General features: G+C 44.5%; 3 protein-coding genes, 1 long non-coding RNA gene and 1 pseudogene across 10 annotated transcripts; 4 read left to right on the top strand and 1 right to left on the bottom strand.

Annotated features, from left to right (window-relative positions):
• The first annotated feature begins 56,388 nt into the window (after window positions 1-56,388).
• On the top strand, window positions 56,389-134,989 carry LOC146064351 (UDP-glucuronosyltransferase 2A2-like). Of its 4 annotated transcripts, none has more exons than XM_083177751.1 (6): window positions 56,389-57,348; window positions 104,133-104,281; window positions 107,469-107,600; window positions 118,918-119,005; window positions 130,568-130,787; window positions 134,297-134,989. In XM_083177751.1, exons 1-6 carry the CDS (start codon window positions 56,628-56,630, stop codon window positions 134,574-134,576), a joined length of 1,590 nt encoding a protein of 529 aa, XP_083033877.1. In that variant the 5' UTR covers window positions 56,389-56,627; the 3' UTR covers window positions 134,577-134,989. The 4 variants fall into 4 exon arrangements, with proteins under 4 accessions (XP_083033877.1, XP_083033907.1, XP_083033887.1 ...); XM_083177781.1 differs by lacking the exon at window positions 56,389-57,348 and adding an exon at window positions 64,807-64,913; XM_083177761.1 differs by lacking the exon at window positions 56,389-57,348 and adding an exon at window positions 89,674-90,424.
• Window positions 81,207-82,274, top strand: LOC146064365 (UDP-glucuronosyltransferase 2A1 pseudogene; annotated as a pseudogene).
• Window positions 134,990-135,766: 777 nt separating the features above from the next.
• LOC146064371 (uncharacterized) lies at window positions 135,767-146,201 on the bottom strand. Of its 2 annotated transcripts, none has more exons than XR_014471798.1 (3): window positions 146,066-146,201; window positions 136,932-137,027; window positions 135,767-136,112 (listed from the first exon to the last, which is right to left on the bottom strand). It is a non-coding gene; the product is annotated as an uncharacterized LOC146064371 (long non-coding RNA). The 2 variants fall into 2 exon arrangements; XR_014471797.1 differs by having other exon boundaries at window positions 145,637-146,164.
• On the top strand, window positions 145,680-198,096 carry YTHDC1 (YTH N6-methyladenosine RNA binding protein C1). 3 transcript variants are annotated; one of them, XM_083177720.1, is made up of 17 exons: window positions 145,680-146,041; window positions 151,552-151,653; window positions 163,455-163,777; window positions 166,149-166,491; window positions 169,436-169,525; window positions 170,116-170,169; window positions 181,276-181,370; window positions 182,323-182,431; window positions 183,491-183,608; window positions 184,103-184,187; window positions 185,546-185,712; window positions 188,197-188,279; window positions 190,895-190,931; window positions 191,025-191,064; window positions 195,785-195,847; window positions 196,260-196,394; window positions 197,080-198,096. In XM_083177720.1, the coding sequence occupies exons 1-17, from the start codon at window positions 146,011-146,013 to the stop codon at window positions 197,290-197,292; spliced, it is 2,088 nt and encodes a 695-aa protein (XP_083033846.1). In that variant the 5' UTR covers window positions 145,680-146,010; the 3' UTR covers window positions 197,293-198,096. The 3 variants fall into 3 exon arrangements, with proteins under 3 accessions (XP_083033846.1, XP_083033855.1, XP_083033865.1); XM_083177729.1 differs by lacking the exon at window positions 169,436-169,525 and having other exon boundaries at window positions 145,682-146,041; XM_083177739.1 differs by lacking the exons at window positions 169,436-169,525; window positions 170,116-170,169 and having other exon boundaries at window positions 145,683-146,041.
• Window positions 198,097-236,603: 38,507 nt separating this feature from the next.
• On the top strand, window positions 236,604-283,338 carry LOC146026983 (transmembrane protease serine 11C-like). Its single transcript, XM_083158011.1, has 9 exons — window positions 236,604-236,730; window positions 255,174-255,307; window positions 255,568-255,635; window positions 267,231-267,388; window positions 269,559-269,597; window positions 271,439-271,610; window positions 276,704-276,960; window positions 280,881-281,023; window positions 282,642-283,338. The coding sequence occupies exons 1-9, from the start codon at window positions 236,610-236,612 to the stop codon at window positions 282,804-282,806; spliced, it is 1,257 nt and encodes a 418-aa protein (XP_083014137.1). The 5' UTR covers window positions 236,604-236,609; the 3' UTR covers window positions 282,807-283,338.
• The last annotated feature ends 5,020 nt before the right edge of the window (window positions 283,339-288,358 follow it).

Here is a 288,358-nt window from a genome sequence, read left to right as displayed (position 1 = left end):
TTTTCCTTAACCTTCTCTTACACCTGGTTACCTTCTCTTTCTTTTAGGTTCCCGTTCTTCTACTGCGGTGTCTTCTCCCTCTACAGGTAAGTACCATCCATTGTAGGTTCAATACAAGGTTTATTTAGTGTAGCAAACAGGTAACAGGGTAACTGAACACAATGACAAGCTTGTGCCTTAACAGGTTAAATCATGACAATATACCATACATTGTACCAATTGACATCACTTTACAATTACATATTACCGTATTAGGTACTATTCCTTTTCTTAAACAGGTTACTTAAACTATCACAACGACTTTATAGCTTAATTACACACTAGTAACACTACAATTCCAACAGACTCTTGTAACAAATGAATTATGCACCGAAACCCTGATATATGTCACATTTCGATTATAGTCCCCATGTGCATTGGGTTACCTTAGTCGAACTAAATTGCTCAGGTGCCTGTACTGCCAGAAGTCTTATCCTAACTTATACTAAAACAACGGTAGTCCGTATCTATTCTAATTCCTTGAACTATGCTGTAGTTCGCACCCCCTCTGTGAACGCTATGTCCAACGAGCTAAATAAGCCTTGCTGTCACTGGTGGGTGTTTGGTGTCCCCTTTTCTGCTGTCAGATAGAATCTGTTCTATTCACTAGGGGGCATTCTTTTCCCAGTGCTGTCCTGACATACAGTGTAGGGGCTGGATGATCTTCCTTGCCTGGCTTAGCCGCTTTGACACTATGCTGTCCCTGTCGGTTGAACTTGAGCCGCTCTCTATCTCTGGCTATGTCCCTGCAGTAGTCACTCTCCCTTCATCTGTAACTATACTGGCTGAGTCTCAATGGGCGTCCCCTGGCTGAGGTTGGAGCCGGGTTTAGCCCTCTTCTGCTCTGATGCCAGTTAAGGCTGTTTTCTGGGGCGTGAATTAGGGGTATGGAACGAGGTGGGGTGGCCGGGAGGACCACCCTGCTTTCCTACTCAACTGTGCTGTGTGAAGGCCTGTGGGCGTCCCCTGGCTGAGATTGGAGCCGGGTTTAGCCCTCTTCTGTTCTCTATACTGTGTGGGGCGTTTCGGGGGCGTGCCTCAGTGTCCAGCTAGTAGAGGAAGGTGTGTCGATGGGGGCGCAGTCAAGCACTCACCACTCCCCAGCTGTGTCAGCGCCGGGTCTAGCCTTCTCTTGGCCTCTATGCGGTGTGGGCGTTTCGGGGGTGTGCCTCGGTGTCCAGCTGGTAGAGGAAGGTGTGTCGATGGGGGCGCGGTCAAGCACTCACCACTCCCCGGCTGGGTCTCAGCTGTGTCAGCGCCGTCGGAGACTGAGTCCTGCGTCTCCTTCCTTCTTTCCTCCCCCATCGCCGCCCCCTGGTGACGCAGCTCCCACTGGCGTCGGCGGCTGCACGCGTCTTCACTTCTCACTCTGCTGCCGCCTCTCCGAACACTTCACCGGGACTCCGTCAGATGAAGCCCCGGAGTCTGTCTGCGCCGGCCTGGACTCTCTACACCTCCGGTAAGTATATCCCCACTCTCTCCCGTTCTCCGCTGCGCAGCCTTACTCTGCTGTCCTGTCTGCCGCGGCTGCTTAACCGGCTTTCAACGGCCACCGTCCTATTTATCTCCCCCTCCTCGCGGTCATCCCAGGGGTGCTGTAGGCACGTTCTCCTGGGGGCTCGAGCGGTCCAACTTTATCAGTCCCCATGTCTTCCATAACAACGGGTCCCTCCTTGTGAGTGACAGGGTCCCTTCAACGGGGGCTGCGGTGTAGTACACTGTACATTTAGCTATGCACGGGCTACACTAATACAAATAACGCCAGTTTCCAGGGTATTACACAGGCTTCTCATAACCCTCCGGTGGGCTTGCGCTCTACTCTCCCGAGTTCTCCCTTCAGTTATCAGAACAGAAGCAGCTGCGGTGAGTGAGCACTACAGGGGGCATTATGAATAGAAGTATAGGGCAGATATATCAGTGTACAGGGCCCCAAGTTTTCTGTTGCCAGCCCTGAGGCTGGGGAAGGGGATGGTTAGGGTTAGGCTGCTGAAGGGGATGGTTAGGGTTAGGCTGCTGAAGGAGATGGTTAAAGTAAGGCTGAGAGAGTGGTGGTTTTGGGCATAAAACACTCACTATTGGGTTTCTGAATGTTGGGCTGCCACTGTCGACATTCTGAGTTTCGGGATCAGTATGAGGTTGGGCCCTCCTTCTTTCCCATATGTTTCCCTAGTGATTACAGTGAGAGGGAGTATGTCCCCCCTTTATTTCTCCCTGCCACCACTGTGTTAAGAGTATATTTAGTGGGTAGCCCCCTTTCTTCTAAGCTGCCCTGCTTTTGTAATAAATATAGAGGGGTTTAGGCACCCCTCTTGTGCTTATAGAGTTCTGCTGGTATTAATAAATACATGGGTTAGGCAGGCTTCTCTGATGTGGTTTGCTGCAAAAGAGTTTTATGGAACTATTTCTCTAATGCCGATGAAGTGCTGATATGTGTTATGAATGGGAGGGGTTTATGTAAATGATTTCTCATGCTGATGAAGTTAACGGCAAATGTTTTGCTTTCACTGAATCACTGATATTTTTTAGTTGTTAATAATAATGATGGATAATTCAAAGTCAACCAGCATTTGTTACCTGCCTACCTGCTCACCTGAGTGCTATATCTACAGGCTAGTATGGGATAAAGTGACTGTGATATAAAGTTAACCAGAAATTGCTATCTGTTTATCTGCTAACCAGATAAAGACTCTAGGGCTATTGCTGGTTATAATGACTGGGTAATGAAGCTGAACCAGCTTCATTTGTATGCAAGTGCTTTTATTATCACTGTATCTCCTCTTCACTACCTCTGTCAGTACCACAAGGCTCAGTCTTGGGTCCTCTTCCAAACTAATCAAATGTTCCAGATTTCAGTATCATCTGTGTGCTGATGATACTCAAATCTGTCTATCCTCCCCCAGTGACGTGCGGTGAGGTTACTGGTCAGTGTGGCACTGGCTTGATGGAGCCAGCACCGACGGACTCTGTGGGGAACGCTGGGTCCTGGTTGCTTCTGCGCTGACAGGCAGGTGTAGGAGCTGCCACCTGCATAAGCAGCAGAGACAGGCAAAACAGCTCCTGCCTGACAGGGCAGAAGCAACTTGGACCCAGCACTCTCCGCAGACCCCGTCAGCGCTGGCTCCACCAAGCCGCCACCAGATTGCACTTAATATGTGACCTATAATAATTAGGCCCCATGTTCTCACAGATACGCTATCCTCGCAAGCTACACCACTAGTAGTACCCCTTACATATTATATACCCCTTATAAACTAGAAACCTACCAACCCTCAGCAGCAGCGGCAGAACATCAGCAGCTCACAAAAAAACTTGGGCTGTCAGAGGGTTTCTGGGCAACCAGAATGCCACCTCTGTGGGCTACAGCCCCTTATATAATACATTAACAATCATCCCTAACATACACACTTAGCTTAAATACTACATATATTTCACCCACACACCATATATATGACCCCTATAAGTAAATACTGCATTGATATCACCCCTACACACCCCTTGTATCCTATATACCTATCCCCTCAAAAAAACATCTCAAATACTGTATAGCTATCACTCGCCCACACACTTATTTATATAATATATACCTCTAACCCCTCCACCACTGTGCCCCTTTTGTACAATATGCCTTTCACCTTACCCCATATACCACAAACCTTCTACTTTTAGGCCCCATACACACCAGAAAGATCAGGATCGTCTAACGATCGGCTAACGATTTTACGTACACTTCCATGGAGCGCTCTTCCGCGGCCTACTCACGATGTGCTAACGATCGTGTTTCTTTTGCAAACGATGTACTTACGATGTAGATACGATACGACGTCGCTCCCGACGGTCCTACGACCATCGGATGTGCGGATCGTGAGTGCATCGTGTGTGCAATGGCCATGGTCGTTTATGACATGTAATTAAGGGGCTGGGCTAGCAGAGGGGGGACAAAGACCAGTAGCCATTTTAAAGGACCTCATTTCTGCTTTGTGACTAGTGAGGCTTGGTGTATACCTGCTGAACGCTGCACATTGTTATTTTGGTCTGCTTTGTTTTTGCCTGGCATTACAAAGTGTGCTTTTATTTTTCCCATTCTGCTTTTTGCATTATGGATTCTTTCCAGCAAGAATTCCTGCTTTCCTACGCTGTCCTCAGGGTGAGGAGGATGAGGGCCCAGCGTAGGAAGGCTCGGTCCTGCTGGACCAAGCAGTGGCTCCTAGGCCGACAGGCGCGGTCTCATATGCCCCTGTTGATGGAGATTCGCGAGAATAATCCCCAGGATTATCGGAATTTTCTTTGCATGGACGATGAGACCTTCCAGGAGCTGCTGCGTCTTGTCACCCCCCTCATCCAGAAGCAGGATACCAAGTACCGCATGGCTATCCCTGCTGAGGACCGGCTGGTGGTGACCCTCAGGTTTCTGGCAACAGGACGATCGCTGGCGGACCTCAAGTTTGGAGCCATCATCTCCCCGCAAGCTTTGGGCCTGATTATACCGGAGACCTGTAAAGCGATTGTGAAGGTCCTGCAGCATCAGTATTGCAAGGTAAGGAAAAATGCAGCACACAATTGTAGTGAAAACATTATTTTTTTTATTTAAATAATTTAACCGTCAGATTCACAAATACTTATAAATGTATTTTTTCAAGTATAAATATAAAAAGTGCAAAAACAGTAATGCAAATACCAAAAAAAAAAAAAACAACTGTAATGGCTCTGGTCTGCCATGAGGTAGAGATCAGTATGCCACATGGTGCTTGTAGCGCAGATAATGCATGTCCCCTCCACCTCACGTGGCGCATAGTGCAGATGCAATAGTCCCGGCCCCATTGATATGCACTATGCGCCACGTGGCCCTGTCCTTTGTCTGCACCACATGTACCATGTGCCATACTGCACATTGAGTACACATAATTTTAAAAAGTGCTTTGTGTTTTTTTAAATATTGCTATAAAATGTTAATGAAGTTTGCAATGCGGTAAGGGGCAGTATGGCAGACGGCACATGTAGCGCAGACAATGAAAGCACCCTCATGCATGCATGGCACATAGTACAGAAGCATTGGTCCCGGCCCCATTGCTCTGCACTGTGCGCCACAGTAGCATGAAGGTCCTTTCTTTGTCTGCGCAACATGCACCATGTGCCATACTGCTCCATGCATGGACCTATAGCAAAAACACACATAATAAATAAAACCTAGGCAAAGTGCCCTAACAAGTATTAACATAAAACCAAACCAATGCCTCATTGCCTTGTGGTATGGAGCAGTATGACAGACGGTGCTTGTAGCGCAGATAATGAAAGGGCCATCACGATTACCTGTTGCATACCGCAGATGCAATGGTCCCGGCCCCATTGTTCTGCGGTATGCAACAGGTCACCATAGCCATTATCTCCACGACAAGCACCGTGTGCCATACTACTCCATGCCAACTTTGAAATAATTGTATGGAATGTGCTTATAAATCTTGTAAAACCGGTGTTTCGTCTTGGTCCGTGCTGTCACTCAACAATGATGTATACAGGTGACTGTAGCGAGGAGGTGTAGCCGGTTGGGTACAGGATTGCGCACTCGGTGGGGTGGTTTCAGGCAATGAGGCAAGTGCTGGTGAGGGTACGGCACTACTAGTAGATGGCGTCTCCTGCCATGGGAGAAGTCCAACCAATTTGGTTTGAATTGTCAGAAGGCCAAGACGGCCCCTAAACAGGAGTTCGCTAGTGAGACGTTCGAACGCCATCTGTTGTTCCGGATTCAACTTCCGCAAGCCCTCAGCCACGTATTTGCCGAAGGTGTCATACTGCTCAGGGGGCCTACGCAGCACCTGCTCTGCTCGTATAAGTATATCATCATCCGGGTCTGGGTCAGGGACTGTCTTGGTCCTGCGTTTTTTCTTTTTTGTGAATAGTTGTGGCGGGGTGGGGGTTTCTGGTACTCCACAGATTGTTCCAGATGAGTCAATTGCAGGTGGCTCAGGGGTTGGCGATGGGGTTGGGGTAGGGGTTGAGGTGTGGCCAACCTCTTTCTCTGTGCTTGTTGTCTGTTGAAAAGAAAATAACAACAATTAGTTAACATCGCCTTTTCTTTTTTTGTTCCAGTTCCCCAACACCGTGCAGGAGTGGCAAAACATCGCTGCTGAATTCGACGAGGCGTGGAACTTCCCTAATTGTGGAGGAGCCATTGATGGGAAACACGTCCGCATCAATCAGCCACCCCACAGTGGTTCCTACTACTTCAACTACAAGGGGTACTTCAGTATTGTGCTGATGGCTGTGGTTAATGCGAACTATGAATTCATCTTTGTGGATGTCAGCAGGAATGGGCGGGCTTCAGATGGTGGAACTTTGAAGGACACAAAGTTCTACCAGAGGCTCGCCTCCAACACCCTGCACTTGCCCACAGTCAAAGAAACGAAGCATGGACTGAACTTTGTTTTCGTGGCGGACGAGGCATTTGGGCTTCATGAACACATCATGAAGCCCTATGCCAAACGTGGTCTTGACCACGACAAACGGGTCTTCAATTACAGGCTCTCCAGGGCACGGCGGCTTGTGGAAAGTGCATTTGGAATTATGGCTAGTAGATTCCGCATTTTCCACACAGCCATCAACCTGCGGCTGGATAAAATCGACTGGGCCGTCATGGCGTGCTGTGTCCTGCACAATCTACTTCGGCGCAAAGAAAGGGCCCATCGGCCGGCAGGACCAGCACCACAGGAGGACCCAGACGAGCCTAGGGAGGTTGCCCCAATCGTGTCCCTGGAGACGCCGGCCCAGCAGTACCGGGGGACAGCAAGAGCCAAACAGGTCAGGGACCAATATAAGGAGTACTTTAATGGCGTTGGTGCTGTCCCCTGGCAGGAAGACCACATTTAAAAAATGATGGGACTGCAAAGGAATGCTCTATAGGAGCCTAAAACAAACAAAGGAGGAAGGGGTGTATACACATTGGACCAGTACTTACCGACAACGGCTGGGAACTTTCATCCAGGCCCACAAACACATTGTCTGCCTCACTCTCCACCATTAGGTAGAGTCCCGACCTTGGCACCTCCTGGCTCAACGTGAAGGTCAGCAGGTTGTAGTACCATAACGACGTCTCGTATACATCTGTAGTTCCTGCACCGGACCTTTTGGACGATTGCATTTTCTTGTGTTCTTTAAGGAACACGGTCCTCAAGTTCTGTATTTTTTTACGGACCCAGTCCGCATCAGCCTTGGGATTGTAGCTCTTGCTGAATTGGGCCAGCTCCTGAAGCGCTTGAGCTCTTTTAATTTTATTGCTGTACTCCTTTGATTTAGTTTTCCAAAGGCAGTCCAGCTCCCTATATTTCTCTATGAACGCCTCTATAAATTCGTGTTCCTTGGCAATCGCCTGGGCCATTTCTGTAAAAAATGAATAGATTTTGAAAAAACCTATGTACATACTTTTTGACAAAACAAGTTGTCTTCATATAAACAGTATATGTAAATATGTTTCAATACACTGTATATTATTATTAAGAATACATGTTTGGTTTTAAAATTATTAAACAAATTTTAATAAATATTATTATAATATTTTGTTTACAAAACTTTTTTAAATCCTGGGGTGGGAGAACATCCCCTGCAAAAGGGCAGCTGGATGGTAACATTATGCTTTGGGTAGTGGGTAGGCCGCAGGGGGGTGAGGTGGCCTGTGGTGGCATACTGTGTAGTGGGTAGGCCGCAGGGGAGCATAGTGGGCTGTGGTGGCATAATGCACCTGGGGCCTTTGCCATTGGTGGGCAGCGGGTACACGGGGGGTGGGGTGGACTGCAGTGGCCTGATAGCAATACACATTGGTGGGCAGCGGGTACACGGGGGGGGGGGGGTGGGGCTGACTCTTTTATTGGGTGAGGGGTCTATTGCCGGTAAAAACCTTCTTCCTGATGTTGGTGCAGGGGTTTGTGGACTCGACATTTTTCTTTCGTGATCCTGTTCGTGGACGCCAAAATTTCCTCTGTAATACGTTGTAATCTTTTTCCTTAACCTTCTCTTACACCTGGTTACCTTCTCTTTCTTTTAGGTTCCCGTTCTTCTACTGCGGTGTCTTCTCCCTCTACAGGTAAGTACCATCCATTGTAGGTTCAATACAAGGTTTATTTAGTGTAGCAAACAGGTAACAGGGTAACTGAACACAATGACAAGCTTGTGCCTTAACAGGTTAAATCATGACAATATACCATACATTGTACCAATTGACATCACTTTACAATTACATATTACCGTATTAGGTACTATTCCTTTTCTTAAACAGGTTACTTAAACTATCACAACGACTTTATAGCTTAATTACACACTAGTAACACTACAATTCCAACAGACTCTTGTAACAAATGAATTATGCACCGAAACCCTGATATATGTCACATTTCGATTATAGTCCCCATGTGCATTGGGTTACCTTAGTCGAACTAAATTGCTCAGGTGCCTGTACTGCCAGAAGTCTTATCCTAACTTATACTAAAACAACGGTAGTCCGTATCTATTCTAATTCCTTGAACTATGCTGTAGTTCGCACCCCCTCTGTGAACGCTATGTCCAACGAGCTAAATAAGCCTTGCTGTCACTGGTGGGTGTTTGGTGTCCCCTTTTCTGCTGTCAGATAGAATCTGTTCTATTCACTAGGGGGCATTCTTTTCCCAGTGCTGTCCTGACATACAGTGTAGGGGCTGGATGATCTTCCTTGCCTGGCTTAGCCGCTTTGACACTATGCTGTCCCTGTCGGTTGAACTTGAGCCGCTCTCTATCTCTGGCTATGTCCCTGCAGTAGTCACTCTCCCTTCATCTGTAACTATACTGGCTGAGTCTCAATGGGCGTCCCCTGGCTGAGGTTGGAGCCGGGTTTAGCCCTCTTCTGCTCTGATGCCAGTTAAGGCTGTTTTCTGGGGCGTGAATTAGGGGTATGGAACGAGGTGGGGTGGCCGGGAGGACCACCCTGCTTTCCTACTCAACTGTGCTGTGTGAAGGCCTGTGGGCGTCCCCTGGCTGAGATTGGAGCCGGGTTTAGCCCTCTTCTGTTCTCTATACTGTGTGGGGCGTTTCGGGGGCGTGCCTCAGTGTCCAGCTAGTAGAGGAAGGTGTGTCGATGGGGGCGCAGTCAAGCACTCACCACTCCCCAGCTGTGTCAGCGCCGGGTCTAGCCTTCTCTTGGCCTCTATGCGGTGTGGGCGTTTCGGGGGTGTGCCTCGGTGTCCAGCTGGTAGAGGAAGGTGTGTCGATGGGGGCGCGGTCAAGCACTCACCACTCCCCGGCTGGGTCTCAGCTGTGTCAGCGCCGTCGGAGACTGAGTCCTGCGTCTCCTTCCTTCTTTCCTCCCCCGTCGCCGCCCCCTGGTGACGCAGCTCCCACTGGCGTCGGCGGCTGCACGCGTCTTCACTTCTCACTCTGCTGCCGCCTCTCCGAACACTTCACCGGGACTCCGTCAGATGAAGCCCCGGAGTCTGTCTGCGCCGGCCTGGACTCTCTACACCTCCGGTAAGTATATCCCCACTCTCTCCCGTTCTCCGCTGCGCAGCCTTACTCTGCTGTCCTGTCTGCCGCAGCTGCTTAACCGGCTTTCAACGGCCACCGTCCTATTTATCTCCCCCTCCTCGCGGTCATCCCAGGGGTGCTGTAGGCACGTTCTCCTGGGGGCTCGAGCGGTCCAACTTTATCAGTCCCCATGTCTTCCATAACAACGGGTCCCTCCTTGTGAGTGACAGGGTCCCTTCAACGGGGGCTGCGGTGTAGTACACTGTACATTTAGCTATGCACGGGCTACACTAATACAAATAACGCCAGTTTCCAGGGTATTACACAGGCTTCTCATAACCCTCCGGTGGGCTTGCGCTCTACTCTCCCGAGTTCTCCCTTCAGTTATCAGAACAGAAGCAGCTGCGGTGAGTGAGCACTACAGGGGGCATTATGAATAGAAGTATAGGGCAGATATATCAGTGTACAGGGCCCCAAGTTTTCTGTTGCCAGCCCTGAGGCTGGGGAAGGGGATGGTTAGGGTTAGGCTGCTGAAGGGGATGGTTAGGGTTAGGCTGCTGAAGGAGATGGTTAAAGTAAGGCTGAGAGAGTGGTGGTTTTGGGCATAAAACACTCACTATTGGGTTTCTGAATGTTGGGCTGCCACTGTCGACATTCTGAGTTTCGGGATCAGTATGAGGTTGGGCCCTCCTTCTTTCCCATATGTTTCCCTAGTGATTACAGTGAGAGGGAGTATGTCCCCCCTTTATTTCTCCCTGCCACCACTGTGTTAAGAGTATATTTAGTGGGTAGCCCCCTTTCTTCTAAGCTGCCCTGCTTTTGTAATAAATATAGAGGGGTTTAGGCACCCCTCTTGTGCTTATAGAGTTCTGCTGGTATTAATAAATACATGGGTTAGGCAGGCTTCTCTGATGTGGTTTGCTGCAAAAGAGTTTTATGGAACTATTTCTCTAATGCCGATGAAGTGCTGATATGTGTTATGAATGGGAGGGGTTTATGTAAATGATTTCTCATGCTGATGAAGTTAACGGCAAATGTTTTGCTTTCACTGAATCACTGATATTTTTTAGTTGTTAATAATAATGATGGATAATTCAAAGTCAACCAGCATTTGTTACCTGCCTACCTGCTCACCTGAGTGCTATATCTACAGGCTAGTATGGGATAAAGTGACTGTGATATAAAGTTAACCAGAAATTGCTATCTGTTTATCTGCTAACCAGATAAAGACTCTAGGGCTATTGCTGGTTATAATGACTGGGTAATGAAGCTGAACCAGCTTCATTTGTATGCAAGTGCTTTTATTATCACTGTATCTCCTCTTCACTACCTCTGTCAGTACCACAAGGCTCAGTCTTGGGTCCTCTTCCAAACTAATCAAATGTTCCAGATTTCAGTATCATCTGTGTGCTGATGATACTCAAATCTGTCTATCCTCCCCCAGTGACGTGCGGTGAGGTTACTGGTCAGTGTGGCACTGGCTTGATGGAGCCAGCACCGACGGACTCTGTGGGGAACGCTGGGTCCTGGTTGCTTCTGCGCTGACAGGCAGGTGTAGGAGCTGCCACCTGCATAAGCAGCAGAGACAGGCAAAACAGCTCCTGCCTGACAGGGCAGAAGCAACTTGGACCCAGCACTCTCCGCAGACCCCGTCAGCGCTGGCTCCACCAAGCCGCCACCAGATTGCACTTAATATGTGACCTATAATAATTAGGCCCCATGTTCTCACAGATACGCTATCCTCGCAAGCTACACCACTAGTAGTACCCCTTACATATTATATACCCCTTATAAACTAGAAACCTACCAACCCTCAGCAGCAGCGGCAGAACATCAGCAGCTCACAAAAAAACTTGGGCTGTCAGAGGGTTTCTGGGCAACCAGAATGCCACCTCTGTGGGCTACAGCCCCTTATATAATACATTAACAATCATCCCTAACATACACACTTAGCTTAAATACTACATATATTTCACCCACACACCATATATATGACCCCTATAAGTAAATACTGCATTGATATCACCCCTACACACCCCTTGTATCCTATATACCTATCCCCTCAAAAAAACATCTCAAATACTGTATAGCTATCACTCGCCCACACACTTATTTATATAATATATACCTCTAACCCCTCCACCACTGTGCCCCTTTTGTACAATATGCCTTTCACCTTACCCCATATACCACAAACCTTCTACTTTTAGGCCCCATACACACCAGAAAGATCAGGATCGTCTAACGATCGGCTAACGATTTTACGTACACTTCCATGGAGCGCTCTTCCGCGGCCTACTCACGATGTGCTAACGATCGTGTTTCTTTTGCAAACGATGTACTTACGATGTAGATACGATACGACGTCGCTCCCGACGGTCCTACGACCATCGGATGTGCGGATCGTGAGTGCATCGTGTGTGCAATGGCCATGGTCGTTTATGACATGTAATTAAGGGGCTGGGCTAGCAGAGGGGGGACAAAGACCAGTAGCCATTTTAAAGGACCTCATTTCTGCTTTGTGACTAGTGAGGCTTGGTGTATACCTGCTGAACGCTGCACATTGTTATTTTGGTCTGCTTTGTTTTTGCCTGGCATTACAAAGTGTGCTTTTATTTTTCCCATTCTGCTTTTTGCATTATGGATTCTTTCCAGCAAGAATTCCTGCTTTCCTACGCTGTCCTCAGGGTGAGGAGGATGAGGGCCCAGCGTAGGAAGGCTCGGTCCTGCTGGACCAAGCAGTGGCTCCTAGGCCGACAGGCGCGGTCTCATATGCCCCTGTTGATGGAGATTCGCGAGAATAATCCCCAGGATTATCGGAATTTTCTTTGCATGGACGATGAGACCTTCCAGGAGCTGCTGCGTCTTGTCACCCCCCTCATCCAGAAGCAGGATACCAAGTACCGCATGGCTATCCCTGCTGAGGACCGGCTGGTGGTGACCCTCAGGTTTCTGGCAACAGGACGATCGCTGGCGGACCTCAAGTTTGGAGCCATCATCTCCCCGCAAGCTTTGGGCCTGATTATACCGGAGACCTGTAAAGCGATTGTGAAGGTCCTGCAGCATCAGTATTGCAAGGTAAGGAAAAATGCAGCACACAATTGTAGTGAAAACATTATTTTTTTTATTTAAATAATTTAACCGTCAGATTCACAAATACTTATAAATGTATTTTTTCAAGTATAAATATAAAAAGTGCAAAAACAGTAATGCAAATACCAAAAAAAAAAAAAACAACTGTAATGGCTCTGGTCTGCCATGAGGTAGAGATCAGTATGCCACATGGTGCTTGTAGCGCAGATAATGCATGTCCCCTCCACCTCACGTGGCGCATAGTGCAGATGCAATAGTCCCGGCCCCATTGATATGCACTATGCGCCACGTGGCCCTGTCCTTTGTCTGCACCACATGTACCATGTGCCATACTGCACATTGAGTACACATAATTTTAAAAAGTGCTTTGTGTTTTTTTAAATATTGCTATAAAATGTTAATGAAGTTTGCAATGCGGTAAGGGGCAGTATGGCAGACGGCACATGTAGCGCAGACAATGAAAGCACCCTCATGCATGCATGGCACATAGTACAGAAGCATTGGTCCCGGCCCCATTGCTCTGCACTGTGCGCCACAGTAGCATGAAGGTCCTTTCTTTGTCTGCGCAACATGCACCATGTGCCATACTGCTCCATGCATGGACCTATAGCAAAAACACACATAATAAATAAAACCTAGGCAAAGTGCCCTAACAAGTATTAACATAAAACCAAACCAATGCCTCATTGCCTTGTGGTATGGAGCAGTATGACAGACGGTGCTTGTAGCGCAGATAATGAAAGGGCCATCACGATTACCTGTTGCATACCGCAGATGCAATGGTCCCGGCCCCATTGTTCTGCGGTATGCAACAGGTCACCATAGCCATTATCTCCACGACAAGCACCGTGTGCCATACTACTCCATGCCAACTTTGAAATAATTGTATGGAATGTGCTTATAAATCTTGTAAAACCGGTGTTTCGTCTTGGTCCGTGCTGTCACTCAACAATGATGTATACAGGTGACTGTAGCGAGGAGGTGTAGCCGGTTGGGTACAGGATTGCGCACTCGGTGGGGTGGTTTCAGGCAATGAGGCAAGTGCTGGTGAGGGTACGGCACTACTAGTAGATGGCGTCTCCTGCCATGGGAGAAGTCCAACCAATTTGGTTTGAATTGTCAGAAGGCCAAGACGGCCCCTAAACAGGAGTTCGCTAGTGAGACGTTCGAACGCCATCTGTTGTTCCGGATTCAACTTCCGCAAGCCCTCAGCCACGTATTTGCCGAAGGTGTCATACTGCTCAGGGGGCCTACGCAGCACCTGCTCTGCTCGTATAAGTATATCATCATCCGGGTCTGGGTCAGGGACTGTCTTGGTCCTGCGTTTTTTCTTTTTTGTGAATAGTTGTGGCGGGGTGGGGGTTTCTGGTACTCCACAGATTGTTCCAGATGAGTCAATTGCAGGTGGCTCAGGGGTTGGCGATGGGGTTGGGGTAGGGGTTGAGGTGTGGCCAACCTCTTTCTCTGTGCTTGTTGTCTGTTGAAAAGAAAATAACAACAATTAGTTAACATCGCCTTTTCTTTTTTTGTTCCAGTTCCCCAACACCGTGCAGGAGTGGCAAAACATCGCTGCTGAATTCGACGAGGCGTGGAACTTCCCTAATTGTGGAGGAGCCATTGATGGGAAACACGTCCGCATCAATCAGCCACCCCACAGTGGTTCCTACTACTTCAACTACAAGGGGTACTTCAGTATTGTGCTGATGGCTGTGGTTAATGCGAACTATGAATTCATCTTTGTGGATGTCAGCAGGAATGGGCGGGCTTCAGATGGTGGAACTTTGAAGGACACAAAGTTCTACCAGAGGCTCGCCTCCAACACCCTGCACTTGCCCACAGTCAAAGAAACGAAGCATGGACTGAACTTTGTTTTCGTGGCGGACGAGGCATTTGGGCTTCATGAACACATCATGAAGCCCTATGCCAAACGTGGTCTTGACCACGACAAACGGGTCTTCAATTACAGGCTCTCCAGGGCACGGCGGCTTGTGGAAAGTGCATTTGGAATTATGGCTAGTAGATTCCGCATTTTCCACACAGCCATCAACCTGCGGCTGGATAAAATCGACTGGGCCGTCATGGCGTGCTGTGTCCTGCACAATCTACTTCGGCGCAAAGAAAGGGCCCATCGGCCGGCAGGACCAGCACCACAGGAGGACCCAGACGAGCCTAGGGAGGTTGCCCCAATCGTGTCCCTGGAGACGCCGGCCCAGCAGTACCGGGGGACAGCAAGAGCCAAACAGGTCAGGGACCAATATAAGGAGTACTTTAATGGCGTTGGTGCTGTCCCCTGGCAGGAAGACCACATTTAAAAAATGATGGGACTGCAAAGGAATGCTCTATAGGAGCCTAAAACAAACAAAGGAGGAAGGGGTGTATACACATTGGACCAGTACTTACCGACAACGGCTGGGAACTTTCATCCAGGCCCACAAACACATTGTCTGCCTCACTCTCCACCATTAGGTAGAGTCCCGACCTTGGCACCTCCTGGCTCAACGTGAAGGTCAGCAGGTTGTAGTACCATAACGACGTCTCGTATACATCTGTAGTTCCTGCACCGGACCTTTTGGACGATTGCATTTTCTTGTGTTCTTTAAGGAACACGGTCCTCAAGTTCTGTATTTTTTTACGGACCCAGTCCGCATCAGCCTTGGGATTGTAGCTCTTGCTGAATTGGGCCAGCTCCTGAAGCGCTTGAGCTCTTTTAATTTTATTGCTGTACTCCTTTGATTTAGTTTTCCAAAGGCAGTCCAGCTCCCTATATTTCTCTATGAACGCCTCTATAAATTCGTGTTCCTTGGCAATCGCCTGGGCCATTTCTGTAAAAAATGAATAGATTTTGAAAAAACCTATGTACATACTTTTTGACAAAACAAGTTGTCTTCATATAAACAGTATATGTTAATATGTTTCAATACACTGTATATTATTATTAAGAATACATGTTTGGTTTTAAAATTATTAAACAAATTTTAATAAATATTATTATAATATTTTGTTTACAAAAATTTTTTAAATCCTGGGGTGGGAGAACATCCCCTGCAAAAGGGCAGCTGGATGGTAACATTATGCTTTGGGTAGTGGGTAGGCCGCAGGGGGGTGAGGTGGCCTGTGGTGGCATACTGTGTAGTGGGTAGGCCGCAGGGGAGCATAGTGGGCTGTGGTGGCATAATGCACCTGGGGCCTTTGCCATTGGTGGGCAGCGGGTACACGGGGGGTGGGGTGGACTGCAGTGGCCTGATAGCAATACACATTGGTGGGCAGCGGGTACACGGGGGGGGGGGTGGGGCTGACTCTTTTATTGGGTGAGGGGTCTATTGCCGGTAAAAACCTTCTTCCTGATGTTGGTGCAGGGGTTTGTGGACTCGACATTTTTCTTTCGTGATCCTGTTCGTGGACGCCAAAATTTCCTCTGTAATACGTTGTAATCTTTTTCCTTAACCTTCTCTTACACCTGGTTACCTTCTCTTTCTTTTAGGTTCCCGTTCTTCTACTGCGGTGTCTTCTCCCTCTACAGGTAAGTACCATCCATTGTAGGTTCAATACAAGGTTTATTTAGTGTAGCAAACAGGTAACAGGGTAACTGAACACAATGACAAGCTTGTGCCTTAACAGGTTAAATCATGACAATATACCATACATTGTACCAATTGACATCACTTTACAATTACATATTACCGTATTAGGTACTATTCCTTTTCTTAAACAGGTTACTTAAACTATCACAACGACTTTATAGCTTAATTACACACTAGTAACACTACAATTCCAACAGACTCTTGTAACAAATGAATTATGCACCGAAACCCTGATATATGTCACATTTCGATTATAGTCCCCATGTGCATTGGGTTACCTTAGTCGAACTAAATTGCTCAGGTGCCTGTACTGCCAGAAGTCTTATCCTAACTTATACTAAAACAACGGTAGTCCGTATCTATTCTAATTCCTTGAACTATGCTGTAGTTCGCACCCCCTCTGTGAACGCTATGTCCAACGAGCTAAATAAGCCTTGCTGTCACTGGTGGGTGTTTGGTGTCCCCTTTTCTGCTGTCAGATAGAATCTGTTCTATTCACTAGGGGGCATTCTTTTCCCAGTGCTGTCCTGACATACAGTGTAGGGGCTGGATGATCTTCCTTGCCTGGCTTAGCCGCTTTGACACTATGCTGTCCCTGTCGGTTGAACTTGAGCCGCTCTCTATCTCTGGCTATGTCCCTGCAGTAGTCACTCTCCCTTCATCTGTAACTATACTGGCTGAGTCTCAATGGGCGTCCCCTGGCTGAGGTTGGAGCCGGGTTTAGCCCTCTTCTGCTCTGATGCCAGTTAAGGCTGTTTTCTGGGGCGTGAATTAGGGGTATGGAACGAGGTGGGGTGGCCGGGAGGACCACCCTGCTTTCCTACTCAACTGTGCTGTGTGAAGGCCTGTGGGCGTCCCCTGGCTGAGATTGGAGCCGGGTTTAGCCCTCTTCTGTTCTCTATACTGTGTGGGGCGTTTCGGGGGCGTGCCTCAGTGTCCAGCTAGTAGAGGAAGGTGTGTCGATGGGGGCGCAGTCAAGCACTCACCACTCCCCAGCTGTGTCAGCGCCGGGTCTAGCCTTCTCTTGGCCTCTATGCGGTGTGGGCGTTTCGGGGGTGTGCCTCGGTGTCCAGCTGGTAGAGGAAGGTGTGTCGATGGGGGCGCGGTCAAGCACTCACCACTCCCCGGCTGGGTCTCAGCTGTGTCAGCGCCGTCGGAGACTGAGTCCTGCGTCTCCTTCCTTCTTTCCTCCCCCGTCGCCGCCCCCTGGTGACGCAGCTCCCACTGGCGTCGGCGGCTGCACGCGTCTTCACTTCTCACTCTGCTGCCGCCTCTCCGAACACTTCACCGGGACTCCGTCAGATGAAGCCCCGGAGTCTGTCTGCGCCGGCCTGGACTCTCTACACCTCCGGTAAGTATATCCCCACTCTCTCCCGTTCTCCGCTGCGCAGCCTTACTCTGCTGTCCTGTCTGCCGCGGCTGCTTAACCGGCTTTCAACGGCCACCGTCCTATTTATCTCCCCCTCCTCGCGGTCATCCCAGGGGTGCTGTAGGCACGTTCTCCTGGGGGCTCGAGCGGTCCAACTTTATCAGTCCCCATGTCTTCCATAACAACGGGTCCCTCCTTGTGAGTGACAGGGTCCCTTCAACGGGGGCTGCGGTGTAGTACACTGTACATTTAGCTATGCACGGGCTACACTAATACAAATAACGCCAGTTTCCAGGGTATTACACAGGCTTCTCATAACCCTCCGGTGGGCTTGCGCTCTACTCTCCCGAGTTCTCCCTTCAGTTATCAGAACAGAAGCAGCTGCGGTGAGTGAGCACTACAGGGGGCATTATGAATAGAAGTATAGGGCAGATATATCAGTGTACAGGGCCCCAAGTTTTCTGTTGCCAGCCCTGAGGCTGGGGAAGGGGATGGTTAGGGTTAGGCTGCTGAAGGGGATGGTTAGGGTTAGGCTGCTGAAGGAGATGGTTAAAGTAAGGCTGAGAGAGTGGTGGTTTTGGGCATAAAACACTCACTATTGGGTTTCTGAATGTTGGGCTGCCACTGTCGACATTCTGAGTTTCGGGATCAGTATGAGGTTGGGCCCTCCTTCTTTCCCATATGTTTCCCTAGTGATTACAGTGAGAGGGAGTATGTCCCCCCTTTATTTCTCCCTGCCACCACTGTGTTAAGAGTATATTTAGTGGGTAGCCCCCTTTCTTCTAAGCTGCCCTGCTTTTGTAATAAATATAGAGGGGTTTGGGCACCCCTCTTGTGCTTATAGAGTTCTGCTGGTATTAATAAATACATGGGTTAGGCAGGCTTCTCTGATGTGGTTTGCTGCAAAAGAGTTTTATGGAACTATTTCTCTAATGCCGATGAAGTGCTGATATGTGTTATGAATGGGAGGGGTTTATGTAAATGATTTCTCATGCTGATGAAGTTAACGGCAAATGTTTTGCTTTCACTGAATCACTGATATTTTTTAGTTGTTAATAATAATGATGGATAATTCAAAGTCAACCAGCATTTGTTACCTGCCTACCTGCTCACCTGAGTGCTATATCTACAGGCTAGTATGGGATAAAGTGACTGTGATATAAAGTTAACCAGAAATTGCTATCTGTTTATCTGCTAACCAGATAAAGACTCTAGGGCTATTGCTGGTTATAATGACTGGGTAATGAAGCTGAACCAGCTTCATTTGTATGCAAGTGCTTTTATTATCACTGTATCTCCTCTTCACTACCTCTGTCAGTACCACAAGGCTCAGTCTTGGGTCCTCTTCCAAACTAATCAAATGTTCCAGATTTCAGTATCATCTGTGTGCTGATGATACTCAAATCTGTCTATCCTCCCCCAGTGACGTGCGGTGAGGTTACTGGTCAGTGTGGCACTGGCTTGATGGAGCCAGCACCGACGGACTCTGTGGGGAACGCTGGGTCCTGGTTGCTTCTGCGCTGACAGGCAGGTGTAGGAGCTGCCACCTGCATAAGCAGCAGAGACAGGCAAAACAGCTCCTGCCTGACAGCGCAGAAGCAACTTGGACCCAGCACTCTTCGCAGACCCCGTCAGCGCTGGCTCCACCAAGCCGCCACCAGATTGCACTTAATATGTGACCTATAATAATTAGGCCCCATGTTCTCACAGATACGCTATCCTCGCAAGCTACACCACTGGTAGTACCCATTACATATTATATACCCCTTATAAACTAGAAACCTACCAACCCTCAGCAGCAGCGGCACAACATCAGCAGCTCACAAAAAAACTTTGGCTGTCAGAGGGTTTCTGGGCAACCAGAATGCCACCTCTGTGGGCTACAGCCCCTTATATTATACATTAACAATCACCCCTAACATACACACTTAGCTTAAATACTACATATATTTCACCCACACACCATATATATGACCCCTATAAGTATATACTACATTGATATCACCCCTACACACCCCTTGTATCCAATATACCTATCCCCCCCCAAAAAAACATCTCAAATACTGTATAGCTATCACTCGCCCACACACTTATTTATATAATATATACCTCTAACCCCTCCACCACTGTGCCCCTTTTGTACAATATGCCTTTCACCCTACCCCATATACCACACACCTTCTACTTTTAGTCTTCAGCACTCCGCATGATGTGGCTGCTCTGCTCTCTCCCTAAAGGGCAGGAGGCGGAGCCAGACGGCTGATAACAATATGAATTGGAGCCCAGCCAGGACTAGTGACGCCGGGTTAGTTAGTTGCTGCGGGCGCCTAGCCAGAGTCTGGCACCCATCGGCGGGTTTAGGTAAGCCAACCCACTTCCCTGCTGTCAGCCCCCACTGCCTGCAATCCACACAGTCAGAGCCGCATGAGCCAGTGACACGGAGCGGGCGGCGAGTAGACAGCAGGCGGGGAGGAGCAGTCATCACAAGGCAGTTAAGCAGCCTTGGATGCCGCCTGAAGATTCTCCACTGGAAGTGCCTCAGTGATAGTCAGGGACGTGCTTTCTCCGTTATGAAAGCACGCCCCTGTCACAGAGGCAGATGTGCTTGCCCAATCACATCTGCCTCAGTGACAGACGCGTACTTTCATATAGGCAGAAAGCACGTCCCTGTCACTGAGGCACTGCCACAGGTGCCGTTTCTACAGCTTTTTTGAATGGGCTTTTACAGCCCAGTGCTCGGCTTCGCCCACTGCCTGCCCCCTGATTCTGGCCATTTAACATTGTTAGCGGGAGGCACCGCACTTGGTGCCTCCTAGACCAATATTTTTTTTTCTTTTTAAAAAGGGGTAAAAATGATTATAATATAAAGCATATACTTATGACACATAATATGTGTCATAAGTATTTTCTTTGTATTCTTTTAATTATGGTTAATCATTAATGACAGGGGAGGCACTGCCTCCCCTGACTGCACGTCCCTGTCCTCCCCTGATTTGTCACCATCAGTATTGCTCTTTGTCTCTGAATGCCTTTCTGCCATTTCATCTAGGATGTCATCTCACCACCTCAAACTCAACATTTCCAAAACAGAATTAATTATATTACCAATATCCAAGAGTACCGTAGTTACCAACTTCATATCTCCATAACTGTTGACAACTCGATAGTCTACCGTACCCCACAAGCTCGCTGCCTAGGTGTCATCCTTTATTTCACTCATTTCTTCTGTCTCAAAAATCATGTTACATGCTCAAAAAACATATCCAAAATTCAACCTTATCTAAGACAAGACACAGCTAAAACTCTAATCCATGACTACAATGACTTACATCTCTTCGCTTATCTCAAAATATATTTCCGCCTGACCTCTGCGCTCTGCAGAAGATCTGTGTCTCTCTAAAAGAGTTCCCTAAAAACAATCTATTTCCTATCACATAAACAAACAAACAAACAAAACATACATTCAGTTAGGAGGTATTCTTTTATCCTGTCATCTAGGTGCTGACCCAAAGGGAAGGTGATGAATCAGTGGTAAAGTGTTTACAACAATACATGCGTCAACTCAAGCAGTAGAGTGCAAACTGTATGTATTGAAATGCCAAACAAACAGGAAATTGTGCAGTACTATTCTCCCTGGGTAGTTGCTAAATTGTAGTGGGCTAAAGGACCTTCCACGCCCAGGGGGAGGAGCAAAGCCTTCAGTATCCACACCACCACTGGTTGCCTTTATTAACCAGGTGGTGAGCAATGCGGAGTGAGCCACCATGCGGCTAGCGAAGCGAGGGCCCATTTGGGTCCCTTTGTTCCAACCTTGTTCCTCCTCTCTCCGCCCCCTCTCCTCCACTGTCATGTCAGTAAGTCCCTTATCCCACTTCAATTTAGACCTAACCATTCTCCCAGGGTTGCAAACCTCTAAAGTACAATCACCAGTCTCCTACTTGGCTCAATGGGTTTGCAGTTGTTGGTTCTTTGCTTAGTAAGCAAATACTGAAATTTCTGAATGTGTCCCATCAACTGCTCATCTTCAAAAGCTTTAAGTTGACCTTTTTTGTGGCATCTGACCCACATTGCTCAATTTATTGCAGCAATACATTAGTTTATGGATAAAATGGACAATATCAAGGCTGTCCCTCTAGGCAAATAGTAGTGCTAGGAATTAGCCCTAATAAAGTAAAACCAGGCTCTCATTTGCTGTACCAAACAGCTAAAATGTTCAGGAATACAGGAACTCCGGGCCCCACACCGGTAACTCATCAGCCATGAATAATACAATACAGGGAGCAGACACCACCCACTTCTCAAGAGTCATGTTTGTGAGCCTGTAAAAAAAAAAAATCCATTCATATGACATAGCCTGTTTTGCAGGGCTGACGCGGGTACAATGTTACAGGGCTGGACCTGGGAATAACACGGGACGAAGGTGCAGTTTAAAAGGTGTAAACTAAATTGCGGCCCACATCCAACCCGGGATCGATATAGAAGCCCAAGCTTTGGTCTAAAAGTAATATTAGAAGGGCAGAGAAAATTTGTTTATTGTACTACAGGGATTAGGTCATGCAACATCAATGTTAAAGCACTGAATATTTAATCCTTTCTTAAAATCATACCTTTTGTTTAATTAATCCCTTTTTAATACTTCCTATATATAAGAGATTTCACAGGTGTTTAAAGCCCAGAAGCAGATTTGTCATTTGCACGTAAGGAAGCTGACATTTCAGGTAAGTACTCCTACAACATTATCCTCTGTCATCTATTGATTTATCAATCAATCTATTAATTTATATATATATGCTTTTCAACCATATACTTATACCATAAACAGTGTCAGTGTTGTTTTTAACACAGCATAGCTCTGCTTCGTTCTTTGTTTCAAATGCAAAAATATGCTGAAATAAATTTTATAATACATAAATTGACAAAAATGGAACAAACATGTCTGATGTTGTACATATAGCTGTAAGGTACAGATAAGATGCCATAAAGATAAGCAAATCTATTTAGTAGAGAGATGAAGGAGACATGAATCCAAATGAATAAAGTAGATAACCATGGCCCTTATTCTGATTGGTGCGGCCGGATCCGAATATGCGGCCAGGACCGTGCGTGCGAAACCCCGCCTTCCATACGGATCGCCAACTCCGTCCGTACGCGGTAAGAAGCTGGCCGAACGGACCGCATGTGTATTTTTCATGGAATACGCCTCCTCCATCTCAGGGAACCTCCCCCATCATTCGATGGTCGCAGACCATCGAATGCAGGACCGAGTGGTCCACCAGCTCCCGCAACCTCAGACCACACGGACATGTTTCCGCGCAAAAGCAGGGATCTGGGCGGGCAGCTGACATCCGGCGATGTCATATGTCCGCCCCCTACACGTGCGTCAAGACTGCATTACCATACGTACGCCCAGCGTTTTCATGGGAACGACCATGAAACGCGGGGCGTATGCATATGGTAATGAGCCCAAATAGCCCTTCACGCCCCTCTCCACCCCCTGTTCGGAGTGTTCACATTTCATGCGGGATTTGGCCGTACGCCCCGCTCGCACATGCGCAGAGACGCCTCTGCACATGCGCAGACACAAAACATCGGCGGCACGAACGCACGCGGATATTACCGCACCAACCAGAATAAGGGCCTATGTTACAGGAAATTGCATATATTTATTATTGAGTCTCCCTTATCCATATATCCAAAAACTGAAATATTCCAAAAACTGTGCTTTTACAAAATATTTCGCTTTTTTTGTTATGATCCCACCCCCGCACCTTTTTTCATACTTTCCTCATCTCCCAGTGTCCACGACTCCCATCGGAATCCTCTTCAGCGGTATCCCCGATCTCAAGTATGCATTGCGCGGGCACACCGGTGACATCACTGGCACAACCGTGCAATGCAACATTGAGACCAGGGATGCTGCCGAAGAGAATTCTGATGGCTGCCGTGGCTGCCGTGGATGCCGGGGGACTCCGTGGACCTCGGGGGACATCTGAAATCCGCAAAAATCCCTTATCCAAAATGCTCTTTTCAGATACTCAACCTGTAGTAATTCTAGTTCTAAAATATAATTTGTTAAATAATTCTTCACCTGGGGGGGAAATATTGAATGCTTTTGAGCCCCTAAAATGCATTTACCTTCATTTTTTCCCATTTTCCCCACAGGATTATAATTCCAACTGCATCTATAACGATAATCTCAACAAAAAGAAGGAGCAATCGTGCAACAACGTGCAACATTTTTTCAATAAATCGTTTAGGACTTTTAAAATGTCTCCATCTACTAGTACATTAAAATGTATTAGGGTGAGACAATTCCTGATGCTCCAGGTTTTTCTTGCTGCTTCTGTGTTCTGTGGAAACATACTGATTTGGCCAACAGAAGGCAGTCATTGGCTAAATATCAAAATGATAATAGAAGAATTGATTAAGAAAAACCACAGTGTGACTGTGTTGGTATCTACAGGAGCCGCGTACATTGACCCAGATTATAATGAATCCCACTTAGAGAATTATGAGATCTATGGTGTTCCCTATGGGAAAAATGATTTATTAGCAGCAATTGATGACTTTGTCAAGCTCTGGCTGTATGAAAAACCAAATATGAACTTCTATCAGTTTTACCAACGTTTGAAGCAGTTGGCAAATCAAATAAATCTGATGATTAAGGAAAACTGCAATTCTGTCCTTAAAAATCCAGACTTTATGACAAAGCTGAGGTCCAACCAATACAGTGTCCTTCTGTCTGACCCAGTCACTATGTGCGGAGAACTGATAGCAATGTCCTTGGATATCCCTTTCATATATACTTTGAGATTTACACCTGCTTCAGCCCTAGAAAGACACTGTGGACAGTTACCATCAGTTCCTTCCTACACCCCAGCATTTCTCTCTGAGCTGACTGACAAAATGTCCTTCTCTGAGCGACTACAGAATATGGAGTCCTACCTAGTTCAGGACTTCATCTTTTACTCCATATGGGGAGAATGGGATTCATACTACAGTGACATTATAGGTAAGGCAACTAATAACAAACTGTGATTCTTATACTGGGGCAGATGTATTAAGCCTGGTGAAGAGATAAAGTGGAGATAAAGTGGAAGGAGATAACGCACCAGCCAATCAACTCCCAACTTTCGGGATGCAGTTAAAATCCCGGCGGTCGGGATCCCGGCGTTCAGAATCCCCACGCCGGAATCCCGACCGCCGAAATGCCGACACATTCTCCCTCCTGGGGTGTCCACGACACCCCTGGAGGAAGAATAAATTAGTGTGCCGAGCGTAGCGAGGCACCGGGCCCGCTGCGTGGCGAGCGCAGCGAGCCCGCAAGGGGGGGCGATCCATGTCCCCCCCTTGTCGGCATTTCGGCTGTCGGGATTCCGGCGTCGGGATTCTGAACGCCGGGATCCCGACCGCCAGGATTCAATACTGAATCCCAACTTTCATCTTCAAACACAGTGCATTGGCTGGTGCTTTATCTCCTTTCACTTTATCTCCACTTTGGGCCAGATTCTCTAAGCTTCAAAAGTAATAAAATAAAGAGTGATAAACAGCCAGCCAATCAGCTCCTGCCTGACATTTTTCAAACACAGTCTGCGACATGGCCGGTAGGAGCTGATTGGCTGGCTGTATATCACTCTCCATTTTATCACTTTTGAAGCTTAGAGAATCTGGCCCTTAATCTCCATTTATCTCTTCTCCAGGCTTAATACATCTGCCCCAAGGAATGGTGTTTTACCCTGCTAAAATTGTGTTCCTCTTTCAAGTGAATTATATGCAATAGATACTGGATGGGATGCACTAAAATTTGCTAGTGCATCCTGCCACACATTTCATTGGCATCACCTTGATACTGATCGCATGTGCACTAACATATGTGATTAGTAAAGCAAAGGATAGCTTTTCTGATAACAGCTGTCCTTTGCGATGCTCACCCGTCACTGGGCTTCCGGTTCTGCGACATGCGCAGAATGAAGTGTGTCAGATTCCTCATACAGTGCTGCAGAAAGAAGCCCATAGGCGTCTATGAGATAATGCCACAAAAATCTGGCATTACCCTCCACACTGAGGGGGTTTAGTGCATTTGGAAATGTTGTTAAAACCTTGAAAAGAGGGGTTTTACTGTATTTCTCCATTTGTGTATCCCACGCACTAACTGAAAAGGCTGGTGGGAGCTGTATTTTATTTTAAATAATTCCACAGTACTGTACATGCTAAAAAAAAAAAAGACTGCTCCCAATAGAACAATAGAAGGGGAGAAGGGGGAAATGGGTATGTCAATCGCACAGGAGGTAAGTTTTCGTCATAAGTATCGGCCCCTCATGTATGTATTGGGAGTACAACTCAATAAAGTCTGGAGGGTGTGCTACCACTGGACAGCTGATTAGAGCAGAAGTTCATGGGGACAGAAACGGGATGTCACTGTGTGGTGCACCCAAAGAATACGTATTAAAATGTAACCTTTATTTAATTAGAAGATAAAATGTAGCGAAAATATAACAGACACAAGACAGTAAACACATAACATGTAGTAAAAATGGATATCTTTATCCATGCGACGTGGGACCCCCGTTCCCTTACTAGTAATGTATTCACTTTCAATTAGTGTTCTGAGAAACTGTCTTTTAAATAAGCTTTATTAGGTACGGTATATTAGGGAATAAGTCTCCGTATAGTTAACTGTGTATGTGACACAGAGTACAGATGGTAGCGGCTAGAGCGCAATCATATATGCGGCATAGGAGCACAATGCTTGATCACGATTGTGCCTTGCGGCCGGTTAATGCCTCAGAAGTCAGGGGGTCGCAGTGCTACGCGTCACGCACTGCGCTTCCCTCGCTGACTCTGGTGCTATTTAAGACACACGGACCTAAAAAAAAAAAAAAAATTAAATAATAATTTTTTTTTTTTATTATTAATTAAGCTAGACAGATCAGAAATGCATTCAATGGGTAAGGGGAGTGGGGGGTAGCCACGAAGGTACGGTCGGCGTATGCTTCGCCACTAGCTTCGTCAGGACCAACCTGAGTGGTGCCAGGTAACCGTTTAAATACCTGTTGGCTCATGCATATGCTAATTGATGTGGGCGTGGAGCTGACATCTTAATTGGTTAACAAGGAAAACGCCCTGTTTAACTATATCGCATGTAATGTGTGTCTACACATGGCAGAAATTGGTAGATTGATAATTGGACAGATTTAATGCACAAGAAAGAAAAGAAATGACATAATTATTCCAAGAAAAAACACTGTTAGTGTATAATCGCATAATCATTGGTATGGCTAATTGTTAATGCCATAGTAGATGGTTACAGGGTCTCCAATTAGACAGGCGAATGTAGCCCTATAGTAAGTATATATGATGGCGTAACATTGGATGGTCAGATGATGACATTGTGTGTCGCCAGACACTGATGACTGACCCAAGGTCCATGGTTCATACTGTTGTTGCTGCCGCAACTAATTAATATATCCTGCAGCTATGATGCCATTTAAAGTATCTTGGTGAATTGGGAGAAAAATCTCCTCATGTGTATGCCAGGGTCCAATTTAGCTCTGAATACATAAATAACTAAAAATAGAGAGTGATTCCAAATAGGATATGCGCAAAAAAGAGGTTGATATAAAATAAAGATGAAAAGAATTATATATAGGTGGGTACGGTGTCAGGAATGAGTGGTCCCTACGGGAAAGAGATAGGATGAGTGACAGTCTGCGTTATAGAGGAATGGATATCCCGGTGCCCTCCCCATGCTACATGGCATGTGTGATATATTTAGACACACATCCATACACATGAGGGGACATGCGGGATGTGAATAAAGTTGTGATGGACCTAGATTGGTCCTTAAAGAATTAGGACCACTAAGATTACAAATAACGTTATAAGACCTCATATCAAGTAGTTCTTGATGCTGAGAGAGGGGGGTAGTGTCAGTGTACTTGGCTTTAAAAGTGTGACATTGAAAACGTGATAACATGAGTGACTAATGCGTGTGGTACAACCGTGACAGGTAATAATGGTATTAATGGATTTTTTATGAGCAAGTTTAGAGGAAAACAGTGTAATTGTTCTCCTCATTGAGTCCTGTGGGAGACATGGAGCCCATGAGGAATATTAGTCGCGTTTCTTCTTTAAGTAATTCTTTGTCCCAATCGCCTCTTCTGATGTTCATGGTAACCTTCACCATCCCAAATGCCTTGAGGCCATTTGGGGTGCCCCTGTGGCACCTGTGAAAATGCTTAGCTACGGGTGTCAGGGTTTTGAACTTTGCAAGGTCTTTAGAGGCATTCCTGATGCTAAGCAGATGTTCTGCTAATCTCTTCTTGAAAGGCCTGCGTGTCTTACCAATGTAATGCTTGCCGCAGGGGCATTCCAGATTATAAATGATTTCTGCGGTGTCACACGTGATATAATCCTGAATTTTCCAGGTTCTGCCAAACTTATCAGTGTATGAACTGCATGATGTCATGTAAGTGCATGTTTTGCATGTGCCGCACTTGAATGAGCCTTTCTTTTTGATCTTTGGTGTGGATTCCTTTTCCAGGTGACTGTGCACCAGCATGTCTTTGAGATTCTTGCTTCGCCTCCAACTGATGTCCACTCTGTTACCAAGGGCCTCATTCAAATCATTATCAGTTTTGAGTATATCAATGTGACGGTTGAGTATACATTGCACTTCTCGCCACTCCTTACAGAATGTGCCAACAAATCGAATTTTGTTGTCCTGGTCACATTTTTTGTGTTTGGGGACAAAAAGTTGCTCTCTCCTGTATTTGCCCACCTCTTTTCTTGCCTTACGAGTCAGTTTCTTACTATAGCCACGGTTATGTAGTCTTGTATCCAGCTCGTCTGCTCTTGTATTGTACGTCTCATCATTTGAGCAGTTCCGTCTGGTTCTCAGATATTCTCCCTTGGGTAAACCTTTAATCACAGGTGGAAAATGTGAGCTGCTATGATGCAGTAGGGAGTTGGTGGAGGTTTTCTTGCGGTGGATATCCGTGCTTATTGAGACGTCAGGTTCTATGTTAATTTTGAGATCCAGGTACTCAACTTCTTTCTTGCTTGCGTGGTAGGTGAGTTTCAAATTCAAGTCGTTGTCATTAAGGAGAGTAAGAAATTTCTGAAAGGTCTTAATGTCGCCTTCCCACATTAGTAGTAGGTCGTCAATGTATCTCAACCAGACCAATATATGCCTGGTATAGACCTCATTCTATTCAGTAAATACAATCTCCCATTCCCACCACCCCAGGTACAGGTTCGCATACGTGGGGGCACATGTGCTCCCCATCGCGGTCCCCTGCACCTGGAGGTAGAACTGGTCATTGCATACAAAATAGTTTTTGGACAAGACGAATTTTAATAATTCAAGGATGAAATTCTGTAATGGTGTCTCTTTGTCCATTCTCAAAAAATACTCGGAGGCCTGTATACTGTATTGATGAATTATACTGGTATACAGGCTCTCCACATCGCAGGTGATGAGCCATGTATCAGGGTTGAGGGTGGTGTCCTGGATTTTATTCAGGACATCCATTGTGTCCCGTACATATGAGGGCAATGTATTCACAAACTTCCTCAGGTGGTGGTCCACAAACTGGCTAGCTTTTTCCGTTAAACCCCCCATCCCGGACACAATAGGTCTGCCGGGTGGATCTGTCTCATTCTTGTGCACTTTCGGGAGTAGATACAAAGTGGAAATTCTGACATTTTTTACCTGTAGGAAGTCAAATTGACTTTTGGAAATAATGCCATTGTTTTTTGCTTGTTCTAGCATTTGAAATGTCTATAAAATTGTCTGTGGGGTTGAACGTGAGTTTCTTATAACACGTCTTGTCATTCAATTGGCGGTCAAGTTCTTTCTGATATTTGACCCTAGACCACAGCACAAGGTTCCCCCCTTTATCAGAGGGTTTAATCACTGTATCTGTCCATTGTTGCATTTCCCTGAGTGCTGCTCGTTCAGTGATGTTCATATTGTTCCAGGGTATCCAGGTCTTTAGTGACCATTTCAAGGAAGACTCTGGCCTGGGGACATACTGAATAGTCTGGCAGAAATACAGATTTCTTTTTTAGCGTGGGGGTGCTAGTGCCCGAGCTGGTAGTTAGGGAGGAGTCAGTCAGTGGTGGGTCGCTCTCATCCGCAAGATTTTCGAGAAATTCTAGGATACCCAAATCACAGTGATCAAAAATTTGGTCAATGCGTGGTTGGCTGGGGTCAACCAGAGATGGTGGGAGAGGTGATTCACTTGGGTCGTCTGTGTGTTTTTTGAAGAATTTTTTCAATAATAATTTCCTCACATACAGATTTAGGTCCTTTTGGTATTCAAACCGATCAAAGGATTTAGTTGGGGAAAAGCTGAGACCCTTGTTGAGAACAGATATCTGGGCTTCATCAAGTGCATGGTCAGTGAGGTTTATAACTTTTAGGGAGTCACTAGGAGTTACCTCCTGTACCGTCTGGTGTCTTTGTGATCCTCCCTCCAATCTCTTGGACCTCTTTTGCCCTTTCTTTCCCCTCCGGGTCCTCTTAAATCGCGTACCAGGGTTTCTCTGAGAGCCCTGGGACTGACCCCTAAAAAATCACGCCTATTGGTTGCCTGATGTGAGAAGTCGGTGGTTTCACTATCAGTTGAATCTACATCTGAGGTGGTGTACCCCATATTGCTATTTGGGGGTCTCCTTCTGTTATTTTGACTCCACTTATAGACCCTATTGCTTTGAAAGTCGTTGAGGTCTCTTTGGAGTTTGTTTTTCTTGCGACTGATCACCTCCTTTTCTATATTTTCTAGTTCAGTTTTGATTTTTTGATATGCCCTTTGAAATTTGTCTAATTTTTTGAAATTCTTCAGTCTTTCACTGAGTAGGTTGATTTCCTGAGTACATTGGTTTAAGATAACTTCATCATGTTTAATCAGAATGTTTATGAGACTAAAAGAGCATGTAGTAAGGGTCTTTTCCCATTCGTTTCTCAGTGAGTCATTGGCAAGTTCGAAGGAGGGAAATACCCTGGGTCTCAGGCCCCTTGGCGTTATCTGCTGCTTCAGGTAATTCTCAAATGTGGCTTTATTCCAAAAAGTCCTGGTTTGTGACACCGCAGGGGTCATTTATAATCTGGAATGCCCCTGCGGCAAGCATTACATTGGTAAGACACGCAGGCCTTTCAAGAAGAGATTAGCAGAACATCTGCTTAGCATCAGGAATGCCTCTAAAGACCTTGCAAAGTTCAAAACCCTGACACCCGTAGCTAAGCATTTTCACAGGTGCCACAGGGGCACCCCAAATGGCCTCAAGGCATTTGGGATGGTGAAGGTTACCATGAACCTCAGAAGAGGCGATTGGGACAAAGAATTACTTAAAGAAGAAACGCGACTAATATTCCTCATGGGCTCCATGTCTCCCACAGGACTCAATGAGGAGAACAATTACACTGTTTTCCTCTAAACTTGCTCATAAAAAATCCATTAATACCATTATTACCTGTCACGGTTGTACCACACGCATTAGTCACTCATGTTATCACGTTTTCAATGTCACACTTTTAAAGCCAAGTACACTGACACTACCCCCCTCTCTCAGCATCAAGAACTACTTGATATGAGGTCTTATAACGTTATTTGTAATCTTAGTGGTCCTAATTCTTTAAGGACCAATCTAGGTCCATCACAACTTTATTCACATCCCGCATGTCCCCTCATGTGTATGGATGTGTGTCTAAATATATCACACATGCCATGTAGCATGGGGAGGGCACCGGGATATCCATTCCTCTATAACGCAGACTGTCACTCATCCTATCTCTTCCCCGTAGGGACCACTCATTCCTGACACCGTACCCACCTATATATAATTCTTTTCATCTTTATTTTATATCAACCTCTTTTTTGCGCATATCATATTTGGAATCACTCTCTATTTTTAGTTATTTATGTATTCAGAGCTAAATTGGACCCTGGCATACACATGAGGAGATTTTTCTCCCAATTCACCAAGATACTTTAAATGGCATCATAGCTGCAGGATATATTAATTAGTTGCGGCAGCAACAACAGTATGAACCATGGACCTTGGGTCAGTCATCAGTGTCTGTCGACACACAATGTCATCATCTGACCATCCAATGTTACTCCATCATATATACTTACTAGAGGGCTACATTCGCCTGTCTAATTGGAGACCCTTTAACCATCTACTATGGCATTAACAATTAGCCATACCAATGATTATGCGATTATACACTAACAGTATTTTTTCTTGGAATAATTATGTCATTTCTTTTCTTTCTTGTGCATTAAATCCGTCCAATTATCGATCTACCAATTTCTGCCATGTGTAGACACACATTACATGCGATATAGTTAAACAGGGCGTTTTCCTTGTTAACCAATTAAGATGTCAGCTCCACGCCCACATCAATTAGCATATGCATGAGCGAACAGGTATTTAAACGGTTACCTGGCACCACTCAGGTTGGTCCTGACGAAGCTAGTGGCGAAGCGTACGCCGACCGTACCTTCGTGGCTACCCCCCACTCCCCTTACCCATTGAATGCATTTCTGATCTGTCTAGCTTAATTAATAATAAAAAAAAAAAAATAATTATTATTATTATATCAATCGTGATCAAGCATTGTGCTCCTATGCCGCATATATGATTGCGCTCTAGCCGCTACTATCTGTACTCTGTGTCACATACACAGTTAACTATACGGAGACTTATTCTCTAATATACCGTACCTAATAAAGCTTATTTAAAAGACAGTTTCTCAGAACACTAATTGAAAGTGAATACATTACTAGTAAGGGAACGGGGGTCCCACGTCGCATGGATAAAGATATCCATTTTTACTACATGTTATGTGTTTAATGTCTTGTGTCTGTTATATTTTCGCTACATTTTATCTTCTAATTAAATAAAGGTTAAATTTTAATACGTATTCTTTGGGTGCACCACACAGTGACATCCCGTTTCTGTCCCCATGAACTTCTGCTCCCAATAGACCTATGCTGCAAAAGGTGTTAGAAATGGTTGACTATAATGCATTTCTTCAAACTACTGCAGTGCGCAGCGGATATGGACACAGCACAGTGGCGCACAGTGCCTGATTAGGCTGCAGCCTAGGGCAACAGGACTGGGGGGCAGGGGCTTGCAAGTGACAGTTTATTGTTGTTTATTAGCTATCACTCGTCCCATTGTGCTATTGGGAGTAAAGATCTTAAGATGACAATATAATACCGATGGAACCATTAATTTATGTACATTGTGCTACAGTTTTAGCTGGTCAGCCTTAAGCCAAAGCCTCCTTCCCACACCACAACCATTAGATGCTGCATGTCAGTTGTATACCTTTCACTACATGTACATTGGCAGTATGACTAGCGAGACCCCAACCACCCATACACATGAGTTTAGCAGCATTACAATGGGAGCTACATGTGTATTAGCCTAGGGCACCTGGAACCTTTAATCAGGCCCTGGTGGTGCGAACACCACAGCCTGCTCTGCGAGTCTCCAGGCAGGCATTGTAAAGGGGGCAAATCAGGTAATAAATAAATGAATGTGTAAAGGGCACTACAACAGTGGGCATATAGTCTATGTGGCACTATACCTGTGGGAATAATATGTAAGGGGCACTATTATGGTGGGCATGATGTGTAAGGGGCACTACAATTGTGATTTTCCCTTGAGACCATACCCCCTTTATTATTTCATGAGTACACGTAGATGTATACATTTGCCAACAAAAACAATTCCCTCAGGCCATCCCAGATTGTGAGATAATTGTTGTCCTTTGTGAATCCTCCAAACCTCACCCGGCGAACGCAGGCTGCCTGCCCCCTCCTCGCTACGTGGGTTTGCCCGCACTGGCCATGAATGTATGTGTAACATAAACATCCATTCACATGGCTAGGGGGAACCACGCCCATCATTTGATGGTCACCGACCATCGAATGATGGCGAAGGTGCATGCATATCTAAGTGACTCTCAGGTCACTTAGATATGCCTTCACCATCGGGAAGAAGTGGGCGGGCAGTTGATATCCAGTGATGTCAGCAAAAAAACAGACCTGAATAAGGTCCCTTGTCTCATGAGCTCATGGTTAGCATAGCAGTCCCACCAAGTTGCAAGTCCAGAAGGGAAGCTATATAATACATGAGTGCCTCTGAGGGTTAAGTGGGTGATACCTAAATGTGATAGGCTTGCTTGAAGAGGTGAGTTTTCAGGGAACGCTTGAAAGTTTCGAGGCTAGTAGAGAGTCTTATTGTGGGTATACTGTATCTACTAAACTTTGATTTTGGTCAATGTTGGTCGATTTTTGGTCAAAGTCGATTTAAAATTGCTCTTAATTAGTGTTAGGCTTCCAGGTCTAAACCACACATTTTCTGGTAAGATCCTTTTTGTGTTCATTTTTTAAATGTTAGTAAATGTGTGTTCTAGCCCTAGATGGCCAACATCAATTAGAGATAGATTTTAGTGCAAATTAGGTTTATTGGTTTTAAGTACAACAAGTATATAAACAATCTTTGGTATCATTGTCATGTGTTACAATGTGGTTAGAAATATCCGCATACCAAAATGTATAAGTATAGTTTTAAAAGAATTTGTAAAGAAAGAAAGATAGATTTTAAATCGCCCCACATCGACTTTTAGCAAAATATACCCTAGATGTCACATTTACTAGCATTTAAACATCTATATAAAAAAATAGTCATCTGTCATTAGAGTGATTTAGCCCCTGAAAATCAATTTCAATTGATTAGTATATTCTGTAAGAACTTGGACAGGTTCATATGGCATTGCAAATCCAAGTGCAACTAATACCGCTTTCAGACCGCACTGTGAACACGGGTTATTGCCGTATTCGCGGGGCTTAAACACGGGTGAAGGTGCGGTATGAAAGCGCCACACTCAGAAAACCCGTGTTGAGCAATACGGCTTTTCAACCCTGGTCTTCACCAGGGTTGAACACGGCTCTAACACGTGTTTCTGTGCGGTCAGAAAGGCCCCGACCGGTGTCATCCGACACTGCTGTTTATGAAATGCCGCTATTGGTGGATTCCTGTGAGGTCAGCAGTCTGACCCCGGAAAACAACAAGCAGCACGCTGGAGCTGCGTACCACGTGACACAGGCACCATCCCAGCCTGAACTCCACACTTCTACAGCCTGCAATCCACACTTATCCAGTGTGTATTCCACACTTCTATAGCCTGCATTTCACACTTCTACAGCCTGCTTTCCAGCACTATGTCCTCTCTCTGGGCAGATGAGGAGGTGATTAAATTGCTCAACATTAGGGGTGCTGCTGCTGCTGCAATGATGTGAACAATCTCCACCCCTCACTTTTATTTCCTTTGTGACATTATTATTGTGAGCCATAAAAAAAGTTAATTTTTAATGACACACATAGGTTTTCCAGCCCGGACACGGGTTCAGTGTGTAAGCACCAATCCTAGGAAAACCTGGGTTGAAGTGCAGTGGGAAAGGGGTAATTTAAGAGTCTGACACGGCTCTCCGCAAGGACAAACCCGTGTTCAAAATGCAGGGTTGGACACGGGTTTGCGGTCTGAAAGTAGTATAAGCAGCAGCGGGCAGAGGTGCTTTTATAGTTGTCTCTGTGAGTACAGTTGCTCAGGATAGCCACATTTTGTGCAGTTAGGCTGAGAAACGTCACACCCATATTTTTGCCACCACTCCCTGTTACCTCCATAAAGTGGCCCCTGACTGTCAATAACTTTGGGAATAAGATCTGTCAGTGATCTGTAATGCAGGGTAATTCTGTATGAGTGTTGATGGGAGCAGGATCATTTGGTATGTGTGTTGTGTAGAAATATCTTGGATCCCATTAATTATGTTTTGTTTTGTAGCTATCATGGTGTTCACTGACCCTTACATAGCGTGGGCACTTCGCCAGGTTTCCTTTACTCTTATTTAATATTTGGTATAATTGTAAGTGATCTACAACTCGGATTATTCACGCTATGTCATTATTGAAGGTTGATTTATTTGTGATGTGTAGCTAAATATAATGGGCATTAATTGTATTGTGCAATAATGTTGAATACCCTTTGACAAGTACTTACATGGACTGTACAGGGATAACATATAATTAAAGGAATGTAATAATGATATGTTTAATGCCTGTACAATAAGAATTATATACCTGAGGTAAGGTTGAGAGCATTGTATTAATGTTGTCTTCTATTTCTAAGCAAGATTAATTTTCCAGCATCTGCCCCCCCCCCCCCCCCTCCCTGCAATGCACATGGTTTTGTCCATTTGAGAAGGAATTTGCCTCTGAGAGTGAACCAGAATAAGGCCCTCTGTGAGAATCTTTTACATTTTAAGGATTTTTTCTGTCTTTCAGTATATACTGCAAATTACTGCAAATGTGTTTTCTGGGGCAGTATGGATGGTGTAATGGTTAGCATTACTGCCTCACAGCACTGAGGTCATGGGTTCGATTCCCACCATGGCTCAAACTGTGTGGAGTTTGTATATTCTCCCTGTACTTGCGTGGGTTTCCTCTCACAATCCAAAAATATACTGGTTGGCTAATTGGCTCCCAACAAAAATGTAACCCTAGAATGTCTGTGTGTGCGTGTACATGGGGTAGGGAATATAGATTGTAAGCTCCACTGGGGCAGGGACTGAATGTTCAAATATTCTCTGTAAAGCACTGCAGAATATGTATGCGCTATATAAGAAACTGTTAAAAATAAATAAATAGGGGTGTGCACCTGGCCATTTTTCAGGTCTTGTTTTCTGGTCTTGGATCTGGATCTCCTCCGTGTTTTGGATCTGGAATGGTTTTAACAAAACCACCCTTGCGAGTTTTGGGTTGGATCTGTATTTTTTTTATCATACAGCTAAAAATCACAGATTTGTTTTTTATTTTTTTGTTCCTACAGTATTGTTAACCTCAATAACATTAATTTCCACTCATTTCCAGCCTAGTCTGAAAATCTGACAGCTCACAATATTGTTTTTAAGCCAACATGTTGCACAGAGGTAGCTGGATGGACTAAACTAAGTGACACAAGTGGGTGGCACAAACACGTGGTACATCTAGGAGTGGCACTGCAGTGGCAGACAGGATGGCAGTTTTTTAAACTATGTAAAAAAAAGTGCACATAATGCCAAGTAAAGAGGTGCAAGATGGAATTGTCCCACCCTAATATTGTAGAAACAGAACATGCACACTTTAACAAACCAATAATTTCAGCGACAGGCCTACAATCTTGAAACTTGGCAGGTACCTTCTACTTAGGTGCTAATAATGGGTTTCATAAATGTCACAGTCCATCCCCGGAAATTGTTAAAAAAAATGCAGATAATAAATGTGCCATTTTTCTCTCATTCTACGGCCAGAAATGCTGAAAAGGCTTCTGATGAGTTCAGGTGACTGCTAAAAGTATATTTATAAATCAATATTGTCATGACAATGGTATTGCCTGTTTGAGCAAGCCAACCGTTGACACTGGGTGGCAGAACTGGCAGGCAGCTCGCAGCTCACTGCCCACTTCCATGACCCGAGTCAGCCCCTGCCTGCGTCTGCCAGTGAATGTTGACTATCCACTGTCCACTAACACCGACTAAACTTGACATTCCGGTCTGCCTGGCTTGGCTACAGGACCTGCTCTGTTCTGTAATTGTTCATTACCATCCCTATCATGTAGCAAAGCATGGGTATTCAGCTAGTGTTGTTCAAGTAGGACATGCATACTTTAACAAACCAATCATTTCAGCTACAGGGTCTGCCCGAACTATGGCTGAAATTATTGCTTTGTTCGGGCCCCCACCAGAAAAGAAGCAATTCATCTCTCCTTGCACAAAGTGACTCTATAGAGGCAATATATCATCCTCCGATTCCACAACCTTGTCAGTGTGTACATCATCTTCTTCATAGACTAATAATTTGTCCCTGTTGGAATCCACCATCACAGTTCCCTCTGTACTTTCTGGAGGTACAGTAACTGCTGGTTAAAGTCTTCCTGGTGGAATTTGTAATTAATTTTGATAAACATCATCTTTTCTACATTTTATGAAAGTCATTGTGCAGCCGGGAACATTGTCCGCCAATTGCGGACGATGTTCCCGGCTGCACTAAAAACTCTTTTGAGTACTCATTGGGTGTGGGGAACTTAGGGAAAACAAAGCCAGTGTGTGCAATGGCCTCCAAATTGCTTCTTTTTTCTGACAGTATAGATATGGAATGTCTGATCTGCCCACTTGGATGAAGGAGCTGTTGCCATGTCACATTCTACTTGAGCTTACAAGTTACTCACCAGCAGGTCTTTGCACCTCTGCAGACCTGTGTCCGCCAGTAAGAGAGATACAAAGTAGGCTTTAAACCTAGGATCAAGCATGGTGGCCAGAATGTAGTTATTTGATTTCAACAGATTGACCATTCTTGGACCCTGGAAAAGAGAATGAAGGGCTTCATCTACAAGTCCGACATACTTAGTGGAATCGCTCCAGTTTATCTTCTCCTTCACTTTCTCTAGCTGCTTCTGCAAAAGCATGATGAGGGGAATGACCTGACTGAAGCTGGCAGTGTCTGAACTGACTTCACATGTGGCACATTTGAAGGTAATCCTCCCCCACTCCCTCACAAATCTAATCATCCTTCCCCTTCCCCTCCAACCAGGCTCCTTACAGATGCTGGGTAGTCCAGCCGATTATATAAACTGCAAGGGGACCCTTCCTGCACATGGGGATGCCTCAGTATAATGTATATAGGACAGTTAAATTACCATGTTTTTGTCACCCCTTCCTCCCCAGCCATCTACTATCTCCCTGTCACCCACTAAACCCATGTACCCTTGGGGGTACTATTGTGTGGCCAAACCCCTTCCTTGTGAGATCACACCCCTTTTTGCCTTTCAACCACTTATCCCATCAAGGGGCACCAAAATCTATATTGCTTACCAAAAAAGTAATCTCGGACTGGCCCTATTTTTACCAGATGGCTTCACTACCAAAACTACTCCCCTGATATTCACTATTAGTCTCTAGTAATTGTACTAAAAACTGTAGGCAAGCAGTGCTCTTACATAAGTCGTATTTGCATTCACCTTCACATTCTTAGCTACGGCATGCTAACATTTGCTTAACCATTGTTATCTTTGTGACAGTAGGTGTGATCCAAAGGTCGTGTATACTGTACTATGATCAGATCCAGATCACAAAAACCTCTAGTAGATAATAACTGTGTATAACAGACATTGATGTTATTGCCCCTTGTACTCAACAGTAGTGCAGAGAATATGTATTACATTGCAAAGTGAAGATGGGATAACTGTGCGCAAACCCCACTGCTGAATAACAAATAAATGTGACCACTATTGGGTAAAAATAAAAATTGTGTTTTTATTTTTAATATACACACGGGACGGTATGGATAAGAATGATATATTATATACAGTCAATATAGAATAAAATAACTAAGGAGTGTCTCCTAATACCGGTATACAATAACCAGATGAACAAACACAAAACATAGAATTCCTCTGCGCCTGATTCAGTGTCTGATAGCAGGGCAGATGATGTATAGCAAAGTCCAGAATGATTCCCACCTGGGTAAAAAATAGTCCTGCAATGTTTGGGTAACCGCTATATTACAGCTGGTATTAGGGTCTTTGAAAAGATGCAAGGGTTATACCTTCAGTCCAGATACTCACTGACCACATAAATCGAAAATGTCTGCCGGCAGACTCTACTCCCACTGCGATGCTTGATAGACAGTTGGGAGCCGGATTCCTCTGTAAATCCCTTCTACGCGTTTCACCTGTACACAGGCTTCGTCAGGAAGTATTTGCAGAGTAGTGTGGTATCTGGATGGTGCCTTTTTATTCCCCCCGGCGTCATGTATGTCGTATCAGGCTTCCGCCCTTTCTCCCCGTCACTTCCGGGTTTCGCGGGCGCTCACTTCCGCCCTTCTTTCGCTTCATGAATAGTATAGACTGCGGCTCGGGGCTTCTGCCCTTATCTTACGTCACTTTCGCCGCTCTGATCCCGGCGTTTTGCTTTGGAAGGTGCACCTTAAATATCCGGTGTTACAGTATCACTCTTCCCACGCATCAAGCGGATACATCCGCCCTTCCTTGAAATGGCTTCATGCCAGTAGCGTATAAACATAAATATATGTCAAAAACACCCAAATAATGTCTCGAGTTTAGCGTAAAACATCATTATATCCTAGGTTTGTTTGTATCCATGAGGCTGGAAATTGCGTTTATTTTAACCCCTTCCCGACATTTGACGTACATTTACGTCATGGTCGGGATGTACTTCCCGACACATGACGTAAATGTACGTCATGACTTTAAACTGTCACCGCGTCTATAGACGCGGTGACAGAGGGACGATGTCTGCTGTCCCTGACAGCAGACATCTTCCCTCATTGCCCAGGGGGGGCACCGATGCCCCCCCCCCTCAGCGATCGCTGCGATTGGCTGTTCAAACGTGAACAGCCAAAAGCAGCGTTTACTGTGTTAGGTGTATAATTTTGACTCTGCTGCCCCCTAGTGTCCAAAAAAAATAAAAGGAGTTTGAAATAATGATTAAAACATAAAGTAGACATATGATCTTTGTTAGTTATGAACTATTTTGAGTGGTATGATTATTTGTCTCACAAGCAGAAAATTTAACATTTTGCAAATTGCAAATTGTTCAATTTTTTTTTACGACATTTTGGTATTTTTCACAAAAAAAAAGACTGTATCGACCAAAATTTACCACTAACTTAAAGTACAATGTGTCACGAGAAAACAATCTCAAAATCACTGGGATAAGAAAAAGCAAAAAAAAGTTATCCCCACTTAAGTGATACATGTCAGATTTGAAAAAAAGGCCTCTGTCAGGAAGGCAAAAACAGGCTGCGTCGGTAAGGGGTTAAATGAAGAAAAAATAAAGAAAAATATAAAGAAAAAAAAAATATATATATAAAGAAAAAATATATAAAGAAAAGATATATATTTATATATACATAGAAAAATTGATTTGTCCGTAAATAAACATACAATATAGACAAACACAAAACATGACAAGGTGAGTCTTCCTAAAAAGTCCCCAATACATATATTTAATACTGCTTAACTGAAGGCGTATTCTAGCTAGTACTACTATTACAAATAAATAAATAAATAAATGGATATCATGCAAGTAGGGAGCACGAAGGAAAGAAACAGAGAGGGACGAGCAGTGGGGCAGGAACCGATCTTTTTTTGAGAACCATCATTCTTTTAGGAACGGGGCCATCTCAAAGTCCACATTTAATCCTTTCGGGCTCAGTGTGCCCATTGTATAGATCATTCTCGTTTCTTCTTTAGTTAATAAGGTATCAAAGTCTCCTCCTCTCCAGGGTACTATGGTTTTTTTCAGGCCCACAAAGGATAGGCCTGCTGGGTCACTGTTGTGCTTTTCCTTGAAGTGGAGTGGTACACTATGGTTTTCTTTTTTATTTTGTATATTGCAGAGATGTTCTTGGATTCTGACATGGAGTTTCCTCTTAGTTTTACCCACATACTGCAAGCCGCATTTTCCATGCGTCTTCACCATAGAGGGAGTTTGATGGCATCTACCAGGAAGTGGTTGTGGCAGGGCAGCTAGTGGCCTCCTATGACAGTGCAGTAAGTGAAGTAGCCTGGCAAGCAGCAGCAGTGCCCTCTGAGTCCTCCTATGTCTGATGGACATAAGGCAAGCGTGGCAGTAAGGCAAGCGTGGCAGCCACCAGAGCAGTGCATATCTTCTGCACATGTGGAAAATGTTGATGACAAGAACCATTGTGGAACTTTTTATCAGAGTTGTATGGCATCAATGGCTCCTGCTATGCTTTAAATTGATGGCAACCATCAGTCAAAAACATACAGATGGCCATGGAAACATCTGCAATAAAGTATTAGTGAAATTTAAAACAAACCCAAAAGAAAAACAGCTGAAAATATTTTAAAAAATCTTCTTAAAAGGTTTGTGAGCAGGTTTATTATCACTGTTACTTTCATTTTTATTTTGATATCAGGTGTATATATGTTCATATGTACATTCATATACAATTTGTATGTTCATAATTGCAACTCTCCCTGATTGTCAGGGAGACTCCACAAAAAAGCAGCAATCTCCCTGACTGAAGAGTCTAGAAAACTCTCTCATACTGCATTATGTAGCTGTGATATTCCTTGAGATAAAAATGTATCAATGATATCTACTGGCGTAACTAGAAATGTTGCGCCCCCTGACATATTGGTTTCTGCCCTCCAAACATTAATTGTAATTATTTACTAATACCCCTTTCACACAGAAAATAAAACCTGGGAATTACCCTGGTCCAGGAGGGTTGATCCGCTTTTTTTCTGTCTGAAAGGGTCAACCTGGATCTAAAATGCCAGGGCTTCGACCCTGGAATTTACCAGGGTTTTTTCCGGATCTTAAGTTCAAAACCCGTGTCGCCGCCTGTCTGAAAGGGTACTACCCGGGTTTTTGGGATTATTATACATTGTTAGGCACTGATTGGCTCTCCTGGTGGGGTGCTGGCTGATTGGCTATGAGGATGGGCCTCTCTGATCGCTGGGAGGACATCAGTTATATATTACGAAAATTTCTATAAAAAATTCACACTACTACTCTATTACCGCCTCCCTAATACATCACATTGTATATACCTCTTGTCCCTATTTTGACATATTGATCTGCGTGTTCCATCTTGCAGTTATAAACTAAAGAATTCTGGCAAACATGAGCCTATCTTGCAGGGCTACCGCTAGGAATTTTGGGGCCCTGGACTGATTTTCAGTCCCCTCCCCCCCCCCCCTCAATTGCTCACCCGGTGGCAGTGGTATCAGCGCGGCAACACCATCCTACATCCCCTAGGTCTCGCTCGGCGTCTCCTCGTCGCGAACGCACATTGCACAGTGCAGCCTGCAGAGCGCCGAGCCTGGGACACAGAGGAGAGTGCCCAGATGATGCTTATCGGCACTCCCGCTCTGTGTCCTGAGATCGGCGCTCTGCAGGCTGCCCTGTGTGGTGTGCGTGCCTGACTGGCTGGGCAGCTGCCGAGTGGGGGGCAGTGTGCAGGCGGTGGGTTGGCGCAGTGGGCAAAATTAGCTGCCCGGGCTCTTCCAGAGGCCACAGCCCGGGACAGCTGTACTCACAGAACCCCCCTGTCGGCAGCCCTGCTATCTTGTAATTTTGGGCTGTGTGCATATATACTGGAAAGAATTTAACATATCCCATGATCATATTGTTTTGCAATTTCAGAAAATCTGTGCTTGAGTATAGTTTGCTAGTGAAACTAGTAAAGCTGATATGAAATTGAGCACAACTTCATGGATCTTGTTCACTCAACATCCTCTCATGTAAGCTCTTTTTGTTCAATACATGGTAGGCCACATCTGTAAATGCTTAGATAATCAAAATTGGTATTTTGATCAGAAGAATAAACTTTGTCACTGACCACCTAATATTTGAAAACTGTTTCCCTACTCCTGAGAACCATGACGTAGGATCTAGCCATGACCATCATGCATCATTTCCAGTATTTTTTATCATAATGCAATTCTCTAAATTCCAACTTTATATCACAGATTTCATTCATGGATCTGTAACATTATCAGTCAAATAATTTCAACAATGTACTCTAAACATTTAGGGTGAAATGTAATAAGGAGCGGTTTTTAGACACGTGCAAATACACATTTTCCCAAAAATAGCACATGTAATAACGTTCGAATTGCAGTAATATTCACACATTTTGAACCGTCTAACTAATCGCACGTTAAAAATCGCATCCAGATGTTTTCTCATTAAAAACATCAAAATCGTAATTGTAATGGGGTGCAAATTTTCAATCAATGATCAAAATTTGCAAAACAAAAAGACCAGGTCAAGCCTGGTGAGTTTGACAGAACCATGCACAGATCAGTGGGATCTGTGCATGGTTCTGTCCAAAAAAATTGTGTTAAAGTCCCCCCTCCTGAGCCAAACCAGCCCTGGACTCATTAAGCTGGTCTGATTTTATAAATATGGGGGACAAAATGTGTAGGGGTCCCCGTATTTTAGAAACCAGCACCAGGCTCTTAGACCCTGGTCCTGGTTCCAAAAATATAAGGAGCAAAAAAACTGGGGGTCCCCGTATTTTGGAAACAGCACCAGGCTCCAAAAGCCAGCTGGGTCATGTCGCAGCCGGGGGACACTTTTTTACAAGGTCCCCTGGTGGGTACTCCAGTCCCAGGCCTAGACAGAAAGGGGGGCTAGGACTGGAGTTTATAAAGTATAATTTGTCATAAACAAAGTAGAAATTTACCTTGAAGCAATGTAGAGATTGAGTGGTGCAACCAGTGCAGCAGACACGGGTTTCACCAGGCATTTCAGGTGTTTGGGAAAAGGAAGGGGGGCCCTGCCTACTTTGTCAGTTCCGGGCCCCACAATTTCTAATGACAGCCCTGCCAAGGACCAGCCCATCAATCTGTAAGGGAACCTGAATGCAAGAAACTTCTCACCATAACATGGTCTCCAGGCTGTATATCATGTGATGGACCAAATGCAGAAGTTGTTTGAACTCGACTAAGATCTTGTAACTGCTTAGATAAGAGGATAACATATTTAACAGTCAAATCACGTTGCAATTTTAAAGTCAGTCTTTTGATTAATACCATATATGGGCTGCCATCCGAATTTATAAGGATAGAGGTTAAGTGGAAGCCTAGGTGTGGTAGGAATACTATGAAGCACTAGTGTAGTGTTCCGATCATGCCATTCTTTTATCCTTTGTAAGACAGCTTTCTAACCACTTTTGTACAATACAACATATTCATTTTTTATTCTATTCCCATAGTTTCTCACATTCTTTGAAATTATTTTACTATAATATGTGTTCCTTGGTCATTTTCTATGACACTTGGTAAACCATATCTACATACAAAATCTTTTTTTCTGGCAGTAAACTGGTTGGTATCAGACTATGGAGGCCATGTCTCTAACATATCAACACCTTGTCTGTAACTGAATAAGATGAATAATATCAATTTTCAACCACTACAAATGTGACAAATCTTTTAACTTAACTTATTAGGTACCATTTTTTCTATATTATTTCTTAAACAAGTAATACTACTTTATTATTTGGCTTTAGCCATTTTTATGAACCCTGGTGCATACCAATAATCATGCGATTCATAATATCTTATCCCAAGTTTACCAACCCATGGGCACACTCTGCAAAGGCTGGTAATTATGTTGGAGTTACTGGTTTGCTTCTGAATCTATCAAAATACCATCCTATCTCTGATTACACTGTTATCACTTCTAAAGGTGCATACACACTGTTCAATTATTTTGATCAATTTCATTGAAAGACATTTCCCTTGAACCCAGTGTCCTGGACGAAAGATGTTGACGAAAGATATTGACAACAGACGAAAGACGAAAGATCTAGCTATAGGTTCTTTTTGAAAGATATCCAAATTGAGCTGCATGCACAGTTGACAAACAATCTTGCTGAACAACTAGCGGATATGTGCATCATCATTCGTCGTTCGTCGCAAACGCACTGAAAGATATTTTGACCAATTTCATTTAGAATGGCCGAAATGAACGAAATTGGTCAAATAATTTGGATAAGGGATACTCAACCTGTACCTCCTCTGAAAGGGAGTTCTGTAAACCTTAATTGTCATCACTGTAAAGAATCACTTCCTTCAGAAGGATTCGTAGGATTCTAAATTGCCTCAATGAACTTGGTTGCCCTTCACTGGACCATTTCCAGTTCTACCATGTCCTTCTTATATTGTAAAGCTCAGAATTGCACCCGAACTCTAGGTGAGGCCTAACCAGTGCTTTATAGATTGGCATGGTTACAATACCATACCTCGCTTCTATGCACTTGTGTATCATTATGGCTAGGTTTGTTGGAGTCAAAAGTGCTATCTCCTACCAAGAGAATCTAGCATTGGACACAAGTTCTGTCTGTGCCTTCTTTAGTATCTGTGCAACTGCATGTGGAACAAACAGGTGTAATTCATGTTGAAGTACAATGTCTTGTATCTTTTCCACCAACAAAACTGATTGAATATCAACCAATAAGATGGCTGCGGCTATGGAGAACAGACATGTATGTAAGGCTTTTCCTATTGTGAGTAGCTGTGTACTAAAATATCACATTGGTCTGTGTCTGTAATTATGAATTTGTGCTTAATGCAGTGTCAAATTTTTCAGTACAGTATAGATGAAAAGGTTTGTTGTTATTTGGTAGGCCTAGTGATGGAGGTGTTATCAAAAGAATCTTTATCTCTTCAAATGTTGCAATGAAGTCAGGTGTATGTTGCACTACATAGATTTTAATTTATCCTAGGAAATAAATTGTTGTAATGATTATCCATTAGGTAATAGATGTTTAACCATTAAGACCACCCTAAATGTTTTTGGCCCGGTGCGGGGTTATCCCTGTCAGTACACAGTTGGATTTTATTTCTCTGCATCTGTATGGAAACACAATACTGTTAGTATCTGCAGACAAAGCTTCGAGTGATTTGGAGCACAGCAATATTGTATAAGGTTATTATGTATGTATTGTGAATACAAACAAGGTTAATATACAGTATATCGATCCGTGTCAAGCGAGACTAGGTGTATTGAACTCCTTTGTAGGAATGATAGTGGCTAAATTAGACACCACTGGGAAATTTCACTACTTTATTCAGAGCTCTTAAGTTCTGAGTAAGTCTCTGTACCCCTCTTGGGAATTGGAAATTCAAATGCATGTGAGATAGATATTGGCCCAAGCACAAACTCCTGCAGTGCTGATACACGGAGTATTGTAACCAATAATTCACAGTATTGAACAGTATAGCTGCTGATTGAGTGATAAATAATGGCAGCATTACGTTACAGCAGTTAACCCCCCCCTCGTAGGGCTGTTTGATAAGTGTGAGAACTAAGTTTTGCAGTGATTGGGTGTGGTCGGATTTGGCTTCCAGCCTGGACTAAATAAAATCCAATTGTTGGCTCCGTTAATTGCTAAAACATTACACAGGCAGAAAACTGATTCATATATGTGAACTTGAATATCACAACACACTTTTCTCACATCTTACATCACTTTTTTTTAAATCATACAAAACATATTACATTACAAACATACTGTAATCTGGCACAGTTCCAAGGTTTTTTTAAATCTTTCTTTCCCTGCTAAGCCTTTATTTCCTTTTTTCAATAATGCAAGATACAATAGCTTAGTCAACAAAGGGTGAACTTGCGCATTGACCAACCCCAAACATTGTTGCAGATTCATGCCAATTGCAAAGGGCCAGATGTAATAAGCTTGAAAAGTGATAAAATGGAGAGTGGTACACCACCAGCCAATCAGCTCCTACCTGCCATGTCACAGGCTGTGTTTGAAAAATGACAGGTAGAAGCTGATTGGTTGGTGGCTTATCACTCTCCATTTTATCACTTTTCAGGGCTTAGTACATTTCGCCCATAGTCTTTTATGTTTAGCTTCTTTAAATACTTTTGTACGCGGTGTTTGGAAAATAAAATCTTCAATACATCTAAACACTGGGAAACACATCTAATTTATCCCTTTTTGCCATTGATCACAATACTGAACAACTGTGGATTTGCAAGGCTGCGAATTCACAGTCTGCGCTGGCTGACTACTGTATCACATCACAAACACAACGGGATCACAAATGCTTTTGACATGAACATATAATCAGAAATAGTATTTTTCAAACATTTTTAGAAACTTTTATTTATAAATTCACACACATACTCACACACGTATCTCTCTAAGATTTACAGGAGACACATGACTAATTGCATCGACCATAAACAATGCAACATTTACACACAGGCTCATCCAGTTCAGACACTAAATTTGCATATCTTACATTTTGCTTTCTTTTTCTTTGCATCAGCAATCACCAATGGTAACTGCAACTGTCCCTGGGTTATTTTTGGCATAATCTGACTTCTCTCCTCAGTCTTCAAATTGTTATTCCATTTAACAGCGTACTCAGACTACAGAAATTGTATTTGAAAAATATTTTTTTCTTTCTTTTCTTTTCTTTTAATTTTCATACTTAATTTTTTTTACTGAGTCTTATCACCTCTAAAGATTGATTGATTAGATAGTCAGCTGACAAACACCGGACTCTATAGCCCCCACCTGTGGAAAACCTCTTCTTTCCAGGTTGGCAATGCTGTGCTGATATAAGAAGTTAATTAGACTCCAATTCTTAAAATTATTATTTATTAAATTAATACATTAACACATCATTCAAGGAGACTAAATCCTCACAGTGCAGACAGTTATCGGTTCATCAAGCCCCTCAATCCCATCAAGGAGAACCTGGGTGTGGCCATTACTATCAGTTATATATTATGATCATTTCTATAGACACTCCCACTACTCTATAACCACCCCCTGATAGGTTACATTGTATATACCTCTTGTCCCTATTTGGACATTTTTATCTTTGTGTTCTTTCTGGCAGTTATAAACAAAAGTATTTTCAAAGTACCTATTACTTCTGGCAAACATGAGCCTATCTTGTAATTTTGGGTCGTGTGCATGTAGTCCGGAAAGAATTTAACATATCCCATGATCATATTGGTTTGCAAGCAAGTTCATAACATCTGTGCTTGATTAGAGTTAGCTAGTGAAACTAGTAAAGCTGATATGATTTTGAGGACTTATGTGAATATACAATGACTAGAATTATATAGCTTTGACACATCTGTCTCCTCCAAGGCAGCAAACATTTTCGGAGGGCCATTTTAAGCAGATTCATTGCAGATTGCCAGATAGCAGGGAATCTGCAGACAGAGACCTTGTGTCCCTGCGCCACCTGGATTGACCATCTTTCTCTGGTTTGAGCATCTTTCCTTGGTTTGAGCTTCTTTCAATCCCGAATCCCGGGATTGATCAAAATGCCCTGGGATTGGCATAACTAGTTCACACCCTGGCTGAGGTTGCACATGGAAGGTAACGGGACTTTACAGGGTACATTTTCTGCTGAATCTGGTTGGAAAAAGGGGGTGTCAGCAGGGCCGGCGCCACCACTAGGCAGGTCTAGGCATTTGCACTGGAGGGCTGCAGTTCACCTCTCCCCCCCCCCCCCCCGTGCAAAGGGGATACCTGCTGCGCCATCTGGGGAGCGGGCAGGGGGGTCCATGCCGGTTTCTGACAGTAGCCTGCAGTGGTGTCTTTGCCGTGCGGTACCTGTGGCGCTGTGTATAAAGCTGGCGGCGGCGGGGGGTCCCTGCAGTGAATAAGAAATAACTAGCGCTATCCGCCGGGCTATGCGGCAGCGCGGGAAGCGCTGCCGGGTTTGAAAACACTGGCCGCACACTGATTGGCTGAGATTCAGCCAATCAGCGTGCGGCCAGTGTTTTCAAAACAGAAGCGCTTCCCGCACCGCCACATAGCCCGGCGGATAGCGCTAGTTATTTCTTATTCACTGCAGGGACCCCCCGCCGCCGCCAGCTTTATAAACAGCGCCACAGGTACCTGCGCGGCAAGGACACCACTGCAGGCTCCTGTCAGACGCCGGCATGGACCCCCCCTGCCCGCTCCCCAGGCGGCGCAACAGGTACCCCCTGCCCCCACATTCCCCCGGCACCGGGGCGCCCCCACCCCGACTCACCTGGGGCGCTCCGGTGTCTTGCACCGGCCCTGGGTGTCAGGGGGTGGTAGGACAAAGGGGCATGGCCCAAAAGGACGTGTCGCTTCTTTTTATTGCTCTTTATTCACATAACGCCACACCTTATTGCTCCTTGTTGACATTATGCCACACTGTATCGCTCTTTGTTGACATTAAAATGTTTTTTTCCTCAAGCCGTTCACCTATTGACACGTGAACTCCTCACTGTCTAGTCGCGCCATAAACCTTTGCACAAAATCCAACACGGTGTCCCTTCGGAATAACTTTCTATATGACTGTACATGTTCTCCCACCTGTTTATATTGTTTATTGTTTATACTGTATGCTGTTTACTTGTTACCCACCTGGCTGCTGCACAGCAAACCGAAAACAAATTCCTAGTATACACAAGTATACCTGGCCAATAAAGCTGGTTCTTAAGCTGCCCATACACGGTCCGTTTAACGGATCCGTTTGGGACTTAAACAGCACACATCGGATCGGATCGCATCCCTTGTGCATGCATTGTGCATGCACTGTGATCCGATACGATGTGTACCTAGTACAAAAAGTATGTGTAAGCCCCAGCACGCCCGGGGTTAACAAGAACCCCAGCACGTCCGTCCCGGCCAATCCCGACAGGGTTAACGCGGGAGGGAGCAGTGGCGTCCAGTGATTGGCAGGCCAGCGTGGCCTGGGATAGGCTGAAGAAAAGAGGAAACGGAGGACTTGGAAGAGGCAGGAAGAGGGTACCCACGTGAAGCAGGAGGGAGTCAGCGGCGTGGACGGGGAAGAGTGCAGCGGCGCCGGGGAGAAGGAGCGAGCAGCGGGATCCCCTGCTGAGTGAAGAAGCCGGTGAGACTACATGCCGGGAGGAGAGGATGCGGCGCAGCAGTGACGTCACCGCCGGGAGAAGCCGGGTGAGACGGAGACACCGGGAGCAGAGGACCGCGGGCAGGAGTGACTCCACCGCCCAAGAAAAAGAGAGAGAGTGATGCTGACCCCCGCCGACTGCCGGGAAAAGGGAGCGGGTAAGAACAAGAGGGAGAGGGCTGGGTAAGCGCAGCAGCACCAGACAGTTAAACCCCCCCCCTGAGAGCAGCACAAGCCGCAGCAGCAGCACCAGACAGCAAAACCCCCCTGAGAGTCAGCACCAGCCCGCAGCAGCACCCGACAGCTAAACCCTCCTGAGAGTCAGCACGAGGCCGCAGCAGCACTGCCCACACAGCTTCCCCAACCCCATGTGCCTGCAGGCCCGCAGGGGGACACAAGAGTGGAGAGGGAGGACAGCAGAGCCCAGCAGTAATTGCCCGCACCCCAGCAGGGGGACACAAGAGTGGAGAGGGAGGACAGCAGAGCCCAGCAGTAATTGCCCGCACCCCAGCAGGGCGACCTAAGAGCTGAGAGGGAAGACAGCAGAGCCCAACAGTAATTGCAGCCAGCCGGGGACGCAGTGTAGCGGAGTGTGGCAACGCCTGACGCCCACAATAGCAATCCCCTCGGGTTGCACTGCGACCGGTGAAGACCTGCCCACCTCCCGCTGGACCCGACATTTTGCCACAGGTACCCTGCCCCTATCCAGAGTTGGCCACTCGAGGACCGCAGTTGTTGTCACTGTGCTTAGCCCCGGAAGAGTGTTCCCCGGTGGCCAAAAGATAGAAGTACAGAGCCCCACAGACATAATTAAATCCTATGCATAGGTTCTTGTTGAGGACTGACCGGTCGTAGTTAACGATTGTACCCGGGTACATAGACTTAGGTGGTGCGAAGTTAATATTTAATGATATGCATGTTGCGATAGGTAGAGTTTAAGAAGAAGCTTAACTACTGCGTGTTGGTGATAATAGTGAATAATTACCGTTACTGTCATGGAGTGAGTGTCCTATTTGTAAATGCATATAATGTCTGCACTTTGATATTGTTATACCCTGTTATACGGTGTTCACCTCATTCAAGGTCCTAAAACAAAGCTGGCACCTCTAGTTGCAGGCCCAGAATAAAGCATCAATTGAGAAAGTGTGTCGACTGGTTTGTGTACCCATCCTATAGTAAGTGAAGACTCCAGACCGTGAACCGGAGAAGACTAGTGGGACCGATTCCAGGCGTACCAAGCAAGGTAATTCCCCTTACAGAGCCTACATTCTTTCCTGGCGTCACGAACAGGATTGCGGTCAATTCGGAGTATAATCTAAACCCAGGATGGAAGCACCACAGGCCGGGGGTGGACAGGCACCCGTTGTGCCCCCAACGCCGACCAACAGGTTGCTGCCCCAGTGGTAGTACTTGCCCCAGCTGCGACACCTCATGCTCCCATCACACTACCCTACTACTTCGGGGCCCCATGGATGCTGACCTACAGTGTGGACCCCAACAAGGGCGCCACGTTCACGGCATTCAAGAACCAAATGAAGTCCATGGCCCAGCTCTACACCCCGAGCGAAGAACAGAGGGTACAGATCCTAATCGGCCAGCTCACGGGCTCCGCCCTCAGTGAGGTCGAATCGTGGGATGACGACCACAAGAAGGACACCGACCACATCTTGAATCGGCTGGCCACGATCTTCGAGACCGCCACCTTCCCGGAGTTGAAGATGCAACTCTATGGTCGTAAACAACGACCGGGCGAAACCCTCCGGGATTTCGCCCTAAGTCTACAGAAGACCCTGAAGCTCATCCAAGCGGCTGACAAAGATGAGGTGCGTAACAGCGACGAGGCGCTCACTCTCCAGTTCGTGGAGGGAGCGTCGAACCCCAACATCAAGACCCAGTTGCGACTCCTAAAGATGCAGATGTCGGGGAAGTCCTTTGCCGACTTTAAGAACGCTGCCATCCTGACCATCGGGAATCACGCCGACCCCGAAGTAGAATATCCGGAGATGGCGGGGGCTCGAGGACCCGTGGCCACGAGCTCTGAACAAGTCAGCCGACTGAAAGACCGGACCGTCCAGAGTGACCAACCGCCAGCGGGAAATCCAGACCAATCCCTCCAGCGCCAGGTGGAAGACCTGGCCCTCGGGATGGCTGCAATGCAGCGAGACATGCGCCAGCTGACACGGCAAACCGCGTCAAAAAGCGGGGAGGCCAGATGGAAGACGGAAAGACAGCAGTCAAACCGGAATCGATGGGACCCACCCCGAGAATATGGGAGGCGAACCTCCGACCAATTCGACCATCAGGGCCGACCCATCTGTCGATGCTGTCAGGAAGCCGGACACCTCGAGAGAAACTGTCCCTTGTCCGACCATTTAAACTCCAATGCCCCGAGGGGGAGGGCGGAACCTCGGGGAGAACACCGGGAGTAGACTCAGACCCGGAGGAGTGGTGGGCCCAATACGTAGGACAATGCCCGAGGATCAAAGTGTTGATCAACGGAATAGAGACAGTGGCCATGATCGACACCGGGTCGCAAGTATCTATGATACAATTACCCACTTTCCAAAAATATTGGGGAAAAGAAGTACCATTTAGACAGCCCCCACGCAAGTGAAAGTAGTCACTGCCAACGGCCGAGAGGTCACCTGCAACGGGTACTGGGAAGCCGACCTGAAGATCGGACGAACATGCTTACCCAAACAGGGGTATTTGGTGATCACCTGTGGGGAAGGAAGGGTTTCCCCCATCATCCTGGGCATGAACATACTAAGAAATTGCCCTGAAGAGCTGATTGCGGCACTAAAGCAGGAACAGGTTAACCAAGATCAGGCTGGGGAGGTAACCGTGCAACACATCATCTGCGTCCAGAGGAGTCAGGTGGAGAAGAAAGTGCTGACCACACGGACCCAAGGAACGGTCAAGTGGTTTAATGTCCGAAGGGGATATGGCTTCGTTAACCGGAGTGACACGAAAGATGATGTTTTTGTCCATCAGACGGCCATAAGGAAGAACCACCCGCAGAGGTTCCTGCACAGTATCAGAGAGGGCGAGACGGTGGAATTCGATGTGGTAGAAGGAGAAAAGGGTGCCAAAGCGGTAAATGTAACTGGTCTAGGTGGGGTGCCGGTAAAAGGAAACCGATTTGTCCCCGACAGGCGTCTTTCCCGCAGGCGTTTTTACCGGTGCCGAGGTGGGCGCTGCCACACCAACGCCGATGCTCCCTCCCGCTGGCCTCTACACCCGGAGGGAGAGATGGAGGATAGCGGGGAGCAGATAGAGGCACCAATTTCCACCAGTCCAGTACCACGGCATCCACCCTCAGGAGTGAACACTGCCCCCGCCAATCGAGAAGAGAAGCCGGCCGCCGAAAAGGAATGGACGCCCCTCACCCCTAGCGTTGACATTCGTCCACGGCGTAAATTCCACCATAAATGGGAGGCCGTGCCCTACGTGGTCACCAAGAGCCCGACGGCAGCAATCGAAGTCCACCAAAGCGGAGAACCGGACAGGACTCGACGGCACTGGGTACATCGCAACCAGCCTAAGTCATACCCTCGACGGACGGAGACCCCTACCGTCGCTCCCGGGAGCATGCCCAGAGACCCGCTGGAACTGCTGTTGAACGTAGGGTGGAGCATACCGTCCATCCCGGCTATACTGACCACAGAACCTGTAGAGGACTACGTGACCCCGGCGCCAGAAGAAGAAGCGCCAGCGTTATCGGAGAGGCGGTCCTCCCGAAGCACTAGGGGTGTCTTGCCAGCCCGGTACCGAGAGTAAGATATAAGTGCTGTATAACCGAATCGTACCACTGTTTGTGTACTGAATGTTTCTGTATTCAGTTTATCAGTTATAATGTTTATGACACGGTTAATGACTGTTGTTCTTCTTAACGGACATATTAGGACTCACCAAATGGACTTTGCGTTTCGGGACTGTTTGACTGTCCTAGACTTGTGATTGTAGTGGTGTGGCGTGCGGACACGCCCACAAAAAAGTACGGGCGGATGTAAGCCCCAGCACGCCCGGGGTTAACAAGAACCCCAGCACGTCCGTCCCGGCCAATCCCGACAGGGTTAACGCGGGAGGGAGCAGTGGCGTCCAGTGATTGGCAGGCCAGCGTGGCCTGGGATAGGCTGAAGAAAAGAGGAAACGGAGGACTTGGAAGAGGCAGGAGGAGGGTACCCACGTGAAGCAGGAGGGAGTCAGCGGCGTGGACGGGGAAGAGTGCAGCGGCACCGGGGAGAAGGAGCGAGCAGCGGGATCCCCTGCTGAGTGAAGAAGCCGGCGAGACTACACGCCGGGAGGAGAGGATGCGGCGCAGCAGTGACGTCACCGCCGGGAGAAGCCGGGCGAGACGGAGACACCGGGAGCCGAGGACCGTGTGCAGGAGTGACTCCACCGCCCAAGAAGAAGAGAGAGAGTGACGCTGACCCCCGCCGACTGCCGGGACAAGGGAGCGGGTAAGAACAAGAGGGAGAGGGCTGGGTAAGCGCAGCAGCACCAGACAGTTAAACCCCCCCCCCTGAGAGCAGCACAAGCCGCAGCAGCAGCAGCACCAGACAGCAAAACCCCCCCTGAGAGTCAGCACCAGCCCGCAGCAGCACCCGACAGCTAAACCCTCCTGAGAGTCAGCACGAGGCCGCAGCAGCACTGCCCACACAGCTTCCCCAACCCCATGTGCCTGCAGGCCCGCAGGGGGACACAAGAGTGGAGAGGGAGGACAGCAGAGCCCAGCAGTAATTGCCCGCACCCCAGCAGGGGGACACAAGAGTGGAGAGGGAGGACAGCAGAGCCCAGCAGTAATTGCCCGCACCCCAGCAGGGCGACCTAAGAGCTGAGAGGGAAGACAGCAGAGCCCAACAGTAATTGCAGCCAGCCGGGGACGCAGTGTAGCGGAGTGTGGCAACGCCTGACGCCCACACTAGCAATCCCCTCGGGTTGCACTGCGACCGGTGAAGACCTGCCCACCTCCCGCTGGACCCGACATTTTGCCACAGGTACCCTGCCCCTATCCAGAGTTGGCCACTCGAGGACCGCAGTTGTTGTCACTGTGCTTAGCCCCGGAAGAGTGTTCCCCGGTGGCCAAAAGATAGAAGTACAGAGCCCCACAGACATAATTAAATCCTATGCATAGGTTCTTGTTGAGGACTGACCGGTCGTAGTTAACGATTGTACCCAGGTACATAGACTTAGGTGGTGCGAAGTTAATATTTAATGATATGCATGTTGCGATAGGTAGAGTTTAAGAAGAAGCTTAACTACTGCGTGTTGGTGATAATAGTGAATAATTACCGTTACTGTCATGGAGTGAGTGTCCTATTTGTAAATGCATATAATGTCTGCACTTTGATATTGTTATACCCTGTTATACGGTGTTCACCTCATTCAAGGTCCTAAAACAAAGCTGGCACCCCTAGTTGCAGGCCCAGAATAATGCATCAATTGAGAAAGTGTGTCGACTGGTTTGTGTACCCATCCTATAGTAAGTGAAGACTCCAGACCGTGAACCGGAGAAGACTAGTGGGACCGATTCCAGGCGTACCAAGCAAGGTAATTCCCCTTAACGGTGCCTACATTCGTGCAGCACATACTTTTTGTACCGTACTATGTGATGCGTGGGAGCGCGCATCGCATAGTACAGAACGGATGCCGGCGAACGGCTCCGTGTATGGGCAGCTTTATTCTGATTCTGATTACATCACACTGTATCCCTCCTAAAAACAACAGTTTTGAACATTTATGTGGAAACATAAGGGCATATTAAACTGTAAAATGTATCTATATTGTTATACTTATGTCCATACATTTTTGTTTTGAAATGATCTTTCATTAAAATACTTTTTTTTTTTTATATATATATATATATACAGTGGTCGAAGTGGAAATTTTGAAGTGGGGGTATGGAAATTTTGAAGTGGGTGTATGGAAAAGTAAAGAGTGAATATAGTGCGCACCTTCGGACACCCCCCTGTCCATCAACGTCCCCTGCCAGACTGCCCCGTTGTACAGGGGTATTACAAAAGCACAATATGTGCTGCTGAGTGATCAGAGAGCATCCTGAGGGGGGAAAAAAACTTTTTTTTTTATCTTCAGGTTAAAGTGGGGGTATGCCATACCCCCGTATACCGCCCCACTTCGACCACTGTATATATATATATATATATATATATATATATATATATATATTCTAGTGACTGAAAATAATGTAGTGGAGCATGCACAGAATGGCTTTCCTCACATAAACTCTCCTTATACTGCAGCCCAGAACTGATGAGTCATCTGACTGCGCTTCTTTTTCCTTTCAGAAGCAAATGCATTTTGGCACTGTTTCCTTTAATGTCTTTGCTATTGGATCCAATCCCTTTTTCTGCAAATCCACTTCATACTGCACATTAACAGTAAGCTCTGCCACAAGGCACTTAGCTGATTTCTTGAAGCATGAATATTTGATCATGTTCTGTGATGAACTAGATTTCAGCCAATCTCAGGTATTTTCTGTATTATGATTACAGTTCCTCCATCCTTATAACAGCTCTGATATTATACAGGCATGCTGTTCCTTCAGTGCATCTTTAAATCGTATCTGTTCCACCTTCTCCTGTCTGGGATTTGTCATTGCGGCAGCATACTAGTATGGCCAGCAGAGCACAGTCACTTTATGATCCTGAAACTGACCATACAGGAATTAATAGGAAGAGGACATAAAGTCACTATGCTGGTACATACAGCTTCCCTGCAAAAGGTCGTAAATGGATCCTCTGACCTCCAATTTGAAGTAGTAGAAGTAAACTTTACCGCCCAAGAACTGGAGGAAATTTGGCAGAGATATCTGCACTTCTGGATATATGAGAGGCATCAAGTATCGTTTTGGAGGATGTACAGCACCCTGAAGAGCCTCTCGAGGAAAGTCACTTACATCCACAAGCAGATATGTAAAGGCATTTTTGGGAACAAAAGACTGTTGGTCAAACTTCAGCTGTCAAACTTTGACATTGTTCTCTCAGACCCAGTATTGCCATGTGGGGAGCTGCTGGCTCAGATTCTGCAGGTTCCCTTTGTGTATACCCTGAGATTTTCTGCAGGTTTCGTGTTTGAGAGACTGTGCGGTCAAGCTCCTGCTCCAGCTTCCTTTGTCCCTGCTGCCACTTCCGAACTACAGGAGCAAATGTGCTTTTTGGAGAGGGTTCAAAACTTTCTGCTATACGTTGTTCATGATCTCTTCCAGCTATTGGTTTGGAAGGAATGGGACTACTTTTACAGCAATATACTTGGTGAGTTCACAGTCAGCATGCATAAAACATTCATCATTCCACACACTAGGTAATACTGTGTTCCTGATCATAGATTGACAGTTAATAGTTTGACACCATATAGTCAATATGCATTGACAGGTATAAAAGTTCAACAGGTACAAAAAGATGACAGTGCTAAAGATTGGCCGGTTGAAAAGGTTGATATGCCACTGTTCAACACACATGGTCGACACAATTGTTTTTTTTTACTTTTTCATCATTTACCATCTGCGGAAATAGTAACCTGTGCTGAGTTAGATATGGTTACATATACAAATGACTGTCAGGGGCCGCATTAGCGGCACTTGCCTTGAGCAGCCGGGCTCTGCAGCTTTGGTCCCGGCTGTTGCCAGGCAGCCGGGGCGACGTGTCAATTCCAGTCCTGAACTTCCGCTCTGCTGGTGTGTCCGGTCCTGCTGGTTAACCTATTGTTACCTGAATCCCGGGAGGCGACCTCTGGCTATTTCCTGGCTGCTCATCCCCGTTCCCTGCAAGAAAGTACATCTAGCTTTTGTTTCTCTTATGCCAGTGGTTCCCAAACTTTTTTGAATCCCGGCACCCTAGAGCATGAAAATATTGTCAAGGCACCCTATGTTAAACATTTCTTTTTGAAAAATTATGAAACATATATTAAATTGAGTAACTTGTGTTTAAATGTCATCCTTATGGTCAGTTATATGGTGATGGACAAAATTTGCTTCCGTTTATACACATATTTCATAATTGCCAGCCACCAGCACTGGTTTTGTCTCTTACAATGACCATAAATAATTTGAATTGTTTCTGGACTACCAACCTGAGGCACCCCTGCAAGTGTCCTGAGGCACCCCAGGGTGCCACGGCACACAGTTTGGGAACCCCTGTCTTATGCTGATATTTAGCAGGGAGGTTAGCAGACTTTCTTAGTTAGCTGTGTGAGGTCAGGTTTCCCAGTTAGGGCCTGTGCTTAGGCCATGGCTTTAGGCCACACAGTTCAGTGTCTGTAAATATCCCAGTTATACCCCTTTCACACTGCACTTGTTAAACGGTATATTGCCATTTTTTTCCATTTTAAAACGTTTAAGGCTGCAGTGGGAAAGCACCAGAGTTCATTTACTGGTTAAAGATGACCGTTTTTTTCAAAACGTTTAAAAAGCAGAGTCCTACACGTTTCAGAGCCGTTTTTTTATGCAGTGAGAATGGCTCTGAAACGGTATTTAGTAAAATCAACAGATTACAGACCTGTGATAGGCTGTCCCCTGCATTCTGCCTTGAAACGTGTTCAGGGGATTAAACGGGTTGACTGATGTGAATGGTATTTAAACGGTATTTAAAACAGTAATCTACTGCAATGTAAAGGCTCAGACCCGTTTTAAATACCGTTTCAATATACCGTTTTTTAAAATGTTTAGGCAGTGTAAAAGTGGTATTACTGTTTTTGTCTTGGTGTTTATATTCTTCATTAGCACATATTCTTGTTGTGATACATTGCACTCTCCTTGTCTTTGTCCTGCCCACTCTGTCTCTGGGAAGTGGCCTGTGCCTGATCAGTGTGTGCTGAGCTGGGGTGCCCTGTTTGTGTAAATGAGTCCTTGCCTTTTGTACCCCTTCTTGTCTCTCAGCCTTGTTCTTTAGTCTTAGGTGAGTTTTCTGTAGGCACAGGGGCGGATCCAGGATAAAATGACAGGGGGGGGCACCATGATGAGAGGGTTTAGGTGGGGGAGGGGCGGTGTTAGTGGTGCCAGTGTACATGCTAAGAGAGCGGCAGAGAGAGGGTGAGAATGGGATTAAAAATAGGCCCTGGCATTTAAAGTATGCAGGCACACCATGGCGACAAAAGTGAAGGATGTAGTTGTGCGCGCCGAAGCTTTGCTCTGGAAAAGGGGGTGTGGCCACTCAACAGGGGGCGTGTCCTTGAGTGTAGTGTACAACACCATATACAACTTCTACACATTATGTAACAAAATACTAGACCCCATTATGCTTGCGCCTTACATATGATGCCAAATGGAATGAGCCAAAATGCAAATAATGCCACATGGATTGTGTCAAAACTCACATAATGCCACACGGATTGAGCCAAAATTTACATAATAACACACGGATTGAGCCAAAATTCACAGAATGCCAAATGGATGAGCCAAAATTCACATAATGCCACACGGATTGAGCCAAATTCATAAAATGCCATACGGATTGAGCCAAAATTCACATAATGCCACATGGATTGAGCCAAAATTCACATAATGCCACATGGGTTGAGCCAAAATTCACATAATGCCACATGGATTGAGCCAAAATTCACATAATGCCACATGGATTGTGTCAAAATTCACATAATGCCACACGGATTGAGCCAAATTCATAAAATGCCATACGGATTGAGCCAAAATTCACATAATGCCACATGGATTGAGCCAAAATTCACATAATGCCACACTGATTGAGCCAAAATTCACATAATGCCACATGGATTGTGTCAAAATTCACATAATGCAACACGGATTGAGCCAAATTCATAAAATGCCATACGGATTAAACCAAAATTCACATAATGCCACACGGATTGAGACAAAATTCACATAATGCTACATGGATTGAGCCAAAATTCACATAATTCCACACGAATTGAGCCAAAATTCACATAATGCCACATGGATTGCGACAAAATTCACACAATGCCACACGGATTGAGCCACAATTCACTTAATGCCACACAGATTAAGCCAAAATTCACAATACGCTTCATAAACAGGGACATTGTCCACCAAAGGCGCGCATTAAGCATTTACACCATAATGTCCATTACACGTTAAGTTACACGCCATTATGTCCATTATGTATTATGCCAAACACCATAATGCCTATTAAAAATTATGCTACATAAGTGCTGCATATCTACATGCTCATTGCCAAGGGTTCCATGCTCATTGCCATGTGGGTTTATATGCTCATTGCCAAGGTGGAATACATGCTCGCGGTAAATGGGGGACAGCCGCCACCAGGCAGAAGTGATAGCCACTGACAGTGGCAGAGCCTGGCTGTATTCAGAGCACTGCAGGTCCCGGCTATTTGAAATAATACCCCTTTCACACCAGAAAATGCATTCCCAGGTTGGCAGGCGATATCTCCAGGCGATATCTCCGGTTCCCGGGGGGCTAGAGACACAGGGTTGGGCTCGTTGGAAAGCACTGGTCCTCAGCTATAAAATGAAATGATAGGGGGCACGTGCCCGGGTGCCCCCCCCCCCCCCTGAATCCACCACTGTGTAGGCAGTGTAGTTCCCGTGCTTTCTGCTCCCGACCGCTAGCTGCCTGGGGCCCTTTGGGTGAAGTCTACACTGCCACTTGTCGACATAAGTCCTGGTGACATACAAGTACCGGTGGACACATAGGGGATATTTACTAAGAATATGAATACAAAAAATCATATTCATATTCTTACTACAATCTGTTTCAGCCATATACAAAATCGTGTTCCGGAGGGGAATTTACAAAGCAGTCAAATACGACTGCTTTGTAACCCTCCGATGGTGTAATGATTTGTATTAGCGGCCGTATATACGGCCGCTAATACGGATTCGTGCAGGCAGTCTGCACGAATCAGTCAGATCCGTGCAGGCTTCAGTGTCAAAAATAAATAAATACATTTTAAAAAAAACAGCGTGGGGTCCCCCCCACAGCCGTAACCAGCACCAGGCTGAAAGAGCCTGGGCTGGTAATAAAAAATCAGGAAACTGGCAAATAGGGGTTCCACAATTTTTTTAAACCAGCCCCAGGCTCCAGGTCCGGGGCTATTTCCCAAAATACGGGGGAAAAAATGAATAGGGTTGCCCCCGTATTTTAAGAACTAGCCCCAGGCCAAACCAGCCAGCAGGGCAATGCCACAGCCGGGGGACACTTATTATATAAGGTCCCGCGGCCAAAGCATTAACCCTACCGACCAGTCAGCCTGGCCAGGGGTCCTGGGGGAGTGGGGACCCCCCCAATAAAGGGGTCCACCCCCTCAAGGACTTACCTGACCAGGCTGAAGCCTGGTGCTGTCCTCGATGCCCCTGGACGGTGAGCATCGAGCTGATCTTTGTGTCACGGACTGAGGAGAGGCGCAGAGATGTTTCATCTTCTGCGCCGTTACTCTGAATGATTCTATTGGCCGCCTAGCGGCCAATCAGGAGCAGAGAAAGGCGGCCAATAGAATCATTCCCATCTTCAATAGAACTCCCATCTTAGTAAATGAACCCTAGAATATAAATGGGATACTATGTTACCTTCAGTGAGGAACTAAAATTTTTAAAAGTAAAACATTTACCAGCAGATGAGCGGCTTTGAGGACGGCTTTGCATAGCGCTGCGCTATACCAGGTCGTTCGCCCCCTGCTGTCAGCGCCGGGCAGGGAAAATACTGACTGCATTATTTTTACACTGCAATATAGATCTCACTTTGAAGTAAAACCCCACCCAAATCTAATTATCTCTGCACAAATTACATCTGCCCCACCTGCAGTGCACATGGTTTTGTCCATTTGAGAAGGAATTTGCCTCTGAGAGTAAACCAGAAAAAGGGCCGCATTTATCAAGGGGAAAGTGAGAAAAAGTATGCGAAAAACATAAAAGTATTTTCGGAAGATTGAGGGGACAGCTATCGCATCTTTACAGTTTTCGCAGTTCCCATCTTTATAATGGGAACTGCTGTCTTTTCAAATGTATCATGTTACTAAGTAATTTTTCTTTCGGAACTTGTTCCCGGATAACTGCTAAAGTGGCGTTATCCCTCCCCAGTGTTCCCTCCTCCCTTACCTGTCCCTGAACTGCTGCCGTGCCATTGCTCAGCATAATACAGGTATTGGAGCGGGTCCGACAGGAGGCAGCTGGTCCCTGTCCCCTACTGTAGCAGCGCTGATCCAGCTGTCCATCGACTAAGCAGGACCCCCACAGCAGCAGCGGTGACCCGGCACAAATATAAGGGATTTTCCATGGATGCCCCATGTGTCCCAAAGTCCTCAGCTGCCAGTGTGGGACTTATGTAGATGGGAATATTCAGAAGTTGCATTTTACAAATATAGGAATGACATAATTGCTCCCAAAACAGAAATACCTGTTAGAATGACGTACACTGCTGCAGAGCAAGCTCTCACTCACATTTACCCATATGCACTTTTGCTTTGTAACATTTGCCAAGTTGGTTAAAAATATTGCACCTACTGTACACTTAAAAATAATATCCATTTTTAGGTGGTGTCACAACACTGCCATGGTTTTATTCTCTCTACCCCTCTCCCAGAGGATGGATTAATTGGGACTTCTGTGCTTCCAAGTCTGCACTGCAGGAAGTGCCTGTAATGTAGCTGGCAATGCCCCTTCCTTTCTTCACGCGCATTGATTGGCCTGGAGAAAAGGGGGAGTGTCCTCTCTTCGCCTCTGCAGTAGGCTGGTGATTGCAAGAACAGAGTGTTTACACACCTGCTCTCCCTGCCCACCTCCCTTCATAAATCCAAGTGAGGTAGCAAAACATTGCAATGCGATGTTAATGCGAAGTTCATCGATGTTAAAGTGAAAACATTGCAGTTTATTGATAAATGGGGCCCTAAGGCCCTTAGTCAGCTAACATTTTAGTCTAATTTTAGTCATAGCTGTGCAGTTTATTGATACTGTAATAGATTTAGCTGAAGATCATTTCTCTATCATTCCCTTGAATACTATGTATACCTTTTACTATGTACTTAGTCATCTAGGTATTAAAGAAGTGCAACACAAATTTCCTTCACAGCAGGTCATTTATATTCTGCAAATATCAATTCAAGAATACAATTGTTTTTTAATTAAAAATGGTAATTGAAGTAATTAAAGAATATAATAAATCACTAGAAAAAAAATACAACCTGCAAGTAGTACAGTACTAGTCTACTGCAAATAATGAAGCTGTAAGGATGCATATTATATTATATAACTTTTTAGCTAAAGGTAACTAAATAGCTAGCTACATAAACTGACAGAGTGATTCTCATGACAAATAGTTGTTGCGCAGCAGCTGCGCAAGTAAATAAATCTAGAGCCAGAGAGGATGGATAAACCTTTATAAAATACAGTATTATTAATTAAAGAATCTAATAAACCAATCACTCAAAAAATACAATGTGGAGGTGTCCAGACAAAAAATATACAGCATTTTCATCTAGTCAATTTTTCGTCATGATGACATAGACTAATACTGTATTTACTCAACATTTTCATTATTAAAAAATTCCTATTTTCGTTATTGTTACATTATAGTCAGAAAAAAACATTATCGAGGAATAGTTTTAATCTAAATTTTCATCAACGAAATTAACACTGGTAGAAGGAAGGGTATGTATACATACTGTGAGCTGTGAGGTGGTCAAAATTAAATGGAAATGACTTATATCAGGGCTTAAAATAGTCCTGGAGGGGTGGTGGTACTCATTTCCCATTTGCCATCTAATTACCTCCCTCCCCTCTCCCCATTACACAAAGCCAGGACCAGTGGGCATCCTCCTGCAAACTATAATGCGTTTCTGTTATAATTACTGTGCAGGGCCAATGTGGAGGTGGAACTAGCTCCACCTCACCATTACAGGTGGTGGAACACAGTTCTGCTCTGTTCCCCCATCCCCCACACTTTAATCCCTGCTTAATATGATCAAGGGTAATAATGCAGCAGACACAAATGATTGATTTTAGCTGTCTTTATAATTTAAAATACAGATACAAAAACAAAACGCATGAGGGTGGTTTTGCTAAAAACCAAAACAAGGAGCTAATACAGATCCAAAAACAAAAACAAAACATGGGCGCTCATCTCTATTTGTAAGCAATACACCATTTTAAATAGTTCTTGTGGGCCGGCTCCTGATTGACTGATAAGCCAATCAGAGCTTGTGGCCCTTCAGCCATTCAGGAGCCAGCACGCGAGGTATGATTGGCTGACGGCCCAGTCACAGGGACACAGAGAGGAGAAGGAGAGACGCGCAATGCGCTCTCCTTCCCTCCCGAGGGAAGTGGCGGCAGGGTCAGCAGCAGCAGCGGAGGAGGAGACAGACAGCAGGGGGACACCAGACTGGGGTGCGGACAGGAGAGGTTCGTGCTGCGCTCCCCCTCCAAACTGCAGCAGCATATGGTGGTGGTAGCAGCAGCCGTAGCCAGGGCCGCCGAGAGGCAGGGGGGGCAGGTACATTTTACCTGGGCCCGGGCCTATCAGGGGGGCCCGGGCCAGGGGATACACAGACCCACTTTATAAAAAAAAAAATTAATGCAGCGGCAGCGCGGGGGGTGGTGGCTGGCCGGGCGCTGGGGAGAGCGTGTCAGCAGCGGCAGCCTGTGTCACTTACTTAGTGTGTGCAGATCTGCAGTCTGCAGACAGTGACAGAGGCCGGCATGCTGCGGAGCGTCTGCAGAGAATAGAGAAACTCTGTGTCTGCACACAACACTGGACGTGAGAGGGGAAGGTCGTAAGGTCACGTGCAGGACGTGCGGCATGTGACAGGGGAAGATGAAGTGGAGGCTGGAGCCGGGGGAGCTCCTGAATCTGGCTGACTTCGAGTCCTGCCCTGTAAGTTCATTTTTTTATGCCCTGCCTGTCTTAATACTTAATTGTTCTCTGTCTGTCTGTCTCTGTCTGTCTCTCTCTCTCTCTCTCTCTGTCCCTCTGTCTCTCTCTCTCTGTCTCTCTGTCTCTGTCTCTCTCTCTCTGTCTCTCTCTCTCTCTGTCTCTCTCTCTTTGTCTCTCTCTCTCTTTGTCTCTCTGTCTCTCTGTCTCTCTCTGTCTCTCTCTGTCTCTCTCTGTCTCTCTCTGTCTCTCTCTGTCTCTCTCTCTCTCTCTGTCTCTCTCTCTGTCTCTCTCTCTGTCTCTCTCTCTCTCTCTGTCTCTCTCTCTCTGTCTCTCTCTTCTCGACAGTGGTGGAAGTGGGATTTTAGAAGTGGGGGTATAGAAGGAAACTGGAGTACATGGTGGAATACCACACAAATATGGGTATGGGTAAAAACTGGACCAGGACAAAACCCCCGGACTGCTGGACCGGACATCAAAACTGCATTTTGGAGCTTGTAGCGTCCGGTCCGGGGGGTGTCCTGTCCGGGGGGCTGCCTGTGACACCCGTCACCAGGTAGAGGAGGAGGGGTAGAATAAAGCCTCCCTGTATGGTCCGGGCATGTAGCAAAAATCGGACGGTCCGGACCACACGGGGAGGCTGTAATCTCCCCTCCCCCATGTCCCTGGTGATAGCTATCACAGGGAACCCCCCCGGATAAGACACACCACCACCCCTCCCCCCCGGACAGGACACCCCCCGGACTGGACCCTGCAAGCTCCGGACTGCAGATTTTGATGTCCTGTCCGGAGTCTGGTCCGGGTCCGGTTTTTACATAGTCCCCACAAATATTTGGGTCTTTCTTGCGCCCTTTAAGTGCATTCCAAAATAGGGGCTGGGAGCTGTGGGGAGGCCTGGTGGGGGGGGGGGGGAATAAAGCCTCCCTGTATGGTCCGGGCATGTAGCAAAAACCGGATGGTCCAGACCACACAGGGAGGCTGTAATCTCCCCTTCCCCATATCCCTGATGATAGCTATCACAGGGACCCCCCGGACGTGACACCCCCCGTACCGGACACTACAAGACCCGGACTGCAGATTTTGATGTCCAGTTCGGTAGTCCAGGGTTTAGTCCGGGTCCGGTTTTTACATAGTTCTCACAAGCAATTATGCAGAAATGACTGCATTAGCACCTAGCACTTGCAGGGTCTCCCCCGTCCTCAGGGCGATATAGCATAAATATACACTCAAAAAGACATTCACTTTCCCATATAAATACCCCCACTGTAGCCCGGGTCCATCCACCCAAAACTGCTCGGCACCCTACTTCCCCTATCACGCACAGTAGGAAGTCAGGGCACACTCACGTGCATTCCACTGCTCCCCCTCTGTGTTCCACTGTCTGGCAGTACCCAGCTCATGACAGGGGGATACATGGCACCCAGCTGTAACAGAAAAGGCGATTTTAGATCCCAGTGAATGGGTGCCGTGGATCTGCCTTTATGATGTAGCTGGATACTGCCGGCCAGTGGAACGTGGAGGGGGATCAGTGGAACGCACGTGAGTGTGCCCTGACTTCCTATTCCTACTGGAAGTATGGTGCAAAGCACTTCCGGTAGGACAAACCCGGGCACCCGGCAGGGATGGAGAGATGGGACTACAGTGGGGGTATTTATATGGGAAAGTGAATGTCTTTTTGTGTGTATATTTGGGCTGCCATGCTCCTGGGAGTGGGTTCTTCTCATGTGCTAAACATGCCCTTAACATGCTGTGGTCACCCCCATGAGGGCCCCTGGAAGTTGATGTACCAGGGCCCAGGATTTCTCTTGGCAGCCCTGGCCGCAGCAACAACAATGGTGAGTTGCACTGCTGTTGGGAAATTCTGCCACTGTGGGGGCATAATGTATGTGTTTCTGGCACTGTGGGGGCATTACTGGTGGCACTGTGGGGGCATTACTGTTGGTACTGTGGGGCATACCTGGCAGCACTGTGGGGGCATACCTGGCACCACTGTGAGGGCATACCTGGCACTGTGGGGGTATATGTGTATCTAGCACTGTGGGGGTATATGTGTATCTAGCACTGTGGGGACATATGTGTATCTGGCACTCTGGGAGCATATGTGATTCTGGCACTATTGGGGGCATATGTGTATCTGGCACTGAACTATTCGGGGCATATGTGTATCATGCCCCCATTTTCATTGGCTATGCCCCATGTGGCCTCACCCATTGTTTGGGCATGCGCCTTAGACATGCATACACAGTTCCGCTAAGTCTTTTTTTTTAGACTTGCACGACTGGCTGGGGGGGGGGGGGGCATTTTTTATCTCACACTGCTAGTGGGCATTGTATATTTGGCATTACTGTGGGTATTGGGAGCATTGTGTAACTGGCACTGCTGGGGGCATTGTGTATATATGGCACTGCTGAGGGCATTATGTGTTAAAAAAAAATTGATGCCCTGCCCCTTAGCTTCACCCACATCACCACCCACTTCTGCCCCACCCACAGTTCCTGAACCTATTTTCCTACAAAAATAGCACTGCTCAGAAATGATTAAATAATTTTCTTTTACAGTGTACTAAAGAAACAATCTAAAAATAATGAACCGTGAATACTCCCAGTCCATGTTTTCATGTGACTGTCTACAAAATGTATTTATCTATTATTTACAATTTTTTATATAGCAATGTGCTGAATCACTGTCTTTTACTGTATGATCGATTCATCCAGTCCTGCTGTGCCTGTTATCACAAAGCTCTTCCTGTATCTGCACTTAAAGCTCAAAGTTTTATAGAAAGATGAATGTGGAGAGAGATGAAGTGATATTAACCAATCTGCTTCAACTATCATGTTGAAAAATGACACTCGGGAACTGATTGGTTAGTACTTGATCTCTCTCCATTTATCACAATCCACATCTGATGAGGTAGATACGATGTGATAAAAATTTGAATGGCATGCAATAATTGAATACATGTAATGGATGTATCATGTATCAATTATCGCTTGTAGGGACAGAGCTTGTGAGAATGCTATTTCCCTGTGAATGCACCCCGCACAGCTATATTAGGGTATAAACTGTGCATGCCCTAAGCACACATATTACCTACGCATATATAAATTGCTCCTGTTTTGCAAGAAATATACTAATCTGCCAAAATCCATTCCCCAGATAAAAAAATACCTCAGAGATAATGTGGGGGAAATTTACTAATATGACAGGTGCAAGGGGGCCCCCCTGTCTAAAGTGCCCCGGGCCCCCCAAAGGCTTAATCTGGCACTGGTGTTGTGGGTGGAGAAGGGGCCAGTGCGGGGTTGCTGCAGTTGTGTGGGGGTTGGTCGCGGGTGAGGGTGCCACCAGTGTAGGAGGGGTAGGCGCGGGTTGAGGTGGGTGAAGGACGGGGTCTGGTCATGCTGCGGATGGGGGAGAGGCTGGTGTGCTGTCGGTGGGAGAGGGACGGGTGTGGGTGTTTCCGCAAGTGGATGTGGGGGTGCTGTGGGTGGTAGAGTGGTGGGTGCGGTGATGTTGCGGGCGAGTGTGACAGTGTTGTGGGTGGGTGAGGGTCAGGTGCGAGGGTGCCATGGGTGGGGGAGGATGCTTGGGGGTGGTGTGGGTGGGGCGGTGGAAGGTGATGGATACTGCGGGTGGTGGAGTTACACATGTGGGGTGGTAAGGTGTGGAGGTGCACCTGTTCAGTGGAGGGCAGTTGCAGGGGTGCTGTGGGTGTGGGAGATGCACGGGTGGTGGTGGTGCGGGTGGGTGGGTGCGGTGTTTGGGCGGCTGGGTGTAGGCGTACTGCGGGTTTACGAGGTCTGGGTGTGGGGGTGCCATGGGTGAGTGCACTAGTACCGCGGGTGAGGGAGTGGCGGATGAGGGGTGGCTGCAGGTGGGGGAGGGTGTCCGGTGGTGCTGTGGGTGTGGGAGGGTCTGGTGTGGGTATTGTGCTGCAGGTGGTGCTTACTTGCTGCACTGATAGGCTATTAGCCCCGATCTGTCACTCTATGACTCCACCCAGTGTTATACACACAGTCACAGAGTGACAGATCTGGGTTATTATATAGGAGATGAACTTTTTATGTTCATTTAGAAATTGAACAAAAAAAAATACATATCTCTCTATATATCAACTAAAGTTCTTGGTAAGCATCTGTCTGTCTGTTTGTTCGGGCGAGTCTCAAGAACAGCTGTATGGATTTTGATGCAGTTTTCACCATTTCATTAATCAATTTTTTTTATTAACGAAGCACCAAAAGACAGTAAACAGTAAATTATGCACGGCAGAAAATAAGTGGGAAAATAAATCTGAAATGGTGTATATAGATGATTAATACATCCTGTTTATAGTAGTAATAATTTCCCAAACTGAAAAACGATAGAAAAGAAAACAGGGAGTAGGGGAAGCGAGCTGGAGGATAAAAGAAGATGTTGCAGATAGATTTTAAGACAGAAAGAAAGCTGCATAAGAGTAAGTAAAGAGAGCAGTGGGGAGAGTGTTAATAGGTAAGACCGGGGAGGTTACCACCTTGAGGGCCAGATGCACTAAGCTTCAAAAATGCTTAGTGGAGTGGAGAGTGATAAACAGCCAGCCAATCAGCTCCTACCTGACATGTCACAGGCCAGGTTTGAAATATGTCAGGCAGGAGCAGATTGGTGATATAGATGAATTCAGAACATTTTTGATTCAGAGATACTGATAGAAGCAAGATTGTGGAAGTGAGTGTTGCTCCTGCATATCTGAGAAAAATTGTGGTGAGATCCACCAAAAAACATATGATACCTGCTGAAGACAAGGTGGAGATAATGAGGGGCGAGTGACCAAGGGTGAAAAAAGGAGGTAACCACAGGGGTGTTTGAGGTGAGGTGTAAGTAGATAATGCAAATATAGATTCAAGGGAATCCCAAACTGACAGGGTAAATGTAACTGAGGGAACCAAGGGCCTTATTTTGGTTCATTCTTTCTGTCAAAATCCTTCTTAGATGGACAAAACCATGTGCACTGCAGGGGGGCAGATGTAACATGTGCAGAGAGAATTAGATTTGGGTGAGTAATTTTGTTTCTGTGCAAATACTGACTAGGGAAAATACTGACTGCTTTATTTTTACACTGCAATATAGATCTCACTTTGAAGTAAAACCCCACCCAAATCTAATTCTCACTGCACATGTTACATCTGCCCCACCTGCAGTGAACATGGTTTTGCCCATCTAAGAAGGATTTTGTCAGAAAGAATGAACCAAAATAAGGCCCCAAGTGACATTAAATTGGTCTATGTTTCCAAGGTAGCAAGGGCAGTTTCAAGGTCAACCCAGCGTTTAGTTCCTATGGGTGAGTGCCATGCTACTAGCTGACTCTGTCTGGATGCTTGGTAATATTTAGCTAATGATGGAGACCCAGGCCTCAAGAGAAGAATGATAGTGCTCTACAGTGCACACAATGGCCAAGTAGCAGCACTGCAGTAGCTGTGCTCTCATAGAAAGCTTTAGGAAATCATCATAGCTCATCCTTTATATATGTCCCTGCTTCCATCTTTTCTTAATGCTCCTCCTTCACCTACTTCCATGAGTCATCAGCCTCCTACCTCCCCATAGGCACCTATCACTTGGCCACCTCATATATACCACTGCACCATGCCTCGCTAAGCCTGCCTCTGCCCCCTCCTCATACGTGCCTCTACCCCCTCTCCCTAGGAGAGCCTAGGCTTCCTACCTCCCTAAGTGCACCTATCATGTACTGTAACTCTGTCCCTGTCCCAATGAATACCCATGACTGGTGCCTCCCCAACTGTGCATCTGACCCCTACTTTCTTATGTGCACTTATCATATTCCCTCCCCATATGTAACTCTGCCCATTGCCTCACCAAGCATGCCTCTGCCCCCTCTCTCCATGGCCCTTATTCTGATCGGTGCGGATATTCCCGAATTGTTACGGTGCGGGCCGCACGCCACGCTGTGCGGCAGCGTGCGTCCATCGTCCGTAGAAACGCCCACGTGTCCTCCGCATTCGGACGGACTCACTCTTTAAGAACAGGGCGTGTTTACGGACGACATACAAACCATGCGTGTGCGGTGGACACACTCAGATTCTGCACGGTATTACAGAGTATGCACGGTGATACCGCATCCGAATGGATGGCAAGCGGGGCGTCCGCACGGAAGCGGAGTATTTACGCAAAACTACCCACTATTATGTCTATTCTGCAATACATCACATGACCCACTTATTCAATTACCTATCCTCATAAAAAAATGTTTATTTGTAATTGGAATCAATTAAATGCCAATATATACTTTAACCCATGCCTAACACATCCATTGCACACATTAACCCTTACATCAATTGAAGTGCAATGGTTTGTATTTGTCCCTGTGTAAAATATTATAAACAATCTACACATATACTGTTTAATGTGAAAAGAAAACCAACAACTTCGAACTTGCATAAAACATTTATTATGACAACTTTGAAACATTTAAATATAAAAAAAAAAAAAAAAAAAAAATTACATTAGTAAGTCGCTAAGGTCCTGCAGGTCTGCAATTAGCAGCTGTAAGTGGTGGCGCATCCGCATGAGGGCCCCACGAACACCCTCATCTGCTTGTGTTGTGGCATCTGTGGGCATGTAAAAGGGGCACAAATTAGTCATGATATTCATGCATACATTTCACATACTGCTACATAAATCGAAGAAATGCAAGGTGACATGTATATATATATATATATATATATATATATATATATATATACAGTAGCTCCCGTGAGGGAAAACAGCACTCACCAGACTTTATGCAATAAAGGTATAAAGGAACAGGGTGTCCCAGGTTTAATAGTTCTTACTTGGAGCCTGCCGACGTTTCGGTCCAACACGGACCATTATCAAGGCAGAAGGTGTCCAAACGTGTCAACAGCAACAGCAGTACAGCAGTAAAGTGGTAACAGGGACAGGGAGCCTCTGTCCGGGTCCCTGTTATATAGGGGAGTGAATGAACTCCCACCGCTAATTGCGCTCCACAGCGTGGAGCGCATGACGTCACTTCCGGTTAAAACCGGAAGTGCGCGGCCGCAGTATACTGCGGCATCAAAGTGCCGATCTAAGGCACTTTGTATAGCGGTCAGCTATAGTACAGCTGCCGCTAGAAGTAGTGAGTGCTGGCCAGAGGCGTGGGGCTGGAGGAATGAGTCCGGTGGTCGTATACCATCCGGACACGTGACCTCGGACCAATCACGGCTGCTGATTGGTGCCAGAGTGTCACGTGTCTATTGTTTATATGGGAGCTGTCAGAGGGCAGAGCGTGCAGTGTATTGGTACTAAAGCTGCGAACAGGGACCCGGCGCAGGTTGGGGGTGGAGGGGGGGGAAATTGTACAACATATAAACATGCCAGAGATAGGTGTAGATAAGTATACCAACCGCAGCAGAAGGGAAAAAGAACAATAAAAGAAAAATATAAGCAAAAATACATTATAAGTAAAACGCCACACACACTGTGTCAGAAGATATATCTAGTGAGAAAAAAGTATAATGAGAAACAAAGTATAATGAGAAAAAAAAAAAAAATATAATGAGAACAAATATATATATATATTTTTTATATATTGGTGCTAAAGGACACCAAAGCACTATATGGGGTGGGTCTCCATGTGCCCCCTCACTACTTGACTGGTACATATTTACAAAGGGTCATGGGGCTAAGGGGACGGCCAATAATTTAATGCAGCATAGAGATGGTCGTACTGTGACGAGCAAAGGAATATCGGTAAAAAATTATAAAGGGGATTGTCGCCGTGTGCCACCATGAGAAAATTCTACAGGGCCTGGGTATTGTAGGCTATATAGTGAGGATGGTGTAGTTAAATCGGGGGGTAAATTGGGAGGGCCAGTGCTAGAAAACAGTGTAGCACGTCCGTTACCGTCGGGTGCGTGCGTACGTGTGATGAACATACGTGGGCGCATAACGTTGTAAATTACCGCGTAGGCAACGCCTGTGACTGACTGAGATCGGGTGAAAAAATCACTCGGATCAGGGGGGTTACCACTTTACTGCTGTACTGCTGTTGCTGTTGACACGTTTGGACACCTTCTGCCTTGATAATGGTCCGTGTTGGACCGAAACGTCGGCAGGCTCCAAGTAAGAACTATTAAACCTGGGACACCCTGTTCCTTTATACCTTTATTGCATAAAGTCTGGTGAGTGCTGTTTTCCCTCACGGGAGCTACTGTATCTACATAGTACTGTCCCTTGTGGACACTGCTATATATACGGCACCCTAGCGGTTACCATTTATGTGGGTGAGAGTGCAGGTCTTGTACACTTATATATATATATATATATATATATATATATATATATATATATATATATATATATATATATATATATATATATATATGTAGAGAGATAGAGACACACATAGATAAATATATATGACACATACATATATACATACATGCAAACTTATTTAATTAATACTGAGTTTTTGTCCCTCTACCCTTTACTCTGCAGAAGACCTAACAGTCATAGTGTTTCTTCTGATTCACAACCCACCCATGACTAACCAATGACAAGCATGTCATGTCCTCCGTCAATAACAACTTGTCACAATCTCCTCAGTCTAAGTTCAGTGATGGTTCGTGGCATGGGAGTTATGCAAATGTCAGGAATGCACAGTACACATCCTCAAAATCATAATTCAGTCTAAACCAACCTACAATTCTGTGAGGGGAAAAAAACAATCTGAACCACAGGGGGTGTTTAGGTAGAGGAGGCTCCAGGGACACTGACAACTTGTGACTCCATTCTAAGGCAGGCCTGGCCATACTCCATTTATAGCATACATCATATAGTTTATAAATATCATTCACCTAAAACATATATTCAGCTATATGATGGGACAGAATCTACGCTTGCAGCAGGTGAATTTAATCCAAAAATGATAAACTCATCCCTTTACTCCAGGATCCTGTTTAACTACAACGGTTATGTGGCAGTCAAAATGGAGCTCCAAGCCATCCCACAAACCTGTGTAATTAAGATGTGTCCTGGATGAAAGGGATGCCTTGGTCACCCCATCTAACCCGTACCTGTATCTGTAGCTACCCACTTTGTATTATGTATTAATAGTATTGTAACAACATTTATCCTCACCAGTGCTACATAACAAATACAAGTACAAATAATTGATGAATGATGCATTATGTATACATACCGATCTGTTCTGCCTCCACCACCTCATACGCCTCCTCCCCCTCTGAATCGGCCGCCTCCTGGACATTCCTGGCCTCCTCAATAGGCATGACCGCCTCAGCCACCTCCTCCACATCCTCCTCCGCCACCAACACCTCCTCAGCCACCTCCTCCACATCCTCCTCCGCCACCAACACCTCCTCCACATCCTCCACCACCACCTCCTCAGGCACCTCCTCCTCCTCCACCACCTCCTCCACCACTTGCTCCTCCTCCTCCACAACATACTCCTCCTCCACCACCTCCTCCTGCACTTGCTCCTCCTCCTCCACAACAACATCCTCCTCCTCCACCACCTCCGGCACCTCCTCCTCCACATCATCCTGTTGCATCTCCTCAGGCACCTCCTCCTCGGCCTGGGCTGCCTCTGCCTCTTCCCGTGCCTGTCGTGCTCGGGCTCGTGCTGTGTGGGAGAAAACAAACATCATTGTCAATGTAGGGTCATTGGGGCACATGTATTAAGCCATAACAAGAGATACATGGAAGGGTGATAATGATCGAAAATGATGCTTGAAAGTTGCTCCTTACTGTTAATGGACTAAAAAATCTGAAATTTAAGTTATTATGTGATTGTTAGTAATTTGTTAAATCATTACAACCCTTGCATTTATCAATGGTTAACACATATTACATCAGGCACATTGTATGCATCAGAATCAATAATGCTATGTAATTACATATAAAAGGCACATGACTGCATGTTAACCAGGAAGAAGCACACATAACAGTCTATGGACTTTTAAACCCATGGACACCCACTTAACATTCTACAATTTTTATTGTTTAGATATGCTATGATGTAAGTGCGAAATTTCATTGCGAAAATACTCACAATCAGCTATTTGCCTCCTAAGCTCCTGGAGTAGCTCTGGCTGGCGCCTGCGGAGGTCTGACCAGCGCCTCTCCAATTGGGCGATGCTCCTCCGCACCCGGGTGCGGGCGTAAATCCGGCGCCCTGCCGCAGAATAGGCTCGCCGTTTCTGGGCATTGGTAATAAAGGGCCCTGCTCGGCCCAGCCTTGTCTCCATGACGGAGACCAGTGCCCTAAGCTCCGCAGGCGAAAATGGCTCTGCTCTGCGTGCCTCCGCCATGTTAGCACTGGCATCAATCAACCAATCATGTGCTGTAATTGGTTTATCACAGTTATTTGTGTTAATAACTTTATTGTTCATCTTTACATGAACAGCGTCTCTGCGGCAACACAAATGGCGAAAAATTCGCATGCCTTAAAAAGGGTAGTGCTGATGTATGGCAATGAACAAATCTGATATATATAACACACAGTGTGTATGCACTTTGCAAATCGAATAACGCATCGCACCGCCAAGCAACGCGTGCTATAGCTTGGCAACGCATAGCTGTACTTCGCATTACTTACTCTATGCATCTATGTGTATGCGTACATTTATGTTTAAAAGACACATACACATACGTGCAGGTATCCTGAGTCCACCATTATACACCAGCGCTGCCTGGCTGCCTGCCTGGCTGCCTGCCTGCCTGCCTGCCTAAACATGTTAATAAATTCAAATATCATATATATATATATCTGCAAACAAATCATACATCAACACAGAAAAAAGTCACCAACACATAACAAACATACATGTGTTAAAAATAGAATAAATCAATGTACTCACCAGACATCAGTGATAGTATCAACTACAATAATGAAGATATAACAAACACATAAGATCCCTTGCACAAGGTATAATTATGAGCAGCTATATTGTACTTCCACCAAAACTAAGCACATATGATAAATATCTCCTATTTCTTTGCCATTAGGAGGGCAGGCTGGCTAATTGTCGTTTTGTAAGACTGACAACTAACACACTGTACTTATTTGAAGGGGTGATTTTTACAATAATTGGTGTGTTCTGGTCAACTATATAAAATGTACCTGAAGAATCTTTGCACCACAGAGTCCCGCAGCTGGTATCCCCTCCGGCATTCTGGGGCGCGGGATGGGCGCATGGGCGGATCTTGCGGCTCAGATGGAACCTCCCACTCATCAAAGGGTATCTTACGCCGCACAGCAATGTTATGCAAAAATACACACAGGCCCACGATCCTCGACACCATTTCAGGCGCATACTGTAAGTCACCACCAGTGCGGTGGAGCACTCTAAATCGACCCTTTAAAAGGCCAATTGAGCGCTCCACCACTTGCCTGGTGGCAACATGCGCCCGATTGAATGCCTCCTGTGGGCCAGGTGCTGGGGAGCTGTACGGCGTAAGTAGCCAGGGCGTACATGGGTAACCGGAGTCACCCAGAACCCACGCATCACGGCCTTCCAGCTCTTGTAGTCTCTGCCAAATCCCGGTTTGTCGGATAACATGAGAGTCATGGGCACTTCCGGGAAACTTCGAGTTGAAGGCGAGAATTTCCATGGATGGGCCACATACCACCATCACGTTGAGTGAGTGGAACAATTTCCGGTTCCTATAAATCTTCTCACTTCGTGATGGAGGCACAAATGGTACATGGGTGCCATCCACAGCCCCTATCACATTAGGGAAGCCAGCAATTTGATGGAAGGCCTGCTGGCTTCTGCGAAGGGTCTCAGTGGCAAATGTCATGGCCATGAAGTGCCCCTTGCGCCTAAACATGGCCGACGTCACACGCCTCAGGATTCGGCAGAAGGCCGGCTGAGATATTCCAGCAAGTACTGCCACTACTTGTTGGAATGATCCTGAGGCGCAGAAATGCAACACCGCCAGCAGCTGTGTGTGAGGCGGAATTGCTGTCGTGATCCCGTGAAGAGGTTCCAGATTACTCTCAATTAACGAGAGAAGATCCAGAATGACATGTGGCGGTAACCGGTACCTAGTAAGTACCTCATCATCAGGCATACCAAACAGAGTCACCCGTGTGCGATAGATTCTAGCACGTCCTGGCCTCCTTGGCCGACGAGTGGGGAGAGCCGCAAGTGCCCTTAGCCTCCTAGCCATGAAAGCCATCATTGCTTCAGCAACCTATAAATAAATGAACATAAATAATGATGCACCTATGCACATAATGGCCATAACCGACAACAAATATATTTGTAGGCTTCAATACGTACAATAGATGGCCGCCCAGTGAAGTCACGAATATCCATTTGACTCTATAATGATGTAACAATAATATGAACTCAATACACACCGTCCTAAACACACAGATGCTTACAACATCTAACTACTAAACACTACTTGAGTATCATAGGTGTCTGCATTTGTTGCCGACATCATGTACTATGAGACATTTAAACTATTGCTGGGACATGTTGTCCTGCAATAGATGGACACACACAGGTTTAACACCTGTGAGTGAAATAGTGAACATGTGACATGTTGCAATAATGGTACCAAGCCTTTGCTGGCCCAACAATCTGTAGTCAGTGAGGCAATGGTGCATACATTAATACACTTACATTGTTAATGGATATCATATCTACAAGGACCATGGAAGAGCTTACCTTAGACCCTGGACAACTACAGATCTGGAGACAAATGATTCTAGCAGCAATCCACTATTTATAGGCCTCTCACATGTGTTGTCTATAACATTAGTGATGAGTATTGCATGACTTGTGGCCTGGATTTTCTAAGGGATTGGGTTACTTTTAGATTTCAATCAAACTCAACAATACCACAGTAATCATGAACAATCCCAAATAGCATGTATATTGTGCGATACTCACAGGTGTATCAGAAGATTCTATGCAATGTTAGAATTGGTGACCGATATTTAATGTAGAAGTGACGCCAGGTTTTACACAATGGAATTTCCGCAACTATGCGGCGCGAAAAAAACACGCCGTACGTAGGCGGCCGTTACGCTCGCGCACGGAACGCAGCTGCCGCTGATGTACGCCAAACAGGATACACAAACAGTATATAAAGGTGTATTAGAATGTGACAAAGTTGCTGGTAACATGGCTGGATCGCAATCTGAGGTGGACCAGGAGTTGCAGCAACTGTTTTCCAGGATGGACTCCAGCACCTCCTATGTGCCACTGCACAGGCAGGCAGTGGGAAATGATGAGGCTGCTGGCCCATCAACATCAGGGCAACCTGCAGCTGGCCCATCAACAGCAGGGCAACCTGCAGCTGGCCCATCAACAGCAGGGCAACCTGCAGCTGGCCCATCAACAGCAGGGCAACCTGCAGCTGCCTCATATGCAGCCTCAGCAGAATCATTTGGAACACAACCGGGGACTTCACAAGATAGTACCATGGGCAGCACTTCAAGTACAGCGACACGTGCCCGTGGGCGTGGGCGTGGGCAAAAGAGGGCAACAGAGGAACCAAGTTCCAGAAATATGGCATATGAAGCACAGGAGCTTGCCATCCTGGTTCCGCGAGCACGTGATTGGATTGAGTGTCCACCGGATAGGCTGACACACACACGCAGATGGAAGATTTGGGAAGACATAACTGCAGAGATTAATGAAGTGGCGCCACAAGTTCGTGAGGCGGAGCACGTCAAGAAGAGGCAAGTTGTTTTGTGTTACATGTGCCCAGTAATAGACAAGTAATGTTTGAATTCATGCTTAGATGGATTTTGCAAATGGCCGGTGAGGTTGGTACGATACACAGACATGATTGACATGTCATTTAGTTGAGAGTTATAGTAGGGTGAGTGTGAATGTGTATTGTAAGGGTTGATATCATAGTTGAATGTAATGTTATGTTTTTGACATTAAGCACATGTCGTAATATGTGGCACATAGCAATGGCTGCAACAGCAAACATCTGGAGTGACATGTATTAATATGTCAACTTACATTGCAGGTGGCAGGACTTCAAAACCAACCTGAAGAGGAAGATGACCAAGCGGTGGGAACACAGCCAGAGATCTGGGGCCGGGCCCATGCCATCACGCCTACAGTTCACCCCCCTGGAGTTGATGGCCGAGTGCTGTGTTGCAGTTGAGGAGGTCAGGGGGGTGAGCACCATGGATAGCGAGGCCCCAGCTGAAGTGTTTGCGTCTTTTGTGGAAGGTAAATATTTGTCATGCCATAAGATTGTGGAAGTAATTATCTTAGAATGTGTCCTAATTGTGTTTATCATTTTCAACAGACACCCCACTGTTTGGTGAAGAGTCTTCTCAGGAGGTGGAGGAGTCCGTGCCACCTGGCCCCAGTGGTAGGCCTGTGCAGCAGCAGGCATCGGTCCAAGCCGATTATGCCAGCTTGGCCCAGATGCTTGGAGACATTAACCAGCAGGGAGAGTTGGCATCAGAACGGATGCGTAGGACAGAGGAGATCATGGCGAGCTTGGCCAGCACCCAGCAGTCCATCGCTGTGAGCATGCAGGCCATGGCTGAGGCGCATCAGGCCATGGCTGCAAGTGTTCAGGTGCTGGCCGAGCAAGCCACGCGTCAAAATGATCTCCTCCTCCACCATAATGAGCTTATGGTGGAGCTAGTTGACAGCAATAGGGTCCTAATGTCATCCGTTTCTGGTGCATTACCACCAGCAACACTCCCTGCTGGCAGGAGGGGTAGACCATCCACCCCCTCACCAGCATCTGCTCCACCTGGGCCAGCATCTGTCCGTGGCCGAAGAGCTGCTGCACAGGCCAAGGAGCCTACCAAGGGCAAACGTGGCCGCAAATGAACTTGTGGCTGCATTAATCTCCACCGTTATGTGGTCCCAACTCTTTCATTGTGCTGTGTGTGTCAGCTTCTTGTGTCCAATCACGTGCTGAGGGTAACCAGATTAGCCCTTGCTTCAAATGTCATTTTTGGTTCCCCTGTTGCCCTCTTTTGCCTGCCATTACTGTCTGCTGTACTTGAAGTGATGTTGCTAAGTCCCTTTGTGTTCCAAATGATTCTGCTGTGGTTATGAATGTGTACAATTATATTTATTTTCTATTCTAATTTATTTATGTACATTCCTGCCATGCTTTTTGGTATTTATTTTTTTTAATTTTTTATTGCTTCACAGTGTCAGTGTCTGTGAAATGTATTGAAATAAATGTCTTTATTTCACCAAAATTGTGTGGTTTAATTAGTACATGTAGAATACACATGTGTATTGATAGTATTAATATTCAGTGATGTCCATTCTTAGCAGTTTCAAAGTGTGTGACAAGTACAGCATATGTGTGTGTTTAGTAAAGGTTCCTTGAAGCAGCAATGGTTTCAATTAAAGCACTGACAAGCGTGCCATTAGTGAGTAATGAGTAAAGGAGTCGATTGTATTGTGTTCAGCTGTTAATGCTTGTAGTCATTAGGCGTTTCGTTCGCCTACCGCAGGACCGAGTGGTTTCCGCAAAGCAATACTTGCTTATGGACACCGCACATTTCTATCGGTTTTGTTCGCGGCCATTCGGAGTGCTATCCGAATGCACGCCCCCCAACATAAGTGTACTCCCCTGTGTCCGCCCATGTTTCCACCCAGTTTTGCCCACTTTGAAACTACGCCCATGTGTCATTCCGCATGACGCCCATAATACGCCCATATTTCCCGACTGATTGCGGTGCACAGTTTTGTACGGGATTAGCACGAACAGGTACGGAGTCAATGCTTGGCACATGCGCCTTGCGTTCCCCACGCATGCGCAGACGCCGGAAACACGCTATCCGAAAGTATTCGGGAAAGTACGCATCAATCAGAATAAGGGCCCATGAGTGCAGCCTCTGATACCTACCTCACTGGGTGTACCTCTCATCTCCATGTGTAGTCCTCCCCCCCCCCCCATCTCCATGAATAACCCTGACCACTGCCTCCACAATTATGCCTTTGAACATGTGTAACTGTGTCCTCTTCCTCCCCATGTGTGTCTCTGACCACCTCTCAGTATGCTCCTCTGACTACCTTTACCCATAAGTTCCTCTGACCCTTTATCTGTCACTCTCCCTCTGCCACCATCCCTACTGTGCTTTTACTCACTCACTTATGATGTAGCATGGGGATTAACCTTTGATAAACCATAGACGAGTAGTGATGATTTTTGTGAAGCAAAAAAAACAACTATTTGGCAATGACTTATAGGAGATTATTGTAAATTTCACAATACTGTATATCTTTAATTTTTATTTTATTTTAGTCTACTGCACCCTGAATATAAATTGTGTTACAGCTGGAGTAAATCCTCACTAATACCATTCAACATAGAAAATGTGTGCTGGCTGAAAACTACAGACTAAAAACCATACATTAGCCCCTCCTGTGAAATGTGTACTTTGTGTTCTGCTTCGTCTCTCATAACCTCAGATCACACTGACTCATCAACATGCTCTGTACTGGTGTTCTCCTCCTGCTGCTGCAGATGAGTTTCTTCAACACGGTTTCTGCAGGGAAAGTTTTGGCTTGGCCTGCAGATGCTAGTCACTTCATGAATATGAAAATAATCTTAGAAGAGCTCACACATAAGGGCCATGATGTCACTGTGTTAGTTCACTCAGCCATGATCATTATGGGCAATGACAGCGTCTCACGTATAAAATATGAAGAGTTCTCTGTTCCATTTACAAAAGAGAAGATTGAAAAGTTCCTGGAAGAATTTTTAAGTTTGTGGATTTATGAGGTGCCCAATATGTCCTATTGGGAGTTCTATACAAAACTTAAAATATTCATGAAGGAACAAGGGAAGGTACAAGAACATGTGTGTAATGGTGTAATAAAGAATAAGCTGCTTTTAAAAAAACTAGAAGAGGAGAAGTTTGATGTGGTGGTTTCAGACCCGTTGATTCCTTGCGGAGAACTTATCGCTGAGCTTCTTGGAGTGCCTTTTGTCTATTCCTTTAGGTTCTCTATGGGAAACTCAATGGAAAGACTTTGTGGACATCTCCCGACTTCCTTTTCCTATGTTCCAGGCTCCATGGTGGAGCTCACTGACAAAATGTCTTTTGTGGAAAGAGTGAGAAATATTAACTTCTATATATTTCAAGACGTATTCTTCTATTTAGTGTTTGGTGGCTTCTGGGATGGCTATTTTAGCGAGGCATTAGGTGAGTATGAATGGGGAAAGGATAAATGTATGTGTGTGAATCCATATCTGATCACAGAAGCAAATATTGGGCCTGATTCATGTTTGTAAATAAAGAAAATAGAAGTAAGTAACTTTTTGTCTGGAACAAACCATGTAGCAAAATGTCGACAGGGTCAATAGGTCGACATGCATTAGGTTGACATGGGGAAGGTCGACAGTCAAAAGGCTGACATGGGGTTTTTCACTTTTTTTTGTCCCAAATGTTGACACAGTCGTCATGGCAACTGAGTCGAAGCACCGTGTCCCCTCGCATGCTTCGGGCACATGTCGGCTCAAAAAAAAGGGGAAAACCCCATGTCGACATTTTAACTGTCGACCGTCCCCATGTCGACATAAGGCATGTTGACATAATGACCCTGTCGACCTTCAGTCATGTCGACCTTCAGTCATGTCGCCCTTACTGCATGTCCATCTTCAGTCATGTCGACCTAGTGGTGTCAACCTAATTCTTGTCAACCTAGTGACCGTATCTCTTGCTGGCTATCTGTATGTTACATCTGCACATTTGCAGTGCAGCATGGTTTTGACAAATTACTTGCACTTTTTGTCGACATGGCCACTGAATCGAAGCACCGTGTCCCCTCGCATGCTTCGGGCACGGTGCCTCGCTACGCTTGGCGCACTATTTTATTCTCCCACCATGCCCTAGTGGATAGTAGGGCTTGAAATACCACATGTCGGCTCAACAACAAAAAAGGAAAAAATCTCATTTCGACCTTTTGACTGTCGACCGTCCCCATGTTGACCTAATGACCCTATCGACCTTCAGTCATGTCAACCTTCCTGCACGTCCACCATCAGTCATGTCGACCTAGTGGTGCCGACCGAATGCTTTTCGACCTAGTGACCGTATCTCTTGCTGTTAATCTGCATGTTACTACTGCACGTTTGCAGTGCAGCATGGGGTACTCTTTACCTAGAACGGCGCCCGTCGCGGGCATCGCGGGTACATTTATGTATGGCCGCGACGCGACCGACGCGATGCCCGCGATTTCCCATTGAAACCAATGTTAAACTTTGAAATCGTGTCGGTCGCGTCGCGGCCGGCCATAAATGTACCCGCGATGCCCGCGACGCGATGCTCCCGATTTCCCATAGGAATCAATGTTAAAAGGCGCGATGGACCCGATTTTACTGTTAAATGGCTCAATCCACCCGATTTTGCCATAGGAATCAATGTTAAATGGGCCACAGAGCCCATTAACCCTTAAATGTCCCCCCAAATTTTTAACGCCACCCCACGATCCACGCCAACCCGAAGCGTGGCGAGCGCAGCGAGCCCGCGAGGGGCGGCGGTACGCGTCCTCCGACCTTTTCATGCCCTACTATCCACTAGGGCGTGGTGTGAGAATATAATAGTGTGGCGAGCGCAGCGAGCCACCGAGCCCGAAGCGTGGCGAGCGCAGCGAGCCCCGCGAGGGGACGCGGATACCTTCACAGTTATGCGCGTCCCCTCGCGGGCTTCACAGGTGTCCGTGGCGAGGTGGACACCTGTGAAGCCCGCGAGGGGACGTGTCTACCTGTGAAGGTATCCGCGTCCCCTCGCGGGGCTCGCTGCGCTCGCCACGCTTCGGGCTCGGTGGCTCGCTGCGCTCGCCACACTATTATATTCTCACACCACGCCCTAGTGGATAGTAGGGCATGAAAAGGTCGGAGGACGCGTACCGCCGCCCCTCGCGGGCTCGCTGCGCTCGCCACGCTTCGGGTTGGCGTGGATCGTGGGGTAGCGTTAAACATTTGGGGGGACATTTAAGGGTTAATTTGGCCTATTTGGCCCCAAATCGGGTCCATTGAGGCATTTTACAGTAAAATCGCGGTCAATCTGCCGTTTTAACATTGTTCCCTATGGGAAAATCGCGGTGATCGCGGTCATCGCGGTCATCGCGGCCATCCAGATTTACCCGCGATGCCCGCGATGACCGCGATCACCGCGATTTTTACCCCCGACGCCCGCGATTTCAATCGCGGGCGCCGTTCTAGGTAAAGAGTACCCAGCATGGTTTTGCCCAATTGCTCGCTTTTTTGTTTACTTAGAGAATTGAATCAAGCCCAGGGCTGTCTTAACATTATATTGGGCCCCTGGACAAAAAATTCACTGCCCCCCCCTTCCCCCCCAAGTCCAGGATGGATACAGGGGGAAGCAGGTGGTACCTTTGCATCATGGGGTCCAGGCACTGTGAGCAGCGGTGAAGCAGACAGTCTGGGCAGTGGTGAGCACACTCAGGGCTGTAGTTACCCTATACACCCACCCAGCAGTGTGCAGCTATATCTCCCCTGGGAGCTGCAGTGGCGGGTGTCGAGCAGCGCCACAGCGGGGATCCGATCAGTGCTGCGGCAATGATCTAGGCAGCGGCTGGGAGGTTGTAGTAGTCTGCAGACCGCAGTGTCCAATGGCGGCAGAATTTCATAATTCAAAAGATAGGCTGGCCGCTGATTGGTTGAGAGAGCAACCAATCAGCATCCGTCCTATCTTTTGAATGATCAAATTCTGCCGCCACTGTCCGCAGTGTCCGACGCTCACTCAGCGCTTCCAGGACACTGCAGACTACAAGCTCCCACTCGCCAGCGCTGCCCGGATCCTTGCTGCGGTGCTTACCCTTATCCCCGCTGTGGCGCTGCTCACCACCCGCCGCTGCAGCTCCCAGGGGAGATATGTCTGAACAGTGCTGGGAGGATGTGTTGGGTAACTACAGCCTGGAGTGTCCTCACCTGCTCCCCGGCTCATCTGCCACCAGCCACGTCCTGTCAGCCACTGCCCCCATTGCCGTCTTTCCAATTGGGGAGGGCCCCTAGAACACTTCGGCCCCAGGGCAACTGCCCATTATGCCCAATTGGAAAGACGGCATTGATCAAGCCCATTGATTAGATATATCTGTCATTCCTTTATTCAATGGTGTCAAATGGCCATTTTATTAAACCATGGTGTTCAATTGCTAGAGGGGCCTACTCAGATTGCAGACCCAAACACATGGCTGCGAATGGCAATACAGCTGTGCAAAGAGGGGGAATTGCATTCATATTCACTCACCTTCGAAAGGAATCCCCCCACCATACCCCTTGTGTAGTGGTGTGTAACCCAAGACTTACTTGGCGCTGGGATGGCCCTCCCAACAGTCAGGACCATCTGTGTTTTTGTGGGCCCTCCCAGAAAATGCTGGGGTGCCGCCCACAAACGCAGGCTGGCTGTCTATCATCCAGTGTATGGCATGGTAATCTCCATGCGATCAGGGCTGAATCAGCCCCAGAGTGTGGTAATTTACCATTAGTTATGCACAGCAGAATTGCTACAGCTGCAGCCCTGCACACCACTTCTTGGGCCAGATGTACTAAGTTTGAAAAGTGATAAAATGGACAGTGATAAACCACCAGCGAATTAGCTCCTTACTGAAATGTCACAGATTGTGCTTGAAAAATGACAGGTAGGAGCTGATTAGTTGGTGGTTTATTACTCTCCGTTTTATCACTTTTCAAGGCTTAGATACATTTTTCCCCGTGTCTGACTGGGAAACCGTTATCTTCTGTTAGCTTAGATAGTACACTACATAATGATGAGTAGTTGTTGCAATAATGTATGAACCTTTTTCTAACATTAATACCCTTATTTTACAATTAATTATCGTGTTTGTCCCCAGGGGGTACTAGATAGACAGTCAATAGGTCAACGCCATATGGTTGACATGCAATAGGTCGACAGGTACAAAATGTCAACAGGTAAATGGTTGACTGTTTAGGGTTGACCAGTACATAAATTGTCGACACAGGGTTTTTAAAAAAAGAAAGAAAGTAATTTTGTACAACTTTAGCTTAGTTTACCATCCACATGAACTACGGTTGGGAATAGTAACTTTTCCAGATAAAGGGGGAGATTCTCTAAGAATCTCCGCCCCCCTTCGCCGCCCATCGCATTTATAATTATCGCATATGTTCTAACATATGCGATAATTATATCAAAGGACAGCTCTTGCGTTAAGAGCTGTCCTTTGCGGTGAGAGTCGCCGGGTCCCAGCAGGTCCCGGCGGCTCCCCCCTCCCTCCCACACCCGGCGCTGCTGATGCTGCGCCGGGCTCTCCTCCTCCCTGCACCCGGAAGAGGATCAGTGCAGGGAGGAGGTCACAGGTCCGGGCAGCACAGCTCTGTGCTGCCCGGACACAGGTGAGGGGGCGATGTGGGGCGGCGGGGGGGGGCGGCGGCGCGGGTGGCGGTGGGATGCGGTAGAAGCCCATTGGCTTCTATGGGGCATCGCCAGATTTTTCTTACAGCATCCCAAAATGCAGTAAAAACCCGATAACGGGGTTTTTACCGCATTTCTAGCTTAGAGAATCTCCCCCACAATGTGAACGAAACGAGCTTGCGAGGGTCTACGATTGCACTAATCACATTTTGTTCAAAAAACATAAAAAAATTGTGTTGTCTTTTTGACCATGTCAACATATTGCATGGCATGTGGGGTTGGCCTGTTGACCTTCTATCTAATGTTTGTAGATCTGTTATAACACACCCTTCCTAAGGCTTGTCAATTTTAGCCTTGGAGGCAAAAACACAGTGCTGGCCCACATACAGCTGCTGATCATTACAATGCATAGAATAGGCATTCCCAACTTTGGTCATTAATCACTTCAGTGGTACGCCTGCGCTGCCGCAGCGGGTTGTCCCGGAAAATTTCCGGGCATACCACCAGTAGGTAGGTGTGTGCCAGTGGTGCCTCCAGCTGTGCACCACTGGCGCACCACCTCTAGTGGCACCCTACCGTTGCCCCTACCTTCCTCGTGTCGCTTACCCCCACCCCCCCCACCTCCGCGCTCTGTCGATCATACGCTGGAGCTCCCCTGCCGCTGCTCCCGCCACCGTTAGCACTGCATCAGTGACCAGGTGGGAGGTTCGGGACGGCTCAGGGGACTCGGGAGTGCTCTAGGGTTTGGGCGCCTGAGTCCCCCCTGAGCCGCCCAGAACCTCCATGAGTGTGGCCTGCCACATGGTCACTGCTGTAGTGCGAATAACTGTGGGGAGCTCCGGTGTAAGATCACAGGGGGCGGGGGAGCGACAGGAGAGGGGAGTCGGGGCTGGCTGCTGCCCTTGAGTGGTGAGTATTGCTGGGGCAGGACAAACCTGCCCTGGTAGGTTTGTCCTGCCCCAGCAAATCCCACCACTCAAGGCCCAGGGGTTAAGGCACACTGACAATACAGGTTTAAACATACCTCCCAACATGACCCTGTCCAGGAGGGACACAATGCCCTGCTCCTGGACTTCCCTCTTAATTAATGATTGCCATCACCTGTGTTGAGCAGGGTAATTGATAATCATAAATTATGAGGTAGGTCCATGAGCAGAGCATTGTGTCCCTCCTGGACAGGGTCATGATGGGAGGTATGGTTTAAGTGATATACAGGCTTCAGTAAGCAGAACAAAATAATTGAGGTACTGTGCTCAAGCGGGATGCGGTCATCTATTAGAATGAACTTAGGTCTACAGTCATTAGGTCGACCCCACTAGGTCGACTGGCAGGAAGGTCGACCTGACTTAAGGTCGACATGGGCCAAGGTCGACATGACTTAAGGTCGAATTTGCATAAAGGTCGACATGAGGAAGGTCGACTAGTCATAAGGTCGACATGGGTTTTTCACTGTTTTTTGAGCCGACATGTGCCGACAGGCGGTATTTCATGCCCTACCATCCACTAGGGAGTGGTGGGAGAATAAAATAGTGTGCCGAGCGCAGCGAGGCACCGTGCCCGAAGCATCGCGAGCGATGCGAGGGTCCGATTCTCATTGCCAACTGTGTCCATGTCGACTGTGTTGACATTCGGATCAAAAAACAGTGAAAAACCCATGTCGACCTTATGACCAGTCGACCTTCCTCATGTCGACCTTTATGCAAATTCGACCTTAAGTCATGTCGACCTTGGCCCATGTCGACCTTAAGTCAGGTCGACCTTCCTGCCAGTCGACCTAATGACTGTAGACCTAAATGCAGTCTGACGAATGATCCCATTCCGCTCAAGCATGGATATCATTAAAACCCAGACTGTTGGTGTGTCTTAAGGACCGTGTCTGGTAATGCCTGGTAAAAAGCTCAGTGGTTCCCAAAACTTCTTGACCAGGGTGCCCTAGAATATCAGCATTTGTTCAAGGCACCCCTAGTCCAAAAGTTTCTTATAGATAAATAAAAAAATTAAGTAAATTGTGCTGAACTTTCCCCCTCAGGTTCAGTTATGTGGTGGGAACACACCTGTGTTTCTAATTGTCCATACATTGTATGATTGGCAGCCACAAGCACTGGATTTACCTATCACTATGAGCATAAATAATTTGTTTTGGTCCAACCCAACGCACCATTGCCAACATACCGAGGCACCCCAGGGTATGAACCACTACCCTAGCTATATATTTTTTTCTTCCAACTTATCACCACAACAATGAATCAGTGTTATATCACTAGCTTTTTACTTGCGTCGACCCAGTGGATGCCGACCTACAAGCCTGGCTACAGGACATCGGACCCCATCATTTGTGTGACTATAAAAACTACACATACTCTTTTTATGCCTGCCCCCCTGACTCTCACTTTTACAGGAGCCTGGGGGCGGGCCTAAGAGTGTGTTATGGCTTATGCTGCTTCCTGGGTGCCACATGGCACCCGATATGTATGGCGCTGTCGATCCACTGAGGATCCATCTACGACATATTTTACATAAATAAACAACTTGCACACACACCCACGATCTTAAAAACTCACAAGCTTTTGCTTTGACAAAGTTTTGGGACAAACTCACAACTCATACATGATAACATTTGGATCTCTCTGACAGCACGGATGTGGAAAGAAGCCCCTACCAAAGTAAAATGAGCCCTGAAAACGGGCAACCCTAATCTCATCTGTCTGCCCATGGCTTGGTAGGCAGAAACATCAAAACCACCACCCCCCAGGGACCATGGGTACAAGTAACACATCATGATAAGGGGTCACTACAGCGGCGAGTTCAGAGGTGGCGCTGCATTGCAGTCCAAAGTTCAAATAGTTGAGCTGCACCAACTGCCAGAGATGTTTCTCAGCATCTGCGGTGGGATGGAACAGTTAAGAGTACCCCCTGCCTGACGCTGCTCTGCTGAGCAGAGCAGCAGTGAATAGATGCACAGCCTCTAATCATAGAGGCACCGAGGCTGAGGGCATGGCCAACAGTTCTCAAAGCACTGGCTATGGCCCCACAGCGGTGAAAATGGGGATGTGGCCTCACAGGGTCGTAAGCCATTCCCCTGGCTGCGAGGCTCCACCCCCAAGTTTCAGCTTGCGCAGAGATCCCTCTTTCTCTGGGAGGTATGTTAGTACAGTAATAGGCAGTATTAATTAAAATATTTTAAGAAACTGTATTAAATTACACACAAAAAATGACCTCAATAAAGAAATCTTTTATTTAACATATTATGAATAAAAGTCTCTTGAATAATGGTTGATAATTCTAAAATATATAAACAACATTAAAGACATTTTTATCTCTAGTGTTTAGACTTTTTAGCCCCTCCTTTGAAATTTGTACTTTGTGTTCTGCTTCGCCTCTCATAACCTCAGATCACACTGACTCATCAACATGCTCTGTACTGGTGTTCTCCTCCTGCTGCTGCAGATGAGTTTCTTCAACACGGTTTCTGCCGGGAAAGTTTTGGCTTGGCCTACAGATGCTAGTCACTTAATGAATATGAAAATAATCTTAGAAGAGCTCACACATAAGGGCCATGATGTCACTGTGTTAATATACTCAGCCATGATCATTACGGGCAATGACAGCGTCTCACGTATAAAATATGAAGAGTTCTCTGTTCCATTTACAAAGGAGAAGAATGAAAAGATCTTGGAAGAATTTTTAAGTTTGTGGATTTATGAGGTGCCCAATATGTCCTATTGGGAGTTCTATACAAAAATGAAAATATTCATGCAGGAACAATTGAAGTTAGAAGAACATGTATGTAATGGTGTAATAAAGAATAAGCTGCTTTTAAAAAAACTAGAAGATGAGAAGTTTGATGTGGTGGTTTCAGACCCGTTGATTCCTTGCGGAGAACTTATCGCTGAGCTTCTTGGAGTGCCTTTTGTCTATTCCTTTAGGTTCTCTATGGGAAACTCAATGGAAAGACTTTGTGGACATCTTCCAACTCCCTTTTCCTATGTTCCAGGCTCCATGGTGGAGCTCACTGACAAAATGTCTTTTGTGGAAAGAGTGAGAAATATTAACTTCTATATATTTCAAGACGTATTCTTCCATTTGGTGTTTGCCGGCTCCTGGGATGGTTATTTTAGCGAGGCATTAGGTGAGTATGAATGGGGAAAAAATGCAGGTATGTGAAAGAAGGCCATATGTGAAGCAATATTGATTGGTCTTCTCTGTCATTAATTCAGTAGTGCCACACTGTCATTTTATAGTCCCATGCTTTTACACCTGGATTATGTAAAAGCATGGATTTTTTTAGTTAAAGGTTTAGTTAAAGGTTTTGTGCACGGGATTGCGGTAGTGCTGCAGCTTCACCTATCTGCTGTTGTCACAATAATTGATGGTGTTGAGCATTGGGAGGCGAGGCACACTGATTCCACAAGTGTGCAGTGCATTACTGGAAGTTGAGTAAGTCCCACGAGACTTACACAAGAGGTCAGAGGCTGAGAGGCTTGTGCTGAGCTCTGATTGGTGGAGCTCATCACATGATTCTCAGGCCCATGGAGGACAGCAGCAGCTTCCTCATCATGGGAGGGTTTTTATCAGAGGCAGTGCTGAGCCTGTGAGGTCTCCTACAGAGTAAAGCTGCTCCCCCTCCCACGAGTCACGCCCCAGCCCCTCCCGCGATTCACGGCACCCCTCCTTCCACGATTCGTGGCCCCCCACGACCCCCCCTCCCGCGATTCATGACCCCCCTATGCCCCCTCCCGCGATTCGCGTACCCCCGCGTCCCCCCCTTCACCTCCCCTCCCTTCATTCACGGCACCCATTGCTCCCCTCCCGCGATTCACGGACCCCCACAACCCCCCCTCCCGCAATTCACTGACCCCCACAACCCCCCTCCCGCAATTTGCGGACCCCCCGTTCCCGCGATTCAAGGCCCTACCCCCGCGTCCCCTCCCGCGATTTGTGGTCCCCCGCTCCCTCCCGCTAATCGCAGATCCCCGCACCCCTCCCACAATTTGCTGACCCCTTTCCGGCAATCCCCCCCCCCAGCAGACCCCCGTGACCCCGCTCCTGCATTTCACATACCCCCGTGAGAATGGGGAATCCTGTACCGCCACAAGCAGCTGCCGCCCCTAGGTGGGAAATCCGTCCCTGGCTGCTGCGCTGCAGGTTCCCCCACTGCCAGAAGTGTCCCCACAGTCCTCTGCACCAGCGCCACAACTTTTATCAATGTCTTGCCCACATACCACTATTATACAGCCTCCTGCTCTCATGAACCCTCACTCCCTCCCAGTGGGAGGAGACGCTCACCCACTGCCGGGAGCTGCATACTGTCCCCCACCCTCCTCCAGTTCTAGGGATGCCCATCGACCATCAATGATTTCAAATCATCAATGGTTTATGGCTGATGTTGAATATTTTTGCCATCGATGTGGGAGGACCAGATGGTTTCCCTACATCAATGGCAAAGGAGAACCGATCAAGTTTCAAATTTTTTTTAAGGTGCCGGGACACAGAGCGTAGCTCTGCCCCCCCACACCCGGAAGTCCCGCCACCGAGGTCTGATTGACCCACGGCCTATTCAGTCAGATATAATGGATGACCATTGATAGCTACAACAATCGATGGTTATCCAAGTAATATGTTACTACGATCGATGGCAGGGTGCAAAATCGCCATCAATGCCAATCATCGATGGCGTCTGCACCAATGCCCATCCCTACTCTGCAACAGCCAAAAACCTTTACTACCCCTCATGCCCACACACCTCTATCACTGCCCTGCCTCCTGTTCTCCTGCCCCGTAACTTCCCCCAGTGGGGACCCACTCACCCTGTGTTGCCCACATTCCCCTATCATGCTTTACCACCCAGCCTCCTGCTCTCATGCACCCTAACTCCCACCCAGTAGGAGGAGACACTGACTCAGGGCCACCGTCCTGTACTCCTGTGCTGCCACGCTGGACCCTCACCCACTGGCAGAAGCTGCACAGTGTCCCCCACCCTCATCTTTGGTCCCCCGTATGCCCACACATCCCCTATCACTACCAGCTTCCTGCTCTCCTGAACCGTAACTTCCACCACTGGGGTGTCGCTGACGCTGTGTTGCCCACATACCCCTATCATGCCTCATAGCCCAGCCTCCTGCTCTCATGCACCCTAACTCCCACCCAGTAGGAAGAGACACTGACTCAGGGCCACCGTCCTGTACTCCTGTGCTGCCACGCTGGACCCTCACCCACTGGCAGAAGCTGCACAGTGTCCCCCACCCTCCTCTTTAGTCCCCCTTATGCCCACACACCCCTATCACTACCCAGTCTCCTGTTTTCCTGTGTCGTGACCTCCGCCAGTGGGGAGCCGCTGACTCAAAAACACCCTACTATACTATTGCACACACACACACACACCTAAACAACACCAGCAGCCCCTTAAGACGGTGTGAAGAGCGCCCGTAGGGCGCGATGAATCACCTAGTTATACATATAAGGCTTTGCTGCTAATATTACAACTTGCTTTTATCTGTTATTTCAGTGACACTATGGATTGTAAGTTTATACTGCCTTTACTCTGTGTTTTGACAGCGTAATATTCTCCTGTGCAGTTTGCGGCCAGTAGTGACAAAAGGGAAAGGGCCCCCCTATCTAAAGTGACCCGGGCTCCCCGAAGGCTTACTCTGGCCCTGTTTTGCGGGATGTTCTAACATCTGCCTTCCCTCTTCGTCGGCTACCGCATTCATACTAATCGCATATGCACTATAACAGGGTTTACCGCATTGCTACATTGCAGCCCTGCACAGTACTTGCCTGACAGGGAAACATTTAGTTTCCATCAGCTTTTAATTGCCTCTAGTGCCATTTAGTCGTGTCTTAATCTAGGGCCTATAGTAGTGCCTTATAGTACTTCCTTATAGTAATGCCTATAGTAGTATAGTTTGACTTATAGTAGTGCCTATAGTAGTGCCTTATAGTTGTTCTTATACTAGTGCCTTATAGTAATGTCATATAGTAGTGCCTATAGTAGTGTCTTATAGTAGTGCTTATAGTAGGGCCTGCCAAGTAATCCGCGTCACCATGCTTCGGGCTCAGTGGCTCACTGCGCTCGCCACACTATCTAAAACCAACTTCAGGCCGACATGGATAGTGGGGGTATCAAAAGGTCGGAGGACGCGTACCGCTGCGCTCGCCACATTGATAGTGGGGGTGGCATTGGAGAAAACGCCAGCAAAAGGGTAATTATCACTGCAAAGTGTCCATAGTTCTCCATGGGGTCTACAGTCTGAAGATATACTATATTAAGGTCCAAAAATTAGCTATTTAGAGCTTGGCTTTATAGGCTTTCACCTTCCACAGATGGGTATGCAGTCATTAGATCTACAGTGTCTAGGTCGACAGTCAAAAGGTTGACAACTATTGGTCGACAGTCAAAAGGTTGACATGTTCAAAAGGTGTACAGTCAACTTGTTGACATCGCCAAATGTCGACATGCAAAATGCTGACATGGAGAAGGTTGACATGACTTTCAAAAAAAATTTGAGCCGGCATATGTCGACCGGCGGTATTTCATACCCTACCATCCACTACGGCATGGCGGGAGAATATAATAGTGTGCCGATTTAGATATCTATAGCATGCAATAAGACACACTGCGTAAATATAAATGGATCACTTCAAACTCAATAGAGAATTAATGAAAATATCAATCAGAAATTATTTATTTATGAAAATTATATGGAAATAAACGTCATATAACCAAATTTGCCATATCCAATAATTAGGATATATGCAAGGTTAAATCATAAATCATAAATTAAATCGAAGTCTCCTTAAAATCCTCAATCAAATCGCCACTCAGTTACTTAAGAATATATTGTGGCAACTTAATTAAACTCCTGAGGATTTTAAGGAGAATTCGATTTGATGTGCTTTTTCTATTGGGTAAGACAAGAGAACAGTTAAAATGGATACACACTATTAGATTATCTTTCCAATATGACCGGTTGGAATTAAAATCTGGTCGTTTCTGTGAGCAAATGACAATAGACAGTTTGCTCCCAAACTTGGAAGACAGACAAAAATGGCCATTTAGACAAATTGGTTAAATCCTTTTGATTTACCCAGTTTATGCAAATGACTGTTTTTGGCCAATTTCTAGCTTTTGAGAGCAAATGGTTGAGTGTAATTTGTTCCCAGGCATAACTAGATTTGTGTTCTAACCAGCTGGCTATTGCTAAATTGTTTAATAGGATCTGGAAAACTTCCTGAAGCCTACATTCATGTCAGCAAAATGCAAATATCCGTTTGGCCTACAGATGGAGCATCATGAACAGAAAACCAGCAGGGAATTCTTTTACCCAATTGGATCCTTTCTACAACAATGTATATGATCATGTGGTTTCCTGTTAAACTCAGGCTAATCCTTTGCAGTGCTGCTGGGTATTTTCTACCGTGTATGTGCTTAGGAGATCTTTGGTCACATTAGATCACCAACATGCTCTATCTAAGTACTATACTTCTGCTGCATGTCAGTTCAGCTTTCTCAGGAAAAATTCTGGCCTGGCCGACAGATGGTAGTCATTTTTTGAATCTAAACATCGTTCTTGAAGAGCTTGCAAGAAAAGGCCATGAAGTCACTGTGCTGGTTCCTTCAGCCAACTTGATTATGGACACCAAGAAAAATTCACCTTTAAAATTTGAAGTTTTTCCAGTTACATTTTCAAAGGAGAGACGTGAGCAGCTTCTGGAAAAATTTCTGCAGTTATGGATTTAGGATCTGCCCAAAGGTAGAAGAAATATGCGAATTATACTCACCGATAATTCCTTTTCTTCCTAGAGATCCCATGGCAGCCATGACAGTGGGATATTCCCCTCCTCCTACCAGATTAGACAGGACTTTTTTCAGGGACCGCCCACCTTGGGTATAATAGCTCACACCTCCCTTCCCTCTGTGTCTTTCGAGTGTCTCCGCACCAACGTCCCTGAAAAAAATTCTAACACAAAGGGTGGGAAATAAGTGGCTGCCATGGGATCTCTAGGAAGAAAAGGAATTATCGGTGAGTATAATTCGCATATTTCTTCTACGATCCCCATGGCAGCCATGACAGTGGGACATACCCAAGCTGTATAATAAACGGGAGGGAGCCAATATGAATGCAATAGTAATTTATTCAAGAGACTTATCTTATGGACAAGGCCTCTTCGATTACAAGATTCCCAAAGTGGGCTGTAGACACATTCAAGGCATAATGGTTAGTAAAGGTATGAACGGAAGACCATGTAGCGGCTTGACAGATCTCCGATACTGACGCCTTGGCCCTTCTAGCCCATGACGTGGCGACTGCCCTGGTTGAATGTGCCTTGATGATTGGAGGTGGTCTCTTATCTTCATTTTTGTAGGCGAATACGATAACTTCTCGTATCCATCTTGAAATGGTCTGTTTCGTGGCCCTCGAGCCCTTCTTCGGACCCTCAGGAATAATGAATAGGTGATCAGACTTTCTGACCTCCTTTGTACGGTCCAGATACACTGAAACTGCTCTCACCAGATCCAGCGTATGATAGGCCTTCTGTTCCTCATTAATTGGATCAGGGAAAAACCTAGTCAAGGATATTTCCTGATTTAAGTGGAACGCTGATATGACTTTCGGCATGAAGTCTGGGTGAGTTCTCAGCACAACCCTGTCAGGGAAGATCACTAGGTATGGTTCTTTGATCCAGAGGGCCTGAATCTCGCTCACCCTCCTCGCTGATGTTATAGCTATCAGGAACAGTACTTTCCATGTTAGGTACTTTACCGAAGTGTCTTCCAAGGGTTCAAACGGCTGTAGCATTAGTGCCTTTAGCACCAAATTCAGATCCCAGGGGGCCACTAAAGATTTTCTTGGGGGCCGTATTCCCTTGATTGCTCTGCAGAACTTTTTTACTAGCTTCTCTTCAGCTAATTTTCTGTCCAACAGTACACTGAGAGCAGAGATTTGTGACTTAATGGTGGCTACTGCCAGCCCCAACTCGAACCCTTCATACAGGAATTGCAAGACTTTGGCCGTAGAGATATCGGCAAACTGCCCCTCAAACTTCCCCCATGAGATGAACCTCTTCCAGGTCTTGTAGTATATGAGCGAGGAACCTTCTTTCCTTGCTTTCAACAACAATTCGGTCACTTGTTCAGACAAGTTATGACGCTTCAAAGTCGCCCGCTCAATCGCCATGCCCTCAGCGAGAAGCTCTCTGGCTCTGGATGACGTATTGGTCCCTGTTTTAACAGGTCTGGTATCACCGGCAACACCCAAGGTGGTTGCACCGCCATTCTTAACACTGAAGTAAACCAGGCTCTTCTCGGCCAAAATGGGAGCACTATCAGTACTTCCACTCGGTCCTCTCTGATTTTCTTGAGCACTCTGCTGATCATGGGAAATGGCGGGAAGACATATCCCAGAGTGTCCAGTGCCGTGGCTTGTGGGTGAAAGGATTTCGAGCAGAATCTGCTCACCTTCTTGTTGGAGAACGAAGCCATCAGGTCTATCTCGGGTTCGCCAAATCTGGCGACTATTTGACTGAAAATCTTCGAGTCCAACTCCCATTCTCCTGGTAGAATCCTCTTGCGACTTAGAAAGTCTGCTACCGTATTCTCTGAACCCGGAATGTACACGGCCGAGATTGATTGCAGATTGTTCACTGCCCACGACATGATCTTTTCCAACACTCTCAGTACAGGCAAACTCCTTGTACCCCCTTGGTGGTTTATATGTGCCACTACTGTCATATTGTCTGACATGATCCTTAGGTTGGTGTTCCGGACCTTGTCTTGTAGGCAACAGATCGCTTCCCAAACGGCGAGCAATTCTCTGACGTTCGATGACCTTGCACTTTCTTCTGTGGTCCAAGCCGCTTGAACCGAGCTTTTCCCGAGGTAAGCGCCCCAACCTTGAAGACTCGCATCGGTCGTCATCACCACAAATTCTGGGTTTGAGAGACTGGAGCTTCTTGTCCTTAAGCCAGAGCTCCACCACCTTAACGAATTCTTCGTCTTGGCATTCAGGACTATCTGGAACCCCTCGTGGGTTTGATCCTTCATGAATGGGAGCAACTGCCACTGTAGTTTCCTCATGTACCTCTGGGCCCATGGAATGATATGTATACACAATGTCATCATCCCTAGAAGCTGTAGCGCCATCTTCAGGGAGCATCTTCCTTCTGCTAACAACAGTTTCGCCAGCTTTTGTATTTTCAGACAGCGGTCTACTGACAAGCTCACTGAAAACTTTACTGTGTCTATAAGAACACCCAGGAACTTGATTGTCTGGGTTGGCTGCAGCTGACTTTTCTCTTGGTTGATCACCCAACCATGCTCCTGCAGAAATTCTATTGGACCTCATTTATCTGGACCTCTTTCACCGATCTTCCTGCCAGCAATAGGTCGTCCAAATACGGCCAGACTTGGATCCCCTGCTTCCTCAGTTCTGCCACAAGTGTCACCAAGACTTTTGTGAACACTCTCGGCGATGTCCTGAGCCCGAAGGGAAGGCATGTGAATTGATAATGTTGGTCGAGAAGCGAGAACCTGAGAAACTTTCTGTCCTCTAGTGACACGGGTACGTGATAATAAGCATCTTTTAGGTCTATGGACGCTAACCAGTCTTCTTGCCTGAGACCCATAAGGATAGAACTTATAGTTTCCATCTTGAACTTTAGTTTCTTGATAAAGAGATTCAATCCTCTCAGGTCCAAGATGGTCCTGAAACCACCTGTACTCTTCTCCACTAAGAAGAGATTCGAATAATACCCCAGACCTACTTGGTCTTTCGGGACATGTTCTATTGCTTCTATTTGTAGAAGCTGTAGAATCTTCAAGGTGAGAGTCTCTTTTTCCAGTTTCTTCACTGGAACTCTTGACCTGACGAATTTGTTCTTCCAAGGCCTCCTTAGAAATTCTATTTGGTAGCCCCTTTCCACAATCTTGATGACCCATCTGTCTGAGATCGATGTCTTCCAGATTTCCGAAAACTGAGACAACCGGGCTCCGACTCTCACCATTGAACCACCGTCATAACTTGGAACCTCTCCGATACTGCTGACGAAAGGACTGGCGAGTCATATTCGGATTCCCCCTACGGGAGTACTGGCGTCCGGGCCGATAACTTCTTGCCTCTCTGTAAGTTTGCCTGCTAGACGTAGGGATGGGAAACCTATTCCTCCTATCTTGGGGTAGTCTCACGGATTTTCCCCCCGAAATTCTCTGGATCATCGAATCCAATTTTGAGCCGAACAAGAACCCGCCTTCAAAGGGTAGTGCAGTTAGACGATTTTTGGAGTTGGCATCCGCACTCCAGGGCTTGAGCCAGAGCGCCCTCCTGGCCGTCACCCCTTGTGCCATCGCCTTAGCCGAGAACGACACCGCGTCCAAAGAGGCCTCACACAGATATTCGATAGACTTCTGTATGGTTTGTAAGCTTCTCAGCAGATATTGCTTGGAAATCTTCTCGGTTATGTCTGTATGGAGCTCCGACGACCATAGCCTCATTGCTCTTGCCACCGATGCGATAGCCACGCTGGATTTAAGTGACAGCGCAGAGGTCTGGTGCAATTTCCTAAGCGAATTTTCAATCTTCCTTTCCATAGCGTCTTTAAACGCCGCCCCATCTTCCAGCGGTATGGTTGTTCTAGACGTCAGCTCTGCCACCGCTGCATCAACCTTGGGCACTAGACACCACTTCAGGAAATCCTCATCCTTGAAAGGATACATCTTATCCACTCTCGCCCATCCAGCCATCCTTTTATCCGTGTTGACCCATTCCTTATTGATCATCTCACGGACTACTTTGTGAACCGGAAATGTTCTTCCTTTCTTCGATCTATCTTCGAAGAGTGGATCCGCTGTGGTGTCTGAAACTTCTGGGTAATTCATGGACTTGTAAATGCTTTTCAACACACTCTCCACCAATTCAAGGTTGAAAGATCTCACATCTTCCTCTATTTCACCTTCCTCAATGTCCTCTGCCTCCAATGGTTCTATCTCCTCCGAAGAACCACCCCCTTCTGTCAGCATTCCAGCCTGCTCCCGAGACCTCTTGGGTTTCTGAGACTGCAAGAACTCCTCTTTAGAGACGAATGACTTTTGCATCCAATCCATTAGTTTTTTAAGGACATCTGATTGGTCCAACTTGTCCACCTTAGGCTGTGGGATTTTGTCACAGTCTTCACACAGAGTCCTCTTATCGGCGCTGGCAAATGCTTTATCACAACTCATGCAGGTGCAGGTAAGGAATTTCTTCTTAGCTGTCCTTTTTTTATGAACAGGTGATTTAGGCACACTGAAAACAAAGCAGAAACCTAACTAGTATCATGTCAAATAAAATCAAACTAATGCCCAAACCCAAAGGGCTTACCTCAAAGGGGCAATGTCAGGCTGCTGGGAAGAAGGTGCTTGCTGCTGGCTTTCCTCCATGGTTCTGCTGCTGTATCACACCAAAGCAGCTGTAATCCATGTCCGTTTAAATTCAGGACAGATTTAACTCTTCCACAGCCAGCAGCGCTTAAATCTGGCTATTTTAGCGCTGATTTCCGCAATGCGGAACCAAAATATCGGGTCCCCCGTTTCCGGGGACACCATTCGGCTGCACACTTGGTGCACAACGCCGGCGGAAGTGACGTCTATGCGCACTTCCGCCGCACGCGTCCCAGCACCCGGCAGCACGCAGCGTCTGCTCCCAGCTTCCATGCTAGGTATCTGCCGGAAACCTACACGCGCTGACGTCCGCCTGACACCAGCTCCAGCGTGCTCACCGCTCAGAGTATACAAGGTACTGCCGCCATACACCCACACTGAACAGGGGTTTTTTGTATGCCATATGCTGCTGGGGTTTTCTGTAAGCAACTGGCGCTAAGCACAGTCCTTACTCCGTATAGTTGCTGGATGCAGGTTATCTCAGAGGCCCCACTCCTCCGCAACTCTCCTTATTCCCGGGAAGCCATCCCATACAGTATAGAGAGCAGGGCCGTTTCTAGACAATTTAGCTCCAAGGGCGAAGAAATAAAAATGCGCCCCCCCCCCCCCCCCCCCACACACACACACACACACAGAAATACATGAGATGGCGCGCCAAAATAGGGTGTGTGGCTTAATTTGAAAGGGGTGTGGCTTAATATAAGGGCGGGGTCTAGCAGGAAAACAATTACCTTACATCTCTCCTTTGCAACCTGCATGTCCAGACATTGGTTACCGCAGGAATTGTCATTGTCCTCCCACACTTAAGTTGGCGGGCTGAAGGCCACACAGTGACATAAAAAAATATAAAGGCCCACAAAGAGGCCTAGTACGCCTCACAGATCAAGGCCAAACAATGACAGGCTACTTAAATCATTATACACTATTTATCCGAGCTGCCATTTACACATTACGCTGCACACTGTGATGAGAATTTCACATTATGCCACACACTGTGGTGACAAATTACGCCGCACACCATGATGACAATTACACATCATGCCCCACGCACCGCTACCGCACAACTGATGCCGTTTACTAATATGCCCCCACAGTGCCACACATATATGCCCCCACAGTGACAGCTATGCCCCCACCGTGCCACACATATATGCCCCCACAGTGACAGCTATGCCCCCACAGCACCACACATATATGCCCCCACAGTGACAGCTATTCCCCCACAGTGCCACACATATGCCCCCACAGTGCCAAATATGCCCCCACAGCGCCACACACATACCCTCCAACATCTATGGGGAAGAATTCGGTACACAATAGGAAAGGGGGCATAACCACTGGGAAAGGGGGCATGGCAAAGCCTCCTTTCCTATACTTTCAATGGTAAAATCGTGCAGCCTGGCTGAGCACCCTGCCCCACGGCCCAGTAGCTGAGCTCATGTCACATGGTGGCTTGGTGGGCTGCTGGCATATTAAATAAGTATATTTAATATACTTTTTTAATAAATAAGTATATTAATATACTTATTTAATATGCCAGCAGCCCACCAAGCCACCATGTGACATGAGCTGCAGGCAAACAGGTGCTGGATAGACAAGAGAAGACTGAAGTGATTTAGACAAAGTGCAGCCTGGCTGAGCCACCTACTTGTTCATCATCTGCTGTGCTGACAAGTTAGTGGCAGGCTCCGGACGGTCCGCTGTGAAGATGCTGAGGAGATCCCCACTCACGTTCGCCGGGGCTGACCACCGCACATCTCTCCCTCAGGCGAGGGGAGGGGAGCGCATTGCGCGTCTCTCCTTCCCCTTCACTGTGTACCTGAGCTGTCAGCCATATCTCGCGGGCTGGCTCCTGATTGGCTGCCGGCCCGCGAGCTCTAATTGGCTGACAGCCCAGTGAGCGAGGGGGAATGAGAGATGCGCTCCCCTCCCCTGGGATTAATCAGCTCAACTGTGCCTGGCCCTGTGGTGCCGCGGCAGCGGACAGGTAGAGCGGACAGGGGGAGGAAGGGAGGCGGCGGCATCGCTGTGGGAGCTGCCGTGCGCCCCAGCTGTTAATCAGAGGCGGACAAGCCGTGCGGCGCCCCGGGCTGCTGCACGGCTTGTCCGCCTCTAGAAACGGCCCTGATAGAGAGGTAGCCCTGTTTAAAAGTAAAATAACGCCCTGCCTGTCCTATCTAGACGGAGACAGGAGAAAAAGACACAGAGGGAAGGGAGGTGTGAGCTATTATACCCAAGGTGGGCGGTCCCTGAAAAAAGTCCTGTCTAATCTGGTAGGAGGAGGGGAATATCCCACTGTCATGGCTGCCATGGGGATCGTAGAAGAAAAAACCTTAGCAGAATCTCATGAGATAGAACAACATGTGTGTGATGGCATAGTAACGAACAAGGATATATTAAATAAACTACTGGAGGAAAAGTTTGATATCCTTGTTGCAGACCCTTTAGCACCCTGTGGCGAAATTGTTGCTGAGATTATCGGAGTGCCATTTGTCTATTCTTTAAGGTTCTCAGTGGGTAATGTAATGGAAAGATTGTGCGGTCAAACACCAGCACCATCCTCTTATGTACCTGGTGCAATGGCTGAATTCACTGATAAAATGTCCTTTGTAGAAAGATTGAGAAATTTTGTTTTCTATTTATCACAAGATACCTTATTTTATTTTGTGTTTTCTGCCTCCTGGAATGATTATTACAGTAAGGCATTGGGTAAGTGCCACTTCATACTTTTTCATTTACTCTTTTATGATAAATTGGTGCTTGTTTCCTCCAATCCAGACTCAGGGTAAAATTTAAGGCTCCCACCCACTACTGAAATATGGCCATTTTTAAGCTGATTCCGTGTACCAGAATGAGGGATCGGATGAAAAGTGGCCATACCGGATGTCATTTTCCCCCCACTCCGATCTGAGTCGTGTTCCTGTGTTCCTGGAATCGGATTTACAGATCGCGATGGTTACCATGAATATTTATCCTATTCCGCAGCCATGACTGGGGTTGCATACAATACATTGAATGCAAATGTATTGTATGCAGTCCAGTCGCCTAGGAGCAGGTAAGTTGGCGGGTTATCTTATGCTATACCTCGCGCTTGTGGACGGCTGACTAGTGAAACAAAAAAGCAAATAATGTTGGGGGAAATTTACTAAGAATACGAATACGAAAATTCGTATTCTTAATACAAATGGATACGACTGCATACGGCTGTTTTAGCCGTATACAAATTTGTATTCCGGAGGAAAATTTACTAATCAGTCGTATTTGACTGATTCGTACTTTCCGATGTCGTATCCATTCATATTTGTATTTACAAATACGAATGTGCCATTAATACGATTAAATTGATAAGCAATTCATTATACCCCTTTCAGACATACGGCAAAACCCCAGGTTTTTGCACATGAACGCGCATCAACCCGGGATTTTGGTATGTCTGAAAGGGTTAACCCGGGTGTTAAAACCCAGGTCTCCGACCCTTCTTTTTACCTGGGTTGAGGACCCGGGATTTAAGACCCAGGTTGACCCTTTCAGACATAAGAAAAACCCGGGTTTTTAGCAAATTACTGGGTAGAACTGCTTCACATGGTAATTTGCTGCTGTAAGTGTGAAAGGGTGCAGGGTGCACCCGGGAAAATGACCCAGCAGTCAAAATGCCAGGTAATTCCCGGGTAGTTAGCATTCAAGAGAAAGATTATCTTTCCCGCAAAGAAAACACAGTTGGATCTGGGAAAGCTTACCTTTGTACTGATTGAAACAAGGACATTAACCTACCCAAATCTTGTGAAACACAAATCAGGCAAGCATGGTTAATGAGAACCCAGTGCAACACAATACGCCTGGTTCCTAGCACTTGTACAGTATTTTTCAAGATATAAATTATACCATAGTTCAGGGTTGCCTAACCTCTGTCAGGCTCCGAAACGTTGACCTGTGACCTTTATGGAATAAATTTGGTTCACTTGTTTCACCTGCATCACTAGTCCCTGAGTGCCCATTCTTAAAAACTTTTCTATTGTTGGTTCTGCTTGAACCCAGGAGGTTGGCACCAGGGCAGGCTATATTTCCCGGCTCACACAAGCCCTGAGTGACAGTTCTCACTGCTTGGATATATCTATATATATCTATATCTATATATATATATATATATATCTATATATATATATATATATATAGATATATATATATAGATATATATATATATATAGATATATCTATATAGATATATAGATATATATATATATATATATATATATATATACATATGGCTCTTTCAAGTCTGATCCTGTTACTAATGCAGGTCATTATCAGTCTGTGGGATATATTTACCAAAGCACTGGCAACATCTGCACTTCTGAAATCCCGTAAATGTACACCTATATGTTTAATACGCGCCTTTCTTAACTTGTATTTTTATTTCCGTTAGGTCGGCCCACCTCACTTTGTGAAATTATGGGGAAAGCAGAACTCTGGCTCATTCGGACATACTGGGATTTTGAGTATCCTCGACCAATGCTTCCAAACTTTGAGTTTGTAGGAGGTCTACACTGCAAGCCGGCAAAACCTTTACCGGAGGTAAATGGATCTTGGATGAAATAGATTGAAATGGGAAGTTAACCAGTAGCATGCTTACCTACTTTGCAGCTTCCTCCTCCAGGGGGCAGTGTGGTAGGCACATAGATGGTGTGGTCAGATGTTAAGGTGGACTGACTAGGGGCATGGCATCACAAATGCATTACTGTGGCCCAGCACCCTGCTATACAGACGTCGACACATTTCATGTCGACATATTGACTATAGACTTATTGACTGTCGACCTATAAATTGAAACCTGTTTGGTACCATGGACAGGGTAGCTAGTGATCCATGTCCATTATAATGAATAAAAAAAGATTTAAAGTGCCATCTTGTTGTAGGAAAGTGTCCATGTCTCTATCTCTCATGTCTCCCTCTCACCCCATATATCTCTCTCTCCCTCCCCATGTCTCTTTCTGTCTCTCTTTCCATGTTTCTTTCTATTCCCATGTCTCTCTCTCCTGCCCTTTGTCTCTCTCTTTCCATGTCTTCCTCTCTCCCCATGTCTCTCTCTCCCTCCTCACATCTCTCCCTTCCTTTGTCTCTCTCTCTTCACGTCTCTCTCTCCCCATGTCTCACTCCCCCCTTGCCTCTATTCCCATGTCTCTCTCTCTCTCCCTCCCCATGTCTCTCTCTCCCTCAACATGTCTACCTCTCTCTCTCCCCATGTGTTTCTCTCTCCTCATGTCTCTCTCCCCATGTCTCTCTCCCTTGCCATGTCTCTCTCCCACCCTTTGTCTCCCTCTCTCCTTATCTCTCTCTCCCTCCCCATGTCGCTCTCTACCTCCCCATGTCTCTCTCTTCCCCCCTATGTCTCTCTATACCCCATGTATCTCTCTCCGCATGTATCTCTCTCTCCTCGTGTCTCTCGCCCTAAGTATCTCTCCCTTCGACATATCTCTCTCTCATACCCTTTGTTTCCCTCTCTCCCTATACCTCTCTCCCTCCCCATGTCTTTCTCTCCTGCAGTTTGTCTCCTTCTCTCCCCATATCTCTCTCCCTCAACCTTTGTCTATCTATCCTGCCCTTTGACTCCCATTCTCCCCATATCTCTCTCATGGCTCTTCGTCTCTTGCACTCCCTATGTCTCAATCTCCCTTCCCATATCTCTCTCCCTCCCCATGTCTCCCCCTCTCTCTCCCAGTGCCCCTCTCCCTCGCCTCATGTATCTCTCTCTCTCCCCATTTCTCTCTCTCTTTCAATGTTTCTCTCTCCCTCCCTCACCATGTCCCCTTATCTTCCCATGTCTCTCTCTTCCGCCCTATGTTTCACTCTTTCCCCATGTCCCCCTCCCCACGTCTCTCTCTCCCTTCCTTTGTCTCCCTCCCTCCCTAATCAGCAGAAGTTAATTCATCAACATTTTGGTTTAATGTACCTTTTATTAAGACAACTTAGTCTAGATAAAGGTTACATTATCCCTTTTAGTGCCAACATTACTGTGAGAGGAGTGCAAATTATTTGCTAAAAATGCCAGCATCGCTCACAGTGACTGTTTTTTTGTTTTGTTTAACAAAACGTAGATTATTTTACTTCAGATCATTTGCCGGCAATACCTAAAGCAGTGGTTCCCAAACTTTTTGAACCACGGCACCCTAAAGTTTCAGAATATTTTTCACGGCACCCCTAGGCCAAAAGTTGGTTACTAGTTTCAGGAAAGATATTAAATAAGTTGTGATTTACATGTTTTCCTTAGGTCCACTTATTTTGTGAGAAACATGATTCACTACCCACATGTTCTTAATTGGAAGCCACAAGCACTGATTTTGCCTATTTCATTGGCCATAAATAACTTGAACCACCAACCTGAGGCACCCCTGCAATTGCTCCAAGGCACCCCAGGGAGCCTAGGCGCACAGTTTGGGAACCACTGAACTAAAGTGATTCATATTCCTCGACTACGACCCTGGCATTTTTAGCGGATATTTTGCACATCTCTCACTGCAATGTTGGCATTCAAAGGGATACACCGAAACATTGAAGAATTAGCTTCTGCTAGTTAGTATGTTGGAATAAGTCCTGTTGCCCCCCACTCTTTCTATATGGAGGTATTAGTAGGGTTGCCACCTCTCCCGGATTTCCGGGATTCTCCCATTTTAGGTGGCAACCCTCAAGGAGGCTTTTCCAGTATTCCAGATTCCGGGATTCTCCAGGAATCCGGGTATCTGAAAAAGCCTCCAGCCCCGCCCGTCATTGTCACCTCTCCCCTGTCCCCAGCCGCCCTGGTAAGTGCCGCTGCGTCTGCCAGGACTGCCTCCGCAGCCTGACAGACGCGCTCGCGAGATGATGACGTCATCATCTCGCGAGTATTGACCTGCCGCCCGCTGCCCACCAGTCTGTCTGGTGATCAGCCTGCCCTGCCTCCGCCCTCCGCTGCTGGCTGCCTGACGTGACCACTGAGTGGTGAGTTGAAAATTAGCTGCCCGGCCTGCAAGTCCCCCCCATCATGCAAGCTGATCCTCCTCCCCCTTCCCGGCCTGCAAGCTGATCCTCCTTCGGCCCACGGCCTGCAAGCTGATTCCCCCCCCCGCCTGCACGCTGATCCCCCCCCCTCCCCGGCCTGCCAGCTGCCCCTCCCGGCCTGCCAGCTCCTATATATATGTATATATATATATAGTGACAAACCCCGCATATATATATATATATATATATATATATGTATTTTTCCTTAGGTCTCAGAGGCCACACCCACTTTTAGTAAAGACCACACCCCAGTTAGGCAGCGCCCATTTTCCCAGGCGCTTGCACGCCTTCGGCACGCGCATTATTAACAGTGTGTGTGTGTGGGGGGATCTCCAGGAATCACCAATGACTGAGGTGGCAACTCTAGGTATGAGAGTACCTGTGAGGGCATCAAGGCAATTATATGTTAATCGGAGTGCAGGACCAAGCTAGAATGGTGTATGTATGTATGTATGTGTATGATAACATATCTGGAAACTCCCTCTACAAAATACTGCATTTACCCCTGGCCTATCATCGCATAGTTAGCAGGAGGTAGTTACATGCCATAAAAAGGCATGTTGTAATGGTGGCAATGCCACAACTATTCAATGGCTCCCTTATGAAGCCCAGTATTAGCGGAATGTTACTGGAGAGGAAAAGTTCTGTTTATTGAAACTTACTTTTATGTTTTAATATGATTTTATGGAAAAACTAAAAAACATGTACTTGCATTTGTCTGTTAAAGGACATGGAAAAGATAGTGGAAAGCTCAGGAGAACACGGCATCGTGGTATTTTCTCTTGGATCTATGGTGAAGAACCTGACGGATGAAAGAAGCAATGTAATTGCTGCTGCTCTCAGCCAGTTGCCGCAGAAGGTAATGCTGACTTTCCCATAAATCAATGTTACGCCTCATATGTGTCCCGCACGATGCTGTTTCCTAAACCAGCATACTTTTTTCCAATTGAAAATGTTCAACTCCCTACTTATATTATATTTAATTACCGACTCCATGATTTATCTGATCAAAATACTTCAAGTGAATTAAATGGCCATAGTAGTCATTAGAGTACATCGGTGTACTGGTTTTCTAAGTGCGAGCCTAATTCTCAGTTAGCTTTCTGATTGATTCTTAACTACACAGTGGGGTTACTTTTTAACAGCAAAGAGAAAAAGTACAAAGGTGTGTACCCAGGAGCCTCTTTGCTTTCACTGGGACACTAGGTCAACAATATCTTTAACTGTTAATTGGTTAGAATGCACATTCTTGATATATGATATGAGATGATATCATAGCTTTACTCCATGTATATATGTACTGGTATGTAAACTGTACCACACCTACTCTTAGTGTTATTGACATGTATGCAGTGTGTTGCAAAGAAATAAATATGCTTCTTTAAGGTTTGCTCTTTTCTGTTAAAGAATCCCTAGATATGGTGAACTACTATTTCATTAAACAAGGGGTCTATTTATCAACACGTTTTAGCTATTTTACAACCAACTGTGTATGATAAATGGTGCTCTAGCCTATCGGCCCCCATTCCAAACACATGACAATTAGGATCTAATCAGCTTATTATAAGCAAGAAGTTTAAAATGTTCCCCCCCAAAAAAATGATATATATATCAGGCGTACCGGTGACAGTACCTCAGTCGCACTCAGGACACAGTGCTCTCTTTGCTGTATCTGTGACCAATCATAGTCGCAATGATAGACAGCTTATGCTGGCTTAGAGTACTGCACACACACATACTACCCGCACGGGCTGGAAGAGGAGGGGAGGAGCATGGAGGCATGTGAGTAGTGGACTACAGCACTGCAAAGATAGACTAACATCCGCCACCCCACATCGCCGCTTACCGCATCCATAAGATGTGCAATTCTTAAAGCTAAAGACAACTCTCGAGATAAGAACTGTCCTTTGCGAACCGGCTCCGGCGCTGGACTTCCGCGTCTGAGACTGGGAGTCCCTCTCCGCATGCGCAGAGTGGCGAAGCTGGTTTCGTGCATGCTGGGAGGGATCCATGACGGATCGCTCAAACACCAAGGTTGAGAGAAGCCCATAGGTTTTATAGAGAATCGGCAGCTTGTGCGGTGCCTTGGCGGTGGGACATTAGTGCATTTGAAAACTGGCTTTTTAACCGCAGTTTTACTTTAGTGCATCCCACTGACGCTCTCTTTGATAATAACTTACTGAGTGCCCTCATTAATTCTACCACAGCCAAATGTGTCAGAGGTAGCCCATGTCCCCCTCTGACTTAACACTTTATACCAGAGGTGTAACTATATATTCGTAGGCCCCATAGCAAAGGTTTGTAAGGGCCCTCTATTTAGCAACTGATGGAGACAAATGTATGTAAAAGATATTACTAAGACAGTAAACATGGGCCCCCTTCAGCTCTGGGCCCCAGCTGCACCCCTTGCATCTATGGTAGTTACTCCCTTGCTTTATCCCTTTTTTTTTAAATGACTGTTCTGACAGTCTCAATGCAATCACAATCTTTGTGAGGGGTGGGAACTTCTTCCATGGAGTACTCCACACTGCAACCGCAATTAATGAGAGCTGAGCAGAGGAAGAGAGATGTGGCAGTTGCGGCACCAGGGAATTACATTAACATCCATGGTATTAGACAATGCACCCTTTTAGGATATGATTAAATGAAAGAGGATACTGGTGGTGTATCTGTCAATCATAGCACGAGGGCTGTCCCAATGTGATTTGAATAATCTGTGTGTAACTGCAGTGTGATGCTAGAGTGGGTGAGTGATGACTGTGGTAAAAGGTTCATTTAAGTTATAACTGGCCACAGGGGTCTTCCAGGTGTGCTGCTTACATACAGGTTATATGTATTTCACTATTCTCTCAGCAATTACATTGTGAGTTAATTACATAACCTTATGTATGGATCGTGATGATAATCATGGCAGAAATGACAAGTGAACTTGTTAGTAAAATACCAAATTGCAATTACGGTTCTAGAATACAGATATATGCTCACAATTTTGATTTCTTTAAATGCCGTGCAAAAAGATGAAAACCTAAATTTTATTGTATATAATATTTAATGCACAGAATCTGTAATTTTTCAGATAATTTTTTTCCAGGGACTCCAATCTACAGTACCTTATGCACTTTATACTGGTGGATAATACATGATTTCATATATGATTAAGAAATGATGGTATATATTATAAAATTATCTTGCACTTTTATATAATACTGTATTTAGCTCACTCTCAACTGTAAATATAACTTTATTTATGCATATACTAGCTGAAGTATCCAACGTTGCCAGGGGATACATATGATATCCCGGCGGTTAGGATGCAGGCAGTCAAAAGACCCTGGCATCCCAACACAGAGAATGCTAACAGGGGCTGTTTTCGAGTCCTAACCTTCTCCCCCAACCTCGCCTAACCCTGTACTCCGCTGCAGCCTGACCCTAACATTCCTCTCTAGTGTCTAAACCTAACCCCCTGCGTCGCAGCCTAACCCTACACTTCCCCTCCTCGCAGCCTAACCTTAAGTGCCCCGACTGTACCTTGATCTACGGTATCCCCTTTCCTAGCCGGACCCTAACCTGATGTTTTGGAGGTTCTGGCGCCTGTCCTTTGATGGGAATCGGGATGCAGATGTCAAAATATTGAACGCTGGCATCCTGTCTGGCGAGATGCTGACTGCATCCCGTTGTCTGGGATTAAATCTTCAGTTTTTAATTTATCAATGTGTTTAATGTAACTGTCAATATTTTAAAAATAATTACCACTCATGTGGTGGCTTACCAGTGCCGTTTTTTGGGGTGTCGTCAGTAGCCATGATCCCCAGCTTTTCTTTCTGTTCAGTTTTATTCTGACTTTTACATTGACAAGATGGGTTTAAAGTTTTCCTTCTGTTATCAATGTTGCTTTGCCAAGTCTTTGGGGTACACAATACTTTTTGTCTTCCCACCTCCATTTCAGTTAGTTATTTCAGATAATTGATTTATGGTAATTTCAGTCAATTATTTTATGTAACTGAATTATGGTTATTTCTGTCAGTTATTAAAGTTTTCATCCAAATCTAGCCAATGAAGGGCCCAGAAAAGAATCCCTATGTCAAAGGTCTGTCTAGCATAGTCCAACGGGAGGTCTGACCAGGAGCCCAACTCTTGGACAGGGGTGGCCAAACCAGTCCACGAGATCTACAACTGTACATGTTTTCCATAACCTGTTTATCTGTAGAATGTGTCGGTTAGGAATGATGCAGCATGTGTTTGAAAATGTGACAGTTATTGATGACTACACCAGTGCACCAGCTGGGTGGTACGGAACACGTGAATTTTTCGTAGATCTGGAGGACCAGTTTAGCCAGCCTGCTTTGGTACGTCTTCTTGAACACAGTGTTATCACTTTGTTCAGTTTCAACAAATGCATCAAGTGGAAGGTCCAGAACAAACTCCCTGTGACAAAGACCAGCATACATGAACAGTAGATCCAACTGAGACCTTAACTTTCTAGTAAGTTTTTTGGGATCCAATGTTACCACTCTGTGAAGTTTTTATCCAAATCCATCCAGTGCAAGGCTCAGAACAGGCTCTCAGTGTACATCTACAGGTGGACCAACTGGGGCCATAAACCCCCTAAAACCTGGCCAGGATCCAACTTTACCACCTTGCATTGCATTCATCCCAGTTGGTGCAGGGGTGTCTGAATGTATAACCAGACAGATAAACAAACAAACAAACTGACCAATTAATTTTATAAATAAGATATAAATAAGATATAAAATAAAGTTCCTGAAAAAGTGTCTGTCTTCGTTTGGGCTAATCTTGAAAACCGTTGTATGGATTTTGGTGCAATTTTACCCATTTTATGGAGCATTTGTCAAGGAAGGTATAGGTGTATGAAACTTTAATCTAAGACAGGGGTCAGGACAGGACCCCAGCAGGTTACTGCAGAAGGTCATCACATCACATGTGTGGTCAGCAGACAGCACATACATGACAGCATTGTCATCAGCCTGATGGTCAGTAACAGGGAGTCGCGACCCCATGCTGAAAAGGTCGGGACCCACTTTGGGGTCAGGACCCACAGTTTGAGAACCGCTGATCTAAGACAATAGGAAACTGTGCCGCAACAATTTCAGTAAAGAGAAGAATGATAGTTCTCTACACTGCACACAATGGCCAAGAGTGGTATTGCAGTAGTTGTCCTCCAATATAAGGCTTCAGACAATCACAGCTCATCCTTCACATATGCCCCTGTCCCCATTTGTCCTTAATGCTCCTCATTCATCTCCTTTCATGAGTCATAAGTAATTTAGGCAAGTCTTTCCCGTTAGTGTCTCTGAGTACCTCCCCAATGTGCTTCTGAAGGGGTCAAACACAGGATTTACTGGGGCAGGGTGTATCGCACACATAAACACATTGCACATACATATGTAGCACATCATACACACATCCACATTGTGCACAAACATGCTCGCAGCACATTACACACATGTTATACATACAGCAACACGCACACATATACATTGCACACACAGCACACCAACACATATATAAGCTTATCTGTCCATAAAGAGTGTCAGGTGTAGCAGTAAAGAGAACCGATCACATCTGAATAACCTCCATAAAGCTCAACCATATGTGTGAGACCAACTTCAGGTACACAGAGTGGTAATTCTACCATAAGTCACATATTTACACTGAACTATGTGACATTTATTGTCACAGTCCCTGGAGATGATTGTAAGCTGCCCTTTCACTGGTTTTAAACATGCATATCCACATGACTGACAATTAAAATTCACTGTAAAATGTTTTCTCCTTCATACTTCATGGCAGCCATTACATTGGGTTCATCCCTCTCTCCTCTCCAATTAGACAGGTAGTTTTTTCCCCAGGATCCAGCCCCTCCTCTATATAATCTGGCACCTCCCCATTGACCATAGTCTTTTTCCTGTCTCCTTCTGTCTGTGACAGGTAGTTAGTCAGTTTTTATCTTTATTTTTAAACAAGGCCCGGTAGGCTGGTTATGCTGCCGGGGGACCTGGGTGGTAAGGCTGGCGGTGCCTCAAGCCTATGTGTGTCCAGGGCCGGTGGCAAGGACTCGGGACCTGGTAGCCCACGGTGTTTTTTCCCCCTCCCCTCCCGCTATGGTATCGCGTCCGGTACTCGGCTCGCGGGTGGCGTTGGGTATGTCTACCTGAGCGTCATGTTACTGCAGGCCGGCGGTCCGGTGTTGGTCGCGGGTGGCGTTGGCGTGTACCTTAGCGTCACGCTGCTTCAGGCTTCCCGGCGGCTCCGGTACTCAGGTCGCGCATGTTGGCGGGCGTCACTTCCGGCGGATGCACGCGGCGTGCGGGTCACGACCGCGTGCGTTCCAGATAGCCGGAAGTACGCGCCGGGTATTGTTACTTCCGGCAGGGAGGAGGGAACGCCGGCTGCTCGTGCGGCATCATTTAAAAAGCGCCTGGTCGGTGTTACAGGCGCTGGTTGCTTACTTGCCAGGAGTTGAACATGGAGGATGCCTCTCCAAAAAATGTTACACCGCTGCCCAGGTAAGTCCTCTTTTTGAGGACAGGTTATTTTACTTTTCTAGTCAGATAGTTAGTATTCTCTCTTTTTGTTGTAGTGTGCCTCCAGTGCCCAGGAAAAAAGTGGCTAAAACTAAGAATACCAAAGTCTGTCCAGGATGTGATAGAGCTTTTGTTGGAGAGACAGTTCTTTGCTTGGAATGTCTGACAAAGAAAGATGTTGGAATGAATATATCAGCACAGTTAGCAGAAATGAGAGACTGGATGAAAAATAATTTTATTTCTAAAGAGGAATATACGGGGAATAAGAGGTCCAGGTCACAGACTAGCCTTGATAAAGATGACGGGGATGTATCTGTGCATGATTATGTGGACAAGGAGGCATCAGCAGAGTCAGGCGAGGTGTTGGAGGACGAACGCCTGTTTAATGTGGAACTAGTAGAGTCAGTTCTGAAAAATCTTTATAGAACACTTAATTATAAACAACCCGTAAAGTCTGAATTTGATGCATTATTTGAAGATCGGTCGAAAAAGGGAAGGTCGTTTCCGGTGCATAAGGTGGTGAAGGACATCCTAACTAAAGAATGGCTGGGTGTGGATAAGAGAGTAGGTTCAACAAAGAGAATTCAGAAAATGTTTCCTATTGAGGACGAAGAATTTATTAAATGGTGTAACATCCCTAAAGTTGATGCGGCAGTGTCGGAAGTGACGACCCGGACTACGATTCCCCTTGAGGATGGAGCGTCGCTGAAGGACGCAATGGATAAAAAGATGGAAAGTGCTTTAAAGAGATTGCATATTTCCTCCTCAGTCTCGCTGAAATCAGGAGTGGCCATGGCTTCACTCTCCCGGGCACTCAGGATCTGGTGTTCCGCCTTACAGGAAGACCTACAAGAAAAGGTTTCCCGTGATCAAATCTGCAAGAGTCTTGCCCAGATTCAGAAGAAGATCATGATATGGGCATATCTCGACGATCTATTGATTGTGGCACAATCAGAGGGAGAAGTCATAACAGCAAGAGATTACACCATTCAGTTTCTACAGGAACACGGGTGGCTAGTGAATTGGGAGAAAAGCTGTCTGAAACCAACACAAAATCTTCAGTTTTTGGGTGTACTAGTAGTGGACACCGTTCAGTTTCAAATGTCCCTTTCCGTAAAGAGGTGCGAAAAGATCCAACAATTAATCTCTATGATATACGAGGGAGATCGCATACCGTTAAGGTCAGCAATGAGCCTTTTGGGTATGATGGCCTCTACGGTGGACATAGTCCCATGGGCCAGATGGAGGATGAGGCCTCTGCAGTGGTTTCTTCTGAGTTACACAAAAAGGCTAGTGCCTCTGGAAAGAAGAATAAGAATTTCAGATTCAGTGAAAGATTCTCTGGTATGGCGGGAAGCCAATCAACTAACGCCAAGAAAATCCTCACTAGCAAGTCCCCAATACAGGGTGATCACCACAGACGCCAGTGCCGTGGGTTGGGGGGCTCACGGTCTGGGCAAAACGTGTCAAGGTCTATGGTCTCCTCGCGAGTCAGAGTTTTCCTCCAATCACAAGGAACTAAGAGCCGTGTGGAAAGCAATGAGATTCTTCAGCAAAGATATCAAGGGTGCGCACCTGCGCATTTTTTCGGACAACGCTACAACCGTCTCTTACGTCAACAGACAAGGAGGTACACGGAGTCATGTGCTCTTAGAAGAAGTGCAAAATATCATGTGTTGGGCCGAGGAAAACCTGCAGTCAGTGTCAGCGTTGCATGTGCTGGGGGAGAACAATCAACTTGCGGATTATCTGAGCCGCACAAGCATAGTTCCAGGCGAGTGGGAACTGAAGGAATCAGTTTTCCGGAAGATAGTGGAGCAGTTCGGCCAGCCAGAGGTGGATCTCATGGCTTCAGCAGTCAACAAGAAGCTTCCACGATTTTACTCTCGGTACCCGACTTGGGGGTCAAGTGGAGTGGACGCCCTGTCTCAGAGATGGGAGTTTCACCTGGGGTATGTATTTCCCCCAATTTCTCTCATTCACAGGACATTATGGAAGATCAGAACAGAGGGGGTCCAAGTCATAACCGTGCTACCCTACTGGCCAAGGAGGGCTTGGTTCCCCATGTTGGAGAGCATGGCGATTGCAGGCACAGTTTTTCTTCCGGTGACTCAGGATTTGCTCAAGCAGGGCCCAGTCAATTGTCAGGAACCTCACAAATTGAATTTAGCGGCCTGGAAATTGAGAGGCGACAGTTGAGAAGCAAAAATTTATCTCCAGAGGTTATCGAGGTACTTCTCCAAGCAAGGAAGAAGGTATCATCAGAGGTTTACTATAGAATATGGCGGGTGTTCGCAACATGGTCAGGAGGCAAATTCGATTTCCCTAAAGCAAGTATACCCCAAGTTTTACAGTTTCTTTGTGATGGTCTTAACAAGGGGCTTTCGGGGTCTACACTCAAGGTTCAGATCTCGGCGCTAAGTGTTCTACTGGACAAGAAACTGGCAGAACATAGCTTGATCAAAAGATTTTGTCAAGCTATTAAGAAAATTCGACCTAGGGTTAGGTCAATAGTCCCCCAGTGGGATCTTAATTTAGTCCTAAATGGGCTTATGGAGGCTCCGTTTGAGCCATTGGACAGAGCTAAGTTAAAATTCCTGACGTGGAAAATGTTATTTTTAGTAGCAATAACGTCAGCAAAGAGAGTGGGAGAGATTCATGCACTGTGTATTAAAGAACAGTATTTGAAGATTTTTCCGGATCGGGTGGTACTGAGGACCAGACCGTCCTTCTTACCCAAGGTGGTTTCCTCATTTAATTTAAGTCAAGAAATTATTTTGCCTTGTTTTTTCCAAAATCCTCTGACTAAGAAAGAGGAAAAATTGCATACGTTAGATGTTTTGAGGGCTATCAAGACATATCTGCACAGAACGGCTGGGTTCAGAAAGTCAGAGGCGTTATTCGTGATTCCCCAGGGGGCGAAGAAAGGTTTGGCTCCATCAAAGCAATCAATGTCAAGGTGGCTGAGAGAAGTAATTGCATTTACTTACAAGAAAGTTGGTCGTGAAGTTCCAGGAAGTATTAAGGCTCACTCAACAAGGGCAATGGCGGTTTCGTGGGCGAGAGAGGCCAAAGTTTCGGCTAAGGAAATTTGTCAAGCAGCCACCTGGTCTTCCTTGCATACCTTCTCCAGGCATTATGCGTTGGATGTCGCAAGCCCTAATTTCGGGAGTGAGATTCTTAAGCAAGTCTTGGCTTGAGGTATAGTATGAAAACCCACCCTACTGCTTTGGTACATCCCAATGTAATGGCTGCCATGAAGTATGAAGGAGAAAGCAAGGATTATACTCACGATAATACCTTTTCTTCGGAATACTTCATGGCAGCCCAAAAATTTGTTGCCCTCCCTGTTTGTGTTTTTTCCCTAGGATCAGGACGGAGACAGTCAAAGACTATGGTCAATGGGGAGGTGCCAGATTATATAGAGGAGGGGCTGGATCCTGGGGAAAAAACTACCTGTCTAATTGGAGAGGAGAGAGGGATGAACCCAATGTAATGGCTGCCATGAAGTATTCCGAAGAAAAGGTATTATCGTGAGTATAATCCTTGCTTTCAGCATTTTTATATATTTTCCAAGGACACTTTAGACTACATTTAATCTAGGTAGACACACTGAGCAACATGTCATATGATGGGGCAGATCAGACCAACATATTGCCTACATCACTCAGTATGTGCGCTCAATATGCGTACTTCCGTGGAGGCGTGCAATGTCTGGTTTGATGTGCCTATTGTGGAGTGTCTACAGCAAACTGGATGACAAACGGTATGTTGGACAGATTTAGCATCACTTTCATGCCATTTCCTAGACTGGAGTGGCATGAAGGATGTTGGGATGATTGGTAATCACTCCAGTGTGTCCCCAGCATTAGAGTTACGAACAAATCCAAAACGGTGCACATTTACAAACTATGTTGTCATGCAAGGGGAACAGGTTATATTTTTTTTTAATAAACAAAAATTCTGCTTGCTATTTGCTGTGTCTATTGCTGCTCTAAAGGTCCCCATATGCAATATGACTTCTCTGAGGGGAGAAGTCGCATACAATCCCCTAAGACGCAGCAGGATCCTTTTGCATTAGATGTATTGTATGTGATCCCAGCCAGACCTGCAGGATCCAATAAATGTATAGTGCAGGCCTTTCCATTTCCGGCTCTGATCCGATGCTCACGTGACCGCACACATGGGATTGGAATTGGAGCTCAAACACATGCGATTTTACATTTTCGTCCAATTTCGCAGACCGATTAATCAGAATCGGATGAAAAGTACCCACATGGCACGACTGTTTGGGCACTTAAAGACTGTCTACACTTTTAAATGTATCATCTGGCCCTCTCCTGATGCTCAACTTGAGTTTGTCAATGTGCAGAATTTCTCCTTCTAGTTGGATCTATGCCAAACTCTTGAGGCTCGTGTATCTACAAAGGTAATGCAGAATACTATATCGGCAGGTCTAGAGCACTAACATCACAGACACATATATTCTGAATAATTTGTGGGTTTTAAACCACAAAGACAAGGATAGATTGTGTCCATTGGCATGCAATATGAGAAAAGAGGGTGACAATACCTAGTTGCCTGAGAAGAGGAAGGAAAGACGTGTGTGTGTGTGTGTATGCCATCATTAGGTCAACAATGTCTATGTTGACATTTAAAAGGTCAACCGCTATTGGTCAATGGGTCACATGATAAAGATTGACATGGTCAAAAGGTTGACACAAGCAAAGGTCGACATGAGTTTTTCATGATTTTTTCCCCCATTGTTCATACTTTATAGAAGAAGAATATAATAGTGTGCGGAGCACTGTGATCTCTGTGCCCGAAGCATGGCGAGCGCAGTGAGTCATGCGAGGGGACGAGGTACACTTATAAGGTGTCCATGTCGACCTATGATGACATAGACATTGAAAAATAAAATAAATTCTTATTTTGACATTCCCCCATGTTGACATGTTTCATATGTCTACCTCATACCTGTCGACCAATAGTGGTCAACCTATTTATTGCTGACCTAGACACTGTCGACCTGATGATCCCCACCCATGTGACTGTGTGTGTGTGTATGTGTGTGTGAGGGGGGTGATAAGACAGGTGAAAGGTAAAGGGTAGAAACAAGACTTTGACATAGGAAAGAAGGACAACAGATGTGGTATTTGAAACATTTAGAGCAGTTCAAAATCAGGCAGTGCAATAAAAAGCCACAAAGAAGGGTATAAAGCCTTTGGGCCAGATGCACCAAGCTTCAAAAGTTATAAAATGGAGAGCGACAAAGAGCCAGCCAATCAGCTCCTACCTGCCATGTCACAGACTGTGTTTGAAAAATGTCAGGCAGGAGCTAAATGGTTGGTTGTTTATCACATTCCATGTTATCTGTTTTGAAGCTTAGTGCATCTGGCCCTTCAGCAGGTGAGGAGGTTTATCATCTGGCTTGGTGAAAAAGGTTCATGAAGTAGCACCAAGCTTTACAGAAAAATGGTTACATTCTATGATAAAAATGGTCCCAGTGAACCATGTAGGTAAATGAAGACTTGTAGGAAACGTATATATCTTTTATTTTACACTCACCATTTCATCAAATGTAAAGTCATTTTCAACTATCAATAATTTATCATGTGCTACTTTAAACAGGTAATCTGGCGATATAGTGGGAAGAGACCAGATACATTAGGGAAGAATACAGTGCTGTATGATTGGATACCACAGAACGATCTTCTGGGTAAGTCTTCTGAAAATCTCCTGAAGCTGCACTGTGACTATGTTGTCCTTGATAACTGCAATGTATGTTGTATGTATATTGGTTTTAATAAATATTATTTCAAATTATTGACACAGCTAAAAGGCAACAAACAAATGTAATAAGGTCCATTCTCTTGTCAGCTCCTTCTAGAAAATGTAAATAAAAACAAATTCCCGCTCAGAAATAGTTAATTGAAATAATCTAATGGTGTGTACACACGTTAGATGTGCCTTAAGATCCTATCCACGATCTGATCAGATAGGATCGTGGATAGGATCTTAAGGCACATCCGATTTGCATCCTATCTTGACTATATAGTGCAGATCTGCACTATATAGACAGGGCAGCCAAGACTTTCTGGCTTCCGATATGTGAACGCGCATCGGGATCGGATCGGGATCGCAAGGGTTAAAACCCTTGCGATCTGCATCCGATGTTGATCCGATGCCGATCCGATGTTGACTATATCGTCAACATCGGAAAGGAAATTGGACCGTGTGTACACAGCATTAGCTGGTTTCATGTATCATAAAGTGATGCATTCAGACCACAACTAAATGTTTACTCTAAGTAGATAAATAAAATATGATTAAAAATAACACGAGAATAAGAAAATAAAAGCTACACAATAAAAAGCAGAAATACAGATCATTCTTCCTATCACCCATATCTGTAGGTGGGAAATCTAATCACCATTATGTGTTGATATTGGATTCTAGATTTGTGTTGGCTGAACACCTCCAACAATTTAGAAGTATTAAAATAGATAATGCAATCAATTAAATCTCATACGAAAGTATACCTAGAGCTCCAGAGCTCTTTTGTGACAACTGCTATAGAATTTTGATGGCAGATAAGAACCACTTGCCTATTTAATCTGCACACACATACACACTCGGTTTACTTTATTTCAGAAGCCAATTAGCCTACCAGTATATTTTGGGATTGCAGGGGGGAAACGGAGTACTTGGAGTAAAACAACCCGCCAGTGTTCTGCTCTCCGGCTGATGGTCCATGACAATGGGTAATCGCAGGGAGCTGGCTGATGATTTTCCGAGGTCAGGTGAATTTCATCCTGTTTCTCCACAGCCTGGAATAGTTTCCTGCAATGTGGTTTCAAGTGTCCAGTGGTCCAAACAATCCTTCAAGTGTCCAGTGGTGCCTTTTGGCACCATTGGACACTTGAAACCACCTCTACAGGAAACTATTCCAGGCTTGCCTTTGCCTAACACCTATGGAGACACAAGACCAGATGTACCTGACCATGGACCATCCATCAGCCAGCTCTCTGTGACTACCCATTGACACAGACCATCAGACGGAGAACACAACACCGGCGGGAGACGCTCAATTCTGAGCCGTGGGTGAGACATGTCGCCCCTCTTAAGTGCCCACTTTTTTTTCAAACTAAGTAATCTTGACATTTTATACTGCCATTTACCAATTACATGCAAGAACTACATCATTGATTATAAAGTTTTGTATTCTTTTTATAAGTTACCGATTCTTTTTGTATTCTTTTTATAAGTTACACATGAATTACATGGTTTCATATATTTTGATTTATAGGTGTCCACTTGTTATTAATTGATATTTTAAATTAAATACCCAATCAAACGGTTTGTATTTATTTCCGTCATAAATGCACCTTGTTATATAGTGCAGCATTCCCAGTCTTATTTCTCTGTATATTTCCATTAATCTCTGTTATTTAACCCCTTCCTGACAGAGCCAGTTTTTGCGTTCCTGACAGAGCCCTTTTTTTCAAATCTGACATGTCTCACTTAAGTGGGGATAACTTTTTTTTGCTTTTACTTATCCCAGTGATTTTGAGATTGTTTTTTCGTGACACATTGTACTTCAAATTAGTGGTAAATTTGGGTCGATACAGTCTGTGTTTTTTTGTGAAAAATACCAAAATGTCGTAAAAAAATGGAAAATTTAGCAATTTGCAAAATGTTAAATTTTCTGCTTGTGAGACAAATAATCATACCACTCAAAATAGTTAATAACTAACATAGACCATATGTCTACTTTATGTTTCCATCATTATTTCAACTTCCTTTTAATTTTTTTGGACACTAGGAGGCTTACAATATGAATAGCAAATTCTCAAATTTTCAAGAAAATTTCAAACACTGATTTTTTTAGGGACCAGTTCAGTTCTGATGTGACTTTGAGGGACTTGTATGTGAGACAACCCCATAAATGATACCATTTCAAAAACTGCACCCCTCACAGTATTCAAAACAGCATTTTGGAAGTTTGTTAACCCTTTAGGTGTTTCACAGGAATTAAATCAAAGTGTAGGTGAAATTTCAAAATTTCATTTTTTTTGCAGATTTGCAATTTTAATACATTTTTCTAAGGAACACAGTACATTTTACTAGAGAAATGTGACTAAAAATTGATTCCCCCAATTCTTTTGTTTTCATAAATATCCTATATGTGGCCCTAGTGTGCACGTTGACCAAACCACAGGCTTCATAATAGAAGGAGCACCTACTTGATTTTGGAGCCTCCTTTTTATGAGATTATTTTTTAGGCACCATGTAGGTTTCTAGGCACCATAAGATGCTAAAAGTTAGGAACCCCCCCACAAGTGACCCCATTTTGCAAACTACACCCCTCAGGGAATTCATCTAGGGGTATAGTGTACATTTCAAACCCCCAGGGGTTTCACCAATTTTGATACAAGTGGGCAGTGAAAATGAAAAATTACATTTTTTTACACAAAAATGCAGTTCTGGCTCAAAATTTTTCATTTTCAGAAGGTATGAAGGAGAAAAAGTACCCCAAAATATGTGCCCCAATTTCTCCCGAGTACGGCAATGCCTCACATGTGACCAAAAAATACCAGTTGGGTGCATGGCAGGACTCAGAAGGGAAGGAGTGATTTTTGGATTTTGCAGCACAGATTTTGGTGGAATGAATGGTGGGTGCTATGTTGCACCAATACAGTGGAACCTCCCCACAAGTCACCCCATTTTGCAAAGTACACCCCTCAGGGAATTCATCTAGGGGTATAGTGTACATTTCAAACCCCCAGGGGTTTCACCAATTTTGATACAAGTGGGCAGTGAAAATGAAAAATTAAATTTTTTTACACAAAAATGCAGTTCTGGCTCAAAATTTTTCATTTTCAGAAGGTATGAAGGAGAAAAAGCACCCCAAAATATGTGCCCCAATTTCTCCCGAGTACGGCAATGCCTCACATGTGACCAAAAAATACCAGTTGGGTGCATGGCAGGACTCAGAAGGGAAGGAGTGATTTTTGGATTTTGCAGCTCAGATTCTGGTTGAATTTTGGTGGGTGCTATGTCGCATTAGCAAGACCCCCCAAGCACCAATACAGTGGAACCCCCCCACAAGTGACCCCATTTTGCAAACTACACCCCTCAGGGAATTCATCTAGGGGTATAGTGTACATTTCAAACCCCCAGGGGTTTCACCAATTTTGATACAAGTGGGCAGTGAAAATGAAAAATTACATTTTTTACACAAAAATGCAGTTCTGGCTCAAAATTTTTCATTTTCAGAAGGTATGAAGGAGAAAAAGCACCCCAAAATCTGTGCCCCAATTTCTCCCGAGTACGGCAATGCCTCACATGTGACCAAAAAATACCATTTGGGTGCATGGCAGGACTCAGAAGGGAAGGAGTGATTTTTGGATTTTGCAGCTCAGATTCTGGTGGAATTTTGGTGGGTGCTATGTCGCATTAGCAAGACCCCCCAAGCACCAATACAGTGGAACCCCCCCACAAGTGACCCCATTTTGCAAACTACACCCCTCAGGGAATTCATCTAGGGGTATAGTGTACATTTCAAACCCCCAGGGGTTTCACCAATTTTGATACAAGTGGGCAGTGAAAATGAAAAATTACATTTTTTTACACAAAAATGCAGTTCTGGCTCAAAATTTTTCATTTTCAGAAGGTATGAAGGAGAAAAAGCACCCCAAAATCTGTGCCCCAATTTCTCCCGAGTACGGCAATGCCTCACATGTGACCAAAAAATACCAGTTGGGTGCATGGCAGGACTCAGAAGGGAAGGAGTGATTTTTGGATTTTGCAGCACAGATTTTGGTGGAATGAATGGTGGGTGCTATGTTGCACCAATACAGTGGAACCCCCCCACAAGTCACCCCATTTTGCAAAGTACACCCCTCAGGGAATTCATCTAGGGGTATAGTGTACATTTCAAACCCCCAGGGGTTTCACCAATTTTGATACAAGTGGGCAGTGAAAATGAAAAATTACATTTTTTTACACAAAAATGCAGTTCTGGCTCAAAATTTTTCATTTTCAGAAGGTATGAAGGAGAAAAAGCACCCCAAAATATGTGCCCCAATTTCTCCCGAGTACGGCAATGCCTCACATGTGACCAAAAAATACCAGTTGGGTGCATGGCAGGACTCAGAAGGGAAGGAGTGATTTTTGGATTTTGCAGCTCAGATTCTGGTGGAATTTTGGTGGGTGCTATGTCGCATTAGCAAGACCCCCCAAGCACCAATACAGTGGAACCCCCCCACAAGTGACCCCATTTTGCAAACTACACCCCTCAGGGAATTCATCTAGGGGTATAGTGTACATTTCAAACCCCCAGGGGTTTCACCAATTTTGATACAAGTGGGCAGTGAAAATGAAAAATTACATTTTTTACACAAAAATGCAGTTCTGGCTCAAAATTTTTCATTTTCAGAAGGTATGAAGGAGAAAAAGCACCCCAAAATCTGTGCCCCAATTTCTCCCGAGTACGGCAATGCCTCACATGTGACCAAAAAATACCATTTGGGTGCATGGCAGGACTCAGAAGGGAAGGAGTGATTTTTGGATTTTGCAGCTCAGATTCTGGTGGAATTTTGGTGGGTGCTATGTCGCATTAGCAAGACCCCCCAAGCACCAATACAGTGGAACCCCCCCACAAGTGACCCCATTTTGCAAACTACACCCCTCAGGGAATTCATCTAGGGGTATAGTGTACATTTCAAACCCCCAGGGGTTTCACCAATTTTGATACAACTGGGCAGTGAAAATGAAAAATTACATTTTTTTACACAAAAATGCAGTTCTGGCTCAAAATTTTTCATTTTCAGAAGGTATGAAGGAGAAAAAGCACCCCAAAATCTGTGCCCCAATTTCTCCCGAGTACGGCAATGCCTCACATGTGACCAAAAAATACCATTTGGGTGCATGGCAGGACTCAGAAGGGAAGGAGTGATTTTTGGATTTTGCAGCTCAGATTCTGGTGGAATTTTGGTGGGTGCTATGTCGCATTAGCAAGACCCCCCAAGCACCAATACAGTGGAACCCCCCCACAAGTGACCCCATTTTGCAAACTACACCCCTCAGGGAATTCATCTAGGGGTATAGTGTACATTTCAAACCCCCAGGGGTTTCACCAATTTTGATACAACTGGGCAGTGAAAATGAAAAATTACATTTTTTTACACAAAAATGCAGTTCTGGCTCAAAATTTTTCATTTTCAGAAGGTATGAAGGAGAAAAAGCACCCCAAAATCTGTGCCCCAATTTCTCCCGAGTACGGCAATGCCTCACATGTGACCAAAAAATACCAGTTGGGTGCATGGCAGGACTCAGAAGGGAAGGAGTGATTTTTGGATTTTGCAGCACAGATTTTGGTGGAATGAATGGTGGGTGCTATGTTGCACCAATACAGTGGAACCCCCCCACAAGTCACCCCATTTTGCAAAGTACACCCCTCAGGGAATTCATCTAGGGGTATAGTGTACATTTCAAACCCCCAGGGGTTTCACCAATTTTGATACAAGTGGGCAGTGAAAATGAAAAATTACATTTTTTTACACAAAAATGCAGTTCTGGCTCAAAATTTTTCATTTTCAGAAGGAATGAAGGAGACAAAGCACCCCAAAATCTGTGCCCCAATTTCTCCCGAGTACGGCAATGCCTCATGTGTGACCAAAAAGTGGCAGGACTCAGAAGGGAAGGAGTGATATTTGGATTTTGCAGCACAAATTCTGGTGGAATGATGGTGGGTGCTATGTCGCATTAGCAAGACCCCCAAAGCACCAATACAGTGGAACCCCCCCACAAGTGACCCCATTTTGCAAACTACACCCCTCAGGGAATTTATCTAGGGGTATAGTGTACATTTCAAACCCCCAGGGGTTTCACCAATTTTGATACAAGTGGGCAGTGAAAATGAAAAATTACATTTTTTTACACAAAAATGCAGTTCTGGCTCAAAATTTTTCATTTTCAGAAGGAATGAAGGAGACAAAGCACCCCAAAATCTGTGCCCCAATTTCTCCCGAGTACGGCAATGCCTCATGTGTGACCAAAAAGTGGCAGGACTCAGAAGGGAAGGAGTGATATTTGGATTTTGCAGCACAAATTCTGGTGGAATGATGGTGGGTGCTATGTCGCATTAGCAAGACCCCCAAAGCACCAATACAGTGGAACCCCCCCACAAGTGACCCCATTTTGCAAACTACACCCCTCAGGGAATTCATCTAGGGGTATAGTGTACATTTCAAACCCCCAGGGGTTTCACCAATTTTGATACAAGTGGGCAGTGAAAATGAAAAATTACATTTTTTTACACAAAAATGCAGTTCTGGCTCAAAATTTTTCATTTTCAGAAGGTATGAAGGAGAAAAAGCACCCCAAAATCTGTGCCCCAATTTCTCCCGAGTACGGCAATGCCTCACATGTGACCAAAAAATACCAGTTGGGTGCATGGCAGGACTCAGAAGGGAAGGAGTGATTTTTGGATTTTGCGGCTCAGATTCTGGTGGAATGAATGGTGGGTGCTATGTGGCATTAGCAAGACCCCCGAAGCACGGTGAAATTATGAACCTAATAATCCATAGATGTGTGGTATATTTTAAAACACTCCTTTATACATAGGCCGGGTTTGTCGGGGCAAGTGTCACACTGGAAAATAGTTTGCTTTCTTATTCCCTTTTTATAGCAAACTTTGCACCTTTTTTGTGTCCTGCCCTTTTTTCCAGTGGAGGGGATTTCATCAGGAAAATGCTGCCCTGGTACAATACGGGGGCCAGTACTAGAAGTACTGGGGCCCTCTGCCTGCTGGTTCCCAAATATTAGGCCCTTTATGACTTCCTCTTGAAAGTGCATAAATGTCCCCCTCTGGCCGGTAGAACGGAATAGCACGTAAGCGTTATACAGTGCCATCTGGATGATATACACGGCCAGCTTCTTGTACCAGATTTTTGTTTTCCGCAGGGCACTGTACGGCTTCAGTACCTGATCTGAAAGATCCACTCCGCCCATGTACCTATTGTAATCCAGGATACAATTAGGTTTTGAGGTGTGGGTACTGGTACCTCGTACAGGGACGGAGGTGGTACTGTCTCCATGAATTGTTGTCAGTATAAGGACATCCCTCTTGTCCTTATATTTGACCAACAACATATTTTCGGTGCATATTCCCCTGCTTTCACCCCTTCTCATTACTTGGGCAATGTGCGTTTTTGGGAGGCCTCTTTGGTTCTTGCGCACAGTACCGCAAGCTGCTGTACCTCTTGAACCAAGGGCCTTAAACAGGGGGATGCTGGTGTAAAAGTTATCCACATAGAGGTGATAACCTTTATCCAGGAAGGGGTGCACTAAATCCCAGACAATTTTTCCACTAACACCTACGAGGGAGGGGGGGCATTCTGGCGGTTCAATTCTTGAATCCTTCCCTTCATATACCCTAAACCTGTGAGTGTACCCTGAGGTGCTTTCACACAGCTTATACATTTTTATGCCATACCTTGCCCTCTTACTGGGAAGGTACTGGCGGAATTTAACCCTTCCTTTAAAATGTATAAGGGACTCGTCTATGCAAATGAATTTATCTGGGATGTACATGTCTTCAAATTTGGCACTGAAATGATCAATGACCGGCCTGACTTTGAATAGCCGGTCAAAGGTGGGATCATCTCTGGGTGGGCACTGTGCATTATCGTTGTAATGCAAAAATTTAAGGATCGTCTCAAATCGAGCCCGGGGCATGGCCATACGGTAAAATGGGGTGCTGTACAGAACATCTGTACTCCAATATTGCCTAATTTCTGGCTTTTTTACTATGCCCATATGAAACACCAGACCCCAAAACGTCATCATCTCTACTGCATCTACAGGGGTCCACCTAGCAAATGATGACGTGGGGTTTTGAGCAATAAACTGCTGGGCATATAAATTAGTTTGGTCCACCATTAAATTTATAAAATCATCAGAGAAAAATAATTTGAAAAAGTCAATTTCTCTGAGACCTGTGGAATCAAATTGGATTCCTGGCATGGCCAAAAACTCAGGAACCTGGGGCTCAAAATTGTCTGGTGGTGGGGTCCATACGAGATCAATTATTGGGGGGGTCTCAGCTGCTCTACGGGGGCGTCTTTGAGGGGGTCCCTCATCACCAGAGGAGGAAGAGGAGCTTAAGGCGAATCCTTCAAATTCCCCGCTTGCATCACTGGCTGTGTCAGAGTCAGAAGCAAGCATGGCATATGCCTCCTCCACTGAATACATTCTTCTGGATGACTGGGATGACATTTGGGATGACATTTGGGATGCCATTTTTGATGCCATTTTTGATGCCATTTTTATTTTTGTGTTACTGGTAGTGAAATGTTTCAACACGTGTATAGTGTAGGGGGGGGGGTACAAACTTTATTTCAACCAGGGGGGTATGTAGTGTGTAGTGTGTATGTAGTGCAGAAAAAAAAAAATACTTTATACAAAAAAAAAAAAATGAAGGGGTTAAAAAAAAATAAAAATTGAAGGGGTTAAAAAAAAAAAAAAAAAAGGTCCTGCGCCAAAAATTGAGCACAGATGTTGGTCAGTAACGTCCGTCACTGAACAGCGCTCAAAGGCAACAGGAATTTGATCAAAAAAAAAAAAAAATAGATCAACCCTGTGCCGAAAAAGATGATCAGTGATGTACGTCACTGATCAGCGCACAGCGGCCACAGGACACCCACAAAATCACAGTGTGTGTAAAAAAAAAATTAAAAAAAGACCCCACAGCACACACAAAAAAAAAAAAGGTGATCAGTGATGCGACACTGATTACCAGTGAGGGGCAGCAGGTGCACAACCTTTGGTGCAACTGACAGTGCAACTGGCAGGTATATATAAAAAAAAAAAAACCTCTGCACCCCCAAAAAGTTGCTGATCACCTCAGATATAGTGATCAGCACAAAAGGCGGGGGCAGCAGACACAAAATTTAGCACTCTCTATCACTCTCTGTCACTATCTCTCTCTATCTCTCTATCTCTCACTATCTAACACTCTATGACACTGCAGCAGCAGCAGTGACAGGTATATATATATATAAAAAAAAAACTGCGCCCCCAAAAAGTTGCTGATCAGTTAATTTATACTGATCAGCACAAAAGGGGGGGCAGCAGTCAGTTATATAAAAAATATATAGCACAATCTGTCACTATCTCTATCTCTCTCTCTCTATCTCTCTCTATCTCTCTCTATCTCTCTCTCTATCTCTCTATCTATAACTATCACACTGCAGCAGCACAAAATATAGCACTCTCTGTCACTAGGCCTCTCTATCTCTCTCTCTCTATCTCTCTCTATCTCTCTCTATCTCTCTCTATCTCTCTCTATCTCTCTCTATCTCTCTCTATCTCTCTATCACACTGTAGCAGCACAAAATATAGCACTCTCTGACACTATCTCTCTCTATCTCTCTCTATCTAACTAACGCTATTACACTGCAGCAGCACAAGTTCACAACACAGGAAGTCACAAGTAACAGGATCCAGGAAGCATCCAGCACACTACAAGCAGTGATGAAGCAGGCAAGATATTTGCAAGGATCAGGTAAGTATTTTGCAAGGTTCTGGTCAGTATATCGCGGCAGCTAGGCACGGTGACCGCACTGCACGCAATTCCAGACCGGAATGGCGTCTGCAGTGCAGTCACCGTTAGTTTAAACCCCCCTCCATGGCTGTGATTGGTCCGTCGGTCCGACGGACCAATCACGGCCTTTGGGGGCGGGCGGGGTGAGGTGGGGTGACACCAGTGTCACCCTTACACCCCGCGGTGATTGGTGCTGTACTTTACAGCACCAATCACCTCCGATCGCGTGTCACCGGCGAACGTTATTCGCCGGTGACACAGAAAACGCTGTAATTGGCTGTTCACACTGAACAGCCAATCACAGCGATCGCCGACGGGGGGGCGGCATCGCAGCCCCCCCTGGGCATGCACGGACATGTCTGCTGTCAGGGACAGCAGACATGTTGAAACTGTCACCGCGTCTATAGACGCGGTGACAGTTAAATGCCATGACGTACATTTACGCCATGTGTCGGGAAGTACTTCCCGACCATGACGTAAATGTACGTCAATTGTCGGGAAGGGGTTAAGATATAAAATGAATGCTAATGAGACTGTGCTGTGGTGTATTATTGGTTAGATACTTTATTTCTCCAAACCCATCGGTGTCAAATCACACCAGTCCAGTGTACAGAGTGGTAATTTTAGTTGATTTTGTAAACACCAAACTGTTACGGAAATATAAATTTGAAATAATAATAATAAAAAAAAAATCAAATATGGTTGATTCCTGTTTATGTGCAGTCACATATCACCTTGTGCTTAGATGTCTCTTTAAATACCCACTGTGTTAGATCCACTCAAGCATATTCAAGTCATCTATATGCACACATAGACAAAGGCTGTATGTTTACCAATGGTTAAATTATTATTTGTCATCTGTTATTTGTGTTTGTCCAGTAAGCACTCAGACACTGTAGGACTGATTTGCACAAAACTTTAGCAAGGTAGCTTGATTGGGTCCAGATTAGGTTCACGGCCACTAAGACCCCAATCCCGACCCCATAGGGAACCCGGGGGCCAAAAAAGGGGTCCAGTCACTACACAAAGTGATTCAGGGAAGCAAGATATAGCAAAGTTACATAACATAGAGGGGGCAGAGGACATGAGGTTTAAGAAAAATGTGGTCAGATCACAGAGGGGTGAATGCCGGGCACACCATGGGCATGGGGAGCATATTCAGGTCCTTCCACTGGACGGAATTGGATGAGAACTTAAGATGACACTAGGCAGCCACCTCCTGGGTCTGTTGGAAGAGCTGTCAAGCTTAATAGGGCCCATACATCTACAGATCGATTGTCAGACTGGGCTGATTGGAACAAAAAACTGGTAATATCTGAATGACAGCTTTTGGCAGTTTTCCAGCATTTCAAAGCAAATGGTCAACTGTCATTTGCTCTCATCCATTACCAGGATTTTGTTCCAACCAGCCCAATCTGACAATCGATCTGTAGATGTATGGCCAGCTTATAACAAGAGAAAGATAACGTTCAAGTAATGCTAATTGCACAACCAAAGCCAAGCAACGGAGGATGCCTCAGCTAGTAAATGATATTTTTATCGTTACAATACCCTGACTGTACTGACAGTGATTTGTCAAATTGTAGTATTTACAGCAGTGACTTTTAAAGGCAGAACTCTGAATATAATTTTCTCATCTGTATTACTATAAATGTATATGTCTTATTTTAGGTCATGCCAAGACGAAAGCTTTCATTACCCATGGCGGGACTAATGGAATATATGAAGCCATATACCATGGAGTCCCTATGGTGGGAATACCACTTTTTGCTGACCAGCCAGATAATATTATCCACATGAAGACAAAGGGCATGGCAGTAATGTTGGACATAAACAAAATGCAAACCCAAGACTTGTTAGATGCGGTAAACACTGTCATAAACAATCCTACGTAAGATCCTTAATATCTCTTTAATATGTTTTGATAATTTTTTCCTGTTATTTTCTATTCATCTAGTCTCTGCTGCCCTGACGCATCTGCTCTGGTGCTAATCTAACAGGCAATCAGTTTCTAAATGTCATGTTTGAAAAATTACAGTTAGTAGCTGATTGGCTGGAACACCATTTATCATTTGTAATAAAAACTACAGTACTTGTGTATTATCACGGTGCCTGTGAAATCGGCCGAAAATCGGCCGCAAATCGCATGCAAAAAAATCTGAAGTGATTTAGCGGTCGATTTGCATGCTATTTCATCCTTGCACACCCCCACTATCCAAGTCAGCCTGAAGCGTGGCAAGTAGACACTGTACGCGCCCTCTCAACCTGTTCATACCTCCATTACCCACGTTGGCGTGGAGTTGATCTTATAAAGCATAGCGAGCGCAGTGAGCCCCGCGAGGGGACACGGATTACTTGACGTGTATTGCGCGTCCCCTCGCGGGGCTCGCTACGCTCGCCATGCTTCGGGATCGTTTTCTGCGTCCCCTCGCAGGGCGCACTGCGTTTGCCACACTTCGGGCTCGGTGGCTCGCTACACTCACCACGCTTTCTAAAATCAACTCCATGCCGAGGTGGATAGTGGGGGTATGAACAGGTCGGGAGGATGCGTAATGGCAATGTCAAAACATAGGCAATGTCTAGGTCAAAAAGAAAAAAATGGCTGTGTGCGACAGATCTAAGGGCTGCTATACCATGTATTTGGTTTGACCTATTATTTAAGCAGCAGTCAAATGTGAGTACTCAAAGACCACATGTGAAACAAGAGAATATATAGGAAGACTGCGCTAGAAATAATATCAAATTTAATAAGAAAAAAAACACTTAAAATTATAAATCTATATACAAATACAGACAGAATACAAAAAACAATTAATACAATAAAATAACTTCATAATCGGATGTCAGCTCAGCATGGTGAGTGAAGCAAGGGAATATGGTACAGCATTTGGTGGGTCCACATGCTCCTGTATCAATATTGACAACAAAATAACGTGAAAAATAATTTTGACTTTTCATGTGCCGACCTTTTGCATGTTTTGGCCTTTTGTCAATGTTGACCTCCTGTCGACCTAGATATTTTCTGTGAGCTACAGCCTGAAAGTTTTTTTTAGATTTTAAAGTTAATTCTCATACATATAGTGATACATATTCAACTAATGTAAGGAATTAAACTGGCTATGATAACACTTTTAGGTACAGTGGGACCATGCAGAGATGAACACAAGTCAGCCATAATTAAACTCCCATGCATGCATGGAACTAAACGCCCCTGTTACCAACCAGTTAGCTGCATGTGGAGATGTGACTGATCAGCATACACTTAGAGCCTATCAAGTGTGGAATATGCAGAGTACATTTGCAATACTGACCTGTTTTCAACTCTGCATCTCCCCTATTGTGCAATATATTACAGAAATGATCTATGTTATGCTTACAGGCCCATTATCTTCCCCTTTATGCACCTTGACGATGGCCTGTCATGCATAGATGAGTGGCATTCAGCATACCTACCAAAACTATGCTCTTAGAACCCAGGACTCCAATGCGTCCCTGCACCCTAAAAAAGGGGGGGGGGTGGCATCTGGAAAAGAAGGCATGGCTTTATTGGAAATATTGCGATCACAAGGCCACGCCCCTGGTTTGCTGCTGTGGGGGCATTGGATCCCTGTGAGAGCTGCTGCCCATGCCCCCAGCCCCTCTGTCTCAGTGAATAGATTTGTGTACTACTCATTGTGGTTGATTCTGAGTTATAGATCAGTTTAAGAATATAAATCTGCAGAGGTGTGTGGAAGTACAGTTCAAGAAGAATCTTCAGAGATTAGAGCTTAACAGTTCAGGTATGGGTTATTGTTCCTCCCACGCACACCCCTCCACGGCTATTTTTTTTTTTTAAATGGAAAAATAGTGTCAGATACCTAAGTATCTGGCACTTTGAGAAGCGCAATCCTGCTCAGAAAAAATTGAATGTCCTTACAGTTTTATGAATATATAAATCAATTTATTAAAAGCATATAAAGTGGAATCAATCCACACAAAAAAAATAGAATAGAACAATATCAATTGTGCACAATTAAACATACAGACATGACAGACAACATATAACATATAATGCAATAAAAGCTGGACTTGCTGGGATTGCCGTTTGCTTATTAGTGATAAAGTCACTCAATTAAGAATGAAATAAAGGCTTATAGGCTTCTTAATAGAGGCAGTGATAGATTCTCATAGTTACCAGTCCTGCATGAACTTTCAGTGGTGGATAACCAAGGTCAGTCTCTCCAACTGGTATATTACCAGAGATGTACTCCGGAAGAAGCTGTGTTGGAACCTTCTCCTGCTGGACCAGCCAGCTGGGTGGTAATTGTAATCCACAGGTAAAGTGCGCTTGCAAAGTATGTGCAGGACCGGCAGAGAGTAGGGCTCAAAAACGCGTTTCTCCGCCTGCTCGTGAAGTCGGCGGCTTCCTCAGACTGAGGAAGCCGCCGACTTCACGAGCAGGCGGAGAAACGCGTTTTTGAGCCCTACTCTCTGCTGGTCCTGCACATACTTTGCAAGCGCACTTTACCTGTGGATTACAATTACCACCCAGCTGGCTGGTCCAGCAGGAGAAGGTTCCAACACAGCTTCTTCCGGAGTACATCTCTGGTAATATACCAGTTGGAGAGACTGACCTTGGTTATCCACCACTGAAAGTTCATGCAGGACTGGTAACTATGAGAATCTATCACTGCCTCTATTAAGAAGCCTATAAGCCTTTATTTCATTCTCAATTGAGTGACTTTATCACTAATAAGCAAACGGCAATCCCAGCAAGTCCAGCTTTTATTGCATTATATGTTATATGTTGTCTGTCATGTCTGTATGTTTAATTGTGCACAATTGATATTGTTCTATTCTATTTTTTTTGTGTGGATTGATTCCACTTTATATGCTTTTAATAAATTGATTTATATATTCATAAAACTGTAAGGACATTCAATTTTTTCTGAGCAGGATTGCGCTTCTTAAAGTGCCAGATACTTAGGTATCTGACACTATTTTTCCATTTTCTGCATTTTTAAGGGATCAACACTCCCTAATTAAGAAGCAGCACAAATCCTGCACAGCTAAAAATCTTTACTACATTGATCAGTGCATTACCCCGTATGCTAGCTCTGGGTGGAAAAAACTTTCATGAATTCTATTTTATGAGTAATGAATTCTCAGAGAATTAGGATCTAGCACGACTAGCGCTACTAAGTGTCCCTAGGGCCACTAATTTTTTGGTTGTATTTTTTTTTAAAAGTTTGAGTGCTCTATCACTGAAAATGAGAAGCGTTGGAAAAACTTTTTTCGCACACAATTCTGGAGGCTTCACTAACTGTAAGCGCTTAGTGAAAACTGACCAAGTAAATGGAATTATTGCTTATGTGAAACAATAAAAAACTGCAAGGCTTTAACTGTTGGTTTATATTTTAGGTACAAAGAAAATGCTATGAGGATATCACGCATCCACCATGACCAGCCAGTTAAACCACTAGACAGAGCTGTGTTCTGGATAGAGTTTGTCATGCGTCACAAGGGGGCAAAGCACTTGCGTCCGGCCTCCCATGAACTAACTTGGTACCAGTACCACTGCTTGGATGTCATCGGCTTCCTGCTAATTTGTCTCTTCACACTTCTCTATATCACAGTCAAGACCATCTCCTTCTGTTGCAGGAAATGCCGCCCAAGCAGGAAGAAGCAGAAAAAACATTGATGTTATAAGTTGTGCTGCTCTGTAGTGGTGACAAATGTGCTTCCAATCATTTCTGTTAGGATCACAATTCTGAATTGAAGAGCATTTGACTATAGGCCATATTTGTGTTTGTATGTGGTAAAGAAAGTTGGGTACTTATGTATTTTATCTGGACTCCCATGTTAAATGCACCCCATTTTTCCATACCCCTACTATCCAACTACGCATGGAGTTGATTTTATATAGTGTGGCGAGCGCAGCGAGCCACCGTGCCCGAAGCATGGTGAGCGCAGCGAGCCCCGCGAGGGGACGTGGTCTCATAAGAAAAACGGGAGTTCAGATATTACATAAGTACCGAAGGTTGACAATACATTTTTATTTACAATATTCAGGCCAGTAACAATATATGAATTAAACCACTTTGGTGTACAGTATGCAGACGAGCTGATTATTTGCATTGCAGTGTGTTTCATATACAAAATATTACCCATAAAGAGAATGTAATTGAGATATTTTAGATACTATTGATAGAGCCTAAGGCCCCTATTCTTGTTGAAAGGCAAAGCTGTGAATTTGCAAGTCCACCAAACCCTGGCCACACAGTCTCACATCTACAAGCGCCCTGTGCGGCAAGTGGACAGGCAGCTAACATCTGCTGACGTCAGCTGCCCGCACTACGGATCCGCGTCAAGGGTGCATTTACATGGGAACGCCCAGCATTTTCATGGGAACGCCCCACGATGCCGCCACTGCTAGGTATGAACGGGATGGTGAACTAGCAGTTAGTTATGAAGGGGAAGGCGAACTAGCAGTTAGTTATGAAGGGGAAGGCGAACTAGCAGTTATTTAAGAAGGGGAAGGCGAACTAGCAGTTATTTAAGAAGGGGAAGGCGAACTAGCAGTTAGTTATGAAGGGGAAGGCGAAGTAGCAGTTAGTTATGAAGGGGAAGGCTAACTAGCAGTTTGCCATGCCACCGCTCCGCTCGCACCGAGCATCTGCACATAAATGCATATGCGCAGACGCTCAACATTGCTCCCCTGCATGAACATGCAGGGGAGCGAAGCAACAGAATAGGGGCCTAAGTTCATTACAGATGGTGAAAAAAAGATAATATGACTTATTGCCTACATAGTTTATCATGCATTTGCTAAGAACACTCATGGTTATAGTTAAATTAATTGAGTCAAAGCAGTGCCCCATCAGTCATTATTAATGGCTGGATAGACTGCAGCCTGGGGCTCCAGGACTTGGGAGGCGCCACAAAATGAAATTAAGACCTATGTCATACCCTCTAACTAAACCACTTTAGCCGATACAATACTGGATCAGATACAGACTTAATCGCTTGGCAGCAAATTTGCACGGTCAGCGTTCAGTTAAGGTGCCGGTCACGCTAATCACCCATTCTGTGGGGACTCTCCTTGGGCTGTATGGGGGTCTGGCACTCTGCAGGGGCTCTGCAGTGTCAGCGGGGTCCAGCGGCAGCGGCCAGTAGGAGTTTTTGTGACTTGGTTACTGGTCAGTGCCGGTCAGTGCATTCAGTGCGGGGTGAGCTGCTGCAGGGGACAGAAGGAGAAAATGCTGGAGCCTGGATTTGTGAGTGTAGGTGTAAAATTAGTATGTGTATAATTAAGTTTTACTGTTCTGTGGTTTTTTTTAACATTCTTTTTACAGGTGGACCACAAGTCCAAGAGGGCCCATTAAAGCCCCGCATGCGCGGACTTGTAGTTCACTTGGAAAAAGCAATGTTTTTTAAAAACTTTTACATGTATCAGCCCGATGTCCACCGCCCACAGATGCCGGAGACAGCCCGGGCTTCAGCCCTGGATGGGTGAAGCCTGGGGAGGACCCCTTTATTAGGAAGGGGGACCCAATCCCCCAGGTACCCCGTCCAGGGCTGACCAGCCATGGTGAGCATGATACGGCCGGGGGACCTTGGCCCTTATTCAAGTCTGATTGCAGTACAAATTTGTTCTTAAAATGGGCAAAACCATGTGCACTGCAGGTTGGGCAGATGTAACATGTGCAGAGAGAGTTAAATTTGGGTGGGGTGTGTTGAAACTGAAATCTAAATTGCAGTGTAAAAATAATGCAGCCAGTATTTACCATACACAGAAACAAAATAACTCACACAAATCTAACTCTCTCTATACATGTTACATCTGCCCCACCTGCAGTGCACATGGTTTTGCCCATTTTGAGAACAAATTTGTACTGAGATCAGATCTGAATAAGGGCCCTTATGTAAAAAGTGTCCCCCCGGCTGTAACATGACACTGTGGGCTGTTGGAGCTGGGCACTGGTTTCAAGTTGAAAACCTGCAATAAGGTGCGATTTCAGAAAATGACTAAAAATCGCATATCCTTAAATCTCACCCAATGGGTTTTACTTAGTGAAGAGTGAAGACCTATTTCTGATGTGATTTTCTTATTGTGAAGGTTCCCATATATTTTGTTCCAGTGTTCCAGACTCTAGATGAGAAAAACATAAACAAATAATACAAGAAATGTGTTGACCAGTTTGATACGATCGCAAATGCACACAGGAGGTACCAGGGGTACCATTTTCAGATTCTCAGACAGCCGTCATGTTCATAGTATGTTACCGAAGCGGGAACAGCAGTGCCACACACAGGCATAACTCCCAGAGGCAATGGAGTTGCCTGCCTCTGAAGGAGCACCTGCATGTACAGCAGCACTTGTTCAAGAGTGACTGCTGCTCTTCAAAGGAGATGCTGCTGGTCAGGGGCGGATATGCCCTAGCGGGAAACCAGGCAACTTTCCGGTGGGCCGGCCCATAACACATTAGAACAGGCCGCTCTCCCCCCTGGCTGGGCCGCGGACCACACATCCGCGATCTCAACAGTTAGCGACTGTAGTGTTTAGCCTAATGACTGCGGAAGGGCTGCTACACATGCGCAGCTCCTCACCTGGTCCTTTGCTGGAATACAGAACAAGAACTCCGTGGGCTATATTAATTGAATATTGTTTTTCATAATCAACCAATTTTGTAATATTTATTTATTAACAGTTTTTTTTTATCTAGCGTACACAGGCCCTTATTCAGATCTGATTGCAGTACAAATTTGTTCTTAAAATGAGCAAAACGATGTGCAGTGTAACAATAATGCAGCCAGTATTTACCCTGTACAGAAACAAAATAACTCACACAAATCTAACTCTCTCTATACATGTTACATCTGCCCCACCTGCAGTGCACATGGTTTTGCCCGTTTTGAGAACAAATTTTTACTGCGATCAGATCTGAATAAGAGCCATATTCTGCAGCCCTTTACAGAGAATTTTTGAACATTCACATCACACACCCTTCCCCAGTGGAGCTTACAATTAACATTCCCACATTCATTCTAGTGCTGTTTGTTAGCAGCCAATTACCTTACCAGTTGAGGAAGGACGGTGACGTCAGAAACGCATTGGTGTACAGGGACGCTGGATACAGGAGAGACCGATATCAACCCATACCATCAGGGCACCACAATACATTCCGACTCAATCCGGGTGAGGAGGATAATATATGCGTTATTGGTCTTTTCCGGTAAAAAGCTCCCATTTTTATAGTTTTTATAGTGTATTTTACCTGTCTGGGAAAAAACATTTTTTGAAGAAAATTCTGCTACCGCCCATATCTTGACTCAAGGAGGATTGAGGGATTAAAGGACACACTACGGGAACATAGGGACCTTCATACAGGTCAGTTTGTTTCCTAATGTGAATGGTGTGTACCACTGGTTGTTTTTGGAGTATATTGGAGGATACGCTTCACCCAAAGATACCTTTAGGTGAATTTAGGGACCAGTCCCCATGTCAGTTGTGATACTAAATACCATGTACAGATGGGTCTTGTCCCATCCTTGCTGGCGGGTCGCCATGGCGTCTGCGCTGGCGACCCGCCAGCAGCCACGCCAGCGAATGCACTGAGACGCGCGTGCGTCTCACGCGCACGCGCGTCTCAGTCTCCGTCGCCAGCGCGACGGAAACCCTGTCCGTCTCCGCCTCAGGGAGACGGACAGGGTTAGGGGGGGTTAGGGGGGGATGCGGGCAGGCGGCGGGGACCCCGGGTTACCGCCGGCAAGCCGGCGGGGACTCGGGGGAACGGATGGAAGCGCCGTCGGAAGGGGACGTGCGCGCGCGTCCCCTTCTCACCATCGCCATGGCGCTGGCGGGGGATGGCGGCTGGCGACGCCAGCGCCATCCCCTGCCAAGATGGGACAAGACCCATCTGTACATGGAGTGGTGAAATAAGAAAAATTGGATAAAGAAAACGCTATGTGTACATAGGGACCCACACTCAGGTCAGTGTGGTCCAATAAGGAACCCTCTGAAATTCCAGTAAATCTTGTGGACAACAGAGAGGATATTTACCCATAGTACCACAAATCACCATTTGAATCAGCACTGGGTTATTGTCCATTTCTTTTGGTTGTGTATATAAAGGAGTGGTGCTCCTTGGACAAGAAACGGTTATTGAGAGCGCAGTAGAGCTGAGAAAAATATATTTTTGTGTTACAAAATTGAGCTACAGAAAATCGCACAGCTGCTGCCTGGTGTGTGTCATCATACTAGCCAGCATCAGTGCCCATATGATGCCACCCTCACTCTATAATAAGGTCACTTACGTTGTACTACCCAGCATCAGTGCCCATATGCTGCCACCCCTCACTCTATAATAAGGTCACATCCGTTGTACTAACCCCCATCATCAGTGGATATATGATGCCACCCCTTCTCTATAATATGGACACAGTGCCCCCAAAACCTGTACATCCTACCCACCAGCAGTGTCTGTCCCATCCCCCTTCTCTCACACCCGGCAGCATCATCCATACTTCACCAGACCACTGTCCCACATGGTAGCAGTGTCTCGCTTGCAACATGCTCCTCTCCTAAAATACAGCTTGGGGATCACACATATGCTGTGTATTTTACCCTAAATTGTGGCCTGGGAACTCATTAAAAAAAAAAAAAAAAAATGAGGGTCTCCGGGGATGCGCCCTGACCCTGACATGAGCTGGCAATGGTAGCCAGGAGGAAGGAGAATTGCAGAAGCGGCAGGAAAGATGGGGAGCAAGGGCTCCCAGCAGATGGTGACTTGCACAAGAGCCCTGTGCCTATGTATGGGAGATTTGCCTCCTCTTCCCACTGCCCATTCTCTCCCTCCCTCTTTTGCCCGCCGTCACCTCACACCCTCTAGCCCACTGTCAGCTTACTCCATTTCACCTTGCCCCTAATCACCTCACTCCCTAGTTACCTTAGCACGTCGCCCCCATCACCTCCCCCCTCCACCCCATCTTCTTGCTCTCTGCCAGTTCTCTTTTCTCTATCCCATGCTCTCTCCAACATTCCCTGTCACCCTCTCTCTCCCCTGCTACCCTTCCTCTTTCTATCTCCCCTTGCCCGCCTCTCTCTTCCCCTTCTCTACCTGGTACAGTCGCTCACTCCATCTTTAACCCTTTTTCTTCCCTGACACCCCCTCTCTCCCTGTTACTAAATCTTGCTCTTCATGTAGCCTAAACACAAGTTGCTCATAAAATTAGGTCCCTTTGTCCACTAGGGTTTAGCCTACTTATGTAAAATGGGCTAGAATCAGGGGGGAAATTTACTAAGAATACGAATGCAAAAAGTTGCATTCGTATTCTTAATACGAATGGCTACGACTGCATAAGTCGTATGCCAAGTTGTGTTCCAGGGGGATTTACAAAGCAGTCAAATACGACTGCTTTGTAACCCTCCGATGGTGTATAAATTTCGTATTAACGGCCGTATATACGGCCGCTAATACAAATTAGTGTAGGCAGTCTGCACGGATCAGTCAGATCCATGCAGGCTGCAAGGTGTAAAAAAAAAAGGTAAAATAATAAACAGCAAGGGGTCCCCACCACAGCTGTAACCAGAACCAGGCTGAAAGAGCCGGGGCCGGTAATTAAAAGTCAGGGAACCCGACAAATAGGGGTTCCCCGATATTTAACAACCAGCCCCAGGCTCCAGGTCCGAGGCTGGTTCCCAAAATACTGGGGGACAAAATGAGTAGGGGTCCCCTGTATTTTAAGAACCAGCCCCAGGCCAAACCAGCCAGCAGGGTAATGCCACAGCTTTTATACAAGTCCCCCCGGCCAAAGCATTAACCCCCTGACCGGTCAGCCTGGCCAGGGGCCCTGGGGGAGAGGGGACCCCCCCAATAAAGGCCCCCCCCTCCAGGACTTACCTGACCAGGCTGAAGCCTGGTGCTGTCCTCGATGCCCCGGTGCGGTGGGCATCGAGCTGATTCAGTGTAAAAAAATAGATGTAAAAACTATGTTTTAAACTGTGGAACTATGAGTCCAAGCAAGCCTCCCCCGCAAGCTGGGACTTGGAGAACCACAACTCCCAGCCTGCGGGGCATTAAAGGGCCCGCTGGCACTTGTAGTTCCACAGTAAAAAAAATAGTGAAATAAATACACACTGACACACAATAAAACTTTAATACATCCAAAGCCCATACATACTGATACTTACCTATCTTGAGCCCGTAGGTAGGTCCCTGGGTCTCCCCTCCATGTCGCCGGCCGGCTCCATCTGTGTCGGCCGCATCTGTGTCGGCGGCGTCCATCTGGGTCCGAAGAAATCCATGGGGGACCTGTGGAAGGTAATCCAACTCACCCAGGTCCTCCATGGAAGCTCTGAAGTCTTGATCCGCCGTAGTCCAGGACTTCTGTCACCTTCTGTGACACGCCGGCGACTCCATCGGCTTCCCGCAGTGGCCTGTCAGAGAGGCGCAGAGATCCTTCATCTTCCGCGCCTCTCTATAGAATGATTCTATTGGCCGCTAGGCGGCCAATCAGAAGCCGTGCTAATCGGCCAATAGAATCATTCTATAGAGAGGCGCGGAAGATGAAGGATCTCTGCGCCTCTCTGAAAGTCCGATGCGGGAGCCGATGGAGTCGCCGGCGTGTCACAGAAGGTGACAGAAGTCCTGGACTACGGCGGATCAAGACTTCAGAGCTTCCATGGAGGACCTGGGTGAGTTGGATTATCTTCCACAGGTCCCCCATGGATTTCTTCGGACCCGGATGGACGCCGCCGACACAGACGCCGCCGACACAGATGGAGCCGACCGGTGACATGGAGGGGAGACCCAGGGACCTACCTATGGGCTCAAGATAGGTAAGTATCAGTATGTATGGGCTTTGGATGTATTAAAGTTTTTTTGTGTGTCAGTGTGTATTTATTTCACTATTTTTTTTACTGTGGAACTACAAGTGCCAGCGGGTCCTTTAATGCCCCGCAGGCTGGGACTTGTGGTTCTCCAAGTCCCAGCTTGCGGGGGAGGCTTGCTGGGACTCATAGTTCCACACTTTAAAACAATAGTTTTTACATATATTTTTTTACACTGAATCCGCTCGATGCCCACCGCCCAGGGGCATCGAGGACAGCACCAGGCTTCAGCCTGGTCAGGTAAATCCTGAAGGGGGGGGCCTTTATTGGGGGGGGGGTCCACACTCCCCCAGGGCCCCTGGCCAGGCTGACCGGTTAGGGGGTTAATGCTTTGGCCGGGGGGACTTGTATAAAAAGTCTCCCCCCCGGCATTACCCTGCTGGCTGGTTCTTAAAATACGGGGGACCCCTACTCATTTTGTCCCCCATATTTTGGGAACCAGCCCCGGACCTGGAGCCTGGGGCTGGTTGTTAAAAATCGGGGAATCCCTATTTGTCGGGTTCCCTGATTTTTAATTACCGGCCCCGGCTCTTTCAGCCTGGTGCTGGTTACAGCTGTGGGGGGGACCCCACGCTGTTCTTTTTTAAATTTATTTATTTTACCATTTTTTATTACTAAAGCCTGCACGGATCAGTCAGATGGCTTCTGCCAAATGCGACAGGAAAATAAAGTGTATTTTCCTGCCGTATATTCGTGGTAGTTTTACACTAATTATCAACCGTATTTTCAATACGACTGCTTAGTAAATCAGGAACCAACATTCTTTTGAATGGTGATTCCTGTCGTATTCTATCGATGGTATAGACATTCGTATTTGTAAATAAAAATACGAATGTCCCATCATTAAGAATACGAAAATACGTTTTTTTTGGCATAGTAAATGCCAAAAATACGTATACACCCAAAAAAATTGTATTTTCGGATGAAAATAAGATTTTTTCCACTAATTTTTTTTTAGTAAATTTCCCCCCATGTGTCCAAAAGGAACTGGTCCTTTACAAAGTTGCTTATAAAATTAGGTCCCTTTGCCCACTAGGATTTAGCCTACTAATATAAAATGGGCTAGAACAGTGGTTCCCAAACTTTTTTCAATAGCAGCCCCCTAAGTATCAGAACATTTTTCACGGCACCCTAGCCCAAATGTTTCTAATTGAGAAAATAATAAATATTAAAGTAAATAAATTGTATTTATTTCTATTCTTTAGTGTCAGTTATGTGATGGGGGACAGGATTCCCTTCTGTTTGTCCACAATTTTCCTATTACATTGGTCATAAATAATCTAAATGAGTCACGGATCACCAATACAGGGCACCCCTGCAAGTCCTCCAAGGTACCCCAGGGTGCCATGGCACACAGTTTGGGAACCACTGGGCTAGAATCATGTGGCCTAAAGGACCTGATCCTTTACACAAGTTGCTTGTAAAATAAGGTTCCTTTGCCCACTAGGATTTAGCCTACTTATATAAAATGGGCTAGAATCATGTGGCCTAAAGCATACCCTCCAACATTTTAAGGGTAGAAATCGGTACACATTCGAGAAGGGGGCATGGCCATGGATAAAGTGGGTGTGGCCACACCCCCTTTCCGAATGTTCACTGGGCATTTTGGCACCCCCCACCCTCCACATCTACCACACGCACAGCAACACCGCAGGCACTGCTTACTGGTGGGTGCGTGGGAGGAAGAGAGTGCTTCTTCATCCGGCCACCAGCTCTTTTAAAATAAAGCCTGCCAGCCTGGGAGCTTGAAGTTCCAGGAGGGGAGGAGCTGCGCTGCGCACTGTAGATAATGGATGGAGTCATACTCGGGAGGCAGGCAAGGTTCCTGGCCGGCACCCGGCCCCTCTGTTAAGGTCGCGGGCAGATGACACGTCACGCCCGGCGACCAGACACTTGAGCCCCGGCCCAGTCAGCGTCACAGCCACCCAGCCCCCCTGTGGTCATGGTCGGATGTGACACATCACGCCCGCGACCAGAAACCGGCACCCACAGTCACGGAGCGGGAGCAACAGTGGATGCTGTTAAAGCTCTGCTCCTCCTTTCTTTGACCCCAGGAGCCGGACTTCAGAGACAATGGAGACAATGGCGACTACATTGCCTCTGGCAGATAAAAACCGGTACAATCGGTACATCCGTTTTTAGCCGGTACAGACCGTAAAAAAACGGTACTGTACCGGCTAAATCGGTACAGTTGGAGGGTATGCTAAAGGACCTGGTCCTTTACACAAGTAGCTTGTAAAATGGGGTCCCTTGCCCACTAGGGTTTAGAAGAGTTATGTAAAATGGGCTATAATCATGTGGCCCACAGGACCTGGTCCTTTACACAAGTTGCTTGTAAAATGAGGTCCCTTTGCCCACTAGGATTTAGCCTACTTATGTAACATGGGCTAGAATCATGTGTCCTAAAGGACCTGGTCCTTTACACAAGTTGCTTGTAAAATGAGGTCCCTTTGCCCTCTAGGATTTAGCCTACTCATGTAAAATTAGCTAGAATCATGTGGCCTAAAGGACCTGGTCCTTTAAGTGAGTATTTTAGACCACTAGGAAATAGCATCATTTTATTGAAATGGCTAAATAACAGTGGATAGAAGGACCAGGTCCTTTAACTAACTAGGAAATAGCCTAATTTTATTGAGTAGGCTAAATCATTGTCAATAGAAGGACCTGTCCTTTAGCCCACTGGGAAATAGCCTAATTGTATTGAATGGGCTAAATCACAGACCCTGGAGGGACAAGGGGCCAGATTCTCTAAGCTTCAAAAGTGATAAAATGGAGAGTGATAAACAGCCAGCCAATCAGCTCCTACCTGACATTTTTCAAACACAGTCTGTGACATGGCAAGTAGGAGCTGATTGGCTGGCTGTATATCACGCTCCATTTTATCACTTTTGAAGCTTAGAGAATCTGGCCTATGGTCCTTTAGCGTTAGCCCACTAGAATATAGACTCAACCCTGTACATTCACTGCGGGTTCTGGTGCCTGTAGATATTAGCTAACACACACACACTATTTATTTTCTTTTTTTTTCAGGAGTTGGGGACATCAAATGGCAACTTGGGATGAACTTATCACCCCGATACCACATACATGTGCGCTTTTGTCCTTAACTATGTGTACTTGTTCCTACCTCTGGGGCAGATGTATTAAGCTTTAACAAGAGATAAATGCAAGGGTGATAAAGAGAGATAAACGTCCAGCCAATCACCTCCTAACTGACTTTTTTCAAACACAGCCTGTAACACAGGGTTGCCGACTTTATTATTCTCCTCTCCGGGAGAAGCCCGGAGAGGAGAGTTTCAGCAGCCGCTCAGGGGGCGGGGCTTAAGAGTGACATCACTAAGCCCCGCCCCCATGATGGTAAAACACCGAATTCACGGATCTCAGTGGAGGGGGCGGTGCTAAAATGACGCGATTGTGCCGTTTTAGCTCCGCCCCCTCCTCTGAGACCCGAGGATTGCGGCATTTTAATGCCACGATTCGGGGGACAGCGGGGGTCCCCCCCTGAATCCGGGAGGGTTGCCCACCCTTCCGGGGGGCCGGGAGGGGGTCCCGATTTTCGGGAGACTCACGGATATTCCGGGAGGGTCGGCAACCCTGCTGTAACATGGCAGTTAGGAGCTGATTGGCTGGACGTTTATCTCTCCTTATCACCCTCGCATTTATCTCTTGTTAAGGCTTAATACATCTGCCCCTATGTGTGGCTCTGCTTTTGCCTACGTCTGCCTGTTATTATCACATGAATAGGCAGTGGTCTGGTCATAGAGCCCGCCTCGCCCCCTATTCCGCACACACAGTAAAGTCAACATACAGTAAAGTCAACAATAACAGGATACAGGAAGTTTAGACGGAGTCGGACTGGGCACACTCACTGGGGTAGAGTGATTGCGTCACGTGTGACGAGAAGGACCGCGCTGCATGCTGGGAGTAGGTGTTGTTGTCGCAGAGGGGTAAGGCTAGGAGCAGCCATTTTGTGGCTAAAACAGGGATAGTAAAGAAAGGGTTCGCTGCAGCAGCCGAGGCCACACTGGACCATCCGCGGGACGTCTCCCGGGCTACGTGACCGCCGTCTCTCGCCCCCTGCCACTGGGACAGGTCGCTCCCCCTCGGGATCTGCTCAGCCACGGCAGGAGAGCGGGACGCCCGGCGGGGCGGGGGGGACACCGTGACATCCGCCGGCGGCCAGGACAACAGAGAGGCCCATCACCGGGGCAGGCGGCGGCGGAGGAGGAGATCCAGCAGGAGGATGGAGCCTGAGAGGGCCGAGCAAGGCAAAGGTGAGCCCCGGCCATGGTACCCACGTGCGTTTATGTATAGGGGGCATTGTCCATCTCTCCCGGAGCACCTGCTATCTCTCGAAAGTAGGGAATATACAGAGAGACGGGTACTGGTCAGGCTAGAACCCGTCTCTCTGCATCTCTGCCTTGTGGACCAGGTTACGTGCAGGAGTCACAGGAGGGCATGGGGGCGCAGCTGGCAGTCAGCCTCTGCATGTGGGCAGCATAGACCAGGGTCCTTTGTTTGCCAGCACCAACAAGGGAGTTCTGCTCGCACCTGCTTTACCTGTACTCACCAGCACCACTGTGTCTGTGCAGCAGCTTACTACCTTTCCCTGTTGTCCTGGCTATGTATGGAAGTGTTCATGGCTGTGCAGGCTGGAGTAATATATAACCACACTTCATTAAGATCGAGGACTAGTTTGGACAGCCCTGCTCTGTGATATTGTGCATGCACACTGAACACTATCGTAAATTATATCTTTCGGTGATGTCACCCGACCTCCTGCTGAACATGCAGTCATTGATGATATAGTAGTCATTGTGCTGCATGTACAGATGAAGGGGGGGTCATTAATGATATAGTGTGTACACACTAGACGATGTGCACAATATCATTATCATGCATATTGTTGACTGGATCAGTATGAAATACGGACGCTGTAATGCCGACAAGGGGGGCCGTGGATCCCCTCCCTGCGTGCTCGCCACGCAGCGGGCCCGGTGCCTCGCTACACTCAGCACACCATTTTATTCTCCCTCTATGAGTGTCGTGGACACCCATAGAGGGACAAAGTGCCGGCATTGCGACAGTATTTAGACCGCCGGGATTTTGACCGCATCCTGTTGGCAGTATACCTTGTAGTGTGTACGCACCTTAAGGCCCCATACACACTACATGACTAGGCATTTAGTATATCGGAGGTGCCACTGGTCAAATGCTGTTGAGTGTACATACAGAACAATAAACTATATAGTTTAGTGATGTCACCAGGACCGGCTGAACATGCTGACAGATCGCTCAGCAAAATTTCTTTGTGTGCAGGCCCCTTAAGATAGTTTCACACACTTGGGATACATCAAGTAACTTGTTTTAATGCACTACCAATTCCTCAGTTCTTATGGCTTGGTTTTGTTTAATCCATTTGAAACAAAATCCATGTTTTCTGTGTCTATGAATACTTATCGGTGTCTGGCAGAAGAATCTCCCTCACGCAGCTTATCCATTTCTCTTCTGTAACATTTTTATCATAACTGTTTCCAAATCACATTCTTCAGTACCATGTTTAACGAAAGCTTTTTTGTTCCTGGCCACAATTGAATAATTCTGTAAAGACAAACAAATTATTAGTGGCCCTTTAAAAACTGCACTATAAACTAGTGATTGCTTCTTTCTTTTTTTTTTTCTACCAAAACCATGTGTTCATCAATGAGCAATTTTAGAAGGTAGCTTTACATTTATGGAATCTGTTATACAGCATTTTTTAATTAAGTTCATGTACATTTATATTGATCTGTAAAAGACTGTTATGCAGTGTAGTGACTATTTATTACTCCTTCACACCAAAATCCTGGTTCACTAAACACTGGTTTCAAGCAGTGTTACAGAGGCTGGGATCCTCTTCACCCCTCATGCTCAACCCGGGGCTTCTCCTCTGCTGGCGCATAGACATTACATAGTCTCTAAGCGCCAGTGAGCTGACTCTCCATAGGGTGTTAATGGGTACCAGTTAGGGATGCCAATCCCGGGGCATTTTTTCAATCCCGGGATTGAAAAATGCTCGATCCCGGGATTGGCATCCCCACCAAAAAAAAACATTTTTAGCATAGGACCCACCCCGGCCGACCCGCACATCTACTTACATTAGGGTGCGGGCGGGCAGCCGGGAGTGGGTTTGGAGGTGCACGGTGCCTCCCGGCAAGTGCACCTCCATAGAAGACAGCAGGCGGGCGGAGGCAGGCAGGCGGTCACTGGTGACGTGTGACCTCTACTGTCACGCTACGCAGGCCGCACGCCGGGTCAGGTTACGGGAACAGCCCGGCAGCGTCTGAGCGAGTGCTCAGACGCTGCCCGGCATTAGACTGCGCATGCGCAGTCTAATCCCGAAATCCCGGGATTGGATTCCCGGACTTTTTTAGGCCAAATCCCGGGATCCCGCCGTGGCCACACTAGTACCAGTTTAGAATGATATGAGTCAATTGTCCACACTGCTTACCTCTGGTCCTTTCAGGTTCTAACCCTGCTCGCTATCAACATTTTACTCCTTGGTCTCTGGAAACAGGTTATTTTTAGGGACCCTTTGACACTGAGCCGCGACATGGGTTAACCTGGCCATATCCCGTGGTGTGAAAGGGGTGCAAGTCTCAATTTAAGAATTCCCAATGCCAACATACATTATGATTCTTTTTTTGATCCTTTTGTCAGCGTATTTGGCCAATACTCATTTAGTACATGGCCAAGATTTAGTATTGATGATTGTTTGGCGGTCATGTGGAAATTTTCTAACAGGTACTATAGATCAGATCATTGGTCGGCTCCATCTTATGACCTGCCTCAGATAACCGCCTGGCATTATCTCTGTTCTTTCACAGTGGAGGTATAGGGAAATGTTTACTCCCTTGGGAAGAAACCCCAGGTATTGTGTGGCCATACACTGTGAAATCTCTGTGCATGATTATGATATTTGATGGGTTTCAGGATGTCAGATAAAATGTCTGTTGGTCTGACATACATTTTATCTGTCAGTACATGCCCAAGTGTAAACAGACATCTCCAGAATACCTGGACCGAGGATAGGGAAACTAATAAATAAGTGGTAATAAAGGAAGAAATGTGAACAGCATATGCATATGACTGACATGAATTGTAATTTATTTATTTACAGTTTATTATATAGCGCAACAGATTCCGTTGTGCTTTACAATAGTAGACAGTGATAAAACAAACTGGGTAACAACATACAGATTTGGGGGTAAGAAGGCCCTGCTGCAAGCTTACAATCTATTGGGATATTGGAGGGAAACACAAGGACAGGCACCAGTAATAGCATAACAGTCCCACCAAGTTACAAGTCCAGAAGGGAAGCTATATAATACATAAGTGCCTCAGAGGGTTATGCGTGTGTAACTTAAATATGATAGGCATGCCTGAAGAGGTGAGTTTTCAGGGAACGCTTGAAAGTCTGGAGGCTAGTGGAGAGTCTTATTGTGCGTGGAAGGGCATTCCATAGGATGGGAGCAGCCCGATGAAAGTCCTGTAATAGTGAATGGGAGCTAGTGATCCGTTCAGAAGAGAGACGCAGATCTTGTGCAGAGCGGAGTGGTCGAGATGGGAGATATTTTGTGATAAGTAGAGAGATATATGCTGGTGCAGTATGGTTAATAGCTTTATATGCTAGTAGAAGTGTTTTAATATTGAATACGGTAAGATACAGGTAACCAATGGAGGGATTGGCAGAGCGGATCAGCAGAAGATGAGCGTCTTGCAAGGAAGATCAGCCTAGCAGCAGCATTTAAAATGGATTGTAGTGGTGAGAGTCTGTTCTTGGGAAGACCAGTTAGAAGACTTGCAATAATCAATGAGGTATAGGAGTGTAATTTGAGTACCACTGGTCTCTATGGGCCTTATTTATTGTTTAATTATGCCTGATCTCCCACCTTAACTGAAGGGAGAACATAGTGGCAATATTAAATTGATTATTTTATTTGTGAATATTGTGCTCATTCTAAAATAAAAATAGCGGCTAAACCCAAATAACATATTGGGCGTGGCACAAAAACTCCTGTTTGAGCACTCAAACCGGTGACTGTATTTCAGCTTGCTACACCTGTGGGTAGCGAGCTGAAATTATTATATAGCTCCTACTCCTAGAAGAAACAATTGAATGCCGCCAGCGGCCGTGCATGGGAGTTCAGACAGGCGGCAACAATTGAATTTGCTAAAATTTGATTCTGCAAGAAATTTGCTACAATTTAATATCTGAAGGTTATATAGATGACTGGTTTCTAGAGGAAAGAAGTGCATTTGCATAACTGTATTATTGCACAAGTGTAAAGCCCTGTACATATGGGGCGACAGGATGATGCTGAGCGTTTTTACTGAGCTGCACAGATTGGTCAGCACACCTCGCAGTGCACCTGCAATGTTTGCTTAGTGATCTGTGCAAAACCCGGGATCTTAGCAGGAAAGACAGTGCATTCACTGTCTTGCAGGTGTTGGTTCACTATCACTGGGGGGGCATACACAAGGCAATCTGTGCTCCATTTCTAATGGTGTGTACACATGGTCGACGGCTGTGCTATTTGATCGCACGGCAAGCAAGAAGACAAGCCAGCAATTATGAGTACAGATCTGTACTATATAGTGAATGCAGCCCTGTCTATCTGATTTGTGCTGTGCGAGATTTGTGCATCTGTGCGATCTGCATGCAATCCCGATGCTGTTTTGACTATATAGTCAAAATTGTATGCTGAATTGTAACGTCTGTACACACCATTAATGATGTAGACAGTTTACTAATGTGGCTGAAATCTAATATTTTTACTAATATGCCCCTTAATACTGTTTTTATTATTGTATATGCCAGTGGTTGCCAAACTGTGTGCCGTGGCTCCCTGGGGTGCCTCGGGACACTTGCAGGGGTGCCACAGGTTGGTGGTCCAGGACCAATTCCAATTATTTATGGAGAAAACCAGTGCTGGTGGCTGCCAATCATAAAATGTGTACAATTAGAAGCAAATTCTGCCCTTTACCAGATAGCTGAATCTAAGAAGCACATATAAACACAGTCTACATAATTTTATATAAAAAATGTTGGGGTCTAGGGGTGCCATGGAAAAATTCTGATACTCTAGGGTGCCGTGATTCAAAAAAGATTGGGAACCCCTGGTATATGCAATTGTTTTGACCTATATTTCACTCATGTGTTTATTACGTACTGTTTTGTTATCCCATTTGTACACACAAGTGCTTTTGTTTTGTTTGATTTCTCTTATTTCTGTGTTTTGTTATATTGTTGACTGACTATCCTCTATGTTAAACTTCTTTGGAAAAGAAACCCTATGTTAACGCCTGAATAGAAATATAACTATTTCTCATTTCTAGACAACACTTTTACTGATATTCTTCTGACATTTACCTATATCATTTGTCCATGAGTTTAAGGGACGTCATTGATGACACTGCAACTTCTGCAATGTCTTCTAGCATGTACCCAGCTTTAGCCATTGAATCCAGAGCTTGTTAGCCCTGTTGCAGATTATGCTGCACCTGACTTTCCATATCCTGTTCTGTATCTAATGCACACCTCCCAAGTTTTGAATTCAGAATAGCCATTCCAGACTTATCTACTGTAATTGCTGCTCCTCTAGATCATTTAAATTTAATTAGGAGTCAAAAGTAGCATCCCCCTGAAGCACTAATTAAGGTAGCACTACATGTTTGGTCATTGATTTATATTTTTGACTATATCCTTGCTTGATTTTTATTTTATTTTTTTCCTTCCCTTCAGATAGTGAAGTAAATGTTTTGGATGATATTTTAACTGAAGCTCCAGATCAAGATGATGAATTATATAATCCTGAAAGTGAGCAGGATGTGAATGACAAAAAAGGTAAGCATTTCATACCAGCATTTTCGATGGAACGTTTTTGTCATTGCATTTGTGGTAGTGGTTTCTATGGAGCTAATGACCACTGTATGCTCCTTTTTATTTTTCCCCCTTCTTAAAATGGGTATTATGTAGTTACTTAATGATTTGATGCAGTTGCTGAAGAATGAGAAAACAATCTGCCCAGGTCTATTATACAGTGTTGAATGGCACAGAATTGCTGCTTTCAAAAAATGAGGTGGGGGAAAGTGAAGTTCCTCCAGTAATGTTTTTATTTTTCATATTATTTTCTCTTTCAATGGTCCTGGTGACACAGCTCAACACTGGGATGTAGGAGGGTCCGAAGGAGCCAGGCACCTATCCTAAAGCTTTAGAGGGTAGGCTCCTCCCCTACTGCATCCCTGGACTCTTCAGTTCGTGTTAGGTGCCCACTGGAGTGGGTGCTATTCTAAAGGGCTGCAGGAGCAGCCGAAGAATTAGAGTAGTTAGGGGATTTTTATTATTTTATTAACTATTACCCTAGCTAGGTAGGCACAGTGTGAGGATTTTCATAGTGAATCCTCACACTGCTAGCGCAGCAGGAGCTGACAGAAGCGCGTCCTGTCAGCTCTCTGTGCACAGGGTAGACTCTGTCTGGTCTCCCTGTGCTGCGCTTACAGCCTCTATTAAGAGGCTGCCTGGGCTCCGGAGTAGCCTGAAACCGGCTCCACGTTTAGGTGGGGATCATGGGGGACAGGCGCTCCGTGATGGCGGCGGCCATTTTATGCGGAGCTTACACGCTGAGCTCCTGACTGAGAGGACAGCAGCGCTGTGACAGGCATGTTCCAAGTGGTCCCCATTTGAGGGGGAGATACTGGAACAAGGAAATCCTACCTAAGGAGCGGCTAGCTGGGGGTGGTTGGCGCCAAAAGGTCACGGACCCCGCAGCAGCAGGGACTTTGGTCTCTTCCTTCACTCTGACTTTGGCGCCTTTCAGAACGCTTGCAGCGGAGCTGAGCTGGCTTATTGATCCTGGCAGAGTGACTTGGATTTCCTGGGCATCGCTTCCCCGCAGTTGAAACCTACAGACAGCTAAGTGATTGGGTGCATTGACTTTGTATAAACGCTTGTACAATTGTTTGCACTGTGTATATTGAGATATATATATATACGCTTCACTTGCATCATGTCTGAGCATCAGGCTGTGGTTTTGGGGGAGGGAGTCCTTAGTGCACTGAGCGCGTGCAATGTTTGCACACAAAAGTTTGTCCCTGAGCAGATGGCCAAGGGGGGCTTATGTATTACTTGCGCTGATGTGAGACCCATGGGCAGTGAACACCATAGGGGAGAGCAGAGTGAACCTGCGTGGGCCAGTGCCCTAGGCAGGTCGGTAAACGCTTTGGTGCAGCTTCTGGACAGGCAGAGTGATGTGCTGGTAGAATCACAGAGACCTATGCCATCATCTCAGCAGTCGTCTGGCTCCTTACCTCTTACCCAGGCAGATCCTGCACTTATTCAGGTGATGCAGGATACTGCTAAGGGGATCAACAGATTCAGTGAAATACTGGACAAAATGGATGAGGTTACAGGGACCCCTAAAAGGTCTTATGCTATGCCTAATGTGTTAGAGGAAGAGGAAGGAGAGTATACTGACACACCCTGGGACCAGGGTGATGATTTTGAAGAGACCTCTGCTGCTGGTATAGAGGATCTTATTGTGGCTGTAAAACAGGCGTTAAAACTGTCTGTTGAGGATAAGACCCCTGTTAAGGGTGTTTTTAAGCGACAGCGAAAGGAGGCTGTTACTTTTCCCTCAGATGAGGGGTTACAGGAACTATTGGAAGGGGCTTGGAAAACCCCAGATAAGAGGCTACAGATGCCTAAAAGATTCCTTAGTCTGTACCCCATGCCGGAGTCTCATTCTGAACTCTGGGAAAAGGTGCCTGTTGTGGATGCTTCTGTGGCACGCTTATCAAAAGCTACGGTATTACCTGTACAGGGTGGTGCAGCTTTTAAAGATGCTGTGGATAAAAAGCTAGAGGGAAACCTCAAGGCTATTTTTGAAGGGGTGGGGTTTACCCTGCGTCCCCTTATTGCTTCAGCCTGGGTCTCTAAGGCCATTATAGAGTGGGCTGGTGAGCTATGCACCATGCTGCAGGCTGACCACGGTGCTTTGCTGGTAGCAGAAAAGATTAAGGCCGCTGCAGAATATGCGGTGGAAGCAGAGGAGGAAGCTCTTAAAATGGCTACCAGAGTATCCACAGTCTCCATAAATGCCAGGAGGGTACTCTGGCTTAAGGCCTGGGAAGCGGACAATGAATCCAAAAAGGCCTTAGAAATGTTAGCTTTCAAGGGAAAGTTACTTTTTGGTTCTGAGCTTGAGGAGATTATAAAACAAGCCACAGGCGGCAAGAGTACGTTTCTGCCGGCCTCCTCAACAAAGCAGTCATCCAGATTTGCTGCTTTTAGGCCGTCCTTTCGGCCCTCCCCTAGAGGTGGTGCGTCCTTTCGGGGACAATCGTTCAGGGGAAAGTTCCAGAACTCCAGGGGCAAATCCCAAAGGTCCAAGTTTGGCTCTTTCAATAAGAAGCCTGCCTCTAAAGGAGAGGAAAAACCCTCCGCATGACTGCCAGGGGATCAGCCCGGCAGGGATAAAGGTGGGGGGGCGTCTTACACACTTCAGAGACGCTTGGGCTTCTCTAGACCAGGATACCTGGGTCTTAGAGATTATTACCCAGGGTTACAAAATCCCTTTCAGAGGGCGGCCTCCAAAGAGGTTCATCCCCACACCCATACCAAAGCAGGCGCTCCTGCGCACAGCTCTTATGAGAGCGGCTCATTCCCTTTTGGAAAAAGGGGTGGTAGTCCCGGTTCCCAGGGCAGAGTGGAAGAAAGGATTTTACTCCACGCTGTTCCTGGTGCCCAAACCAGACGGGTCTTTCAGACCAATACTAAGTTTGAAGTCCTTAAATGTTCACCTTTGGGTAGACCATTTCAAAATGGAGTCTTTGAGAACTGTACTCCTGAGTCTGGACCAGGGAGAATTTCTGGCGTCCATGGATGTCCAGGACGCATATCTGCACGTTCCCATTCACCCGGAACATCAGATGCTGTTGAGATTTGCCATAGGAGACCTGCATTTACAGTTCCGGGCGTTACCCTTTGGCCTAGCAACCGCGCCAAGGGTATTTACAAAAATAATGTCTGTGATGGCGGCAGTGCTGAGGCTCAGGGGAATCACAGTAATACCCTATTTGGACGATCTCCTGTTCAAAGCAGAATCAGCAACACTGCTTCAAAGTCATTTAAAAGAGGCCATCAGTTTTTTGCAGGCTCACGGCTGGATTTTAAACTTACAAAAATCTCAGTTGGTACCATCACAGAGGATCCAGTTCTTGGGAGTCATACTGGATACCCATCTCCATCGGGTATTCCTCCCGGAGATAAAGGCCAGGGACTTGGTCAATCTAGTTCAGGAGATCCTCAGTGCTCCGAGCTTGTCAGTATGGAGGTGCCTCAAACTCCTGGGGAAAATGGTGGCGTCATTCGAAACGCTTCAATTTGCCAGGTTCCACTCTCGAGTATTCCAATGGAACATTTTGTCAGCCTGGTCAGGAAACACTTTGACCATGAAGACGGAGTTGATAGTGCTGTCCGCAGACACTCGGGACTCCTTGAAATGGTGGACAGAGGTAGATTCCCTTCAGTGGGGTCGGTCATTACAGACCTGGGACTGGTTGATAGTAACTACCGATGCCAGTCTCAGGGGCTGGGGGGCAGTAGCCCTGGATCTCAGGCTGCAGGGCCTGTGGACGGCAGAGGAATCAGCGTTGCCAATAAACATCTTGGAGCTGAGAGCTGTCTGGAAAGTGATTTCCTTGGCGGGAGACAGGTTAAGGAACTCCCCCTTGAGGATTCAGACCGACAATGCCACAGCTGTGGCGTATCTGAATCACCAGGGAGGTACTCGCAGCAGATTGGCCATGTGGGAGGTGTCCAGAATCTTTCTATGGGCGGAACAGAATGTTCCTGCAGTATCGGCTATATTCATTCCAGGAGTGGAGAATATAGAAGCAGACTTCCTGAGCAGGGAGGAGCTCAAGGAAGGAGAATGGAGCCTACACCCTCAGGTGTTTCACCAGATCACTGCAATGTGGGGAACTCCGGATTTGGACCTAATGGCATCCAGGTTCAACCATCAGGTGCCCAGGTTCTATGCCAGAACGAGAGATCCGCTAGCAGAGGCAGTGGATGCCATGACTACCCATTGGCAGGGAGATCTTCTTTATGCATTCCCTCCTATTCCGATGTTAGCAAGACTGTTAAAGAGGGTACAGGACCAGAAGGTCCCGGTGATCCTTGTGGCCCCAGATTGGCCAAGGAGGTCTTGGTATTCGAGGCTTCAGAGGTTATCAGTGGATTCATGGCGTCTACCTCTGAGACCAGACCTGTTAAGACAAGGCCCATTCAATCATCTGGATTCCGATCGATTGATTTTGACGGCTTGGTTATTGAAACCGCCATTTTGAAAAAGAAAGGATTTTCTGACGCAGTAGTGCAGACTATGATAAAAGCCAGAAAGGCTGTTTCTTCTGCAAATTATTATAGAGTCTGGAAGACTTATATTAGATGGTGTGAGAGGCAAAAAGCTCACACATCTCACTTCAAATTATCAAAAATGTTGGATTTTTTACAAGATGGATTTTCTTCGGGCCTAAGTCTTCAGTCGTTGAAGGTGCAGATTTCGGCCTTGTCCATCTATTTTCAAAAAAGAATTGCCATTTTACCGGAGATTCAAACTTTTTTACAAGGGGTATCCAAACTGAAACCCCCTTACAAGCAACCAGTAGCACCTTGGGACCTGTCACTGGTTTTGGATTGCCTTCAGAAGGCACCTTTTGAGCCTTTGAGGTCGGCTGACTTTAAGTTTCTCACGTGGAAGTTAGTGTTTTTGTTAGCAGTAGCATCTGCTAAGAGGGTGTCTGAGTTGGGAGCCTTGTCATGCAAATCTCCCTTCTTAATCTTTCACGATGACAGGGCTGTTCTGAGAACAGTGCCGCAATTTTTACCGAAGGTAGTCTCTGCCTTCCATTTAAATCAGGAGATAGTTCTACCTGTGTTTCAACCCCCAGAGGGTTCCAAGAAAAGGGACAAGTTGAAGACTTTGGATGTTGTGCGTGCCTTACGCATATATGTGGACAGAGTGAAGAGTGTTAGAAAGACTGACACTTTATTGGTATTGTATGACGTACATAAAATTGGTTGGCCTGCATCTAAGCAGACCATTGCTAGGTGGTTGCGATCTGTGATAGCTTTTGCATACACCAAAGTGGGTAGGCCTGTACCGGCCAGAATTAATGCGCATACCACCAGGTCAGTTGCTACCTCTTGGGCGGTCCGACATGGGGCCACAGCGGAGCAGGTTTGCAGAGCTGCCACTTGGTCATCTGTTCACACATTTGCCAAATTCTATAGATTCCATGAGTTCGCGTCGGAGGACGCATCATTCGGGCGAGCAGTGCTGAGAGCTGCAGACCTGAGCGTACCCTCCCAAAGGACCGGCTCTGGAACGTCCCAGTGTTGAGCTGTGTCACCAGGACCATTGAAAGAGAAAAAGGGATTTTTGTAAGAACTTACCGTTCGAATCCCTTTCTCTGATATGGTCCTGGTGACACAGCGATCCCTCCCTTACGCTCAGTAAGTATGCCAGAATTTCATGATGTTCATGTTAAAATGGTTAAAAGTTAACAGTTTCTGTTATAAAATGTGCATATAATATGTGCAGGCGTTTGTACTGAGTTAATGTATTCCAGTGGCTTTGAAAGTTGAACTGAAGAGTCCAGGGATGCAGTAGGGGAGGAGCCTACCCTCTAAAGCTTTAGGATAGGTGCCTGGCTCCTTCGGACCCTCCTACATCCCAGTGTTGAGCTGTGTCACCAGGACCATATCAGAGAAAGGGATTCGAACGGTAAGTTCTTACAAAAATCCCTTTATAACTAAGAGGAGCACTATGATACAGTGGCTGATAACATGTCCACGTGAGAGAGAGGGCAGAGGAAACAGAGCAGGGTAGAGGGATGGCAAGGAGAGAGGGTTGGCATGGGGAGAGGAGGGAGGGAAAGACAGCAGGGGACAAAAGGGGTTGAGGAGAGAGCAAAGACCCGAAAGTGGAGCAAAAGAGAGGGAGTGGGATAAGGCAGGGACGACGGCGGCGGTGGGGGGGGCGCAAGGTGACTAGCGGGGAAAGGCAGCAAGCTGGTGGTGTGAGGTGAGGATAGTGGGTGAGGAAAGGCAGGTCTTGTTTCAGCATTGGCCTCCGTTTAAATGGAGCTGTGTTCTACGGTTCCCCGGCACATAACCCTGGGCTTCTCTCTGGCGTCTGTGGCAGTGGGGTCCGCTAGGGTGTCTGGTACAGCCATGCTGCAGATCACAGCACATGACTTGCAGACAAGGCTGCTGCTGATGACTTTTGTTAAACCATCAGGGACACTGTTATATAAGTTTTCCCATTAAACTTGGCTGCACAAGAGTGTTCTAGATCCCCAATTTGGAGTAAAATATGCACTATATATTGTATTTGCTATCACTGGTCATCAGCTAGTGTAACTTTATGCTGTGTTTGCGAATCTTTATTTTTTCTTTCTCATTTAAAGAGCTTTTTCTGTCATACCAATGGTGGACAGTGGGGTGTGGGTGGAGCTACAGCTACAGGCACCAAGAAGATTGATAATCTTTGAGTGCAGCCCAGGCTCCTCCTCCACGCCCCTACAGTCTTCAGTTTTTTTCTTGGTGCCGCAAGGCACAGGTACTAAGAAACAGGGCTCTCAGCCCTGTTATTTTATTTTTCTTTATTTTATTTTTTGGAGCCATTCAGCTAAGCGTGGTCACCTGTGGCATGCACGCGACTCGCTGGCCTCCATGGTCAGACCAGTCGCCCAATCCTCCCAGCACACGGAGGTCACCGCTCCCCAGCCACAGGTAAGCAGGCCCTCTCCTCACAGTGCCAGAGATCTAGCGGCGCATAAGGTTTTATTCGCCGTTCACGGCGTGAGGGCTATACCGCTAGCGGTAAGGTCACCGGGTGTAGGTGCAGCCCCGGTGACCCTGGCAGTAGCTCATGGTCGTTTCCGTGAAGCCACTAGACCACCAAGGAGCCGTACTGAGAAGCACCATTTTGGCGCAGGGCGCTGATGGTTCCAGGAGAGGCGGGGTTGATTCACAGCTCTCCGCCTCCATGCTCAGAGCGGCAGCCTGCAGGGTTTCCCGCCTGAGCTCAGCTTCTACCCGCCTCAGCAGTGTCCGCCTGCCATTTTCAGGCAGCATTGACAGGGGAAGAAGTCCACCAGCGTTCCTGCTCCTATACACCCATACAGGACCAGGTTTTTACTTTGTGTATTTACCTCCCGTGCCACACTATTTTAGTGTTGATCAGAGAAGAACTGTGTGCTTGGTCTCTCCTTTCTCTGCTGAAAGCTGTGTGTAAGTAGCAGCCTATGATATGTGTTTCACATATTCATGCTACCTGTTGCTTGTGTTTTATTAAGTACAAGGCCCAGGTTTTCTTGTCATTACACTGTGTAATCATTGCGGTAGGCTACTTATATCACAGAAAGCTCCCAAGGGGGAAGCACCTAGGCTACATGCTTACACCTGTGTTAAGTGCAAAGAAAATTATTCTTCCACACAGGATCAGGCAGGCTTATATGACTGCTGTTCTGCAGAGGTTTCCCCTGAGAGCAGACCCCCCCCCCCCAGTTTTGCTACCTCCTCAGGCAGCGCAACCAGATTGGGCAGCTTCTCTCTCCTCTGTTATAAAGGATTTAGCATCCCAGTTAGCTGAAGCCAGGGCTCCCACACCATCTGTTAATACAGAGGTATCACAGCCTGCCATAGCAGAGCCAGCATGGGTGCAGGGCCTTTCCACCTCAGTAAAGGGATTGGGTCAGGTGTCTACATCATTAAAATCTATGTTGCGACCATCTCCATCTAAACGGACCCTCCCCTTAGTCACTCCTGAACCAGATAGTTCAGATGATGCAGGGGATATGTTATTACATGATGATGACGATGACGACGCTCCAAAAGAGGAGTATATGACAGACCAGGGTGGATGCTTTAATTAAAGCAGTCAGGTCTACTCTTAATGTCCAGGAGGCACAACCTGCAGCATCTGATACACTCCTTTTTAAAAGAAAAAGGAGTTACCCATATTTCCATCCAATTCAGATTTGGATGAAGTACTTTCTGAGGCCTGGGCACACCCAAACAAAATTTATGGTATCTAAGCGCCTTATGATGTTTTTCCCCTTTGCTGCGGCAGACCGTCAAAAATGGGAAACTCCACCACAGGGCGACACCCATGTGGCGCGTCTGGTGAAATGCACATTACTACAATGGCTTCCCTTAAGGATCCCACTGACAGGAAAATAGAACATTCTCTAAAATCTATGTTCACCAATGCAGGGTTTGCTGCTAGGCAAGTGATGGCATCAACATCGGTGGCTAAGGCCATCGCATCATGGGCAGACACCGTACAGGATCAGATTACTCGCAGAGCTACCCTCTTGTCCACCGTGGATCTGATCAGGGAAGCATCTACATATTTGGAAAAGGCTGCGCTGGATGCGGTAGCACTGTCTTCTAACATATCAACCTCCTCTGTGACTGCCAGGGGAGCACTCTGGTTTGAATCTGATACAGATTCAAAAAGTGCTCTAGAAGCCCTCCCTTTTACAGACTCGGTCCTTTTTGGACCGGAGCTAGACAAGATTGTGGCTACGTCTAAGATGGCATTTTTACCGTCTGCACCTTCAAAGGGGCGACAGCTGTCCTTTTTGTTCCTTCAGGCCACAGGGTAAGCCCAGGGACCAGTCTTCAGCAAGAGCTCAGCCCCAGGTTAAGAAGACTTCTCAGTCCTGGGGAAAACCGTCCTGGGCAGGATGTCGCCAGGCCCCCAAACAGACTGAAAAGCCTTCAGCATGAAGTTGCGGCAGCCCACCCCCAGCAGGTGGGCGGACGCCTGCTGCTATTTGCCGAGACGTGGCGGGCCACCACCTCGGACAGGTGGGTGACCTTCATAATATCTCAGGGTTACTCTCTTTCATTCCAGGGTCGCCCTCCGTCTCAGTACTTCAAAACAGGCGTTCCGAAGGAGTCAGAAAAAGCATTTGCTCTGAGGAACTCTATACGTACCCTGCAGTCAGCAGGAGTCATTGTTCAGGTTCCTCCATCTCAGCAAGGAGTAGGTCATTTCGACCCATCCTGAACTTGAAACAATTAAACTTGTTTCTCAAGATCCCGAAATTCAAAATGGATTCCCTGAGATCCATTCTCCAGACGATGGAACCGGGAGACTTCATGGCATCCCTAGATATCCATTATGCTTATCTCCATATTCCAATTCACCCAGATCACCAGCGGTTCCTGTCATTTTCAGTTCATAGCCCTACCCTTCGGACTTCCAACCGCACCAAGGGTATTCACCAAGGTCATGGTCATCATTGTGGCAACCTTGAGAGCCCAAGGAATTTGTCTGTTACCGTACTTGGACGATCTCTTGACAGTCCCCGGAAGTCCTCCAACTACATCTGGACCTGACCGTAGACCTTCTGAAAAGGCACGGATGGATAATACATGAAAAAAATCTTGCACGGTTCCAGCGCAAAGGATGATCCATTTAGGGGCTCTTCTGTACACCAGACAGCAGTGAGTCTTCATACCAGAGGACAAGATAGTGACTCTCAGAGCACTACTATGTACATTCCTCAAACAGAGGAGAGTATCGGTCCATCAGTGCATGAAAATCATGGGAAAACTGATATCATGCTTCAACATGCTTGAGTTCGGCCAGTTGCACTCCAGACAATTACAACTGGAGATGCTACGCCGTTGAAACCACTCCCTAACCGGCATGAAATCTCAGACGTTTGTACTGTCCAGGCAGACACGGATATCTCTCAGTTGGTATTTTCATCCTCCCAATCTTCGAAAGGGACGCCAGTTTGTCATCCCAGAATGGACTCTGTTAACAACAGACACCACGAGTCCTCAGATGCCTCAAGCAGGAGAAAGTGACTGCTATTCTGCTGGCTCCACATTGGCCACGGAGGGCATGGTTCTCGGACCTCCTGGCCATGTCAGTGGATCCGGAATGGCCATGTCTGCATCCAGATCTTCGCAGACTGGCTTTGACAGCATGGCTCTTGAGATGGAGATCTTGATATCAAAAGGCTTCTCAGTATCTGTTATCAGAACCATGATTGCTGCAAGAAAACCCTCATCGTGTCCGGTGTATTACAGCATTTGGAAGCTTTTTTTCAACTGGTGTGCGGAAAGAAATCTGGCACCCAGTGAATTCTCCTTGTCCAGAATTCTAACTTTTTTTTACCGTCTGTTCTAGACAAAGGTCTACGTTTTTGGCTTCACTGAAAGTGCAGGTGTCAGCATTTTCGATACTTTTTCAGAGGAATTTAGCAAAAAGGATGGCTATTCAAACTATCCTTCAAGGGGCTTGTCATATTCAACCCCCATTTATCCCACCTCTTCCCCCACGGGATCTACCCTTGGTCCTCTCGGTTCTCCAGCATCCTGCCTTCGAACCACTGGAGTCAACGGACCCCAGGTGGTTAACCTGGAAAACAGTATTCCTATTAGTCATTGCCTCAGCGTGCAGAGTTTCCGACCTATCAGCTTTTAACGTTTCCCCATATCTGATATCTGGTGTTTCACACAGATAGGGTGGTTTTGAGTACAACAAGGGAGTTTCTTCCTAAAGTTGTATCTAGGTTTCACATAAACCAGGACATTGTTGTTCCTGCCTTTTCTCCGTTGGAAAGTTCTCCAGAATTAAAAGCTCTAGTTCTAAACAGACTGTGGCTCGGTGACTGCGCCTAACTATCAAACCAGCTTATTTGGCTGCAAATAAGGCTGTTCCAGTAGGAATAAGGGCCCATTGTACTCGTTCGGTGGGGCCCACTTGGGCTGCTCAACACTCAGCTGTGTCGGTCGGTCACATGATCCTCTCCACATACTTTTCTATGGTTTTACCAGTTTGACACATTCGCCACGGCAGATTCTGCTTTTGGGCGATGTGTCCTCAGTGCAGTTCAGGTGCGTTCCCTCCCGTGAGGGGACAGCTTTAGGACGTCCCAGTGACAATCATTGGTATGACAGAAAAAAATGGATTTTGGTCCTACCTGTAAAATCCTTTTTTCTTAATCCATGCTGGGCGCCCACCCTCACGCACTGTTCTGACAGTAGCAGGGGCTTTGTATCCTGAGTGGTTTTTATCTGGAAACCTTCTGTCTTCCTTCTAGTTTGCATGATTTTTTTCTTCTTTCTCTACCTGTCCCTTGCTGGCTAGCTGGTCAACCAAACTGAAGCCTGTAGGGGAGTGGAGGAGGAGGAGCCTGGGCTGCACTCAAAGATTATCAATCTTCTTGGTGCCTGTAGCTGAAGCTCCACCCACACCGGGTGTCCACCATGGATTAAGAAAAAAGGATTTTACAGGCAGGACCAATATATTAGTATATTTATATGTTGCTTTGTTCTTGTTCTGTGAAGATTATTTTAATAATTTTGCACTTGTGGACTTTCCATTGCTGTCCTGGACTTCTGATTGTGTGTATGTACGTTCAAGCTGTATCTAGTGTACACATTTTAGTAATTTGGTTACTCCTCATGGAAGAGCCCCAGCAGCTGATTAAATACAAAAGTGGCAAACCTATGTACAGAAATACAAATAATATTTAATGTACCCTTTTTATTCAGATTAACAATATATTCAATACAATAAATTTTTCTATTTTTTTTATCTGTTCCTGAAGGGTCCAAAAGAAAAATTGACCGAGTTGAAATGCCTGAAGCAAAGCGACAGAAACAGTCATCCCATATAACAAGACCACCACCTCAACGGTTGTCTGCAAGTGCAAAGAGGCCTGTCAGCACCAAAGGAAAGCAAGCATCAGAATACAAGAGTGATGACTTCCCGAGACCTGACCGAAACAGGAGGCCAGATGGTGATAGAAGAATTCATCACTCAGGCAGCACAGGTCGTGATGGGTTTAAAGGACCACAGGATAAAATGTACATGAGAAAAAGAGAAACGGAAAGGAGACCCAAATCCAACACTCCAGATATAGCACCTGAGGTAACTATTTCAAATTGTGTTTTGTTTTTCTTAATAGGGATATCCCATTATCCCCAACAAAACAGGTGTGGGAAACTTTATTTTCCAACAGTTTTTCCTGACTTTTTACCAATGTTTTTTATTGGATGATCCAAATTGGATCACCCAATAAAAAGCGTGACTTCTCATGTTTCAGTGAAGCCTGGGTGTTTCGGAACAAGGAAGAATGGTATACTCTGCGCAAAACCACATATATGCCAATGACAAATACACTATGCTCCTGGAATCGGTTTAAATAAAATTAATTCTGTATTCTTAAGGTTTTAAATATAAATACGATTTTAGAATGAACAATTTTACTAATACCGGTATACACACTGGGGATGGATTGACAATAAAATACAATACAAGACAAACATGCATTAAACACGTATTAAAACAAAGGGATATATATCCTCCTCAAGAGGTGGTGGTGTGTTAAGCAATGTCCCTTGAGGGTAACCTTTTTATATCCGGTTAAAAGTCGTACTTTGCACAAGGTAGCAGGTGTGATTTTTGTATCCAAATTGTTGATGCTTACCAGGGCGCTGTAGTGGCTGAGGGTCTGCTGGCAGACTTCCCAGGTGGGCTGTGTGGCAACCTGCACAGTGCCACTGGGATCCAGTCTTCTTCAGATCGACTAGTTTCACCTTCACGGCTTCAACAGGATGCTGAGACTCGTTCAGCATCCTGATGAAACAGTGAAGGTGAAACTAGCCGGTATTAGTAAAATTGTTCATTCTAATCATATATTTATATTTTTCTCTTGAACTAACTATGACACTGTACCGTTTTGTATTTAAGATAGCCCCCTTTTTTTTTTTTTTTTTTTTTTAAAACCTTAAAAAGAATAAATGATTCATTTTATTTAAAACTATTCCAGGAGCTTAGTGTGTTTGTCATTGGCATGTATGAGCCCAGTTTTCACTGGAAAACAGGGCTGTTTTGGGGGATTTTGCTTCACCGCCACCAGGCAGGTGAGAAATATCCCTGATAAACTACAGCATGGCCAGATTATCAGAATAAATTGGCTCACAGCAAGCCTAATACATCGCTGGTAATAGGATATCTGGATTAGGGAATAAAAATGGTTGCTTGAAATTCCTGGTAGTAAGCTTTTTAGTTCTGGAGTCCTCAGGGTTTTTTTGGGGGTGTGTGATGGAACTACAACTCTTTATTGTACTTAGTTGTAATTTAAAATTAGCTTCCAATACACCAACAATAGCAGCTCTCCTTTTTATAAGATCCCAACCACCATGGTTCTAGAAATACATATAAAACAGTCATTGCAAGGAGGAGATTATTGGCGGTATTCAATGAGGATTTTGGCGATGTGCAGCGAATCCTGTTTAGGATTCGCTGCACATTCGCCACGTTCCAGAGCCTCGCCGGCTCCAGTATTCAACGAGTCATGGGCTCGCTGCCCCTGACCGGCGAATTTTAACTCCTGCGGCGATGCCGCAGGGAGCCTGAGGACGGTGGCAGGCAGGGAGATGGAAGTCTCCCTGTCTGCCCCAGAACGTTTGTGGGGGGGAGGTGGGCTCCCCGGGTGCCAGGCAGCACAGGCTGCCCCCCGGGGGTGCCAGTAGGGGACCGGGTATATTCACTACACCCGATCATGCAGATGTAATGATCGGGTGAAGTGAATATATGAATATCTAATGAGCGGCTCGGCTCCGGCTCCCTGCTGGCTGGTGTAAAAAAAAAATAAAAAAAAATATATATATATATATATATATATATATATATATATATATATATATATATATATATATATATATATATATATATATATATATATATATATATATATATATATATAATATATGTATGTATGTGTATATGTATGTATTACAGCTTACAGCACATGAATAAAAATAGCATGCCCCTCCTCAGAATAAAATTCCTAATTTTTTGACACCAAATGTAAAAAACAAAACACTTTTTAAAAGTTCACATTTCACTTCACCATAAAAAGATAGCGATTGCTACTCGGTGAATCATGGCGAAAAAAAACCTTGAAATGTATTCGCCATCTGGTCATTGAATAGGGTGATTCACCGTTTTAGTCAAAAATTCGCCTAACAGCACAAAATCGCCATAAAAACCTGGCGAATCAGCCTCATTGAATACCGCCCTATAGGGCAATAGGTTGTTATACATTTTATGAACACCTTTTATTATGTAAACTTTTTCAAATGGTTCTTTCTGGAATTTCTCTGGTCTCTCAATGAAAAAACACACCTGTCTCTGCAGTTATAGCCCAGTGCTGAAAACAACAGATATTCCTCAGTGTAAGATCACTATAGATGGATTTTAGGCTAAATTCATTTTTTACTGTTCTCTCTACTAGAAAATAAGGCATGACTCGGGCAGACGGCCAAGCGGATCAAGTCGCTCCTCTGATGGCAACTCTGAAAATTATGGGTCAGATAGGGATAGTGGCAGCAGCGAGTCCTCTGAAGGAAACAGTGAGAATGAAGAAGGGATGGAGGAGGAAGAGGAGGATGAAGGAGAAGAAGCTGAAGAGGAGGAGGGTGAGGAAGAGGAAGAAGAATATGGCCAGGAGCATGAACGAGATCAGCGAGAGGGGAATGATTATGATACTCGTAGTGAGGCCAGTGACTCAGATTCTGACTCTGCCTCTTTCTCTGATGGGGATTCCATTCGTTCTGGTTCAGGCTCTGATATTTCAGGTAAGCTTCAATGTCTACTATTTCACATATGTGAATACATATCAGTAAAATGAATAATTCCATTAAATGCGCTTGTACAAACTGTCAACCGTTTTCTTATAGCTAAAAATTACTTCCAGGGGAAACCCCCGTTTCTCCCTAGAAAACTTACAAGGTTTAAAATAAGAAAAAATTATGAAACTGATGTAGAGCAAACATAAAAATGCTCTTTGTGGTGGGTGCGCCTTCCTCTGATCATTAGTTGCTTAACAATAACTACCATAAAGAAGCGAGTTGTCAAGCTGTAGAGCTGTGTACACACGGGGGCGATAGGGGCTGAAATCACTGGGAATATGGTCGCAGGCGACTATTGCCAGTGATGGGAGTGTGCCCCGGCGATAAATCGCCGGGTGCGTGCTCCCTTTTTCAGCCCCTTTCTAATCGCTGGTCGCAGGAGCGACCAGCTGATTACCTCTGCGGCACCGCCGGCAGAGGTTCCCTTTCATCAGCGACCATCTCTGGTCGCTGATTAATAGGAGAAGCTGAGCAATATATTGCTCAGCCATATATTGCTAGCAATATATCTCCCCCGTGTGTACAGGGCTTAACTGACACAATTGGTTTGTGAATTTAGCTGCATCCGATATCACACACATAAAGTACCTGCTTCCTTGTAGATGTTCTATTCTTTTTAATGTCTCCGTGTGCAAATGTACTTTATATTCTAGATCAGGCACTCCCAACCTAGTTCCTCAAAGATCATTCTAGAAAATGTAAAGTTTGAAAGTGTGATTCATATATGCTAGTTGTTATTAAACCACAATTTGCTGTTTATTTTTTTTACAGCTGTTGAACATTGTAAAACCACGTAACACCATAAAACACCACTTAATAGGCATCCAAAAAATACACACAAGCACATAAAAATTACACTTAAAGTACCATTTAAAAAATAAATAAATGTGTTTGGACCAAACACAAGACTGCAGCTGTTCAGCTAAGTAAGGAGTATTGGGATTTAACATATTTAATTTGAATGGATGCTTTTTTTTTCTCACGAATTTGCTATGTAACATTGCAGTTTGTTTATCATCTGTGGATGCATTTATCAATCTATCACTTTTCTAGCATCCAGTCACCTTACAAATGCATAGTTTTTAATGACTGGCAATCGTTCATAGCACTTTGTAGATATTTTCCATAATGCAGTGATAAAGGTGCATTGTATTCGTTTACAGTTGCCCCATTCTGTCTGCCATTTAATTTCCTTTTTATACTCTGGTTTGGGGCATGTCATTACATTCTAACTTACAACAAAAGCACAATCTTGTTTTTTTTTATTGTGTAAACTTTGAGAACTCTCATCATTGTCGGTTTCCTTTAGTGTACCTTTTACTGAAGTATTGTTGACCCGGAATTCCATGTCTGTACATGTGACCTCTACAGGAGTTAAAGTCTTCCAAAGGGGCAACTAAAATTAATTTACATGTTTTGTCACCGTTTACTGTAGCGACTGACATGAGGAAGCACCAAAAGCCGTGACAGTGGTTAAAAATTAAATGGTTTCTGTAGGTTTTAGCCGTTGGTTACTTTGCTTGGGCAGATAGGATTTTGATGTACAGTAGCTTTGCCTCTTAATACCAATTCTACTCCGCCTTTTGCTCCACCTGCCATTTTGAAAGGGGTACATTCATTTCAAAAGATTTTGCCTTTTGCAGAAAAAAATACATTGTGGGCTCAGCTGTGCCAAGACAATGAAACTATTTTTTTTCCCATGTTGAACATGGTTTTTTTTTTTTTTTTTTCTCAGATTTACTGCACTATTATTTTTATACCTCCTTTTTTTCTGTCATGTAAGCTGCAGGATATTGATATTTGTTTATTTCTGTGATTATATTGCTATTTGAAAGGGTCACCTGGCTCAGTTTAACCCAACACATATCCAGTATTTTATCTTTTTTTCTTAAAGCCGCCTAAAGGCTTTACTTTCAAGAATTTGAACGATTACTATGATGTTTAAAATAGAGCAGTGCTTTATAGGTTTCTTTTATGTTTGAGGTCATCAATATGCAAAGCCATCATTATTTAAAGAACCCTAAACATGTTGAAAGTTTTAGCAGTCTGTTTTCAACTTATCTTCTGTTTTTATATCCTGCTTACTTTGGCTAATAAAATGATGGACCCATCAGATCATGGTTTGTTTACTTCCGCAGGATATGATTACTAACCTGTCCAGTCATATTCATGAGGACAGTGCTACATGTGCAGGCTAATGGTTCTTTTCATTACCCTGCCAATCATAGAGGAGAATTTCCAGTTAACAGAATTACTGATTTACTTTGCTTCAGTGCAGAATTGTTCGAGATGAAGAACTTGGTACTTTGATGTAGGCTTCAGCTTAAATTTTATGAAACAGGAAAGTGATTAATCTAAAGCTGAAACTTTTAAAAGATATGAGATGGTAAAATGCCGTAGATCTGCTTTACTCATGGGATTTGTCCAGCACTGCTTTAAAGTGTACTTAGTGCATGGTCTTATTATTTTAGATCTTTCATCCACCCCTTTTGGTGGAGGCTTCTTTTCTGTTCTTATAATTATTGTGTTGCAGCAGCTTCGATTTGCACTCCCCCCAAATGTAACAAACATTTCCTTGTGGATATAACCAGCGGAACTAGCTTTTCTATTCTTGCACATCAGATCTCAAATGAGATGTATTGCTAGCACAGCCCTGTGATTGTCCTAATATGGCAGCACCATACAATTTATTCAATCTGTCCAGGCAGTCGTGTGCAACACATGGACCTCACACATAAGGCTGTTAGGGTTTTAGCTTGTAGGTTTGCAGTGGTCTCTGATTATGAAGAGTTTAATGATGATTAGAAATCCTGCCTGATCAGAGCTTGGCTGTTGGAGCATTTAGAGAGACCCCTGCCATGCTTACATTATCTTTTCACATATTTTCTAGATCAGACACAGAAGGAAAGGAAAAGGGATAGAGGTATTTCTCCAATTGTGTTTGATAGAAGTGGAAGTTCTGCATCAGACTCTTATGCAGGTATTCTTTCCTTTCTTAGTTCCTTGTTCCGATTTCTTCCACACACGTAAACTGACGCGCAGGTGAAATAGCAAAGTTCATTGTTGGCATGAATAACTAGTTTGGAGGGGCCTGTGGATGACTATTTGTGACCTTTGCTCTGCTTTCATATATAAACAAATACCAAATTTCTGAAGCCTCTAATCTTGTGATGGTTGGGAAGTTGTCCTTCCCTGTATATTGGTGGTTCTGAATGTGTTGTATTCTTACGCTCTTTGGACACTTTCCCTTCTGTAACTGCTCAACTAGCAGGGCTAATTAAGAGAGTTTTTTAAATTCCTTTTATGAATGACATGTTAAACATGAGGAGTTCCAGTCCCCTCTTTATGTAAAACATTTCTGCAAAGTTGTGCAGAGAATTGGAAGCTACTGGTTGTCTGCACCATTTTGCATCTTGTCTGCTCAGATTTGTTATTTTGGAAAACTAAACCTGAATTTTTTTTAAATCATTTTTTTTCCCCCCTACATGACTTTGAAAACAGCTGTTTTGAAAATGTATTTTTTTTAATCTGAAGGCACAATCTGAATACATGTACTTTGACTAAATGCAGGTTCAGAAAAGAAGCATGAAAAATTGCCCTCTTCTGTTCGTGATGTTCGAAAAGGTATATTTTACATTTTTCCGTTATTTTTTTTATTTATTTTTTTACTTCAGTGACTAATTCTCTTCCCTCCCTTTCCACTTTAAAGGATTGCCATTGTTATGCAACAGTTTAATAAAGCATCCCACTTTTGAATAGGAAATGTTTCAAAAGCATAAACATGGATTTACAGTTTTATCAGTTTACAAGAATACTGTGTCCAAAGCATAAACTTATGTATTGTAATGTGTTCTTTGTAATAATTGAAGCCTATTTGTATATCTGTTTTTCATTGTTTTGTTCTGCACCTGTAAAAAAAAAAAAAAAAACATATTTCTTCTTCCACCACTAGTGGGCACTGGGTATAGCCTGTAGATTATAGATCAGTAGTCCCCATATTTTTTTTTATTTTTTAATGTTCTCTCCCGTACCCCTTGATAAGGCTTTTCGTTTATGAAAGTACCCCTCCTCTCAATTTGAAATATCCACAGTACTTGCGTGGAGTGGAAGTAAACAGGATGCCTATCCTTATATTAAAGAGTAGCAGTGGAGGAATCTGGCCCCTTTGTCTGGCTGCGTACTTTCTCTGGGGTTCCTCCACTGGTGTCAGTGCGGGGCAGATGATTGCTAAAGTCTGTGGACAACGTAGGTAGCTCCCAGTGGATTTCTGGTTGGTCAAAAGCACAAAGACAGTAATGACACTGCAGACAGAACCGGAAGTGATGCAACGTGGTTCATCTGTCGCATTGGGAGACTTCTTCCGCCATTACCAATATTGTTTTCAAGTACCCCTATCCAGTCCGCAGTGTACTCTCAGGGGGTACAAGTTTCCCAGGCTGGGATGAGTCTGGGCTTCATTTACTGTATTTAATATTTACTTCACACCAGCCCAAGCCTCCCTCTCCTCTATACCTGGCCCCCAGTTACAGGCTACCAGTTTCAGTTTGATTCCGAACAGAGAATGGCACTATTTTGGAGTTAGTGCTTCTTTGTGTCCCTTCAAGGCATTAATTTTCTTTTACATTTAGACAGTGAAAGGAGTCCTAGAGGACACCCTCACTGCCTCTCAAACTACCCCAAGCTCCAGTTGCTGGCTGCAGCACTGATGACACGATCAGTGACTTGGGCAGTAACTGCTCTGCATGCAGGGTCATCTCCCAGAGCTGCAGCTGAATGCATAAGGGGGACAGGTGTAACTGCTTCCTGCTGACAGGGAGCAACATAGTCGGGCTTTCACAACTGGTGTCGGAGACCACCCGCATTGCTGGCAGTGGGAGCTCCTGTGCTCTCTGCACCACCCACTAGACTACCAGAGCAACTTCTGGCAACCGGTAAATGCTAGTCTGCAGTGGTGGACATTTGACCTGGAGTCCAGGCCAGATGGGAGAATCAGTCTAAGGGCGATATGTACTAAGCCTTGAAAAGTGATCAAATGGAGAGTGATAAACCTACAGCCAATCAGCTCCTACCTGTCATTTTTCAAACACAACCTGTGACATGGCAGTTATGAGCTGATTGGCTGTTACAGAGTTTATCACTCTCCATTTTATCATTTTAAGCTTAGTACATCTGGCCCTTAGTCTTTTAGCCACTATCCCAACCTTTGGCATGCTCCCTTTCTGTAGACAGGGTGAGATAATCTTTCTACCTCCTGCAGAGAAATGCTGGGTGACCATTTTAATGCATGCATCAACATGGGTTGGGATCATTTGGTCTACAGCATGATGGTCGACAGTCAAAAGGTCGACATGTCATTAGTTTGACAATGTGTAGGTCGATAGTCAAAATGTCGACATGTTTTTTTTTTTACTGTTTTACCTGGATGTCAACACAGTCGACATGGACACAGTTTTAAGTGCACCGCATCCCCTCGCTGCACTCTCAATGCGTCGGGCACGGTGCCTCGATGTGCTCGGCACACTATTTTATTCTCCCACATGCCCTAGTGGATGGTATGGCATGAAATACCGCCTGTCGGGACATGTCAGCTCAAAATAGTGAAAACCCCCATGTCGACCTAACCATTGTTGAACTAATGACCTGTTTAACTAATGACCTTTTGACCTAGAACCATGTCAACCTTTTCCTATGTCGACCTAGACCCATGTCGACCATCATGCTGTAGACCAAATGACCGTATCCCCATCAACGTATATATGGAGAGTATTGGGGCTCCTGATTCCCTGCACTTAGTTTATTTAATATTCCAATATTTCTATATACATACATTTTATATTTGGATAATTGCTGCTCTTTATTGGTCACACTATAATTGACACACTTATTTCTCTGTTTTTGGCGCTTTTATTATATTCCGTGCATGACCCCATACACACAACTGTCTTAAAACTTATGTATGGGGGCATTCTTGGATTGCTTTAAAATGTCCTCCAGGAATACAGCACCCAGAGAGGATGTGCCCCTGTGTTACATAACTGAGTTTATGTACTTTCTCCTCAGGGTCCAGACCACAATGCAGAGTAATCCCTATCACAGAACTCTGTGCCTAGGGTGTGTCATAGCAACTAGGCTGCTTGAGGTTCCTTCGGGCACTGCTATACCACTCAGGCTCCCACATTTGCAACTGTTGAGCCAGCTCATTCAAGTATATTTTAAGGTTTGGCCTAGATTAATAGGATAATTCCTACTCAGATTTGCACCCATATGCCGTAGAGCCACAGTGGATGCTGTCCTTTTAGAAAGAGGCTGACCATGGAGTACAATCAGATGCTCGCACAGATGACGCAGCTAAGCGCATGCCTTCCAGCCAACACAGCTGTACTTCCTTTCTGGTTGTGACTTTTCCTGGGAATGCTGTTGTCTTTGCACCATCGGATGTTCCCAGCTTCTCTGTCCCAAAGGAATCCTTATCACAGTGAACGAAGAAGCACTGATGAGGGTAGTTAAATATACAATTTTAAGCATTAGAAGAGATTGTTACAGACTCCCCCCCCCCCCCTTCTGCATACATTCAGGGGCATGGGCTAACCCAAATAGAGGCTTCTAAGTGTATATAAGCAATTTGTTTTGAATTTATCTGCTACCTGTGGATAGGGCCAGTTGAGAATCCCCTCCTCCAGTTGCTGCTTACATTGCCTAACTTGTTAGATCTCCCTATTCCAAATATGGCTTCCTTTGAGGAGCTCAACATATAAGCAGCTGGAAAGCTTGCTCTAGGTGAACTATGCTAATGTGGGTTCTATTACGCACCCAGCCCTCATCTGCTTGGGTGGCTATGGCTAGTGGCCGCTGGACCAGAGGATGGTCTCAGTCCTGTGACTCAGGTGTTATTGTCCTGCAGCCAAGTTCGCTGACAAGCCTTCTGCATGACTAGGTGGACCTCTGTTGGGGTGGCTCAGCTTGTTAGGCCAGCTTCTGCTTTTCGTTATCTGGAATGGGGCCATTAGATATTTTGTTCAGATCCTGTAAAAGCACAGGCTTGTCTGTATTCTATTCGCTCTCTTCTGGCCTCCATAATCATCCTATTACCTCTGTCTGAATGGCACAGGTTTCTACACTATGCTCTTCCTTGTCCAGAAGCTAGAAAGCTCGTTCCAGCACATCCTTAATCTTCAGTCGCTGAACTGGTATCTGCAGCTCTCCAAATTTGGTTTGCAATCTCTTTTCCCTATCACCCATCCAAGTCCGCCACCAGTGCTTCCTTCTGGTTTGCGGTAAGGTCTGATCACTACCAATTTCGGCCATTATGATTTGGACTGCCCTTGTAACCTTGAGTTTTTATTAAGGTCAAGGCTGTACACCTTTGTCGCAGAGGCATTAGAGTCTTGGCTACTCTGACCCAGTCTCCTGATGACCATGTTCTACACTTTGTCCTGTGGATGCAGTATCAATCTAATTTTAATGTAGTCTTGTGAGATGTTACATTTCAGAGCTCTACTGGATTCTGGATTTCAGCAGGTCTTATTGCACATATTTTGTCGTCATCGGGTGTTCACCCATGTTCTTTGGTATCCACATTTGGCATGCTGGAGTAAGCCCAGGTCACTCCCGTCCACAACTGTAAATTTTAGCATAGTATAAAAGGTCCCATCTGCAGCTCCGACACTAGTTTTCTAAAAGGAGGAGTCACCTTCCTCTTTTGGTAACTCCGCCAGCCAATCTGGACATGACTGCCCTTTCAAGGTCCACCATTGATGCTACTCTTCAGGGGGAGAATTGACTCGTCTTGCCATCGCATTGGCCTTGTCACTCCTCTTTTCTGCTATTCCATTGTAATGACCTGCTTGGGCTACCTACCCAAGATTGTGTCTGTTAAACAAGAAATTTTTAGAGGAGAGGAAGCCTTGGGCCATTTGGGAAATAGCAACTATTTGGTTCTCAGATTCTTTTCCCTCCAGGGTATACCTAGTGATAGATCAGTGCCCCCTATGGAGTTGAAGGCTTTAACAAGGTAAAAACATAAATATAAGTATTCTCTCATTTTTTTTTTTTTTCTTGAAGCTCACTATGGGTGTCTGGGCATAGTATTTACGGAGCATAACCACTAATATGTAGCCTTGACATAAGAAATTTTGTCAAATTTGATTTCTTCGTTCCTATGTCTGCAAATAAATCAACTTAGTCCATTCAGCACTTTATAGAAATGGCAGTATTGGACAGCAGTTATATTGTAAGACTCTCCTCTAGTGCTTCACAAAGACTCCAACCAATTTATCAGTTGAACAGCATCAAGTACTTAAAAATGTTAGCACTGATTTAAAAAGCAGCTGCAGTCTTGGAGGTGCTGATTTGTCTGTATAACTTTAAATATCTTTATTAACATTGCATGGTCTATTTGTCATGTTTAGTTGAGCTTGGCAGAACCGGTCTTTAATGGGTAGTGGGCAAGTTCACTGATGCGTATGGGACTATGGCACAACAAAGATTCTTTAAGATCAAATTGTATAATAGGCATAACATTTTATTTTGTCGTTTTGTGCATTATACCCAACACATTCATCACAATATTTTGCAAGTACAGAACAAAGTCCACCACCATTTTGTAAAGGAAAGTTCTACTTGATTCACCTCAACTCCTAATTAAAAGTATTTTGGGGATTTCTTTTTACGATTAAAGCTATACAGTAATTTAACCTGTCAAGATATTTACTCCTTTTCATGGAATGGTCCTAGTGTGGAATCCCTCAGCAGACAGTGGGGCAGATGTATTAAGCTTTAACAAGAAATAAATCCAAGTGTGATAAGGAGAGATAAATGTCCAGCCAATCACCTGCTAACTGCCATGTTACAGGCTGTGTTTGAAAAAAGTCAGTAAGGAGCTGATAAGCTGGATGTTTATCTCTACTTATCTCCCTTGCATTTATCTCTTGTTAAGGCTTAATACATCTGCCTCATTGTTTGAGAAACTAATATTATCTTGCCATAAACTTTTTATTTCTAGTAATTTTCCTGAGTTGTGAGAAGTCGGCCATTGACTGCTGTTTTTTCCTGCCCTAGAAAACTGAGTTACTAATGCTGCTTTCAGACCGCATAACTGGCTTTGACCCTGTATTTGGAAACGTTTCCAAAAACGGGTCTGCCAGATAAAACCCCTTTCACACCGCAGCACTTAAACGGTATATTACCGTTTAAGTGCCGATTTTTTGACACTGGCAGACCCGTTTTTGGAAACTCTCCAAATACAGGGTCAAAGCCAGTGCAGCCTTCAGCCCTCCCCTCCGTGCAGCTCCCCCCCCCCCCCCCTCGCGTGTCGACCGAGAGCATGTCGACGCCCCCCGCGCATGTCGACGCCCCCCGCGCGTGTCGACGCCCCCCCCCCACCCCACCCCGCGTGTCGGCGCCCCCCCCCCCCCGTGTCGACTTACCCCGTGCCGGTACCTCCGTTGTGGACTGCAGCTCAGTATGCTCGGAAAGCACTTATGAAAAAAGTGTCTTCCAGAAAATGGCTGCCCCATAGGAAACCCTGTTTAAAAAAACTGTCTTCCGTATGGGGGGCAGCCATTTTCTGAAAGACACTTTTTTCATAAGTGCTTTCCGAGCATACTGAGCTGCAGTGCCGGGAACCACAACGGAGATACCGGCACGGGGTAAGTCGACACGGGGGGGGGGGGCGCCGACACGCGCGGGGGGGGGGGGGTCGACACGCGGGGGGGCCGTCGACGCGCGCGGGGGGCGTCGACACGCGCGCGGTGGGTGTCGACACGCGCGGGGGGGGGGGGGGCTCCAGTGCTGTGAATACTTAATGAGCGCTCATTAAGTATTCACTGTGCTGAATTTAGGACCCAGCTCATTGGCTGGGTCCTAAATACCGTTTCTGAGCCGATTTTTGCGCTAAAATACCGGTTCAGAAACGGGTAGGACCCTGCATTTTAACCGGTTAGAAAAAACGGCATTTTCTAACCGGTTAAGTGGGACTGGACCTTTCAGACCGCACACATTACCGTTTTAAAACGGTAAAAAAACGGCAATTTACCGTTTTAAAAGTGCGGTCTGAAAGGGGCATTATTTTTTACATAGTTACATAGTAGGTGAGGCTGAATAAAGACTTGCGTCCATGTAGTTCAACCTATGTTTATAGTAGCTAATCCCTTGTTGTATAGTATGTTCTGATATTTTAAAGACAGATTGTTACTTATTCATACCCGTGGATGTTTTTAACCAATAAATGATTATCCAACCTTATTTTGAACGTATTTATAGTGTCTACCGACACCACTTCTTTAGGAAGAGAGTTCCAAAGTTTGACTGTTCTGAATGTAACTAAATGTTTTTCTTCTAGATGAACAAAATCCTTTTTCTTCTCATCTAAACTCGTGCCCTCTCGTCCTAGATTCCTGTCTAGCAGAAAAAAGGGTGCTTGACAGTTCCTTATATTGGCCCCTGATATATTTGTACATGTTGAGCATGTCCCCCCTTAAACGTCTCTTCTCTAGTGTAAATAGTTCCAGCTTGCTTAATCTCTCCTCATAGCTTAACCCCTTCACGACATTTGACGTATATATACGTCATGGTCGGGAAGTACTTCCCGACACATGACGTATATATACGTCATGACTTCTAACTGTCACTGCGTCTAGAGACGCAGTGACAGTTAGGTGATGTCTGCTGTCCCTGACAGCAGACATCCCCCCTCGCCGCCCAGGGGGGGCAGGGGTGCCCCCCCCGGTCGGCGATCGCTGTGATTGGCTGTTCAAATCTGAACAGCCATTCACAGCGTTTCCTGTGTTACCGGCGGCTCAGCCGCTCGGTAACACAGGGATCGGTGGTGAACGGTGCTGTCAAGTACAGCACCGATCACCTCCGATGTGCAGCCCCCCCTCCAACCCGCCGGGCACTCACCCGGCAGCAGCAGCAGCTCCCCCGGCTCCCCCGGAGCGTCTGAAGCGCACGCAGCGCTGACCTCCTCCCCCCTCCCCCCCGCAGCAGCATCAAGCTGCAGAAAAAGTTAAAAAAATAAATATATGCACTGAAAAACTATATATATATATGTGTGTGTGTGTGTGTGTGTGTGTGTGTGTGTGTATATACCGCACCGATCGCCAGCCCCCCCCCCCCCCTCCCACCCGGCAGCCCCCCTCCCTCCCACCCACCCGGCTGCCGCAGCACCAGCACCCCTCCCACCCCCCCGCCAGCCGCAGCGCCAGCCCCCCTCCCAAAGCTGGTGACTAAAATGGGGTCACTTGTGGGGGGGTTCCACTGTATTGGTGCTTCGGGGGTCTTGCTAATGCGACATAGCACCCACCATTCATTCCACCACCAAAAATCACTCCTTCCCTTCTGAGTCCTGCCATGCACCCAACTGGTATTTTTTGGTCACACGTGAGGCATTGCCGTACTCGGGAGAAATTGGGGCACAGATTTTGGGGTGCTTTGTCTCCTTCATTCCTTGTGAAAATAAAAAATTTTGAGCCAGAACTGCATTTTTCTGTAAAAAATTACATTTTTTTACACAAAAATGCAGATCTGGCTCAAAATTTTTCATTTTCACAAGGAATGAAGGAGACAAAGCACCCCAAAATCTGTGCCCCAATTTCTCCCGAGTACGGCAATGCCTCATGTGTGACCAAAAAATACCAGTTGGGTGCATGGCAGGACTCAGAAGGGAAGGAGTGATTTTTGGATTTTGCAGCACAGATTCTGGTTGAATGACCCCCGAAACACCCATACAGTGGAACCCCCCCACAAGTGACCCCATTTTGCAAACTACACCCTTCAGGGAATTCATCAAGGGGTATAGTGTACATTTCAAACCCCCCGGGGTTTCACCAATTTTGATACAACTGAGCTGTGAAAATGAAAAATTAATTTTTTTTCATTTTCACTGCCCAGTTGTACCACAATTGGTGAAACCCCTGGGGGTTTGAAATGTACACTATACCCCTAGATGAATTCCCTGAAGGGTGTAGTTTGCAAAATGGGGTCACTTGTGGGGGGGTACCTAACTTTTAGCATCTTATGGTGCCTAGAAACCTACATTGTGCCTAAAAAATAATCTCATAAAAAGGAGGCTCCAAAATCAAGTAGGTGCTCCTTCTATTATGAAGCCTGTGGTTTGGTCACCGTGCACACTAGGGCCACATATAGGATATTTATGAAAACCAAAGAATTGGGGGAATCAATTTTTAGTCACATTTCTCTAGTAAAATCTACTGTGTTCCTTAGAAAAATGTATTAAAATTGCAAATCTGCAAAAAAAATGAAATTTTGAAATTTCACCTACACTTTCTTTTAATTTCTGTGAAACACCTAAAGGGTTAACAAACTTCCAAAATGCTGTTTTGAATACTGTGAGGGGTGCAGTTTTTGAAATGGCATCATTTATGGGGGTGTCTCACATACAAGTCACTCAAAGTCACATCATAACTGACCTGGTCCCTAAAAAAATCAGAGTTTGAAATTTTCTTGAAAATTTGAGAATTTGCTATTCATATTTTAAGCCTCCTAGTGTCCAAAAAAATGAAAATGAGGTTGAAATAATGATTGCAACATAAAGTAGACATATGGTCTATGTTAGTTATTCACTATTTTGAGTGGTAAGATTATTTGTCTCACAAGCAGAAAATTTAACATTTTGCAAATCGCAAAATTTTCCATTTTTTTACGACATTTTGGTATTTTTCACAAAAAAACACAGACTGTATCGACGAAAATTTACCACTAACTTGAAGTACAATGTGTCACGAGAAAACAATCTCAAAATCACTGGGATAAGTAAAAGCAAAAAAAAGTTATCCCCACTTAAGTGATACATGCCAGATTTGAAAAAAAGGGCTCTGTCAGGAAGGCAAAAACTGGCTCTGTCATGAAGGGGTTAAAGTCTCCATTCCCCTAATAAGCTTAGTTGCTCTTCTTTGGATTTTTTTCTAATTCTATGATGTCCTTTTTATAGTGTGGGGCTCAGAATTGTACTCCGTATTCGAGGTGCGGTCTAACCAATGATTTGTACAGAGGCATAATTACTTTTGAATCCCTAGTTTCCATACTCCTTTTAATACATGCTAGAGTTTTATTGGTCCTTTTAGTTGCTATATTACATTGAGCACTACACCCTAGTTTGTTGTCTATTTGGACTCCTAGATCCTTTTCAAATACTGAATTACCCAATTCATCGCCGCTTAGGTTATAACTAGCACACTGGTTGTGTCTCCCAAGGTGCATGACCTTGAATTTGTCCACATTGAACCTCATCTTCCACTTTCTTGCCCACTCGTCTAGATTGTCGAGATCATATTGAAGCGTGGCGACATCTTCTGATGATTTAATAACTCTGCTCGGTTTGTATCGTCCGCAAAGATGGATACATTGCTTACCCTATCCCAATATCGTTAATAAAAATGTTAAACAAAATGGGCCCTAGAACCAAACCCTGTGGTACTCCACCTAGTACTGGTATCATATTTGAAACTGCACTGTTCACAACCACTCCTTGTTCTCTATTACACAGCCAGATCCCTACCCATCTGCAGATATTTGCCCCTAATCCCATGTCCTCCATTTTATTTATCAACCTCTTGTGTGGTACGGTGTCGAAGGCTTTAGCAAAATCTAGGAAAATCCCATCTACAGCATTTCCATTATCAAGGTTTTTTCTAACCTCTTCATAGAAACCAAGTAGATTAGTTTGGCATGAAAGATTTTTTATGAACCCATGCTGGTTATAACTGAGTAAACTATGAAGGTCTAAATATTCCTGGATCCCATCTCTTAAAAATCCTTCAAATAGTTTACCCACTATTGATGTTAAACTAACAGGTCTGTAATTTGAATTGACTATTTTGATTGACTATTTGTTCCACCTGTCACTGTTTTGAGAATACAGTCGTTGGGTCGACAAGAGGCAGGTCGACATGCACCAAGGTTGACACATCTGAAGGTTGACAGTCAAAAGGTCGACATGGGGTTTTTCACTTTATTTTTTATGCCAACAGGCGGTATTTCATGCCCTACTATCAGCTAGGGCATGGAGAGAGTATAAAATAGTGAATTAGTGTACCAAGCGTAGCGAGGCACCGTGTCCGAAGCATGACGAGCAGACACGGTGTAATGGTACGGTGTCTTTGTGGACTGTGTTGACATTCGGGACAAAACAGTGAAACGCCCTGTCGATCTAACCCCATGTTGACCACCTGAGGTGGCAACCTTGATGCGTGTCGACCCTATGACCCATGCCCCTTTTACTTTTAAAAGTATTTTGAATATTTAGCATCTTAAACTATCTGGTTTCGTTTATTTCTGTTGGTGTTCAATACATTTATTTGGGGGGGGGGGGGGGGGATGTTATACTAAACTTTGATGAGGTTAAAGACATGCCTGAAATACTCCTTGGGTACACATTTACAAGTTGTGAAATTTGATACTACATGCAATTCTTAGCCAGTTGCTAGACTTTTAGATCACAAATTGCTCCTTGCAGTAACCTTTTATTTATTGGATTATGAATTTTTAGTGGCCCATTAAAACATATGTTATAGCGGAACTTTCCTGTTATCACTGTAGGAATTGTGGCACCACCTCTTAAATTTATCACATCTGTCGAACACCCCTGTATTATAGCACTGAATAAGTTTTTATTTTTCATTCTCTTGCCTTATAGAACATACCTAGACTATTTTTTTTCTGCATACATGTTTTTTTTTTTTTCACTTTTTTATAATTTTTCTTTTTCTGCAGAACGAATCAATAAAATTCGATATATTCTCCAGGATGCGCGGTTCTTCCTTATAAAAAGCAACAACCATGAAAATGTATCTTTAGCTAAAGCAAAGGTAAGGTTGTCCGAGGTGCATGTTACTAGTCTGCTAGATTGTAAGCTCCTCAGAGCAGGGCTCTCTTCCCTCCTGTTTGTCAATGCCCTCTTCTCACATTTCACTCACAGCTCTCCTATACTCAAACACTCAGTGACCATCTTTGTCCGCATACGCATCTCTATCATTGGCCACAGGCCTCTAGTAGTACATTGATTGAGTCCTCACTACTTATATTTAAGCTGTAATGTGTATTGAACTGTGGCGCTCTTCACCTGTACTCTATTTTTGTTATTTATTCAATGTAATACTGTTTTGTCTCCCTGTACTGTTCCTTTGTACGGTGCTGCAAACCACTTGTGGCGCCTTTTTGAAAATAAAATGTATTAAAAAATTTTTTTTAGATGAATATAGTATTTTAATGGCCAGGACTTTGAACAGTTTGTAACCCTATATAAGTCCCTACACATACACAGCCCTTTTGGTACTAGAGTCACCAAATGAAGTTATTTTCTTTACTTAGTTTGGGGTTCTTTAAATTCATAAGCATATTCCTTTTAAAAAGGGAAAAAATTGGATTGCAACTAATCGGATACCCCACATAATCTGTGAGTGACTTTTTAAATGCACTAATAGGAACTGATACAACTGACTGTGGAGTAGATTTATTAAGCGCCCAATCAGCTCCTACTTGTTGTTTTTCAAACCAAGCCTGTAACTTCAGTTAGGAGCTGGTTGGCCGGTGATAAAGTACCAGCCACATTATCACTTCACCAAGCTTAATAAATCTGCCCCTGTGTCCTTTTTGTTGTATGGTGTATTCAGTCTTGTTTATCTGTGTGTACACACTAGAAGTGAATATTTGGTAATAAAGACAATATATCTTACACCAATCTTTATACTATGTAGATCAAATATGTAACTGTCCATTTGTTCGTATTACTGAAGATTTTATAAATATCCATTATTGTAGGGTGTTTGGTCAACTTTACCAGTGAATGAGAAAAAGCTGAATGCCGCTTTCAGGTCTGCTCGGAGTGTGATTTTGGTGTTTTCTGTTCGAGAGAGTGGAAAATTTCAAGGTAAGTTTGATTTTTTTTTTTTTTTAAAGCTTTATCAGCATCCTTTTTGTAGTATACTACAGTGTGGTGGGTGCACTTGTCAATCCTTCATACACATTCTCCAAATGAAGGCACTCCACACAGGTTCTTTGCAATAAAGGCTGTATTCATTGCAATGTGGAGCTTTTGAATACAGCCTTTATTGCAAAGAACCTCTGTGGAGTGCCTTCATTTGGAGAATGTGTGTATATATAGTTGTGCCTTATGAATGAAGTGACTTACAGTACAAAGAAGTAGAGCATGGACGAGGTTTATGAAGACCCAAATAAGCAGCAGGCTTGCCGAACCCAAATATTTTGTGCTATTGTAATGATATAAGTGAGGGAAAGGGCCCTGCTCATTATGTTAGACCCTTACAGTCTAAAGTTAACATTTAATTTTTTTTATAAATTAAACTCTGGCGTGATATGCCTTATTAAATTTCTGTTCTGCAGTCTGAATTATACTGTAGATAAATTTAAGGGATTAGTCTTAGTATATACGGTACTTCTCCAGTGCTCGCTCTTCTCCGTGTTTGTCAGACAAATACTGAGAATTCCAAAAGCTATATGATGGGCCATTTTCTCATTGTCACCAAAACAGCAATAGCCCAACTTTAGAAATACCCTCATACCCAGTCTCTTCACAGAATTGGTCATAAAGTTTCCATGCCTTTTTAATGGACATCCGTAATGTTCCCTACTCCACATTTGCTTCCTCATTTAATTAAATGGTTTAGATGGCATGAATTAATTTGCAGCAGAGTTTGACTATTTGCTGTGAGTCATATAAACAGGCTGACTTTTAATAATTTTTGGCTTGATACCATGTCCTTATTTTCTCCCTAACCTATTCCCTTTTCTATCTTTTCTTTCCCCAATTTCCACATTTTAATGATTATATTCTAGCAATTTCAATAAAAACATTCATGGGAATAAGATAAAGGATTAATATTAGAGTATAAATAAAGCATTTTACCAAGCATAAGAGATTAAATAGTTTTTTGTTCACTATCCTAAGCTCGAATGTGTCCCTTTTCAGGATTTGCAAGGTTGTCATCAGAATCTCATCATGGTGGATCTCCCATACACTGGGTTCTGCCTGCAGGAATGAATGCAAAAATGCTTGGTGGTGTATTCAAGATAGACTGGATTTGCAGGTACTTAATTCATTGGTTAATGTACCAAACTAACAAGTTTATAGATATCTATATCATAAAAAAATTCCTAGAAAATTTGTGGGCCCTTGGGGACCCATCATTTCAAGTTTTGGGGTCTAAATCTTTTTGTGGATCCCCGACCTGACTACCCCCATCTTCCCACAGATTCCTTAAATTAAAGTTTGTCATAATGCTTTATCTATCATTGAGACATTCGGAATGGAAACCGTATCATGCATATCACCTCATCATAATGTGACTACACAGTATTAAAGTTTTTATAAAAGCTGACCACACTCCCCATCTGGCTTGACCGTGCAGACCTCTGAGACTAATATCCACATTAGTCCTCTGAGACTGGCTAACACATTACTCAAAGGATATGGTAGACGACTGTTTTATACTTATCCCTGAAGAGAAACCATGAATTGCACGTGAAATTTGTATTACTTGTGTTTTCATTTTTATATGCATTATTCATTTTCATTCAATAGACGTGAACTTCCATTTACGAAATCTGCTCACCTAACAAATCCATGGAATGAACATAAGCCAGTGAAGATTGGACGCGATGGTCAGGTTAGATTGTTCACTGCATTTAAACACTTTAAATAAAAACCATCAAAATAAAACCTAGTATCTACCTCTCTGGAGATGAGAAGAAAGACTGTAATTTGGGAGTTAAATATTGAAATATATTTTTTCTTAAATTGTAAGTTAATCTTCTACACTTGTTTTCTTTAATTTCGTAAATCACTCTGTGTATACATTGGTTTACAAAGGAAAACTGATTTCATATTTGAATGCAGGTTTAATTCGCATTGATGTCAATTGTATTCTTCCATAACATGTTTTGACCTCATTTTTTTTTTTTTTTCCTTGTACCCCATTAGAGCATTGTTTCCCAACCCTGTCCAGACGGCACATGAAGGGGGTTATTCAATAGACTTTTCGCCATTTTTAGGGCCAATCTTGAAAACCTTTTCTTAGGGTGAATCTTAAATTCTCAATGTAATGAAATTGCCTGTTTTTTTTTTGGGCCTAGGCAAAAAACACCTGGATCGGCAAAATTGCTGTAGTTTGAGCCTGTTGTTGTTTTTGTCCTTTTTTCCACCCCAAAAAATGAAAGAGATGAAAACACCCGCAATTGAATACAATAGCAGCAAAATAGATGTAAAAACTGAACGAATTGTACACCCCACTAAGCATCCATTATTTAGTTATAGCCATGCCTGAGTGCAAATGGTTAAATCAAAATAATTGCGGTACCGATAAAAACGGTACGGATGTACCTGATCTTCTAGTGTGCCATGAGGACTGTGGTTGGGAACCCCTATGTAAAGCTGTCTACACCAGGCATGTCCAACGTTGGCCCTCCAGATGTTTTGAAACTACATATCCCAGCATGCTTTGCAATAGTTTTAGCATTCTCTAATAGCAAAATTGTGGCAAAGCATGCTGGGATGTGTAGTTTCAAAACATCTGGAGGGCCAACGTTGGACATGCCTGGTCTACACATTAGACCAGGGGTGCACAATAATTGAACCATCCAGCTGTTGATGAACTACACATTCCAGCAGGCCTTGCATCAGTCTAAGCATGGCCAAATAGCAAAATGAAGGCAAGGCAAGCTGGGATGTGTAGTTCATCAACAGCTGAAGGGCCGCTTATTGCCCACCCCTGCATTAGACAATATGTAGTCAGATCTGGCTGAACAGATGGACTTATTGTTTTGTTTGTCTCCACTATTTAGCTGATTATGCATGCTCCTGTGAGTAGTCAGTGAAGTTTTCTGGCGGCCCAACAGGAAGTGCTGACAAGATGTCTTAGCCAGGGCCATGCTGCCAAATGCAATAATAATCACTTCTAATTTGCTTGCCTCTGTATTAAAACAAGTGCTTTGTTTTTAAGTGTGAATAACTGTTAATAATTTACAGGAAATTGAACTGGATTGTGGGACACAACTTTGCCTTTTGTTTCCAACTGATGAAAGCATTGACTTGTATCAAGTCATTCACAAAATGCGGCACAAGAGAAGAATGCATTCACAACCCCGTTCGCGAGGTCGTCCCTCACGCCGAGAGGCAACACGAGAAGTGGGAAGGTTAGAAACGTTCTTTGGACTGATAGTAGGCACTTGTGCTGGAGTAACCTGATGGACAACACAGCACACGTTTCGATGCCAGTGATGAAGAGCAAAAATCCTCACATCAAGCTGCATGGAAGAGTTTGTGGCTTCATTGAGGATTTCACTTGGGTCCTATTCCTTCTGTCTCCCCCATCCCATTCTCCCCCCAACCTCATGTTGCATTGAGTCCCAAGACCCAGCAGGGGAGGTTACCACTAAGTCATGGAGAGGAGGAGCTATTTAGACTAGTATAGTTCTGTTCATAATTTAGAGGAAATTAAGCAGGATCCTTCCTGAATGTGTAGGCAGAAACAAGTTTGAGGAATTAAATCTACTTGCAGAAAGAAAGTATGTTAATTTCTTGTTAAAAGCCTTTTCTTTCAGGTGTAACCCTGGATATCCCCTATCAGATATGGGACTTTTATAATGGATCAATAATGGTGTTGCAGAAGATGCCACCTCCTCTTGAGGAGATAAAGCTTAAAAATGTTGCTTTGTTTTCAAGAGGAGCCTTGTTGGGACTATTTCCATATGGCTTCGCCATGATGTGTTTAGAAGCAGATTGCAAAAAAAAATGTGATCTATAAGTATTATCGCAGTGAATACACCTTGCTGAGCTCCTGAAACCGTTTTAGTTTCTGTGGAAAGGGGAGCAAGTTGCAGTTGGAGACCCGGCAACAAACCAGAAAGTGTGGCTGTTGCTGTGTCTGTACATCCCTTCCAGATGCTGGCAGTACCTGTGGACTATATGTTGTAGTGGATCGACATGGTTATTTCCCACTGCTTTATGAACTTAACACCATGTACCAGGAAAAAGAGGGTGGTACTTGGTTTCAGAATTGGAGAAGGCTTTCAAAGAACTGATGCTTAAAAGCCCTTCAGCCAATCACCCCTTCCCTATTTAGGCTTATTGCATAAAGATAAAGCTTGCAGGTTTCTCCTAAAGACTGGATATGTTGGTTTGAAGGGGTGCAACTTGGGTATTTCGGTGGTAGGTAGAGTGTCTACTCCAGTGTTCCTATTACATCCTAAAAGGACACCACCGATTAGGTAGAAGGAAACCTGGCAGAGCCCCTTATTTCAGTTCTTTTACTTTTTTTTTGCTTTTATATGGACTGAGCACAAAAGAAGTTGTAAGCTGAGGTTTCCTTTACCCCTATGTGCATTAACAAGTGATTTTTTTACTCCAGTTTTGCAATGGACTGCAAAATATATTGTAACAGCACTACTACACCTTCTCAGGTCCGCCTTGTATATGTGCGGCTTACAACTTAAAATCGTTAGTGGACTTCTATATGAACTGTTGCTATATATTATACCGGTCATATATGCACTCTACAAGAAAGCGGTATGTTCCCTCTTTACACCAGCTTTAATTTTTTTTTGCTAATCTGATTTTTTTTGCTTTATGTGCAACTGCTATGCTTCTTGCTCGGAATATAAGATTTCACCTAGCAATTTAATAATTTAGGAAACAAAATGTTGGTCAAGCCTTTACATTTATTGCCACTTTTGAGCTTAACAGGGTTTCAACTAATGATTTAAGATATAATATTTGGAAATGATATGTAGTTCTGACACAATTGTGGTAATGGCCATTAGTACTTTTTTTTTTTTTTTTTTTTTTTTTTTTTTACTACAACTTAATTCAGTGTCAGTTATAAAGTGCATCACTGAGTAGTGTAAAAGTAGAATGTGTGTTGTGAGCATTTAAAAAGCTCTCGATGTCTTTTTTTTTAAGAGCATAGTATGAAATTGATGACCAGATAGTCGAACTTAATGTGCAGTAATTATATTTTTAGTTTTTAAAGCACTGTTAGTGTCTTCCAGAAATCGACTTCTCTACAGCTGTAATAATTAAGTTCTTTATACAACTGTGAATAGGATTCGTTACTTTGGTTAAAATGACTGCTGCACACCTTTTAGAATTAAGAAGGCTAAGGCTCCGGACTAAAGGTGCCCATACACAATGTGTTTGCATGTGTGATGCTATGTGCGCTCCCGCACACACGCTATCGCACAGTTCAAAAAGTATGTGCTGCATATACTTTTTGAACTAGCTTCGGATTGCATTGCACGCTAATCGCATGCGATGAAGTCCAAAACACATCAAATTATTGCACCGTGTATGGTCACCTTACCACTGATTAAACTGTTTTATTTTAGCTATGTATTGTAAAATATCCAAATTACCTGAGTAAATGCCTATGTTTAGGCAGCCTCTGATTGGAGATGTGTGCATATAAATTCCCGGTGATGCATGGTTAGTCCATTCTAAGGAGATTGTTTTTCTCTGAGCATGAAGCAGTTACTTGTAGTGGCTTGTGTTTGAACCTACACCATCAGACATGTATCTGGCTTTATCAAGGGTTACCAGAGATTTTTACAGGTATGTACGTGAAGGAAACGAAAATAACTTAACCTAGCTTTCTATTTAATTTTCACATTTAATTTATGTAGGCGTCGACCAGAAGAATATGATATTCATAACAACCGAAAGAAACCAAGAATTGACTATCCCCCTGAGTTTCACCAGCGACCAGGTTACTATTTTACTAAACGCTAAATTTCCATTTTAACTGTTCCTCAATGAATTACAAAAGCAAATGCCATTCATAAAGCATTTGTTTACAGTTTGAGCAGAAAGATTTATATTTTTTTCAATATTTGATGGTCCTCATTGGAAGCAAAGTTGCTATGTTGTATCAGTCAGTGTGTCATCTGATTTAAGTATATATTTATTTATTTTATCTATCTTGTGCTCTCTAGATATATATATATATATATATATATATATATATATATATATATATATATATATATATATATATATATATATATATATATATATATATATATATATATTTCCCAAATGTGGTTCAGCTCCCTTTATTCAATTGATAGTCCATACGTCATTTCTCCAAGATAACAATTTATTAAAATCTTCAAAGTTTGATTGACCGTATGACCCTACAACAGAATACCTGTTGTACGGCCAGACGGTCAATCAAACTTTGAAGATTTTAATAAATTGTTATCTTGGAGAAATGACGTATGGACTATCAATTGAATAAAGGGAGCTGAACCACATTTGGGAAGTGTATATAGTATGTAAGTTACCCGGCCCTCGGATAAATATAAAAAATACAAATGTGAGCAGCGCTTGTTGGTATGAGTCCAAAGAATGTCCAGAGCCCAACTTTTACAAGAAGGGACGTATTTAGCACCAAGTCCAATTTATTGAACTGCAGCAACCTCTCTTTAGAAGGGCATCCAGGGTCAGGATGAAGCAAATATCTAGAATAAACAGGAGAGAGAGGTGCGCCTCATAGTGCAGGTAAATGAGTATTTAATGAAGGACAATAAAACACTCCGGGTATAAACAAAAATGCTCGTACCATAAATAAAAACACTGTGGACTGATTACCACATGATAAAGCACGTTACCAACGGCAAACAGCTCCTCTGGAACCATGAAGTCCTCAGCAGCAGGAATCACTGCAGACGCTGGGTTGCGAAACCAGCACACGGCCGGGGGGGGGGGGGGGGACAAGCAGCAGAAATGACGGGTGGCACTGGAAAGCGGGTATCACAGGCCACGCTCGAACGCGTTTAGTCAGAGACTTCGTCAGAGGGCGTGGCTCTGACTACCCGGTTTGTCTATAACAGGACAACAACCAATGAAATATGCAGTGGGTGTCTGACATCACCTTGGATGTTAACACCCACTGCAAATTTCCTCTGACGAAGTCTCACGAAACGAGTTAGGGCGTGGCCTGTGATACCCACTTTCCAGTGCCACCCGTCATCTCTCCTGCTTGGTGCCCCCCCCGTCCTTCCGTGTGCTGGTTTCTGCGGCGCAACCCAGCGTCTGCAGTGATTCCTGCTGCTGAGGACTTCATGGTTCCAGAGGAGCTGTTTGCTGTGGGTAACGTGCTTTGTCATGTGGTAATCAGTCCACAGTGTTTTTATTTATGGTACGAGCATTTTTGTTTATACCCGGAGTGTTTTGTTGTCCTTCATTAAATATAAATAAATATATATATATATATATATATATATATATATATATATATATATATATATATATATATATATATATATATATATATAATATTTTATTTAGCATGTACAATGAGAAAAAAGCCTACATGAAGACAAAGTGAGGGGGCGCGACGGGACCGTATGACCGACTACGGTGGGGGAAGGCGTGCTCTGGTTGTTGCAGATGGGGGGAGACCAGGTGCAGATTCCCCACACTCCAGGGGATAACACTGATAATCCAGCAAAATGGGTTAGAAGGCACAGTGCTTGATTATCAGTGTTCTACTTGTACTTCATTCTTCTATGAGAGATTTACATGTGGGGAACAATGTAGATGACTGGTGTATTCACAAGATTGAAGACATTGGGCTAGCAAATGAATTCGCAAACTGATATGAAAAATTGCAAAGTAGCTAAAGTGTTTTTTAGTTTCAAACTGCATCACCCCTGAGCATCTGTTCAAAGCACATTAAAGAAAATACAGACCCATCTGTCAATAACTGGAGCATGGCTGTTTTAAAAAGACAATGATCCTAAAGGTGCCCATACACGGTACAATTGTTATGTGCGATGAGATGCGCGCTCCCGTCACACATCTCATGGCACAGCTCAAAGTATGTGCTGCACATACTTTTTGTACTAGATCTCATCTCATTGCTAAACCTATGCAATGATATATTGTATACAATATTAGATACAATAATTCTACAGTGTGTGGGAGTCTTAAGAATATCCGCAATGCTTTTCATGCAAGTCTAAGTGCAAACTTCACATTGATACTGGTGTGGCTGAACATTATAAGGACTGTGCACAAACAGTGCTCTGAAATACTGCAATAATCTAATACCCCCAAAATTTGTTCCATCTGCTAAAGTGGTTTGTAATAATTTGTGGGTTGTTTTTCACCTGTAAATGATGACTGTATGATACTTTGCTTCCACCTTGACACAGGTTTGATAAGGGGGCATGACTACTCAAAAGGGTATTTATTCATTTTAGTCTATAAATGGGCTGTGAATAAATGGAGTTTAACCTCTGACTTTCATTTTGTAAATTTGAGATGCTGATTCAAAAAAAAGATACCAATTCACATTGAATGTTTTAATCTAAACAGGGTTTGTGAAGGATCCCCGTTTCCAAGAAGTGGATAGGTAGGTACTGTTTGTTTACTAAAAAGTTACCATGGGTGAAACAATATATGGGCTAAATGGGCTAAATTATTATTTTTCTTTTTTTCCCCACAGAAGATTTACAGGAGTTCGGAGAGATGTATTTTTAAATGGAGTAAGTTCAATTTTAAGTGGTAGATTAGAGTTCCAATCACTTTTGGCATTGTTCAGTGGCAAAAGTTTTTTTGTGCTGCTTATGGCAAATTAAATTTAGCATTTTTTTCTCTGCAAGACTTGTAGTAGCAGTGGTCATATACTACACTTGTGTACTGCAACAAGTAGACCAAGGAAGTGTGGTGATTTTGCACTTGCCAATATGTAAGTGCTTTGGGTAAGGAGAGTAGGCTGATACGGGTCTGAATTTGCTGCCTACCTAATCACACTTAGGAACCATGTGATGGGTACATGACAGAGATATGCAACTAATCTCTTCCTACTTAAGGGGAGGATAAATATATATTATATTATATACATGTAGGGTGGCGGTCGGCACTCTCGGACCTTCAACTGCGTGAGGTATCAGAACAAAGACCTCACAGCCAAGTGTAGATACAACGTTTCGATATTTAATTGTCTTCAGGTATTATAATATATGGTACTCTTTACTTAGAAGGGCGCCCACGATTTTGATCGTGGGCATCGTTAGTAAAAAATCTTGGGCATCTCGGGCATTGAATGCACTAAAAAATCGGGTGCGATCAACCGACGAGATGCCCGAGATTTCCCATAGGGAACAATGTTAAATGTCTCAATTGACCCAATTTTCCTGTTCAATGCCTCAATTGACCCGATTTTTCCATAGGAAACAATGTTAAATGGGCCACAGAGGCGAAATAGGCACCCTGAAGTGTATAATGGCCACCCGAATTGTTAACGCCACCCCACGATCAACGTCAACCCGATGCGTGGCGAGCGCAGCGAGCCCGCGAGGGGCGGCGGTACGCGTCCTACGACCTTTTCATACCCCCACTATCCACGTCGGCGTGGAGTTGAGAATAGAAAGTGTGGCGAGCGCAGCGAGCCACCGAGATCGAAGCGTGGCGAGCGCACGCGGACAGCTGTGAAGCCCGCGAGGGGACGCGGATACCTGTGAAGGTATCCGCGTCCCCTCGCGGGGCTCGCTGCGCTCGCCACGCTTCGGGCTCGGTGGCTCGCTGCGCTCGCCACACTTTCTATTCTCAACTCCACGTGGATAGTGGGGGTATGAAAAGGTCGTAGGACGCGTACCGCCGCCCCTCGCGGGCTCGCTACGCTCGCCACGCTTCGGGTTGACGTTGATCGTGGGGTGGCGTTAACAATTCGGGTGGCCATTATTCACTTCAGGGTACCTATTTGGCCTCTGTGGCCCATTTAACATTGTTTCCTATGGAAAAATTGGGTCAATTGAGGCATTGAACAGGAAAATCGGGTCAATTGAGACATTTAACATTGTTCCCTATGGGAAATCTCGGGCATCTCGTCTGTCACATCGCACCTGATTTTTTAGTGCATTCAATGCCCGAGATGGCCGAGATGGGCGCCCTTCTAAGTAAAGAGTACCTAATAAATATATATATATATATATATATATATATATATATATATATATATATATATATATATATATATATATATATATATATATATTTTTTTTTTTTACATTAAATAACGTAGTACAAAACAGAGTAAGAGGGGAAACGAGGAGGGACAGATCATACAGAGGCACAATCTAAACAAAACATTGATTATGAAAACGGAATACAGAATATACAGAAAAATATGGAACAGTTACATCAAGCATCAGAGTCCCATTGATGGGAGCGGAGGAGTTCTGTGAGGTGGCTTTTGGAGGTGGAACACCTTTTCCCTTTAACATAAGTGCCACAGAAGCCATTTCATAAGAGGAGACTTGAAATTTGTGTCGTAAGATGTTTTCAGTTCGGGTTTCTGTTTCAAAATGTAATTGGGTTTTGGAGATAACTTTGTCAAATGAAGAGAAGGTGTGTTTCCAATGAGGATCCGGGCAGCGATGAAGCGGAGTTCAACCATCAGCAGCAATTCCGAGAATATTCCAGGCTCGCCAGCACTGAGGCATAGCCTGGAAAATTCTCAGGTTTACCCCTGGGGTTAATTGACATTACAGACGGAAATTGCACCACATAAACAAGGTTTAACCAGTCTATTCAAAATACGGTCAGGGAGTATGGAATGCATTGGGATTTCTGCCAGTTGTGTCCACCCAATGTTTTAGTTGAAAATAATAAAACCATGCAGAGGGGTTTAAAGTAAATTTATGAGGGAGAGAGAGGGTAGAAAAGATCTGCAAGGGACTCAAGTCCCAGACGTTTCTAGTAAGAGAGGTGGAAATGGGGCAAGATTTTGTCTAGGGCAGGGGTGGGCAGTAACGGCCCTCCAGCTGGTGATGAACTACACATACACCAGCATGCCTTGCGTCAGTTTCAGCATGGCCATATAGTAAATCTAAGACAAGGCCTGCTGGGATGTGAAGTTCCTCAACCGCTGGAGGGCCACTTATTGCCCACCCCTGATCTAGGGTCATAAAGGATATGTTTTTGGTAGGAAGGATAAGGTCAAAATAACTTGTGTCTAAGGTCCCAAACTTTCAAAGTATCAAGAATAGCCAAAGGCGATAGAGGAAAATGAGGTGTGAGATGTTTAAGTAACCAGAGAAGGCCAGGGAAATCCTGGAAAGGGCTACGCTCCAAATCTACCCAAGGCTTAGAAAGAGGGAAGAAACTGATTGCATAATTGAGAGCGCAAAGTGGCCTTGTGATATCTGGTTAAATACGGAAGGCTAAGACCACCCAGGGGTCTAGAACAAGTCGCACAAGCCAATCGAGGAGGTTTAAGTTTCCACAAATAAGACCACATTAATTTTCACATCTGAGCCAGAAGTTTGCAGGGAATTGCATAAGTGATATCCCAAAAAAGATACATTTTTGGTAACAACATTTTAAAAACCATTAAGTGGTTCATCCAAAATGAAGCCAAGGATGTCAGCTGAGTTAGTAAGGGACATAATTAGCTGAATGTACTCTCTTGATATCAGAAGAGATGAAAATACCTAAATGTAGCAAGGAGGAGCCTTTCCAATCAAAGAGAAATCGCAAATTTAAGGACCGTAAAGTCTAAGGCAGAATATTGATTGGAAGGGCATCAGATTTGGTCCAATTTATAGCATGAGAAAGCACTATAATCAACTAAAATTTTATGGAGAGATATCAAAAAGGTCTCTGAGGTGGTAACAAACAATAAAACATCTGCAAATAGACACAGTTTATGCAAAGTATGACCTGATTCAGGACAATCAAATCATTTGAGCAAGGTGCTCAATGGCTAGGGAAGTAAGTGGAGAAGGGTGCACCCCTCTCTAGTGCCATTAGAAATTTGAAAAGGGGAGGAGATAAAGCCATTACTAAAAATTCTAGACGAATGACTAGTGTAGGGAGCTAAAATAGTTTATAATGTAAGCCGAACTTCAATAGTAACTTGTGTGATGCCCATTCAATTTGAGCTAAAGCCCCATACACACAGGGCTACCCAGCCTCCATGCTAAGATACAGGCTTGCACTGAGCGATTTTTCAGCCCAGCAATTTTCACCATCATTGCTGTGCATACATGCTGGGCCTTTGACAGGCTTCGGGATGGACACGGTTTGAGCCTCAACCATATCTACAGAAAAAGATCCAGTGTTTGAAGCTTCAGAATATAGTTGTAACAGGAGCAGGTAAAGGACCTCCCGGAGTAAAAAGAATTCGTAAAACTATGAGGGTCGGGAGCTTTCCCCCTTGATAACTGTTTCATCACAAACTCCTCTAGAGACCAAGGGATGTTCAGGGAGACAAGGGCATCTTCATCTAAAGCTGGGAGGGGGGGAGTCTAGGAATGAAGAAATAGTGTCAGACGATTGCTGTGGAATAGAAGAGTAATAGAAATATATACTTAGTTTTTTTAATGAATATCCAAGTTAGTTCTGGGCCCAGGATGATTTTATGTACTGTATTTGCAACTCCTCAGAAGGAAGCCTAACTAAACTGCCAGATGAAGACTCACAGCTGCTGCTGCTTTCCCTTTGCTGCAGAAAAGTTGCAGTGAAAATTTGTGATTTTTCTATGTTTGGATGTTCTGTGGAGTCTTAGGAGGGTATTCAATCTGTGCCGATATTTCCCATTGGGAAATATCGGCACTCACCTATCCAGTGCTGCCATTTCCGACAGCATTGAAGGGTTTCAGATCCCACTTTTTTTTATTTATTTAAACTATATTGTGAAATCCGCTGCAGTTTCTGGTAATTTGCTGACTTTCCGGCAATCGACAGTCTGTACATTGAATACCTTTTTGCCGGTGTACTGTCTGAAACGGCCAGGATTCCAACTGTCGGCACATCCTGCGAGTCGGAATCTGGTATTGAATACCCACTTTAATATGTCAGGTCTCATTCTCTTTTGATTGAATGTCTGACAAATTGCCTAATGGACACCTGATGTGCAGCATGTGTGGCATTTCGATTCTATCTACCACTACAACTGTAATCTGTGACAGGTCAGGCTTTTTGTAGGTGGATATTTTTTTCCATTTTATTCCAATCTACGCAATGCCATTGCTCTTGTTTAGGAAAATAACTGTTAAACCGAGGATATGGTGGAGGAAAATTTTAGGCTCTTTAATCTTAAAGTCCCCGTACTCCTACTGACTAAAGTATTGCAAATAAAATGTAGAAGTACAGCTTTAAGACCAGTACAAAAATCTAATTTTAATTCAGTTTTAAGGCAGTTTGAACAGTGTAATTAATGCGTGTTATTCTAAAAATGTTTTTTTTCTTTTTTTTTTCCAGTCCTACAATGATTACGTGAGAGAGTTCCATAACATGGGACCACCACCTCCATGGCAGGGAATGGTTTGTACCTTTTTGTTTTTTACTTGCATGTATATTTAAAAAAAAATGCAGTTTAACAATTACTTTGGTTTCTTTAGTGTAATTTACTGCCATTTTAACTGGGAGAGGGGCTGGATCTTCTGTCCCCATATTGCTTGTAGCGTAAGTTTGCAGTGTCTTACTTAACCGTTTAAGTGCATATAGGTTTGCCTTGTTAAAGCAACTTCATATATTTTATAAAATTCTCTTTTTATATTTCAGTTGCAGTAGAGATTCGTTTTAGTAAATTTTGCTAAAGAAAATCCCTTCGTAACATGTCTAACTTTAAATATATGAAGCTGCAGGCAGTTCAATCATGGAATATCATGCATAGTAATATATAGCTCGTCACATTTAAATCTGCAATAACTCCTTATGCTTGTTTTGTTTTCAGCCACCGTACCCTGCAATGGAGCAGCCTCCACATCATCCATATTATCAGCATCATGCCCCTCCCCCTCAAGCACATCCCCAGTTTTCAGGTCACCATCCAGTTCAACATGATACAAGATATCGGGATAAACGGGTTGTAAGTCATCTTGAGTCTACAATATCTATTAAAGCAAAGGATTTCAATCTAAACTAGTATTACAATCCCATAATAATGACAAATTGGACTAATGTTTTGGAAGCCTCCCATCTTATATACTTGCCTTTAAAAATATAAGATATAAAGACTGGTTGGTTGATTTTATTGTATATTTCTAATTGTGGGTTTCAAATCACATATGCATCCATTAAAGATTGTGAATGTACTTGTAATGGAATCTGTAAGCTGATAAAAGGCTGTTTAATTGCTAACCTATTGCAGCATTTCTTTCTGTGGCATGGGTGACCTTTTTTAGATCTCATACAGCCATTTATGGGGGTAGTCTGCTGGTATAGAGATCAGTGATCCTACTATGTACGTTTTCAGTGATCTCTGCATGTAATAATCGCTAAACCACCTCATGCTTAGCGCACTACAGCTCTGTAAGTCAATTAGCCTACTATACTATAAATCACTTGTGCCCACTCCTAGGCAGTAATGCCACTATTGACTATTTAATCCAGCTATGAAAATACATTCAAACATGGAAACCAGAATGCCAGTAGTATAGTAAACATTCATATGGGGTATATCTGTTATATATTGCTGCTTGCAGATACTGATCTTGCCATGTCAATATAGTCTTTTCTTATTAAGCTCTTAACCGAATGTTTTCTTTCTGCAGCATGACTATGATATGAGAGTGGATGACTTCCTCAGGCGCACTCAAGCTGTTGTCAGTGGCAGAAGAAGCCGTCCTAGGGAGAGGGAGAGAGAGCGTGAAAGAGAACGTCCCAGAGACACCCGGCGAGACAGAGGACGTGACCGTGACAGAGATCGGGACAGAGAAAGATTGCGTGACAGAGATAGAGGAGACCGAGGCAGATACAGAAGATAACTTCATTAGCCAGCATTTGTGTGCACATCCTTTGTGTATTTATAAAGTAGCAACATTTCTGTTAAAGCTGTCTATTTTAAAAGTTCAAACAATAACCTACATTTGTTTTTGCTTCGATCCACTGTTGTGCACGTAACAAGGTCAGCTGCAGAAATTTTAAAAATGACTTATCTGGTGCACTTGGATCTGTTGGAGAGCTTTTTGTACTTCATAGTAAAATTATACCTATGTAAGTGTTCTCCATGTTTTTTCTTCTTGAAACCTATTCTTACCTACAGTAGCTCTGCGCCATAGCCAGTCAAATGTGCATAAAAGCAGAAGCTCTTCTTGAAGGCCATCTTAAAACAAAAAAACTGTTATGGGTTTTTTTTCTCCCTCGTTATACATAGCTGCAGTTGATTCTGTGAAAATAATGCTGCTATTAAGTATGCAATTTTTTTGAAGGTTAGACTCTATGAACATATTGTAAATGGCACAAGCGTTTCCCATCCTCTGTGAAGAAAGCAATACTGTTAAGAGAGTACTTGAGATGTGTGTGTACAAATGATGCTCTACCATATGTGTCTGAATGGAGCATAGGCACATCCTGCGTGGGCTAGGTAGTGTGACCATGTTAGCTTCTGCTATCATTGTGTATTGAATTAATAACTTGTAATTTAATTTTGTTACTGCAGTGGTTTCTTAAGCCATTTGATATCAGATGTCCAGCTGATCTCGCTCTGCTGCAAAGCCTTTTTTATTTTGTGTAGTCCTATACTTTGTGCCATTTTTTTTTTTTTTTTAATAAAACCACTGTGGAAATAAGTTAACCTGTTTTTTTTTATTTTAATGGTTTTATAAAAAACAAAATATTGGACTGATCCAGTCTTTGGTAACTTGCATTAGTTGTGTGTGTGTGTGTGTGTATGTATATATATATATAGAGATGCCTATTTTTCAGCAGGAACTGAGGCCCTTATTCTAGTTCACTCTTTCTGACAAAATATTTCTTAGGTGGACAAAACCATGTGCATGCAGGTGTAAAACCCCACCCAAATCTAATTATCTCTGCACAAGTAACACCTGCCTCACCTGCAGTGCACATGGTTTTGTCCATCTAAGAAATATTTTGTCAGAGTGAACTAGAATAAGGGCCACAGTTCCTGCTGGAGCCTGCTGAAAAATAGCACTGGAGATATGCTGAATACAACTATTCCTATGTTGCAGAATTGCTGTGTACATAATAAAATATAGCACACTGACTGGATGAACATTTATATAGTTAAAGGCACTATGATTAACATAAATATTATGGAATTTAACAAATTATTCTTGTTGTTCACCTAAGCTGGCTGTAGACAAATTTATGTCTTTAAATAAATACTCCATACTGGGCGGCAATCAAAAACCAAACAAAAAAAGTTTACCAAATTAAACTCTGGAGCCGATTCCAGATATGGTAGAGACAAATTATATCTTTCATAAGTAAAAATGGTTTGTAGGCTCTAAGGAGGAATCAGAACCCTAGTGATCTACATTCTACTGTGATGAGCACAATTAATCAAATAATTGATTTTAAAATCCTTTTTTAAATCTTTGTTAGGAGTTGGCTGGGCATTCAGTTTAAGTAAAACATTAGCACATCTGTGTAAATGAATCCCCCAATACTCCACTTCATAAAGCTGGTTTTATTTCCTTGAAATCTTAAATTACTATAATCGTATAAAAATAGTTTGGAGCATTGCCATTTGTCAAATTATGTGGAACATCGTTGGGAAAATATTTTGTGGCTGCATTGGTGTGGTGAAGGAAATGAATGGCCTGGTTCTGATCTGAAGTGTCAGTGTGTATCACACCACATAAACATGGTGCATGCTCTGCTCACAGATATATCAGGCACTCTTGGTATAATTATACAGGGGGAGCTGCCTGTGGTGTAAGGTATAATTACACGGGGGGGCAGCCTGCGGTGTCCTGCCAGGACACCACAGGCTGCTCCCCCTGTATAATTATATCTTACACCACAGGCAGCTCCCCCTGTATAATTATATCTTACACCACAGGCAGCTCCCCCTGTATAATTATACTAAGAGTGTCCTGGTATAATTATACAGGGGGAGCAGCCTGTGGTGTCCCAATAACAGAATAGGACACCACAGGCTGCTCCCCCTGTGTAATTATACCTTACACCACAGGCAGCTCCCCCTGTATAATTATACCAAGACTGTCCTGGCGTAATTATAGAGGGGGAGCAGCCTGTGGCGTCTTGCCAAGACACCACAGGCTGCTTCCCCTGTATAATTATACCAGGACAGTCTTGGTATAATTATACAGGGGGAGAAGCCTGTGGTGTCCTGGTATAATTATGCAGGGAGCAGCCTGTGGTGTCCTATTCTGTTATTTTAACAAGGGGGGGGGGCAGCCTGCGGTGTCCTGATATTATACTGGGGAACAGCCTGCGGTGTCCTGATATTATACAGGGCAGCAGCCTGCGGTGTCCTGATATTATACAGGGCAGCAGCCTGCGGTGTCCTGATATTATACAGGGCAGCAGCCTGTGGTGTCCTGTTATTATACAGGGGGAGCAACCTGTGGTGTCCTGTTATTATACAGGGGGAGCAGCCTGTGGTGTCCTGTTATTATCTTTTTTTTTTTTTTTTTTTTTTTTTTTTTTATTAATACATATTTTTTTTACCGAAAAACCGCCATTTAATGATGCGTTGTTACTTATGGGCCAGTGCTCTGGTCTTGCCCCCCAGACTAAAAGTTGCCAGCCAGCCCCTGGCAGGGGCTGAGCTTTATCGCAAGCTCTGTCCCTGCTTGCGATAATTGATACATACATGCGGTGTAGTCAGTTAATGCAATGCGAGTTGGGCTGATGTTATCACTGAACGCCGCCCTGCAAACATGAATTCCCGCACCTGTGCAGGGCTGTACATTTGTTTGCAGCCATGCACACAGGGAGAAATCCATTCACCATCGAATGGATTTCCCCATCGAGTGGCCCTCCCTCCCAATGGTTGGGGAAACACCTGTGTTTTCTGGGGAACGACCAGAAAACCCTGGCAGCATGCGTCCAAATGGCTGCTCGCTGTCAATCAGCTCCAATCTGCCATGTTACAGGCTGGGTTTGAAAAAATGGCAGGTAGGAGCTGATTGGCTGCTTGTTTATCACTCTCCACTTTATCACTTTTTGAAGACTTGACACATCTGGCACCCAGGGCTTATATTTATTAATGTGGTGGCATGGCACCTGCTGAGCTTTTTATGAACACAAATGTTGTACAGAAAATAAGACCTTTTTGACTAGATTGCTTAGAAATTAAGCACAGAGTGCTCCGTGGCATGCGTGGTCCCTAAGCAAAATCTAGTCAAATTGCCGGCATGTACTAACCAGAACACTACTTAGCACAGATCGCTCATACACATGTGTGTGAGGGTGATCTAGCCACCGGGAAGCACTGGGCAATTTCCTTAGCCTGCATGCCTAGTGTGTATGGGGCATTACAGTACTTATAGGTATGAATGCAGTGAAGGCACAGCCTGGCACTAAACACACACAAGTTTTTTTCCCCCAAGTTGGTGCATGGATTCCCTTGGAACCTGGAATATCAGGTAGCATACCCTCCAACATTTAAGGGGCAGAAATCGGTACACAAATTAAAAGGGGGCGTGGCCAACCTATACTTTCAATGGTACATGATGATTTAATGGTCGATTCTGCACATCCTGGGGGCACAGCATTGGTCGTGTTGACAATAGCCCAGCGTGCCTCCTCCTCCTGGGCAGCAGCACGTCACACAGCACCCCCTGCTTGCCAATTGCTGATCTCTGTCACCAAATATGCTTAAAATCACCTTACCTGCCCTGCCCCACGTCCCCCGCCCGGCGCCGTTCCTAACTTCCTCTTCTGCTGCACGCTGCGCATCGGGTGATTCATGCACTCCCCGCAGGTGCCATTCATCTCACCGCAGCCCATCCATGAGCAGGGGGAGGCGGGCCGGCTGCGTTCCCCCGTGGGGCACCTTGGGACTTGTAGTAATGTAGGCGGATCCCCCTCAAGCTCCCGGGGGGAACATATGGAGGTGTCGATACTACATCTCCCAGAGTCCCCGCAACTTCCTTGTCTGAGAGAGAGGTGAAGATGGGAGGAGGTGCCTGAGAACAAGTGCTGCAGCTCGAAAAACCGGTACAATCGGTACAGGGGGTTTTAGCCGGTACAGGCCGTTAAAAATCGGTACTGTACCGGCTAAATCGGTACTGTTGGAGGGTATGAGGTAGGCTTGGTTGTTGGAGAACTGAGCCCAGTCATCTCTAATTATAATAGGCCCTTCCCAGTGAGGAGACCGGAGTGCTCTGAGGATCATTATTCTGTTGACAAAGGCTGGCAGTGGCAGCAGCAGGAACTTACCTCCCAACTGTCCCAATGTTCGTGGGACAGTACCGTTTTTTTTCATCTTGCGTGGTAGGGGGGGGGGGGCAATTGGGAGCAGAGCAACAGGGAATAGATGCTGTGCGCATGCTTAGAGATGGGTCGTAAGCTAACGAAGCGGGTCTTTTGAACGGATCCCATAAAAGACCGAGGGAGCCGCCGATCCCAAAAAGGTGATCCGTTGTTCTTTTACTTTCAGTTTCGTTTTTCATTACGCTGCATTTGCCTGAGCTCAGCACTGCCACCTGTGGCAGCTGAGATGTACTAACTCAGGAGACTGAGTACAGTGCTGCGACTGCAAGTGATAGAATGAATAATACGGCTGCTGCTGCTGCTAGGGATGGCCATCGGTGCAGACGCCATCGATGGTTGCCATCGATGGCGATTCTGCACCCAGCCATCGATCAGTGTTTTATACTCTTATATATGGTCTTATTTGTTCAGGTCACTGTTTTAAAAAAAAAGGCAATAAATGATTGTAACACTAATTATGCTTTGTTATTATCATATTACCCCTTCTTTCAAAGTGAACCGCTGCTCCCCCCTAAAAGATACGGATCTTTTCACTGACTGATCTGCTGGATCCCAGCTCTCGTTAGTGACCTGTTTTGCCCATCACTAGACGGAAGAGAGAAAGGGCATAGCCAGCAGTAGCTCACATAGCTCAGGCCATGATCCCACAGCGAAGAAACGGGCCGTGGCTTTGCGGTTGTGGACATTCCACAAAGACACACCCCCTTTATCTGAGGCAATGCAGAGAATCCAGATTCTGTGTTCCAAAATGTTGAAGGTATGCAGGTATAGTTATTCTCTGGCATGACACCCAACCATTTGCACCTTAGACATCCTCCTAGGTTTACGTAAAGATATTGCCAACCTTGAGGTGATAAAAATGTCACAAAATAACATAATTAACATACTTTAATATAAAAATAGCTGGCTAATCCTTTCATTAATGTTTTAAGTAGACAGTTTATTTAGAAGATTATAACTCATTTTCACCTTAAACAGTTTGCTAAATATAGTGGTGATGATGTGGAAATGCAGGGCCAAATTAAGTGTTTCGGAAAAGATTTAAGAGCCTATACTGAGAAAGGAAGGAGCTGTGACCAGTGCTGTGTGGGATTGGCCAGAGCAATGTGGGTGTGTACTCCTCTACGCTATCAGCCCCAGGCTCATGTAGCCAGACAAGAGTCTTCCCAAATACATATAGACAAAATTGCATTACTTTGCAAAAATAAACTATGAATACAATTTGAATACTTTATGATTTATGGCTGTCTGTGTGACTAGCTGGGCAGCTGGTCCACATCATGCTGTCATTCTGGTGGACCTGTTTTTATGCGGAGACCTGGAGCTGTAGTTCCATTGTCAATTTGGTTATTTAAGTGAAACACAAAACAACAACCCTTTTGCAATCCGAAAGGGTGGTTATATGTCTTGCATGTACTACTGCCAACGTATGACAGGGAGGATATATTTGGCATCTGAGGTAAAGTAAAATTGGCAAGGATGTTATTTTGTTTTGTCATCGCCAGATACTGGAAATTGCAAAGTCTGAAATACTTGCTCATTACAAGCTGGTCACTCCCAAGTTACCTTTTGTTACCCATCTGTGCAGAACATGGCTTACCAGAAATGTGTGAAATATTTTATTAGCAGTAATAATAATTAAAGGTTTACAGCTTCTTTTGCATACCTGTATTTATTATTTCACGTGCATGTAAAGGTCACTATAACCACTGAATTTGGAATCGGTGCAAATGATAAAACTATTCATCAGAGAAAAGGTAGTGTTAACCCTCAGTGGCATCACTACAGGGTTGTGGGCTGCCCCAGGGGACACTCACAGAGCGTTGATACCAAAATGTCGGCTCCTTCCCAGTGACAGGAGCCGTATGCTGCACTGTAACATTATGTGTAACACTGGGCTCTTGTCACAATGTATGAGCCAGCACTGCTGGAGATTCTGGTGCAGCCCACCGGGTTCTCAATCAGCAGAGCAACTGGGAATAGATGCATCTATTCAGTGAAGCAGAGGGGCTGTGGGCATGGCAAGCAGCTCACATAGCACTGGCCATGCCCCCATAATGATGAAAACCAGGGCGTGGTTTGCAGCCCCAACATCCAAGTGAAGTCACGTTCCCTTTGAAATAGGCCACATCCCCTTTTTTGGGTATCCCGCTCCTCTACATTACATTGTTGGGAGGTATGGCCCAGGGCACCTTTAATCATGCCCTAGTCACTACAACATATTTTTTTGTAACTAGTGAGGGAGCAATGGTCAGTAAATTGTGGTGGTGGTGGAGCAGCAGGGTGAGATTGGTGCTGCTTTGGCAATTGGATGGCCCCAATATGAAAGGGGCAGTGACCTGATTGGGGTGGACCGATAACATGCCTAGGTGCAACTTGAACCCTAAATTCACCCTTGCGTATCTTGCAGTCAGCACACAGAGATGCAAACATATTGTAATAGTAATATTGTATAGATGTTGTGACCTGCTAGCAGGGCCGCCGACAGGGGGTTGCTGTGGGTACAGCTGTCTCGGGCCCCGGCCTCTAGAAGGGCCAGGGCAGCTCATTCTGCCCACCGGAACCCCTTATTGCCTGCGCTCTGTGCTGCCTGCTTCTTCAATGCAGGATACCGGGGACAAATTCAAATGCTGCACCTGCTTTTGAGCCTGATATGCCACATGGAGTAGTCTGGGGTTGCTCCAAGGTAGGTAGCTCTTAGTTCAGATATACCAAGTAAGGAGCCATTATCATGTGGCTCCTTGCTGACTAATTGTAGACCCAATTTAGGGTAACAGTGGTGTGGGGTGCGGTGCTCCTGGACTGGTTGGGCTGTTAACACTTTTCCCTCACTAACACTCTCTCTCTCTTATTTTTATTACATTTCATTTATCTCTCTCTTTATGTATAGCTTCGGCTTCCTATCACTAATTATTAACACCTAGTATCTCACTGGCGTGCCGCACTGGGCTTCCTAGCTTATGATAGTTTTTGGGGTGCCACACCCTGCACCTAGATATAGTGCTAGGGACCCACAATATACAGAGAAGCCTTGACGCGGCTTGGGGGCATAGCATACACCTGCGCTGGTATATGTAACCAATATCTCTGAATTCTATTATCATGAAGTGTTCAAGATTGGTTACTAAAACTATTCAGTGTGCCGGGGGAACCAATGTCTTGTTACTTACTAAGTATTAACCCCTCCCTTGCATGCACCTGAAAAGTTTTACTGAACTAATTTGAGCATCTACCACTATCTGTATGTTGCTGTATTTTAATTGGCTGCCGGTGTCCTGCATTGAAGAAGCCTGTGCTTCGGGACCTGTAGCAGGAGTCGGTCAATAAGTGAAGGGAGTGTGTGGGGGGGACTGGAAATCAGTCCCGGGCCCCAAAATTCCTAGTGGCAGCCCTGCCTTCTAGTACCTAAAGCTAATTGCTTCATCATGCTGTAAAAACAGGCAGTGTATAGCATGGGTCGGGCTTTGATGGCGTGACTCAGCGTAAATCATGTCCTCAGGTCCCCCTCAGACACTAACGGAACACAAGTGGGCAGCCAAGGATGGTTGTGGGGGGTGGGGGACCAGGAAGATGCAGGAAACTTGCTCACCTTTCCTGGGGACTGGGAAGCCATCCAATTTTTGGGAGCATGCGGTCCGTTCCGGCAGAGTAGGCAAGTACTGTATGAGTAGCAATTGGCATCCAAAGGGGCCACCCCTGTCCCTGCTTGCATCCATTATGGAAACAGGTAACTCAATACACGTGCAACACAAAAAAACACTTCCCTACATTATGATCACACACACTTGACTCACTCTGAAATAAGGAACCGACACAAATAGAAAAGATGAGTCACATTATGCACCATCCATGGGTGTTTCTTTCCGTGTTTTTCTTGCTGACTAAGGTGTTAATTCCTGGATGGATGCTGGGCCGGGCCACTGAAAAGGAAAGTAGCAATGGGTAAGACATTCAATAAGGCTGGGTAGATACAGGTCTATAGTATGCCATGAAAAAGTACAATCATTTATATGTGTCAGTAAATAGAATGCTGCATAGTGAATACAGAAAATGCAGTGTGTTGTCCTGTATTACATGAAGTGAGGTACTGGGCCTAAAGTGGTTCTGGTTGATAGGTTGACTCGACAGTCAATAAGTGTAATACTATTGGCTGAAAGGCAGCTGGTCTACATACCATATGTTTAAACAAGCAAAAGGTTGACATGCCAATGGTCGACACAGGAAAATGCTCCTGGATGTGGCCACTGAACAATATATATTGTTTATGTGTATGCACAATATACAGTAGTTTGGTGCATTATCGCCATCCACTTTATTTCTTCACCAGGCTTAATACATCTTAAGGAGCCCATACACGGTCCGTTCCTGCTCCGTCCGTTTTGTACCCTGAGATGCGCTCTCCAGCGCATCTCATCTTACAGTACAAAAAGTATGTGCTGCACATACTTTTTGTACTTGCTTCACATCGTATCGCATCACATTGCATGCACAATGCATGCACAAGGCATGCGATGCGATAGGATGTGTACTTTAAAAGTACAAAATGGACGCCCAGAACGGAGCATGTATGTGCTCATCTGCCCCATTGTTTACAAATGAAAATGTTAGCAATGTGAGACCTAGCCCAATTATGTACAAACTATTGTCAGACACTGGGATGGCACTGTAGATGTCAGCAGTGGGCAAATGTCAGTAATAGGGCCTACACACAGGGAGATGTTGTGATGATCTAGCATCGCTCAGAACACTCAGCATCGCTCAGCATACAGCGCTGCACAGGGCTGTGTGTGCTGAGCGATCTGTTAGGGCCAGTGTTCTCTGTGAGAACAGGCCCTGATACCAGCGATTATAGATTTATCCTGCATTCTGGGTATTAATTGCCTGGTGATAGTGACACGCGGGGCCCCATATTGCTATCGCTATGGTTCCTACACACTGTGCGTGTGATCTAGTAAGATTGGTTAGAAACTGCCCTCAATCGCCCCTTTAGTCCACATGGCAGGTGCGTAACCACAGGGGGTAATTTATTAACCAGGTAGAAACAAGTATGGCTTAACACTAGGATAACAGCAAGTTGTGAAGATTCTCTAGTTCCAGTCAGAAGTGTTTGCTCCAGGTCCTAACGCCTGACAGCTATTGTGAGCAACAGTGACGGTGCAGAGTGGACACAAACTGTTTTACTTGATTTTCAAAACAGATGTATAAGAATTTGCCTTTAAGGTGCAGGTGTCAATAATTTCACCTTATAGGTTGTCACGATCCGGGTATTGAAGCAAGCTCTCTTACCGGCTAAGTGTCTGCGCAGGCTCAGCTTGCGGTACAAGTTCCGATACAGCCGGCGTCCTGAGTACTGTGCGCTCCATCTCAGTCATCCTCCGGTCCTCTCAGTGCTGCTGAGTCTGTGGCTGCGCGTCGCACCTCTTCCCTCACCCGCAGTGACAGTGTCCAGAGCTCGGCAAGTTCCCTGTCCACCGCCATTGCTCCTGGCCACAAGCATGGCATCTGCAAACAACCTTTCCCAACATAGTCTGACATGGGGGCTGCCATGTTTTCCCAGTCACATGTCTGTCTTGTCCAATCCTGCTTGGAGTGATCTTCCTGTCATACCTGCCCGGCCAATCCTGGCCAAGCAGTGGGTATAAGTATGCTGGGAGCGCTCACTCCAATGCTAGTGCTTTATTTGTCTTTCTCTATGCAAGTGTCTCCTGCTGGTGCATGTCTCTCCTCTGCTGCAGTGTATTCTCCAGGTTTACCATCTCCTGTGAGTGTCCGGGTTGTCATCGCCTGTGAGTGTCCAGGTTACCATCGCCTGTGAGTGTCCAGGTTACCATCTCCTGCAATCCAGCACTGCGTTCCAGACTCACCTCAAGAAGGTATCAGCCTAGCTCCGGGATTCCATTCCCATCTGATGCTCCACCATCGATCCTGTCCGATGTTCCGCCATCGATCCTGTCCGATATTCCGCCATCGAGTCTAAGTCCGATATTCCGGATTCCAAGTCTTCATCCTCAGTCCGATACTCCGGATACCTCATTCCATTCCGCATCCGATGTTCTATCATCTATCCACCCATATCTCACAATTGTAAAGTATTGCCTGCTACAGTGACTGTATCCATTCTGCATACTTTACCTGCAATTGTCGTTTACAACCTTCTGCCAATAAATCTGGTTGTATTTTATACCTGACTGTTTACTGCCTCTGGGTGCACTGTCGTGCAAGGTTTATGCACAAGGGTCTCCTACAGCCTGCCCGGTTTCAATACCGATCCAGACCCCCACCAGAGGTCGTTGTCTCATCGACTCAGACCCCTGGTGTGACATAGGTCAAATTATGCAGACATAAACACACTGTGGGCCATATATAACAGTATCCGAATTAGCCGGGGGTCCAGGAGGCTGGTCGTACTCAGTTGTCCTTTCACATATGCCCCATTGTTTTAAAAAAAGACATTTTAAATAGAGATGTACGGCGGCCACTTTTTCGTGTTTTGGTTTTGGATCTGGATCTCCCTTTGTGTTTTGGATCTGGATTGGTTTTGGCAAAACCACCCTTGTGGGTTTTGGTTTTGGATCTGGATTTTTATGAAAAAATGCTAAAAATGGCTAAAATAACAGAATTTGGGCCTGTTTTTTCCCCTAAAGTATTATTAACCACAATAACATTAGTTTCCACTAATTTCTAGTCAATTTTGATCACTTCACAGCTCACAAAATTGTTTTCATTTACTGTAGTTGGGCCAAAAGGGTATACCGAGGTAGCTGGATGACTAAGCTAAGCGACAGCAGTGGGCATCACATACATGTAGACCTTACACTTCCAACCTGGCACATCTTGGAAGCAGATCGGCACTGCAGGGGCAGACAGGGTGGCAGTTTAATAAACTATCCCAAAAAAAGAGAAATGCTCCAAAGAGCAAAAGAGGTATCGGCCTTGTCATGACTGGTGGTAGCAGCTTCAGCACTTCTATCAGGTTGCTGATCTCCCACTATTTCCTCCTCCATCATCCTCCAAAAATGTGTTTTTTATTTTATTTATTACTTTTATTTATTTTTCTTACTTTACACTGGACACAGCCTGTCACACTGGACACTGCCCCTGGACACTGGACACAGACCGTCACCCTAGACACAGCCCCTGGACAATGGACACAGCCTCTGGACACAGCTCCTGTACACTGGACACAGCCATCACACTGGACACAGCCCCTTACAATGGACACAGCCTCTGGACACAGCTCCTGTACACTGGACACAGCCGTCACACTGGACACAGCCTCTGGACACCGCCCCTGGACACAGCTCCTGTACACTGGACACAGCCGTCACACTGGACACTGCCCCTGGACACTGGACACAGCCCCTGTACACTGGACACAACCCCTGTACACAGCCCCTGTCACACTGGACACAGGCCCTGTACACTGGACACTGCCCCTGGACACTGGACACAGCTCCTGTACACAGCCCCTGTACACTGGACACAGCCCCTGGACACTGGACACAGGCCCTGTCACACTGTACACAGGCCCTGTCACACTGGACACAAGCCCTGTCACACTGAACACAGCCCCTGTACAGCCCCTTGTACACTGGACACAGCCCCTTGTACACTGGCCACTGCAGCCCCTGTACACTGGACTTGTGTACAGCAGCCCCTACAGACCCTAATCGAGTGAGCAGCAGCAAAATAATATATTATTATTATAGCACAGCACACAGCACAGAGCACAGCCACTTCCCTCTCCTATGCTGGAGTAAAGATGGCGGGGCGCGCGTGCGTCTTATATAGAATCCAGATCCTGCGAGAATACGACAGCGCGATGATGACGTTTTGCCTCGTTTTCGGTCCGGAATATAGGCGGGAACTCCCGAGCCGGTTCGGATCGCGATATTCTGATTTGTCGGATCCCGGAGATCCGGACCCGCTCATCTCTAATTTTAAAGCATTTTTCAATATTTCACTCAATACTGTGAAAAATAGAAAATGCAAAACCAAGACTATGTACACTGAATTATAAAAAAAAAAAAAATCTTCCTGATTACTGACTCATCATAAACAAATAAAAAATTCTGCAGTCACTGAATTACAAACTACTCCTGGTTATGACTGGGTACATGACACACAAAACCCTCAGTTTCTCTACAGACACTTCCTTCTCCCAAACAATATTGTTATTTATCTACAAGCACGTCTGTGTTTACTTATTTCTTAAGATATGCAACCATTCATGAAGTTATGCTCATTCTAATTATTTTACGGTGTCAATTTATTTTTAAAGGAGATTGTGGTATTTTGTAATGACTGACATTTCCCATATACCCACAACTTGTTAATGAAGTAGTTTTGAAGTATGCGGTCAGATATAGTTAACTAATTACAAGATGATTCCATACTCGCAGTGCCGCCAACAGAGGGGTACTGCTGCTGGGAATGGTATTCCGAGCCTGGACGGCTATGGGTGCAAGATCCTGGCAGCAGATGATCCAGGGTATGGAGGGATCAATAGCACAGCTACATCTCTGGGCAGGGGTGAGCAGCAGCTGCAGCCATATGCCATGTGAGCTTAGCCTCCACCACCCAGCGAATCACTCTCCCCCAGTGCGCCTGTCATCCTGCCAGCCACCCCCCTCCCCCGCTAGGTTATCCACCCTAGGGATGGACATCAAAGCCCACCATCAAAGGATGGCTGGGCTTACGCCATCAAATCTTTCGAAGCAATGGTAACTGACCAACTGTATGATTTGTGATGCGCCAAAAAATGCCCTTGCATGGGCAAATATTTTCAGCAGGACCGCAAATGTGCTGAAGCAATGCAGCATGGCTGCACGGTAGAGCAGGACCATCTTGAATCACCATCATATGTTTACCATTCAATGGTGGCAAACATCGTAATGTTGCCATGCCATTGAATGGTAAAAGTACTACCATCAAAACAAAATCATTGATGCTTAAGAAACATCGCAATGCGATGTCCATCCCTAATCCACCCCTACTCCCTTGAAGTGCCCCATCAGCTCCACATAACATTTTCCTCTTCACAATCTCCTGTGGGGAAGTCGGTGGGTGGATGTGTTGGGTGGGCTCTGCCTATTTGGTCAGTCCCATTCCCCACAATATTTGATGGCAGCCCTGCATACTAGATTCCTAGTTATTTAGTTACCTTTTCTAATTAATAAAATATTGTTGGTTAAATTATGCAGATTATGCAGATGCAGAATTACTTACATTCTTTACATAATGAAAGTAGGGCAATGTGCAAATTGAGGGACTCATGTTGGAATCATAAAACAGATGAAAAACAGCCCAAAATCCTCTATGTTAATGCAGTGTGCCTTCATATGCAGAGGGTGTGGCAGGGACAGTCACATACTTATAGGGGCCTCCCACAAATTGTATATTATAGAGTGCAGAACAGCATTTTTCTGCCTGAAGTTTAGCTCTCCTCTGTTCCATGGTAACAGCTGCAATGGCTAGTAAGCAAAAGGTGGAGAGGTCGCAGCATGGCAAACTCCTCCAGGCTGTCTGCAGCTTCTGACACTCGTGGGCTGTTTATTTGAAACATAGAATTTGACGGCAGATAAGAACCATTCGGCCGAGCTAGTCAGCCCCTTTTTTTACCCTTCAGGTAATCTCAACCCTTTTTAATCCTTATTTCTTTGTAAGGATATTCATATGCCTATCCCAAGCATGTTTAAATTGTTCTACTGTCCTAGCCTCTACCACCTCTGTTGGGAGGCTATTCCACTTATATACTACCCTTTCTTTGAAGTAATTCTTTCTAACATTTCCCCTGAACCTACCTCCCTCCAGTTTCAGTGCATGTCCTCGTGTTCTATTACTTCTCTTCCTTTGAAGAAAATGTACCTCCTGTAACTTGTTAAAACCCTTGATATATTTGAAGATTTCTATCATGTCCCCCCTTTCCCTTCTCTGCTCCAAACTATACATGTTAAGATCTTTTAGTCTTTCCAGGTAAGTTTTGTGATGTAGGCCATGCATCATTTTAGTTGCCCTTCTTTGTACACTCTCTAATGTATTTATATCCTTCTGAAGATATGGTCTCCAGAACTGGACACAGTATTCCAGATGAGGCCATACCAATGACCTATAAAGTGGCATTATTACGTCTTTTTTTCTGCTACTGATTCCTCTCCCTATGCAACCAAGCATCTGACTAGCCTTCCTCATTGCTTTGCTACATTGCTTTCCTGCCTTTAAGTCACTTGAAATAGTGACTCCTAGATCTCTTTCCTCCTCAGTAGTTTCCATTATAGTACCCTTGATACTATATTGAGCCTTTGGGTTTTTGAGTCCCAAGTGCATAATTTTGCATTTTTTAGCATTAAACTGTAGTTGCCATGCTCTTGACCAATTCTCAAGTTTACTTAGATAATCAGTCATTTGATTTACCCCTCCTGGTGTGTCTACTCTATTGCATATCTTTGTGTCATCTTCAAAAAGCCATACTTTCCCTTCAATACCATTTGCAATGTCACTAACAAAGATATTAAAGAGCACTGATCCAAGTACAGATCCCTGGGGTACTCCACTGGTAACATGTCCCTCCATAGAATGCACTCAATTTACTACAACTGTCTGTTTCCTATCCTGCAACCAGGTTCTTATCCATTTAATTGTTTTATAATCCAATCCCACACTTTCAAGTTTATTTAGCAGCCTGCAATGTGGGACAGTGTCAAATGCCTTACTAAAGTCGATATGCCACATCTACAGCCCCCCCCCCCCCCCCCCATCTAGTATTTTTGTCATGGAGTCAAAAAGTCAATGAGACTTGCTTTGCATGATCGCCCTGCAGTCAAACCATGCTGTTTTGGATCAGTTGTTTAATACAGATATTCCACTATTCTTTCTTTTAATAGTGTTTCCATTAATTTCCCTACTACTGATGTAAGGCTCACTGGTCTGTAGTTACTTGATTCTTCTTTGCTTCCACTTTTGTGCAGTGGAACTATGTTTGCTCTTCTCCAGTCCTCTGGAACTGCACCTGTATCTAGTGACTGGTTGAATAAATCTGTTAATGGTGCTATCAACACATCTTTTAGTTCTTTTAGTATCCTTGGATGCACTCCGTCTGGCCCCATTGATTTATCCACTTTCAGTCTTGAAAGTTCTGTTATGACTTTCTCCCTAGTAAATGAACTTCCATCTACCTTATTTTTATGAATGTCCTTGCAACTTAACTGTGGTCCCTTCCCTTCTCCTTCTATAGTGAATACGGAGCAAAAGTAATTATTTAGATGATCTGCAATTGCCTTGTCTCCTTCCACCAAATTCTCAGTGTCTGTCCGCAGTCTTATTATTCCTCCATTTGATTTTCTCCTTTCACTTATATACTTAAAAAAAGTTTTGCTTCCTTTATCTACTGACTGAGCCATTTTCTTCTCAGCTTGTGCCTTGGCACGCCTGATCACTTTCTTAGCCTCCTTGCGTCTGGCAAGATACACTTCTTTGTCGTTATTATTTTGAGTCTGCTTGTGCCCAGCCCACACCTTACTGAATGAGGTTTTTTGGGGCACCAATATTTCTCTTGTCGGGCAAATGGGATAAACTTATGCCACTGCACGCAGACCACCCCCAACCATTGTGCCTTACCCATGCAGGGGCAACTTTCTGCTTCCCATGAGATTAACCAAATTTACATTTATTGGTGCCCTAGGAATGTTACTAATCTAACCACCTGTCCCTACAAGAATAGAAGAATAAAAATAAATAAATAGTAATTCTACATAATCTTTAAAAATCCTGCAAGGAATAAAGCATTGCTGTTGAGCATTAATTTGCTGAGAGAAAAGTTATGTACTTGTAGTTTCACAGCGGCACCTAATGCTACGCTGTCAGCGTAGCCCATCATCAGCCTAGCATAGTTAGGGTAGTGTCCCAGCAGAAGCCCTGCGTACTGTCCCTGTCAGGCAGCGTAGTCACCGGCAAGCCTAGTGAGCGCCTCTCACACAATGCCGGTAACCGCCAGATCCCCTGCGCTGGTGGATCATGCGGGCGCCGGCGGAGAGGCGTATCATACGCAAGTGCGTCCCAGTAAATTGTGCAGCAGGGTACGGCAACCCTGCCCATGTCCGCTTCAGGGAGACGGTCAGGGTTAGGGGTTCGGTCACGAGTGAGTTCGTCTTGTGCACAAAAGGGGTGTGCGCGTGCAAGTGCATCTCATGCACAATTAAGTACGCATTTGCCAGTGCTCCATGTTACATACTGGCAAATGCCTCCATTTCAAAACCCCACTATCCACGCCAGCCCGAAGTGTGGCGAGGGCAGCGAGCCCCGCGTGGGGATGCGGAATACACCTCAAGTAATCCGCGTCTTCTCGGAAGGCCCTCTGTGCTCACCATGTTTCAGGCTCGTTTTACGTGTCTGCTTGCCTGCGCTTTCCCCACTTTATAAAATCAATTCCACTTCGACGTGGATAGTGGGGGTATGAACAGGTTGAGAGGACACATACCGCTGTGCTCGCCACGCTTCGGTCTGGTGTGGATACTGGGGGTGTTTCAGAAACACATTCACACCTGTCATATCATCCATCTGAAACAATAATGATGACACGTGTTAACTGTCAAATGGATTTTACTGACATAAAGAAGAAAAACAATGAGCAATGTTAAATAATACCATAGAACAATAAGTCCCAGAAAGGTCAAAAACACTTATTCCTCCGGCACAGCAGCCCCTCCAGATGCAGCTGATGATGCAGCTGCATCATCCTCAGCGTCGGCTGCTCTGTCTGCAGTTGGGACAAGAGTCAGTGTGTGTAATATGTGCAGGAAAGCATCCTCCACCCCTAGGGTTTTGCACCACATGAATTCCTGCAAGTATGAGTCCAGGTAGTGGCGTGCAGTGCCCCTCTTCCTCTTATTCCTCCACTTGCAGGAGCCCCAGAGCCTCTCAATATTCTGGGTATGGACCCCAGTGTCTGGGTCCACGAAGTTATAACGGTGGTTGACGCACATGTGGTGATACCCCGCCTGCTCAAGTTCTTGCGTATTGTACGCAAACCAACAGTCTGAGTAGATGGTGGTACCTGGCTCAATGTGTGCTTCGATGGCAGACATTAGGGTCCGGGCGTCACGGCTGGCCACTGGTGTGATGAAACAGTCACCAGTGTCACGTGATATCCCACCGAAGAGCCACTGCTGTGGTAGGACACGTCCAATGTGGCTTTTGCGTTGAACAAAAAGACTTTCAATCACCTCTACAATTTTCCCAGGTCCACCAATCCGGCAATGGGGTTGTGCCATAAGATCAATAGTACACGCCTCTTGCATCAGGTTGTTGTACAATATGGCAGTTTCGTTGGAGATTTTGAGGTGGCGCTCACAAAACCTTACACTTGTCAACTCCTCAGCCCACGAAAAAATTAAGCACAGAAGGGTCAGAAAGGATAGGTGACATCCATGAAACCAATTTACCTGCGGAGACTGACCTTCTTGCAGCCTCTTATTTATTTATTCATTATTTATTAACAGTTTCTTATATAGCGAATACATATTCCGCAGCGCTTTACAGAGTATCGTTGCTCATTCTCATCAGTCCCTGCCCCAGTGGAGCTTACAATCTATATTCCCTACCACATGTACACACACACAGACATTCTAGGGTTAATTTTTGCTGGAAGCCAGTTGACCTACCAGTATATTTTTGGATTGTGTGAGGAAACCGGAGTACCCGGAGTAAACCCACGCAAACACAGGGAGAATATACAAACTCCATACAGTTAGAGCCATGGTGGGAATTGAACCCATGACTTCAGCACTGTGAGGCAGTAATGATAACCATTACACCATCCGTGATGCCCCCCTCTTATGTGGCAGCGCCATATATGCTCCTTCAAATTAAGCGCCATAGGATGGCCATTGACACAGCTCTGTGTCTTTGCCAGTAAGTGGTGCTGCTGAAAAAATATCACTGACTCCTCCTTGGTCTGTGCCAGGTTAAAAATGGTAAATGGTTCAGCAGCCATAACCCACAGAATGTAATAAGCAGTGACACAATGCTGAATTGACTACGCTAACTGCGTAACGCTGACTGACTATGCTAACTGCGTAACGATGACTGACTACACTAACTGTGTAAGCTCTGCACACAATGTAATAAGCGTTGACACAACTACGTAAGCTCCGGTTAGCCACGAACGTACTGACTATGCTGACAGGGATGCTGACTACGCTGACTACGATCAGCCGCTGGCTGCAGGAACACAACACTGATGCTGACAGGGACGCTGACTATGCTGGCTGCGGGAACATGACGCTGATGCTGACATAGTGACAAAAGTTATTATGGCCATAATACTTGTGCTGTGCATATGGGGAAGCTTCACTGAAAAACTGGCATACAGTGGCATATATTCAATGCCGTGGGCGAGCGGTGACTGCGAGCAGGACTTTTTGCTCGCAGTCACCGCTCACCCTGTCAGTATTCAACTGACCCCCCTCATTCGCAAATTCCCCCTCGCTCCGTTTTTTGAGCGAGGGGGAATTTGCGAATGTGCCTCCAAAAGCTGCGAGAGCCGAGGCTAATTACAGCGAGTTTGCTGCACTAGCCGCGGCTCTCGCAGTTTAGGGGAATCCTTGCCGTTCTGTGACGGTGAGGATTCCTCCGGAACGTTGCATAGTGCGAGCGGCCGGCGCGGGGGTTAAACTGCGAGGATCACTGGTTTTCTGTGATCCTCACAGTTTAACCCCCTCGCCGGCCGCTCGCACCGGCATTGAATACTGGCCACTATGTTACTGCATCAGGGTTTTAGCCAACAGCATTATAGAGGGTCAGATATTTTAAACAGAACAGTGGTTTGTGAGGGGCACAATGGAGAGGTGGGTGGTGGGTGTACAGGAAAAGATGAGGGGATAGATGATAAAACTAGGTGGGGGGGAATATATTAGGGGTAATGGAAGACATAGGCAAAGGAAGGAAGAAAAACAATGGCCAGTCAGACAGATAGATGATACAGAAACACATTGAGGCCTGTGGAGACATGGGGGAGTATTTAATGAGGATAATTTGCCCTGTTTCACAGCAAATTTGTGCTATTTTCGCGTTGGAAGGTGATTTTTTGGGTCAGAAAGTGAATCACCCTATTCAACGTGCACTCCTATACAGAGTTCCTATGCTACCCCTCTGTTTAGCTCACTTGCATCGGCCATCTTGTGCCACATGGTGTAGAGAGGCTAACTGGATGAGGACACCTCTAGGTGTTTGCATGCTGCATCTTGGGCCTGATTCAGACCTGATTGTAAATCAGAGAAGTTGCAGAAGGCTACGAAGAAACAGCCGCTGCCCAGTGTGGAAGAGAAGACACCCCTTGCTAAATTGCAAGAGAATTGTGAATGGATCACTATTTGCTAGCCACTCGCAAATCATGTTGCAATTCACAAACCATCAAATGCTTTTTCCACTCTGTGAAAATGTGAGTACGTCTGACCCTTCCACTGTGACTGACCAAGGCTTCCTGTCAATCAAACTGTGAGTACATAGTGGTCCGGATTTGTGTTACTATTCGTAGCTGATTCGATATTTAGCTGAATTGCAAAGTCGAGGATCAACGATCAACTCTGAATCAGGCCCCATGTGCGAATGGAGACTAGCATTACTATATCGTTTTTGAATAATTATTGAGATGCAGGGACCACATATTTCTTATGTGAGAGTGTCATGGAGTGTGGTGGACATACATCTCTGTGCGAGTGGTGTGTGTGGGAAAGGGATGTCTGTTTCTGGAGGACCTCTATCATGGGGCTGGTACTAGTGGCAATACTAATGATGGTTACATCTGCTGCATTAACATGTGAAAGTGTATCCAATTACATGTATGGCCAGGCCACAGAAGTGTGCGATGCAGTATCAGCCCCTTTATGACACACATCTTGTTATCCCTCACACTTACATTCCACTTGTTTATCAAGAGCAAGAGGCTTTAATTTCAGTGAGCAATCACACAATAATGTATACTGTCACCTTTAGATACAGGTTTTGACATGTCAGGAATGCAATCAAAGAAACCACTGTTAAGATTTAGTTCACCGGTATAAACAGATTAGGGTGTGTCTGCAGTGTAAGCATCTGTTGTGCATGTGAGATACAATTCTGTTTCTCAACGTCATCGTTGCAGATGATCATACATATGATGTATTGGAAAACTTTATAACTGATCTTATGAAAACAGTAACCGGTGCTGCTGCCCCTGGCTTAAAGTGCCTACACACACTGCAAGTGGGAGTGGGGTGCCAGTTCGTTATTGGGCAGTCAGCACATAGTAATATGGTTCAATTTGTATCAGTGATGTTTCTTTATTATGAAGATTACTGTCCCAGAGACCTTTCCTTCTAATTCTTCTAGACGGGAAATGATAAAAACTCCAATAGTGCTTCTGGAGAGACCAGAAGCACTATTGGAGTTTTTATCATTTCCCGGATGAATGACCTTCTGTCCACCTTATAGGTATAATTATTAATTCTGTAAGAGAGGAGGCCAACTGGAACATTTTACCTTCCAATATTTTAGGCATCACATTGCCAATTTTTATTAATTGCGCAATAGAAAACAGATGTATTAAATAAATAGGACATATCACGCCTCGAACAAAAAGAGGTTTTGAAGAAATTACCAATAAGAAGTTGACAACTTCACTCAATTACTTTAATCATATACAGAAAGATTATTGTATTCCCTGATGAAGTCTCTATGAGACGAAACGCGTTGGAAACTATCTACATGTGATTTTACTCTGATAATCCTATGAAGACAAATAAATAAGTGTTGGAAGATATCTCCTATGTGCTTCATTGGATGTGGATCTGTTATTTGGACATTTATATTCTAATTATTGGCGCCATACCACTATTGGGTAAAAATATTGTTCCCTACCCCTCGCTGCGCTCGCCACGCTTCGGGCTCGGTGGCTCGCTGCGCTCGCCACACTATTCTATTCTCAACTCCACGCCGACGTGGATAGTGGGGGTATGAAAAGGTCGTAGGACGCGTACCGCCGCCCCTCGCGGGCTCGCTGCGCTCGCCACGCTTTGGGTTCACGTTTATAGTGGGGGGTGGCGTGGGGGTGCATTTAACATTGTAAGCACCCATTTGGGTGCTTAACATTGTATAAGCACCCATTAGGGTGCTTATACAATGTTTAATCGCATCGCATCGCATCGTATGGCATCGTATGCCATGTACAATGGCATACAATTTCAAAATTGTATGCCATCGTGCACTATCGTACGATATCGCGTCGCATCGCATACCATCGTATGTGTTATGGTATGCGATGCGATGGGCGCCGCCAAAATACACAAGTACCGGCTGCTGTCCTCCATTGGCCTCAGAAGCATGTAATGAGCTCCACCAATCAGAGCTCAGCACAAACCTGCCCTCTTGTCCAAATTTTTATGGGACTTAGTCAACTGCCAGTGATGCACTGCACCATTAATAATTGTCACATTGGCAGACAGGGGAAGCTGCAGCACTACCCCACTCCCATGCAGAAAACATTTAGCAAAAAAACAACAACACATGCTGACCATCTGTGCCCTCCCCTTAATCCAATCCTACCTTTACCTCCTTGTGTCTTTCCAAGGCCCCTGTGTCTCTCCAGCCCTATTCTCTGTGTCTTTCCAGCTCCTTTTTCACTAATTCCCCATACTCCTTCTGTTTCTGCAGTTGCCACAGTGTCCCTCTAGCCTCCACAGTGTACCTCCGACCCCAGCCCAGTGTCCCTCTAGTCCACACAGTGTTTCTCCAGTCTCTCTCCAGCCCGCCCAGTGTCCTTAATTCAGCCCAGTAGAAAAAAGGGGAATTGTCATGCGCTCACCTTATGTGTATGCACTACGGAAAGATGATGTGGAATGCAGTCTGTTTATGTAAAATACGTTTATTAGGTAGTACAATAATATATCAAATGAAAAAATAGGTATAAAGGTGCTCGGTCCGGTAGGTCAGTCTGTGACCTGGCGGTGGTGGCGGTGGGTGATGGGTGGGGGTGGGTGAAAAACTGGGACATCTACAACATTGAACTACAGGCACAGGACATTCTTCTTCACCAGGCGCAGTCTCCTCTCACACAGAGTTGAGCGCACGGGCATTGCGGCGATCCCAGTGACGTCACCAGGTTTGGCCGTGTTCTCGCGAGACCGGCAACCCGGAAACCACGTCCCGTCCACAGTGCCTGTGGAGCCGGGACATCGGAAGGCTGTTAGCGGCTGCTACAGCTTCTCACCCCTCCACAAGCCAGGCACAGCACGGACTTCCTGCTGCGCTAATCTGCTAACACAGGGTAAGCGCTCAGTGAGCGGAACACCGCTCACTACCTGACTTTTCACCCACAGACATTAACGCTGAGCAACTGTATGAGACATAAACCAAGGAGGTTTATGGTAAAAAGGGTTCTGCTGACACCCTCATCCCCGCCAGGGCTCATATCAGTACACCCTTTGGACTTTATTACTCTCTCCCACCGGTGCTAGATGCATGAGACATAAACCATAGGAGGTTTATGGTAAAAGGGGTTCCGTTGATACCCCCATCCCCGCAAGGGCTCAAAGCAGATCCACTTCATTCCCCCCCCCCCACTGCTGCTGTGAGACATAAACCAAAGGAGGTTTATGGTAAAAGGGCTCTGCTGAGACCCCCATTCCCCACCAGGGCTCCCAGTTTTTCACCCACCCATCACCCACCGCCATCACCGCCAGGTCACAGACTGACCTACCGGACCGAGCACCTTTATACCTATTTTTTCATTTGATATATTATTGTACTACCTAATAAACGTATTTTACATAAACAGACTGCATTCCACATCATCTTTCCGTAGTGCATACACATAAGGTGAGCGCATGACAATTCCCCTTTTTTCTACTGCACTAATTGTGAGATTTGACCACTCAGTCATAGCTGCTCCCACAGACATAGTGATTATTAGCGCCGTAACCAACCTTCTCCATTAACTTAATTCAACCCAGTATCCCTCCGGCCATCCCCTATAATGTCCTTCCAGCCAGCCCCCAGAGTGTCCCTCCAGGCAGCCCCCATAGTATCTCTCCAGCCCCTGCTCAATGTCCATCCAGTGCCCCCAGTGTCAAACAGCCAGTCACCAGTGTCCCTCAAGCCACACAGTTTAAAACCTTTTGATCCATTCAGCAGAATGGCACCATGGCCAAAGCTCCTGACAATCTTTAACGAGTATGTCATGAACCATACCGTTAACTGATCCCAAAATATTATTCAAATTGAGTTTTCTCCTCTGTTAGGATTGTATAAAGTGAATATCATATGTGGCTAATTTATTATCTATTAATCCGTATTATTTAAACTATGTATTAATAAATATGCTTTTTTATTCAAAAATGTGCGGGGTTTTTTTGCTATATATATATATATATATATATATATATAAAGTTCCAAACCTGCCGGCACTCCAACAGGGTATCAGACAGCGGGCCTCGGTGCCCCAACGGCAATCACATACATACTCCAAAAAATGATTGGCACTCGGGAGGCAACAATAACAAAATAAAGGATGTGTATTTAAAGCTAAGCTTTCGGGGTTTGACCCCCTTCTTCAGAGCAGCAGGGCTGTAGGATTGTGCTCTGAAGAAGGGGGTCAAACCCCGAAAGCTTAGCTTTAAATACACATCCTTTATTTTGTTATTGTTGCCTCCCGAGTGCCAATCATTTTTTGGAGTATGTATATATATATATATATATATATATATATATACAGGGATGTTTGAACCGGCACTCTGGTTAAATGGTGGATGGTGCCCTGGGTGCCTTCCCAATAGATAAGGTAGACTGGAAAAAACAGGCGTCACTCCAAGGGTCTTTTCAAACGGTTTTTAGTAGTAAGCAAAACTTTTCAGCAAACAAATTTGCACATCAACACATCGGTCGACGTTTCAATGTCGTGTAGACATTTTTTTCAAGACATTGATGTACATAGTAGAACAACAAAGCATAACAATATTGAGCAGTTTAAGTAGCGTCTTACCTGGCTACCATGTCCGCCCGGCGGCTGGGTGCACGCCGTCCCGCCCCCCTCGAGAGGAGATCCGGAGCGCATGACGTCAGCTGCACGCTCCCGTTGCCAGGAGACACTTGCCGCTTGCGTCCCCAGCCGCCGGACGTCATCCTGTGGATGACAGAAAAATGACAGGATAAATATGTTATACATAACGTGCACTTAATAGGCATTGCGTGAATGACTGTGGCACAGTGATCACTGTACAGACAGAGCATGTAATAAACGGAGCAGACCAGCCTGTAAATATACACGCTGAACTGCATAATATATGATCGGAGATTACAGATGGGTCTTTTCCCATCTTGGCAGGGGATGGCGCTGGCGTCGCCAGCCGCCATCCCCCGCCAGCACCATGGCGATTGTGAGAAGGGGACGCGCGCGCACGAGAGGCGCGCGCGTCCCCTTCCGACGGCGCTTCCATACGTTTCCCCGGGTCCCCGCCGGCTTGCCGGCGGTAACCCGGGGTCCCCGCCGACTGCCCGCACCCCCCCTAACCCCCCCCCTAACCCTGTCCGTCTCCCTGAGGCGGAGACGGACAGGGTTTCCGTCGCGCTAGCGACGGAGACTGAGACGCGCGTGCGCGTGAGACATATGATGAACGGGAACAACAGTTTGAGATTAATATAGCAACAAGATCACAATCAAAATAGGACACTCCAATTGAATCTTTCATTAAGTCCTGTTGGCTTAGTGGTTTTTAGCCAAAAGATCCATCTGGATTCAAGTTTGAGTAAAGCGCCATCCGCTGCAAAATATGCAGAAAGAGGTCTTAGCCATACCCCGAGAAGAGCTACTCAAGCCTAAAATCCGTGATCAACACAAAGTAGTACCTTGGAAACAGCAATTCTCTTTATCCAGCCCTGTGGTACAAAGGGCCACGACGGCGTTATGGCCGATAGTCAAAACAGACACATCTTTGCCCGGGTTACATAATAAGAGACCCATGGCCTGTTATACCAGAGGCCGCAACATCAAGGACCAAGTGGTTCACACGGACATTACAGGTTTTGATTCACCTTCTCCTCCATCAAACTTTTTGTCTAAAGCTCCAGGGTGTTATAGATGTCTACACTGCACCACCTGCAAGAACATGGTTGTGTGCAAATCATTTAACAATCCTTACAACAATAAGACCATCCATATCAAACATGTGTTAACTTGTTTAACCACGCATGTTATTTATTTGTTGTATTGTCCATGCCACCTTCATTATGTGGGAAAGACTATCCGCACAATTAGAGACCGCATGGCGTTACATCGGTCAGCCATAAATCAAGCCATCAAGACCAAGTCGGCTGAACAACCAGTGGCCCGACACTTCTTAGAAGCAGGACACACCATAACCGATCTAAAATTCATACTTATTGATCATGTCCCCCCCCTTCGCCGTGGAGGCGATCGTGATGGCGCTTTACTCAAACTTGAATCCAGATGGATCTTTTGGCTAAAAACCACTAAGCCAACAGGAATTAATGAAAGATTCAATTGGAGTGTCCTATTTTGATTGTGATCTTGTTGCTATATTAATCTCAAACTGTTGTTCCCGTTCATCATATGTCTAAGTAATCTCCGATCATATATTATGCAGTTCAGCGCGTATATTTACAGGCTGGTCTGCTCCGTTTATTACATGCTCTGTCTGTACAGTGATCACTGTGCCACAGTCATTCACGCAATGCCTATTAAGTGCACGTTATGTATAACATATTTATCCTGTCATTTTTCTGTCATCCACAGGATGACGTCCGGCGGCTGGGGACGCAAGCGGCAAGTGTCTCCTGGCAACGGGAGCGTGCAGCTGACGTCATGCGCTCCGGATCTCCTCTCGAGGGGGGCGGGACGGCGTGCACCCAGCCGCCGGGCGGACATGGTAGCCAGGTGAGACGCTACTTAAACTGCTCAATATTGTTATGCTTTGTTGTTCTACTATGTACATCAATGTCTTGAAAAAAATGTCTACACGACATTGAAACGTCGACCGATGTGTTGATGTGCAAATTTGTTTGCTGAAAAGTTTTGCTTACTACTAAAAACCGTTTGAAAAGACCCTTGAAGTGACGCCTGTTTTTTCCAGTCTATATATATATATATATATATATATATATATATATATATATATATATATATATATATATATATATAGCGCAAAAACCATGCCGGGAACATGGAACTTTGGATCCTCTTCAAAAGTAAAAAGTGCCCTGTGTCAAAGCTACAAGGCCTACTGAGGGAAACAAAGTGAGAAATCAGCTCATAATGGTCATACCAAAGCTCCCACAAAACATGACACACGTATGAAAAACATTAAAAGGTGCAGAAAAAATTGCATGAAACACACATGAAAAGAGAAATGAATATATAAAGAAACCCCAAGACTATTTGATAAAGCTCCCGTATGGGAGCGAAACACGTCAAAAGTAAATATTGTGGACCTTTATTGTAAGTACTAAGCTGTGGATAAACGTTTTTGAAAAGTAGTAGAGGAGCAGACCTGCACCCTCTGTAGTTACACCAGTGCCTTTTAGTATACTTTTCTCCCTGGTGTACCTCCAACTACTGATCCTCAATTCACAGATAAGGGCCAGATGTTCTAAGCCTTTAAAAGTTATAAAGTCGAAGGTGATAAACCTTCAGCCGATCAGCTCCTACCTGACATGTTACAGACAGGGTTTGAAAAATGACAGTTAGGGGCTCATTGGTTGGTTATTTATCACTCTCCATTTTATCACTTTTCAAATCTTAGCACATCTGGCTGTATAAGTGCTATTACTCTACCGGTTGATGTAAAAAAAAATTGTATTACCCAGTATTACTATAATTTCTGTGCTTTTTCACTGTGGCTCGCCCTCCCCCTATATACCAGTCTGGTTAAAGCCTCCAGCACTTGCCAATACAGTTGATTATTATGTTTCAGCCCGATACTTGTTTCTCCAAATCAGTTGGAACAGTTACCGCCGCTGCAAGCTCATTTCCAGTTGTTAATATCTACGGTCTACGCGTAAGACTTTTATTCGCCCACCACTACACATCAGTTCTGTTTCTTCCAGAGCACCAAAAGAACCAATGGGAATATCATATCATTCACTGCATCATTCACTTCCATAACAGTAATTACAGAAAACAGATATAGTTTTTAATTAATTTGTTATATATAAACACTTAACAATGTCATCATTGTAACCCTTGGAAGATTATGGATCTAGAGCTCAAATCTATTTTAGCTGTGATTTTTTTTTTGTATGAACAGAGTCAAGTAACACAATTTTATTAAGATCAATCCAAATATTCAAATCTAATAATTCTAATTTCCTGTTAACAAAACGGATGTGGCAGTTCATTGGATACACATATCTCATTACCATATATTCTAATATATTTTGGCAATTGAAATGAGGAAGTAGCTTTGATATGCCTATTTAAACAGATGAGCCTTCTGTCCCAAGGATTATACAGTTCATTGCTGTTCAGTACTTGTCAGACAAGTTTTGCGCAATTCACATTTTTATTTTTTGGGCTGTGTGTTATCGGATTGTTCAACCCTTGGGCACAGAATTGTTAAGGAACGTTCCTGTACCAATCGGGGATTCCCAGATTCAAGACTGTTTACAAAGAAGGAGCATTCTGCAAATCAGTTTCCCAGGTATTTTATTCTACTCTTTTACTGTTCGGGGTACAAGGAGGACAGGTAGAAGAGATCATTTAATTTTTCATTTAATTATAATTATCAGTGACACTGGCGCTTTGCCTAGCCCAGACATTTCATTAATGTTTAATCTAGGAATCGGGTGATGTTTTGTAACACAATGTTTGCCAACAACTGTTTAAAAAGATGTTATTATATATTTGTAATATACGCAAGGTGTCATGTTTTCCATTAATGTATTATTTGATTGCACAATGTTTATTTTGGTACTCATCATGCATTTCGCTACTACATACTGCATTTTTACACATTTAATTATTTTTTTAAATATGGACCAATTTGATCTAATATGCGGTTTTAATATTTAAAATAGACCACTAAAAATTCTAAAATGCTGTATGTAGCATTTTGTAGTAGTATGACATGCTGTCATATGAAATATTCATCTTTAATAATTACTTATAAAGTCCACAGACTATTAAAATAAAATTGGGCAGTTGTTTTACCCCTTCAAGATTGATAAAGTGGATCGCCAGTTGATCGCAAACATTTTTTTTAAATGGGCAGTCATTTGCAAGGCAAAACCATGCCTTGTTAGTGTTTGCCCCCCCCCCCCTTTTTTTTAAATATAAATTTTATTAGAGATGTCATGAATGCAGAGAATAAGCACAACAATGAAACCTATACAGAAGTATCATACTTAAAAAAAATATATATCAATAGGTACATTTACACATATTACATAGACAACTCTTGTTTTTAAGATATTATTAAATAAAAAAGTAATGAAAAGTATTAAAGTAATAGGAAATAGTAGTAATAGTAATAGTAGTAGTGTTTGCCCCTTTTAAAAAAAACATCCACGTTTGTCCGGCATTCTGTACAGCCACTGAACTCAGAGGCTAATAAATTTGGCTGCAAGCCTTAATACATCAACCCCATTAAGGGAATACTTAATAAGGGTAATTGTAATGTGCAGTTCATCTAGGAATATGAATGCCCTATATAAGAAGCTGTTACTACTACTAATAATAATAATTAGTCCCAAGGCTTAAACATTTGTTCCTGGAAGTTATAGACAGTTGACAAAGATATGTATATATATATATATATATATATATATATATATATATATATATATATATATATATATATATATATATATATATATTATATATATATATATATATGTTCCACAAATATATGGATTTCTGTTCTGTATTTTTATATATATATGTAAATAAGATTATTAGGGCACACTTATTTGAAATGTATACTTTTACAGTTCAATTTCAGTGTTTATGTAAAGTTCACTGTTTATGCAGATGATCATCCATTGCTGACATCATGTTATTCCTTCATATGGTATTTGTCAACTTGTGGAGAGGAAATAAGGGGAAATAAATACTTAGTGGATTTAAGACTTGTATAAATAAACAGTACCAAATAGATGACTTGAAGTTTGAACTCTTCTGTAAATGTTAATCATTGCATTGTGTTACATGGGATTCATGCACTAATATATGTCCATCAGTAAAGCAATCATAGTGTTAAACGGTACTTGTGTAGTTTCACGGCGCCATGCTACTTCCGTTTTTTTACGCTCAGCAAACTATCTAAAATAAACTAACTTAACTCCATGCCAACATGAATAGTTCATACCCCCACTATCCATGTTGGCATGGAGTTGATTTTAGATAGCGTGGCGAGCGTAGCGAGCCACCGAGCCTGCAGCGTGGGCGAGCGAAGCGAAACTGGCGCCGTGAAACTACACAAGTACCTGTTAAACTGTTTGCTTTTAATGTACTGTATATGAGCGGTTGGCTGACTGCCTGTACACACAGCCAGATGCACCCATACATAATTCTATAAGTCTGTGATGGGCTGGCAATATATCCGTCATTCCCTTAAATGGCCGATGTATCGACTGACAGTGTGTTTCTAAGTTTTACTGGCATTGTTTCACTGCCATGGATAAGTGACTTAGGGGCTGATTCATGTTCGGCAGGGCAACGGGCGGCGCTGACCTGTTCACTAGGCTGCAAGTTTATGCAGCCCATCGAACAAGTCTGAATCCCTTTTTTTCTAAATAGTTAATACGAAAAAAACAACATTGCTGCTGGATTATAAGGATGTGCTTTTTGTATCATCTGTTTCTGCTGTGGCTAATAACAAAATAGCAGATAAAATTTATGCTAAACACAACAGTAATTAAAATCCATTTGGAACACAATAATTACACTGCAAATGTCATAAACTAAGTACTTGCGTGATTTCAAGTTCAAAACATGGTGACCTATATCTTGTAAATTGGTGTGACATTAATATGACTGATAACTGTCAAGCAGCCCATACACGGTCCGTTTAACGGATCCGTTTGGGACTTAATTAGCACACATCGGATCGGATCCCTAGTGCATGCAGTGTGCATGCACTGCGATCCGATCCGATGTGTACCTAGTACAAAAAGTATGTGCAGCACATACTTTTTGTACCGTACTATGTGATGCGCGGGAGCGCGCATCGCATAGTACAGAACGGAGCCGTACACAACGGACCGTGTATGGGCTCCTTAAGGTCACAGATATAGCACACATTTCCATAAAATCCAGCTTTCTAGAATATACTTTCTTTTTAATAAAATGTACCCTTATTTAATTTTAACAACTTGTAACATATTGTAAATAATAGTAAATCAGTTAAGCCCCATACATACTAGAAGATAAAGTGAAACATATCTTTCAGAAAGTCAGTTCTGAAAGATATCTTTTACGTTATCTTCTAGTGTGCACACATGGGGCCAAATGTAATAGGGTGAGAGTTTCAGAAAGTGAGAGATTTTGGGAGAGTTTTCCCATGTTTTTTAAAGCAGCAATCAATTACATGGCAAAACCAGGTTGATTTTGCCATGTAATTGATTGCTGCTCTAAAAATCATGGGAAAACTCTCCCAAAATCTCTCACTTTCTGAAACTCTCACCCTATTACATTTGGTCCTTGATGTCATTAAAGATGCGCACCCCCACAGATCGTTACCTTGCCTTGCATGTACGGACAAGGGAGGTCCTCGCTGGGCACCCACCGCCGATATTGGGCTAGTGTGTATGGGGCTTTAGTTATTCCCCTCGACACATAACCTCCAATATCTGCCCAATTTGCATACTGATAAAAGGATTCCATATGAACACAGTTATTATTGTTACTATGAGTGTTTATTAATGATATGTCACAAAGTGTCTACAGTTGGATAAACATAAAAACAGAGTGCAATAACAATACAACCAAACAGGTAACCATAGTGTAAAATATAAAACATTACTATAACAATACAGACTTGGTAGTACAAGTAGTATGGAAGGGTATAAGAACTCACAGCAGAGTTGTTACTAGCCGAAAAAAACAGACTTAGGCGGTGATTCAGACCGTTTCGCTAGGCTGCGTGTATTTGCCCGTGGCCCCACTGAACGCCCCCCCCCCCCATCCGCTCCATAGCATGCGATTGGATGTGTATGCTTACACACCCCCTTCCCACCCACCATTGAGTGAATGGCCTGGCGAGCGTGAAATTTGCTGAAGCCGCTCACTCCCGGGGTGTGCACATGCACATATTCACATATGCGCAAACCCCGAGCATCAGATAGGAGCGAATTGGACCCGCAGCTGTCCCTAAGAGGAAAAGGAGAACTGTTTGAGGATATACTGGAAAGGATGTAAGCATAGAGGAAATGAGGTCCACCGTGTCTAGATCGACAGTCAAAAGATCAACCACTATTGGTCGACAGGCAGAAAGTCGACATGGTCAAAAATTCGACATAATCAAAAGGCTGACATTAAAAAGTTCGACATGGAGAAAGGTTGACGTGAGTTTTTCATAATTTTTGGTGTCATAGGGGAGAAAATAGTAGTACGCAGGGCAGTGAGCCATGCGAGGGGATGCAGTACACTAATATGGTGTCCATGTCAACCTACTGTATGTCGACATTGATACCTAAAAAAACATGAAAAATGCATGTCGACCTTTTCCCATGTCAACCTTTTCATTGCGTTCACCTTTTGACCATGTCGACCCAATGCATGTCGACCTTATTCATATGTCAACCTTCTGCCTGTCGACCAATAGTGGTCAACGTATTGACTGTCGACCTGGACACTGTCGACCAAACCCAGGCAGCTGATAAGCTCTAATAAAGCAGCGCATCCTATAAAGTTTTCTCACTAAGGCCCTTATTCAGATCTGATTGCAGTACAAATTTATTTGGAAAATGGGCAAAACCATGTGCACTGCAGGTGGGGCAGATATAACATGTATAGAGAGAGTTAGATATGGGTGAGTTATTTTGTTTCTGTGCAGGGTAAATACTGGCTGCATTATTTTTACACTGCAATTTAGATTTCAGTTTCAACACACCCCACCCACATCTAACTATCTCTGCACATGTTACATCTGCCCCACCTGCAGTGCACGTGGTTTTGCCCATTGTCCAAACAAATTTGTACTGCGATCAGATCTGAATAAGGGCCTAAAAATGTGACCTACATGTGAAACTAATTCAATCACGTGTACTAAAATATTTGATGTTGAAACCCTTGCTGGGTATATTTATTTATTATTCACAGCTTATTGTCTAACTTGTTCTTCCAGTATCATATTTAAATACTTTCATGTTTAATAATTATTCACCATAAAACAATTTGTTGTCTACTGAAACAATGTGGATTGGAAGCTCGTGAATATGACCTTATTGTGGGGTTTATAATGTTAACACCAGACTGTCAACTCTTGAAATGGCTAGAATGGAAAATTTTGGCAAGGACAGAATGTCAACATATGAAATGTTGACATTTGCATTAGGATCAATGTAAGGGTTAGATTTAGGTTATCTGGCAGGGTTGTTGTTACTGTTAAGGTTAGGGATAGAGTAACCTTAATAACATAAATGTCGGCTATGAACATGTAGTTAATAAATAGGCACATTAGTGCGGAATTAGTTAAACCCTTGTGATCACAGCCCCCAGTTTGACGCAGGAAGTGACATGCTGTGGTTTATGGGTGTGGAATAGGGATAAGCTTCAGCATCCAGTACTTGAAACTGCTCGATACATTGCAAATTGTGACTGATGGTCACAATGGGGATATGGGGATGTGTCTCCCTATGCAGAATATTGCAAATGCATGAGCAGGGCCGGCCTAAACATCATTTATTTGGTAAGCAAACAGATTTTGCTGCCCCTCACTTCAGATATTGTGGGTGGATCATCATTTGGTTCTTCCACATACACTAAAAAAGACAGATTTTAAAAATCCCTCCAGCACACATGATTGCAGCCCGCTCCACTCCAACTGATGTTCACCCCAGACCCCTGAATGCAGCTCCCACTTGCAGAACCTCCCAGACCCCTGACCTGCTGTACCCTCCAGGCCCAAGTGTAGCACACACCACCAGTTGTGCCCTCAGTGCAGCCCTCCCTAACACACACACTAGTGAGTTTTGTACCCACCCCCACCCCACCCCAGATCCCCTGAATATAGCCCCATCCACTGCTGAACCCACCAGAGCCCTGAATGCTGCTCCCACTTGCAGAACCACCAGCTAGACCCACACACACATTACAGGTGTCTCAGCTGGCCAGTGTATGTGTACTCAGAGTACTCAGAGTGCCAGAACTGGAACAGTGGCGGAGAGGGCATCTATAGTTGAGCAGTAGGCTGATGCAGGGGTCCAGAGGATGGTAGGTTGGAAGCTCTACTGAAAGTGACTCTGCGCCGTTATGGGGTGTAGGCGGAATGGGGAGTCAGTCAGTGGCCATTTCACATCGGCTCGCGAGCCAATCAAATTTTGCAGTCTGGCAGCCATTCAGAAGCCACCATGACCTGATTGGCTGCTGGATGCGAGCTCCGATTGGCTTGCAGCCAGTGCCACATTGAAGCTGACAGTCTGCTCCATTGCTGCCAGCACCCTGATTACTATGATACCTTACTCTGCTGTGTAAACGGCGTAATTAATTCAGCTGGGTAACACGAAATATGGGTCACATCTTGTGACATAGTCCACTAATTACAGGAAATCCTTTGTGTGTTTATAATTATCACACTTTCTCTAATGATGTGATGATTCCTCACATTGTGATGGATCATATGGCCAGCCCCTTCTGCAGTCTATATGGTCACCATCATCAGTGGCAAACGCAGGGGTGGTTTCTTAATACCCAGGAGTAATCCCCCCCCCCCCCCAAACCCCCTGACAAACCAATTTTTTTAACAAAAAAGTTTTTTTAGGGAATTTAACTCACTGCCGCGGCCCACGATTAAGCCCCCCCTCCCCCAAGTTAATCACGCCCCCTTTTGAAACACGCACAAACCGTGGGTTGTGAAGCTAACAGATCCTTGATGGAAGTTGCCACTTTGTATTTTTATTTAAGACAGTCCTCTGGATTCCCCCTGCTGCCAAATGCAGCTTTTTAATTTGCAAATATACAAAGTTGCAACTTCCAACAAGGATTGTTACTACAACCTTATCAGCAGGACTCGGTTTCTAATATGACTTTCTATATTTCTTTGAGAATTATATGTAATATAATATTCCATGCCTCAAAAGCATTAGTGAATTATGTAGGTTTTGTTTATATGTAATATTTTGTGATTTTATGTATGTTACGGCTTTTTACCTACATTAATACTATATGTGTATTCATCAATTTCTAATCATTTTTTTTTTTATGAAGGATGTGTTTTTCAGTCTTTTACAGATGATATAGCAGTGATTTCTTAATTGACAGAAATTATTCTTCTGTAATTTTGTATATTTTTGTACATCTAATGCTGCTTTCAGACCGCATAACTGGCTTTGACCCTGTATTTGAAAACATTTCCAAAAACGGGTCTGTCTGCCAGGTAAAACCCCTTTCACACTGCATCTCTTAAACGGCATATTACCGTTTAAGTGCAGTTTTTTTGACACTGGCAGACCCGTTTTTGGAAACTTTCCAAATACAGGGTCAAAGCCAGTGCGGTCTTGAGCGCGCGCCAGTGCGGTCTTGAGCGCGCGCCCCCCCTCTTATAACAAAAGTGACTTTCGGAAAATGGCTGCCCGCATACGAAAGTTTTTTAAACAGGTTTTATGGGGCAGCCATTTTCCAAAAGTCACTTTTTTTAATAAGCGCACCCGTCCATAGCACTGCTGGGATCTTCAACGCAGGAGGTACCGGCTGCACGGAAGGGGTGTTTCTTAAACACATTGGGGGGGGGGGGGGGGGGGGGGGTTTGTTAGCCCTGGGGGGGGGGGGGGCCCAGTGCATATGAATATTTAATGAGTGCTCATTAAATATTCACTGTGCTGGGTCCGCTCATTGGCTGGGTCCTAAATACCGTTTCAGACCCGATTTTGATGCCAAAATACCGGGTCTGAAATGGGTAGGACCCTCCATTGTAACTGTTTTAAAAAAACTGCATTTTTAAAACGGTAAAGTGGTTCTGCACCTTTCAGACCGCACAGATTACCGTTTTAAAATGGCTAAAAATCGTCAAAATACCGGTTTTTAAGTGCGGTCTGAAAGGGGCATAATAGGAGGTCTACAATTTCCTTCAATTGGGAGCCTCAGCTGTGCCAGATTATTGCTAACTTCCAAGTCTGTCTGTTGATACCCAGTTTGTTTTATCTCTGTTTACAAATGTAAAGCGCAACAGAATCTGCTGCGCTATATAAGAAACTGTAAATAAATAAATTGGTAATTTTACCATCTCATCAACACCATCGTTCACCAATGCCTGTTTTTCCTGCATAGCCTAGCTCAGTAGATAGGGGTGCCGGATGACTGGCCGACGGTCGGGATCCCAACTAACAGGGGCTATTATCAAGTGCTGGTCCACAACTCCCATAGAGGCAGTATACAACCTGTGGTGAGGGCAGTGAGCCACTGAGCCCACAAGGGGCATTTTTGCACCCTCCCCTCTGTTGGAATACCGTCGGCTGGGATTCCGATGTCAGTATACTGACCACCGAGAACACAACCGAGGGCCAGTCATACCACACCCAGATATTATGTAAATAATTTGTGTATCTATTTACACTTGTTTAATGGACCAGGTATATACTAATTCACCACAGTCTCAACCCCATGCATCAATCCACCCCTCTCTGGAAGAACCACACACACACACACATACACACACACACACTGCAAATCCTGCATTTGCCCCTGCCATCTACAGGGAAGAACAAAAAACAGTTTTAAAACAGCAGCAGTTGGATATTAAACAATTAACAATAATTTATCAGGGATAATATAAAAATCACAATGATCACCGGCCAGTGTAAAATCAACAAGCATAAGATAAGCTGTAGATTATTCTTGCCATGATCAGCTGATCTTAATAAAAAATAAAATATAAAATAACAGTGTCCAATTAGAGTAGCAGGCAATAGAAGCAGTTAGTATAATAATACCGCTTTCACCGGGACTTTGATAATGGTTCAGTCCCGCTGCGACCCTGCATTTTGCTTTCTAAAGCACCTTCAGCGACATGGCAATATTGCTGGTTCGCTGACATCATTCGAGGGCGGGGTGGAGTCTCATCGGGTGCGGGAGAGGAGGCAGCACTTGGAGAACCCTTTTTTTTAACGGTTCGTAATGCTGGGTTGCTGCCAGGTTGCTGGACCCGGTAAACCCTTTCAGATTGCACTTATTACTGAATTAAACCGGCAAGAGAGCGTCATGAACCGGTAATTAGGTGTGATCTGAAAGGGGTATAAATAAAACAATATTCTGTTTTTAATGCCAGCTCTTAATACAGTATCCACAGATCTTTGGTTAGTAGCACGATTTCAGCAGAAAAGGTATTCAGTTAGTATGCTTAGCACTATAAATCAGTCCAGCTCTCTCACAGCTGTAAAGGATTAAGGGGGAAATTTACTAAGATGTGTATTCTATTTCACATGTGATGTTGCTATAGGCAACCAATTAGATTCTGTCTACTATCTTCTAGAGGATGCTAAATTAATAAGAAGTAGATTCTGATTGGTTGCCCATAGCAACATCACATGTGAAGTAGAATACACATCTTATGCTGTGTACACACTGATACAATCTGCATAAGATCCAGATAAGATTTTGACTATATAGTCAAAATCTTATCTGGATCTCATGCAGATTGTATGGGTTTTATCCCAAGCGATCCAGATGCGTTCAAGATGCGCGCTCCCATATCTTAACCAGAAAGTCTTGGCTGCCCTGTCTATATAGTGCAGATCTGCACTATATAGTCTAAATTGAATGCAGATAGTGTAAATTGTATGCAGATAGTCTAAATTGTAATCGCATCTGGATCTTATGCAGATTGTACTAGTGTGTACACACCATAAGTAAATTCCCCCCCAAGCATTACCAGGCAAAGTTGTATATAAACAGCAATAATACTTATGTTGCTGGTGAGCTCCTTTAGATACTTAACATATCACTGTCCTCTGCAGTCCATATGTGCGTCCCAGCTGCTGGTGCTTTATACAAAGGCTGCTAACAGGAGAAAGAAAAGAATATAAATTTTAATGAAAATAATCAAGGCTTCCTGAGGGAGATTAACATTATATACCTTAAAAATGTAAAATGAAGGGCTTGTTCACCATGAAGTGGCCCATTTCCAGTAATGGGTCATGGCCTAGCCAAAAGAGACATGGCTTTGTAGGGATGATGCTCTTGCGAGTCATGCCTCCCACTGACAACATAAGAGGGGAATAGCCAGCCGTCTGAGAGCTGCTGGCCATGCCCCTTGTCAATTTGTCCCCATGAATAGATGCTGCGTGCATGCTAATTAGAGCAGCGAGGGACAGAGGGTCTCCCAACTGCCCCACCACCACCGCAGGACACTTTCTGGGAATGCTGGACTGTCACAAAAAATCTTGACTGTCCCGTGAAAAGATAGACAGTTGGGAGGTATGACATCATTATTATCTGTGTGGGGCAGAATGATAATCTAACTTCATAAGAACATAACCTGAAAAATGCACTAATATACCCATAATCTCAATTATATGAAGTGGCTTGACAATGTAGATCAATATTCATTACCAAACCTTTTTGATTTCCTCAGTTTCTAAAATATATTTAAAAATTTGGGTGGCTTTTTGAATTCTAGTCAATTGTTAGAAAATCCAAATGTGGCTTATTAAAGCATATTTACGCATGTTACATTGGTGTGAAGCACACTCTATAGACACACAGTGACAGTTCATGCATACAATGTATTCTCCTTGATATACTAGTTTTGGGCAATTACAAGTAGAATATTGTTTCCTGCACTATACAGTATGTTACCTTATTTCTCCAGGAAACAGATTTTTGTGTCTTGAAATGTTAAAATTAAACTAAAATGAAATACAGGTTGAGTATCCCGTATCCAAAATGCTCGGGACCAGGAGAATTTTGGATAATGGATTATTCCGTATTTTGGAATATTTTAATATTTCAATGATGTCTTTTGAAGTATCTTGCATTTATGCTGTATAAACACATCAAACACATGAAATGCACACAAAAATATTTTATTTGTTCATAAAACGAGGTTTAAAAACATGAAACAAAATTTGTGTACTATCTCAGATATTGAATTTCAATGCCAAGCAATCATTTTCTTGTACATATATAGTGCCAGTTACATATCATGTCCTCAGTAGTGCTGTTAAAAATGTCCCCAGTGAGTTTTTAGCAAAAAATATATATTTTTTTCACTTTCTGGAATGTGTGGTTTTCGGAATAATTCGGATAACGGATATTCGGATACGGGATACTCAACCTGTACTGCCTCACAGCACAGAGGTCATGGGTTTAATTCCCACCATGACGCTAACTGTGCTGATTTAGAATATTCTCCACGTACTTGCGTGGGTTTCCTCCGGGTACTCCGGTTTCCTCCCACAATCCAAAAATATACTGGTAGGCTAATTGGCTCCCAACAAAATTAACCCTAGAATGTCTGTGTGCCTGTGTACATGTGGTAGGGAATATAGATTGTAAGCTTCACTGGGGCTCCAACTGATGTGAATATTCTCTGTAAAGCACTGCGGAATATGTATGCGCTATATAAGAAATTGTTAATAAATAAATAATAATTTATATTATTATTATAATAATTATGCATGTACTTACGCGCTATATGTAAAAATATACTCATCATATGATTTTCTTTTATTTAGAATGTTTGAATCATGGGCGCCAGTGAAATTTTCCAGAAAGATGACAATAACGGTCATCATCGTGATCAGTTTCATTATTATTGTAGCAATTATTTCAGCCGTCGTTATTGCACTTGTACTTGGTAAGAATATGCATATTAAATTTTGTTTTCTGGTTATTAGATATAATAACATAGTTGTACATTTATGTGGTTTAACTGTCTATAACCAGAGATACATTGAAACTTTAACTGCAAGATTTTATGTTATATTTCTATTTTCGATATATTTCTATTAATATTTTGATTTTATGTTATATTTCTATTTCCAATGATCTCATAACAGAGATCTTAGGAGGTCAGAATAGACAGTGGGGTTAAAACTGGTGCTGAAATATCTTCTCTAATAAAGCACAATTAGCAATAACAAAGAGTTAAAGGATAAAAAATGTCTACACCACAATTTGACATTTGCCATTCATGAAAAACATCTGTAGTAAATGATTGATGTTTATCATCAGATATCTTTCGTCCATCCCAACACTGCATTATTCTGAACCCTGTGCACCTGTAATTGGGGAGTCAGGAACTATTGGTTATAGTCAGTTTTCGGGAATCTCAGGGGCAGATGTACTTTTGCGCCCATAACGTTTTAAAAATAACGAGTCCCGCTTTTCCTGCATCATGATATATCAACCTCCCCCAGCCGATAAGGAGAGCCGTTATGTCCTGTGTCTAGGGCTCTCCCTATTGGTGCCCTCGGCATCCCTGTGCATGCGCGATCTCCCTTTACCCCCGGCTGGCTGTAATGGGCATGTGCGAGATCTCGCTATTACCACAAGATCTTGTGCGTAGCCCGGAGTCAGCAGCAGGGCTAGCGTTGTCCCTGCAGTGGGGATAGGACAATGCTAGCCCTGAGCTGGCAAAGTGGCTGGGGTCAATTAACACATAGACGGCTGTTAATACATCACCCCGGCCGCTAATTATTGGGGGGATTGCAGGGGACAGCCCCGCTGAGCATTAATCAGTGGGCTGTACCTAAAGCACGTTAGGTGCACTGTTCATACATTTAAAAAAAACTGTATTCCCCTCAGTTAACCAGCGTTAAGTGCAGCATATGCACTTAACACTGGTTAATACACCTGCCCCAGTGTCCTTTAATTGCAGACATGATCCAGGGGTAAAATTTTTAAAATGAGCTGTTTCCCATAGTAAATCCCATCCTCACTTAGCCACCTAATCTGTACAAAAGAATTAAAGCCATGTTCCTACAGCTATTCACTAGGTAACATACATCTTATCTGTGCATTAGTTTTTTTATTGGTAGTAGGTACTTCAGTATTAAGAAAATGAAACAATTTCATACCTCCCAACCTTTATTGATGGTCCAGCAGGACCTTCGTGTGCGGCGACCAAAATGGCCCCGCTGAGAAGCATGAGGCAGCGGAGACTCCCAAGTGACGTCCAGCTGATAGTCCATATTATACATACATAAGCACCTTGTGGGAACAGTGTCACCAAGAGGTTTAGCTATGAATGTGAATTGTAAGAACCTTTTCTTGGTATCACCTTAAAAACTTAGTTATGCACTGATTTACAAAGGTTCAGTGTTATGGAGCTTACACACGCATCCATTTACTTTCGTTATGATTATCCCAATTCCACCCCCTTTCGATTTGGCCTTTGCTTTCTATTCAATTTCACATTCGATCTGCAGTTTTTCAATCGATATTGATATCAATTTCAATTTGCATTCAAGGCACAGTGTAGACATTTGATTTACTGGATCAAATTTGATATTTCGTTATCTGCACAGTCTATTTACTTTTTGATACAGAGAAAACGGGAGCGCGCATCAAATCCAATGCAGATTGAAAGCGTCTTAAAAACCGTTTGATTTCAATTAGATTTTACTTCTATAAACAAATAAGCGAATCGAAAACCTGTCAAAACTGAAGCGTGTGTACACCCCTTCAAAAAATATTCCCTAGAATATATAAGATCTTGAAAGTATTGCAAATATTTCCATTTTCCATTATTTTCCCTTTAAAATAAATTTTCTTTCAAATCTTTCTGCAACTACCATGGATACAAGCATAACTTGTACTGGTATTACTAGCAGCAATAAGTGTGGGGGTGGGGGCACAGCATTAGGGGGTGCCTTTGCACCCTTAACACTCAAGGGGCCTTATTCTGGTTGGAGCGGCCGGGCCGTACGCGCGAACACTCAACAACGCTTACGGACGGGTCTCTACGTGCGAAAAAACCTGTACGCGAGTGTGCGGGTATTGGGGGCGGCATAGGGGCGTGTTGAGGGGAGCGGCCGAAATAATGAGGGAAAATGGGTGTAAATATGGGCGTACACGGGGGTGTGCACAAAAAATGAGCGGTGCTACTACCGCACGATCGTCTAAAGCACCGTTCATTTCGGACACCAGACAGGCGGCCGCCAACCGCCAGCTCAGACCACCCCTACAGATACCGCATGCCAGCGTGCGCCTGGGTTTGCTAATTAACGCTGATTCCTACTCAAACACATACACCTGAATGTAATAAGCAATGCTGCAGTCTATTAAGTCCAAACCATTATTTCACTGCCTGCAAGCCACACACAGCACGCAAACACATTGGAAGCTTATCTTTCTATACTTCTCGACATTTAAAGGTTTGTTTAATTTAAGGTAAGAATCTTTTTAAGACCTGCTTATATATGCTAAGGTAGGTATTTGCTAAACAGTTACACACATTCACTACGTGCTTTCATAGACTTTACACAGTAGCACACTCAATCTACACAAGTCGACATGTGTCAACGTGTTCACTCTAATACAAACATAGGTTTTGTATTTAGGATACAATAACATAAACCACATCTAACACCTACAAAGGATGTTTCAGCAATGTTTTAAGCCCATGCCCACTATTTTGCACACAATCTTTGTATAGTACCCAAAATACAGAACTGTACCACTATCTCATCTGCTATGAATTGGATTTGACTACACTCTGGATGTAAGATGCCACCAATCACATTATTGCACTCACATCTCTCTAACAAAGGATTCCTACATCTGCTTATGACACTGTAAAATCATATATATTTAAAAAGTTATACATGTTTGTTCACAAGCAATTTTATCATGTTTGGCCCATTCACACATCTTTTTTTAGGGAGGACACATATGCATTCCTACACAAATTTACCTTTTCACCCTTGTTTGTCTGCCTCACCCACTCCATGAGGAAAGCATTGTTCTGGACCTGCTTTTACCTACTACTGTAGGAGCTACCTCACCTGCACACAAACTGCTTTCTCACCTATTAAGTTGCTCTGCACATGTGTTGACACAAACTAATTAGCAGGGAAAAGTTGGATAGGAACATGGGAATGGCCATGGAGAGGGTTACACATGGGAAACTTCTACCACACTTCAACAAATGTTCAAAAATACCCTGGTCAGTAAGTACACATAAATGTAGTATTTGTTTCACACAAGAAATTACACATACCACAATTTTGATTTAATTGGTTAAATAAATTTTTTTGCTGTTCAGCATCACAGCTTATTTCACACTTTAATGTCAGAAATCAAATAAACAAATAAAATAGACACAAAAATAAAAAAACAGCCAGAACAAGAGGTTGCATATCTCCAAACATGTGTTACCCTGCAAATGCAATGGTGAAAGAAATGGGGACACCAGAATACGTACTGCAACAACCAGGGTGAATACTAAGCAAGATACACACCACCAAAAATTTATCCTGCATTTGTAGAGGTCAAAATACGAACTTTAATGCCCATGGCACGCAAATGGATAGATGGCCAACTCAGGAAGTGGATGTCCAGTGCAATTTAAACATTTGGGGTCCAACCACAGAGGAAGTGAACCAGGTCTCTTTATTTGGGCCCTTTTTTCCCCCTTTTAGATGGGGCCTTGGGGACAGGGGCCTTGGGGACAGGGGTCTTTGGCTCAGCTGGCTTGCGGCGTCTTCCCCTAGTGGACACAGGAGGGTCAGCAGAGGTGGAAGGTTGGGGAGCAGCTTGGGGTGGGCCAGCAGATGGGGGATTGTCCCTTAGGGACCTGGCGGTGGACATCTGCTCCGCAAGAAGTTCATTCTGGCGGCTGAGGTGTTGGCCAATGCTTAGCATGCCAGCCGCAAGAGTGTCATTAATGTGGTTCAAGGCCTCACATTGCAGCCTGTTTGTGGCCTTCCACTCCGCAAGAAATTCCCCCACCTGCTGCTGACGGATCGCAGCATCCACCCCTTGCTGCTCGATCCTCTCCAGCATCACCAACACGCTCTCATCCCATGTCTCCTGTGGCTGGGGCTGGGGGCGACGTCTTGGTGGAGGCTGGACCACTTGCTCCACCTGTGGCTCTGCAGAGGAAGATGCTGCCGGTTCATCCTGGGTTTCTGCTTCTTCTAGGATAAGAATTGAAAACAATGTCACCATCACATACGCACTAAAAAATATTTTTCTAAATACAATGCATTACTGTGACTTACCATCAAAAGCAGCAGCAAAGACCTCCGCCGGGAGCTCACTGTCCATATTGGAGATCCCCCTGACCTCGCCCACATCAATGACGTCCAAGGCGTCCTGCTCCAGGGGGGTATACTCCAAATGATCGGGAATAGGACCTCTCCCGGTGGACATGCTGTGGTTGTACCGGTCAGTCATCTTCCTCTTCATTGCCGTTTTGAAGTCAGTCCACCTACAAGTTTAAAAATACAAATATCACCATGAGATATGTGCACCACTGTGCTACGTGTAGGGTTACCACCTAGTCCCTTTAATTCCGGACACATGTTAATTACACAGGTTCTGTGGCAGTTTAAAATTAGGTGAAGTGGAGTCTTGAAGTCAGCCAGCCACAGAACCTGTGTAATTAATATGTGTCCGGAATTAAAGGGACTAGGTGGTAACCCTACGTGACATTTCCTAGTGTGGGTGATGTTATGTTTTTTAGCCATATGTGTCCCACACACACATTCATGTCTCCATTAGGAGGCATTTCAGTGTCTCATCTCATTCATTAGGCCACTAAATGCACATACATACATCACTATGCAGAAATGACATCATCCATGGCCAAATTATGCACCTCCACCTGGTGTGAAACTACACATTCCACCATAGCTTGACAATGTGGTTATTATGGAGTAATTTAACTATGGGATGGCATACTGGGATGTGTAGTTTCTCACCAGCTACATGTGCACAGTTTGGTCATTCTTGTTTCAGTAGCATCATATGGAACATGTTACAACAACTCTTTCAAAAACACACTTTCTCTTGTCCCATCACATACTTAACATGAGCAGAACTGTGCCCATAACCTCACATCACACCAATGGTGCATGTTTCATATATCAATGTGGGTTATTAGACATGGTTGTGTTCACATGTGACATTGAAGTGTAGCACTATCTACAAACACACCTTTCTATTATTCTCAAAACATACATGTAACATATGTACACACATATGACATTATCAGGGGGACAAACACCAGGGCTATTTTTCAGCAGGCTCCAGCAGGAACTGAGGCCCTTATTCTAGTTCACTCTTTCTGGCCAAATATTTCTTAGATGGACAAAACCATGTGCACTGCAGGTGAGGCAGGTGTAAAACCCCACCCAAATCTGATTATCTCTGCACAAGTAACACCTGCCTCACCTGCAGTGCACATGGTTTTGTCCATCTAAGAAATATTTTGTCTGATTGAACTAGAATAAGGGCCTCAGTTCCTGCTGGAGCCTGCTGAAAAATAGCCCTGACAAACACACTAACCTTTTCTTCACCGCTACCCAATCTCTGACCACTGGTGACACCTGGTTCACTTCCTCTGTGATCTTGTCCCAAAGGTTTCTCCTTGCACTGGCACCCGGCTTCCTGGGTGCCAATTCTATCCATTCGCGTGCCCTGGGCACTAGAATTCGCAATTCGGCCTCTACAAATGCAGGGTTTCTCTTTCTGGTGGTGGTATCCTGCTCAGTCCTCACCCTCGATGTTGCAGCTTGTTTTCTGGTGGCCCCAGTTCTCTCACCATGCACCTGCTGGGTCACACCTGTTTGGAGAGATGCAACCTCTTGTTCTGGCTGGTTGCTTAGCCCTTGTGGAGCTGCTGGAGGTTGAACAGGGCCTGTTACTGAGGGGCCCGCTTGGTCTTGGGTCCTCCTTGTCCTCTCCTGCTCCCTCTGCCTCAACCTTTCAAGCAAGGATTCTGCTCTTGCTCTCTGGAGAGCGTCCTCAGCTGCGGAATCGTCTGAACTAGACATGTTTGCAGCAATTGTGGCCTGCATCTGTCTGAATATTTATATGTTAATCTCCCGCCATGAACAAGGGGGCGTATATTTTTCCCCGCAATGTGTTTGCTCATTTACGCCGATATTTCCCGCCGATAATTGCCGCTTAAATTACGCAGGTCTCAACGCACCTGATCAATCACCTGTATATGCACATACACAGGTTGTGGAGCATTGTGTGCTACATCGTGAAATGTGTGCACCTGTCATTCCAATGATGAGTGTTGTCAGCTGGTATCTGTTGGAGTTCGTGTATGCTTTGTGAGTCACATTTCAAAACATCACGTTATAATGCTTTCCTTGCATATGCAATGAGTATGAAATTGTCATACACCAACATGTTGCATTGTGCCCCTTTAAGCAGCGTATTTATAAGTAGACGGTTGCGTGTATTAATTTTCACACACTGTATATACAGTACGTCTCTCCATGGAAAACGGTGTATTGTGCCCCCTTTAAGCAGCGTATTTATAAGTAGACGGTTGCGTGTATTAATTTTCACACACTGTATATACAGTACGTCTCTCCATGGAAAACGGTGTATTGTGCCCCCTTTAAGCAGCGTATTTATAAGTAGACGGTTGCGTGTATTAATTTTCACACACTGTATATACAGTACGTCTCTCCATGGAAAACGGTGTATTGTGCCCCCTTTAAGCAGCGTATTTATAAGTAGACGGTTGCGTGTATTAATTTTCACACACTGTATATACAGTACGTCTCTCCATGGAAAACGGTGTATTGTGCCCCCTTTAAGCAGCGTATTTATAAGTAGACGGTTGCGTGTATTAATTTTCACACACCTTATATACAGTACGTCTCTCCATGGAAAACGGTGTATTGTGCCCCCTTTAAGCAGCGTATTTATAAGTAGACGGTTGCGTGTATTATTTTTCGCACACTGTATATACAGTTCCTCTCTATACATTGAATGCATGCTGTTGGTTTTGGTCTGTGTATATCGGAACGGTCCGCGTAAGTTTCTATTCGCATCCAGTTTGTTAATGTAAGAAGGATTAATAAAGTTAATACCAAACAAACAATTTTTTAGACCAATCAGCAAGCACCAAAAGTGATATATGTACCTGAAATTATTAACTGCGCCATTGCCACTATGACTTCAACCAGGGCTAGGCCGTTTTCGACCCAGGAGCTGTTGGCCTTGGTTGAGGTCATGGACCGTCACCTGGGGCCCAGGGGCCCATATGTCTCGAATATGGACAAGCGGCGGGCGTATACTGCTGCCCGCCGCCTAATATACTCCACGACCGGCGTCCGCAGAAGCTTGGGGCAAGTTGAGCGGCGCTGGTCTGACCTGCGCCGGCGGCAGCCAGTGTTGCTTTGCACACTTCGCCGCCATATTGCCCGATGTAAGTTTTTATTACTAGTATGTCTGCGTTTTTTTGCAAATGTTTTCTGTACTTTTTATAAATATGTTCCTGAGTATGTGGGTGTATATGGGGTGATTATGGGTGTATATGGGGTGTATATGGGGTGTATATGGGGTGTATATGGGTGTATATGGGGTGTATATGGGGTGTATATGGGGTGTATATGGGTGTATATGGGGTGTATATGGGTGTATATGGGGTGTATATGGGGTGTATATGGGGTGTATATGGGTGTATATGGGGTGTATATGGGGTGTATATGGGGTGTATATGGGGTGTATATGGGTGTATAGGGGGTGTATAGGGGGTGTATAGGGGGTGTATATGGGGTGTATATGGGGTGTATATGGGGTGTATAGGGGGTGTATAGGGGGTGTATAGGGGGTGTATAGGGGGGGGTTTAAGTAGTTGCTCAGTTTTTGGCTGTAGCATATCAATTAGTTTGCATGATAAATGTCTGAAATATAACAGCAATGATAATTTGGAAGGTTATGAGCATGACTAATGTGAATGTTTCTTTCCCCCTTTTTTATGAAACCCAATCTTCGATTTCTATGCCATCAACATGAACATTTCAGCACGGGCAAGAGCCCGCATAGAAGCCCGGGAGCAGGCAGCCCAGGAGCAGCCGGAAGAGGAGGAGGAAGAGGAGGAGGAAGAGGAGGAGGAAGAGGAGGAGGAAGAAGAGGAGGAGGAAGAAGAGGAGGAGACAATGGGTCAAGCTGGGGCCCACCCAATTTCGCCATCCCCAACCCCCACCCCCTCCACAACCACCGCACACCCAACCAGCGGCGACCAGGATGGCTCAAGTAGCCGTAAGTAAATAATGTGTCTAATGTTTACCTACACATTTCTACACATAAACAATCACAACAACCACATATGTGTATCCAACATCAACATTAGTTGCAACATATCACTGCAGGGCGACCATGAGGTGTGTCCTGTCCTTCTCCAGGAACAAGGGTCCCCTTGGTGGTTTTTTTGAGTGTGGCCATGCCTCACCCCTTGAATAATTGACATAACAGTACATCCAATGAGATATCCGACATTAGTGGTGTGGTAGTTATGTGGGTCCAGGTGTTGGGTAACTCCAGTTCCCAGCATGATGTGCAACATAAATGTAGAGATTGTTTTGTTAATAGTGTGTGAGGCCATGCGGATGCATGCTTTACAAACATAGCTGTAGGCCTATAATTTGTACAGCAATGTCCTAAATTTAAAATAGTAAGGAGTGCTTAAGCCACAACAATGTCATAACCCTTAAATAGCACAGCCTAATTGTGAGGTTAGAGGAGAGTCCCCCAAAACCAAAGTACCAATTGGGATACAGCATACATTCATCCAATATGGAGTAATTTAATTAATGTTATTTACTATGTACAGTATGTGTGTGTTAACATATTATTTTTTAGTACTGTGTTTACAGCAGACCCATCTTCAATGTAGTTTAAAAATGTATGTGGCCTTCACACATAACTCACAACTTTTTATTATGTACAAATACAACAAACATTTGTGTATGTTATATATTAATTTTTTTTTTTATCCCTTCACTACAGACACTGAACAGCAGCAGGAGGAGGTGGCAGCCCTTATTCGGGAGATCTTCCTGACCCTCCTCTATTTGCAACTTCTTTTTGGCCATCTGGAGGCCCGCATTTAATTTATTTTTATCCCCCCCCCCCCCCCCTTATTCTTTTTGTTATAAATAAAAGTTTATATTGTGTTATAAATTGCCTGTGTTTTTAATAATAAATATGTTAGAGGGCTTGTAAGGGTAGGTACATACAGATGTGTAATGTAAGTTATATTTGTAATTTGAGGTGAGGGGTAATGATTGATGTGTGAATGTGTGTGTTTTTGAGTAAAATAACACATAGTGAAAATGCATGAATGTTTAATGTTGTTAGATTAAAACATCACACATAACATCAGGGTAGGTATACATGTTACACATTTTGGACAAACTAATTATGGACATAATTTAGTACATATACAGAAACACCAACATAACTTGATTTAAAAGTAACAGCAATATGGGGACACATAGATAGTGATTAAAATGCCACATTAGAACATAACAAATATACATGTAATGAGGGTTAAAATGTTGTTTTATTAGGGTCTTTATTAAGGTAGACAATTGAGTTAATAGAAAACAATAATTGAATAACAAATAGATTTATACCCCTTTCACATCGCACTTTTAAAACGGTATATTGCCGTTTTTTTCCCTTTTTAAAACGTTTAAGCCTGCACTGTGAATGCACCACAGCCGATTTACCGTTTAAAGTTAACTGGCATTTCGAACCGTGTAAAAAGCAGAGTCCTACACGGTTCCTTGCCGTTTTTTGTGCAATGTGAATGTGTACAGTGTGTCTGAAACGGTATTTCAGGCACACAACACAAGCTACAGAGCAAAATGACAGGCAATGGTCACACTCTGCCTTGAAACGTGTTCTGGATGAAACGTTTCAACTGCTATGTGAATGACACTTAACCGGTATTTAAAACGGTAATCTGCGGCACTATTAAGGCTCTGACCCGTTTTAATTACCGTTTTAAAATACCGGTTTTTAAAACGTGGTCTGCGATGTGAAAGTGGTATAATTAATCAATTGTCAGAATTCTAGTTGAAAGGCAAGATTTGCAGGTCCATATATGTGAAGGGTATGCCAGCGTACACGGACGTACGCTCACTCTCACGAGCGGTGACATAAGCTGAGTTTTCCATTGAAAACAATAGGGACCTGTCCGTGCAAGCTGGCGTACGCTCAGATCTCCGCAAGAAGTCGGTGGGAAGACGGACGAGAGACGTCCGTAAACGGCGGCGTACGCTCTGTTGTACGCCAGTTGTCGGAGTGTAAGGGCTGGCCCGTCCGTGTACGTTGGCGTACGCTCAATTGTACGCCACTCCCCTTTGCCGTTGTTTCTGGCTGTACGTATGCGGCTGAGTTGTGGGTGGACTTAACCCCAACGGCCGCGTACGGATAGCGTATGTTAACCCCTTCACGACATTTGACGTATATATACGTCATGGCCGGGAAGTACTTCCCGACCGTTGACGTATATATACGTCATGGCTTAAAACTGTCACTGTGTCTAGAGACGCAGTGACAGAGGGACGATGTCTGCTGTCCCTGACAGCAGACATGTCCGTGCATGCCCAGGGGGGGCTGCGATGCCGCCCCCCCGTCGGCGATCGCTGTGATTGGCTGTTCAGTGTGAACAGCCATTCACAGCGTTTTCTGTGTCACCGGCGAATAACGTTCGCCGGTGACATGGGATCGGAGGTGATTGGTGCTGTAAAGTACAGCACCAATCACCGCGGGGTGTAAGGGTGACACTGGTGTCACCCCACCTCACCCCGCCCGCCCCCAAAGGCCGTGATTGGTTCGTCGGACCGACGGACCAATCACAGCCAAGGAGGGGGGTTTAAACTAACGGTGACTGCACTGCAGACGCCATTCCGGTCTGGAATAGCGTGCAGTGCGGTCACCGTGCCCAGCTGCCGCCAATACTGACCAGAACCCATCCAAATACTTACCTGATCACTGCCTAGATATTGCTTATTATTGTGACATCTTGTGACATCCTGTGACATCTTGTGCTGCTGCGAGTTATTAGATAGAGAGATAGAGAGAGAGAGATAGAGAGAGATAGAGAGAGATAGAGAGGCCTAGTGCTATATTTTGTGCTGCTGCAGTGTGATAGAGCTATAGATAGAGAGATAGAGAGAGATAGAGAGAGATAGAGAGAGAGAGATAGAGAGAGATAGTGACAGATTGTGCTATATATTTTTTATATAACTGAAAGAGATAGAGAGAGATAGAGAGAGATAGAGAGGCCTAGTTCTATATTTTGTGCTGCTGCAGTGTGATAGAGCTATAGATAGAGAGATAGAGAGAGATAGAGAGAGATAGAGAGAGAGAGATAGAGAGAGAGATAGTGACAGATTGTGCTATATATTTTTTATATAACTGAAAGAGATAGAGAGAGATAGAGAGGCCTAGTGCTATATTTTGTGCTGCTGCAGTGTGATAGAGCTATAGATAGATAGAGAGAGATAGAGAGAGAGAGATAGAGAGAGATAGAGAGAGATAGAGAGATAGTGACAGATTATGCTATATATTTTTTATATAACTGACTGCTGCCCCCCCTTTTGTGCTGATCAGTATAAATTAACTGATCAGCAACTTTTTGGGGGCGCAGGTTTTTTTTTATATATAGATATACCTGTCAGTGCTGCTGCTGCAGTGTCATAGAGTGATAGATAGTGAGAGATAGAGAGATAGAGAGAGATAGTGACAGAGAGTGATAGAGAGTGCTAAATTTTGTGTCTGCTGCCCCCGCCTTTTGTGCTGATCACTATATCTGAGGTGATCAGCAACTTTTTGGGGGTACAGAGGTTTTTTTTTTTATATATACCTGTCAGTTGCTGCCAGTTGCACTGTCAGTTGCACCAAAGTTTGTGCACCTGCTGCCCCTCACTGGTAATCAGTGTCGCATCACTGATCACCTTTTTTTATTTTTTGTGAGTGCTGTGGGGTCTTTTTTAAATTTTTTTTTTACACACACTGTGATTTTGTGTGTGTCCTGTGGCCACTGTGCGCTGATCAGTGACGTACATCACTGATCAGCTTTTTCGGCACAGGGTTGATCTATTTTTTTTTTTTTGATCAAATTCCTGTTGCCTTTGAGCGCTGTTCAGTGACGGACGTTACTGACCAACATCTGTGCTCAATTTTTGGCGCAGGACCTTTTTTTTTTTTAACCCCTTCCATTTTTTTTTTTTAACCCCTTCCATTTTTTTTTTTTTTTATTTTTTTTTTCTGCACTACATACACACTACACACTACATACCCCCCGGGTTGAAATAAAGTTTGTACCCCCCCTACACTATACACGTGTTGAAACATTTCACTACCAGTAACACAAAAATATAAATGGCATCCCAAATGTCATCCCAAATGTCGTCCCAGTCATCCAGGAGAATGTATTCAGTGGAGGAGGCATATGCCATGCTTGCCTCTGACTCTGACACAGCCAGTGAGGCAAGCGGGGAATTTGAAGGATTCGTCTTAAGCTCTTCTTCCTCCTCTGGTGATGAGGGACCCCCTCAAAGACGCCCCCGTAGAGCAGCTGAGACCCCCCCCCCCAATAATTGATCTCGTATGGACCCCACCACCAGACAATTTTGAGCCCCAGGTTCCTGAGTTTTTGGCCATCCCAGGAATCCAATTTGATTCAACAGGTCTCAGAGAAATTGACTTTTTCAAATTATTTTTCTCTGATGATTTTATAAATTTAATGGTGGACCAAACTAATTTATATGCCCAACAGTTTATTGCTCAAAACCCCACGTCATCATTTGCTAGGTGGACCCCTGTAGATGCAGTAGAGATGATGACGTTTTGGGGTCTGGTGTTACACATGGGCATAGTAAAAAAGCCACAAATTAGGCAATATTGGAGTACAGATGTTCTGTACAGCACCCCATTTCACCGTATGGCCATGCCCCGGGCTCGTTTTGAGGCAATCCATAAATTTATACATTACACCGATAATGCACAGTGCCCACCCAGAGATGATCCCACCTTTGACAGGCTATTCAAAGTCAGGCCGGTCATTGATCATTTCAGTGCCAAATTTGCAGAGCTATACATCCCTGATAAATGTATTAGTATCGACGAGTCCCTTATACATTTTAAAGGAAGGGTTAAATTCCGCCAGTACCTTCCCAGTAAGAGGGCAAGGTATGGCATAAAAATGTATAAGCTGTGTGAAAGCACCACAGGGTACACCCACAAGTTTAGGGTATATGAAGGGAAGGATTCAAGAATTGAACCACCAGAATGCCCCCCCTCCCTCGTAGGTGTTAGTGGAAAAATTGTCTGGGATTTAATGCACCCCTTCCTGGATAAGGGTTATCACCTCTATGTGGATAACTTTTACACCAGCATCCCCCTGTTTAAGGCCCTTGGTTCAAGAGGTACAGCAGCTTGCGGTACTGTGCGCAAGAACCAAAGAGGCCTCCCCAAAACGCACATTGCCCAAGTAATGAGAAGGGGTGAAAGCAGGGGAATATGCACCGAAAATATGTTGTTGGTCAAATATAAGGACAAGAGGGATGTCCTTATACTGACAACAATTCATGGAGACAGTACCACCTCCATCCCTGTACGAGGTACCAGTACCCACACCTCAAAACCAAATTGTATCCTAGATTACAATAAGTACATGGGCGGAGTGGATCTTTCAGATCAGGTACTGAAGCCGTACAGTGCCCTGCGGAAAACAAATATCTGGTACAAGAAGCTGGCCGTGTATATCATCCAGATGGCACTGTATAACGCTTACGTGCTATTCCGTTCTACCGGCCAGAGGGGGACATTTATGCACTTTCAAGAGGAAGTCATAAAGAGCCTAATATTTGGGAATCAGCAGGCAGAGGGCCCCAGTACTTCTAGTACTGGCCCCCGTATTGTACCAGGGCAGCATTTTCCCAACGAAATCCCCTCCACTGCAAGAAAGGGCAGGACACAAAAAAGGTGCAAAGTTTGCTATAAAAAGGGAATAAGAAAGGATACTATTTTCCACTGTGAAACTTGCCCCGACAAACCCGGCCTATGTATAAAGGAGTGTTTCAAAATATACCACACATCTATGGATTATTAGGTTCATCATTTCACCGTGCTTCGGGGGTCTTGCTAATGCCACATAGCACCCACCATTCATTCCACCAGAATCTGAGCTGCAAAATCCAAAAATCACTCCTTCCCTTCTAAGTCCTGCCATGCACCCAACTGGTATTTTTTGGTCACATGTGAGGCATTGCTGTACTCTGGAGAAATGGGGGCACAGATTTTGGGGTGCTTTGTCTCCTTCATTCCTTGTGAAAATGAAAAATTTTGAGCCAGAAGTACATTTTTGTGTAAAAAAATGTATTTTTTTCATTTTCACTGCCCAGTTGTACCAAAATTGATGAAACCCCTGGGGGTTTGAAATGTACACTATACCCCTAGATGAATTCCCTGAGGGGTGTAGTTTGCAAAATGGGGTCACTTGTGGGGGGGTTCCACTGTATTGGTAATGCAACATAGCACCCACCATTCATTCCACCAAAATCTGTGCTCCAAAATCCAAAAATCACTCCTTCCCTTCTGAGTCCTGCCATGCACCCAACTGGTATTTTTTGGTCACATGTGAGGCATTGCCGTACTCTGGAGAAATGGGGGCACAGATTTTGGGGTGCTTTGTCTCCTTCATTCCTTGTGAAAATGAAAAATTTTGAGCCAGAAGTACATTTTTGTGTAAAAAAATGTATTTTTTTCATTTTCACTGCCCAGTTGTACCAAAATTGATGAAACCCCTGGGAGTTTGAAATGTACACTATACCCCTAGATGAATTCCCTGAGGGGTGTAGTTTGCAAAATGGGGTCACTTGTGGGGGGGTTCCACTGTATTGGTAATGCAACATAGCACCCACCATTCATTCCACCAAAATCTGTGCTCCAAAATCCAAAAATCACTCCTTCCCTTCTGAGTCCTGCCATGCACCCAACTGGTATTTTTTGGTCACATGTGAGGCATTGCCGTACTCTGGAGAAATGGGGGCACAGATTTTGGGGTGCTTTGTCTCCTTCATTCCTCGTGAAAATGAAAAAGTTTGAGCCAGAACTGCATGTTTGTGTAAAAAAATGTAATTTTCCATTTTCACATCCCAGTTGTACCAAAATTGGTGAAACCCCTGGGGGTTTGAAATGTACACTATACCCCTAGATGAATTCCCTGAGGGGTGTAGTTTGCAAAATGGGGTCACTTGTGGGGGGGTTCCACTGTATTGGTGCTTGGGGGGTCTTGCTAATGCGACATAGCACCCACCAAAATTCCACCAGAATCTGAGCTGCAAAATCCAAAAATCACTCCTTCCCTTCTAAGTCCTGCCATGCACCCAACTGGTATTTTTTGGTCACATGTGAGGCATTGCCGTACTCGGGAGAAATTGGGGCACAGATTTTGGGGTGCTTTGTCTCCTTCATTCCTTGTGAAAATGAAAAATTTTGAGCCAGAACTGCATGTTTGTGTAAAAAAATGTAATTTTCCATTTTCACATCCCAGTTGTACCAAAATTGGTGAAACCCCTGGGGGTTTGAAATGTACACTATACCCCTAGATGAATTCCCTGAGGGGTGTAGTTTGCAAAATGGGGTCACTTGTGGGGGGGTTCCACTGTATTGGTGCTTGGGGGGTCTTGCTAATGCGACATAGCACCCACCAAAATTCCACCAGAATCTGAGCTGCAAAATCCAAAAATCACTCCTTCCCTTCTAAGTCCTGCCATGCACCCAACTGGTATTTTTTGGTCACATGTGAGGCATTGCCGTACTCGGGAGAAATTGGGGCACAGATTTTGGGGTGCTTTGTCTCCTTCATTCCTTGTGAAAATGAAAAATTTTGAGCCAGAACTGCATGTTTGTGTAAAAAAATGTAATTTTCCATTTTCACATCCCAGTTGTACCAAAATTGGTGAAACCCCTGGGGGTTTGAAATGTACACTATACCCCTAGATGAATTCCCTGAGGGGTGTAGTTTGCAAAATGGGGTCACTTGTGGGGGGGTTCCACTGTATTGGTTCTTGGGGGGTCTTGCTAATGCGACATAGCACCCACCAAAATTCCACCAGAATCTGAGCTGCAAAATCCAAAAATCACTCCTTCCCTTCTAAGTCCTGCCATGCACCCAACTGGTATTTTTTGGTCACATGTGAGGCATTGCCGTACTCGGGAGAAATTGGGGCACAGATTTTGGGGTGCTTTGTCTCCTTCATTCCTTGTGAAAATGAAAAATTTTGAGCCAGAACTGCATGTTTGTGTAAAAAAATGTAATTTTCCATTTTCACATCCCAGTTGTACCAAAATTGGTGAAACCCCTGGGGGTTTGAAATGTACACTATACCCCTAGATGAATTCCCTGAGGGGTGTAGTTTGCAAAATGGGGTCACTTGTGGGGGGGTTCCACTGTATTGGTTCTTGGGGGGTCTTGCTAATGCGACATAGCACCCACCAAAATTCCACCAGAATCTGAGCTGCAAAATCCAAAAATCACTCCTTCCCTTCTAAGTCCTGCCATGCACCCAACTGGTATTTTTTGGTCACATGTGAGGCATTGCCGTACTCGGGAGAAATTGGGGCACAGATTTTGGGGTGCTTTGTCTCCTTCATTCCTTGTGAAAATGAAAAATTTTGAGCCAGAACTGCATGTTTGTGTAAAAAAATGTAATTTTCCATTTTCACATCCCAGTTGTACCAAAATTGGTGAAACCCCTGGGGGTTTGAAATGTACACTATACCCCTAGATGAATTCCCTGAGGGGTGTAGTTTGCAAAATGGGGTCACTTGTGGGGGGGTTCCACTGTATTGGTGCTTGGGGGGTCTTGCTAATGCGACATAGCACCCACCAAAATTCCACCAGAATCTGAGCTGCAAAATCCAAAAATCACTCCTTCCCTTCTAAGTCCTGCCATGCACCCAACTGGTATTTTTTGGTCACATGTGAGGCATTGCCGTACTCGGGAGAAATTGGGGCACAGATTTTGGGGTGCTTTGTCTCCTTCATTCCTTGTGAAAATGAAAAATTTTGAGCCAGAACTGCATGTTTGTGTAAAAAAATGTAATTTTCCATTTTCACATCCCAGTTGTATAAAAATTGGTGAAACCCCTGGGGGTTTGAAATGTACACTATAGCCCTAGATGAATTCCCTGAGGGGTGTAGATTGCAAAATGGGGTGACTTGTGGGGGAGGTTCCTAACTTTTAGCACTTATGGTGCCTAGAAACCTACATGGTGCCTAAAAAATAATCTCATAAAAAGGAGGCTCCAAAATCAAGTAGGTGCTCCTTCTATTATGAAGCCTGTGGTTTGGTCAACGTGCACACTAGGGCCACATATAGGATATTTTTGAAAACAAAAGAATTGGGGGAATCAATTTTTAGTCACATTTCTCTAGTAAAATCTACTGTATTCGTTAGAAAAATGTATTAAAATTGAAACTCTGCAAAAAAAAAGAAATTTGGAAATTTCACCTACACTTTGTTTTAATTCCTGTGAAACACCTAAAGGGTTAACAAACTTCCAAAATGCTGTTTTGAATACTGTGAGGGGTGCAGTTTTTGAAATGGCATCATTTATGGGGGTGTCTCACATACAAGTCCCTCAAAGTCACATCAGAACTGAACTGGTCCCTAAAAAAATCAGTGTTTGAAATTTTCATGAAAATTTGAGAATTTGCTATTCATATTGTAAGCCTCCTAGTGTCCAAAAAAATTAAAAGGAAGTTGAAATAATGATGGAAACATAAAGTAGACATATGGTCTATGTTAGTTATTAACTATTTTGAGTGGTATGATTATTTGTCTCACAAGCAGAAAATTTAACATTTTGCAAATTGCTAAATTTTCCATTTTTTCACGATATTTTGGTATTTTTCACAAAAAAACACAGACTGTATCGACCCAAATTTACCACTAATTTGAAGTACAATGTGTCACGAGAAAACAATCTCAAAATCACTGGGATAAGTAAAAGCAAAAAAAAGTTATCCCCACTTAAGTGAGACATGTCAGATTTGAAAAAAAGGGCTCTGTCATGAAGGCACAAACTGGCTCTGTCATGAAGGGGTTAATATGGAACGTACGCACGTTTGGCCGCACCGATCAGAATAACCTCCATTGTGCACACCTATGAACGCCCTCACCTGCCTCACCCCACCGCACGCTGCAGGCCATAATGAGTATTGTCATGTAACACAGATCCATACATTTTACTTAAATGACAAGTGCTTCAAATTTATTTGGATCACTGTTTTTGTGTCTGCAGAAAATAATGGTTCAGCACGTACCTCTCACTACTACAAAGGATCATTCCGAATAACTAACTTAATCTACAATGACGATTACAGAAAAAGCAATAGTGCTGAATATAGAGCACTGGCTGCTCAGACTGAATCATTGGTAAGTATACATTTATTTATACTACTGTCTATTATTACACTGGCTTCTTCTTTTATTTTTGATGAATATTAAGGCGCACAGGAAATGGGCCCACTTGATAAGGTTTTGTTATTATTTTGGAGGCAAGTGCCAGGCTGAACTGTATCCACAGCCAGGTGCTCAGCATGGCTGATTAACTACACTTTGCATTATTGATCGATTATTATTGGTTTTGGTACATTTAAAAATATACTCATTTATTCTACCTTGTATGTCAACAGGTTAAAGCAGCATTTGCAAACTCAGTACTCAACAGCCAATATGATATGTCCAAAGTCATCAGTTTTAGGTGAGTCAAACTTTAATAGATAAAAGGAAGCTTAAACATATTATAAATTCCAGTTGTTCCATTGTATTTTGTTCTCTGTATATCTCATAACACTGTAAAAATATGTTTGTGTATATGTATATATATGCAGCAGAAGAGGCAGCACACCGCAAATGCTTATAAGTTGGTGCCTTCAATGGAGTTGCCCATGCAAGGGTCCAAATATAGAAATATGCAGCAACGGCACTCGAAAATGATGAAGCAGACACTATAAAGTACAGCAACATTTCGATGCTTTAATTTACATCGTCATCAGGCAATGCATGATGACGATGTAAATAAAAACATCAAAATGTTGCTGTACTTTATAGTGTCTGCTTCTTCATTTTCAAGTGCTGCTGCATATATATATATATATATATATATATATATATATATATATATATATATATATGTATGTATGTATATATATATAAATATATATATATATATATATATATATATATATAGTTGAAACACCCATTAGTCCATACTAGAAATAGTATTGGTATTATTATATTGGAACCAGCATCCCCAGGTGATTGGCTGGAGTGAGATTATTTAGTGATATTTTACATTGGAAATATCGATTTGATATTGGTCTACATCACTAGGGATCGTACAGGATCCAAATATCAGAGTGCTCAATGTGACGTAACACATTGATGGACAATTGGGACATTATGGGGCACACTCACCAGATGTGAGGAAAAGTCACACTCGCACAATTTCTACAGCACAAACTTGAATAGATTGTATTTTGAATTTGTCCATCTACATAACCTGGAGTGTATTTTATGTATTCTCCTTCATTCACGTGGCTTTATTAATAAAATACCCCTTTCACACCAAGAAGCATATTACCGGGTTAAAGCTTTTCAACATGATAATTTGCTGAAAAATCTGGGTTTTTCTTCAGTGTGAAAGGGTCAACACGTGTTGGCCCTTTCACACTGAAGAAAAACTCGGGTTATTCAGCAAATGACCGTGTTTAAAAGCTTTAAAGTGGTAATTTCCTGCTTGGTGTGAAAGGGGGTCAGACTCAGCAAAATGACCTGGCACGCAAAATGTTGGGTTGCCGGTGTGAAAGGGGTATAAGCCATACACTATTCTTATGGCTATATAAATGGGTACTACACACATCCCTCTCCTATGTCTCCTTATGTTATCTGTGTTGTGAGAGTATACTCAGGCTAGTACTATATGATATAGGATAGAGATTGTACCGCTCCAATCCATGTAATAAGATAACATAAGGTCTCACATGGAGAAGAGAGACAATGCTGGGAATGCGATAACAGGTATGTTTTATGCATATTCACAAAGGTCATCAGAGTAATTACCCCTAAGTAATGCAATATCAACACTGGGCCATGACTGCAAAATTTGTAGTGTAACCTGGCAAAAATAAAATATGCATTTAAAACAGTGCAAGGGGGGAAGGTATTCCACAATCTTGAAATCCTCACTTATTCTGTCCCAGTTCAGAAGTATAGATTGAATGGGCAATACATAGGCTGTGGCTGTGGCCTTTGAAACACTGGTAAATATGGGAAGAACTTCATCCATCATTTTGTACCAATGCATATTCAATGTTAACCCATTTTTTAAGTCATAGTGTAGAATGACAGGCTGCAACATGACTCAATTGTATGGCATGGAAATTATTCTAAAATATAGGCAGCAGATCTTGTCACAGTAATATGTGTCACGAGACATACCATAAATCTGAGCAGTGAAATGTAAGTCTATTTATTGTAAACACAAGTATTAACAAGGTTGGAGAGTCAATTAGGCTGGAGAGGTGAATATAGGTTGCACGTGTGAAGCAGAGTGTCATGATTCAGGATTACACACAAGTAGCAGATTGTCAGGACTCACCAGTTTCAAGTTCTGTAGAGAGTGAGACACAGGACAGCCAGGTCATGAACTCTGGGAAAGCTATGTGATACCACAGACTCCCTCAATGACCTGACCCAGATCAGTAGGTGCAGCTTCTTCATACTTGCATGTGGAAGAGATTAACCATGCTTGTCTACCTTGGAAAACAGGAGTGAACAACAATAACAGGTGGCACTATGCTGCTTCAGATGAGAGTCCTCCTAGGTGTCACCAACACATTGAAACGGATGTAAAGGAAAGAGGGTTTTTGGAGGAGACTCTTCAGGAGGTGCATTCAATTATTAAATATAACGTGACACTCTAAATCTGATTATAACAATAAAGTAAAGTGAAAGAAAAGAGAATGGTGTTTATTTTCAAACCTATAGCGGTTTCTTTTCTTGGGGCAGAGTGAGTTGGGGTACGCCCACTATAATATGAAGCTTCAGAAAAACTCATTTTTCCACAAATTGCATATAACGATCTAATCACATATCCATTTCACCTTTTTATTGTACATGCACCGTTGAATATCTCACCTTGACAGAGCATCACAACACGGAGCGTCTTTATTTGAAAGAAAAGGACACAGTCAACAACCAAATAAGACAAGAATTTTCTCTTTTCTTTCACTTTACTTAATTGTTATAATCACATTTAGAGTGTCACTGTATATTTAAAATTGAATGCGCCTCCTGAAGAGTCTCCTCCGAAAACCCTCTTTCCTTTACATATGCTTGTCTACCTGACCCTCTCCATGAGTGAAACACCTTTCTTTTCCATACCTCCCAACTGTGCCGCTATACGCGGGACCGTCCCTGTTTTTGGGGACGTTCCCGCGTCCCTCCCACGGCCGGCAGTGTCCCGATGCGGGAAGGGGGGGGGGGGGGTCGGCAGTTGGGAGTCCTGACCAATCTGACAGAATAGTGACATGCGCACAGCATCTACTCAGAGGCGTGACCCTCATTTGCATGAGGTAAAGTTGACAGGTATGCTTCTCAAGTAACTAACCACAGGGGATGGCAATCATACATTACCAGGGAAGGCCAGGAACAGAGCATTTTCTCCCGCATGGAGAGGGTCAGATAGGCAAGTATGAGATTAACTATTCCATAGCTGCAGTGATATTCTACACACTGCAACACCTCTGATGAAAGCATGAAACTGCACCAACAAAGTTCCAAGTCCACACAGAACATGGGCACACTGGAAGCAATTTCTTATTTTATTAAAACAATGATAAAAAAAAAAAACTTGCTGAAAACGTACAGGAAAATGTCTCTTCATTTGGCCAAAGAGATTGCTTAAACTACAAGCATTCTGAGCTATATGACACATAGGGGGAAATTTACTAAGACGGGAGTTCTATATCACATGGGGTGTTGCTATGGGCACCAATCAGAATCTACTTCCTATTTATTTAGCACTTCCTAGAAGACAATAGATAGTATCTGATTGGTTGCCCATAGCAACAGCAAAAAGTGAAATAGAACAGAGAGTGATAAAGTGAAGAGATATAGTTTATTTCTCTCCATTATATCAAGTTTCAGGGCTTAGTACATCTGCCCCTAAACATATGTATTACTTTGTCAATATATACTCATTAGGGCCCCCCCAAAATAATACAAAGCTTAACAATAGATACTCATTTTACCATATTATTATTGGAGCAATAATGTTTTAAAATAATAATGAAATAATAATGAACTCTATCCTGTTGATCCACTTCTGTGAATTCATTCACATGGTAGCTGCCCAGTTGACACTAGAGATGAGATGGTTTGGTTTTGTTGGAAGCCAAACACTCCTGAACTTTGGGGATCTGTAAAGAACTGCGTTCTCGGATATTGGGCTGCCTGTAATAAGTCCCTCCATCGTAATTTTAGATGGCATTTTAGTGTTTGATGAGGTAGACAAAATTGACTGGTAATTAATATTATTGATAATACTATAGGGACAAAAACAGGTCCAGGTTACATAAGTTTATAATTTTAAAACTTTTTTATAGTTTTTTAAAGAAACCCAAACCCAAAGCACTTGAGTGTAGTATTGCAAATCCAAAACAAGATGATGGTTTAGAAACAAAAACAAAACATGGGGGTCTGCACACGTCTTTAGTTGGCACCAAGAAACACCCATATTACTGAACCTGAGAACCAGTTGCAGTCACAGACTCATTCATGTAGTTTACAATCATCGCTAGATGCCTTAACGTTATGACGCATGCGACCCTGAATCAGGCCCAGTAACTCTGAAGTGGGGTATTTCTAAAATGGTATTTTACCATAGGTTTGAATAGATGTGGCCATAGATAATTTTAGATACACACAGGGTGTCTATAATTGAAGCTCACCTATTGCAAGTAGTTTACAGAAAACGGTACTTGTTTATTATAGCGGCGCCCATCGCATCGCGTACCATAAGGCATGCGATGGTATGCGATGCGACGCGATATTGCGCGATGTTGTACAATGTCATCCATTGTCATGACATTGTGTATGGTATACAATGCCATACAATGCGATGTGATTAAAAATTGTATAAGCACCCTAATGGGTGCTTACAATGTTAAATGCACCCCCACGCCACTCCCCCACTATAAAAGTGAACCCGAAGCGTGGCGAGCGCAGCGAGCCCGCGAAGGGCGGCGGTACGCGTCCTCCAACCTTTTCATACCCCCACTATCCACGTCGGCGTGGAGTTGAGAATAGAAAGTGTGGCGAGTGCAGCGAGCCACCGAGCCCAAAGCGTGTCGAGGGGACGCGGATACCTTCACAGGTATCGGCGTCCCCTCGCCGGCTTCACAGGTATCCGCGTCGCCACACTTTCTATTCTATGGGTGCTTTTAAGCACCCATTAAGGTGCTTAAAAGCACCCATTTGGGTGCTTAAAAGCACCCTTTGGGTGCTTATACAATGTTTCATCGCATAGGGGGCAAAAATCGCATCGCATCGCATGCCATCGGGTGCATGGCATGCGATTCGATAAAAACATTGCGCAATGTACATCGGGGGCGCCGCTATGATACACAAGTACCCAGAAAACATTTAAATCATGTTATTTTTTGCAATCCAAAACTCAAAATTTAAATTTACAATCTAAATGTTGGACTGCAGGAATATCAGAACTGAGACTTGTGGCCAAATGTAATAGAGTGTGAGAATCAGAAAGTGAGAGATTATGGAAGTTTTCCCATTTTTTAAAGCAACAATCATTTACATGGCAAAATCAACCTGGTTTTTCACTCTCCGGCCAGATGTATCAAGCTCCAAAAAGTGATAAAATGAAGAGTGATAAACAGCCAGCCAATCAGCTCCTACTTGTTATGTTACAGGCTGAGTTTGAAAAATGACAAGTAGGAGCTGATAGGCTGGTTGTTTATCACTCTCCACTTTATTACTTTTTGAAGTTTGATACATCTGGCCCATTATCTCACACTCTATTACATTTGGTTCTAGGTTCGAATCTTCTCAGGTTTGGGTGGATTCAGACTTTTGAAGAACCAAAGTGCACATTTAATAACCATAATTTATTGCAAAGCTTTTTGAATTAAGTAGCAAATAAGCTTTTGATATCCATAAGCAGCTATATATCATTGTGAAGATATACAGAAGAGGTAGTTTTATGTGAATCTTTTTTGTTGTGGTGGGAAAAGTTTTAATAAAGACCCTTTTTTACTACTCATTGTCATTTCTACATATTGGCCCAGAGTGACTTAATATTATGTGAATATTACATGAATGTTCAACTTTTCCAAATGTCCTTATGTCTTAAACATTTATTGACATGGATTGATTATACTTTCTACGTGTGGATTAGTATATTTCTTCACACTTAAGTATCACAAAGCTACAACTGTTATGGTGAGGGCCGGACATCGTGTTACAGAGTACATTAACATTTTTCCAATAATTTATGACTTTAGTTAAAATCACTGTATTTTTTTAGACATCCACTAGAGGTCACCCATGTACACTTGGTAGCTAATATATATTAATACAAAGCGCTTTAAGTTGAGTACACACTAGACAATATTTTAAACAATATTATTTATTATTTATTTACAGTTTCTTATATAACGCAGCAGATTCCGTTGCAATAACAACATATATTGTCATTAACGATGTGCTCTACTGCTGGTCATTAACGTCCTCTGCCGTCTGTACATGCAGCTCAATATGAGGATGTTGTCAACAAAATCATACTACTGAAAATGTGGCCATATCAGGGTTGCCGACCCTCCCGGAATGGCTGGGAGGATCCCGAAAATCGGGCAACCCTCCCGGACTCCGGGGGACCCCAACGCCACCACCTCGATTGCGGCGTCTTCCCCCATACCAGTTTGGTTTAAATGCGGAAATCCACGGGTCGGGTGGTCTCAGAGGAGGGGATGGAGCTAAATGATGGAGGGGGGCGGGGCTTAATGATGGAATGCTCAAGCCCCCCCCCCCAAACTGCAGCTGGAAGTCTCCCGGAGAGGAGACAGAAAAAATCGGCAACCCTGGGCCATATGGTTGGTACGCGTGTACGCACTATGGGCCTGAATCAGCTTGGATTGGATAGGTTAAACTGCTCTCAGCAGCTCAGCATATGCTATCCTTAAGCGATACAAATGCAGGAGGAGGTGCATACTACCCCCTGCCTGCATTTGTGACTGCTAAACACTGTGATCACATCAAAATTCCTGACCAGCAGTCGCTACATCCCTCTGTGTCTGCAGCCTGAGTAAGGTTGACCTTACTCATGCTTGCACTTGCAGGCCTGCTTGCAGTGCCTGTCCATTCCCAGAAAACGGGGGTGACATGCACTTCTTTACCAAAACACAGGCCTCCCCGGCCTTACCGGCGAACGTCTTTGCGTTTCCAATCAGACAGAAGCATTTGCTGTTCTGCGATGCAATCTCAGAACCCATAATGGTCCATGGAGCAGAACACAACCATCACTCATAACGTGGGTTGATCGTTTCTGTGATCCACTCTGAATTAGCTCCTATATCAATTGTCTAGGTGTTCAAGGGAAATTATGAGTGACATCATGGGCTGAATGTACTAAATAAAAAATGCTGTTAAAGACAATTTTCCAGGTTTTTACAGCATTTTTAAATGTACTAAAGCGGTGGAGCTTTGCTGCAGGCAGTAATGCCAGCTCTAGCTGGTATAACCCAATGGAAGCCTAAAGGCTCCTCTATGCAGTGCTGCTGTGTGATGGATCCAACACGGATCCCTCTTAGCATGCTCCATGGCCGCCAGCGTCTCTGCACATGCTTAGAGGGACTTCCAGGTAAGAAAACCAGAAGATCAGGCAGCGGCGGAGATTGCAAAGGGCAGCTCTTATCAGGAGAGCTGCCCTTTGCATTGCTCATTGTATATGTCAGTACATGAGCATATTGACGATAGGCAGTGGGCTGTACCACCGCTGCTTGGTACATTACGCCCCGTATATTTTGCAGCGTTGTCTTGTGTGTACCCAGCTTAAGTTCAAACTCTGTAACAGAAAAGTTGTATTAAATATTGTAAAAATTCAAATTATTAGCTATGTGGTAAATTCTATTCTGTAGTATACCCAGGGAAGAGTTCAAAGGGCCAGTGGCCCATTTGTCAGCACTGTCCAATCAGTGGGGTCAACCCAGGGTGAATTAAATCATATTTGTCCACTATTCAATTCCCCTCTGGGAGATCCTGGATAGGAATGTCTCTGGGGCAGCTGTGGGAATGTGAGGCATGTTATACAGTATCTTCGCATCTACATGCCCATACAAAATGCCTGCTGTAATCAAAGGGATGTATGAGGCTTGTCTACTTTCCCGGGATGTTAGGGGAGCTCCCCAAAATTCACAATTCTCCAGACAATCCAGGAAAGTAGATTGATATGCCTTGAATTACACACTTATATGTGCCTGTTACCAAAAAGTCTGGGCTGAATTGTGCCTGGATGTGGCTCATAGCAGCACAGTAACCACACATTCACCATGATAGGTGGGATCATTATACTTTGCTTATCCTGATAAGAGTTGAATATTGCATACAAATGCTATTGTATGCTCTATGATGATGCCTTTATCCATGCATTACATTTCTGTATGATGATAGGTTTGTATTATTTTGACTGTTCTTCCATGATGGGGGGAGTTTCCTGAGGAAAAAGGAGCCAAAACTGCACAGTCCTGTTTTTCATGTACAATGCGAGAACAGCCTCATAAATGCTCCTCATGTACACTTACAATTTATCATACAATATATCCTTCTGTGGCCGCGGGTCAGAACAATATATTGAATGATATTAAGTTTGCACGCTTTATTTGTGCACTACCGATGCCTTCATGCAGGCTTGCTGTGGGGCTGACAGAAGGCATGGCTAATGAGGGCTATGCTGCTGAATGCTTTCGGAATCGGCATGTATACATTTGCCGATGCCGGTTCCCATAAGCTGGATACACACAGTGCATAGTGTGTACCCAGCATTAGACAAAGGTTCCTGCAATGTAAACAAGGTTGCTACAGATATTACTAGTGTATGTTGGCAGCAAGAATTGTGTCCTGAATAACCGGCTTCACCTTCACAAAATGTCTCAATCTTGAAAAGTTTCTGTGATTGTTAGTGATGGCATTTGCTTGATGGAAATTTGAACAATGCTTAATGTACTTAGCATAAGCTTACTTCTTTATGGTCTATGAAGAAATAAGAAGCATTAGTATTACCCTTCACATTAACAGGGTGGTTTGTATGTTTTACGCATAACCTTTATATGGTTTGAATAGCTTTTATTGCATTGTTATTTTTTTCCTTTCATGCCATTGCATTGCAAAATGATCGGGTAGAATGCTTGTGTGGTCACCTCATTATTTTGAATGCTCCACTGTATGCTATTTTCTGTCTTAACGGAGGTTCAGAAGTATATTTACAATGACATTTGCTCAAGAATCTCTTCACCCTGACACAGATCCAATTCCAATGCCTCCATGAGTTTGTTTATTATGAACACACAATAGACACAGGAAAACACCTTGCCCTAGCTGGTGCCAATAGGCATATACTGGCAGATATATTTTTTTTTAATTAGAGATGAGCTATTCGGTTTATATTCAGTTCTTCACACAAAGTTTAATATGAAATTGGTCCAAAATGTTATCTTTCCGCCCAAGGTGTTACTGAAAGATGATGTTTTGTGCTGTTTTGCATTGTTTTCGGATCTGAACTTGGCTGGAGGAACCGAGGCAAATTGAACCGCTGATCTGTATTTTTTTTTTTTAGTAATATGAATATTACTACCAGGTCACCATAAAAGAAAGGATCCTATATTATTCTTTCTTTTGGGGTTTGCTGTGCCAAATTTCTTCAGAAATCAAAGGCTTACAGATATAGGGCCAGGTGTAATTGTCCGGAGGTGTGGGTTCACGGCCAAACTCGTATTTTTAAAGCAGAAAACCCATGCCTTGAAAATAATTAATAAAAAATAAAAAAATCGGGTTCAGTCAGGAACCCGCACCGGCAACCTGGCGCATCATTACATCAGGCCCATAATTTGATAAGTTATTTTAATTATAAAAATATAATGCGACTCAACTATATTTTTTAACTATCGTCGTAGTAGAGTATACTCCTATTGACTCTAGCAACTGCAAAGTCATGGGTCATGGGCAGGGGCGCCAACAGTTTTACTGGGCCCCAGTAAAATGATGGGGTGTGGCCAATGTAAAAAGAAAAAAATTATCAGGGGCGCTGATCTATAAACCATGGTGCGGGAGGGATCACACACCCACTCAGGTAGAGAGGACAGGCTGCAACTGCTTCTCTCCCCAGCTCAGCACATCGCATTGAGCAGCCTGGGCTGGGGAGAAAGGCTGTGCTGATGGAATAGTAGGCTCTGTGCCCCTCCGTCAGACCTGGGCCTGGGCTAAAAGCATCCTTAGTGACAGTAGTCATGGGTTCATTAGAATGTCTAGAAAGACAGATCTATATTAGGCTGAAAGTCCTGAATAACAGGAGTTTTTCCTCCATGGAAACAAATATTATTATAAATGCATCAAAGATAAGATAGAAACAATTTTCCTGTTCGAAAAGTTATTGGTCCTCAACTATCTCTTGTACGATCTATCTTTCTTTTTTATTTCCATCTTTATTCTATTATGTTATACACAAGAAAATAAATAATGATTCCCTTTTCTTGGGCCATGTAAGATATACCATCATAACCTCACACTCTTTTCATGAGATCACTGTTTCTGGTGGAAAATGCTGCTAAATTGGAGATCAAACACTATATATATATATATATATATATATATATATATATATATATATATATATACAGTATATACTGTCATTTTCCATCTGGCTACTAAATGATTTCACTAACTAGACATAGGCACCACTGCCGGAGCTGCCATTAGGCAGCTTTACAAAGCTACCAAGGGCATCCATCCTGTAAAAGCGCCTCCATCAAGGTCAGGAATAATAATTAACTAAAATCTATTGAATGCTAATTGGCAAACCTGTTGCCATACAGATTTGAGCTGATAGACCCCTCATATTGCCCTTTCTTCTCACCTTCATACTCCCCGTCAGTCAGTCTCTCTCCCTGTCAGCAGCTACTAAAGCGGAGGTCATCAGTGGCCTTGAATTCTTCTCTGGCTGCCACTGCTTAGAGATAGATATTGGAAGCTGATAGTAAGCAAGCAACAGGGCCCTTACCAATAGACATAATTTTCCGAATTGATGGTATTCCATTGTTCCAATTATGGGATGTAGCTTTTCGATGCCCATTCAGTAACGTATCCATAATGGGTGTTGGGTGCACATAGACACCTGGATTCAGGAGGCCCATGCCGTACACCCTACACCCATTTCTTCAATATTTAAAACTCCAGCATCCTTCAGAAGCAGCTCTTTACTGACCATTGCACGTACATGCAAACTAGACTCCTGCATAGTCCTAGGGTCTACTAGTGGCTCTAGTTCTAATAGTCTGCTGTCCTGCCGGCTAGAGAGGGGGGGGGGACCCAGATGTGATTGTGGGCCCCCTCCTTTATTAATATTGGTCTGTGCCCATGTAATTGCTGGCTGCTTCTGAGCAGTTGTGGATATGTGGAAGTGGTGTCCGCAGGTACAAAGTACATTTAGATTGCAGCCTTTGATGGGCTAAAAAGTATGTATTACAGGGAGTAGGGCCGGCAGCAGCCATGATAGATGCACACAGATACTGTATATATGGCCCAAGTTAATTAAATGTGATTATTTTGGCAGGACATACAGTAGTAATGATAAACTCTCAAAGAAGTCTTCTCTCTTCCTGGTTGGCTGTTGATCTCAGTAGTGATAGGAAGTAGTGCTGAGATGTAGTATTGAGAAGTAGAAGTAGAAAAGAGGCGACTTAAACAGACCATACACAGTGTAATAATTACCCAATATTTTTGTCTGAAATTTATCCTGATACAGTGTTACAATAATAATCTACATTGACAATATTTGAACATTTGTCTTAAGAGAGGAGGAGGCCCATGTGCAGCCTCCTCCAGCCAGGTCCACTCCTCTCTTCTGGGAGCAGCGCTGTGTATGCGTAGTATGGACCCCCCTGGGACTCAAGGGAACACTGCTTCCATTATAGATACGCCACTGTTTTGATATTCATAATAAGCAAGAACAAATATGACTTTTTGGAAAGTGATTGCATTAACAAAATTAATTTGTTTCTTACAGCTCTGGAAGTGTTATACCACAATTTGTGGTGCTATTTGAAGTTCCTAAAGCTGAGAATGGGAAGTTTTCCACTGTTCCTGTCCAAAAAATATTCTCAGATAACCTAATATATCAGCAGTCTGGTCTTGTAATCGATGAACGTTCACTTCAGCTATCAGGCAAGTAGGCATTATACTGTGTACAAAACAGACCTACTGTACAATCTCTTTCAATGACTTATTCAAGAAAGGTGCAAAGTCATATACATGGTGACATTCAACATCCATTTAAATTGCTGAACCCAGGTTATTGTGGCAGTGGAAACATGGTATAACTAAAGTTACATTTCCCGTGTATGACACTTATAGTGTATGGGTTCTAGATGCCTACATGGTATTGGCCTCACCTCTTCTCATAATAGGACCTTGAAAATGTTCATCTCCAGGCCCATGAGGAGCTTAATCCGGCCCTGGCAGCATGTAGCAATGGTATTCTGTCCCTGGGTCAACAATGTCTAGGTTGACAGTCACTAGCTCCTCAGTATTGGTTGACTGTGACTAGGTCAATACCTAAGAATGGTTGACATACTATGTCAACAATGACAGAAGGTCGACATGTACATGGTCAACACTCAAAAGTTTTTTTATTTTTTTTTGTTTAGATTGATTTGGTTCATAGTTTACTATCCAAGTGGGTATAGAGGGAGAATATAATAGTAGCCTGGCGAGCGCAGCGAGCCACGAGAGGGTCCACTTACACGATGTTTACCTCGACATATGTCAACATGGACACCAAAAACATGAAAAACTCATGTCGACCCTTTGAGTGTCTTCCATGTACATGCAGGGCCGGTGCGATGCACCGCAGAGCCCCAGGCAGCGGGGGGGGGGGGGGGAAGAGGTGATGTGGCCACCGCCGAGTCCCAGCGGTGGGGGTTGAAGTGGGCGCCACCACCAAGTCGGGCAGTGGGAGCTTGATGCGGGCGCTGCCACTGAGTCCGGGGGAGGGGGGGTGGGAGTTTGATGCGGCCGCTGAGTCTGGGGTGGAGTGGGTGATGCAGCCGCAAGTCCGAGAGGGGGGAGGGGGGAATGCAGCTGCCTCAGAGTAGAACCTCAGTTGGGGTGGGGTTAGGGGGTTGGCGTGGATCTGACTGATCCGTGCAGACTGCCTATACGAATTTGTATTAGTGTCTGTGGTACTTGTTTCCTAGCACGGCCACAAATCTTGGCCATCGGGGGTAATTTTAGTGCCCTGCGACGCAACCGACGCGATGCCCCCGATTTTTACATTGAAATGCATTGAAAACAGTGAAAAATCGGGTCGGTCGCGTCGTGTGCACCTAAAAATGGTTAAATGGTCCAGACGCGATGCCCCCGATTTCCCCATAGGGAACAATGTTAAATGCCTCAATTTACCTGCGATGACCCGATTTCCCATAGGAAACAATGTTAAATGGATCAATTTACCCAAATCAGCATAGGGAACAATGGTAAATGGGCCAGAAACCCCCAAAAAACCCACAGAGCAGTGGAATGTCCCCCCAAAAGTAGTTGACGCCACCCCGCAATCAACATGAACCCGAAGCGTGGCGAGCGCAGCGAGCCCGCGAGGGGCGGCGGTACGCGTCCTCCGACCTTTTCATGCCCTACTATCCACTAGGGTGTGGAGTGAGAATAGAATAGTGTGGCGAGCGCAGCGAGCCACCGAGCCCGAAGCGTGGCGAGCGCAGCGAGCCCCGCGAGGGGACGCGGATACCTTCACAGGTAAACGTGTCCCTTCGCGGCCTTCACAGGTATCCGCGTCCCCTCGCCACGCTTCGGGTTCACGTTGATCGCGGGGTGGCGTATAGTAGTTTTGGGAGGACATTTTTATGTTCAGGGGTGTTTTGGGGGGTTTATGGACCATTTCACATTGTTCCCTGTTGAATTGGGTAAATTGAGGCATTTAACATTGTTCCCTATGGGAAATCGGGGGCATCGCGTCGGGAGCATCGCATACGATTTTTTAGCACGCATGCGATGCGACCGACCTGATTTTTTATCCTGCGATGCACAAGATTAGAATCGGTGTGGCCGTGCTAGGAAACAAGTACCGTGTCTGTATATACAGCCGCTAATACGAATCAATACGAATGAATACGACATCGGGTTTTACAAAACAGTCGTATTTGACTACTACATGTGCGATATTCGGAAAATGCATGAATGTGACTATTTTTTACCAAAAAATTGCACATGTCTAAAACCTTCCCCATTACATGTCCCCCTAATTGTTTGACTAATGTTTATATAACACTATAACATATATTGTTCATTCAAAATTGATAAAATGTTGATGTTTTTCTCTTAGAAATCTCAGTAACTGCAGCAGAGAATCTACTCTATGGTGGTAAGATCCTGAAACCCTACAATATTCTATCACTGTTATTCCTTAATTAAAGATATGACATTGGGTTTATCTACTAAAGTGCGGGTTTCTAGAAGTTGAGTTGCCCATAGCAACCAATCAGATTCTACCAATTATCGTTTCAGAAGGTGCCAGATAAATAATTAGTAGAATCTGACTAGTTGCTCTGGGCAACATTTATAATTCCATAAACCTTTATGGGCCCGAATCAGAGGCCGTAGCAGAAGTACGGAAATCAATACCATACCTCCCAACTTTCCTCTTTCTGCAGAAACATCCCAGTTTTCGGGGACATTCCCACGGCCCGCCCGGGGCCGCCAGTGTCCCACGGCAGGGGAGAGGGGGGCAGTTGGGAGACCACCAACCTGAATAAAATAGATGCTGTCCGCATGTTCCCAGCGTCTATTCGGCACTGCCGAGGGATGGAAAACAGGGATGTGTGGCCGTGGGAAGCGTCATCTCGCAAGGCTACGCTCCCTTTTGTGAGGCCAGCTCTGCCACGCGGCTGTCCCGTTTCTCAGAGGCCAGAAGTTGGGAGGTATGCACACATTCGAAGTTGCTATGGGTGCCGGTGACAGTGTGATGGGGCAACGATGGACCATTGGCAAGGGACCATTTTATGGGAAGGCCCAGATGGGAGAACATAGCCACCCTGCGCCTGGCTCTGCAGCTGGGCTGCACAGCCTGTACTATGCAAGCATTTCACTGTGTAGCAAAGCGCTCGCACTTTAGCTATGTGCCCGCAAATATTTGCGGACACTTCAATGGGTGGCTCTTAGGATGGAAGGCAGCCATGTCCTGTGCTGGGTGGCCTGCCGTAGCATCCCACCACGGGTTGTAGTTTATCGAGTCCTTGTTGAACTACAACCCACTTGGATTAGATTCATACCTGCTCGCTAGGCTGCGTGTTTTCACAGCCTAGCGAGCAGGTTAATTCCATCCTGCCGAACGCATGCACCAATTGCCAAACTAATCCCTGTGTAGGATGTATGTGTACCCATCCATTGGCATGCGGACGCACAAAGAAGAAATCATACTGTATGATGATTACTTGCACACAATTGATCGTACGGCCCATCTAAATTTTGCTTTTGGGCCTGATATCTTTCTGATGTATGGCCAGCTTAATACCTCAGTTCTGCAATCTGATTGGTTGCCCATAGCAACGTCCCATCTTCAATAGAACTCTCATCTTAGTAAATGATCCCCTTAATGCCTTTTCAGAACATATTGACAAGCACAGTTATACACAATCACTAACACCCCTTCCACACCGGCCACCCGCCAATTACCCGGCATTTTTGAGTGCCAGGTCATTTTGCCGGGTGCAGCCTGACCCCAATTCACACCACCCGCAAATTGCCAGGTTAAAGCTTTTCAACCCGGGAATTTGCTGAAAACCCGTTTTTTTCTGTGGTGTGAAAGGGTCAACACAGGTTTTAAATCCTGGCACTCCGACCCTGATCAAGAGCAGGGTCGGAGTTCCAGGATTTAATATCCCTGTTGACCCTTTCACACCAAAGAAAAACCCGAGTTTTTCAGCAAATTCCCGGGTTGAAAAGCTTTAACCCGGCAATTTGCTTCTGGTGTGAAAGGGGTATAAATCACCCATCTGTTCTCTTCTCCACCCTCTCCCTCTGCAATACACAAAGCAATAAACACAACCCATTCACACATATTTCCATATAAGAAATAACAGATACAACTACAATGAAATGTAATTTTCTATTTTAACAAGCTGATTGTACCACTAACTATTGTGCCACATCATATGCAGTAAAAGTGCACTTTATAATCATAATGTTATGCTGCTATTTGAACAGATTGTGGTGTTGGAGGCCCTGCAGTATTAAGTAGAATAGTAGGAGGAACACAAGCTGCTCTGAATGCATGGCCATGGCAGGCCAGCCTAAGATGGAATGGTAGACCTGTTTGTGGAGCCTCACTGATCAGCAATACCTGGCTTGTGACTGCCGCTCACTGCATTGAAGACCTGTAAGTGGCTGTCTACATTAAACTAACTGGTGATAAAGCATAAGTTATAGGGAATGCAACCTCAAACAATATATTTGTTACAATTGTGGCGAATATATTTTGCTAGTCCTTTATGCAGGCTATTATTATTAGCAAATGAGATGACTGTGTCATATGTCTTTAACTGCTTTCTGTATTATCACCCCAATAATGTTATACCTTGACAAGGTTAGATACAGGGCTGTCTTAACAGCATTGTAGGCCCCAGGCAAAGCAATGCATTTGGGGCATAGTTGCCTACCCTCCCGCATTTAGCGGGAGAGTCCTGATTTTTATGTCTTCCTCCCGGTCTCCCGAGAATATACTGGATCCTCCCATTTTTTTACACTGCTTGGAGAAAATCTGTGACTACACATGCGCTAGTTACGAAGTGCCGGCTCATGACGAGTAAATCATGACATCGCGGCTGTCATATTAAATGCCGGCTGCTGCAGGGATTTGTGGGACATGGTCGTGCTGGCTGCAGTGGCAGCACAGAACACAGAACAGCCTCGGGAGCGGCATGAGCAGCAGAGGGAAGTGCCGCAATGAGATTGGTTGTGAGTAGGCGGCTGACTGCTTCGGTACTTGCCGACTGCTTCTCTCCCTCTGCACCGCTCCCCGCTGTTTTTAGTTTTTGTTTAGGGGTTTCTCAGGCTCAGATTCCCCCTCCAGGAATCAATTATAATGGTGACTCTCCCCGCATCTTTATAAAATTTTAATGATGCAGTAGGGACAGGGGAGTGGAACAATAATGAAGCTGTGGGCGTGGGGAGGGTGCAGGAGGAGAGGATCAATTATATTTATAAATCTGAAGCATTGTGGAGGGGGGAGAGGAAGGATTTTCAAGTGTAGTGGCTACGTCCCCAAATATAATTTGGGTAGCTCCGCCCATGCTCCCGCCCCTTTAATGTAACAGATGCTGGCCCCGCCCCCTATTTCATGTAGCTGGCTGCCCTCTCCCAGAAAGGGCAGCTGAGAAGTCGGCAACCCTGATTTGGGGCTGTCAGCACTCTGATTGGTGGATAACTCCAGCCATCTACCAATCAGCATGCTGACAGTCATTCACTGTCTGTCTGCAGGCTGGGAAGCAGGAAGAGAATACTGCCTTGTTGCTCTGTTTGTGTATGATTCACAAGCATGGAGACCAGGCAGCATTATCTACTGGCTCACAAGAAGCTCAGGAGGCAGATCCCCACAACCCAATATGCCCCAGCTCGAAGGACCCTAGTATTTTGGGACCCTTTGGCAGCTGTCCATTGAGGCTATACGTTAAGATGGCCATGGTTAAATATACACTTTTATTATGGGTAGATGGTGCAAACATTAACGCAAAGTTGGGTACACAATATATACTGTAATATGCTCCTTGTGCAATATTGTTAGCGATACATTGAACTCCCAGGCAAGTGATCTAACTCTTATATACTGACTGATATCGCTAACTATAACATTCAGTGACATCATACATGCTTTCGCTGCTGATATAGTCAGCATTACCCTGCATGTACAGATGACAGAGTGGCTAACAACCCGCAGGAGTTCGCATTGTTAACAATATAGTACGTACACACTAGATGATTTCACAATATATCGCTAACTATATAATTATTGTGCATATTGTTAATGATAAATCGCGCAGTGTGTATGCACCTTAACTCTTCTCCTTTCCAGTAATGACTCCCATAGGCAAAAGCAGGGGAAGGGTTATAGTTGCTCCACTTGGCAAGTGCCTTAAATGATGGAAACAATAGCACTGGTGTATAATATGATTATTAGAACTGTCACCACCTCATGCAGTGTAAGGGACAGAGCTGCTGCACATGCCTAGTGTACCAGCTTATACTACCACATGTACTGTACGTGTGGATCTGAGCCCTCAATCATCGCAATGGACCAGAGAGCAGCTACCAGGAGGAAGAGACAGGAGCCTAAAGCTGTGTACGTACATACGGTGCAATATCGCTGGCAATATGGTCGCTGAGTGACTATATTGCCAGTGATTTGTTTGTGCTGCAGCGATAAATCGCCGGATGTGCGCTCCCATGGTCAGCCTCCTAATGCTTGAGAATGTCGGCTCCTGATTGGCCACCTAGCGGCCAATAGAATCATTCTATGGAGAGACGTGGAAGATGAAAGATCTCTGCGCCTCTGACAGTCCGATGCGGGGAGCTGATGGAGATGCCGGCATGTCACAGAAGGTGACAGAAGTCCAGGACTACATCGGATCACGACTACAGATCTTCATAGGAGGACCTGGGTGAGTTGGATTTCCTTCCACAGGTCCCCCATGGATTTATTTGGACGCGGACCGGATGCTGACAGACGCTGCCGACATTGACATCGACATGGAGCCCGAATGCCGACATGGATCCGGACCAGGACCAAGACCCAGGGACCTACCTACGGGCTCAAGATAGGTAAGTATCAGTATGTATGGGCTTTGGATGTATTAAAGTTTTATTTTTATTGTGTGTCAGTGTATTTTTTTTTACTGTGGAGCTACAAGTGCCAGCGGGCCCTTTAATGCCCCGCAGGCTGGGACTTGTGGTTCTCCAAGTCCCAGCTTGCGGGGCAGGCTTGCTGGGACTCATAGTTCCACAATCGTTTTTTATTCTATTTTTTACTCTATCAGCTCGATGCCCACCGCTCAGGGGCATCGAGGACAGCACCAGGCTTCAGACTGGTCAGGAAAGTCCTGAAGGGGGGGGACCCCTTTATTGGGGGCGGTCCCCACTCCCCCAGGGCCCCTGGCCAGGCTGACCAGTCAGGGGGTTAATGCTTTGGCCAGGGGGACTTGTATAAAAAGTCTCCCCCTGGCTGTGGCATTACCTTGCTGTCTGGTTTGGCCTGGGGCTGGTTCTTAAAATACGGGGGACCACTACTCATTTTGTCCCCCGTATTTTGGGAACCAGCCCCGGACCTGGAGCCTGGGGCTGGTTGTTAAAAATCAGGGAACCCCTATTTGTCGGGTTCCCTGATTTTTAATTACCGGCCCCGGCTCTGTCAGCCTGGTGCTTGTTACAGCTGTGAAGGGGGGGACCCCACGACGTTTTTTATTTATTTATTTATTTATATTTATATTTTTTTACACATTGCAGCCTGCACGGATCTGACTGATCCATGCAGGCTAAATCCAAATATGACAGGAAAATAAAGTGTATTTTCCTGCCGTATATTCGTGGCAGTTTCACACCAATTAGCAGCCGTATTTTTAGTACGGCCGCTTAGTAAATCAGGAACCACCATTCTTTTGAATGGTGATTCCTGTCGTATACTATCGATGGTGTAGACATTCATATTTGTAAATACAAATATGAATGTCCCATCCATAGGTGTACGAATTGCCGTATTTTCGGGATAGTAAATCCCGAAAATACGAATGTGTAAAAAATAGGTGTATTTCTGCATACGAATACATCTATTTTTTACGAATTCATCTTAGTAAATTTCCCCCTAGACATATATATATATAGATAATAAACTACTAGGGAAAAATAAAATCGGTAGCCATCTCTAACAAACAATATTCTTCTTTATGACCAGGAATGTAGAACAACTGGTATTATCAATACAAAAGATTGGAAAAGTGCTTATGATATATTGTGACAGAAAAAATAAAGCTGTTTTGGAAAGTGATTAGTCATAACTCAGCCATAGTGATGTGTACATTTAACAAATGGTAGGTTACAAGGAGTTAAAAGGTCATGTAAAAGAAAAATCCAACAATATTTAAAACAGATTGAATATTGGGCAGTATTATAATAATAATAATAATAATAATAATAATAATAATAATAATAATAAGAACAAGAAGGAATATGCACAGTACACAGTCAGTAAATCACAGTGGGGCAGATGTATCATATATTATTTCTAGATTTTTGGTGACTATTCCTTTTTCTCCCTTCATACTTAACCAAAATTGATAAATGAGGTATCCACTTCTGTTCCAAGTTCTCCACTTGTACCATTGCATATTGTATTGTTTGTTTAAAAATCGAAGTAAAAAATGTACTTTTGGCACTAGAGTTCTTTCCCTGGATGCGTTGATACGGATCAGTTTTGCTCAGCTACTCGAAATAGCTACAAAATGCATCAAACCACCAACCTCGCTATTAAAATTTATCGTTTTTTATTTGCATGCAACATTTTCGCACAGGCCATCCGTTTGAAGTAAACAGGCCACCTTAGAGGGCGAGATGTACTAAGCCCTGAAAAATTATCAAATGGAGAATGATAAGCCACCAACCAATCAGCTCCTACCTGTCATTTTTCAAACACACATGGCAGGTAGGAGCTGATTGGCTGGAGCTTTATCACTCTCCATTTTAACACTTTTAAAGCTTAGTACATCTGGCCCAAAAATAGAAAACCACAAGGGTGATAAGAGTGATACACATCCAACCAGGGGGAAAGGAGTGCCACCACCTCTCCAAGACCACTTTATGCCCTGTATACTGTATATCCCTTGTCTATTGGGCAAGCCCCACTCTATTGTATTGCAAGATAATTATCACACCTTAACAAAAATGACAGGACAATTTGAGATTGAGATTAATGAGTTATGAGACGGAAAAGATAAAACAAAAAGTATATCGAGTTACTGGTGAAATATGTGGGTAGAGTTACAAGCATAGAAACTACATGAGCTAGTTAGACATTCCTTTTTTCCTTATTTACATTAGACAATACTGGGTATAAATAAAAGACAGTTTAGAGTTATACTAAGGTTACAATAATTAGTCTATTGCAGACCAATCCAGTTTGGAAAATACAGACATAAGTGCAAGCTAACAAATCTAGGCACTGAGAAGGGAGGGTCAGGCCCTAAGGTTGGTACAGTTAGGGTTAGGCTGCAAGGAGGTCAGTGATGGCTAGGGTTAGGTAGAGTGGATTAGGCTGCAGGTAGGGAGGGTTACTGGGGGTTAGCTTGTGACACTGAAAGGTATTGGGATGCTCACCATCTATTCCTCTCTGTAATATGCCTCTTTAACATAAAGACTACTTATATATTAGACTTGTGTATTGTTCTCTGTATATTTCTTGATGTGCTTGCTTTTATGTCTCCTCAGTAATGACATAAATCGATGGACAGTGGTATTAGGTACGATTTCATCAAGCCATGGATCTGGACTAAAACTTCAGAGAATCATAGTTCATGAAGGTTTTAATGATCAAACACTACAAAACGACATTGCTCTTCTAGAGCTATCCAACCCAGTCAATTTAAAATCCTCCGTCCGACCTGTTTGCCTCCCAAAGATGGCTGACGTCTTTCCTGACAACTTGTCGTGTTACATCACTGGATGGGGAGCTCTTGAATCTGATGGTCAGTTGAATGTAGCACTATATATTTATTTATTAGCAGTTTCTTATATAACGCACACATATTACGCAGCGCTTTACAGAGAATATTTTGAACATTCACATCAGTCCCTGCCCCAGTGGAGCTTACAATCTATATTCCCTACCACATGTACATGCACACACAGACATACTAGGGTAATTTTTGTTGGGAGCCAATTAGCCTACCAGTATATTTTGGATTGAGAAGGAAACCGGAGTACCCGGAGTTATACATGTTATACCCTGCATCAATTACCCATGTCATGACAGGTATCTGTATTTTAGGGGACTAATGTGGTCCATGTTTTCCTGGGTTCCAAAATGATGTAATTTAATAATATGTTTGCATAATGGCTTACTTGATTTGATTTTTTATGAGATAAGTGGTATGTGTTCTATAAGTAGGCTCCATGACGTGGACTTGACCAATCTTTTTTGTACAGTATATGCACATCACAGTCTAAAACATGTTAGTAAATAATTACTGAATAGAAGCTGGTAAATTCATTTAGTAACTGCAATATCAGTACAATATAAATGACATCTGGGACTCTATCTGACATGCAGACTAAAGGTGTCCACACATGGTAAGATTTTTTTTAAATGATATGGCCGTTTCCGACCGATCGGAACAACCAATTGTTTAATAATTAACCTTGTGTGGGCTTTATGATGATCTGATGCAGGTGCCCTCAGGTTGTTCATTGAGCCTGCTGACCTCTTAAGCAGGTGGAAAGATGAACGACCCGTCATGCAGGATCATGGCCACATCTTTCCATGTGTAGGCATGATGAAAGTGCAGCCAAGTTCCGGCCATGCCGCGGTGCATCTCTGCCTGCCGCAACTTTGACACTGGTAGACAGAGAGAGGCCAGCGGCGCGCAGGAGATTTCAAATGAATAGGGTGGCTCCTGATTGGCTGTAGAGCTCTGTCATCAGCCATCCTATTCATTTGGAATATCCTGCCCACCGCCGGCCTCTCTGTCTGTCAGCTGAGGGGGTGCGGAGGTGGGATGCGAAGGTGTGGCGGCAGGCAGAGGTGCAGCATCAGTCCGAACACCCCTGATCATAGCCACACTAAATAATTGAGTAAACTCTCTCATCATTTACTCAATCGTTCTGTGTGTGACCATGATCAGGGATGTTTGTGAATAGAGGCGCACAGCTACTCACTAGAGATGAGCGGGTCCGGATCTCCGGGATCCGACAGATCCGAATATCACGATCCGAGTCTGGATCCGAGCCGGTTCGGGAGTTCCAGCCTAAATTCCGGACCGAAAACGAGGCAAAACGTCATCATCGCGCTGTCGGATTCTCGCGGGATCTGGATTCTATATAAGACGCACGCGCGCCCCGCCATCTTTACTCCAGCATAGGAGAGGGAAGAGGGTGGTTGTGCTCTGTGCTGTGTGCTGTGCTATAATAATAATATATTATTTTGCTGCTGCTCACTCGATTAGGGTCTGCAGGGGCTGCTGTACACAAGTCCAGTGTACAGGGGCTGCAGTGGCCAGTGTACAAGGGGCTGTACAGGGGCTGTGTTCAGTGTGACAGGGCCTGTGTACAGTGTGACAGGGTCTGTGTCCAGTGTACAGGGTTTGTGTCAAGTGTACAGGGGTTGTGTCCAGTGTACAGGGGCTGTGTCCAGTGTACAGGGGCTGTGTACAGGGGCTGTGTCCAGTGTACAGGGGTTGTGTCCAGTGTACAGGAGCTGTGTACAGGAGCTGTGTCCAGTGTCCAGGGGCTGTGTCCAGGGGCAGTGTCCAGTGTACAGGGGTTGTGTCCAGTGTGACAGGGCCTGTGTCCAGTGTGACAGGGGCCGTGTCCAGTGTACAGGGGCTGTGTCCAGTGTACAGGGGCTGTGTACAGGGGTTGTGTCCAGTATACAGGGGCTGTGTCCAGTGTACAGGGGCTGTGTACAGGGGTTGTGTCCAGTGTACAGGGGTTGTGTCCAGTGTACAGGAGCTGTGTCCAGTGTCCAGGGGCTGTGTCCAGGGGCAGTGTCCAGTGTACAGGGGCTGTGTATAGGGGTTGTGTCCAGTGTGACAGGGCCTGTGTCCAGTGTGACAGGGGCTGTGTCCAGTGTACAGGGGCTGTGTCCAGAGGCTGTGTCCATTGTCCAGGGGCTGTGTCCAGTGTGACGGCTGTGTCCAGTGTACAGGAGCTGTGTCCAGAGGCTGTGTCCATTGTCCAGGGGCTGTGTCCAGGGTGACGGGCTGTGTCCAGTGTCCAGGGGCAGTGTCCAGGGGCTGTGTCCAGGGGCAGTGTCCAGTGTCCAAGGGGCTGTGTCCAGTGTGACAGGCTGTGTCCAGTGTAAAGTAAGAAAAATAAATAAAAGTAATAAATAAAATAAAAACACATTTTTGGAGGATGATGGAGGAGGAAATAGTGGGAGATCAGCAACCTGATAGAAGTGCTGAAGCTGCTACCACGACAAGGCCGATACCTCTTTGTATTTTTTGCTCTTTGGAGCATTTCTCTTTTTTTGGGATAGTTTATTAAACTGCCACCCTGTCTGCCCCTGCAGTGCCGCTCTGCTTCCAAGATGTGCCAGGTTGGAAGTGTAAGGTCCACATGTATGTGATGCCCACTGCTGTCGATTAGCTAAGTCATCCAGCTACCTCGGTATAACCTTTTGGCCCAACTACAGTAAATGAAAACAATTTTGTAAGCTGTGAAGTGATCAAAATTGACTAGAAATGAGTGGAAACTAATGTTATTGAGGTCAATAATACTTTAGGGGCAAAAACAGGCCCAAATTCTGTTATTTTAGCGATTTTTAGCATTTTTGTTTCATAAAGATCCAGATCCAAAACCAAAACCAAAACCCACAAGGGTGGTTTTGGCAAAACCAATCCAGATCCAAAACACGAAGGGAGATCCAGATCCAAAACCAAAACCCGAAAAAGTGGCCGCCGCACATCTCTACTACTCACATAAGATCCCATACTCAGACAAAGAGTAGATGCCGCAATACTAACTTATGCATTAGACACACCATCAGTCATACTACTGTATTGTAGTGTGACTGATGGTGTGTCTAACCATGCATACTGTAATTTGCTATTGCGGCATCTACAGATGCTGAAAGTAGTTGTCTAATGGGCCTACACACGGGGCGATTCCAGATTGCTTAGAAAATGCCCCTACTTTGCTCCGTGTGTAGGGACCAAAGCAATATCGATGCGTGGCCCTGCGTGTCACTGTCGCTCAGCGATTAGTATTCTGCATGCAAAATAAATCTAGCAAGATTGCCAGTCTGGGCAAGTGTGCAGTGTTGTATGCTGAGCGATTTTGCTGAGCTATCTGAGTGAGCCACATTGTCAGATAGCTTGGCAGTGTCACCCAGTGTGTAGGCCCCTTAAGTCCTTGTACATTTGTAAAGGGCTATGTAGCTGTATTGGCATACAACTGTGGCAACCTGGATGGACATTACTGCATCTGACTCAGGCTTAGGAAAAAAGAGCTTGCATTGTGCAGTGGTCTGTAACTTTCAGGAGAATAGCATTATATTTTACTTCTTTTGGACAACCCCTTCTTAATTTGGTTGTGCGTCACAGGGACGTAGGTCACCCGCCTAATTCTCAGCCTTGGACGCTGAAAGTCTAAGTCAGCACAGACTGACTTATATTTGCGGCAGGGTAGAAATCATATGATGGCCAGCGGCCATGCTACCCTGTGCATGGATGATTATAAAAACATTAATTCGCAAAAGTGGCAGGAATGTTGAACGCACGTCGGGATTGGGTCATTTGCTCGCCGGGCTAGCGGTGTTAGAATGCTCATTAAGCAGCGAATTTTCATTGCTTAGCGAGCCAAACAGAATGACCTCCTATATGTAACAGTGATTTGCAACAGCAGCTGTAAAGCAAAAGAATGATTAAATGTTTCCTATTATTTACAGGTCCAGCATCATCAGTTCTTCAACAGGCTGAAGTTCGGATAATAAATGCTGATTTATGCCGTAGTCCTCAGGCGTATGGCAATCAAATAAGTCCAGCTATGATATGTGCTGGTTACATGGAGGGAAAAGTAGATTCCTGTCGGGTGAGTTGTGATCACATTAAGAACTCAGGGGCAGATTTACTAAGCTCGGTGAAGTGATAAAGGGGGAAATTTGCTAAAGGAAATTTGTAAAAAATAGGTGTATTTGTATCCAGAAATACACTTTTTTTTTTACATTTACTATCCCGAAAATACGGCAATTCGTATTCGTATTGATGTGCTATCAACACAAATAGGAATTGCCGTATTTTCGGGATAGTTAATGTAAAAAATAAGTGTATTTCTGGATACAAATACACCTATTTTTTTACAAATTTTCTTTAGTAAATTTCCCCCAAAGTGTCAATCAGCTTCTAACTGTGAAGTTACAGGCTTGGTTTGAAAAATGACAGTTAGGAGCCGATTGGCAGGTGATAAAAACAAGACCCTTTATCACTTCACCGAGCTTAATAAACCTCTCAAATTCATTTGTATTTTACATTCATTTTGTATGGCAAATTATAGATTGCACCTCTAGCGACATAGAGAAGAAAAGAATAAAGAGTTCAGTAAAAATGTTACCTCTTTCTGTCACTGCTGTAACCATTCACTATAGCAGTGGCTGGGGCAAAAAAAAAAGGAAGCCATGGCTTTTAGTTAATTTGAGAATCATCCGGCCAATGCTAAGGGAGGCTGAGGGAGGGCTCAGGTAGTCCTCGGACTCATCATCTATGACAATCATAGTGCTTTTGAATCGCTGCTTGATTGCAGTAGAAGGTTGTTGCCATGCAATACCACAAGCAGCTGTATTTTCTCTTGCAAGCACTATATTAGCAGAGTAATGACTGGCTTCATTAGGTGAAAGCATACTGGACCCTTCAACTACCCCCCTAATTTATGTTGGCAGAGTATATAGCGGTGCTTGAGGTGTTGTTACACTACACACGTTTTAGAAGCTTAACCAGGAAAGTGGTTTATTTGAGTGAACACAGAGTTAACAGTAGTAGGGACATGGTTAACTTGCAGGTGTGCAGTAAACAGCATTCAGGTAAAGATGTAGCAGGTAATTACAGGCAGGTATACACAGGTAACAAAATGGGAATCACATGGAACTTAGTGCTGGGCCCACTGCTCCAATCCATTAAATCCCATGGCTGCAAATCTCCCTATGACCAAATCCTTGACCAGGACCATCAGTTGTAATCAATAGTTGGTTGCGACTCATCAATGATAAATGGCCATCCCTGAACTTTAGGAGCCGAGTACACACATTGGAAGCAGCTATTTTGTGGGTTGACCCAACATGGATGAGAATACAACCTATAAACTCAATAAGAATGTAATGATACAATCAAGATCTTTGGCCAAAACCATTCAAATGGTTTAGAGCAGGCATGTCCAAACTGTGGCCCTCCAGCTGTTGTGAAACTACACATCCCAGCATGCCTTGCCATAGTTTTAGTATTCAGTAATAGCAAAACTGTGGCAAGGCATGCTGGGATGTGTAGTTTCACAGCTGGAGGGCCATAGTTTGGGCATGCCTGGTTTAGAGGATAAGTAATGGTTGAAGTGTTTAATACAGTATATAATATTTTTACCTCCTACTTTAACAGTTATACTTACTTGTTATACTGTATGTGAACAGGATAATACATATTGCTTTATTCTTACTCCAATCTAGGGTGATTCTGGAGGACCTCTGGTTACCAAACAAATCGATGACAAGTGGTGTCTAGTTGGAATTGCAAGCTTTGGAGATATGATATGCGCTTTACCAAACAAACCCGGCGTCTATGCCAGGGTTACATATCTGCGTAGCTGGATCAAAGACAAGACTGGCCTGTAATGTGCAATGTCCCAGGACCTTAAGAACATTCATAAACCAAACATCTCGCCCTCGCTCTGAAAAATATATTTAATTCATAACATAATTCATCACTTGGAGGGTATGTAGCTCTGGTTTGTCTGGGCTAACCACGCTTTTCAAACAGTGACAAAACATACTTGATAATGAAACCACTCTCAGGAAAACTGATCATGTCAGGTTTTAATTCTATATCCTCCTGTCCTGTTTTCACTGGCATAAAATATACCAGTACCGTACCAAACAAGGAATTTCTAGGACCGGCCAGTGTATAAATGAAAACTACCATCATCAATTCTTTGCGGACGGTTTGCTCTCAGCCTTTAATTAAAGTACAAAAAAAAACTAAACTTGAATTCCCTTTAAACTGTGCTTTTTGTAAATATAAGTTATTTTTAAGTTAAACATCCTATTTATTTAATACTTGTTTTCACATGAAATAAAATACAGAACAACTGTTTACAAAAACAATGTTAATCATGTTAATCATCGGTGACAGTATAATTTAGCACCTTGTATTTTAGATATTTCCTGTTATACAGGATTATGCGATTGTCATTGCTTTTAGTCAATGATTTAATTAGATTTGTTATACATTCAACATTTGTGCAATAATTATGTGATAGCAGAGTACAGGTGTTTTTTTTTTTCGTTTCAAATTATATACGTGCATGTTTATTCAACAACAACAAAACAATTACTGTAAAGGTGCGTACTCATAGGCCCGATTCATACCTCTTCACTTTGCTGGGAATACGCAGCAAGAGTGATTATCAGATGACCATACATGCGCGCAGTACGCTGTGTGCATGTGCGAGCCTTATGTATGAAGGAAGCCTAGCCTTTGCTGACTACTCGTAGGGTGATTGATACCCTGCAGGCATTTGGGGGCGGTAACCCAGCATTTTACATTTTCTAGAGTGCCCCAGAAAATGTAGGTGTTCCACGGCCGATGGTGAGTGATTTACCCTGTGTGTACAGCTGCGAACAAATTTGCAGCCGTGCAAAGGGGTGGGGGAACTCGGCGGGGTAGCATTTACCTGATTGCTGAACTCCGAATACTCGCAGCCCAGCAAGCAGGTCTGAATCAAGCCCATTGTGTGATTTTGGCTATGTACAATTTTGGCTTTGTACAATTTTGGCTATACTATATTATAAATTGTACACTTTCTAGTCAAAATTGTGCTGCCTGCGCAGTCTATTTTTTCGAATGATTCCGATATTGCAATGCAGTGCGTATCGGCATTGCAAGCTGTATACATGGCATTGCAGCTGTATACGATATGCATTATGTTTTCTACCGACATCCGTAGTTCACATTGCACCGTATGTATGCCACATAACACTCCAGGAAATCAGTAGTGTGTTATATTGGCAAGCTACTGTATTAACAGGCTAATAACTGTTACCTGCTCTGCTCCAATCAAAACATTTACTGCTAGGTCTTATTTTGTATTCATTAGCATGTATAAACTTGTATTTCTCTAAAACTGTTGCATTTGATGTATTGTATATCAATTGTGTACTCGATGAATGATTAAATATTTCTACTTAAATACACTATAGTATCCTGTTTTTTACATGTTTGGAAATGTTATAACCATAGGAAAGAGCTTTGTATTTTTAGTCCATCTACCCCTATGTTAAGGTCTAGAATGTTGAATGAAGCTAAATGTTCACATAAAGAAACCTGATATCTGTGATCTACAGCACATCTAAAGGTTTCCATACACTACTGCGATTTATCACAGCAGTGTATTGCCGTCTTACTCCCTTGAGCCACCTGGGACCTTCCCTGGTGCAGCATCGCATGTGATACATCGCATGCGGTCCTTTCACATGCGACTGATCACACGTGACCCCGCTTACCACCACCGGGTGGAGGGCCTAGGCAGAGGTCGGATGGGCAGTATGTCTGATCTCCGGCTCAAGTCCAATGCATACTTCACCGCACTTCGGACCCGCGGGGGCATCAAACACATCCAATTTGGGACAGTTTCTTGGCCCGATCCATCGGGATCAGGTGAAATCAACCCATACCATATCCAGCAGGGCAGGCAAAGACAAATCAAACATACCTTATATAACAGTGCTGAGGTGCTTGCGGGAGCTCCCGGTACTGGGGCGGGCAGGCGGCATCTGACGTCACTACCGGTGTGATGCGTCATGTGGGGGAAACTCTCCCAGCGTCTTAGGATGCTGGGCAGCGCTCCCGGCATCTTGGGTTGCCGGGCAATGCTCCCAGTGGTTGCCCGGCAACCCAAGATGCCGGGAGAGTCTTGGGTTCACGGTGTGTGGCATATCTATAATGGGCATCACGGTGTGTGGCATATGTATAATGGGCATCACGGTGTGTGGCATATGTATAATGGGCATCACGGTGTGTGGCATATGTATAATGGTCATTACGGTGTGTGGCATATGTATAATGGGCATCACGGTGTGTGGCATATGTATAATGGGCATTACGGTGTATGGCATATGTAAAATGGGCATCACGGTGTGTGGTATATGTATAATGGGCATCACGGTGTGTGGCATATGTATAATGGGCATCCCGGTGTGTGGCATATGTATAATGGGCATCACTGTCTCCTCTCCCTGCATCCTCCACCACTTTGTGACTCCCCTCCCTGCATCCTCTGCCACTCTGCATTCCCCCTCCTACCCTGCATCTTGTGCCACCATGCCCCCCTCACACACTGCATCCTGTGCCACCCTGTGTAAATCCTCTCTCCCTTCGTTCTCAGCCACCCTGCATCTCCCCTCCCAGCATTCTACGCCACCCTCCATCCCCCCTCCCTCCCTGCATCCTCTTCCACCCTGCCACTCTACTCTCACCCCTCATCACCCCCTTCTCACCCTTATTACCAACCCTTCTCACCCTGCACCAACCCCCTCTCACCCTGTGTCTTCTCATTCCGTTGCATAATGTGATCTTTAGCTTCTTCTTTTTTTAACTCATTCTGTGTGGCATTTTGTGAATTTTGGATCATTCCATGTGTCATAATGTGAATATTGGGTCATACTGTGTGGCATAAGGTGTACAGGATTTTCGCTAGAAAAAAGGGCCCTCTTGTTATGGTGCATAATGTGTTCAAGGGAGGTTGTCCATACTCAGTGTCCTACGGCGCGCGGGGGAGGGGGAGACGACAGTTGGGAGACCCCTGTCACCCCCCCCCCCTGTCTCTATCTCCCCATCTTCACAGGCTGCATAATAAACGCTGTACGCATGCGCCTATTCTGCAGCCTATGCGGCTGGGGACATAGCCAGCAGCTCAGAGAGCCACAGCGGCAAAAATAGGACATCCAAAGGTGGCAATACCCTTCACTGCGGTATCATTTTTGATACATAGGAAAATGCGGTAAAACCGGGGTTTTACCGCATTTTCCATTTGATACATCTCGCCCTAACAGTGCAACATTGTCTTGAGGATAGACAAGTTCACAAGTGCCCCACACAGTAAGGGACCAGTGAGAATAATATATGTATAACCCACTGAGAAATTATACAGTCAGAATCAGAATCAGCTTTATTGGCCAGGTATACTTGCGTATACTAGGAATTTGTTTTCAATTTGCTGTGCAGCAGCCAGGTGGGTAACAAGTAAACGGCATACAGTATAAACAATAAACAATATAAACAGGTGGGGCAACGTGTACAGTCAAGGGGAACGAGAATATAATGTGAGAAGTTTGGAAGCTTCATAAGCAACTATTTAAACTAGCAGAGGGGGGCAGTGAACCAAATAAGAATGAAGAAATCTGCTCCCCCAACCTATAGGTATTGTCTCTGCAGGCAAATGGAACAGAAAGCCTATCCACTGCAACAGAAGATAATGCAGATCAAAACCGAATAGATATAGGCAGAAAGATGAACATAGCTAGCAGCAGGAGAAGCACAAACACAACTTTAAGAGCTATGTGTGCAAATGCTAGGAGCTTAGGAAATAAAATCCCAGAACTAATTGCAATAATGACAAGGGATGAACTGGATTCTGTGGCTATTACAGAGACATGGTGCAATGAAAATCATGACTGGGACATAGCTATACCAGAATATACTTTATTTAGGAAGGACAGAATGGAAAAAATTGGAGGAGGGGTTGCAATATATGTGAAAAAATATATAAAGACTACCTTAATACAAAGTATTGAAGAAAAAACGGAGGCCCTTTGGGTGACCATAGAAACAGGGGAGAAGGCGATTCTTCGTATAGGGGTGATCTACAGACCACCAGGTCAGGAAGAGGAACTAGACAAGAGCCTATTGCAGGACATCAATAAAATGGCATTAAAAGGAGAGGTGATAATCATGGGAGACTTTAATCTACCTGATGTAAACTGGGAGCTGCCTGTTGCAAGTTCCACCAGAAGTAGGGACATGCTGAATTCCTTGCAAGGAGCATCCCTCCAGCAATTGGTGAGGGAGCCCACTCGTAAGGACGCAATATTAGACTTAATACTTACAAATGGTGACAGAATATCTGACATAAATGTGGGTGAAAATCTGGGATCCAGTGACCATCAAGCAGTATGGTTCAAAATAAAGACAGAGACTGACTCATCGCACACAAAAACGAAGGTGTTAGATTTTAGGAAGGCTGATTTTGTAGAGATGGGAAACTCTGTAAGGGATTCTTTGGCAGAGTGGAAGAACTTGGAAGGAGTGCAGGATAAGTGGGAAAAATTAAAAAGTGCAATTCTAAAAGCAACAGAACTTTGTGTCAAAAGAGTTAGGAAAAACACAAGAAAAAGAAAGCCATTGTGGTTTGCAAAAGAAGTAGCAAGTATTGTGAAAGCAAAAAAGTTGGCCTTTAAGAAATTTAAGCAGACGCAGAAGAATGAGGACAAAGAGGTGTATTTTGTTAGACAGAAGGAGGCTAAGAAGGTAATCAGATGTGCAAAAGCACAGGCTGAAGAGAAAATGGCCCAGTCAGTGGGTAAAGGGGGGAAAACTTTTTTTAGGTATATAAGTGAAAGGAGAAAAACAAAAAATGGAATAATTAGACTGAAGACAGAGAGTGGAAGTTTTCTTGAGGGGGACAATGTAATAGCAGATAATATTAATAATTATTTCTGCTCAGTATTCACTGCTGAAAGAGAGGGGAAGGGGCCACAGTTAAGTTGCAAGTATAGTCAGAAAACTGAGGGAGAGACAAGTACATTTACAGAGGAAAAGGTCCTCACAGAACTCTCAAAACTGAAAGTGGATAAATCAATGGGGCCAGATGGGATACATCCAAGGATACTAAAAGAGCTTAAAGGGGAGCTGGTAAAACCAATAACAGAATTATTCAACCAGTCACTAGCTACTGGAGTAATCCCAGAGGACTGGAAAACAGCGAATGTAGTCCCACTGCACAAAAGTGGAAGCAAGGAAGAGGTAAGCAACTATCGACCAGTGAGCCTTACATCAGTAGTAGGGAAATTGATGGAAACACTCTTAAAACAAAGAGTTGTAGAATATCTCAAAACCAGCAATTTACAGGATCCAAAACAGCATGGGTTTACTGGGGGAAGATCATGTCAAA

This window comes from Crinia signifera, chromosome 1, assembly GCF_055691185.1.
Source record: "Crinia signifera chromosome 1, ASM5569118v1, whole genome shotgun sequence".
In the NCBI taxonomy this organism is placed as follows: Eukaryota; Metazoa; Chordata; class Amphibia; order Anura; family Myobatrachidae; genus Crinia; species Crinia signifera.
Note: the sequence above shows the minus strand (reverse complement) of the source record. Positions and strands in the feature narration are given on the sequence as shown.

Excerpts from the sequence above, each read along its gene's own strand:
- LOC146064351 (XM_083177751.1), top strand. The coding sequence starts at position 56,628 with ATGCTGTTCCTTCAGTGCATCTTTAAATCGTATCTGTTCCACCTTCTC. Across the intron at positions 119,006-130,567 it reads ACCACAGAACGATCTTCTGG|GTCATGCCAAGACGAAAGCT; the intron begins GTAAGTCTTCTG and ends GTCTTATTTTAG. Across the intron at positions 130,788-134,296 it reads ACTGTCATAAACAATCCTAC|GTACAAAGAAAATGCTATGA; the intron begins GTAAGATCCTTA and ends TTTATATTTTAG.
- YTHDC1 (XM_083177720.1), top strand. The coding sequence starts at position 146,011 with ATGGAGCCTGAGAGGGCCGAGCAAGGCAAAG. Across the intron at positions 166,492-169,435 it reads TTCAGGCTCTGATATTTCAG|ATCAGACACAGAAGGAAAGG; the intron begins GTAAGCTTCAAT and ends CATATTTTCTAG. Across the intron at positions 185,713-188,196 it reads GCAACACGAGAAGTGGGAAG|GCGTCGACCAGAAGAATATG; the intron begins GTTAGAAACGTT and ends TAATTTATGTAG.
- LOC146026983 (XM_083158011.1), top strand. The coding sequence starts at position 236,610 with ATGTTTGAATCATGGGCGCCAGTGAAATTTTCCAGAAAGATGACAATA. Across the intron at positions 236,731-255,173 it reads CGTTATTGCACTTGTACTTG|AAAATAATGGTTCAGCACGT; the intron begins GTAAGAATATGC and ends TTGTGTCTGCAG. Across the intron at positions 276,961-280,880 it reads GGGAGCTCTTGAATCTGATG|GTCCAGCATCATCAGTTCTT; the intron begins GTCAGTTGAATG and ends TATTATTTACAG.